Raw genomic sequence first — 288358 nt, 5'->3', positions numbered from 1 at the left:
TATATAAACTATAGTATATTGAAATGGGAAGGATGAATTACCCTTGTTCAAGATTCCCTGTTCATGGAAGAATGACTTCAATTTGGAACAGGTTCAAAGAACAAATGAAATAACTGGAGAGCAGAGGTTAAAATAATCTCTCTTGTTCAGTTTAGAGGTTTATATAATGGAAACCCAGTAATATGGGAAGAGATAGGACAATTTTTTTCACTGAACCCAAAGATTCATATGTGCACACATCACAACTTACCCTATATCTCAGTTTCAATGGAGGGAACTGATTCATAAGCACAAAGAGGAGAGTGCATGGCTTGTCTGTCAGCATTGAAAGTAGCAGGAAAACTGTATTGAGCAGGATGACAATCCATATGTGTTGGAATTCTCACTCCCAGAAAATATTAATGGAACAGGCATTTATTTAGAAGAGCTAATAATTATACACACACACTCTCTCTCATATTACAGTGGTACCTCGGTTTACAAACACAATTGGTTCCGGACGTCTGTACTTAACCTGAAGCGTACTTAACCTGAAGTGAACTTTCCCATTGAAAGTAATGGAAAGTGGATTAATCCGTTCCAGACAGTCCGTGGAGTACTTAACCTGAAGCGTACTTAACCTGAAGCGAACTTTCCCATTGAAAGTAATGGAAAGTGGATTAATCCGTTCCAGACAGGTCCGCAGAGTACTTAAACTGAAAATACTCAAACCGAGGCATACTTAAACCGAGGTATGACTGTACAGTGAAAGAGAAGCCATAGGTATAAAGCTCTGGAATTGGTTTTTTCCACCAATTTAAATGTTAGGAACATGGTATTTGCATACAATTAAGATCTGAAGAGCTACTTCCAATCAGTGTAGAGAGCTTGGTATAAGTCAGTTTCCTATATTTTTATTCCACACACAAACTATTGGTGATGTGACATACCATAAATGAATTATATCAGTCGAGTGAATTCCTATTAGAACCTCACAGATGTTTATTATGCTATTACCAGAGAGGAATTAATTAGCTCTGTTATCACTTTGGTGCTGTTTCCCACACTATTTTGTATATTCAGCATCATCTGTTACACAGTTCCTCACTTCCACATAGGAGTTGTGTTGTTATCAATGTTTTGATATCTCATGCTTTACTGTTATTTTTTTAAGTGGTGTTAATATTACTGCAGATGTTCAGTAAATTGGGTGTTGCCAGATTTCTTTACAAGTTCTCTAGCTTTACAATCCTCTGAAAGGCCTAAAATTTTACATTTCCTTTTTTACTACTATCTGTATACAGATGCTCATCCTTGTCATTAGGAAGAAGTCATTTTGTTTCGGTATCTTTTTTTAAAAAAAAAATGTTGGCATTCCTGTTCATCCAAGCTGCCAGAAACTCACATGATCATATTTGCTATGCATCAGTTCATAATACTTTATTTGGAAGAGTTTCCCTTTTATATAACTCTCTTTGCAACTACATAATAACATTATACAGAGCCTTGTAATTTCCTTGACAAGAAATCCTAGGAGGATTAAGATCCTAGATCTCATTACAAGATTTGAGCAATGGATGCAAATTCAGTTTAGTACTTAAACACTTGAGAGTGGGACAAAATAAAGTCTGAACCTATGCAGAGTACAGCATGCCTAAGCCCTTTGAATTCAGTGGGCTTAGACATGCCTAACTCTATAAAAGATTGCAGTCTTAGCTATTTTGTGCTTAAAGTGTTTATTTTGGAGCATGTTACTTTCATCTGGACAGAGGCGTACCAAGGGGCTGGTGAAATTGGCCCCTGCCAAAATGAGGGACTGTGTTACACACCCCTTCCCCTGAGTAATAAATAACTTTCCCATGTTTACAAGATTTTGTACTCTTATATATAATTTTAGGACTTCTTCTAGAGCAAAGCACTGTTTGTCCAGCCTGGAGGGGGATGAGAAAAAGAGAGATCATCTAAAGGTGGGGGGAGGTGCAATAACACAGCCTTTTGCTCCTTCCTTTGATTTGGGGGCTCCATCAGCACTTTATTTAGGGCGGTGCAAGTGATTCCCCCCAGAGGGCTCCAAGCCGAGGGCATGCAAAAAAAAGCAACTGTGTCAAAAGGAATTACAGTATTTTGAAAATAATAAATATGCGGGGAGGGCGGACCACATTTTGTCCTCGCTCAGGGCACCATATTATCAAAGTCCACCTCTGCAGCTGGAAAACCCTTCTTCACATTCATTACCTTTTACTTAAAAGAATTACTAACAGACAGGGCTAGGGTTCCCAACTACGTATTTTACTTCCTGCACTGGGGGTTTGTTCAATAAAACAGGGTCTGGGATTAATGTTTATTTTCTTCTGATCTCAGTGTTTCCAGGTTTTGCCCTTGATGAGCCAAAGCTTAGTGAGCTGCAGAGTTTGACATGAAAAAATACTACTTGGCACTAGGGTTGCCAGACTCAACAGAGGACAGGACTTCTGTGCCTTTAATTGCCCTGCTCCCTATTGGGTCTGGAAACCTTAAAGAGAAACCAGCAGACCCTTTGTTTAATTTCCAAGCAAAGGGTCTGCTGGTTTCTCTTTTAAGGTTTCCAGACTCAAAAAAGAGCAGGGCAATTAAAGGCACAGAAGTCCTGTCTTCTATTGAGTCTGGCAACTCTACTTGGCATCCCATGAACCACTCAAAATGTTGTGCTCCATTCTCTAAACCCGTAGTGGGGCAGAATTGTGGAGCTGCTCTCCCAACACTGGTGTTGCTACAGCTTACCTCTGCAGGGCTGGTGTGGGGGCAACGGATCAGCCAGACAGATTACGGCTTCATAGATGCTCTACCAGAACCAACCAAGTGCTCCTGCTGATGCATCTGCTCAACCCCAATACTGTATTGTCCCCATCCTGGCCCATCACAGCCACTTAATCTACAGCAACACTATTGTAAAGCTGCACAGCTCTAGCCCATCCCCACCAGATGCTACCTGCTCTGAACCTCTCAAAACTTAAAAGAATAACCCTGTTGGATCAGACCCAAGGTCTGCAGTATGCTATTTCCACAGAAGCTCACCAGATGCCTATTGGGAGCTCACAAGTAGACCGTGAATACAACTCTCTGCCACTGTTGTTCCCCAAGGGCAAATATTTAGAATCATGTTGCTTCTGATCCTGGAGACAGGAAATAGCCATCATGACTAGAAGCCATTGATTACCTTATCTTCCATGAATTGTCTAATCCCTAAGAGAGATTTAAGCTAATGCCTATTACAACATAGTGTGGTAGAGAATTTCAGTTTTGAGGAGCAATTCCTATTGTTTGACTGAATCTTCAACCATATGAGTTCTAGTAATATGGTAGAAGGAAAAAACCTCTGTCTATCCAGACTATACAAATTCTACACTTCTATCACATGCTCCTTTAATCCTTCTTTTTCTCATTGAAACATCTCAAACATTGTAAACTTTCCTCATAAGGGAGTTGCTCCAACTTTTTGATCCTTCTTGTTGACCTTTTCTATGCCTTTCCATGTATGCAGTATACCAGGTGTGGTCACATCATAGACTTGTAAAAAGCCATTACAAAATTGGCAGGTTTGTTTTTTCTTCTTTTCCTAGTTGTTACTACTGTATGTTAGTCTTTGACAACAGCCTGACACACTTAGTCTATGTCTTAATTGAGCTGTCCATGATGACTCCAATATTTCTTTCCTCATCAGTCACCACCAGTTCAGACTCCATTACTCTGTATGTGAATTTAGGAGTTTTGCACATGGAATAGGTAGAATTTATGAGAAATCTATACTGAAGGCCTGCGTATTCAGCCTTCTGCCTAGCAAACCTTGTTTCCAGAACCAAATCTGCTCTTCACCCATGACTTATTAAATCAAAATTGTTGACATCAAAATATGAATCATTGGTCCATGTAGCTCAGTAGTGTTTCTTGTTAATATATCACACAAAAGAAGAAAAGAAAAATATCACAACTTAATATCACAACATTGTTACAAGGTATCTCTACTTTATACTTTAAAATGAAGCAGTTAAGTTTCAAATAACAAATTACCTCCAGCAAACAATAGCTTGCATCTTTATTACATCATTACAACGAATAGTCTACATTCCATTACATAATAAAAAATACTCCATCAGTACTTTCTATTAACTCCCTTATTACCCAAGATCTTTTTAACAAGGTGTTAGAGATTGATTCTGGAACCTCACTGGTTAATTGCTGTGCTAGGACACCACACCAAATCAGTGGGGCTCATTTCATAGTAAACATATGTGATTGAGTTGTTAATGTTCTATCATCAAACTCTTTTTGAGACTTACTGTATATGAATGAATATGGTGTTTTGTGAGTGTACTTCAAATCACCATACTGAACATTATGTTTGGTACAATTTATGAATTAATGAGATAAAATAATGAATACTGAAGAATGGTAGAAACACAATGCCCTATGCAGCCATTTGAAGACTCAAATAATTAGAATTGTGAGAGAAGAGTTGGGCTGTGCTCACCTCTCACTGCATCTCCATTGATCAGACCACCCCACTCCACATATTGGGAGGAAAAGGTCTGAACTGAGCAGTCTGCTTTGCACATGTAAGCCGCCTGGCTCACTTCCTTCCTGTACAGCAAAGCTCTGCTCCCAAGACATAGGAAGCAAGTTGGCCTGGTTGGTTCCTGGGTCCTGGACATAGGAGCCCACTCCTAGGGGCCAAGATCCCTTTGGACCCCCCAATAAAATATTTGAGGGGGCTGTCCCCCTAAAGTTGATGGACACTGCCATTCAAATGGTGTGTGGTCAATTATGTGGGGCAGGGATTGCCTGGGGCCCGCAATATTTCATTCAAGTTGGCACCCCTGGTCCTAGAAAACGGGCTCTCCTTTGTATCACTTAACTTTGACTACAAGTCTTTTTTAACTTAGCTGACCTTAGGCAAGGCTCTAGCCCCTCTACCACCCCCCACCTTAAGGTGGATCTACACCTGAAAGCATTTACCCATATCTCATCCCTTGATGCCTTTCACCAGGGACGGACTTGGGTAATCTTGTGGAATACGGTGCCCTGACTGAGCCCAAAATCTGGCACCCCAAACGGATCTTCTCCATTTTGCACCCCACTCAGAGCATGGCACCCTGTGCAGGGGGTGGGAAACCATCCACAGTACCCTAAATCCTGAGCTGCTTTCAAGTCAAAGCAGTGTCCTGCCTCCTGGGGTGTGTGTGTGTGGGGGGGGGGGGAGAAGCACTGCGCTTGAGTTCTGGCTGCAGTGCAAAATCTTCAATTGCTTTCGTTCAGACGTGCAAGTCCTAGCTTGACGCCGCAGTAGATGATGGGCTGAGATAACCAGAGCAGAACCATTCTTGCCCTGGAGTCAAGTCTTTGCAGTATGGAACCGCATGGGCAGAGACGGGCAGAGATTATGAAGTATTTCCCGGGTTGGGGGTGGCAGAAAGGTCACCATTCCTGCGAGCCACTCGGATGGGACGAATGGTCCTTTCGCTGCACTTCTTATTTTTAAGTGACTTTTCCTGTTACAGCTGCATACATCCCCCACCACCACCACACTACCTCCTCGGCTCGGCCTTATTTCGTTCGTAATGAACCGTATCTCTCCCTTTTTTCCCTTGACTGAAAGAAAAGGGCGGGCAACAGCCACCGCCAAGCACCGTGAGAGACAGTCTGAGGGAAGGAAGGGAGGTGTGTGCTTCGCCGGCGTTGACTTCCAGCCCTCTCTCCCCGGCCCGGCCCGCGTCAGCTTGCCCGGCTGGTTCACCTCCATGCCCTGCCTGCGGCGTGGAGGGTGAAGCAGCCGGAAAAGGAGGGGCGGCGGCGGCAGGTTGAGATTGTCCCCTGAAGGGACTCTGCGGAGGTTGGCGGGAGAGAGGGTTGCCTGAGGGAAAAGAGTGGGCGGGCGGCTGGGGCTGGATCCAGGCAGGCATTAGGCGGGAGAGAGAGGGCTCCTTATGGGCGGGCGGGTGCGGGGATGTTCCGAGGGGAGGGAGCGGCCGTTGGCGAGGGAGGGAGGGAGCTCCTCAGAAGGGCTGCTCTCTCTCTCTCTCTCTCTCTCTCCCACACAATTCCCCTCAGGGAGACGGGGAGGGAGAGGGGCAGACACGCACCCGGAGCTCCGCCCGCCCAGGGAGGCCGGAGTTCCAGGAAGAGCCCAGCAGGCAGGCAGGCGGTTTCCCTCGCTTGCTTGCGAGAGACTCCTCGCTCCCCACCTCGGAGGCTTGGCTCCTTCCTCAAGGCGGGGCGGCTTCCCGCGTCAGACCCCTTTCGGGGCGGGGAGGCGGCGAAGAAGAGGAGGAGGAGGAGAAGCGTAGAAAAGAGCTGTGCCGCGTTGTGAGACTGAGGCGGAGAGAGAGAGACGGAGCGCGGCGGCTTCTCCTCACGGGAACAAAGAGGCGCGAAAGCGAAGGCTGAGGGGGAAGGGGGGCGCAGGAAGAAGGAAGGAGGTCGGGCGAGCTCCTTTGCTTTCTCTCCCTCCTCTCTCTCCAACGGCCACTGCGGAGATGGTGAGTTTAACGGGGGTGGGGGGTGGGTGGGAAGGGGCGAGTGAGGCGCTGCGGCGCCCCTTGTCCCCGTTGGTGCCGCGCTGCCTTCCCGGGGCCAGGAGGGGGGTTGAGACGTTCTCGGGAAACGGAGCCTTTCCTCCCTCCCTCCCTCCGCGCCTCCTCTCTCTTGTGAGGAGAGGGCTGTGTGCGAGTCCGCTGTTTGTCCACCTTTGGTAACGAGACACCGCCGCCAGTTGAATCTCCATAGAGACAGCACTCGCCCTCCAGCGGTCTCCCGGTTATGGGAAGCCGGTGCCTTGTGTGTGTTTTTAATGCGTGTTTTCCCAAGACCAACAAGCGCCTTTACTCGCTCCCCCCCACGTCTTTTTTCTTTTCTTTTTTTGTCGTTTGTATGTTTGTAGATGGGCTTCTCCGCCTGCCTTGTGTGTCGAGGTGTTGCGTCTCCTATAACGTATCCTATGCACGTACTGGAAGCCATAATGTTTAATTTACAGCTCTCCGGATCTCAAAAGGAAGGCGCTCTGTCTGTCAAGTTCGGCTTGGTTATTATTTCTTTCTGCCTTACAAAATCCTTTTCCTTGTGCGCCTTGGGAACAAGCTGTTTGGGCTTTCTCCTTGCGTCTTTTTAATCTGCCCCTGAAGTGAACTTTTAAGGAAGTCCCACGTTCATAATCAAACCTCCTAGTAGGCGTCTTCTTGATTTCTGTCTGTTTGCTATGCCTTACAATTATCCTATATTAGTAGCTTCCTGCTACTAGCTGTTTACTCAAATCGTCTTAAGCATGCTTATTCCCAAATCTCTACCTATGAAAATGCTTATGTAATAATAAGCCTGTGTAATGAATAGTAATTAATTGTTTGTTTCTTAAAAGGGTAGTCTCGCTTATGAGAATAATTTTCATCTTCATTTTTCACCAGACTGCTGCAAAAACTAAATTATTTAAATACAGTACTGAGTATGCTCTTCCTGGTGGATTTTTGATAGCTGCTGTAGTTGGATGCATGGCCAATGTATGGCTGACAAATACATGCAGCATTCCATTTGATGTAGTTATTCCCTCATTTTTTTCTAAGCAGTTTCAAAGTTTGATGACAATGGGTGTTTTCAAGAACTAGAGATCTTAAAAGATCTTGCTGGCTGTGATCCAAAGAGCTACTTTAGATGCACCCAAAAGGCTTGGATAGACCCAATGGGACTTTTGATTTTGAACACCAGACACAGATTCTCAACCATACTGCAATCTGTTTTTTAAAGTTCCCTAATTTTCAAGAGTGATTTTCTGGGGGTGGGGTTCAATTTGTGAAACACAAGCCTTAGAAACTTAAGGACATGTGAACTAGTTGCACCATTTTCTGGCCCTGTTCATTGTGTCTTTTTACTGTGACATTTGGATTTTAACATATAATTGTGATCTGATAGCAACATTTATTAAAAAAATAATTAGACCCTTTTTTCTTTTGTTCTAAACTTTGGTTATCAAGGTATTTACTTCAAAGACTTATATCTCCTAATTAAGTTAGATTACTCCCAGTGCTAAAGTTAAAGCTATGCAGTTTTTAATGTATCTATAGGTTTCTTGTATATATTTGATCTATCAAGCAAAGGAAAATGTCTAGAATGAATGAAGTAGCATGAAAATGTGCAGAGGGTTAAATAATAATTGCAAATAGTGTATACAGTGGACTACATGTGTTGTGTAAACAAAGGCACCAAGTTTAGCGATACTCAGATAGTGGTTATTATTACTGAATTTCACCACTGACAGGCAATAAACAGAGAGCAATTCATCCCGGTGATCAGTACACTTCAGTTAAGTAGTTAAGTAGTTCACTAATAAGATTGTCTCTTACTGTTAGACTCCAGCTACCCTTGCCATTGGTCCGAATGACAGGAGTTGTACCCCAGCAACACTCCTGCTTTAGACCCACGTGTGGAAAATAATGTATTTCACTGTTCTAGAAACTGCTTTGGTGACACCAGCTAATATTTAAAAACCAGCCTTCTATTCCTGACCCACGTGTTCCTTAACATATCAAGGTGGGGGGCTAGATTACACATTGAACACAAATACTTCTAAGTGATCCTTGTTTAGAGAAATGTTTCATGGTTTTTAATGTTACTGATTTGTAAGAACAGACACACGAAGCAAGATTTCTGGTATTGAAACATCCTTCCTCCATTTCCCATTATTATTAATATTTGTTCTTTTTCTTTCTTTGCAAACAATTTCAGAGAGAAGAGTGAAGAGGCATGGATATAACATGAGTTCCGTAACATGTTCAGAAAGGATATGAATTTTGCAAAAGCTTATTCCTTGGTGAACTAGATAAAAGATGGATGAGTCAGCCTTACTGGATTTGTTGGAGTGTCCTGTCTGCTTAGAACGCCTTGATGCTTCTGCAAAAGTATTGCCTTGTCAACATACATTTTGTAAGCGGTGTCTGTTGGGCATTGTGAGCTCCAGAAATGAGCTTCGATGTCCAGAATGCAGGACGTTAGTAGACTGCAGTGTTGATGAACTTCCCAGTAATATTTTGCTGGTTCGACTACTGGATGGCATCAAGCAGAGGCCCCGGAAACCTGGTGGTGTGGTGAGTTGCACAAATTCATTAAGGGTCCAGACTAGCACTGTTGCTAACTGCATTCCAAAAGACCTGCAGAGTTCTCAAAGTAACCAGCAGCAGAGAGTACAAGCACGGAGTCCTCCTGTTAGGGTAAGTGTCCAATATGTAATTCATGCAAGAGACACACATATTCATTTTGGTGATAGCTGTTGATTTGCTTTGACAATACAAGAAAATTATGGACCCCAAGGGTCATCCAGTCAAACCCCCTGCAATGTAGGAATCTCAACATAAGACTCATAGAAATGTGACGAGTCAACAGAAGATCATGCAAATGGCTTGGTTGGAAAACCCAGCCTATTAGTCCATTCCTCCCTGTGGCTGAAGAAGATGAAGAGATGGAATTTTTTATACTGCTGGAATCTTTCTCCTGCCTATTATCTCTCATGTCAGTCTTCTACCACCAAACAAATGAGAAAGTATTTTGTCCCTTGAGAGTGCTTTTATAGTCTTCTAGAATTAGTATTAAATGTGAATGATTATAATTAATGCTGTTATTAGTGACATATATGGACTAGAAGCCTCTCTGGAAACCTTCCAGCCTTATACTGTGTGTGTGTGTGTGTGTGTGTGTGTGTGTGTGTGTGTGTGTGTAAGTGAGGGAGGGAGGGAGGGAGTGAACAAACTTATTTTAGGCTATAGTCCTAAACTTGATTTCATCTGTTGAACAGGGTTAATAATAAGATTGAATTGAAAGTATAAAATTTGCATACCAATTACATCTGACATCAATTCCTAATACTGTCACTATACTTTGTTGATTAGTTATGATCAAGATTCTGCAGTTTTTGTGATCTTTATGACCCGTCCAGAAATAAAAGTTGATGTTCCTTTCACCTCCCCATTCCTTGTTTATTTGACCTGTGTAGCTGAGACACTTCAGCTGTGTCTGCTGAGCAGTGCTAAGGAAAGCCCTCACCATCCTGTAGAATGGAGAGGTGGGGTGTACAGTATGTCAGCTTGGGCATTGCTCAGAGATAGCACTGCAGTGTCTCTGCTGAGCAAGGCAAGTGAAATTTGCTGTCTGCTTAGTCTCTTCTGAAGGAGGAAAGGGTTGATGGTAGGCTTGCAATTTTGGCCCTACACAATTAAAGTTCTCCAGGTGTCTTGACCAAACAGTATCCAAACAACCCCAAGCCTTCATTCTGATACCGGAGCTGGGGAGGAGAAGAGATAATTGTGCAACCAACCTCTTCAGTTTCAAAACTGAGAGGAAAGGTAGCTGCTGACCCTCCTTACAAGAGGGTGGTGACACATTTGCTATGAGCAAAAACACTGGAACCTAAATAAAAAAAATTCCTTCAGTAGCACCTTAAGAAGTGTGCATGCACACGAAAGCTCATACCAAAATAAAAACTTAGTTGGTCTTTAAGGTGCTACTGAAGGAATTTTTTTTATTTTACTTCGATCCAGACCAACACGGCTACCTACCTGTAACCAACACTGGAACCTGATTGTGATCAATATGACATATTAGAAGGTCCTTTTATAAAGGGTTGTCTACATTTTTTCCATTTAAGGCTTTCAAGTTTTCAGTTATTTACAATCTGAGTTATGAGTATTTGCTGGTTCATGTTCTCTGGTAATAATTTTCTGGATTTAGAGGTTTTCAGAATCTTTCCTAGTGTTGCCAAATGAAGTATAGTAAGCATTATAAAGGTATCTGTCTCTTTTCACTTGTTTTATTGGTATTTATGTTGTTGAATGTGTTAGCTACCAACCTTAGGAGTTGGATTAATTACAATTTAACCTAGAACATGTAATTGGAAATACAATTTTATAAGATGATTCACCTAATTTTGCTGTAGCCCAGTGGCAGGTCAGATCAGATTTTCTAAAAGTCTTTATTTCTCATCCAGTGATGCTTGCACATAGATAGCCTCTGGGTATGGTTTGAATTTGTTGTGCAGTGATTAAGTGCTTCATCAGTTCTGAAGAATGCATTGTATTTAGACAGAGTAATAGTTCAAGCAGTACAGGGAGAGAACAGAGACCTTAAGGCATCTAAGCATTTGAGGTATTTTTCATTTTGTTACTTGACTTTATGATATTCAGTACAAACATGAGAATATCCTATAGCCAAATTACTAGTTGAGATGAACTCCCTATAGATATGCAACCAATTGCTGATAGAGGGATGTGGTCTTCTATGATGTATAAGCGCAGATACCTTTGATCTATTTCAGAATAATAGAATATGCCAGACCAAAGCTGGTAGTCATGTACTGTTCTGCAATCCCATTTTCATTGTACTTTTCACTATTGATATTTTGTGGGGGGTGGGAATCTGCCTTTTCTAAAAAATATGTGAACTTACCAGCCAAGTTCAAAAATTGTGGACAAATCAAGTGGAAGGTTCTTATCTGCTCTCTTTGTTTGAGTCTTTTAAACATATAGGCATGTGTGCGCACATTTTCAGGCTTGTCTCCACAAGTATGAAGGCTAACATAATTTATCTTTTTTTTTAAAAGTGAAAGTTGAGATTGAATTTTAACAGGCACATTGCTCCCAAGACATCTATGCACAGACAATGTGCTATTTCTTTGACCCTCATCCTGATCATACATGTGATATGCCAGCACATAATGTGCTTTCATAACATTTAGTATGTTTCCTGAAGTTTTAATCAGTTTTTCAAAAATGTTTTTCTGATTTCACTCATTGGCTAAAAACAATGACAGGCAGGAGCATCTAGGATGGTTCATTTAATGGAAATTGCTTAGAAGGGTATGTTTTAAGCAATTTTTTAAAATATAACTTTGTTTCTAGGAGGGCTAGAGACCTCCTCCTCCTCCTCCTCCTCCTCCTCCTCCAAAAAAGGAAACTCAAAGCCTGTGGTTCAAGTGAAGGTTTTTGTTAGTTTTTACTAAACCATGTTGGCGACTCCTGGATTGGGACTGCAAGAAGAAGTAGCAACAGTGGGTTAAGATATTAACAAACGAACAGATTGAGATTATTTCACATTTGTCTATCCTTGGTAGCCAACACATGGTTTCTTAGCCAGCTTGAAGCCGTCATCCCCCCCAAAAAAGGTTTCTCATGCAGAACAGAGTGGGGGGTTTGCCCCACACTTGACTGGACGGGGCACAGAAGACGCTCTGTCTCTGCAACTGGCATAGGGTGAAGCTGATCACTTATCACAGTGTCATGAATTCAACTTTAATAGGAGTAGGACACATTTTGAAATGGTGAGAGGTTTCTTGCAGCTTCTATGTGCTGTACCACCCAGCATGGCATGAGTGAATCAGCCTGTTCATCAAGAGGACTAGGGGAAGAAGGGAATAAATATCTTACCTTGTGCTAGGCTATAACATTTCTGGTTTTTTCTGAATGCTTCTAAAACTTGGCACATGTGAGAGAGTGATTCCTTTCTTTAGGATAGGGCAGACTTGTTCGCTTACCTCAGATTGGCTATTAAAAGCACTTGAAGCCATGCTAATTTTGTTTTGCTGAACATATCCTAGTCTCTTGTGAGATGGGCCAAGTCTTTCTTTGTTCCTCAGGTCTTTGTATGTCTAGAAGGGCTGTATCTCAGCAGAACTCATGGCTTGCATGCAGAAGGTTCCTGGTTCAATTCTTGACATCATCAGATAGAACTAGGTTTAAATTCTGTGGAGCCAGTCATTGTAGACAATACTCAGCTAGATGGACCATGGTCTATTGTGGCATAAAGGCAGCTTACTAAATTCATTTGACTATGGGAGGGTCATGATCTGTCTGCTGAAAGCAAGAGATCATTCCACCCTCAAAGTTCAAGGAAATGATATCTTTTTGTTGACAAATGGATACCACCGGGAAGCTATCTTTCTCTCCTGATGAAGAGCTGGAAAGCATGTACCGGTATCTCCCATCCCTACCTGGAGACTGAATCTGGAACCTTCTGCTTACAAAGCAGATGCTCTACCACTGATCTATTACACTTCCACCATAGCTCACTGTCAACCACTTTGACCCTCCAAACACTGGGTGTTAGAATTTCAGTAGTCTTTTTCACTGAGCATAAGATTTCTGAGACTTTGGAAATCAGCTACAGGGAAAACTAGTGACAGCTGCTGTTATGTTGAATTAAATGAATTTAGATGAGTGCTATTGAATCATACAATCTGCTTTATACTCTAAGGAAATACTAAACCATTAAGTGCCCTTTTTAGAAGATGTTGTGACTTCTTTTTATGATTTATTAACATCTTGTGATAGAATTTTGTGGCTTTTCAAATTGTGCTATTTGGCTTTGTGGTAATCTTTTAACTTTGTTGTAATGGCTTCTGTATTTGAATTTTTGTGTACATCCATAACCACAGAAAAGCCACATAATGCAGAGTACAGTCATATCTCGGTTTAAGTACACTTTGGTTTGAGTACTTTCAGTTTAAGTACTCTGCGGACCTGTCTGGAACGGATTAATCCACTTTCCATTACTTTCAATGGGAAAGTTCACTTCAGGTTAAGTACGGACTTCCAGAAGCAATTACACCCATACTTTGGGTTAAGTACGCTTCAGGTTGAGTACTCTGTGGACCCGTCTGGAACGGATTAATCCACTTTCCATTACTTTCAATGGGAAAGTTCGCTTCAGGTTAAGTACAGACTTCCGGAACCAATTGTGTACTTAAACCGTACACTGTAGCTTTGTTTGTTGCTACTCTCATTAACTGCAGTTACAGATTCAGTCTTGTTGAAAAGTTTGTCAGCAGTATATAAACCTTAATGATTTTGTTTTGTGGGATCAAAACCCTGTACTAATTGGATCAATGTATTCAATAATCTACCTAGATTTTTAAAATTGGAATTTTAGTTTTATGTACATATCTTAGCTAGATACAGTATATATCTCCCTGGGTCTTGAACCCTCTGTGTGCTCCAGTGCATCCTTGATGCTGCTACAAGATCAAGATGTTCCACACTGCCTTTACATAATGTATCATATATAACTGTTCTCAACATTCAATTCTGTGAAGAAGTTTGAGCAGGAGCTTTGTATGAATGTGGAAGGTCCTGCAGATGTAAAGAACACATGAGTGGACTGATAAGCTTTTTATGGAAGATATTTTACCATTTTTTTCTGCCTGAGTCCATTATTTATGTAGTACAAATACACAGATTTTAGTATGAGGTTTTGGTTTTGTTTTTTAAAAAAGCTGTAATTTAAGTTCTGATTAGCTTTTACTTAATATTATCCATCAGAAACCTACTTATGTGCAAGTAAACCTCTGAACTCAGTGGGGTTTACTTCAGTGTAAACATGTATAAGATTGTGCTAATAGAATACAATCCTAAAACTAAACCTCTTTTTAAACCTAAAAAAGATGGCAACTTGAAAAGAACTGATATTACCTTGCTGAAGTATTAGTAATGTTCATTAAAAAAATAGCTGTGATTTATTCCTTAACTGGAATGGTTGACTAGAAATACTATAGTGGGATTGATTTGAAATAGGTTTTCACTATGTTATCAATAGTTTCTAGACTACAGGCTAAAAAGCATTTTCTCAGTGCTGTGGATCACCCATGAGTGACATAATGATCATGAAACCTTTTATTGTGGTTTAGACTTAGACGTTCAGGGCTTAATTTGAGCTGAGACTGCCAAAAGACTACAGTACTTCTTTCTCTTTGTGTAGAGACTCATCTGTGTGCTTTTTGCTTTTCTAAGCCAATGAAGAGATAGGCCAGAGAAAACAGAATAATGGCTGTTTGGGGGAGATTAGTACATCAGTCCTTAACATGGTTGACCTGAAAACATATCATACCAATCTTTACAAAATTAAGGCTACAGTCCTAAGAATACTTACCAGAGTATAAACCCTATTGAACTCAGTGGAATTCTTGAGAACACCGGGTTTTGCTATAGGTGTATTTAGAGTTACATCTCTGTGTTTTATACAGCTTTCCAGGGAAGATTAATTCAGAGTAAAGTAGGATCTGACCCTGGAATCAGGATGAAACAAGAGTTAGCCCAAGGGAAACAATAGTTACTAACTTACCTGGTATACAGTATCCTAAGTTAGTAACTACCTGTACTGTATTGTTTTCCTTGGGTTTGCAAAAAGCTTGAGTAGTTTACTAGACCAGGGGTTCCCAACAAAATTTTCTCGAGGACCCCTCATCGAGCCGCTATTGTGACAAGGACCCCCATTAATTCCTAATCCTAAAATTAAAAAGTGAGAGCCAAATTAAGAGTCTTTTTATATTTTATATTTATACGTTTTTTACAGTTCTTCCTCTTCATCTGTAGGCCTTTGTCGTTTTAACGAACCACTTTTTAACCAACGGTCCATTTTTAACTACGCAAACTGTAGCTTCCGCGAAAAACAACACTTTGTTTACAAACACTACTGTTTTGCAAAGAGGCAGCGCGTGCCAGGGAGGAGGGAGGGGAATGGAGAAGACAGGGTACCTGCGCAGTAGCGCACAAATGAAGCTGACGCGCGCAAAGCATCTTGGGGAGGTGAGCGTTAGTAGAATGCGCGCGCTGCCTCTTTGCAAAACAGTAGTGTTTGTAAAGCGCCACCTAACGGCATACAGCAGAACTACTGCCTCTATCTAATTCTAGTTTTGCGCTAGACTCTGCTCATGCAGGAAGCGGCCAAAACAAAAAATCTGTTATCATACGAAATATATTTAATATATTTTTTATTCTAATAGCATCTTGCGGACCCCTCTGGCATAGCTCGCGGACCCCTGGGGGTCCCCGGACCACCTGTTGGGAACCACTGTACTAGACAGACAGAAGCAGAAAGGAGGCTATTGTAATCTACTAGGAAATATATATTTGGAAAACTCAGCAATGGCCAGAGGATTGGAGAAGATCAGTCTACATCCCAATTCCAAAGAAGGGCAGTGCCAAAGAATGCTCCAACTACCGCACAATTATGCTCATTTCACACGCTAGCAAGGTTATGCTTAAAATTCTACAAGGCAGGCTTAGGCAGTATGTGGACCGAGAACTCCCAGAAGTGCAAGCTGGATTTCGAAGGGGCAGAGGAACCAGAGACCAAATAGCAAACATGCGCTGGATTATGGAGAAAGCTAGAGAGTTCCAGAAAAACGTCTACTTCTGCTTCATTGACTATGCAAAAGCCTTCGACTGTGTCGACCACAGCAAACTATGGCAAGTTCTTAAAGAAATGGGAGTGCCTGATCACCTCATCTGTCTCCTGAGAAATCTCTATGTGGGACAAGAAGCTACAGTTAGAACTGGATATGGAACAACTGATTGGTTCAAAATTGGGAAAGGAGTACGTATATTGTCTCCCTGCTTATTTAACTTATATGCAGAATTCATCATGCGAAAGGCTGGACTAGATGAATCCCAAACAGGAATTAAGATTGCCGGAAGAAATATCAACAACCTCAGATATGCAGATGACACAACCTTGATGGCAGAAAGTGAGGAGGAATTAAAGAACCTTTTAATGAGGGTGAAAGAGGAGAGCGCAAAATATGGTCTGAAGCTCAACATCAAAAAAACCAATATCATGGCCACTGGTCCCATCACCTCCTGGCAAATAGAAGGGGAAGAAATGGAGGCAGTGAGAGATTTTACTTTCTTGGGCTCCTTGATCACTGCAGATGGTGACAGCAGTCACGAAATTAAAAGACGCCTGCTTCTTGGGAGAAAAGCAATGACAAACCTAGACAGCATCTTAAAAAGCAGAGACATCACCTTGCCTACAAAGGTCCGTATAGTTAAAGCTATGGTTTTCCCAGTAGTGATGTATGGAAGTGAGAGCTGGACCATAAAGAAGGCTGATCGCCGAAGAATTGATGCTTTTGAATTATGGTGCTGGAGGAGACTCTTGAGAGTCCCATGGACTGCTAGAAGATCAGACCTATCCATTCTTAAGGAAATCAGCCCTGAGTGCTCACTGGAAGGACAGATTGTGAAGCTGAGGCTCCAATACTTTGGCCACCTCATGAGAAGAGAAGAATCCTTGGAAAAGACCTTGATGTTGGGAAAGATGGAGGGCACTAGGAGAAGGGGACGACAGAGGACGAGATGGTTGGACAGTGTTCTCGAAGCTACGAACATGAGTTTGACCAAACTGCGGGAGGCAGTGGAAGACAGGAGTGCCTGGCGTGCTATGGTCCATGGGGTCACGAAGAGTCGGACACGACTAAACGACTAAACAACAACAAAGGAAATATATGTTGCCATATTCATTACTGGAAATGCAGGTATACTTTTACTGTATGAAGTAGAGAGAATCTTTTTGCGCACATTCTCTAATTCCAAACATGAAAAGTTTTAAGCTGATTGCATCTTGCTGAGGTACTTAGAGCACTGAAACAGTTTTCCGGAGCTTAATATATTCTTTTCAAGGAAATAAACTTTGTTCTGTTTTCTTGGTTTCTTCCAGGTGAGCTCATTCTTGTGAGGATATATATGAGAAACTCGCTGCACATTTTGTTTCACATAATTCCTTAAAGCAAGCTTTTAAATAATACTTGTATAGCAGCAGCTTTTTTAAGGATAGTAGCCAAATTTATAATTTGTGAATCATGAAAAAGGATTAGTCACTTACTTGAATAAAAGAAGACTGATAATCTTGCATGAAGTTTTATTGGTAGAGTATTTTACAGAAGTGTTTTTATTTACATTTGTCTAGTCCTCTCAACTTTTCAAGCAGTTTTAGAAAAACACATTAAAGAAAAGTTGGGTAAAGAGTAGATGGTTATATTTGGAAAAGCCAGAGCATGATGGAATAAAAATTAAGTAAACTGTAAAAATGCTTGTTTTTTAATTTTTGCTCAAGAAATACTATGTTTTGCCCATTTTAATATTGTTATCCACATCAAGTATTAGATGTTACCAGTAAGGCCAGTTTTTGAATGTGCAATATTTAATTATGTTACCAACAGGAACAGATACTGCAAGTTAAGTTGAAACCAGATTTTATGATACTGTATTTTAATTAGGACACACACTGTAGCAATGCCACAATAGCATTGGCTTCTCTTTGATTCCATGTCTGAACAGTATAGATTCTATTTATTCTGTATCTGAACTTGTCATTCCAAGGAAAATGTGATTTAAAATGCATGCAAGTGATATGGTCCTGCCAAAAAGCATAGCCTGCAAAAAAACATTTAGGGAAGATAATAATACATAAGCAGCATCTTCACCTTATAAGGTCCTGTGGGCAGGGGGCAAGGCAAGTGGAGAAGCTTGCCCCACCCAATGGTTCATTCTGATCGTCTATCACCTATAGCAATGCCTGTAAGAGCATGAGCCTGCTCTAATTTCTTTATAAATTGGCAACAAATCTATTCGCTCTCCATAGAATTAGAAGGAAGAGCATGTCTAATGCATATTTAAATTTAAACAAGTAAAATAATTGAAAGTAGGTTTCTAGATTTTTTTATATATTTGTGAGAATACTGTTATTGTACAAGCACTACACAAATAATTAATATTTGCTTAAACCTTTGGAAAATAATGTAACTCCTATAGTGGGAAGTTTAGATAAATGGCTAACTTTGTCTAGCTACACAAACCTGTTCAAAGATCTAGGCTCTATTTGGTCATTCAAGTACTGGGTGTCTTCAGTATTTCTTATCTGCTATGTTTCTAAACTTCAGTCCATGGTTTTCATTACAGTTTTGTTGTGGTTGTTTTTTCTCTATTAAAAAAGGACAATCACTGTATGTTAGCTGGGTTGAGGAAAGGGGTATTATGAAGAAACTTGTTGTAGTTCAGAAAAGCAATAACCTCACTTGCTGATAATTGAATAACCCACTCCATACTCTTCAGTGCTTTTCAGCTAACTCTGGGACCTGCCTGGTCAATAATATGCTACTAAAGACTCATGGCTAGTGCATACTGAGTCTATGATTTTCTGAGATGCTACCGTGTTTCCCCTTTTTTAAGCCGTAGTCATAAAGTAAGCCATGGCAGGATTTTTGAGATTTTTAAAATATAAGACATACCCCGAAAATAAGACATGCAGCAGCGAAGGTGGGAACGGGCGTTTTCCCTCCCCGCCGACACCTTTTTCCTCTTTCTCCCCCCCCCCCCGAAGCTTCCTTGATCCGGCGGCCTGCCGGGTCGGCGCTGATCAGTGCTGCGCGGAGCACAGGATCAAGGAGCCAGTCTGCAGAGTCAGCGCCCAGCAACGCCGTGCTGGATTGAGGAGGCGATGCTCTGTGTGGCGCTGCTGGGCACTGACTCTGCAGACTGGCTCCTTGATCGGGTGCTCCGCGCAGCACTGATCAGCGCCGACCCGGCAGGCCACTTCCTTGATCCGGCGGCCTGCCGAGTCGGCGCCCAGCTGCCGATCCGAGGAAGCCCCGCTGCCGCCGCCAGTCCCCGAGCTGCGCTCCAGCTGGGGGAATGGCGGGGAAGGCAGGCAAGCGGCAAGCAGCGCCCGCTGAGCTTCGGCTCCGGGACTGTTGTTGCCTGCCTGCCTGCCTTCCCCGAGGAAGCCCCGCTGCTGCCGCCAGTCCCCCGAGCTGCGCTTCGGCTCAGGGGACTGCCACGCGCCTGACATCACCGGGGCCGGAATCCGCTCCCCGCTGCCTCTGGTTTCAGCCCCCACGCGCCTTCTCCTGGGGAGCCTCGGTGTGGCGCTTCACAGGCAGCCCCCGCGGGAAGTCTGCAGCTACGGCGGGGACCTGACCTGGCAGCAGAGGTGGCGGAGGTGGCCCTCCCGGGCCATTTGCACGCGCATTGGGAGCGCATTGATTCCTGCAGGTTGCACGCACACGCCCTGCCTGCTCTCCCTGCAGCCCAGAACTGGCGGCTGCTGCAGCGCAGAGCGCACAGCAGCACCGGGCAGAGCACCCGAGCCAGTGGCCGGGCCTCTGCCTGGCCCGGCTGAGGAGGCCTGCCACCCCGCAGCCCAGAACTGATGGCTGCTGCAACGCAGAGCGCTCGGAGAGCCCAGCAGCGCTGCGGAAGCAGAGAGCCTGTGAAGAGGGAGGAGGAGGAGGAGTAAGAGGAGGAGGAGGACTCTGTGCTGCTTGGCGGAGGCACTTTAGCAGCATGGTCATAGACACCCCGGGGTAGGGGCCCTTCCTGGCAGGGTGGCTGCGGCCACTCAGCACAAGCCGAGACCCAGCGCCGACGGGGTGCCCCCTCCTCAGCCCAGCCTGCTCCATCTGAACGCGGGGAGGGAAGGAAGGCATGGGCGTGTGTGTGTGTGTGTGTGTGTGTGTGTGCGCGCGCGCGCACGGTCTAGCCTGCTACAAGTTCTGAGGGACAGTGAACCGGCCCCCCACATTAAAGGTTTGCTGACCCCTGTCCTGGACAGTGTTGCATGCTCTCCACCTGCTCTGGTTTCCCATATATTACCAAGCTAAGTTCGAGTTCAAAGCCCGGAACAACTGTAAGGTACTGTAATAAAAACAGTAAGGATGATAAAAAAGACATCCCCTGAAAATAAGACACCGTGTGTTTTTTTGAGGAAAAAAAGTTGTAAGACGGTGTCTTAAAAAAGGGGAAACACGGTAGGATGTTCTGGGCCTACCGGGTAGTTACAATATGTCTATTGGGCCCTCTCTACCATTCATAAAAGAGGTACTTCTGCCTTGGGTGATTTGCAAATTTATATATATATATTTAGAATGTACAAAAACAGAATGTTAGGAGGTGAAGCTTTTTCCATAATTGTACTGTATTTCAATATTAGGAAATGCTCAAACTTATTTCTCCCTGTCACAGAGCTGTTAAAAGTCAAGAACCCTGATCTTTCTCCAGTCCAACCCTAAACCATTCAAAGAACTCAAGTTTCATGAGTTGTAAGCCAGTTATATTACTTTAGCTCTTTCATAAATTAATCTTAGACTGGCAATACCGTGTTTCTCATATTATAAGACACGTCTTATATTTATTTCTTCCTCAAAAAAAACACACCATGGCTTATTTTCAAGGGATGTCTTTATTTTTATTATGGTACATGGGTAGTGCAGTAGCTCCCCCCGCTATCGCGTTTTGCGTGTCCTGTTGCGAGTGTGTGTCCTCTCGCTCCCACACCGGGCAGTGAGCTGGGGAGCGGAGGTCGTTTTGCTGAGTTGATTGAGTCAGGCAGGCAGGCAAGGGAGTCACCCTGCTATTTCAGATCGCCTGAGGAAACGTTTGCTGCTCTCTCCCCCCCCCATGCCTGCGCCTCAGCCGGGCGCGCATCCTCAGCCCGCTTTGCGCGGCGGGGGCAAGATGCGCGTCAGCATGCAACCCCTCAGATTCCTTCTGCCCCTCCCTCACCGCCAACCGACCTCCACCCCATTTCCCCGCCTGAGGTAAAAAGTCCATACCATAGTTAGAGCCGGTGACTGGCTGCCCAGCTACCGTATGTGAAGGCCGAGGGAGGAGGAGGGGTGGGTGGGAAACCTCTCCTGGCCATTTGCTCACCTCCCTCGTTCGTTCGCGCGCCTGCCTGTCTGCGAGCGGGGCTTCGCGCGGCGCATGCAAAGGCTGCAGCCGGGTGCTGGGGCTTCGCGCGGCACGCGCAAAGGCTGCAACCGGGTCCTGGGGCTTCGCGCGGCGTGCACAAAGACTTCAGCTGGGTCCCGGGGCTTCACGCGGCGCGCGCAAAAGCTACAGCCGGGTCCCAGGGGTTAACGCAGCAGCAGCAGCCGGTTCCGAGCAGCCCCCTTCCTTTTCCTCTTCTTTGCCACAGACTGCGGAATGGCTTATTTTCGAGGTATGCCTTATATTTTGCCACCTCAGAAAAATCCTGCCATGCCTTATTTTGTAGGGATGTTTTATAATGTGAGAAACACGGTACTTCATTCAGTGAAAGAGGCATTTTATTTCACATTGCTTCTACAATCAACAGCCCCCTTTAAAAATGTAAAAATAAAAAATCTACCAAGGAACTGGAATGCAACTGGACTACACAGGACTACATTGTGGAGGTGATGTGACCCAACTTTCTCAAACACAATACTTCCCCACTGCAAAATGGATATACTAGTGATGGCTTTTATTTGCACTTAGATTAACAGAGCATTTTTTTTAAAAAAAACTTTTTTTACATAAAACAACCATTTTGCATGCATTCAAAGCATGTGAGACTGTGCACATGTGCATCACTGTGAACCTGTTGTTCAGCATCTGCATCCTTGTTACTTTCTTTTGACTGCATATCTTCATGCACTGATGACAGAAAATTAATAGTGAGGGCAGAGATGAGAAGGTATATTCAGGACATCATTGATTCACACAGCCAGGCAGATTGTTACAGAACATATTTTTTTTAGATACTGTAAAGATTGCTCTGTTTTAAAGATGTCTCTTTAGACATTTATAGCATTTAACTTAATAAAGTTTTTTTTAATTCCATGTAGGAAATAGCTCTATAGCAGTTCTTTAGCTATATCTGCTGTCCATTCCTTAACTTGTAACTGTCTGAAAAATGAAATCAGACTTTAGTCGGAAAAAAGCATATATAAGTTAACCATAACTTCAAGCTGCACTGACAAAGAAATCCATGGTCTGTATACCCTTTTTTGTGTGCATTATAATGTAATTCAATTATTTACCAAGCCATTTGTGTGCCAAGAAAATTGTCATTAAGAGCTAACTTAAATTCTCTTTTATTGGATATGAAAAGATTTTTTTACAGAGCCTCTTGTATTTTCTCAGAAATATTACAGTCAGGAACGAGCAGGTTCTTAAATTAAATATTCCCTTTACATGATAGTTTTAATTGTTTAATTTGGCTTATAATGAAGCCTGATAGATTTTGCTAGCAGGTGTAACAGCAACATTTGGGCTAATCAAGAAACATTTTTTACCATATTGACTATGACACATATTTTCATTACCAAATTTTGCATTCTGGCATCTCCCAAGGCAGCAGGTTTTCTCCAAAGTCTAAAACCCTAAGGGAGCTGCCTTAACCAACAGCTTTAGTTGTTATAGACTACATACAGTATGCGTTAATATTTAAAACAGCTTAATCAAAAAGCTCTGTAATGCATAATAAAACTCAATAAAGCATATAACATTTGCAAAACTATTAAAACAAGTATACAGTACATTAAAATATTTAACATTAAAACACAGATAAAATTAGTAAAACTTTTAAAGCAAGTATAGGTAACTATATTATATTATATGGATACATATTTATTAGACTGAAGGTCTTAGAATTGGGTGCTTTGTAGATTATAAAGTATGTCAGTGTTTTGCAGATAGACTAGTCCCAGTAACAAATTTACTTTCATAGATGCTAGGGCTTTTCTCTTATTCTTTCTGACCCATATGTGACCACCCAAGAAAGGAGAGCAAAGTTCATTAAATATTGGATGGCTATTGAAATTTATTTCTACTACACTAGGTTATCAGGAAGGTCAGGGCTGCTCTTCCAGGTCATATATTCTGAGCAGATGGAGATCTGAATGAACTTCCGGATACTGAGCTTCTGATAACGTTGCAACTCATAGAATCATAGAGCCTTGGTTTTTGGGTTTGTTTGGAAAAAATGTTTATATCTCATACCTTCAATATAAGTTTATGATCCTTACTTACAGACTAGTAAGGGGAAAAATACAGTGGAACAATAATTCTAAAGCATAGTATGTAAACTAATACTTCAATTTAGAACAACAAACTAAAGCAGCAACATCTTATTCATATAGATCAGTAGTGGCAAACCTCAATTTCACAGGCCTAATTAGTCTCGGCAGGGCTCCTAATTTGGCACACAAGGCCATTTTCCTCAAAACGTGCTCACCTACCCCACACTTGATGTCATATATACAGTTGCAAAGAAAGAATTGAGACTTTAACATATACCATTGGTGGTTCTTTGGCAAGCAGGGCTCGCTGACAGTACCAAGCAGTTTGTAGGTTTGGTTTTGATTCACAGTGCATCTGCAAACAGATGCAGTGGGTTTTTGTGTCAGTACTAATCAGCCTTTTGAAGATGTCACCTAGCACTGGCTGGATGCAGTTTCCACCCACGGTATATATGACAGTCATGTTAAAAGCCTACTTGGTGCCTAAATGATAATATTGAGGAATCCAGGTGGGCCTTCTCAAGGAGCATTCCAAAGACATAGAACCATCTCTTTCCAGTTACTATCCATCACACAGTGAGCCCAAGTTTTATTCAGAATTTAAAGGATTTAGATTTTTTTTTCTTTTTAGAATATGCTAAATCATATATACTACTAAAAAGCTTTATTTTTTTAATAATTTGATCTCTGAACTCATACACGAGGAGATGCCCCTCTTCAACTGTAGGTAACTGAAGGCCTTATAACTAAAATATGCCTGGTGTATTTTAAAAATATATATAAACAGTCTTTATCTCCAGGATATCAAGGTTTTGGGCTACCATATGCTTGTATTTTATTGCTGTGGTGTATTTCAAAAACATAGCCACTCAATACAGCTAGATATTTCAGTAAACATTGATGGGATATTATATGCAGTCTGCATTTCAGTGTTGTGAAGTTACATAATATTGTTTGTTATTATTGTATACTGGTCAAAGACTTATTTCTAAAGTTTTTTATTCTTTTCATGTCCATGTTGCAGAATACATGATGTGTATTTAGTACCTTGACTTTACTTATTATTTTGCATCTATTAATTGGTCAGGGGTTATGTTCTCTAGGTTTGGTTTTTCTCCCTTCCATTAGTAGACAGAAATTGTTGGATACCATTTCTTATGTGTATACAGTGGTACCTCTACTTACGAATAATTCTACTTATGAATGTTTCTACTTACGAATGGAGCTCGGACCGCCATCTTGGATGCGGTTTAGATAGGATTTTTTCTACTTACGAATTTTTAGATAGGGTTGCTTCAACTTACGATTTTTTATCCCAATGCATTCCTATGGGATTCGACTTACAATTTTTTTGACTTACGAATTAAATTCGTATATAGATATCCACTGTATAGGATATTTAAGATTCTGTACATGTGGTACCTTAAGAAACATCTGTAAGTGCTGTTTTGAAGTTTTCGCAAAGTTTTGAAGTGCTGTTTTGAAGTTTTCGCAAGTGTATTAGCAAAATACACAGAGTAGTTTTCCTAGTTGGGCAAGTCAAATACTGACTAGTTGGTATTCTTGCCCCACCTCGCAGATACTGCAGGCAGCAATGTATGAAATCTAACACTAATACCGTACATATTTGTCCTTGGTTGTCCTGCCAGAAGAAGATGAAACCTCATTTGCTTTACAGTAATACCCACATCCTGAAAAGTAGAAATATGCAGCAGGGAAAAAGAAAGCAATAATTAGTTGAATTGTGTTTCAAAAGGATGAATGGCATTCCAAAAGGAAACAAAGTAGGTGGAGGTGCAAAGGTCATTTCAACTCTGCACAGTAGCAGTTATTGACTGTAGAATAGTAAAGGCCAGTGAGAGAAAATTTGCTTGTATTTTTTTTTAAAGTACTTTCTTGTCAATTAATAAATTTCCCTTAAAAGCATAGCTGCCAAGTTATCCCTTTTTTTAAGGGATTTTCCCTTATGCTGAATAGGCTTCCTCGCGAGAAAAGGGAAAACTTGGCAGCTATGCTTAAAAGACAACAAAAACTACCCCTCACTTTTAAATTTAAAAAGGGAATGCATACAATTTCTATCTTTAAAGCCATATAATGGGTAGTTTTGATATGTAAACCAAGCTTTTATATCGTGGTCAGAAGAAGCTATAATTTGTTGCATCATATTTCATCTTATAACTAATGGCAGCTAAGTTACATTTTCCAATGCAGACTTGATTTCCCATTCATTAATCTTTCAAATGTTAATATGCAGGCAGTATGTAATATTTGTTTTCAGTACCAGAACTCAGCTGAGCTCAGAATCCTTCCACAATCTGCCCTCCCAGCTTATTATATTATAATTGAGATGTGTGCATGTCATTTTGCAAGGTTAGAAGTTCTTGCTAATCACAAATGGGAGTCAGAAATCTTTGCTGAATCTACTTAGAGAGATCTTTCAGTAGATCCTGATCTACTTCTTCTCACCTCTGATTTAAAGCTTTTTCAAAGCAGCATATCTCACTGCATACCCTGAAGAATTTAGATCAGAGCTGGAGCACACAACCTGCAGGTCACATGTGGCCCACACAACCTCTTTTTGGTAGCCCTCAGCAACATTGAAGAAAAAATCATATTAAAGCCTCAAATATTTATTCTTTGTGGCATGTGTTGTTAGTGAAATCACATACATCTGCTTGTGTATTAAATTTGTTTAAAACTTAAATCTATTAGATCTATTTATTGTGTATTTAATTATATATATTTAATTAACTATGTTGTATATATTAAATAATAAAAATATTACAAGCACTTTAATTTACAGTACATACATTTAGTAATTCATTGGGTGGCCCATGGATTCTGTGTCGAAGTATTCATACCAAGCCGCCCACTTGGTATGAAAAGTATGAAAAGTTGGACCGTCCATCTCTGCATATAGCTGTTCCTCTAGATCACTTTTGAGAATCGGAAGAGCTTTAAAAGAAGTATGTAGACTCTGATGAAGGTGACAGACGTTTTTCAGGCATGCACGAACCATTGTGTGCACCACTTTTACTGTGGCTAATCCAGGCATAGGCAAACTCGGCCCCCCAGATGTTTTGGGGCTACAACTCCCATCATCCCTAGCTAACAGGACGAGTGGTAATGGATTGTGGGAATTGTAGTCTCAAAACATCTGGAGAGCCGAGTTTGCCTATGCCTGGGCTAAGATACTTAAAGTAGCACGACTTAAAGTATTGAGAGTGTTCTCTAAGATTGAGAGAAAGGCAGTAGAATCTCCCCAAATTCAGTCTGAGCCTCAGAGATGCTCAACATAACAAGGATGAACATCAACCAACTTCGGTGAATTTTTATTTGAGTGTTGTACTGCTGCTGTTTAGTTTTTCAGGGGATTATTATTTTAATATTGCTGTAACGTTGTAACTTTTTATTGGCTGTAGGTTTTAGTGTTATAAGGTGTCTTAGTTATTTTTTAAAAGCAAAGCATGCTGAAAATATTCTTTTTCTGCCAGCAATATATATTTCTTTCCTTGAACTTTAATGTTTTCTTCCTAAAGCTATGATGAATTGACAAGTTCATATTCTGTTTGTTTCAACATCTGGATGCCACATTGTATCCATTTTTTGCCAGCAACACTCACAAACATATGGAGGAAACTAGTAACTTCACAATGGTAAAAGAGGCTAAGGAACTTCTGGCTGCCTTTTCCTTTGCATCATTTACAGTGGAAATTTAATTAGCTCTTAAAGTTTTAGATATTTTTTGTTTACATTTTGACTGAGTAACACAACTCTTGGGAATAGCAAAGTTTATGAATTAACAAAAACATCAAGGAAAATGCAAAACAAGGTTTGCTTGAATACATGCATAAAATAATTTGGTAACAAATACGTATTTTAAAAGATGCCCTATGCATATTTCTGAGTAAAGTGATACTTACTCCTGGGTAAGTGTATATAGGATTGCAGTAAAATACTTATGAAGAGAATCTGGGTTATTTTTTACTTCAAAACAAAAAAGCAAAGGTAGTTGTTTGTGCCCGTAAAAAAAACAAAAAAACCCTCCATAATCCACAGTTGGGTGATTTGCTTATTTGAATGAACCAAAGTGTTACAAAATACTGCAATCTGGAACTCTTAATCAGGCAAAATATTAAAGCAGGAGTCAATGAGATGAGGGAAAACAAGAATATTAGGTTTAATGTTGTAGCTATGATGTCATCTTGCAGCCTTTAATTGAGTTGAGAGCTTAACCATAGACAATGTTTCCCAAATCTTAAAATTCTATTCTTGGATAGTAGGAGGACTTTTATTTCCCCCCCTCATTTTCCTGCAGTTTGGAATTGTGCCACTGTTAGAAGGGCAGTCTAGTCCATGGTATTTCTTCCTGGTCCATAATACCCAACAAGACTATCATAGGATCAAAGCTTGATTAACTACATAAGAAGGGTGTAATACTTTTATTTCACTACTTTTATCCTGCTAGTAGTTTCAGACTGAAGTGAACTTGACTGTGGGATTTTAAGACTAGCTGGTCTCTAAGGTGCTAGTGGACTATTTTTTAATTTTTTACTTATTATACCAGTTAGTTCTTTTGTCCAATAACCAAACAAACTTCATTCTGAATATATAATATCCAAGAACAAAGCTGGACGCAATGTTGTATGTAGTTTACATGCTCTTAGTTCTCCTTTTGCTTTGATCTTAGAATTGTTATTCCAATAGAGGAAGTTAATTACCCATTCTTTTCATTGCTTTCATCTGTTCAGCCTTTCTCTATTGTGGTTGTGAGGGCCTTACCTTTGACCTGCACAACAAATATTTTCCTACCTAAATATGCTGCATTCCTAGTGAATTTTTAGTGGGATTATTTCATATGTATGTTCCTACAGTATATGGCTTCCAGTATCTAGGAATGTTTCCTTTCAATTTTGATACTGAATCATTGTGTTAAAAAGTAATCATGGTCAAACATGCTAATCTATGAATTCCTGGGCATCAAATGAGAGTGATTTTAAATTTTAATACAATCTTGACAAGCTATTGCTACACATGTCCCACATTGGCCTTGACACTATAAACTCTTACCTTAGCAAGTATAAAGTATGACTCCCTATTAGGCATTTTACTCTTTTATGTGGTTCCAGCAGTGCTTCAAGGTCAATTGCTGAGGTATTATTTTCATTGGCTCCTGGAGAGCAAGGGATAAAAATGTAAGTTAACATTGCTGGCTGGTATTTATAGTCCTAAACAATATAGTCTCCAGTTTAAGACCATGGAGTAAAAATGATAAAATCAAATCGAAAGAGGGCTAAGAGCTTATAAATTGCAGCTTTGTATTCAGGATGAAGTCTCTTTTGGCTACTCAATAAATTGGGGTCTTGTACATCTTGCCCTGCTCTTCAGTGGAGTGTGGGGATGAGGTACCATATCTTGTTTATTTTTTTTTAAAAAAAAATATTAAAGATTTTCAGGGTTCACAAAAAATGTGCATTGTCTTTTTTCATGTCGTATAGTCCTTTTTTACATTTGATGTGAAACATTATACAGAATAAGGTGGGGGAGGAAGAAGAGTGGGAGAGAGAAGGGGGAGAGGGGATTGGGGTGGTAATATTTAGTGTTTGTGAGGAGTTATGCCAGTGTCACTTGAGTGGGTTCCCATTCATTTAAATGTATATGTATATATATACACACATACATATATGTATGTATGCATGCATACATACGTATACACATACACATAAATTTTAGTGAGAGGTTGGGGGGCCCAGGGTGTGGTTGGTTATCTTGTTGGTTGCAGTGAGGTTTGTTCGGGGGGGGGGGTTGTTGGGTCAGGTCAGCCATATTGATTCAAATGCTGTTGGTAGGTTCTTGTTGTCTTGTTGGGCTGTGATGTGATAAAGGGGAGCCATACTTGAGTGAAGGTGTCGTCTTCTATTTGTCCCTGTGTCAGTTTCAGTCTATTGGTTAATTTTTTGTAATAAGACTGTTTCCCATATAGTTTGATACCATTGGGCCGTGTTTGCTCCTGACAGGTCTCTCCAGTGTCTGTCTATGATGTTTCTGGCTGCTGAGAGTAGGTGGGTTTTGAGCTCTTTATAGTGTGTGGGCATTATTATCTTGGAAGATGTTTAGTAGGGCCATTGGATTTATTCTGCTACCATATTTACTCAAATCTAATGTGCCATCAAATTGAATGCACACCTCAATATTTATTACGATGGATGATTTTTCAAAACTTAGAAACAAAAAAAAGTATCTAATGCGCCATCAAATCTAATGTACACCCTAATTTTCATGACATAATTTGGCCAAAAAATGTGCATATTACATTCGAGTAAATACGATAGGTGGATACAATCCAGAGACATTGTTCGCTTTTAAAATATAAAAGATTCTAGGTTTCAGCAGATGAGCATTGTGTACTTTTTGTTGTTGGTTTTAAACCAGATATTTCCATCTGTTCTTTTTAGCAGGACACACTAAGGATGCTTTGTAAGTTTTTGCTGATAAAAACTGTAAAAGTTGGGCCAGCAGATATAGTATGAAACATAACATTTGTGTTAAAAGAAAGCACAAGGGATAAATTTTACCATTTTTCTTATATATTTATTTATTACTATTTATTACATTTTTATTAGAGATGGGTGCAACCCTCTGCTTCCATATAAAAAAAATGGTTTGAAGGATTAGGAATTCCCATGCTGGTCTCCAAACATTTTGAATCTATGTTTTGGATGTCTTCAACTCTGCTAGATAGAGAACTTACCATGCATTTACCACAGTGTTCCATTATGAGTTGGCTGTGGTGGACATAAGCCAAAACTCCTTGTGCCAGCATGACATGATAACACGTTGGCATAACAGATTTGTGTGTTTACCGTTGCATTGGTTAGCCACAGTTGTTAAAATATATTGTGTGTGATAGTTTTACATTTTGGTAAATCTACTCATAATGAAAACACCTCTAACCTATGCTCTGCATAAGGCACATGCATGCATTATTGCCATTTTCTGCCGTGATTATTCATCCTTTTGTGCTCTATTTAATAATAGACTAGTTAGTTTAAAATAGTTGCTTTAAGAGGCCAACCAGGTGTTTTCAAGAATAATTTCATAACCAAGCTTTAAAGAGAGCTTTATTTCGGGGACTGTGTTCCATGCAGCATGGAAATTCAAATAAAAGCAAATAATGAATGCAGCTTTCCAGCTGCAGTATGCATGTGGATTATTACATGTGCATATAAGGAAGGGGTAGTTCAAATTAGCACATTTTTTGGTTCTGTAAAAGTACAATAAAATGAAAGGACATTGTAATTGTATTTTATTGACTGTACAGTATTGGTGAAAACTAACTGGTAGCTGTTTTTCCTACACCTAATCCTACTGACCTTTTAAATATTTTTGAAGATCAGAGCTATAGGCCATAATCCTTAGCATGCATCAGAAGTAAGCCACATAGGTTGGGAAATGGAACTTTATTTTGGCCAAAAGAAAGTGGAGTGGGTGGGGTGTTCTGTCTATTGAGTCATATTTTGGAGAGTTATGGCTGAGGGATATGCCATGTTGGGTTTTGGGCTCATCCTGCATTTCTGTGGCCTTGTGCAAGTCTTCACCTAATATAGTCTAGTGTGAGGGCAACAGAGCCAGATTGTTTGCTACCAAGGAGTGTGTCTCCTTCTTTGGAGGTCTTTAAGCAGAGGCTTGACAGGCATATGTCAAGAATGCTTTGATGGTGTTTCCTGCTTGGCAGGGGGTTGGACTGGATGGCCCTTGTGGTCTCTTCCAATTCTATGATTCTATGATTTCAGCATCTGATATTCAGAAGTATACAGTCTCTGTCCATTTGGATCCTGGCTCATATGGAGGGGCTTGGTTAAGTGGAGCAGTTAGGGGGAGCTTTGCATGGGTGAAATTGAATAAATTTGTTATGAGAGGGGAGGACTTGCAGTACCCACACTTTGAAAGTACCAGCCCCCATTAAGTACCAGCACATGTCAAATAACTGAATTTCTAAATAATTTAAAATGCATTATAGATTGCACATCAAATATATAAGGCTGCCTTTATACTGGCTCAGACCATTGGTCCAAACACAATAAACAGGGGCATTTTAATGAGCTCTCTACTTTACCATGCAAAGAGAGGAGCCAAGATCTAAAAAGTGAAGAGAAAAGCATAGAAAAGGAGCATAAAAGATGTAGGGTGGGAAATTTACTAGAGTTTTGAGATGCTGACAAGCTGTAGAGTAATCACATTCTTACATATAATACATAAACAGAAATACTATCTGCAATTGCTTCTCCTTGAAGCAATAAAATGAGATATGGAATAACAACAGATAATTTCACTGAAAACCTGAAGTGTGGTGTTATGCACACATGGTACAGATATTAAAATTATTAGAGGCACTTTTGGTAGCAAGGGTGATGTGCACAGTAAGAGTTTAAAGAACATCAAAGGAAAGTGGAGAACATGCTGCTGCTATAAACACTGAAGTACTTGTTTCCTTTTCCCCCACCCCAGACCTCTTGGTCTTGGTGGAACTCTTAAGTGGTAGACTGATCTGGGGATAAATTGTTGGTGATAGTTTGTGGCTTTTTCAGCAAAAGAGCTGCATTGGAATTTACTTCAAAAATAAAACTCAGTCAAAGCAGTCCTGTTTACATAGATGTGTACGTATAGTTTGGATAATATCACGTATTAAATTGCTTTTCCTTAGAAAAAACTCATGGGGTAAAACTATAGCTACATATTGGTGCATCCCTCTCACTGCTCTACAATACCTTTAGCCATCCTTTCATGGCTAGTCAAATGAAACAGAGACAGAATGAAATGTAAACACTAACTCAGCAAATATTCAAGGACCTGTAAAGTAACTAAAAGCTGCTGAGTAATATGTGTGTGTGTGTGTGTGTGTGTGTGTGTGTGTGTGTGTGTCAAGGATTTACGAAGCTGGTTCAAAAGGCCAAAGATCCCCAGCTGTGATCTTGCTTTCACACAGAGAATCTGAGAACCATGTGAAGACAGTGTCCTGGTGGCCTCTGAATATATTGCACCCAAAAGAATAATCCAAACCAATTGCTCTGGTTTTAGCTTACATGTACTAGAATGAAGAAGTATTTCCTTTATTTCACTTCTGTATAATTTAGCCTTTTCTTCTTGTTATTTGTGGCTGGGGTGAAGCTTAGTTCTACTGAAAATTACACTGTAGAATCAATTGTATTTAATGTGTGTCACTTTTAAAGATTACTGCATTCATATTAGCTATACTTTAACTGGAAATGTAAAGGGGGGAAATACAGTAACCATCTGTTCAAATGTTTGATTATAATTGCTTTGTGTGATTGATTTGTTCTAATACTATTACCAGTCAGTCATTAATAAGGTAAATCAGTGTAGTGCAGTCACTGAAACAGGATTTCAGCACTATCAGAACTGTAATCAAATTTGTATTTATGTTCTCATATTAAACATGATTTGTGAGACTTGTAACTTACTAAGAGATTTTTCATCATTGACAGACAGGGTGTGTATGGAGCAAGGACTCTTCCTGCAGATATTTTGTCACTAAAGGGTTGAGATCAGTGTCAGAAGTGGGCCTCGAGACCTGGCATGAGCCTTGGTGCAATTGTTCCAATTGTACCTTTATCATCCAGACCTATAACAATGGGTGTTTTCATTTTCATTTTACCACCTGCAGTTGATGGAATTGCATTCTTCCATACAAAAACAGCCCTGCACAAGCAATGACTACCAGCCGTGATGGCTACTTTCTACCTCCACTATTGGAAGATGTATGCTTCTGCATGCTAGTTGCTGGGAATTGCAGGTGGGGAGGGTGCTGTTCAGCTCAGGTCCTGTTTTCTGACTTCCATTGGCATCTGGTTGGCCATTGTGAGAACAGGATGTTGCACTGCATGGGCCAGTGGCCTGATCCAGCATTTAAACATGCAATATGAAGTGATGCAGTTTGTATGAAAGTACTGCTTCAGTGAGAACTACCGTAGGCAGGAGTTATCACAGGAAGAGCTGGAAGAATGGGATGAAATATCAAAGTGTGAGTGAGTGAGTGAGTGAGTGGAGACTATATAATAGGTAATAATTCACAAAGTCCTTTCAGTCTTTTATTGCTGTTTTATCTCAACAAAACACTGGAATGTAGTACTGAAGAACAGTTTGCAAGTAATTTTTTTGGAGATGTATATTTGGAGAGAGAACCTAATTTTTTCCAGTCACAGAGCACAAAACAAGTCTGCAGTCCTCTTATTTTTCTAGAAAGAACTCTTTTATTGTAGACAAATTGTGGTTTGCAGAAAGCCATATGAATGAGAGATGGATAAAAGTCATGTCTGCAGAGAATGCAAAAAGAGTATTCCTAGAAATTTGAGATAGTGTTTAAATTTTGATTAGAGTAGTGTGATACAGGGGAAATTGTGGTTTGCAGAAAATTATCCCTATCTCCCAGTTCCCACATAACAAGTGCTCAGTTTCCCAGACTTTCTGTAGAAGGGGAATCTAATCATTGTGAAGAGACAGGAATCATACAAGGGCATAGAGGGAATTTTACTGGCAAATTAAAAAATGGCTTCATCCTTATTTGTATTATACTGACATGAATTTCACAGGACATCATGAATTCTAGATACCATTTTCAAAGTTCCTTGTAAAATGCATATATTTTTAATCAGCAAAAAGTAGGAATGTTCCATGGCTATGATCCTGAGTTTGTTCTCAATGGCAGGAGTGCCCACTGAACAGAAGTCTACTCTTGTGACACACTGCAGTGAAAAGGGGCTGGGAAAGGCAACTGTGGGTGATTTTCCATCGCAGCCACTTATGATGTCAAAAATACTGTTTAAAGGGCTAGGGGACTCTATGAAGCAGCATGAAAGGTGGCTCAAGAGGAAGGAAGAATTGACAAAACACAGACTTGCCACTTTTTCTGTGATCGTTGTCTGGATCATGGTCTCATTTATGAATGGCGGCAAGTCTTCTTTTTAAAGAAGGTAGTTAGCATCCCTGGCAATTTCATATATTATCCTTCCTTATGGTTAATACTATCATTTTTCAATATCATTTTTAAATTTCTAGTTCAACAACACATACACAGCCTTAGTTTAAAACTTGAAAACTTTTCAGATATCTGATATGCGAATGAAAGTCATATGAAAAGTCAGTGACAGTTTGGTTGGATGGCTTATTTTCTAATGCAATGGATTGTTTTGTGTTTACTCTTCTTTTACATTCTGTGACTATAAAATGTGTTCCCCCCCCCCTTCTGTAGGGTGTACCTCAGTTACCTTGTGCCAAAGCATTATATAACTATGAGGGGAAAGAGCCTGGAGATCTTAAATTCAGCAAAGGAGACATTATCATATTACGTCGGCAAGTTGATGAAAATTGGTATCATGGAGAAGTTAATGGTGTCCATGGATTTTTCCCGACCAATTTTGTCCAGATTATTAAACCTTTACCTCAACCTCCACCTCAGTGCAAAGCACTTTATGACTTTGAAGTTAAAGACAAGGAAGCAGACAAGGATTGTTTACCCTTCTCAAAGGTAAAACACAATTATTATATTACTGAGTGTTGTAAGAACATCGAAACATATACATGTAGAAAGTTAGGTGGAATCTACACACATTAAAAAACGCTGTGAAAATGCTTTTTAAAAAATGTTTTGAAAAATACATTGAATTTTGCATAGCTCACTGTCGCCATCTAGTGTCACATTTGTATATTGCACTTTACAACACATTTAAAACGTTTTATTTGCAGCTGTGTAACTGAGTCCTTAGTGACAGAGTTTGTACTTACTATTTTTCTAATTCTTTCCTTTCCTACCTACAGATATTTACTTGTTCCCTTATTATTGGAAGCTTTTTTTGGTTTGGGTTTTTAAATTTTGAGAATTAATACCTTAATTTCCTCTAAGGACAATGTTTTAACTTTTATTTTAACTATACTGTACAGTAATTCATAATGGAATGTAGTTAGATTTCCCCTGCCACTAGCTCTTTCTCTCAAAGAATTCAGGGTTGTATATATGGTTTCACTCCCTCCCTGCCACCATTTTTCTCTCAAAACAGCACTGTGAGGTAGCCTGCTAAGAGATAGTGATGAGCTCAATGTCACCTAGTAAGCCCCACGGTATACTAATGATTTGAACTTATCTACCCTGTTCAAATCTTAACACATTGTATGTAATACTAAATTGGCTCTCTTTAAGACTGTTTAGAACTGGATGAAGTTAATTTCAGTCTTTCTTTCCTCAGTCTGATCCCACCCCCCTCCAAGCTAAGTATATCAAATTATTAAATGCATTTTAATTTATATATAAATTGAAGAGCTTGGCTTTAACTTTTATAGAACTCCAATGGGTTGCCCTGGGAAGGAGCCATGAGAATAATGGTGTTGTTGGTTGCTTCTATTTTAATTAATTCTCAAAACTTGGGTCCCCAGCTGTAGCTGGACTACAACTCCCATCCTCCCTTGCTGGTAGGACCAGTGGTCACGGATGATGATGGTTGTATTCCAACAACAGCTGGGGACCCAAGTTTGAGAAACAGTACTATTCTTGATTAGGAAATGCATGTGTTCTTAAAAGAAATTAGTTGCTTAATTGCGTATTTCTTTTTAATGTAGGATGACATTCTGACTGTGATTCGCCGAGTAGATGAAAACTGGGCTGAAGGAATGTTAGCTGACAAAATAGGAATATTTCCTATTTCATATGTTGAGGTGAGAGAACCATAAAAATATTTTAATATACAATATAATAATGGTAGAAAATGTAATACATACTTGGAAAAAACTTGTGACTTCCTAGATAATCTTGGTGGCCAGCCTCACTATTTTCTGTGCTTTGAAATGTAGGGAGAAACTAGAGTTCTGATAAATTCAGCTATGTAACAGATACACCCTTTTATTGTGAGCTGAACTTGTCACAGAATCCATGGGTGCAATTGCAGGGCAAACAAATTTCGTTTTACGAACAATTCGTCTAGCGAATCGCGGTTTTCCATAGGAATGCATTGAAATTCAATTAATGTGTTCCTATGGGAACTTGTTTTTGAAATGACAGCCAAATGTATATTTTTTCTTCATCTCTGCCCCCCTTTCATATTGTCAGTTGCTGAGGTGCCCCAACAAACAGCTTTGTGTTTTTCCTTTCTTGAAAAAAATGTCTTTACAAAAGCCATTTTCCATTTGAAACATCAGCTTTCTTCATGTGCAAGCACAACTGATTATTCATTTTTAAATTCAGTGTGTCATTGTTTTGCAGTTTAACACAACAGCAAAGCAACTGATAGAACTGGACAAGCCCTCGGGTTCAGCAGGAGACTCTGGGGAAGGCACATCTGGTGCATCCCACAGCAATTCAGTTCAAAAGCACCCGGATACCAAGAAGAACACCAAAAAACGCCACTCCTTTACCTCTCTTACCATGTCCAACAAGGCTTCGCAGGCTTCTCAGAATCGTCATTCAATGGAAATCAGTCCTCCTGTCCTCATCAGCTCTAGCAACCCTACTGCTGCAGCCCGCATCAGTGAACTTACAGGCCTTTCCTGCAGTGCACCTTCTCAGGTAATTTTCTGGCAGCAGAATACAAAGCATATCATAGCTTTTTTAGATGAACAATTTAAAAGGTTGTCAAAATAAGTGGAAGATAATTGTGACTGACTTTTTGAGTCATTAATTATACATAAAGGGACAATTTTCATGCACTCTCAAAATATTATAAGCTGAAGAGAACTGTTATTGCTCTTTAAGTAACTGAAAGGTTTATTTCAATATGAATAGCTTTTTGTTTAAAAACATGCATGGAACAAATTATTTTTTAAATACTTTGCATGAACTACTAAAGTACAGTGGTACCTCAGGTTACAGATGCTTCAGGTTACAGACTCCGCTAACCCAGAAATAGTACCTCGGGTTAAGAACTTTGCTTCAGGATGAGAACAGAAATCGCACGGCAGCGGCACAGTGGCAGCGGGAGGCCCCATTAGCTAAAGTGGTACCTCAGGTTAAGAACAGTTTCAGGTTCAGAATGGACCTCCAGAACGAATTAAGTTCTTAACCCGAGGTACCACTGTATATGACATTTTGATTTCTTGAACAAAATGGAGTGTAAAAATATCTGTTACTAGGCTGGCTGAAGATGGTCATGTATTTTGGGATGGATATATATGAACTTATGGGAGGGTGTGGTTTTACCTTGACTGGAGAGGGGTTGTGGGGGAGTGGTGTCATTATCATGGGACATTCTGAATTACAGAGGGAATGTTGCTGGACTGCTGAAGGTAGCCATCATTTGAAGTGGGAAAAGTCCCATTCCAAATATTAATCCGGTCTTCGGGGGGGGGGGTTCACCTCACACCCTGAAAGTAATGAAAATTCTTGGGCTGAATACACTGGCCCACCACCTACACTATCACTATTACAAATACTTGTACAGTGGAACCTCGGTTTATGAACACCTCAGTTTATGAATTTTCGGTTTATGAACGCCGCGGACCCATCTGGAACGGATTAATTCACTTTCCATTACTTTTAATGGGAAAGTTCGCTTCAGTTTATGAACGCTTCAGTTTATGAACAGACTTCCGGAACAAATTACACCCATGTTTCAGTTTATGAACGCTTCAGTTTAAGTACTCCACGGACCCGTCTGGAACGGATTAATCCACTTTCCATTACTTTCAATGGGAAAGTTTGCTTCAGTTTATGAACGGTTACTCCGCGGACCGTCTGGAACGGATTAATCCACTTTCCATTACTTTCAATGGGAAAGTTCGCTTCAGTTTATGAACGCTTCAGTTTATGAACAGACTTCCGGAACCAATTGTGTTCATAAACCGAGGTACCACTGTAGTTCATTTTACAGTGGCACCTCTAATTACGAATTTAATGCGTTCTGAACGCACATTCGTAAGTCGAAAAAAATTGTAAGTCGAATCCCATAGGAATGCATTGGGAGAAAAAATTCGTAAGTTGAAGCAACCCTATCTAAAAATTTGTAAGTAGAAAAAATCCTATCTAAACCGCATCCAAGATGGCGGACGGAGCTCCGTTCGTAAGTAGAAACATTCGTAAGTAGAGTTATTCGTAAGTAGAGGTACCACTGTATTTTATTTTGTTTGAAGGTTTGTGGTCCAAAACCAGACTTAAACTGTTTAGGAAAACCTCACTGGTTCATATGCTCCATTCATAACAATAGTTATTTTATCTGCTGATAGGCCCATCATGAGTTTAACTTTTTAAAATGTTTTATAGGTTCATATTAGTACTACGGGGCTAATTGTGACCCCACCACCCAGTAGCCCAGTGACAACAGGGCCTTCATTTACCTTTCCACCTGAAGCAACCTACCAAGCTGCTCTTGGTGTAAGTATTGTTTGACATTATGTTGTAATTTTATCTGAATTGCCCTTTGTTTTTACTAGAAGCTACAGTTTTTGCAAGCTGCTTTGAGGTGTATTGTGGGGAAACATTTGATTCCTATATAATGAATTTTGCCCCTTTGGAAAATAATACATACTCAGATGGAAAGACTCCTGTGGCTTCCAAAATATTTCAAACCCAGAATCTACTAGGAAGTGCTATGTTGAATTATTCCCTTTAATTGCGAAGCGCAGTAACCAAGAAGCGCAATGAGGCCATCCAAAAATCAGATCATGGCTTCTGCATGCTTGAGAGGCACCCTAGGTATGTAGAAATATGCAAGTTCATGAATTAAAACAAAACTGCCTGGTAGGAACCTTTGACCGTACAGAATATTGAGGACAGTTGACTATATAGATACTGTACTATAGAGACAGGATGTGGTCTAAAGCAATGATTCTGAACCAGTGGGCCATGGATCCCTTAAAGGCTGTGGAGTAACCTCAAGGGGTCTTTGAAGCTATTGTCAGCAGCAGTGGCACAGTACAGCAAATCCCTTAGGTGGTGGGCTGGAGTTGGAGCTGGGACAGAAGGGCTGGGATGCCAATAAGGCAGAGCACTCAGATAACTAGTTGTTGTCCTTCATCTGATGTGCTCCGAGTGCTGCCACCCATCGGCACCTCCTTGTTCACTCTTTCTTCATTCAGGGAATGTATCTTCATTCAGGGAATGTATCTGAAGAAGTATGCATGCGCACGAAAGCTCATACCTATGACAAACTTAGTTGGTCTCTAAGGTGCTACTGGAAGGATTTTTTATTTTTATTTTGACTGCATCAGACCAACACGGCTACCTACCTGTAACTTCATTCAGGGAGCCCAACCATCCTTGCACAGGGTGCAGCCCACCTTCAGAGAGACTACCCATCCAGGACAAGAGGAACTTTATTCTTCCTTCCTGTTGGATTTTCCCAACTGCTTTCATGCCTCTTCTCTTTAGCACTGATACCTTGGACAAGTCAATGCATAGCATAGGTGGCTGGCAGAGAAAGAAAGAAAAAACCAGCTGTGTGCTGCTTGCTGCGGTGTGTCAGGAGAAGAGGCAGAAAAAGGAGCTGCTGTTGCTGCTTGCAGTCATTCGGAGGAGTCCTTTATCCCCCCCCCCCCGCCCCAGTGCTACATCCCATTTTATTTCTGCAGAGCACCTGGCCTTCCTTGCGTGGGCCCATTTTAATTTGACAGCCTGAAAAGGAAAGAGGGGGCACAATTTGCCTGTGAAAGAGTGCTTTTGAATGGATGGAATATTGGCTTCATCCCAATTTTTTCATTCATTCAAGAAGGAAAAAAGAAGGGGGCAGTGAGCCTGCTCATTATCTCCTTCTTAATTTCCCACCATCATTTCTACTTAGAAATGAGAAGACATGGAGAAACTGTATGGAGTCTTTTCCCATTCATAGATCTATATTGTGACTGGAATCCAGCCAGTAATTTCTTACAGTTGTGAGAAGTACATTCTTCCTCTGTCCGCCTGTCTCTTCCTCTTCGCCTCCTACCCTTTCTCTAGGAAGAGTTATTTGTTAAACAATACAAAATCAGGTAGAGTTGAATGGAGGTTGGTCAGCATTTTGGTGCATTGCCTGTAAGGTTTATGTTGTAAAATAATGAAAGTTCATTGATATACCATAATAGATTAACTCTGTTGTTATTATTGGCACTGTAATTAAATCCAGACAATATGAATGTTCAGTTCTCTGTGATAGCAGGGAATCTGCACATGGTAGGGATGAGTGCATAAGTGAAACTGGTATTTTTAATTTTTTTTAGAGACAATTTTATACAAACGGTTGGATATATAGTTGATCATAGAATTGTTAGGAGGTGGCTTGGGTTTTTGAAACATAGTTTGCCACACAGCTTTAGTTGCTGCTACTCAAAGTAGCATGTTTCCAAGAATGTGTTGCAATGCGTATTTTCTTAAATGTTAGGTTGCTTCTTGTAGGATGGATATTAGTCACATTTTGTATTCACTTTTTGAAAATGACTTGAATTGTCTTATGAAGAAAATCATTCTTGTGAAGAACATGTAGGAAAGTCGCGCAGAAAGTCCTTGGGCTGTTAAGTGGAGTAGAAACTGTAAGAAGTAATAAAACCTTTTATTATATATACTGTACACTGCCATGTATTTGCTGCTGAGTGATGTATGTGAGCTTCTATCTTCTGACACTTTCCAATAGGTAATATGCAAAATGTATGTTTGGCTGTAGTGAGTGGTTAATTGTTTCTGAGCTGTTTCAATTTGCATTGACAGAATAAATAATCCCGTTTAGTCAAGTTATTGAACTTTGTTAGCTTGATTTAATGCTTGCTAATCTGATAAGAGCTAGAAAGTGTTTACAGCTCTTAATCAAGGGCAAAGTACTTTCCTGGATATTTATATGCATGAACAAACCAGTCATGGCACCTGATTAGAAATACGTTACAGGGATCCAGGTGCCAGGGAGCTATATAATGGTTATTTTATATATTGAGTAGTATAGCTTTCAACTCTATAAATAAATAAGACTATTGATCCCAGTCCTCTATTTCTTACTTCCTGATTCTTAAGTGCTTTAGAAGGATAGCAACCGCTAGGTTTAACCATATTCTCTGAGACAGAAACAAGCACGTTCCCTTATGATAGTTATGAGGCACCTTGCAGTTTGCCCAAGGATGCCAAAATGCTAATGCTAACCCCTGGCTATGGGTGACTGTGTGTGACTTCATTTGCATGTTGCCACTCCTACTCTGAACAGCTTCTTTTCAATAAACAACCCTCTAAAAGAAAAGAGGAAGTAAATCAGGTAGAATTAGAACCACCTGTCTTCTGAGAACTTTTATTTCTGCTTTGCATATGTGGATCTCCCTTGTTTGTTGTGGTTGCCTCTTTACTCCATTTGGAGGGGGATTGGAACAAGCAACCTCATGAATGTATTTTTTCCTGCTTTAACAGACTTGCCCAATGGATCTTGATGGCTGCTGCCCATTGCGAGCATGGCAATGTGATGAAACTGTCTGTAGGTCAGCCTGTGTGGGTTGGCTGCCTTTTGTCAATGTAGTGTGTGGAAGTTGTTGCTGTATAGTTACTGATTGGTAGGCTGTAGCAGCGTTTTCAGGGATGCTGGGTGCATGCCCATCATTTTTAAACAGTAATTGAATTTTCTGGTTGTGTGTTTTTCTCCTGTCCTGGTTTGAACACTCATAATCTGTAGTGACTGTGTATCTCTGGTTCTGACATAATGTGAAGTATCAACAACAACTTAGAGAATGGTCTGAAGTTTTACAAATGAAAAGAGTAACTAAGGGATCCGTAGAATAGAGCCCCATTAGAAACTTCCAATTAAAAGAGCTCTGTTTTTCCATTGCTTATCTCATAATTTTCAATCCTAAATTTTGAATCATGGCACTTAAAATAAAACAGTAAGAGGTACCTTTTGTACCCTAGCTGTAAAAGGGAATTTTGTCCCCTAATTTATTTTATTACTTTATTTAACTACTGTATTTATCTATCTATCTATCTATCTATCTATCTATCTATCTATATCTATCTATCTATCTATCTATCTATCTATCTATCTATCTATCTATCTACCGTGTTTCCCCTTTTTTAATACGTAGTCAGAAAGTAAGCCATGGCAGGGTTTTTAACCATTTGAGAGCTATAAGACATACCCCGAAAATAAGCCATACTTCCGCACCAGCTAGCAGGACCCAGCATGCCGGCCGCGACAGGAGGAGGAAGCCTGCCGGGTCGGGTTAGTGCCCGGAAGCGGCGGTGGCTGCTGTAGTGCCAATAAAGCGTGCAGCAGTGCCGCACGGAGCACCAGCCAGAAGGACCCAGCTCCTGCAATGCCGGCCGCGGCAGGAGGAGGAAGCCTGCGGGGTTGGGTCGGTGCCCGGAAGCGGTGGCGGCTGCAGCGCTGACAAAGCGTGAAGCAGCGCAGCACGGAGCACCAAGGGCACGAGCGGCAGGAGGAAAGAGAGAGAGGCTCGTTGCTTGCGCACTTTAAGATAAGCAGCCAAAACCGATCTCCACATTCCGAGCCTCCCTTTTGCGCGTGCGGGCATGTTAAAGCCCCGATCAGTTCACTCCCCACTTCTTCCTCGCCATCCCTCCCTTTCACGCGTTGCCTTGACCCCGCAGCCCCCCTCCCTGGCCATCTTCCCCTAAGTGCAGCGCTGCTTCGTGCTTTGTCAGCGCTGCAGCCGCACGCTCTCTGTGTGTGCGCGCGTCTCTTTCTTTCTCTCCCTGTGCGTCCGTCTCTCTCTCTGTGTGTGTGCGCGCGTCTCTCTCTCTCTCCCCCGTGCGTCTCTCTCTGTGTGTGTGTGTTTGTGCGCGTCTCTTTCTTTCTCTCCCCGTGCGTCTCTCTCTGTGTGTGTGTGTGTGTGTGTGTGTGTGTGTGTGCGCGCGCGTGTCTCTCTCTCTCTCCCCAGTGCGTCTCTGTGTGTGTGTGTGCGTGCGCGTCTCTTTCTTTCTCTCCCTGTGCGTCCGTCTCTCTCTCTCTCTGTGTGTGCGCACCTCTTTCTTTCTCTCCCTGTGCGTCTGTCTCTGTGTGTGTGTGTGCGCGCGCGCGTCTCTCTCTCTCTCCCCCGTGCGTCTCTCTGTGTGTGTGTTTGTGCGCGTCTCTTTCTTTCTCTCCCCGTGCGTCTCTCTCTGTGTGTGTGTGTGTGTGTGTGTGTGTGTGTGTGTGTGCGCGCGTGTCTCTCTCTCTCTCCCCAGTGCGTCTCTGTGTGTGTGTGTGCGTGCGCGTCTCTTTCTTTCTCTCCCTGTGCGTCCGTCTCTCTCTCTCTCTCTGTGTGTGCGCACCTCTTTCTTTCTCTCCCCGTGCGTCCGTCTCTCTGTGTGTGTGTGTGCGCGCGCGTCTCTTTCTCTCTCTCCCCCGTGCGTCTCTGTGTGTGTGTGCGTCTCTTTCTTTCTCTCCCTGTGCGTGTCTCTCTCTCGGTGTGTGTGTGTGTGTGTTTGCGCGCGCGTCTCCCCCCCCCACAGAGAAAAGGTTCCGCTTCGGCTCGTCATTCAGCCGCGCGCGCGCCAGGGGCATGGGCCCAAGCCTCGTCCCCCTCGCGCTTCCCTCACAAGCGTCTCAGAGCGGGACGGGTCACGGCCTCCCTCCTCATTCCCCGGCCGACGTGAGAGGGCCCGGGGAGCAGCCTCTATACCTCCACGCGCACACACACCCGGCCACCTCCAAAGCCATGGAAGCAGGAGGAGAAGCACCAGAAGCTGCTGAGGGAGATGAGCAGCCTCCCGCCCAACCGCAAGTGCTTCGACTGTAACCAACGCGGTCCTACCTACACCGACATGACGGTGGGCAGCTTTGTGTGTACCTCCTGCTCCGGCATCCTACAAGGTTTAAATCCACCTCACAAAGTCCCCCCCCTGTGTGCACATCTGTCTCCGAGGCAGGTGGCCATCCAGCCTCTGCTTAAAAGCCTCCATAGAAGGAAAGCCCTTGACTCAGGATGGGTAGGAGGGGAAAGGGAAAAAATAGAAGAGGCAGAAAATGGAAAAGACCATAACAGAGTGGCAGAGCACCCTGTGCTCTGTATGCAGAAGGATCCCAGGTTTAACCCCCAGGTACCCCCAAGTTTGAAATCCTGGAGAGCTGCTGCCAGCCTGGTTGACAGTAAAACCTGGATAGCTCAGTAGGCTAGAGTGGTGTTTATAATGTGCGTGGAAGAGAGCGCCGAGTGTCCTGAGCCAGTGGGACCCAGTTGTACCAGCACTTAAAAAAAAAAAAGACACCCCCTGAAAATAAGCCACCGTGTGTTTTTTTGAGGGAAAAAAGTTATAAGACGGTGTCTTAAAAAAGGGGAAACACGGTATCTATCTATCTATCTATCTATCTATCTATCTATCTATCTATCTATCTATTTATACCATGCCTTTTCTCCCTGAGAGAGACTCATGGTAGCTCACATAAAAATAAGAACAGCTTAAAACATAGAGAAAAACAAAGTAATGTTTGGGTGGCTTCTTGTTGAATTTGTTGCTTACTGCGTTACAGCTGCTGGTTTCAAAGCAGCCATGGATTGCAGTACTTTTCAGACCACTGAATATTGGAACTATGTTTAAAAAACTTTGGGATTTATGCCATAAATTTGCATTGAAATGTGTGGATAAATGATATGATATCCATGACATAAATGTTATAAAGGGACTTTTAGGTTATTATTTCTCTATTATTTTTCCCTATACAATTATGTTTTGTATTTTCTTATAAATGAGTTTTAGTTTTAGAGTTTAATATGGTTTTTAAAATTCAATAAAATTGTCATTAAAAAAGAAATGTGTATTTAAATGCAATGCTTTGAGCTTGTTTCCTTGTTGCTTAAAACTTTGTTGTTGTTTTTAAAAGAAAGACAAGGGATTATCCTATTACATTGTATCAGAAAATGGAAAAATTGGTGTATTTCTGGATCCAGGTCAATTTGGGAGTGTGTATGTGTGTGTATGAATACCATTTTCAGCTGAATATTGGCACCAAAATGACATTAAATTTCAAAATATTTTATTTCTAGACACTGAATCCCCCTCTACCACCACCACCTCTCTTATCTGCTACAATAATTGCTCCAACCTCTGCTGGGCTGCCTTCAGGAGCGGCTCAAAAATCTGTAGCGGGATCAACTGATCAAATAGCGCATTTGCGCACACAGACAAGACCAAGTGTGTAAGTGAAATAAAAGCTTGTTGAAGATAAACTTGAAATGGTATGAAAGAGCAGAATTGCCAAAGGGGGAAAAATCAATTATTTCTGAATGATAAGGAATGTTTGACTTGTCATCTGAGATGAAAAATGCCTGGTGCGTGTGAAGGGGATGGCCAAGGTTCTCATTGCACCAATATCTAGACTGGCTACCATGACTAGTCAGGACTGGTCATGAACAGCAATAGCAGATTATATGAGGTACAGAAAATCCCTCGGATGGCTTTGCCTGACACAGCAGGCTGGTTCACACATAATGCTAAACCATAATCTATTAAACCATGGTGTAGCAATATGTGTGAGTCCAAAAGCTTTACTATGCTTGAAAAGGTTTGTAGATGGTGTATAAAACTTAGATAATGTTAACTATAACAGTGTTATGTGTGAACCCAGACCTCCTCTATAACTATTGTTAAAGATGTGTGTCACTGCCCAAAAGCCACAAAGCCATGAGTGATGAATGTCCCAAAAATAAAATAAATAAATAAATAAATAAATAAATATCAAACTGCTCTTGCTGGTACTATTAACTATGCTTAATATTAATTATGGTTAATGTTAACCATGGTTTAACACTGTGTGAACCAGTCCTCTGCACTGGCAAAAGTCCTGGGACATAGTTAATGATTCTTGACCAAATCAGGTCTCCTGGGTAGGAGCTTAGTTACAACTTGGACCAGCCAATGGACAAGTTGGCTTCTATATCGACCCTCAAGAGATATATGTAAATGACAGAAGACAGATGAAATCAAGAACGGTTCTTTCAACTATTGTCATGTTATTCTTCTTTAACTGTCACCAACATTTGGACATTTGATAAGGAGTTAGGGACAGAATTCTTTGGATAACTCTTTGTATGTGCAGCTATTTCTGTGATTGAAATTTCTGTGACTACCTAAGGAGCTACTTCCCATTCTTAATGAACCCTCAAGGTTCAATTTTCAAGCAGAATTCACTCTTTAAGGGAAGCCATGACTTGCTTAGGAACAGGTTTTTTGTCTAGTTTTCCCTGCAGACCATTATAAACAGTTTTGTTTTCTAGGTATATCGCTATTTATCCATATACTCCTAGAAAAGATGATGAACTGGAACTGAGGAAAGGAGAGATGTTCTTGGTGTTTGAACGTTGTCAGGATGGCTGGTTCAAAGGAACATCCATGCATACAAGCAAAATTGGTGTGTTCCCTGGCAATTACGTGGCACCAGTTACAAGGTGAGGCTTTCAGTTGAAGTATCTTTTACAAAGAAAGGGGAAGCAACTCCATTTGGATATCCAGGTTTTCTGTGGTGGTTTGTTGGGATTGGGAGAATAGGCCTTATTTGGTTTAATAAGGTGTGCATAAACTATTTGCATTACTTTTAACAGGGCAGTGACAAGTGCCTCCCAAGCAAAACTCCCTGTATCTACTGCTGGTCAGACAGGGAGGGTGGTGACTATGGTCAATACTTCCACTGCTGGAGGAACATTGCAAAAACTTCAGGGAAATGGTGTGACAATGAACGCCAGTGCAGTACCAACAGCTGTGGTCTCTGCTGCACATATACAAACTAGTCCACAGACCAAGGTTCTTATGCACATGACTGGCCAAATGACAGTCAACCAGGCTCGCAATGCAGTTAGAACAGGTAAAACATTGCTTTATTCCTTGGCTTAGGTAATAGTATGATCAGGATGAACTTCTCTGAGACCCCATGTATCTTGTCAAGGTTGGAATATAGTACATGATGGCTATGGACCAACTCCAGTGTCAGAGAGAATCTGCCTATGAATATTATTTGTTGAGAATCATAAGTATTTATAGTTACATGTAAATTTTATCACTGTACAATAGTATTCAATATAGCATCAAGTACTGGTCATATATTTTTAATACCATAAAAGATAGTTTAGAGATCCACCAACACATGCCATTTTTAATGCTTGAGACTGTGGAATTAATAGTGTGAGGGAAGTTTTTAAGTAACACAACAAGTGGATGCTGTATTGTTTTCAGTCTCATGATAATATGTTTTCCCCTCTCATTGCAGTTGCAATACACAGCCAAGAAAGACCCACAGCCACCGTGACGCCCATTCAGGCTCAAAGTTCAGCATGCCTTATTCCTGCTGCTGTAATTATTCCACACCATTCTGTTGCCTCCCAACAGCTTCAACCTCAGCTTTCTAATGCTGCTGCTTACATCACTGCTGTGAATATCAACCGGACAAATCTCCCATTAGCTTGTACAACAGCATCTCCTGGCACTTCTGCATCTCTGGATGGAGATGCAAATGGGAGAACTGTGACTGCTCACCCTGGAGCTCCAGCTTCCCCAGAGAATACATTAGTAGCTGGAGGAATTACTACTGTCAGTAAATCAGATAGAGATGGCAAGGTGAGCATGACATTTTGGTTGCCGCTCAGGATGTTTTTCTTTAATAGATAACCCAATAGATAGAGGGGACTTTTTATTAGGTGTGACTCCAAAGCTTGCCATTTAGTTTATTCTTATCACCTTTAGTGCCAGATAGTGGTTTGGTTTGTGTATCACATTAAACCATAATTTTAAATAATGTGAATGAGAATGGTAGACAATTTCAAAAGTTCCTAGAGTGTTCCTTCTGCTTTCCTGCTTCTGTTGCACCATAGCTGAAACAAGCTGGAGCAGGCACCCCCAAACTGCGGCCCTCCAGATGTTTTGGCCTACAACTCCCATGATCCCTAGCTACGAGGACCAGTGGTCAGGGATGATGGGAATTGTAGTCCAAAATATCTGGAGGGCCAAAGTTTGGGGATGCCTGAGCTGGAGTCTGCCTTGTGTCATCTGAATTTTTAAAGAAACCATGAGTATTAACGAAGGTTTGTTCCTCGCTTACCACTTGTGTTTTGTTTAAAAGAAACAAACTATGAGCATGGCTTTAGATGGCATGACAACCCAAACTCCAGCTTGCTTTGTCTTCAGCACAGCAAGAGCATGGGAGCACTGCCCAGGAACCTTTGAGCAACAAACACCAGAATGCTGTTCATTCGCATTAAACCATATGTTTTTATGATTTGATGTGACAGCAAATTAGGCTAGTGCCAGGCTTGGCTTCATTATGTAAGAAGTAAAGTATAGTCAGATTTTTGTTCCTTTGGGAGGGAAAACAACTGTAATGGAATGGAATTCCTGATGTAACTAAAATATTAGAAGTAGAATTTTATTGAATAAATGGATGAAATTTGTGTATATAACAGTTCCATTGCTTCTGTTATGTGCCGCACTTCACTTCCAGTATCCTGGGCCCTTCTGATATTTAGAGTAGAGATGAATATTTTCAATGTGCAAGCAACAAAAATATTGAACACTTTAATGTTGCTTCTCTCAGTGGATTTTGTATATAGCATTTCAGGTATACTTGAACATCCTAGGTACCACCACTTTTACTGTACAGTTGGATCACTGATTAGAACAGCAGTGGGAAACCTCCAGCTCTTAAGCCCACTAAAGTGTGGCAGAGGCCCTAATATAGCCTGCAAGCCTGCTTTCATCAGACCGTGCCCACCTACGCCACACCTAATGTCATATGTGACAGCAGGTATGGAACAGGTAAAGATGCAGTAGCAAAGGATCCATTGAAACATTAAAGTGCACTTCTGATTGTTCCTTGGCAAACAGGGCTTAGCCCTGTTAAAGTTCATCTGCCGGCATGGTTAGGATTCATATGTTGCCTGCAAATTGGCATCTTTCCTCTGCAGTGAATATTCATGCTTCAAACCAAATGTTTTTATTTATTTCCAGAAAGAAAAAAAGGGTTTGCTAAAGTTGCTTTCAGGAGCATCCACCAAGCGCAAACCTCGAGCATCACCACCATCATCACCAACTCTGGAAGTTGAGCAGGCAGCTGCAGAGCTGGCCCTACAAGGTGCTGTAGGACCAGAAGTTCCATTGGCTTCTAGTCATGGAAGAGCTGAGTCCTGCTCTTCAGACAATGAAACATCTACATCAATGCAAGATGTTACTCATCGGAAAGCAAGTTCTTTGGATTCCAGTATTCCTATAGCTCCCCCTCCACGGCAGCCCTGCTCTTCATTAGCTCCAATCCTAAATGAATGTAGGCCTGTTGTGTGTGAACGGTAAGTCATTTTCTAGTGAATAAAGTGTAATAATGGCTACAAACTGGGCCTAGAAATGCTAGAAATAGAAATCTGATATTGCTCCTATGATGACCAAAAAATCATTGTTGACCCAACCTGGGTTTGAAATGTACTGTTGCTTCTGAAATGAAATTATAATAGTAGTTTGACAGTGGCTACAACCTACAGTTGCATGCATGCATATGACTCCCATTGCTAGCTGTGGCAGTATGAGAGCCCCACATCTCTGGCTTATACCCAATATAGCTTTTCTGCGATAGATTCCTGCACAGTTGTGTTGTAGGAATGATGTGGAAAGTTGATCCAGCCAAAAAGTCTAGTTGGCTGGACACTCCGTTTCTGAATAACAGTTGCTGAGGGAACACATGCAGGAAAGAGCTATCATGGACTTCCTATAAGCACCTGTGGAAACAAGATGCTAAATTGGATAGCCTGTGCCATGATCTATCAGCACTCTTGTTATGTACTTATGGAAACAGTCCTGAACTTTATTTTGTGAAATAGTATCCTATTCTTCCCCCTTCATGGATCAATGCCTTTTCGTGGCGAAGGGGCTTGAATAACTCAGAGAAGCTATGAGCTATGCCATGCAGGGCCACCCAAGATGGACAGGTCATAGTGGAGAGTTTTGACTAAACGTGATCCACCTGGAGAAGGAACTGGCAAGCCACTCCAGTATCCCTGCCAAGAAAACTCCATGGACAAAGACAACAGGCATATAAAAGTTATGACGCTGGAAGATGAGCCCCTCAGGTCGGAAGGCGTCCAACATGCTACTGAGGAAGAGCGGAGGACAAGTACAAGTAGATTCAGAGCTGATGAAGCGGCTGGGCCAAAGCCGAAAGGACGCTCAGTTGCGGATATGCCTGGAAGCGAAAGGAAAGTCCGATGCTGTAAAGAAAAATATTGCATAGGAACCTGGAATGTAAGAACCATGAATAGAGGTAAGCTGGATGTGGTCAAAAATGAGATGACAAGAATAAATATCGACATCCTGGGCATCAGTGAACTAAAATGGAAGGGAATGGGTGAATTCAGTTCGGGTGACTATCATATCTACTACTGTGGGCAAGAATCCTGTAGAAGAAATGGAGTGGCCCTCATAGTCAACAAAAGAGTGGCAAAAGCTGTGATGGGATGCAATCTCAAAAATGACAGAATGATCTCGATACGAATCCAAGGCAGACCTTTTAACATCACAGTAATCCAAGTTTATGCACCAACTACCGGTGCTGAAGAAAGTGAAATTGACCAATTCTATGAAGACCTACAACACCTTCTAGAAATGGCACCAAAGAAGGATGTTCTTCTCATTACAGGGGATTGGAATGCTAAAGTAGGGAATCAAGAGATAAAAGGAACAACTGGCAAGTTTGGCCTTGGAGTTCAAAATGAAGCAGGGCAAAGGCTAATAGAGTTCTGTCAAGAGAACAAGCTGGTCATCACAAACACTCTCTTCCAACAACACAAGAGACGACTCTACACATGGATATCACCAAATGGGCAGCATCGAAATCAGATTGATTATATTCTCTGCAGCCAAAGATGGAGAAGCTCTATACAGTCAGCAAAAACAAGACCTGGAGCTGACTGTAACTCAGATCATCAGCTTCTTATAGCAAAATTCCAGCTTAAAATGAAGAAAGTAGGAAAAACCACTGGGCCAGTAAGATACAATCTGAATCAAATCCCTTATGAATACACAGTGGAAGTGAGGAACAGGTTTAAGGATTTAGATTTGGTGGACAGAGTGCCTGAAGAACTATGGATGGAGGCTCGTAACATTATACAGGAGGCAGCAACAAAAACCATCCCAAGGAAAAGGAAATGCAAGAAAGCAAAATGGCTGTCCAACGAGGCCTTACAAATAGCGGAGGAGAGGAGGCAAGCAAAATGCAAGGGAGATAGGGAAAGATACAGGAAACTGAATGCAGATTTCCAAAAAACAGCAAGGAGAGACAAGAGGGTCTTCTTAAATGAGCAATGCAAAGAAATAGAGGAAAACAATAGAATGGGGAAAACCAGAGATCTGTTCAAGAAAATTGGAGATATGAAAGGAACATTTCGTACAAAGATTACCATAATCAAGGACAAAAGTGGTAAGGACCTAACAGAAGCAGAAGACATCAAGAAGAGGTGGCAAGAATACACAGAGGAATTATACCAGAAAGATATGGAGGTCTCGTACACCCCAGGTAGTGTGGTTGCTGACCTTGAGCCAGACATCTTGGAGAGTGAAGTCAAATGGGCCTTAGAAAGCACTGCTAATAACAAGGCCAGTGGAAGTGATGATATTCCAGCTGAACTATTTAAAATTTTAAAAGATGATGCTGTTAAGGTGCTACACCCAATATGCCAGCAAGTTTGGAAAACTCAGCAATGGCCAGAGGATTGGAGAAGATCAGTCTACATCCCAATTCCAAAAAAGGGCAGTGCCAAAGAATGCTCCAACTACCGCACAATTGCCCTCATTTCACACGCTAGCAAGGTTATGCTTAAAATTCTACAAGGCAGGCTTAGGCAGTATGTGGACCGAGAACTCCCAGAAGTGCAAGCTGGATTTCGAAAGGGCAGAGGAACCAGAGACCAAATAGCAAACATGCGCTGGATTATGGAGAAAGCTAGAGAGTTCCAGAAAAACGTCTACTTCTGCTTCATTGACTATGCAAAAGCCTTTGACTGTGTCGACCACAGCAAACTATGGCAAGTTCTTAAAGAAATGGGAGTGCCTGATCACCTCATCTGTCTCCTGAGAAATCTCTATGTGGGACAAGAAGCTACAGTTAGAACTGGATATGGAACAACCGATTGGTTCAAAATTGGGAAAGGAGTACGACAAGGTTGTATATTGTCTCCCTGCTTATTTAACTTATATGCAGAATTCATCATGCGAAAGGCTGGACTAGATGAATCCCAAGCAGGAATTAAGATTGCCGGAAGAAATATCAACAACCTCAGATATGCAGATGACACAACCTTGATGGCAGAAAGTGAGGAGGAATTAAAGAACCTTTTAATGAGGGTGAAAGAGGAGAGCGCAAAATATGGTCTGAAGCTCAACATCAAAAAAACCAAGATCATGGCCACTGGTCCCATCACCTCCTGGCAAATAGAAGGGGAAGAAATGGAGGCAGTGAGAGATTTTACTTTCTTGGGCTCCTTGATCACTGCAGATGGTGACAGCAGTCACGAAATTAAAAGACGCCTGCTTCTTGGGAGAAAAGCAATGACAAACCTAGACAGCATCTTAAAAAGCAGAGACATCACCTTGCCGACAAAGGTCCGTATAGTTAAAGCTATGGTTTTCCCAGTAGTGATGTATGGAAGTGAGAGCTGGACCATAAAGAAGGCTGATCGCCGAAGAATTGATGCTTTTGAATTATGGTGCTGGAGGAGACTCTTGAGAGTCCCATGGACTGCTAGAAGATCAAACCTATCCATTCTTAAGGAAATCAGCCCTGAGTGCTCCCTGGAAGGACAGATCGTGAAGCTGAGGCTCCAATACTTTGGCCACCTCATGAGAAGAGAAGAATCCTTGGAAAAGACCCTGATGTTGGGAAAGATTGAGGGCACTAGGAGAAGGGGACGACAGAGGACGAGATGGTTGGACAGTGTTCTCGAGGCTACGGACATGAGTTTGACCGAACTGCGGGAGGCAGTGGAAGACAGGAGTGCCTGGCGTGCTATGGTCCATGGGGTCACGAAGAGTCGGACACGACTAAACGACTAAACAACAACAATCCTATTCTTCAGCAACTATTACCAGGTCAGTACCCTCTCACATGGGACGTGGGTGGCGCTGTGGGTTAAACCACAGAACTTAGGGCTTGCCGATCAGAAGGTCAGCGGTTCGAATCCCCGCGACGGGGTGAGCTCCTGTTGCTCGGCCCCAGCTCCTGCCAACCTAGCAGTTCAAAAACACATCAAAGTGCAAGTAGATAAATAGGTACCACTACAGTGGGAAGGTAAACGGCGTTTCCGTGTGCTGCTCCGGTTCTCCAGAAGCGGCTTAGTCATGCTGGCCACATGTACGCCGGCTCCCTCAGCCAATAGTGCGAGATGAGCGCTGCAACCCCAGAGTTGGTCACGACTGGACCTAAGGTCAGGGGTCCCTTTACCTTTACCCTCTCATACTCATACTAAAGCCCTTTCAGTCTGATTGAGTAGGTCTCTTTCATTTATTAAAACTAGATGTTCAGTCAACCTTAATATTTCTGGTTCATAATTCTGTGTATATGAACATTCTCTGTTGAAAAATCCAAATACTATTGAATCTGTTGAAATTTGATTTCTAGCACAGGTATTCCCTCATCAATATTTTTAATTATCGTAAGGAGGCCAGGCACCTGAGTTCTCAACCTTGCTTCTATTTCCTCATATAGTAGCATATTTCTCTTTATTTCAGCTCAGTATATTGTAGTTTCTCAGTTGGCAGAGTCTGTTTTCTTTTTCTGAGTTAGGGAATGGTGCTTGTGTAGATCAGTAGAGCTTGTTTTGTAGTTGAATGGCACTCAGAACCTTGCAATATTAATTTTCCTTTGACATCTAGTACTTGAAAAAGAGATGCTGGAAAAGATGCTTAATAATCATATTGAAACCCAGTCTCCTCTTTGTCAAGCTCCAGTATGTCAGAAGAAAGCAGGGAACACAGTGCTGTACATAAGAACAGGGAATTACGGTAGTCTAGATTAGAAAGAAAGAGCATCCGTACCCCCATTTGCAACAGCAACATTGCCTGAGGGCTGTGAGGACTCAGGGAGAGGAAATGATCATGACAGTAATCAGCAATTTGTTGACAAGAGACTTCTCCATTGTTACAAGGATGGTCTGGGTGGAAAGCATGGTTGTTTTGGATCCTCTCTAACATCCTGTGTTCTGGCCAAAAAAGAAGCATACATATTTATTTTTACAGGACCTGCTGAGCTATGTTCCATTTCCCTTCTTCCTCTCAAAAATGTATAGAGATCAGGAAGGAGAGGTGGTTTCTACATAGCTGAACTGTAAGCAGGTGGTATTATTATTATTATTATTATTATTATTATTATTATATATTAAATCTCAGAGTGGTTCACAGAATAAATGTACAAGATAAAAGCACTAAATACACAATAAAAACAAGAACAAAATACCCTCGCAAATCGATAATCCCCTCCTTCCCTCCCTCCCTCTCAGGAGCACATTTAAAAGGGTATATAGGCTATTAATCAGCCAAGAGCCTGGTTGAAGAGGGAAGTTTTCACCTGGTGCCCAAAGATGTATAATGAGGCACCATCCCATCCCTCAGGGTGTGTTGCAGCCATAGGGCTTTGCTGAACCATTAAGCAAGCAAACATGGCTCTCTGGACAGTACTACAGTCTTCAAACCTGCCCCCACACCTCTGCCAGTCAAAGAGTTCTCTTGAGAGCAGTTGTTGTTGTTTAGTCGTTTAGTCATGTCAGACTCTTTGTAACCCCATGGACCAGAGCACGCCTGTCTTGCACTGCCTCCCGCAGTTTGGTCAGACTCAATTGGTAGCTTTGAGAACACTGTCCAACTATCTCGTCCTCTGCCGTCCCCAATTGTGCAGGGAAAATAGCCTTTGACAATAGCTGTTAACTTGATCCTTTTTTTTAAGCAAAGACCTTTTGCACACAAAGCATGTGCTTGACTGCTAAGCTATGGCCTCTCCTCATACTTCTTTCTGAATTATATTTGACAGCTGTCAGTCGCTTCGTTCGTCTCTGCTTCGTATTGCATTATATTGCATTTTTAAAGTTTTTAAAAATCATGTGTTCAATACTAGATAAGGCCTTAATTGTGTTTTTGTTTTGTTTTTTACAATTTCCTTCAATCTGATGAAACTTTTTTTTAAAAAAATGCTTAGAATGTTGTTGCAGTACTATGGAAAGTTGGGGGGGAGGGAGGCTCCTTTAATTTCATTGTACACAGGTTGTACAATGACAATAAAGTTGTTGTTGTTATTATTATTATTATTATTATTATTATTATTATTATTGAGACATTGGATTTCACCGCTGTTTAGTAGATTAAAAATTCACTACCACGGTGAACCAGAATTTATAGACCCTGTCTCTATTGGAGCTAATAAACAGAAGTCAGGCAAAATAATAAGCCATTTATACAATCGAGGGGAGGGGGAAACTAATTGTAGATTATGTATTCAAACTCATAACATGTTCTCTTTCCCTAATACAAATGTATGTATCCTCTTAAAAACAAAAAACTGCAGTGGCACTTGCAATTATGTATTTGCCAGAATCAAAACAAATATTTTTTGGGAAATATATTTAATGCAAAAATGACAAAAAGGGTACAAGCTGCTGCACTTTTCATATTGTTACTACATTTTGGCTGCTTTTGTATTTGGGGTTTCAATGCATATGTGTAATTTCCTGGTTGAGCTTTCACCTAAGCAAGATTGTAGAACAATTATTTCCATGCATATGGCAACTAAGGCATATATTTGAACCATAGTTAATATTGCCATTATGTTTTCTCTAGAGCTCTATAATTGAACCTGATTCTGAATAACACAAAACCTTCCTTCTTGGATGTTCATGTGAAATAGCTTACCAGTTATGTTTTAATCCCAGTGAGAAGATTGCCTGTGAATAACCTTTCATCTGAGTATTGTTGGGCTTTTTAAAATCAGCATGCCCAGGTCAAAATAAGTGCACAAACCTGTGTACCCAATGATAATGCACTGTTTTAAGACCTCCTGCATATTTCAATGCATGTTTACTTGAATTTGAGACAGAATAGTTGGAGGGCTGAAAGTGATTTGAGAGAGGTTTTCCTTCCCATGCTGTATTTCTGTCTCTAACTATAATCAGTGTATTTATATGACCACATTTTTACCAGTTATGGTGAACTCCTTTAGCATTATTTCATCATGTATGCTACTCTTCTGTTATAAATATGCATTTCAGTCCACAGGCACTGAATTCGAAACTTTACTATAGTTTAAGTTGTTTAGCTGAACAGAATTGTGTAATAGGCACATGTCAACTTTTTAAAATTGTCTTTAAAACCTCCTAACATTTAACTTCTTCCAGAGAATTCAGTGGAACTGGCTTGTATGTATTTACTTGACATTGCCATGTTAACACACTTTCTGTTTAGAAAATGCACGTATTTTTGAGAGGATGTGAACAGTTCAAGGCAGCTTCCTGTTGCAAGTTGTATCTGGCAAGTGTTAAGTTCTTTTTTGTTTGCAGACAATGGATGTTTCTGTAATAAAAACCCGAACTTTTATCTTCTTACTCTGCAGATATAGAGTTGTGGTATCGTATCCTCCTCAGAGTGAAGCTGAGCTTGAACTTAAAGAAGGAGATGTTGTTTTTGTACACAAAAAACGTGAAGATGGTTGGTTCAAAGGCACATTGCAGCGAAATGGAAAAACTGGCCTTTTCCCTGGCAGCTTTGTGGAGAGTATTTGAGATTTGTTTCAAATATTTCAAATCGCACAGCACTATAAAATAGCACAAATATTTTACAAGAGATAGTGCAGCCATTGAAGACTTTTCAAATGTCTGTAATATAAACAAATTTATATTTATGTTTTCCAGTATCCCACAGCACAATTTTGCCATAAAAATATGATGAGAGACTTGTTGGGTGTTTTTTATTATTATTATTTTGATTTTTTAAGTGTAATGTGTGCCTTGTAATGTCTGATCTCACACTACACAGGAAGATTTCTTCCAAATATGTAATACAAAAGAGCAATTGTTTACAAGGCTGTAACTAATTTATTCTTGATTTTCTAAACTTGAATTCTGTTTAATAGCTTAATCTTTGTGATTATGATTAACAACTTATTAATTTATGAAATGAGAAAAGGAGAAGCTGGATTATCTCCTTAGATAGAAAGGCATAATTTCTGACAGATTGCTTTCTCCCACTGTGCGTGACAGTAAAGTGAGTTTGTTTTATGGGGTAATGTTGGCTGTAATGATGGTGATGTGGTGTCAAATTGAACCTGCAAACTGGGATAAAATGGTACTGTGAGCTTATTTTGGGTGAGAAACTATCTGTCAATGGACAAGTCTAAATTCTCCAGACAGTGTAATATTTCTGAAATGCAAAGCTGTAACTGTACAACGGAGTTAACATTCTCAGAGTGAGAATAAAAAATGATGAAAATGCCAGGAAATGGGAAATCAACTTCCTCTAGCTTCTGCTTATTCAAGAGTTTGGGACATCTGTCAAGATTCTGCTTTGTGGATCTGGCTAGTTCTTTGGCACTCACAGAATATAAATGAGATTAAAACATGTTAACTGCAGAACAATTTGAAAAATGAGAAATAGTAATTAGCTGCAAGAGCTGGTAGAATTCAAAATTTAAATTCAAGTTGCATTCACTGTCTAAATATGCCAAGAAATGTCATTTACATCTTTTACCTTTTCAAAGTGATTTGCATGGCTGAGAGACAATTTTACAATGTTTGAGCAATAGTGGTGGTAAGTGATACACTTGTGTTTTTAAAGTAAAGGCTGTAAGAACACTGTGAAAATTTTGCTAATTTTGTAACTATTGCTACTTTCATATGTCTTAACTACTCATTGTCTTGCATGTATTACCAAATTATCACAGGCATATAAAACATTGCATGATTTATAGATTGCATTCCAGTCTTCTGTTGTGGGTTTTTTTGAAGTGCCCACTTGGAGATGTTAAATCAACCAGCTGTCTGCATCACGGAAGCCACTGACCAAGACTAGTGAGTGAGTGAGTCCTAGTTATGTAAAGAGTACTCTAGAGTCCAAATATTCACATCATTCCAACCATTAATATTTAGAAGTGTAAGAGATTTGGGGAGTTCTGTGACACATTTCAGCAAGAACATACTCCCTCTCAGTTTCCCCCCTTGCTGCCTTTTCACTCTTATTCATCAAACTTTAGAAATTAACTTTTTTTATAACCATGGGGGTGGGATAGAAATGGGGTGCACATTCCCATCTCAATTTTTTTCTAGCCACCACAATGAAGCATGGGGACAGGAAAAAAAATACTTCAAAGTCGCAGGGGAGATAATTAGAAAATTGTGTTCTAGCTTTATTTGTGATTCTTGTTATATATTCGCTTTCAGATAAAATATAAAGTTATTGGGGCTGCTTCTTTTTTTAATGGCCACCTTTTCAAGGGAGTGAGAGTGGTCTAAATATACTCAGCCCAACAACTAGTTTTTCCATGTCCAACTACTAATCTTCCCTCTTCCTCTCCATTCTAACTAAAGTGACTGGGGAAGTGGGTGACAGATTAGAGATGACCTTTTTGTCACTTGCACTGTCTTCTAGTTCCCTTAAAACTGTTTCTTGGCTTCTGAAACAGCTTCCCAGCTGGGAAAACTGGAGAGATTTGTCACCCTCAGGTACTGTACATTAGTCTTTGCCTCTGATATCTCTCAACAGTAGCAAGAAATGTGGAATTAAAGAGAGGCAAGTTAGAACTGACAGACCAGAGCTTTGGTGCCTGGGAACTGTCAGTTGATAACCCTAAATGGATCCTGTATAAAAAAACTCTATTTCCATGGCTTTTAAAAGCCATTTGGCACTGGTGATCCATTCTATACATACAGGGTTGTCTTTTATACCATTGCTTGACTGCAGGAATCTCATTATGCCATGCTCAGCTGAACCTATTCCTACATGAGATTTAACTAACTCTTACCACCCTTTATTCTGGTAGGGCTCCTGCTTCTTTAGCAATAGGCAAAATTTTAGTTAGTGCTGGAGATACACTGTCTGCCCATGATGAAGCAGGCAGCTGGCACCTTTTCCCCTACTTTCAGAATTGGTGGACTTAGAAAGTTCTTATTCCTTTCCAGAACTGAACTTGCAGCACAATATAATTAAGGGAGATATATGCAATATAAAGGAGAAAAATATACTCTAGCTGGTGGTAGGCTAATGATTTTCTGATAAAAAAAACAACTGATTTTTTTACTTTACACATGGGGAGGAAATTATTAGCTGAAGGATTTTTTTGCAATATCAAGTAGTTTCATGATGATCTTCATATAAATTATATTGTTGGAACTGAAATCATTCCTAAATTAACACCCATACAAGACACTGTACAACTCAATTCTTGTGGAATTTAGAAAAGTTAGTTACTTGAATATTCATGTGATACACAAGCTAATGAAATGAACTTTAGTTCAGTTCAGCGTAACTTGACACTAATGTGTCAAACCTTATTTTCACAAATTAGTGTAGTGTTTTATATATTAAAAAGACTACTACAGATAATTTTTCTCTTCTCCATAAGGTAGAATATCTGTGTGACACAGGTACCTCTATTCATAGGGTTTTATTATGTAAAGTCTATCAAAATATAAATTAATATGATAGTGTTGTTAGATATAATACATTTTCTAATGACTTTTTAATAAAAGAAATCACTTTTTGTTTTTAAGGGCTTGTTACACAACAGTACAACAATGACAAAAAATGCAGTTTTCTATGCCTTGTGACCTTTATAAAGTTGTGGGAGTTGGGTTAGGGTTTTTCCGCTTGTGTGTAATCCAGTGTATGAACAAAAAACCTTTACACTCATTTTGTGTTTTTCCTTAAAAGAGATTCTGTGAAAAAATTTAGTGTCTATATTTAAAGTCCAGTGAATGTTATGTGTTTTTCTCTGTTAAATTTCCATTCCTAATAAATATTTTCTTAGCAAACATCTTAAACCCTGTGTGTGTGTTTGTGTGTGTATTTGTGTGTGTGTGAAAGACTTGTAATTACTTAAGGCTAATAGTCAAATAATATGTTTTGTTAATCTGTATTCATTAAACCAAATAATAAAAGCTCCCCCCAATCTAGTTAAGCTATGTAAGATGAATTACAAGCAGAAAGAAGTCATAATATGGCTATAAGGTAAATGGAGATGACCTAGCTGATGAGCTTCTCCATCTCTGTCTGATTCTATTAATATCTGTAGGAGGTAGTTCCTGTGCCAAGCTGCTCATGCTTTATTAAATCAGTCTAGGTCTGCTATATGCATACCATTAGGTACTTCAGAGCTGTTTGTGCACAGAATATTCCCTGTAGAGGTGGAGAATCTGATAACAGTTGGATGGTATTCTTCAATTTCCAATAGCCTAGATGCTTGGGTGATTTTTTAAAATGAAAATGACATTAAAGAAACCCAAAGGATGCTGTAATAACTCGTTTTTAGAGAAAATGTGAAGCGCAGGGAATATGTTGCCAGTAAGATCATTTTAATGTGGTAATATATGGGGGGGGGAGCATATATGCACTTAAAGACTTGAAGAGCCAGAGATGCAAGAAGGCAGGAGACTTTCAGTGGAGAAGAACAGGCTGCCAACAGGAGGCCGGGCACTTGTGCCCATCAGCTGTGATGCAGGAGTGGGTACTCATGATGCTTCCACCACAAAATGTGACTTCTGACTGCAGAGGTTTTGCTAATAGGTGGTATTCAAAACACACACTTTTAATAGTTGGCTGCCCCCCCCCCCAACGCCAAACCGTGTAAAATTGACATTTTTGTAAATAATGATTTCATCATATTGAAGAAAAAGTCTGCCTTGGATACAAAGATCAGTAAAATGAAATTTATACCAAATGAATGGTTCTTTTTCCAGAGAAATTGAAATAATCTCAAAATTTGCACAGACGGAGAGAAAAATTAAGCTCCAAAAAGCAACACAAAACAATTTCCTTACTGTTAAACAAGAAAACTGCCTTATTTTCTATAAGTATTATTGCTCCAATGTTTGGCATGCTTGTAGAAGCTGAATATCTTTGCAGGGACTGTGAAGGAACGAAACAAGGAAATGAGAAGGGGGAAAGCAAGACGACTGGGCGTATAAGACGACCCCCAACGTTTCCCGTTAAAATATAGAGTTTGGGATATACTCAACGTATAAGAAATACGACCCAGCATATAAGATGACACCTGGCTTTTGAGAAGATTTTCCTGGGTTAAAAAGTAGTCTCATACACAGGAATATACAGTAAGTGAAAGAGGGACAAGGCAAAGAACTTCCACTTACTGAACACTGCCAAGTAGATTGGTATAGATATTGCATGTTGTCAAAGATGCAGTTCCATTCTTGACTTGGCTGCCTGTCCGGTCATAGGACTCCATGAAAGTCAAGGCGTGTAACAAATTTTATTCTAACTCAAGAATTTCCTCAATAAGAAGGGAAAGTTAATAATGACAGAAGACAGAGGAGCATTAAGATACTGTAAAATAAATGGACAGAAGCAATTTCTATAAACGATTTGTGGCTGAGGTCACATAACACGTTTTCAACATGATAATTGCAATTATTGATTATCTTAATGCTTGAACTGCTGTCAATATTTACTGCATGACTGGACATCACAGATCATTGCCTCTTAATCATGCAAATAGGCAATTAGCCAACTAGGTGGAAGGTGAAATTATCACCAAGTGTTTCAGAATTTTATTATGCAGCAAGCATATACACTATATAGAAATGACACAATTTCTGCCCAAAGCAATTATAGTTTGAGAGAACAATAGAGGAGGAGAGGATAAAGGAATGATTATAATGTAGCTGTAGAAAATTTAACATCTGGTATCAGGCAATAGAGAAAACAAATGTATGCTAACCCAGGAATAACTTCATAGAATATGTGGGGCTTGGGAATAGATTTATGGCAACATAATGTAGTTGAATTTATGGATAACTTTGCATTTAATGTGCTGAGTTTGCTTGGAGAAAAGCAGGGTTGGGTAACATTTAGGAGGCAATTCTACAATGGTAAAGAATAATAATGCAAGGAGGAGATGCTGTTTTGTTGCATATGCCATGTCATGGCTATACCTGCAGCTCTGTTGACAATGGAAGTTTTTAATTTTTGATGTTTTACTGTGGTTTTATAATTTGTTGAATGCCATCCAGGGTGGCTGGGGCAACCCAATCAGATGGAAAGCATATGTTGTTGTAAATGAGATGTTTGTGTGGAAAGCACGTACCTGTGCAGGATGCTATGCAGCCTGACATCACTTTTAAAGGGTTCTCAATTTATGTTCCCAGACCTCCATGTGCAGTGTTCACTTACAATGCACACAAATGCCTAATGAACGTTGATGTCATGAACTGGTAAGACACCAGGGAAGGGGAAGAAGAGCCCAATGAGGAGTGTAGCCATGAATGGTATACTCTGGGACAAGCTGAAGAGGGAGAAGGGGAGGTTGGGGACTTAGGAGGTACTCAGTGGACATTAGAGGACGTCAAAGGGGCAGCCAGCAGTTCCTGGGAGCCGGGGGAGTGGTTGCATCACCAGAACCAGATGTGCCCCCTCCTGAACAGTGGGAAGTACACTTTAAGAGACTGAGGCAGGCGAGAGAACACAGCCCAGCTTACTAGTTGATCAGGTGAAGATCATGGGACTTGTTAGGTCCAGGAGGAGGTTTGTGGTCACTCAGCTGGATTAAGCTCAGATCAGGTGAGGATCACATGCTTCGTTAAGGGGAGAGGCACAGCAACTCAGCTGAAGCTAGCTCAGGTACATCAAACAAGACTGGGAGGAATAAAAAAAAGATCAAGGCAGTGACTGTGTGTCTGCTCAACCTCCACCATGGATGGACCATGGCTTGACTGTTTTGGGAGTGCCACCTGTTGTGACGTGGGGTTTGTGATTTCAGCTCTCTTGACAAAACATGCTGGAGACAGTTCTCTAGTAACAGCTCTTTATTAAAGTGAACAAGACTGAAGACTGAGGAGAGGAAAGCTACATTTATAGGGACAGGGGACTAGCTAGGAAGGGATACATTTTGGAGGGAACAATATCACGCAATCACAGTGCTGCCTTTTGGAGGAAACCAATAAGACAGAGGATCCAAATACAGCAGCTTAAATGAACCAATAGTAGCTGTACCCTCTGGGACCAAAAGGCAGTTACTTTATCCTAATGCAAATACAGACAATAATAATACAGATATAAAATCCTTTGACTCAATACATAACACCCCTCCCCCCCTAGTGAGCACAGCAGACGTAATCCCTCAGGTACTGTGGGGTCCTACCTGATCTCCTGACAACAGGTGTTGCAGGTTCTGGATTGGGTGTTACCTGTGGTGGAGGGGCTGCTATAGGGGTTTCATCAGGAACAGATGGAGTCCCAGACATCTCAGGGTCCCCGACCTGTACCTCGTCATCATGAGGACTAGCAGACCCTGGTTCATTTGCTGAAGCCCCTGGTGACTGCACCTCTGGACCATTTTCACTCTGGTCTCGCAGCTGTGCGTCATTAGCCAGGGATGAATTATCTGAATCCTCCCTGCTGAGCGCCCTGCGCCTCAGCTGATCTATATGTCTCTTCCAAACTTGCCCATTTTCCAAGGTCACATAATAGGACACAGGTCCACTAGCCCGGGTGATCACACCGGCCACCCACCGCGGACCTCGTGAATAGTTCCTCACCCAGACCAGATCTTCAGGGGCGAGATACCTTGTTGTGTCAGTCTCAGCCTGGGGGGTTGCTCTTGAATTACGGTTTGGCATTTTATCTGGGTGGACATAATCCAGCACCGTTACCAGTCTTCTACCTAAGAGCAGCTCGGCTGGCGACTTGCCCGTCGCAGTACACGGCGTCGCATGCTGCAAAAATAACATTCGCGCAATGCGAGCCGACCAGTTACCCTCCATTAAGCGCGCAATGGATTCTTTGGCTGTTCTTACCATGCGCTCAGCCTGCCCATTGGAGGATGGGTGAAAGGGCGCGGATGTGACCCCTCTTATGAAGTTATCAGCCAAGAATGCCCTGAATTCTTGGGATACAAAAGCTGCCCCATTATCTGATACAATGGTCTCAGGTAACCCGTGGGTAGCAAACAGCTGCCTCAACACCTTGATTACGGCAGCTGATGCCATGCTAGGGACCATCGCCACTTCTAACCATTTGGAATATGCATCAACAATAACCAAAAAGACCTTCCCTTGGAATGGCCCCGCAAAATCTATGTGCAGCCGGCTCCAGGGAGTCCTGGACTGCTCCCACCAGTGGACTGGTGCTCTGGCCACTTCTGGCCGCACCTCTTTGCATGCCTTGCATGTTCGTACCCATTGTTCTATGTTCTGGTCCATTCCAGGCCACCACACATAACATCGGGCTAGCGACTTCATCCTGACCATTCCCGGGTGTCCCATGTGAAGCGTCTCAAGAACCCTGTTTCTCAGTGGTGCTGGGATGATCACCCTATCTCCCCATAGGAGACAACCCTTATGCATGGACAATTCGTGCTGCCTTGTCGCATAAGGCCTGAATTTTTCTTCATGCGGACCACCTGGCCACCCCCTCCCCACCCAAGTGAGCACACGGGAGAGAACAGCATCTTTCCTCGTTTTCTCAGCTATATCCGTAGCTGTTACAGGAGCCCCCGGAAGTGTTTCTAGCATCATAATGTGCTCCGCCGGAGCAGGATCCTCATTGCTCCCGCCAGGAAGGGGCAAGCGACTCAGCGCATCAGCATGACACAATTGTTTCCCCGGCACATGGGTCAAGGTGTACTGGAACCCATTCAGGAATATTGACCAACGCAACATTCTGGGGGAGAGAATTTGTGGTGTTTGTTTGTTTGGGTTGAACAACCCTAACAGTGGTTTGTGGTCCGTTTCAATGGAGAATTGGCGACCGTACAAATAATCATAGAACCTTTTGATTCCGGACACAATAGCCAGTGCCTCTTTATCAATTTGAGCATAGTTGCGCTCCGTGGGCGACAACGTACGGGAATAGAAAGAGATGGGCTTTTCCGACCCATCCGGTTCCCTATGACTCAGCACAGCCCCCAGACCGTATTGAGAGGCATCACATGCCAGGACCAGCGGCTTTGACTCATCATAATGAGCAAGGACGCTCCTGCTACTTAGCATTCCTCGCAAGGAGTCAAAAGCCTTCTGCTGCTCCCGCCCCCATCGCCACACATTCTTTTTCTGCAATAGTCTATGTAATGGTTCAGCTACCGAAGCTTTCTGGGGTAAGAACGAATGATAAAAGTTAATAAGTCCCAGGAATGACTGCAACTCCGTCTTGTTCTGTGGTCGTGGTGCCTCGATGATGGCCTTAATCTTAGCATCTGTGGGGTGGATGCCTGATGCATCAATTTTAAACCCCAAGAAATCCACCGTTGGCACCCCAAAACTGCATTTTTCCTTTTTCAGTTGCAACCCCACCTCCTTGAACTTGAGCAACACTGCACGGACACGCGCAACCAGTTCCTGTGGGTCTTTTCCAGCAATCAAAACGTCATCAAAAAATGGCAAGACCCCCGGCAGACCTCTTAACAGGCGTTCCATGAGCCCTTGAAAAATCCCTGGGGCCACACAAACTCCGAACTGTAATCTGTTAACTCTGAACGCCCCTTTATGTGTGACAATAGTCTGTGCTTCCGCTGATTGTGGGGTTACTGGCAGCTGTTGGTAAGCTTGTGCCAGGTCAATTTTGGCGAACACCTTGCCCCCAGCCAGTTTAGCCAACAGATGTGATACAACTGGAATGGGGTATGAGTTTCCCCTGAGTGCCTTATTGATAGTACATTTGTAATCTGCACATATCCTGACTTCCCCATTTGCTTTAAGGGGCGTGACGATTGGAGTCTCCCACTTAGCAGAGTCCACGGGTGAGAGAACTCCCTGCTTGACCAATTTATCCAGCTCTGCCTCGATCTTGGGTTGCAGTGCAAATGGCACTCGCCTTGGTTTGAGTCGGATTGGGGCCAACTCGAAGTCAACTGGGGGCCCTTTATAACAACCCAGTTTTCCATTAAAGAGACCAGCAAATTCCTTGCATAATACCTCGCTCATCTCAGGGCAGGTTTGGATTGAATTAAGCCCTGAGATACTCAGTCCCAGGGCAGGGAACCAGTCAGTGCCCAGGAGACTGGGGCGACTGCCCTTCGCAATCACCAGTTTGAGTACAGCCTGTTTGTCCCGGAACTGTACTCTCACGGCACACATTCCCATAACATGGATGCGGCCTGCTGAGTACGACTGCAAGGTTGCCGGAAAGGGCTCCAGAGGGGGCAACTTACCCCTGGGGAAGAATGTCTTCGCGGTCTGGTCTGACACGATGGTGAATGCAGATCCGGAGTCCACCTCCATGTCGCACTGCTGACCCTCAATCTTCACCTTGACGTGTGCCTTGCCTTGCGCTGGAAACTGCACGGCCCTCCCATTGATCTCCGTTACGTAGTGGCAGTCCTTTAGAAAACAAGTTGCTGTGGGCGGTCTGCGATGCTCCAGTCTAGGTGCTCCTGTCGCTCCCGACGCCGCCGATCTACAGACCCTGGCGATGTGACCCCTTTCCGCACGTCCGGCAGATAGCATCCCTGAAACGACAACTCTTCCTTTCATGGTTTCCGCCACAACCTGGGCAACTGCCTCGGCGATCTCTGTGCACTGTGCAGGCCTGACGCACCGACTCAACCCCACGGACTGGGCTCTGGCTTGGAGTAGCCTCTAGCTCGTCCATGGCATGCGCAACTTCTATCTGTGGCTTAGTGGCCTTGCGACTGGCATCAAGCTCCTCTCTTTCATAATTCTCCGTGGCGGTGGCCTCCTTCAAGGCTGAAGCAAGGGTAACCTCTTCTTTAGCCACGATGCGTCTTCTGGCTTTCTTGCTGCTCAGACCCCCATTAAACCGATCCAGGAGAGTCTCTTCCAGATTTTGGAAGCCGCAGTGCTGAGCGAGCTTCCGGAGTTCAGCCAGAAATGTGGATACAGACTCCCCAGCACGCTGCTGCCTCTTATGGAACTCCATCCGCCGGGCCATCTTGGTCTCAGTAGGCGCCAAGTGGCTTGTTAGGCAGGCAAGAATATCTTGGAGAGATGTCTCACTCAGCTTAGCTGGAGCAAGTAATGCCTTGGCTAGCTTGAAGGTCTCGGGCCCACAGTAGCTCAGGAATGTGGCCCTTCTTTTGCTGGCATCGGTGATCCCTTGAGCCACTGCGAAGAACTCGAAGCGTTCGACGTAGTCTTCCCAGGTGTGGGGCTCTGATGGCTGGAAGGGCTCCAATACCCTTGGACTCTCCATTGTCCTAGCGGGCAGGGTCGTCTTCTCAGCTGGCCAGTGAGTCTTGTTCTCAGCTGCAATCCGGACTCTGAGGCAGGGTTGTGTTTAACCGCTCCTCAGCATTCCGGATCCCACCTTCGTCGCCAGTTGTTGTGACGTGGGGTTTGTGATTTCAGCTCTCTTGACAAAACATGCTGGAGACAGTTCTCTAGTAACAGCTCTTTATTAAAGTGAACAAGACTGAAGACTGAGGAGAGGAAAGCTACATTTATAGGGACAGGGGACTAGCTAGGAAGGGATACATTTTGGAGGGAACAATATCACGCAATCACAGTGCTGCCTTTTGGAGGAAACCAATAAGACAGAGGATCCAAATACAGCAGCTTAAATGAACCAATAGTAGCTGTACCCTCTGGGACCAAAAGGCAGTTACTTTATCCTAATGCAAATACAGACAATAATAATACAGATATAAAATCATTTGACTCAATACATAACACCACCAGACCGTGATTTCGGGACTGACCTTGGATTCCAACCCCTGTATCTTCTTCAGAGACTGGAACCTGGCCTTATGGTTTGACTTTGAACCTTTCTCATTGCATTGTACTGTCTGACTCCTCTCTAGCATTGCCCTTGGGACTGTTGCCACTCGCACATTTTTCTTAGGCTATGCTGCTTGCTCTCTGTGCTGTTGGGACTTAGCTCAGAGTACCGTATGTGGGGATTCAGGACAGCTAGGCAAATATACAGTGGCCAGCACACTGGTTGAAAATCAGAGCCACATGTAACCCCCCCCCTCTTTTCAGTCGCCCAGAATGCCTCTAACACTTCCTGCACAACTTCTCGCTGCAGAAATAACTCCCGTTTTATTCATACGAAGTATTCATACAAAGACTCACAAGTTTTCTTCCATTCAGGCTGTCTCAAGGTGACAGACAGTATTCCTGTCCAATGTTTGGCAGCTCGCTCTGATACTAGGGTGAATATGCTTCTTCTGATCTTTAGAGATGTGCATGCTAGTCCAAAATTTGTGGGGATGGCCTCGTGAACAACAAAAACCTAGCATGCTTGCATGACAGCTGTTAGAGGCACAGAAGTCAGATGTTTATTATACGGTTTTCTTTGCACTGGAACAAAACTAATTAAAGGGTTGTGCTTCCCCCCTTCTCTTTCCTAATTGCTCATTCTTAGAAATCCTTGTTTTGTTCATTATCCCCACCTCTTTTCCCCCCTCCCCGTCCCCTGAGTATTTGACAAATCGTTCTGGATCCGCATCATATTTACATAATTTGAGCATGAGTGACATGCTACACTACATTAGTTCAAACGATGAATAAGCCAAACTAATTGGGGCATGCAGTAGGCAGGCACAGAATAAGGTTCACTTGGCATATATGCTGTAATCAGCTGCCGATTTTGAGAGAGAGGGGAAAATAAATGGGGGGGTGGGGTGGTTCTTATCTTGTTCTACCAAATGAAACATGAAATTAAGCCTGCCTTCCTGGGGCTGCCGCCGCACCAAGGATTGATGCCTAGTTATTTATAGGACCTGGTATCTCCTTTTTATCGCAGAATATTTATGTTGGCCCGCCTAAATGCTTTTCCATCCTCTGTGTTGGCCGGAAGACTCAAAGGCATCCCTTACTGGAATAGATTATGCCCTTGTGGCCAGAAAGAGGTAGACTCTATGGCTCACATGATTCTGGACTGTCCCCTTTCCAATTTTTTCGACTTTGGTCCCCCTCTATCCTTTACAAGACCTGGAACCCTCCCCAACAAGGAAACAGTGGTCCAGCTCTTGTTGAGGGATGACTTCCCCGAAATTACCAGAATTATGGCCCACTACTTGTCCAGAATTTATGTAATTAAAATCAATACATCTAGCCTTCAACAATGATAGCTGAGGATCCCTTGTGTGCCTTTCTCTCCTCCTGCTCTCCATTATTTCTGTATGATGTAGAGTGACTATTTATACTAATGACCTATATGTGATGTATGTTTTGTCTTTGTTTTTATATTATATATATATGCCAATAAAGGTGTTGAAATTGAAATTGAAATTGAATCTTCTTGTTGTTCACAATTATGTTGGCTACTTCTGACATAACATTATGGAACTTCAAAATCGCAGGCTGACATGATAACAATAACAATATTAATTTTTTTGCATGGATGCATGTCTGAAAGCTGGCCCCTGCCTGTGGGTAGCCTTAAGCAGGAAGGACAGTACCTTACAGAATAGATACCTACCAACTAGTGCACTACCTTTATCTGAACATCAACAGTTCCCTTAGAAATGGCAAATATAGCTGTACTGATTCAGCTGTATTGCAGCTGATTAAATTGTTGGGATATCCATGCCCTTATCAACTAGAAGACCTCAACACCTTTTGTTAACAACTCAGAAGTCACTGTTGGTAGTCTCCCATGGCTCAGATGCCTGAATGCAGCTATGCATTCAGTAAAGGTAAAGGGACCCCTGACCATTAGGTCCAGTCGCGGATGACTCTGGGTTGTGGTGCTCATCTCGCTTTATTGGCCAAGGGAGCTGGCGTACAGCTTCTGGGTCATGTGGCTAGCATGACTAAGCCGCTTCTGATGAACCAGAGCAGCGCACGGAAATGCCGTTTACCTTCCCGCTGGAGCGGTACCTATATAACTACTTGCATTTTCAGATGCTTTTGAACTGCTAGGTTGGCAGGAGCAGGGACTCAGCAACAGGAGCTTACCCTGTCAGGGATTTGAACCGCCGACCTTCTTATCAGTGGTTTAGACCACAGCGCCACCCGCGTCCCATTCAGTACGTGCATTCAGTACTGTCAGCCAAACACTGTGGAACTCCTGGTGGAGGTTAGACAAACTGTTGAATTTCAGGTGCTTGATGAAGACCTGTTTATTTCAGCAGGCATTTGAAGTAAGTTTTTTTTTTGGGGGGGGTCCATTTTAACTGATCTTATCTTTTCTGTGTATTTTGTAACTTTACTGTACACCACTTACACACTACAATGTTAAGGGCTATATAAAGTCTTCATTTAAATAAGTATTCTGACATGCAGATATTCTCCTGTCTGAATGTGCAGATCATTCAACATTTCACAGGCAGAATTGGGGTATTTCCATAGCTGGAATATTGCTTTTTCCTTTTTTTTACATCAAGGATATATTTTTTAAACACCTATATGTTATTATTACACACTGCTGGACACTCTTGCCTGTTTGTTATTTGTGGTATTAACTTTCTCTGTAATAGCCTGGCCAGTAATGTTTTTAATATACAGTATATACAACAAAACCCAGTGCACCATTGATCATGCTAATAGCATTTCTAATGTAACCTGGAAAATCTCCAAAAGCAAAATAGGAGGGTATCAGAGACACATATTTATCTGGGGCAGATACTGGTAAATTGGGACTGTCCCTGATAAACAGACAGTTGGAGCAGTTGCTGGTAATGCAAAATAAAATGTTAATTTGGAGAAATGTATAAATGGGGGATGATGGGGGAGAGATGGATAATATTGTGTTGAAACCAGCTCGAGTTTTCATCATATACAGTTCAGTAAAAGGAGAGGGAAATGTATTCATGTGTGAAGATTTAGTTACCTTACATAATGCACTGTGAGAAGGAAGGTGGCATATCAATTTGTATAAAACATATTAAATCTTTTTCTTTTTTTTTAATTCCCTGCTGTGGGTAGTTTGACACCACCTTCTCCAGCAAATGTTTGCTTTTAGAGTATAATTTCCCCTGCATGGCACAACTAATTGGAAGGCTTTTAAGGAGAAGTGTATATGGGAGGTTTTCTCGGGCTGTGTGTGTGTGTGTGTGTGTGTGTGTGTGTGCGTGCACTGGTGTATCTTAGCCCCACTTCTACAACCCTATTGAGGTTAGCAGGTCCAGTGTTAGGGGCAGGGAGAGTATTGAGACTGGGGGGGGGGGAAGTATACTAATTAGGGTGAAGCATACATCCTTCAAAAGAAAAAGGGAATTGCATATATGAAAGAAAAATGTTCTGAAACGGTCTGCAGAAAACGGACCGGCTTTGTGGGAGACTGCCATTTTCTTCCACAAATAGCGTGCATACATGCACACACACAAAAAAACGCATACACACTTTTGAATGATAGCTTCTGTACAACCCACCTTGCATGCAGCAAATGGAGGCCCTTGCTGGAGGGAGCTTAGCAATTAACCAGCGACCTCCCACTGAGGTGTGGATTATAGGTTTCTAGCAATAACAGTGCAACCTGGAGGGAAGAGGTTTGTACTCCCTGTAACCAGCAGATTATGGGGGTGTGCTTAGTTCTCTAAATAAGAGCAGCCTGCGCACGACTCACTTAAGGAAATGAGCAGTTTTGAGAGGCTGAAACGGTTTGCTTTTTTCCAGCTTGCCGGCATTTGTTTCCTTCCATCCTTTCTTATTTCTGCTATGTCCTTTTGCCCCTCTGTAACTTGCCCTACGCCAGGGCATCAGGGGACCTTCCTCACCACTTCTGCCCTTGATGCAGCTGCATTGTCATGATACTAGCTCAGGCATCCCCAAACTGCGGCCCTCCAGATGTTTTGGCCTACAACTCCCATGATCCCTAGCTAAGAGGACCAGTGGTCAGGGATGATGGGAATTGTAGTCCAAAACATCTGGAGGGCCAAAGTTTGGGGATGCCTGCACTAGCTTGTCTCCACTCCAGGCTGAATGAGAGAAAGAGAGTCTTTTTTCTGACTAGGCATGGAGCAGAAGTAAGATGGTTTTTGAACTGCTGTATGAACTCCGACCGCATGCCACATGGCAGAACTGGTGGGTGGCAGCTGGTGGTCCATGATGTTCCTTCAGGTGAAAGCAGTAGCTTTAGGGATGAATTCCTAGGTTTGCCTTTGTCCCCATGGGGAAGCCAACTGGGACCGTGCTAGAGAAGTGGCACAGCTTCTGTGTGCCACGGTTCGAGTCGGGCTAGAGACATTTTGCTCCCTGAGGCAAAGGACAAAATGGCACCCCTGCTAGGGCTGGCACAGCCATTAGGTGGAGTGAGGCCATTGCCTCAGGTGGTGGAAGCACCCCAATGCCTTCCACAACTGGCAGAGAAGTGGCACCGGCATTGGCACCAATTTCAGGTGAGATCTTGCTGAAATCAGCACTGATGTTGACGCCACTTCACCATGGGTGGCAAGGTTAGTAGGGTGGGCCGCATTCTACATGCAAAAGCCAACCCAATGGCTGAACCTTTATTTAAACAATTTGTAAACTGCCTAATCACAGTCGTCTCTAAGTGGCATACAGGAGACCCAATACGATAAGACAAAAAACAAGTTAAAACTATAAAAAATCAGAGTTCATGCATTTAGTACTAGCAGTGGGATGGCCTGCTTCACCTGAGGGACAGAAGACTAGCTTAGTGCAGTGGTAAGTAATTGGGGACAATGGGAATTGTAATCAAACAATATCTGCAGGGCCACTGATTCCTCACCACTGAGGTAGAGAGAGCAAGGGGATAGGCCTTTTGGCACATGCAGATCTGTCATCAAACAGGGGGAGTGGCTGACAGAGGTGCTGCTGCTGCCCCACGTATAAAGGTAAAGTAAGGTAAAGGACCCCTATGTTGACTATGGGGTGCAGCACTCATCTCGCTTTTCAGGCCGATGGAGCCAGTGTTTGTCCACAGACAGCTTTCCAGGTCATGTGGCTGTGCTACTGGTGCGCAGAGGATCGCGAAAATTGCCAGAGCACACGGAAATGCCGTTTAACTTCCCACTGCCGCAGTACCTATTTATCTACTTGCACTGGTATTCTTTTGAACTGCTAGGTTGGCAGAAGCTGGGACAGAGCAACGGGAGCCCACCCTGTCGTGCGGATTCAAACCGCCAACCTTCTGATCAGCAAGCCCTAGAGGTTCAGTGGTTTAGACCACAGCGCCAACCGCTTCCTCTTGCCCCACATATACTCTGGTAGCAGATGCTGCCTGAGGCAGCCAGCTAATTAGGATGGCCACACATTGCCCAAAAAAAAGAGGACATAGGTTTGCATAAGTTGCGCATGTTCCAATTTATATGTATGGATGCACATTTAGAAATAATTACTATAATTAAAACAGAAATAAATCTCATCATAAACTTGTGAACTGCCTATATAATTGAAACACTAATCTTCCCCCCCAAATGATCCTGGAAACTGTAGTTTGTGCACTGCCCTTAACAAACTACAGTCCCCGTGATTTTGGGGTGAAAGGCACATGCTTTCAGTGTGTTCATCATAGCCAGTGTTACTCAAATGCCTTGAACTCTGGGCTCTTTTTTTAAAAGCTGCTCTGCTTTCTTCTTCCAGGATCAACCATCTGTTCTGCAGGTGATCCTTGCACATCTCTGCATAGGTACAGCCTGCTGCCGCAGGCAAGGGTGATAACTCTTCCACATAGAGCAATGCATTTCTCCCAAGCACATTAGTGGCAGCTGCTGTAATTCAAAGCTTCAGGGGCCAGAGGGGGTGGGTGGGGAGAGAGAGGGGGGGCAAAAGGGCTCTGCATGAGTGCATCCAGAGACTGTCACTATTTTGCAGGGGAAAGGGGAATACAAGCTTTAGGTTCGTAAATCAAAGTGTACTAAAGCACTCTGTCACTCTAGTGCAACAAATCCACGAAAAAGAAAAAGAAAAAAACAGTTTGTAAAAATGATGGGGAAATGCACTGAAAGGTGTGGCATGAGCAAATATTTAAAGAGAAGATGTGTAAACCCCTCACAAGCAAATCAGAATGAATGAATGAAGACCAGATGTAGCTTAACCACGGTGTCAGCTTTATGCAAGCAAATGTGGATGATTTCTAAAGAAACAGGCCATCTGGAGGAGCCGGTGCCATCACCGTTGGTTGTAATGCTCACAGATTTGATTTGTGGAAGGAGAGAGCGAGAGCATGAGAGTCAATTGTCTTGGGGCTCTTTCCCTGCACCCTGAGGGAATGCCTGCCCCAACCAATTTGGGGAACTCTACAGTAGCATAATTTGTTGTTGTTGTTTAGTCGTTTAGTCGTGTCCGACTCTTCGTGACCCCATGGACCATAGCACGCCAGGCACTCCTGTCTTGCACTGCCTCCCGCAGTTTGGTCAAACTCATGTTCGTAGCTTCGAGAACACTGTCCAACCATCTCGTCCTCTGTCATCCTCTTCTCCTAGTGCCCTCAATCTTTCCCAACATCAGGGTCTTTTCCAAGGATTCTTCTCTTCTCATGAGGTGGCCAAAGTATTGGAGCCTCAGCTTCACGATCTGTCCTTCCAGGGAGCACTCAGGGCTGATTTCCTTAAGAATGGATAGGTTTGATCTTCTTGCAGTCCATGGGACTCTCAAGAGTCTCCTCCAGCAGCATAATATTGAAATGTATTTTTGCTGTGGGTTTGCTGCCCCAGGGTTGGATATGGAATGTGGCTCGCTGGAAATGATGCCCAAGTCCCATTTGAAAGAATCCTCATGAAAACCAGTGAAGCCCAGGATGTTGGGAAATGGTGTTTCTTCCCTGTTTAGCTAAGCTTGGATCACATTAGCAAGATAATTGCCATTCAACTCCACTGCCCCATCTGTAAAATGCTCTCAGAACTACAAGTAGTGCAGATTATGAATGAAGACAAGCATTGCTTAGCTCCCAAGGAGGCACACTTGAGCGGATCATTCATCTTTACACTTGGATTACTTATATTTATATGGTTTGGGTTCCATTTTGCTTTCATCAGGAGCATACTGCTTCCGATTGAGGGGGATAATAAAAATATGTTGCCCTCAGGCTTTTTCTTAGCATTGACTTACTCAGCTCTGACATACCTGAGCTAAGACTCTGCCCCCAAACTGTTTGGTGAATGCGCCTTTAGGAGTAAACACATGTGCATATAGTACCTTAAAGGTAAAGGGACCCCTGACCATTAGGTCCAGTTGTGACCAACTCTGGGGTTGCGGCGCTCATCTCGCATTATTGGCCGAGGGAGCCAGCGTACAGCTTCCAGGTCATGTGGCCAGCATGACAAAGACGGTCCTGGCGAACCGGAGCAGCACACGGAAATGCTGTTTACCTTCCCATTGTAGCAGTACCTATTTATCTACTTGTACTTTGACATGCTTTTGAACTGCTAGGTTGGCGGGAGCTGGGACCGAGCAACGGGAGTTCACCCCGTCGCGGGGATTCGAACCGCCAACCTTCTGATCAGCAAGTCCTAGGCTCCGTGGTTTAACCCACAGCGCCACCCGCACCCCTGATGTTGTGTGTACAGCGCCCCCAAAAGGCTCCTACACCCAGCACTGAATGTACAGTATTGCACAGTGCGAAAATGCCTTATGATGGGCTCTTAATCTCCAGAGTTCACTTTGAGAGGGAGTGAATTGTATATTAATAGGCAGCCTTACTTGGCAGCAGATCCATTGATCTCAACAACATGTACGTCAAAGTCAGGCTGCTTTGGGTCGCATCATAACTGATCCTGTGTGAATGCGCACATTACTGCATTGGAACAAACAAACCAGGCCTCTAGAATTGGGGGTGGGTGGGTGAAATATTTAAATTTAGTTCTCTGAGGAAGATGTCTGTCCTAAAATAACAGTATTCAGCAATGCCCAAGAGCTCATGAGAGACCGGGTCACTTTTTGAATACCAACCATATATTTGATGGGTTCCAAATTGCAGAGTGCAACTTAGCTTTTTGAAGAGGCTCTCTTGTGGTTAACTGCTGCATGGTTTTCTCACGGCCTATCAGTGCACACATGGGACAGGAGATGAGTCAGCAGTTGAATCACTTTAAAGTGGTGATCAACCGTACCAAAAGGGATGTGCCTTGGGTCAGATTGTTTATTTCAGCTGGCTGGGATTGTTGATGCAACTGAAGGACCTTAGACCAAGAGGTTTACTTAAACAAAAGTGGGGAGGATGTTTAAAATGTAGTTTCCCTCTTGATACTAAGCCATCTCAGATCCGTTCTTAAAATTTTCATAGAAGAAAATTATTGGTTGGCGCTTTTTTTTCTTACCTGTTTTTCAAAAGCGCTATCCTGTGAATAGAATTGATTTGGAATATCTAGTGACTGCTTTTTAATGGACTACTAGATAATGCATATGGATTTATCCCAGTCTGTGCCAGTTCTAGAAGTTAACCAAAAGAGGCTCAAGCCTATTTAGAACTGATTTTCTTCTCCCAACTTCTGCCCCACGCAACACTCTGTAATTTACTGTGCAATCCTATATTTTGAAATAAGTAAATCCTATTAAGTTAAACAGGGTTCTCAAGTAAGAGTGTATCCTATACAGTGTATAGGATTGCAGTCTTAATCCTAAATTTATTGGGGTGCATGTAGGTTACTCAGAAAAAATGTAAAAATACTCTTTATGTAATCAGGGTGTTGTTTATTTTTACTGTGCTTCCTGTAGCATGTGTGTGTGTGTGTTGTACATGAATGATACACCCGGGACTGCACTCATGCATTGAATGTTTGCGCTCTGCCTTGAAATATGCAAATTCCATATTCCTTTGCCCTACACACCTCAGCTTTCTGGGCAATGGAAGAGATAAATAATTGTGGAGGGATTATCTGCTATTTAATCTGGTATTTGCTTAAAGCATATTTAATTTATGTTGAATGCACTTTACTATGCAATATCACCATGAACCATTGCTATCTGATTCAAACCCCGGCATAATTAATCCATGACTCATGTAGGCAATGGGCAGAGTCGTTTTCTGACAAACATGGTTGGAGTATGTGTGTGTGTTTTCTTGCAAACAATATAACTAAAGATTGCTTGGGGCTGCTTGGAGAACCAGTCTGTGCAGTCACCATTCTCCTAAAGCATATAGACATCAAATAATTTGGATATTTTAACAAAAGGCAGTATCATACTCACACCCTTGCTAACACCTGCCACCCAAGAAAAGGTTGGGGGTGTTTGTGTTTGGGGCACATTCCAAACTGCTGATTCTGAAAGTGCAACTTGGACTGTGGCTTCTCCTATGACTGGGCGAGGATTAAGGGGATTAAACAGGATTGTGATGTATACTGAACAATAGAACAGAATTTCAATTCTTTGACTAATCTCTGTGAACTGGGTGGTCAGTAGTTGACTAGGTGACATATTAATTATACTTTAGTCAGATAAGAGCATAAGAGCGGTCCTGTTAATCAGGTCAAAGGCCTATTTCAGTGATGGCCAAACTTGGCCCTCCAGCTCTTTTGGGACTACAACTCCCACCATCCCTAGCTAACAGGACTAGTGGTCAGGGATTATGGGAATTGTAGTCCCAAAATAGCTGGAGGGCCAAGTTTGGCCATCACTGACCTATTTAGTTCAGCATCCTGTTCTCACAATGGCCAGCCAGATGCCTAGAGGAAGTCTGCAAGCATGACCATCACACAACAGCACTTTCTCCTTCTGTGGTTTCCAGTATTCAGAAACACACCGCCTCCACTACATCTTATGGGAGTGAAGAAGTACTTTATTTTCTCTGTCCTGGATCTTCCAACATTCAGCTTCACTACTACTACTTCTTTGGCGATCACTCGTAGCCGAGTAAGATTGTCTTCCATCAATATGGTCTCAACAGTGTTGTCTGAAAGTGACTTTGAGAGGGATAAATACTTACCTCTATCTACTTTCTTCACTCTTTGCATTGCCTGTTTCACCTCTATCATGTCCTCCCTTACTTAACTTTATTTTCTAAGCTGAATAGCACCAAATTTTGTAACTTTTTTGCATAGGCAAGTAGACCCTTGAAGATTTTAGTTGCCCTTTTCTGAAACTTTCCCAGTTCTAAATAGAGGTTTCCAGTAGAGTTCTCATAATGTTGGCGAGACTTAACAAAGATGAATAGAAGGGCAATTTGGCTAATGTAATATCTGTATCTGACTGGTTTTGTCCCATACCTGTACCCCACAGTTGGTAAGTTTAGTGTTCAGAGGGAATAAGCGAGACTGAATGGTGGCAGCAGTGTGGGTTTAGGAGAAACACTGAAGAAGGAGTTGGGTTTTGGTATTACAGTAGCTCAGTAAAGACACAAAGGAATTTGTGAAATTTAAAATAGAATAAAGCAATGTCATTCAAAGTTTCATTGACAGCAGGCTACATCTTAGTAACCTGACTGCTGACCTAAAGGGTCAGTGCCTAGATGGGAGACTGGTGGGATATAGATAAAGATGGGCTGGAGAGTCAATTATTGGGCCAATGTAGGTACAACATCAGTAGAGCCTTTAGCAACAGCCAAGACAACAGAAGCAGACTTCAAATGCAGGCATTTCCACTCCTCTTGTCTCCCACTATACTTGAGGTTAAGCATTACACTGGCACTGATGCTAACTGTTCCTCAGGAACCTCTCTTAGGTTCCTGACAGATTCAAAATCTGATTTAAAATCCTAGTTGCAATGGCACCCTGGTTGGCCTGCTGTTTTCTGCTAATGTTGGTGCTGATGCTTACTCCTGCTTAACTCATCCTTACATTTTACCACCATCCATTGCCTTCCTGTCTTCACTAACCTCTCTCTTCTCATCTTCCAACGTATCCACAGAGTTGGTGCCAAGATAAAAAAGAACCAGCTCCGCTGAACGTCTGTTGGTGAGAGCACCTGAGCTAGGACCTCAGATATTGAGTGGACAGCATAGTACACTAGGTGGTCCTTCAAGTGTCCAGGTTGCAAGCCATTTAGGGCTTTATAGCTGGCGCTGTGGTCTAAACCACTGAGCGTCTTGGGCTTGCCGATCAGAAGGTCGGCAGTTCAAATCCCCGTGACGGGGTGAGCTCCCGTTGCTCAGTCCCAGCTCCTGCCAACCTAGCAGTTTGAAAGCACAACAAAAGTGCAAGTAGATAAATAGGTACTGCTCCGGCGGGAAGGTAAACGGCGTTTACGCGTGCTGCTCTGGTCGCGCCAGAAGCAGCTTAGTCATGCTGGCCGCATGACCTGGAAAAACTGTCTGTGGATAAACGCCGGCTCCCTAGGCCTGTAAAACGAGATGAGCGCCGCAACCCCAGAGTCGTCTGCCACTGGACTTAACTGTCAGGGGTCCTTTTCCTTTTCCTTTACCTAAGTGAGAAAGAGTGCCTTGATGTGAGCTCACAACCCAATAGGCAAATAGTATAGACTGGGTATCCAGCCCTAGTCAACAACCTGCTTAGAGAACTTTGCACCAATTGAAGTTTCCAGATACATTTCAAGTGTAGCTTGGTACAGTAATCAAGCCTAGAGGGTTACCAAGGCATGGGTAACTGTGGCCAGGTCTGACTTCTCAAGGAAGGAGGGCAGCTGGTGTACCAGCTGCTAAATCCCATTGTAAACAGAAAGATAAAGCAGAGAGAACCCACTTCCTTGGAAAACTGCTCAAGGATACCAGCCAACTGGTTTCTATATTATGCTTCAAGGTTGCTGAGCTGGCATTGTGAGCTGAATGCTAAAATAGTCTAAAGGAAATCTTGGCAACATTGGACAATGAATTTGATCAGCTTGTGCCTGCCTGATGTTAATGACGGGTAATACCCTGTGGTGAGGTTGGAAAGCTGTTAGAAGCTGGTTGGAAAAACTCAAAAGAGTAGCGGCAATTGGTACTGGCCCAGGGAAAAAAAGGTCATGGTTTGAAATGGAAGTCTGAAAATCAAATCAAATTTGACTACATAAATCTCTGGCACACAAACTAAGAAGTAGGGAAAATTCATCTAAGTTTGTATGCTGAGAAAGCAACAAAACATAGCAAGTGATCCAAAGTTCCAGCCCCCTCATCCTTATTTTTTTAAAATCATAATGTGTAAATTATTATTTTGCACTCTTCTTCAGTACACACAATTATTATTAGCAAACAAAAATAACATGCATGATTCTGATTCTGAACCAACCCATTCTTCAATACACAGAGTACTGATCCCGTATCAAGACACAGAATGATTAAAACACATCCATTTATAGTTCTTTTTGCCATTCATTCTTCCTCATAAATGCAAACATTAAATCCAAACATTGACAGCCATTTCCTTACTCGTTTATTTATCATTCATCCACAAGCTTTCTTTCTACAAGCCCCCCTTCCTTAAACTTGATATAGTGCACAAGTATAAAACTTCTCAACAGTGCCCAGCATTTGATCTCCCATTCTACTATAGCAAGTGCCTCAGTTTCCTTCTAGCTATTGAACCATCAATAACTTTGCTGCTGTGACTAAATGAAATATTACCTCTACTGCTGGTTTATTTCCCAATTCTTTATCCTAAATGGTTTCTGTACTAGTGTTAGTGTTTCTTATATGTACATTGCTTGAATTATCAGCAGTGTATGTAACTCGAGGTGCTGCTCCTTACATACTGATTTTGTCATTAAATAAATATTTCCTTTGCTGCCTTCTTTACTTGTGAAAAAAGATGTCTTTTTGTTCAAATAAATGGGGCAGAACAGACCAAGATAGATGGCTTTTTGCATAGGATTCTTCCCTCCTCAGAGCATGCCGTCTCAATCAAAAGCACAATTACTCCTTGATGGCATACCAGATTTGTTAACTCATAGAACCTTATTTCAGAACCCCCTGCTGGGAAATTCCAGATGTCCCTGGGCGGCAGGAAGGATGGAAGCAATTAACTTTGCAAATGTCCTTACAGACTGTTTTTTCTTAAAGTCATGACATATGCATGTGTTATATACTGAAGGGCTTAGAAATAATTTTCTTTGAATGATTGGATTATGTCAATGGCAGGACCTTTCATCATTGTTTTAGCGCTCATAAAAAGGTCAAATTAGCAGGAACTCGGGGGAAGACCAATATGTGTGTGTGTGTGTGTGTGTGTGTGTTCAGGCAACAAGACTTAAAACAATCAGAACAGTCATTTAACAATCCAGGGTAATTGGTTTTAGAATCATTATGCAAACAAAGTTTGAACTCTACAGACATTTCGGAGTACAACTCCCATCAGTTCCAGCCAACACAGCTATATGTGATTTGGACCCTCATTTGATCCTGTCTTGTTTGAACAAACCACATTTTAAAAATAACTAGTGCACCGACAGCTTGGACAGAACTCTGGCTGGTTTAAAAGCAGAGACTGATGCTTCCAATCTCATCCTTAGAGATGTGTCAGAGGAAGAGGGGGTGGGCATGCAAGCTCAAGGCTTGTGCACATACCAAACCATAGTTTAGATTACATCCACAAGACTGCAACTCTAAAACATAACTCTCTCTCTATATGTATATGTGTATATGTAGCCTTGTCCTGATGCCCGACGGATCGAAATAGTGAGTGTTTTATTTTTATTTTTCATGGTTTAATCATGGTTTTTCAGATGGTTTGATCACTCCCCAACTCCACCACTGCTACCAATTTAAAGCTCCTGACAGATCATTGTTTCATACTGACAGTTTTGACTTCATCCAACGGATGCAAGTCGGTTGCTTGTTTCTATTGGAGCAGATGAATTGTTTGGGAAAGGGTTCCAGTGGCTCTGTAAGGACTTGGTCAAGCAAACGCAAATCAGTTTTGTGAATATAAAAGCTTTGCATTCCAAAGACATTGCAGAGATGCTCTGCAAATTCATGCAGAAGCCTGATGCCAGCAATTAAAGTCTGGTGAGAGCATGACGTATGTGTCCTGGAACAATAGCAACTGAACGGGAAAAGAACTCCAGGTGTTCAAATAAAGGTGAAAAATTTCCACTAAAGCTGGAGGACTCATTAGGACACATGTTGCCACACTTTAGGCATGTCTGATTATTTTCTATATTTTTATCCCTCTTCAGACAATTATTTGTCTCCTAAAGTGGCACACATCAATATTGCCACCAGGCTTTCAAAAAACGCACAAGGCAAGGGAAAAGAAGAGGAAGGGAAAAGAAGAGGAAAGGTAGAGGAGGGAGATCTTTTACTTACATCCAGAGAAAGGAGTGAGCTATAGGCAGGCACTTATAGCCAGGCTAGGGATCCAGGTGGCGCTGTGGGTTAAACCACAGAGTCTAGGGCTTGCTGATCAGAAGGTCGGTGGTTCGAATCCCTGCAATGGGGTGAGCTCCCGTTGCTCGGTCCCAGCTCCTGCCCACCTAGCAGTTTGAAAGCACATCAAAGTGCAAGTAGATAAATAGGGACCACTCCGGCGGGAAGGTAAACGGCGTTTCTGTGTGCTGCTCTGGTTCACCAGAAGCAGTTTTGTCATGCTGGCCACATGACCCGGAAGCTGTCTGCGGACAAACGCTGGCTCCCTCGGCCTATAGAGCGAGATGAGTGCCACATCCCCAGAGTCGGACACGACTGGGCCTGATGGTCAGGGGCCCCTTTACCTTTATAGCCAGGCTAGGCTAGGCTGGTCTTTTCATGTTGGTGTTTGCTGCCCTGGGCTTGCTGGGGAGGAAAAATGGGATATAAATTCAATTAATCAGTTGCTAAGTCAAAGTATTAATGCTTGAATGGAGGGAGGGAAGAGGAGCAGGAATTCCCAAAGCTGAAACCAAGATTTCAGCAGAGACCTCATGTTATGCTTGTCCTGGATGTGATAAGATTAAATTGCTGGAAATATTTCCTTTGGTGAAAAAGATTTATTACCTAAAATATTACTGTGAAACTGTATTATTTGTTTATTGCACAATAAATATTCCCCTTAAGTCCTGAAATGTATACGTATTTCTTGGCTTTAATGAGGTGAAGCAGCTCTTTTCCCAGTCTGTAGAAGGAATTCTACACAGCCCAAAACTTTTGCACTCGTATTCCAACAGATGTTTGTGATACTATATATAAAATACCCATTTTATTTCTTCTGCATAGAAATTCTCATCAGAATTAACAGTGTTAAGATCCCAAGATCACTTTGTTCCTTACGGCAACCTTATTTGCAACTGAGAAATGTGTAACAGCTCCTATCACTGACTTTTAGCCGAGTTGACATTTAAGCATTAGTTGAACCAACAAGAGGTTAAGCCCTGAAGGATTGGCTAAGGGGATGGAAGGGACTGAACTCAATGGCACATCCTATTTCAAGATTAAGCAACAGGTAGGTAGCCGTGTTGGTCTGGCGTACTTGAAACAACCCTTCCAGTAGCACCTTGGAGACCAACTAAGTTTGTCATTGGTATGAGCTTTCGTGTGCATGTACACTTCTTCAGATGTACTGAAACAGAAGTCACCAGACCCTTATATATAGTGAGAGAGTGGGGAGGGGTATTACTCAGAAGGGTGATTGGTTGGTAGGTGTGGTAAACCTGTTGATGACTGTTAACAACTGCAATTGGTCTTTCAGGAAAAAGCAAGGGGTGAGATGGCTAAAAATAGCTTTATCATGGATAACAGGGATGGCCAACTCCCAAGAGACTGCGATCTACTCACAGAGTTAAAAACAGGCAGTGATCAAGATATTGACTGATGATAAACAAAGAGGAGGCTTCTCCCTGCCTGATCTTAAAATCTATTGCGAAGCAGCTGCCTTTTGCTGGTTGAAAGATTGGCTTACATTGGGAAATTCAGATATCTTGGATCTAGAAGGTTATGACAATGTTTATGGATGGCATGCATATGTGTGGTATGATAAAGTAAAGGCCCACAGAGGCTTTAAAAGTCATATAATTAGAAAATCATTGTATAAGGTTTGGTCCAGGTATAAAGATTTGCTAGAAAGGAAAACACCTAAATGGATTTCGCCTTTAGAGGCCAAGGCTCGAAAAAGGTTAAACATGGAGACCGGTTGGTTGAAATATAGAGATTTGTTGATTGAGGAAGGAGATCAATTTAAGTTAAAAACTTACGAGGAGCTGAAAGGTAAACTAGATGATTGGCTCCAATACCATCAGATAAATGAAGTGTTTAAAATGGACAGATTAGTTGGTTTTCAAACAGAGAAGTCAAAGGTGGAAACAGAATTGTTAGAACCTAAGACAAAAATACTTTCCAGAATGTACAAATTGTTGCTAGAGTGGCATATGAAAGATGAACAAACAAAAAATGCTATGATTTTGTGGGCAAAAGATGTTGGACATAATATAATGATGGAAGATTGGGAAAAATTATGGAAAGAGAATATTAAGTTTACTGCGTGTAACTTATTAAGAGAAAATTTAATGAAAATGATGTATAGATGGTACCTTACACCAGTAAAATTAGCAAAGATCTATCATAACCATGATAATAAATGTTGGAGATGTAATAAAGAAGTAGGCTCTTTCTATCACATGTGGTGGACGTGTCCACTAGTGAATGACTTCTGGAATAAGATTTATAATGAACTCAAGAAAGTGTTGAAAAACACATTTGTTAAGAAACCAGAAGCATTCCTAGTGGGCATTGTAGGAAAGGAGATTCCCAAGAAGAATGTATCTTTTTTTATGTATGCCACCACAGCAGCGAGACTTTTGATAGCTAAGCACTGGAAGCTACAAACATTACCAACGATTGATGAGTGGCAGATGAAGATGATGGAATTCATGGAACTGGCTGAGATGACCGGACGAATCTGCAACCAGGGAGAAGAAGCGATGGAAGAAGAATGGAAAGATTTTTAATTGTATTTAAAAAAGTATGCTAAAGTAATATTTTAGATTAGAAATTAAGTTGTAAATAAAACTGTGGAATATGTGAAGATGTTACTTAGAGGGAAAGAAGTTTTTACAAGGTGAATATTTTGATACAGAATTTGCTAATTAGAAATGTATATAAGAACCTCAGGGACAGGAACCCAAGGAGGTCCCAATATACATTGTGAGGGAGATAAGATACAATGCTTTATATGTTTGTGTTTTCTGCTTTCTTTTCGTATTTGTATTTTTCTTTTCTATTTTGTATTTTTCTTATTGTTTTTAGTGTTTTGTTAATCCTTTTTTCTGGAAAAATTAATAAAATATTATTTTTTTTAAAAAAAACAGGCAGTGATCTACCCCATTTTTGTTGAGATTTTTTAAGGGAGGAAAGCCCATTTTTAGGGGTTCAGGTCAAAGTTGTTGAGCTTCTTTGAGGGGAGCCAGTGATCTACCAGTGATCTACCACAGACGTCCAGTGATCTAGCGGTAGATCACGATCTACCTGTTTGACGTGCCTGGTGTATAATGAGATAAGAATCCAATGTCTCTATTCAGACCAGGTCTCTCCATGGTTTTAAGTTGGGTAATTCAGCAACTTCTCTTTCCAGTCTATTTCTGAAATTCTTTTGTAATAAGACAGCTACTTTGGGATCTTGTATAGAATGTCCTGGGAGATTGAAGTGTTCTCCTACTGGTTTCTCTGTCTTGTGATTCCTGATGTCAGATTTATGTCCATTTATCCTTTGGCGTAGGGTGTGGCCTGTTTGTTCAATATAGAGATCTGAAGGGCACTGTTGGCATTTGATGGCACAATGTTAGAAGATGTGCAATTAATAGTCCTGAGATGGAATGGTTGATGTTGTTGGGGCCAGTAATGGTGTTGTCCGGGTGTATGTGGCAGCAAAGTTGGCATCTGGGTTTATTGCAGGCTCTAGTACCAGTGTCCACGTTAAGTCTGGTGGTTGTATTATTGTGGGTGAGGAGTTAAGATTGAGTGGCTGTCTGTAGGCAATGAAAGGTCTTCCTCCCAGAACATCATCAGAGATCTACCTCTCCTAGACAATGACAGTTCTCTTTCTCAAGCTCTGGGAGGAAGACCTTTCATTGCCTACAGACAGCGACCCAATCTTTAACAACATCCTGATTTACACAAAGTTTGTGGGGAGGTGAGATGACATTAGCTATATTCTTTATTATTATTAAATTTTACACTATACATTTAAATCCAAACATTAATCGTAATCATCAACACTGAGGATTCCCTGAATCCTTAGACTTCCCTCCATGGTTTCCATTATAAAAAAATTTCTACTGCATCATATAATTTCTCCGTTTTTCTTAAAATAATCCATTTTTACCTTAGTTTTTAATACATTGTAAGTGTTACTCAAATCCTGCCAAAAAATTTAGTTGTTTACAGTGTTCTCTTAAGTAAATTGTAATTCCACCCCCATTCCTTACTAAAGTTTCTATCTTTCTGGTTTCTGATTTTCCCAGTCATTTTCACTATTTCGGTGTAGTCCATCATCTTCATCAACCATTCGTCTCTGGTCGGGACTTTATGTTCTTTCCATCTCTTTGGCTATATTCTTGAGCCATTCTTGATTCTGATTTGTTTGTGGGACATCTATATAACAATGCAGCACATGATCACTATCCCACACCATCCAGTGCATTTATTGCAAAAAAGAGTCTTTTTTGAGGAAGTCAAACTTTAATTGTGCAACGTGAATTTTCTGGTAGGTGATTGAATCTCCCATTAAAACAGTTAGTCTGGAAACACAATGAAGTCTGTAGTTACCTCTGTTTGGACTGTGTCTTATGCCATTTCCATTGTTCTTAGGTCCATTCCCCCTTTTGTTCTCCTTAATATCACCATCCTTTCCTACCGTATCTGCTAGACTTAGGTTTTCTTTTTCCTCTTTGTAAACAGTTGTCTTCCCAGTACTGGAAGTTGATTGGCTTATATCTTCTATAGGTCTTGTGACTGGGTGTTATTTTTCTTAAGGCATGTAAAAATAAGATTAACGGGAATTATTTTTATTGATTTTGACGTCTCAGTCCACCTTGGATTAGGGCAGGGGAACAAATCCAATTAAAGTGTTATTATGTTAAAGAATGAAAATGTTGCAAATAGGTTATGTGTTAAACAGCCACAAATTCTTTGATTGCAGGGGGATTAAATTTGTCCCACTGTTAGAAATGTTTATAAGTGGATCTAAAATGTGCCCAGGAGGACAATTTTTTAATAAAACGGCTTGGCATGTTTGAAATGTCCCCAAGGGGGTGAATGTTCACAGTAATATATAAATTAACAAATCATTCAAGCAATCATTTTAAAATGTCACTTTTCATCTTCAACAACTTTCTTCCTACCTTAGTAACCCAGCTGACAGGATTTTAAAAATTGAGAATAATCATCATTCTTTACTTCTCAACTACCACTTAACTATTAGTAGAGTGGAAAAACCAATGAAAGGCTCCTTTTGTCACATAGAGATGAAGCTCAATGGCAGCTTGAGAAAAAAAGGGGTTTAGCCACAAATTTGATGCAAAAATATTTTAAGAAGGATTTATTTGGGAGGAGATCTGGTATAGAAAATTGATTTTTGGGAACCAAGGTCTATCATTTTCCCCCCAAGGGTTATAGCATCCATTGTAAACTCAATAACAATTCTTAAACAAAATGGCATTTGCTGCTTCTTATAGTCTAAATACCAAAAAAAGAGGCGACACAACCAATTCCAACATGTGAAATATATATCTATTTTTATCTTTATACACTATAACGACATGTGATGACAGTGATCCAAGGTAATCATACTGTTTTGGTTTGGTCTTCTTCAGTTTTTTTAACTGTATACTGTATACAAACTGTATACAAACACTAAGTTAAAAAACGGAAGAAGACCAAACCAAAACAGTATGATTACCTTGGATCACTGTCATCACATGTCGTTATAGTGTATAAAGATAAAAATAGATATATATTTCACCCGTTGGAATTGGTCGACGTGTTGCCTCTTTTTTTGGTATTTTGACTCAAGTCTACAACACGGGTTGTTTCATTAGCTTCTTATAGTCTTGCTGCAGAAGGAGAGACATTTATGAGCTGTGGGTATTTTGTTTCGCTAGTACAGTGGTACCTCGGTTTACAAACACAATTGGTTCCAGAAGTCTGTACTTAACCTGAAGCGTACTTAACCTGAAGCGAACTTTCCCATTGAGAGTAATGGAAAGTGGATTAATCTGTTCCAGACGGGTCCGCAGAGTACTCAACCTGAAGCGTACTTAACCCGAGGTATGAGTGTAATTGGTTCCGGAAGTCCGTACTTAACCTGAAGCGTACTTAACCTGAAGCGAACTTTCCCATTGAAAGTAATGGAAAGTGGATTAATCCGTTCCAGACAGGTCCGCGGGGTACTTAAACTGAAAGTACTCAAACCGAGGTGTACTTAAACCGAGATATGACTGTACTGTATTGTGTCGTCTTTTTCTACTGATTTTCTTAGACTTAATTTTTAATGGTATTTATTATGGGCATTGCTTATGTACTGAAACAATTGACCAGTTTGCACATTTAATGTGTTATATGAACCAGGCCACAGTAAACCTACTTATTTTGGGAGTAAGCTGAATGTAATTCAGTGGGATTTACCTTTTTCAGTGTGTGTTAACTATACGGAATAAAACCTAGCAAAACAAAAACTCCAGATCCAGCTTTTTCCTTGGGGGGGGGGGGAGGATTGGATGTGGTGATGACTCTGCTCTGCTAGTGGGGGCCCTCTGTCAACATAAAGGTATCCATGGCACCCAATGTAAATGCAGGTGTGCAGAAGCTACTGCTGGTGGTATTCTTCCTAGCAATAGCCAGCACAGGGTGTTTCTGCAGCGCAGAGGGTCTGAGATCTAGATCCTAAATTGGTCTAGTAACTACCAGCAGGCCAGACTTAAACCCTTCTGCTGTGCCAACCTGTAATTGGATCAGCCACAAGTGAAGCAAAACCAGCCCCCTTTCTTCTACTCTGGCCAGGGTGAGTGGCAAAGCTTCAGATGTACTGTGTGGCTCTGCTGCTGAGTTTGACTGTGCCACTCTCTTCAGCCCTGCTGTCAATCCCAGATGGCAGTTAGGATTAATTTCCCCAAGAGTATAAGGCTGTACAAAATTGTTACTCAGACGGAGGTCCCACTGAGTTCCACGGAGCTCGCTCTCAAATAAACTTGTTTAGGATTACAGCTCAAAAAAGCAATAGTGACAAATTGGTGGCAATTTCTGGGTTGGGTCAAATGCTTTCTGCAGTTTGGGTACCCTTTGAATCATGGTTTGGAAGATATTGTGAATGGGAGCTCTTGTGTGTCGTTATCTTTGAAAGAGAAAATAGATGGCCAATATCCTAATATCTACATACCTGTTAAATAGTACACTCACAGAGGGGGTGGGGAGGGAGAGAGCAACTGCAAGAATAATAACATCTACTAATGATCAGGTTAGGATGGGTTTTTAAATGGATATGGACAAAAGAGAAAATGTGTGGGCAGCCTTACAACCTGAAGTGCCTAGTTTGAAACATAAGAGCTACATAACAGTGATATCAATGTTAACTACCATAGGGAAGGCTTACACTCTCGTTTAATGGATTTTATGATGCACCATATAAGCCTCGAATGCTTCACTACCTTTTTTGGACTTTAACCAAATTATAGGCAAAGTGAAGTCAGTGAAATAAAGCTCCTTTTTTATATTTCATAGTCCGCAATCCTATGCAGGCATACTTACGAGTAACTATCATTGGACTCGGTTGGGGCCTACTCCCAAGTAAACATGTATATACAATTGTACTGTGCAATATTATCCTCTCTCAATAATCTCTAGGGAAGGGAAAATGTGCTATACAATTAACTGTGCTATGGAGCCCAGTAGTGAGGGGGAAGGTTAAATCATGCCAATTCTGGTTTCAGTAATCAGCTTTGCTACTAGATTAGGGATATGTGTCTGTATTAGAAGGTGTAAATCTCCTGTAGGCTGGGACACAGGGCACATAAATAACACCACTGCTGTGAGTTCTATGGAATATGTGAAGATTTGATGCCCGCCTAAGCCTAAGATAAGTGACCTAATAAGGCAGAGGGTAAGGTGGAATTTAGTTTAGATTGGTAGATGGATTCCATTGCTTGGATTTTCTTTTCATATGGCTGTAACTCTGCAATCCTATGCATGCCTACTCAGAAGAAAACTGATCTGAGTTACCGTGAGTAGGATTTGCTCCTAGGTAGAATTTATGTAGGATTGCAGCCTAAAGGCAGCTTCATATCTTTAAGTACATCTCACATGCTGACTGTCCAAGTGTCTAAAGCAGGGATGTGGAACCTGACTGCTGAATGCAGTTCGCCAGTGCAAGTAGATAAATAGGTACCATTGTGGTGGGAAGGTAAACGGTGTTTCCATGCACTCTGGCTTCCATCATGGTGTTCCATTGCGCCAGAAGCGGTTTAGTCATGCTGGCCACATGACCCGGAAAAGCTGTCTGTGGATAAACGCCGGCTCCCTCGGCCTGAAAGCGAGATGGGCGCCACAACCCTATACGGTGGATGCTCGGGTTGTGAATGTGATCCATGCGGGAGGCACATTTGCGACCCACAGCGTTTGCAACCTGCAGTGCCACGTCTGCACATGCACGGGTCACGATTTGGTGTTTCTGTGCATGCGTGAGCGCTGAAACCCTGATGTAACCTGTTCGGGTACTTCCGTGTTCGCGAGGTGCACAACCCAAAAAGACGCAACCTGAAGCGTCTGTAACCCAAGGTATGACTGTAGTCACCAACTGGACTTAACCGTCCAGGGGTCCTTTACCTTTACTTTCACAACTGTCACATAGTGAATTGAGCAGAATGGAAGGTGAGAGACAGGGCAAATTTTGGCCTTGCATTGGGCGCTGCTGAATTTTTGAACGCCCAAGTCTGCCACTGCATGCGAATCCTGGCAACTGCCTGTGTGTGCCTTGTGCTGATGCCAAGCCTGCTCATCAGTGTCCCTTTGGATTTGGACAATGAAAGGTATATAGCACTGCACAGAGAATCATAAGATAGGGCTGCTTGTCTTTAATCAAACAGGAGGGTACCAGGCTTAGTTATATTCAGCAGAGAAGGAAATTTACTCTGCATATACGGTATATTAGAGGCACTTTGCTGTTTGCAGAGATCCAGGTCATGCTAATGCAAGCAAGGGATTTTGCTGAAGGGGCTGGAAGTCCAAACATACAGTATGCACAGGTCCAAGAAAGATGAGTGAGCTGAAGTGGCAAATAATGTAGGATGCACACATGCACCTCTACCAAAGCCACACCACCTCCAGGATTCAACAGCCTGCTCCCAGCTATTTCCTGTACTTGAACTTGGCACTTGCAAAAGGTCATGCTCTGCATACTCTTATTTATTATTGGGTGGTTGGGCAAGATTAAAATGTTCTTCTAGTGCATGAAAAAAAATCTGCATGGGGAGCTGAGTGAATAAACAGCGTTGGAGGTCTCAAACGTTTTGTAGTAATTCTAAAACTCCATATGAATTGTCCCACAGTGCGATAAGAGAGGCTACCCATGGCTCCCTCTGCTGTTCATAAATACTGTTCTTGCCTGTCCCAGGAGCAACATCAATAGCACAAGGCATTTTCTCCTATGAACTGTGTTCTTGATGTTCCCAGTCTCTGCTGGATCGAAGAACAAATGTGCATGTTGAACTGTGATACCCTGCGATGGCAGCTGTGTCAGACAGAGGGTTTGGCATGTTATTAAATCACTGAAAGTAGAAAAATGCTACGTGAAGGCTGAAAGTGTATCCTTAATCCCCCCTCCTTGTACACAGCAGGACAAAACCATATGTGATTGCTGCTTTTGTTCCATTACAATAACAGCTAGGCAGACTGTACCATTTCACCACTTCCAAGTATAAAAATTACCGGACCAAGCTGGATTTTGGGGTGGAATTTGAAATGTGCCAAATTCCATACTGAGGGCCATTCAGAACTTTTACATTACATGAAGTTAGGTTTGTGATTTGGCTGCATTTGTTGTGTCCCAAAATTGCAATTTGCATTGGAAAGTAATAGCTTTGGATCTTATCCCTCTGACCCCCCACCCCCAGTTTAAGGTAAGAATAAGTGAACAGATTTTAACATTAGACCAAAATTAAGCACATAGTACATCTTCAAAACATTTGTTTATTGCTGCTTTGAATGTCAATAATTGATGTGACCTTACTCTTTCTAAGTATTTCATTTCTTTATCTTTAGTTGGACATAATTCAATTTTGTTTTGTTTTTATAATTGATGCTTCTTTATTGTTTTCTAATGGAATTCTTACAGAGGTCAAACAAATCCATACAAAATTATACCGTGGAGAGGGAGTCTTGTGTATCTGTATTTGTTGTATTTGTAATAAAATTTCACCAGTAGGACTTATTTTAAAGTAAAAGGTTCAGGATTAGGTTGCTACATGCTGCAAACTTTCTCTGGATTGCACCTATTGTACAGCAACAGCATATTAATCAAAACTGACATGACTGGGTTGCTTTGTGGTATTAAACATTGGAACGATATTTTTTGTCTGGTAAATTGGCTTTGGATTGTGCAAAGTAATATTTAGTGTATTGTGAAAGGCTGCAAAATAACATATTATTAAAGCTGCATTCTAGCCTCCACTATCCCTTTTCTTTTTTCTCAATTAGCACTTCTTTAAGAAATAAGGCAACATCCTTATTTTTTACTGTGTAATCATTCAGTTCATACAGGAAACATTGTTTCATGAATATCTTAACAGGTTCCTCAGTTTTCTAGGCAAGGCTCCCAAGCACGTGACAAGAGCACAATTAAACTCCAATTAAGTAATTTTGCTTAACTTTTTGCCTGCTGTCTAGCAAATGTCCTAGGGTCTATTATTATTGCCCACAAGCATTAGCAAATTAGCCAGATCCTTTCCCAGCAGGGATTGAGTCTGTTCCTTGAAGTCATCTTGCTTCTGCCTCTTTCGCTTGAATGAAAGTTTCTTCTTACGGCCAAATTGTTTAAGTGCTCTGGTGGCAAAAAGCCGCACTGAAGTTGGCAGTTACTGGCGGGCTGCTTATCAGATCACAGGAATGCATGATTCTTGGAACAAAATCAATGTTTGACACATTATTCTGACACCTAGTGACAGTCCTTTAAACATCTGAATTGCTCCAATCGCTGTCAAATTTATAAAATTGGCAATATTTAGATTCAGCTTTGGTATGATTGTTGCTATGCCTTCATGTGGACGAACACAGGAAGCTGGCTTATACCAAGTCAGACAATTGCTCCATCTAGTTCAGTGTGGTTTTTGCTGCTGGACTACACTTTTAAGGTGTTTTAGACAGGGGTCTCTCACAGCCCTACCTGGAGACTGAACCAATACTTACCAGTGAATGGATCATCTAAGATCATATGGGTCACAAGTTCATCTACCCATGAACTCATTCTTTAAAGAGCTTTGTGTCAGGAAGAAATTTCATAGGTGTCCTTTCTTCCATGTCACTGCCATGCTACTAAAAGAAATAGCACCAGCTCTTTAAAGATAAATTTGTGTGGGGAACAAAGCAAGTTTGAAGTGTCTGCAGCTAGACTTGATTGTTTACAGTAGTTGGCTTGTTTGTGTGAAATCATTTGCGTGTTGACTTAAGTTTAAGCATGTTGTGAGCCATCTTTGCGGAAGACGGACACAGTTTTTTTGGAGAACTAATGATAATGGAAATGGAAATATCCCAAAGAGGATACTGGATTCTGTTGAGATCTTCTTCACCCTGTCCTTCAGGCAGGTTAAAGTACTTTTAATTTGATTTATAATAATAAAATTGTGACCAATGCAGCTTCCTGTCTAAGTGGGGATCTGATGAAAATAAGGACCGTCCGTTCCATGACGATATTTATATCCCGTCCATCTGAGTGCGTTGCCCCAGCCACTCTGGACGGCTTCCAACATAAACATAAACAGGATAAAACATTAAACATTAACAAATTTCCCTATACAGGGCTGCCTTCAGACGTCTTCTAAAGGTAGTAGAGTTACTTATCTCCTTGGTTTTTGTTTTTTTTGAGTGGTGGTGCTAGTTGCATAACGCCTCTGTCCAAAGAGTCAACGCAGATGTATTTACATATTGCACTTTGCAACACAGTATATGCGCCGCTTTCGGGCAGTGGAAGGAAAGCGGACGCCACGACAGTAGCCCAAGAGATGCGACAGTAGGAGCACATGGGAAATGATGCCTCCTGGGGCGAAGAAAGGAGGACAAGCCGCGGCTGCACCGTCTAGTGGTTAACGCGCCTGTTTCCAAAAACGCAGAGGCTGCCGAAAGCCTAACAAGAGTTTGCAGCCGTCGAATTCGGCCCTGAGCAACATCCCAGCACCCACTGCGAGAGAACGAACTACAACCCCCAGACTACCCCTCTACGACGTATTCGGCCCTAAGGCATATGAAGCGCGGTGTATGCTGGGAACGGTAGTTCACGTTTAAAAGTACAGACGCCTGACGGATAGGCCTCCGTCCGCCCGAGCTCTGCCACAAGGTAAGGAAAGGCGGGAAGGCTCGCATCCCCGGCATAGCCCAAGCTTAGACACCGAGTTAATGACTTCACACGGTCGGGCAGGCCAGGGTTTTTTCTCCGCTGCCGCTTTCGGCAACCCTCGCTTCCAGGATTCCGCTGGATTTTGTTCGGTGCTGCTGCCCCCTCGCGGCGCGTTTATGGCGTTAACCTTTCCCAAGCGGCCGTTGCTCCAGGCGACGCAGCCGCGGCTCCCTTCCTTTTAATTGCTATATGCGCATGCGCACCTGTTCGCTATAAGCGCGTGCAGAGAGCGTCGTCGTCGTGTGAAGGACCCGCGCTTTTGCTGCCAAGGAGCACGGCAGGGAATTCGTCGTCGCTGCTTTGCGTGGCCGTTGGGAGGACGATCCTTAACGCTTGGGGAGAAGGTTACCCCCCCCCCGGAGAAACCTAGGGGGAGCGTTTTTCTATAAATTTTTATTGTTATAATTTATTAAGTTTATATAATGTGGATATAAATGACTGTTAGCGGCTGCAGCTTGCAATTGCTCTCCAATGCACAGCTGCCAGAGGAAGGCAGGGAACTGTAGCAACTTTATTGTCCTGCTCTGTTTTTTGGTGACGGAGTGTGAGGAGAAGTGCTTGGGACAAAGCCATGTCTTTTGGGGCGTCCATTTCACATCTTGTGTGAAGCTGTTTTAGGAGTTGGGAAAATACTTTACCATCGACTTCAGTGGGCCTTGCATTTCCTCCTCAAAATTGAAATTATTTGCTGCAGGAGAAGGTCTTCTAACTGGAGACTGAGCCCCTATTGAAAATACAAGAACTTGAAACTCTGAGGAAAGGTGCAGTCTTTCACAGGTCTGCTCAGAAGTAAATCCCATTGTGTTTAATGGGCATTCATTCCACAAAAGTACATAGGATGGTAGGCTCAGCAACTCTCCCATACAACCTCTGCCTCTCCTCATTGGGAAGGAAATGCTGTTATTAACGCTTACCTGGGTTTATTAACACTTACCTGGGTTGAAGGGAAAGGGCACTTTCCACATTTTGCAATAAGCAACAAAACAGTGATTTTAAAGTAGGTTTTAACTGTGGCACCTAGTTCAGTGGAGACTTTCACTGTTTATTACTTTTTCTCCCTTTAAATACATTAAGTATGGTTCAATTTATTTTCATATCAACTAGGGCTTGTTACTTGGCAAAAATAAAGCCATTGATTTAAAATTTTCTTCATAACTTTTTAACAGTGGTTAGAACCTGAATATTTGCGAAAGCAATATGTTTAGATAGACACACCTCCCTCTGTTCTTTGTAGTGGCTCCAAAGAATGTTAATTTATTTATGTAGTCCATAAGACTTTACACTGCTTGATTGTAATAAAAAAAATCACAAAGATAAATCAATAAAATAAAAATACAATAGTATTTTAAAACACTGTATACAAAAGTTAAGATACTAAACAGATTATGTAGATAATGGTGATCTAGTAGACATGCCACTTTGATTTAGTACCCACCTTCCCAGCCTCAAACTGATTTTTCAAGCCACCTTGGGTTGGTCTGATATTTGTCCTGATCTTTATGCTAACCCTTTTTTATTTCTCCAGACAATTTTTCATGTGACTGATATGTTTGGTTTAGAAACTTTGAAAGATTAAGTGAACAAATAAGTTACTGCGCAGCTGAAAATCAGATTTTACCCTAGCACAAAACACAGGCATATTTGGGTGTTTAAATATTCCCATTGATTTTCCATTTCCACTTCCTATTTGTACAGCACTTCACAAAAGAAATGCAAAAGGCTAAGAGTAGGCAGACAATGCCATAGAAATAGACCGTATCATACACGTTTCAGGCAGCATTTATCACTTCAAAGCAATTCCACTTCATATCCATTTCAGGACTAGTGTATGGGTTGTGGTTACACTATGTTTACACTAAGGGAGGTTATGTCAATATGGTTATAAAGTAGTCTCCTTTAAGTGGCTTGCTGATTTGAACTTCAAGCACTTTAAGAGTATGAGAGGAGTGCAGGGCAATGTTAACCACACACCTGGCACTAGTTTTGTAATTATGTAAGCAAAAAGGTTTTTGAGTGACACAGGCAGGTGGGCATGAATGGAATGATTTGCTTCTGTGGCAAAGCTTGTCTGTCTTGTTAGCCTCTTATGCATCCTGTAATAAGTTGTTTGTACATTGGTACACACTCTCTCTGTATATGTGTGTGTGTGTGTGTGTGTGTGTGTGTGTGTGTGTAGATAGAATATCTATCTTCTATCTACATAAAGATCCTTAGGTCTGTCTGACAGATGTGTCAGAATCACTGAAGTATTTCCAGAACACCCAGAAATCTGAAATTGGGAAAAGATGCACACCAACATTTCTTAAATATTAATAAGGTCTGAAAACACGGTGCTTTAATTTATCAATATCAAAATAGAATATGAAGTGTGATGGCAACACATTGCAAGCCAGGGTGCAAATGAAGCAGTATGTTGGGCTAGACTTAGGTAAGGTAATAATGGGTCAAGTCACATTTCTGTGGGAGTTCACCAGTCCCTGTTGTAATACTTGGAGGAGAAGGGTAACTTCTCTGGCAGTAATAGCCAATTTGCCTTCCAGAAGATATAGACTCCAACAGGCTTTGGAATGTACAGCCCTCCAGATGCTAGACTGCAACTCAGTGGTCAGGGATGGTGGGAATTGTAGGCCACAACATCTGTAGGGTGTATAAATTTGGCCACCCCTGTGATAGCACTGGCTAAAAGATAATAAAAACAATAAAAAATAATTGCAAAACCCCCTGTAACATGTAAACATTCTGTACAATTTATGACTCTTCCATCTTTTCCTGCCAGTATAATAAATGTAATCCCAACACACATTTTGTCTGTTGGTACTACCGGTATCAATACATGTATTTTGTTAACTGTTCATTGAAGATGTCAAAGGTCTGTGCCATTTTTGGAGGATCTCGGGGAATTGGCCATGCTGTTGCACAACTGCTAGCACAGAAAGGATATTGCCTGGCCATTATTGCCAGAAATCTGGATAGAGCTCAAACTACTGCAAAGAACTTGGGAGGTATGTATACCTTAGTGTTTTTGCAAAATGTGTTGAACTATTAAAGTAATACATGTGTGTTAAATAAAGTAGCATGATTATTTTATACTGAATTTGAATCTTGCAGATGTGATAGTACAACCCCTACATAATATAGTATAAAATAAAATAAGGGTCTGGTTAACAGTTGGAGTGTCTTGGGGAATTGTTGGTTCTTTGTAATGTAAAAATGTGTACTCTGTCAGTATCAGACTTCTTTTCCAATCATATAATTAGTACCGTACATTATTTTCTAGAATCCACATGTTACGTAGCTAACAGCTCTGTGTCTGTATTTATGATACTTGCAGTCTCTGAATGTTTGAGAAAGTTTGTATCTTATTGCGGACTTTGTGTCAACACAGCAGATCATCTAGCATTTAGATGTGATGTTTCCAAAGAAGAAGACATCCAAAATGTGTTTAAAGAAATGGAGACGAGTTTAGGTCAAATAAACTATCTGGTTAATGCTGCAGGTATCAACAGGTTAGTTTCCAATTTAAGCTTCTGTCAAAGGTACACTTTTGAAAATACCTAACATAAATAAATATACAGGTATAAAATAGTGTGGTTTATTTTGTTTCAGAGAGAGTTTAAAATCAAAGATTTAATTTGTATCTAAAAACATTTGGAACAAATTTCATTAGATTGATTTGATATTCTTTGACTTACGATAGTTGAATTAACATTTCATTATCCTATAAGGACTGTTTCATTTGCAGCCTTTATACTGATCAAAAGCTGATTTTGGAGGGGCTCTTTATCTACCTTCATCTTAAATGACTTGTTTAAACAATAGCATAATCCATATTCTGGGTCAGCCTTTAGGGATTGTTATAATTCACTACAGTTACAGGGTGACTTCTAGTGGGCAAAGGTGCATAGATAAAACATTCTGGAGTATCCCTACTAATAAAGCAAATATTGCCAATTCAGATTATTAGTTTTTAATAAAACAACATAGGGTACTCAACTTCATAATGAACTCATTTAGTTTTGCACTTCAGTGTTTTTTCTAGTTTTAAACAATATATTATTATTAGCAAAGTGGCTGAAATTGTTATATTTTTCAGTGTATTGTAATTAATTATGCTTGACTATATTGGCCTGTTTCTTTCATGAGTCTAAATAGTATTTCTATTCACCACTGTCATTTTTTTAATATTAGAGATGGCTTGTTGTTGCGAACCAAGGCTGATGATATGCTAGCCCAGCTTCAGACCAATCTTTTGGGGACAATGTTGACATGCAAAGCTGCTGTGAAGGGTATGATTCAGCAGCAAGGTGGAGCTATTGTTAACATAGGTGTGTCTGCCTAAATAAATACGATTATTTTCAACTGATACTAATTTTTCAAGAATCAATGTGTGGTATGTTATGTATGGTATGTTACAAGTTCTCCTATATAAATGCTGTGATTGCCTTGTGCATTACCGCAGCAAACCGATGGCGACTTAACAAGAACCCATCCTCATGAACCAGGAAGGGACCACCCTATTGCAAGGGTTTGGGTTCTCACTTGTATTTTCATATAGCTGGGACTGTAACAGTATCTGTAATGCCTTAAGTATTAAGTGCATGCTTGCTTTTCAGCATAAGGCCTTCATATACATTAGGCAAAAAGATAAGGCATTAAAATATTTAGTTAAAAGTTAAAGATCGGTACAGCTACTATTAAAAAACCCCAGTTCTGATTATAGTTCCTAAACTTTGCCTTTGCCTGTCTTTCCCTTTCGTTTATTTTAGGAAGTATCGTTGGGCTGAAGGGCAATTCTGGTCAGAGTGTATACAGTGCCAGCAAGGCAGGATTAGTTGGATTTTCACGCTCTCTTGCTAAAGAAATAGCAAGAAAGAACATTCGAGTCAACATGGTTGCTCCAGGTTAGTTTTTAGTTCAACTGTCAGATGTGAATCAGTATGTAAGATCAGACGCTTTCAGGTCCTTATATACTGAATGTAATGCACAATATTGATATCAGTCCAATAATTGCATCAGTTACATACTTAACAGGTTAAGCAACGGTGGGGAACCTTTGACCCTCTCGGGTTGGCAAGATTTACTTTGCCTGGACTGGTTCACTCCAGCGGAGATCCCTCCATGCGCCGGGTTGCACGCACGTGTGAGTGTGCGCACCCACAATTTCTGGTGTCTGCGCAGACACGATTTCTGGCGCAACGGAAGTGAGTCCCCGCGCCGTGTTGTGCCAGTTTAGCGCAGCACACGGGGACTTGCCGAGCGGGAGGCTCAGTTCGGGGGCGCTTGTGGGCTGGTTAGACAACCCCCATGGGCCACTTGTGGCCCATGAGCCTTAGGTTGCCTACCCCTGCTCCAGATGTTGTTGGACTCCAACTCTAGTCAATCTCAGTCATCATGGCCAATAGTCAGGGGCAATGGGAGTTTTCCACCTGCCTTGCCGCACCCTCCAGCCCTTGGATCCCTAGGGGCCTTCAGAATGGTGTTGCTGCCACAGGCATTATGTGTGTGTGTGTTGTAATGAACTGGGTGGAAGACTGTGAGTCATGGGGATGGGGAGTGTGTGCGCGCGTGTGTGAATTCAGCAGTGCTTAGTTTGTTTTTGGTTGTTAATGTTGCTAGCATTGTTTTGTGGATTATGATTACTGCAATGCCTTGTGAGTTTTATAAAATGACTTCTCTTGTGGTTGTTCTGTTTAGCCGATTTTTAAAAGTTGTTCTGTTATTAGTGTTCTGTACAAGGTACAGTGGTACCTCGACTTACGAACGACTCAACAACCGAATTTTTCGACTTACGAATGTCTCGACATCCGGAAAAAAACCCGCGGCGGTTTTAGATAGGGATTTTTCGACTTATGAATTTTTAGATAGGGTTGCTTCTACTTATGAATTTTTCCGTTTTCAATGCATTCCTATGGGAAATCACGTTTCCAATGGCGTTTTTCGACTTAAGAATTTTTCGACTTACGAAGGTGCCTTCGGAACAGATTAAATTCACAAGTCGAGGTACCACTGTAGTTGTTTTACTGATGATTTGTTATTTACTTTATATGGTTTATGTTGTGGTTGTGATGTTCTACTATGTTGTTATTTATGATATGTAAGCTGCTTTGTGACTCATGTGAGTGAAAAGCTGCGAAGAAACAACAACATCATCATCATCTAGATAGGCTTGTCTAAATAAGAATGTTTTAAGCAAGTGCCAAAAAGAGTACAGTGAGGGTACAGGCAGGGAGTTCCAAAGTGTAGGTGCTGCTGCACTAAAAATTTGAGTTGAGTAACACTTGAGTGAGGATCTATGGCAGGCACCCCCAAACTTCGGCCCACCAGATGTTTTGGACTACAATTCCTATCCTGTTAGCTAGGGATCATGGGAGTTGTAGGCCAAAAGATCTGGAGGGCTGCAGTTTGGGGATGCCTGATCTATGGGGTAAGACAATCTCATATCATAATAGTAACACCTTGAACTTGGCCCAGTAGCAAATCAGCAGCCAGTGCAGTTCTCTGAGCATAGTTGTTATATTCTGCCTCCTGTCAGCAGTTATGCTGTAGCGTTCTGAACTAACTGAAGTTTCCAGATCAGGTGCAAGGGAAGCCCCTCATAGTGCATTGCAGCAATCTAGTCATGAAGTAGCCAATGCATGAGCTACTTTAGCCAGGCTTTTCTGGTCCAGGAGTGGCCGAAGCCAACAAACCAAGTAGAGTTGGTAAAAGGCATTTCGAGCCACTGAGGCTACCGGAGTCTCCAACTGCAGGGCTGGATCCAGAAGCACCCCTAAACTCTAAACCTGCTCTTTCGGGGGAGTGTAACCACATCCAGGGTAGGCAATTGACCAGTTTCTTGGACATGGAAACTACTGACTCATAGTGCCTCTGTCTTGTCATGTTAAAAGTTCAGCTTGTTTTCCCACCGCTTCGGATTCATGCAGATACAGTTTTCAAACTGTTTTGCCTTAGTAAAAACATTTCTAAAATTTTCTTTTTTCCTAAAGCATAACTGTGTGGTGACTGCATGACTGAACAGATGAATCATTATCTGCTTGGCAAAATACAAACAGCCTTAATACTTTTATGTATGTACACATGCAGCAGGTGGAGCTCTTGCATTAACTCCTGTAGTTTACCTTGAACAACTCAGTTTGAGTGTGTCCCTACTAACCACAGCAAGATTTCATTTTGAATATTAACACCTTTTGACATCTCAGCAAGCCTCTAGCAACACACTAAGTCAAGTCCTTGGATGTGAGAATTTAACCTCCAACCTCAACCCAAGGCATTCCAAATGCACTGTCTCTCTTCATTTTATTCAATTCTGATGTTCTGTGATTTTATCCTGCTAAGGATATCTGTGTAGGAATTGCTTTGTACTTATTTTATAGTGCAGTGCACCTTTCCATAACAATGTTTCTGTCAGCTTGCAGAGACTGTAGTGGAAAGCATGGGCTCTAGTGGCCTAAATATGGAACCTGATCTTCTCTTTCACTCCAAACCTTAACTTGATGCAAGTTGGAAACATATCTTGGACTTGTTTTCTGCCCATCATTAAATGTATAAGTTCATGTCTATAGTGGCTGAGCATGCAGTCATTTGAACACAGGACGTGCTTTTCACAGTAAGGTAAAACCCTGGTTTGATAAGAGAACTCCCAAAGATTCTGTGGACTCTGCAAGGCTGAGATTGCTACTCCAGCCATCCAAACTCCATGTGTGATAAGATAGGGAACAGAAGTGGCACCTGAACCAGGCCCTCTGTATTCTTTAGTTTAAATAAGTTTAAACTGGCTTGGCTTGCGCAGCATTTTAAATCACAGTTAAACTTAAATATAGTTTAAAGGTGCACAGTGCTAAAACTGCAGGTACTTTGCTTCTCTCTCACACTTGTTGCTGGTTTGTTGCCAAGAACTAAATCAGGGTTTGACTTACCATTACAGCTGAACCCAGGCTTGGTGTTTCTTTCCCTCCAAGCAAACCACAAGCTGTATGAAGGCTTGCTGTCAGGTTACCACCCATGGATGGTTTGGGGAAAACCAACCATAGGCCTGGGTTTCGATGTAATGCTAAGCCAAACCATGGCTTAGCTCCTAGCAATGCAGCAGGAGTATGGGAGGAGTTAAGTGGCATGCATCAACATGCTTTAAACAATAGCTAAGTTGGTTTGATATAGTTTTAGAGGTACACCTCATTGAAATCAGTAGTGGGACTTAATGTGAAACAAACATGGTTAGAATGGGGCTATATATGTAAGAATTTGGATGCGTAAAATTTGTCACAGTTTCTGGACTGACGTTTCCAGTTTCAAGAAGTTTCAGATAAGTTTGAATACACAAATATTTCTTTCCTTAAATGGTTTTTAGTTGTGCAACTATGCTTTGCATTTTGACAGACTTATGACTCTTGAGCTCAGGAAACTATATAGTTGTGATGATAGTTTTATCAGGATTTGACGGTCTTATTTCATAAACATATTTTCTCTCCCCCCCCCAAATGTTAGGCTTTATTCACACAGATATGACAACACACTTGAAAGAAGAGCAGTTGAAGAAAACTATTCCCCTTGGACGATTTGGGGAGCCTCATGAAGTTGCCGAAGCTGTTGCGTTTCTTCTGGAGTCTCCGTATGTAACAGGCCAAGTTCTAGTTATTGATGGAGGTTTGCAACTTTTGTTTTAAAAGCCATGATAGCATAGTTAATAAGTGTGGGGAAACTTATTCAGCAGTTGAAAGTCCCAAGAAGTGGATTGAGGTTATACTACTTTTGTTAGTATTTTAAATTAAAGTAGTATAAATTTGTAGTTAGTCTGACAAACTTCAAATCATATGCTTACTTGTCTGTTTGCCTCAGATAAATAAGCAAATTCTGATGTGTGACACCAGATATTTTTTTTGGGGGGGGGTAGATGATTCAGGGTCCCATTTTTGTTTTTTGTGTATATATTGAAATTAAATGATCTGTGGTTGTTGTTTTTAAAATAAGTGCTACATGTTACCAAATATACTAATTGTGGCATATACCTTGCTTCATCAGATTTGTTCTTTCAGTATAGAAAGCTTAATGCGGCTATCCTTCCAAAAGTTGGTCTATTTTTAGTTCATTCTGTAAGTAAAGTATGATCTTTTTCATAGTTTATGTTGGAAAACTTTGGTGTTCTACTTGGAGAGGCAAAGGAAACTGATGATAAACTGCTTAGGAATGTTGAATGCTTGTATAGGGCACACTCCATGCATATTTATTTTGTTTCTCCTATGAAGTGGTTGCTAACAAAGAATACAATGAACTTCATAACCTTAGGTTTCTTAAATAAAACACTAATTTTCAAAGGTTTTTTTATTCATTCAAAGTACTTGAAATAGTGATAAATTATTATTTAGATGTGACATTTTCTGGCCGTCTCCTACTTGAAGCATAAATATTTGTTTTTTTATCACTTTAGAAAGGGCTACACACACACACACACACACACACACACACACACACACATCACTTCATACATTAAAAGCTATCTATATATTCTTATTCTGGATGCTTTATGGCTCTTTGGCACCAATATAACTCTTTCTCACAATCAAATATTTTGTGTCTACTACAGTATCTGAATAACAGAAATGTTCAACCGTATGCTATATTGTTACGTGCCACCCTTAACTCCGAGCATTGTGATATTCTGGGGGGTTGTAGGTGCGCTTTAACGCTGGTGTTTCTTTTTCCTGTGGGACAATAAGGCACAGTGGAAACTAGTGTCTTTATGATATATGGTTTATTTGCACGTAAATACAACCTGCAGCCTAGATGGAGGGGCTGACAGTATTGGCACCCCAAAAGGTCATTGCTTCTTCCATAGCCTTGCACTCAAATGGACAGCAACTGTCATGCTTTTCCTCCTCTCTAGCTTATGTCCTTGCTAACTCCTAACTTCCCTTTTATACTCTAACCCAGGGGTGTCAAACTCAAATTCATCGGGGGCCGCATCAGCAGTTTGGTCACCCTCAAAGGGCCGGTTGTATCTGTAGGACTATGTGTCCACTCTTTATTATCATAAATTATTGTCACTGCATTCAATTATTACTGTTTTTTGTAATAATGTAAGTAATAACTAGCTCTGAAAGCAGAAACATAGTCAGAATAGTAGATATTCAAATGTACAATTATTGTACAATTTATTGAAAAATGATTTTTGGTAACTGCACTGGGTGGTGGAGGCTCACTAGGGTTTCATGCAGGAGCTTTGCAGAGCTACTGGTACCTGGAGATGCTGGGGTCCTTCTGCATGCAGGACAGATGTTCTGCCAGTGAGCCATCACCCTTCACCAAAGGGACTGGCTGAGGTTGACTCACTGGAGCTGCTCTCCTGGTTCCAGGGTTTAAGGGCCAGAAGTATAAAGCAGCATCCTATGTTTCTGAGGAGAGGGAGAGGGAGAGGGAGAGGAAGAGGAGGGGAGGGGAGGGAGGGAGGAAGGAAGGAAGGAAAGAGGGAGTGGGAGGGAGAGAGGAAGGAAGGAAAGAGGGGAGAGAAAGAAGAGTAGGAAATAAGGAAGGGAATAAAGAAGGAAAGAAAAAGAAAGAGGGAGAGAAGAGGGAAAGGGAGAAAGAAGGAAGGAAGTAGAGGGAAAGAAAGAATAAGAATGAGGGAGAGGAAGAAAGATGGGAAGGAAGGAAGGAAGGAAGGAAGGAAGGAAGGAAGAAAGAAAAGAGGGAGCAGGAGGGAGAGAGGAAGGAAAGAGGTGAGAGAAAGAAGAGTAGGAAAGAAGGAATAAAGAAGGAAAGAAAAAGAAAGAGGGAGAGAAGACAGAGATAAAGAAGGAAGGAAGGAGAGGGAAAGAAAGAATAAGAACGAGAGAGAGGAAGAAAGAAAGGGAAGGGGGGGTCGCCGCCTTGATTCAGGGCCAGAAAAGAGCGCGAAGGGACCCCCCCCGGCCCCAGCTGTTTGTCGGCGCTTTGTCGGCGCGGTGCTTCAGCAGCAAGGTCCCGCTGCTGGGTCCCGCTGGCTGGGGCGCTCGGCGGGCCACATGACGAGGTCTGGCGGGCCGGATTTGGCCCCCGGGCCTTGTGTTTGACACCCATGCTCTAACCTCTCCTAAAACACTGGCCTTGTCTTTTAAGCTACCTCTCAGTTGAGAGAGGGAGGGAACCCACACATTTGCAAATGTGATTAGTCTTTCCATCCTTTGTGTCGTTTAAATGGTTCATCCCTGGGCTAACACCTCAAAAGGAAATTACCGGTAATAATTAGTTTTTACACTTGGCTTTAATTAAAGGATTAAAGGTCTGGCATACACCTTAAATGCACACTTGAGTCTAGCTATCATGTCCTAGGAAATTAGCTTTGACACCCCAAACCTTAATTAAATTCTAGTACTCATTTGATCCAGAATTTAGGTGGTCCTGCGTCCCAGATTCATGAAGTACATGAATTTTTCTACTTTGTTTTATTTGCACAATTATGTAGCTTAAAAATGTGAAATCTTATTAGTGGTGGCTAAGGCTATGTTGCCAGTTTTTTTTAAATTAAAAAACTGCTTTTCAGCTTTATTTTACAAAAGTTACAATATGCAAAATCATAAGAAACTTTCTTTTTTAAAAATATATTTTTATTGAATTTATAACAAATACAGAAGAAAAAATTCAAAATATGAAAAAGCAAAAAACAAAAGGCAAAAAGAAAAAAGAAAAATATCCAATATATTTCTTAATCTGTTGACTTCCTCCTTCCCCCCCTTCCATGCTTCTATTTATAGCTAATATTGCACTCTCTACTTCTTAAATCATTTCTTCTTCTAAGATACTTGTTATAGATAATTTTCTGGTTTCTCTTCAGATCGTATAAATCTTTCGCCTTTTATCATAAGAAACTTTCTTACAACATTAAAATATTTGTAATATTAAAAATTAAGTATAATAAAAATAAAATGAATTCATCAGAACTGAGACACATGGAAAAACTCAATGAAGAGAACTTTTAATAGGAAAAATACTATTCTCTGTGTTAAATCTATTTAGTTATAATGCTTGCAGACCAGGAAGGGATAATATTAAGGGCTTTTTCTCCTTATGCTTGTTCACATCCATTAAAACCTTTCCCCCTTGCATAGGATCCAAGAAATCATGCTTAATATTGTAAAATCCCAAAATTTAATGTATCCGTGCCAACAAATGCTGTTGCGAGTTAGAGTTCAACAACATATGGAGAGCACCATATTGACTATTCTCTAAACTTCTCTATTCCAAAATCATTTAGATATTCCATAACATCTCCCTGTAATTATTTGCCATAGCCGTGTGCATTCCATATTCTAATCATTAGATCCAGGGGTGCCAAAATATTGGGGTAAGCCCTACCCTGCTAATTGATCACAAGATGTGGCATGCACACACTACTTGAATGGCAAGGCCCATAAACTTTGGGGGCCCTAGGCTCCTAGGCTCCTCAGATATTTTTTGGGGGGGACGGCGGCAAAAAGAACCTCAGTTGCTAGGTGTTGGCTCCTGTGATTAGATCTGTTTGTATTATAAATCCTAAATAATCTGACAGAGATTAAGAACCAGGTTGTCCACATCTTATTAAGGTTTGAAGGGTCATGCATTTGTTGATATTTAACCAGATAGATTTCTAAATGTCATCAGAAGTAGATTCTCTAGTCAATACTTCTCATTCCTGGAATAACTGATTTGGCTTGTTGTTGTTATCAGTTGCTTTATACAATAAAAGTCTCAATGATTTGACAGAATAAAATAGAGCACATTAAAACAGTATGGAATCAGAAAAATATGGGGGGTGACAATACAAAATGTATAAAATTCAGCAACATATTAAAAAGGACCAAATCCTAACTGCTCCACTAAAAGATGAGCACCACTATAGAAAGCAACATTAAGTAACTAGGGTAAACAGCAAGGTCTTAGCCTGAAAAGATTGTGCCAGATGCCAATCCCATGTGAGAGCATTGCACAATAAGGGTGAAACCACTGAAAAGGCCCATTCCTGTGTGGCCACCTTCCACATCTCCCTCAGGAACACACAGAAGGGTCTCTGAAGAAGACTGCTGGGTCTGGTCCAGTCCTTGAAAATACTATAAATTACTTTGGTTGGACAGTGTTCTCGAAGCTACGGACATGAGTTTGACCAAACTGCTGGAGGCAGTGGAAGACAGGAGTGCCTGGCGTGCTCTGGTCCATGGGGTCACGAAGAGTCGGACACGACTAAACAACAACAACACTTTGGTTTCTCCCAAATTAGTTTTTCAGTCATTTAAACTGCCTTTGTTCATTTCAGATTACTAACCAATAGTTTAAAATGTCCTATTTTAAAGTACTCAAATAATACTAATTTTGCATCTCCCAATCCTTTCCTCATCTGTGTTAAATATGCAGTCTGATTATTCCTTATCCAAGCTGCCAAATTTAAATAGTTTGTGGGCTACCAAAAAAAGAAAAAGAAAAAAGCTGTCAGTTTAGGCTGTAATTAAAATTGGCAGAAATATAAGCATAGAAGGGATGCAGGTGCTGTGGGTTAAACCACAGAGCCTAGGGCTTTGCCGATCAGAAGGTCGGCGGTTCGAATCCCTGCAATGGGGTGAGCTCCCGTTGCTCAGTCCCAGTTCCTAGCAGTTCGAAAGCAAATCAAAGTGCAAGTAGATAAATAGGTACTGCTCTGGCAGGAAGGTAAACGGCATTTCCGTGCGCTGCTCTGGTTCACCAGAAGCGGCTTTGTCATGCTGGCCACATGACCTGGAAGCTGTACCCTGGCTCCCTCGGCCAATAACGCGAGGTGAGCGCCGTAACCCCAGAGTCGGTCATGGCTGGACCTAATAGTCAGGGGTCCCTTTACCTTTCTGTATCTTAAAATGTAGTCTGGAAGTACTATATATAGTAATTGATTTTCTTGTAGGATCAGCCCAGTAATAAAAGGTGGAGGCAAGTTTACTTTCATGTTTAGAAAAATGACAGTGGTCCTGAAGGTAGGAGTCTATCAAATGCTGAAGATGATCATCCAAATGTCAAGGACCAAATGGAGCAAGCAGCATGCAGACCTAGTGGTGGGACGAAAATATCCTTAAATAAGAGACACGGGGGAATGATCAACGGTCTTCAATGTCTGTATACTAATGCACAGAGCATGGGAAATAAACAAGATGAACTTGAGCTCTTGGTACAGCAAACTAAATATGACATAATAGGCATCACTGAAACCTGGTGGGATGAGTCTCATGACTGGAATGTAGTAATAGAGGGATACAATCTATTTAAGAGAAATAGACCAAACAGGAAAGGAGGAGGAGTAGCTTTATATGTTAGGGATATGTATACCTGTGAAGAGATCCAGGATTTAAAACTTCAAAGCCAAATTGAGAGTATCTGGGTCAAAATTAAGGGAGAGAAAAACAACAGTGATCTCATTGTGGGAGTTTACTATAGATCCCCAAGCCAAACTGAGGACACAGATGATGCCTTCCTGGAACAGATGGCCAAGCATTCCAAAGGAAGTGAGATAGTAGTAATGGGGGATTTCAACTATCCTGATATTTGTTGGATGTCAAACTCAGCCAAGAGCATAAGGTCGAACAGATTCCTCACTGGCCTTGCAGACAACTTCATTGTCCAGAAAGTGGGAGAAGCAACAAGAGGATCAGCCATTTTAGATCTGGTCCTAACCAATAGTGATGACTTGGTTAGTGGGGTAGAAGTGGCAGGATCATTAGGTGGGAGTGACCATGCTCTTCTGGAGTTTATTATCCAGCGGAAAGGAGCAACCAAGCATACTAAGGTCCAAATTCTAGACTTTAAGAAAGCCGACTTCAGAAAACTTAGGGAAACGCTGGGTGAAATCCCATGGACAGTAATACTAAAAGGGAAGGGAGTTCATGATGGTTGGGAGTTTGTTAAAAGGGAGATATTAAAAGCACAACTTCAGGCAATACCAATGAGACGGAAACATGGAAGGTGCCTAAAGAAGCCAGGCTGGCTATCTAAAGAACTTTTGACTGAGTTAAGATTTAAAAGGGATATGTACAAAAAATGGAAAAGGGGGGAAATCTCCAGAGAGGAATTCAAACATATAGCCAGCACGTGTAGAGACAAAGTCAGAAAAGCTAAAGCACAGAATGAACTCAGGCTCGCCAGAGAGGTTAAAAGCAACAAAAAGGGCTTTTATGGGTATGTCCGTAGCAAAAGGAAAAACAAGGAAACAGTGGGGTCACTCAGAGGAGAAGATGGTGAAATGCAAACAGGGGACAGAGAAAGGGCAGAACTCCTCAATGCCTTCTTTGCCTCAGTCTTCTCCAAGAAAGAAAACAACGCCCGACCTGAAGAATATGGAGCAGATGATTCAGCAGGGGAAACACAGCCCAGAATAAGTAAGGAGGTAGTACAAGAATACTTGGTTAGTTTAGATGTATTCAAGTCTCCAGGGCCAGATGAACTACATCCAAGAGTATTAAAAGAACTGGCAGAGGTGATTTCAGAACCACTGGCAATAATCTTTGAAAATTCCTGGAGAACAGGCGAAGTTCCAGCAGACTGGAGGAGGGCAAATGTTGTCCCTATTTTCAAAAAGGGGAAAAGAGAGGACCCAAACAATTACCGCCCAGTCAGCCTGACATCAATACCAGGAAAGATTCTAGAGCAGATCATTAAGCAAACAGTCTGTGAGCACCTAGAAAGAAACTCTGTGATCACTAAAAGTCAGCATGGGTTCCTGAAAAATAAGTCATGTCAGACTAATCTGATCTCATTTTTTGACAGAATTACAAGCCTGGTAGATGAAGGGAACGCTGTGGATGTAGCCTATCTTGATTTCAGCAAGGCCTTTGACAAGGTGCCCCATGATATTCTTGTAAAGAAGCTGGTAAAATGTGGGCTAGACAATGCTACCATTCAGTGGATTTGTAACTGGCTTACTGACCGAACCCAAAGGGTGTTCATCAATGGCTCCTCCTCATCCTGGAGAGTAGTGACTAGTGGGGTGCCACAGGGTTCTGTCTTGGGCCCAGTCTTGTTCAACATCTTTATCAATGACTTGGATGATGGGCTTGAGGGCATCCTGAGCAAGTTTGCAGATGACACCAAATTGGGAGGGGTGGCTAACACCCCAGAGGACAGGATCACACTTCAGAATGACCTTAACAGATTAGACAACTGGGCCAAAGCAAACAAGATGAATTTTAACAAGGAGAAATGTAAAGTACTACACTTGGGCAAAAAAAAATGAAAGGCACAAATACAGGATGGGAGACACCTGGCTTGAGAGCAGTACATGTGAAAAGGATCTAGGAGTCTTGGTTGACCACAAACTTGACATGAGTCAGCAGTGTGATGCAGCAGCTAAAAAAGCCAATGCAATTCTGGGCTGCATCAATAGGAGTATAGCATCTAGATCTAGGGAAGTAATAGTACCACTGTATTCTGCTCTGGTCAGACCTCACCTGGAGTACTGTGTCCAGTTCTGGGCACCACAGTTCAAGAAGGATATTGACAAGCTGGAACGTGTCCAGAAGAGGGCAACCAAAATGGTCAAAGGCCTGGAAACGATGCCTTATGAGGAACGGCTTAGGGAGCTGGGTATGTTTAGCCTGGAGAAGAGAAGGTTAAGGGGTGATATGATAGCCATGTTCAAATATATAAAAGGATGTCATATAGAGGAGGGAGAAAGATTGTTTTCTGCTGCTCCAGAGAAGCGGACACGGAGCAACGGATTCAAACTACAAGAAAGAAAATTCCACCTAAACATTAGGAAGAACTTCCTGACAGTAAGAGCTGTTCGGCAGTGGAATTTGCTGCCAAGGAGTGTGGTGGAGTCTCCTTCTTTGGAGGTCTTTAAGCAGAGGCTTGACAGCCATCTGTCAGGAATGCTTTGATGGTGTTTCCTGCTTGGCAGGGGGTTGGACTAGATGGCCCTTGTGGTCTCTTCCAACTCTATGATTCTATGATTCTATGACTTATAAATGTTCACTGACATCAGGGGTGTGAGCATACAAACAGATCTCTTTTTCACCTCTTGAGGTCAGTATAATTTAAGGAATAATAGTTCATTAGGGTTAGTTAGGTAGTAGTACAAAGAACCACATACATATTTCTAGCCATTTAAGTTTGGCTTGAATGTGCAGGGCTAATTTAATGCTGTTTTTCATTTTGTTAGAATTGCTACATTCTTAAAATCCCAATTTTAAATAACAGGATTATATTATTTGTGTACATTAATTCCCGTTTATACATATTGTTCAGTTTCATAGTTGAAAATGAGTGTGCATGGCTTCTTATCTCTATAAACAGTTGCAGTATTTCATGAAATTTATGATTGGCTTATCTCTTTGTTTAATTATGGTCAGAGTGGGTAGAACATTGTAATACATGGCAGCAATAATCTTTTGTGTTTTACAAACAGTTCAATGCAAGGTAATTGTATCTAACAAAAAATGGCAATATTCACAAACAGAGAATTAGGATACACTTTCACTGATCTTAAGGAAGCCATAAGTAAACCAGAAATTTCAGAGGGGGGCTGCAGCAGAATTAGAATTAATCAAGAAGGTAAACTGTTCATTTGGGTCTGAATAGAGACCATGTTTTTCTTTCTCACTACAGAAGTTAACCCGGCATTGCCAAGCTGGTTGTTTTACCAGCTATTTCTGCTGTTACCAAGGAACATTGTGCTTATTTTTAAGACATTGGCTGCTATTATTGTTATTTTTAATTACCTGTCCTTCACCCAGGGCAGGTTGGAACATTAAAACACAATATTAAAAACAGTTTAAAAGCATTTATTGAATTGTTGGAAATCGAATAACAATTGAATATGTCCAAAAATACCTGAACTATTGCTATCTACACTTCCTGCATGGTATTTCCCACTGACCCCAAAACTTAGTTTTCTGTCCTCTTTACAGTCATGTCTATTTATCTGAAACTGAGGATTACACTTCATGTATGTTATGAAGTAGCAGACTCTAGTCCATGAACAATTGTGCCATAGTAAACTTCTTTAGTTTAGGAAATTCCACCAGAATCTCTTTTGCTTATATATAGTTGAATCCAAGAGTGACTTGGTTGTGGAGAAAAGGCTTCACCTATGTTGGCAGTATCTTCTAAAAACTCAGGATGAACATCATTGTGTTTAGACATGGGCCTCAAGCACTAAAGGTGCCTTTTCTTTTCCATCATGCCGTGCCATGCATGCCATTGCAACTTTTTGTAGTTGTGCAAAAATGAAAATGAAATCTGCTGAAGTAAATAAGTGAATTTAAATGTAGTTAATAAGCTGAAACTGAATGACATTAATTAATTACAAATTGATATAATTATTTAAAAAACGCTTAGAGATCCTACTAACTTTAACAATATTTGGAATTTATCATATTTAGAAAGCAGCTTTCCCAGATTGAGTGTCGTGCTTCACATGCTATTTAATTGTGCCAGACTGACTAGGCCTTTCGATTTCTGACAGCTGAAAATGTCTAATAAATACTTCTGTGAGCATTTGTTTAGCTGTCACAATAATTTTATTTCCAGGAAAATGAGTTATTTGTTCATGCTAAATCTTGCTTGAAATGTTTGCGCTCTGCCACTCCTACTGCTATAATAGTAAATACCTCCTTCTGAAAATTTACTAGATTGTCACTGCATCATCTGATGTATTGATGGACCCCGACACATTTTAAAGGTTGATAAATAATAATTTGGGATAGATATATTTATGGAGTACTTTCTCCATGACTCAGCAGGGCAGAGATGACTGTGAAATGCAATTACCTTTTCCATTTCTTTTTCCAGTTTTCTTCTACTTCGTCATCCCACGTTTTCCTCTATTTGTATCACACAGGCTTTTCTGCATTTGTTAAACCATCATGCTCTCAATCTAATAGTGTGCTGAATTATTTGTTTTTATAGCAACAACTTTTTATAAAGGCAAGGAAGGCTGTTATTTTATATTTGAGGCATGAGTTGCTTCTGCTGTGATCATGAATGTATTGAGCGAATACATTTGTTTTCTTCTAGTTTGACAAGAAAAATGTTCCGATAAATTATTGGTTAGCTCTTATGACACACCAGTAACAAAATTAACCACAAGGATAAATCATTGTAAGGAGAAAACATTCTGATCCCTCTGAAGTTACTCTGCTGTCAAAAGCTATCTCAATTTTGCTTACAAAACCATATTCAAGCCCGAAGGAAGCACGATTCCTCTCATTTCACCTACATGGACCAGGTAGGATGCATTTCATTTTTTTATTTACTCCCAGGGCTGTTGTGGGTGAATCAGTATAAAGTTTATCAGTTCTTTTAAGCAACTAATTTTAAACTTGAATTGCTGTTTTCTCCTAAACAACTTGCTTCTCTAGAGATGGAAACTGATGGTGGAAGAAATATGCGGTTTGCTCATTTAGAACTTGAGAACAAGTTCTAGCATTATTCTTAATATTCAGCTATTTTGTGTCATTTAGGCTGATGTGTCAAGATACCTAATCTTTGTATCGAGTCTAATCTATGCTGCTTCATCCTAGACTTGAGCTGTAGTAGTAGTACTTCAGCCTGTGAGTTGTATCCAGTAGTGTTTTGTGCTAGTGGAAGAATTTCCTTACAGCAGGGCCCCTAAATTTTGCTGACCCCTCCTATCCAATGCAGTGCAGCACCCCGTGCCCCCCTCCAAACGTCTCTGCAGGGCTGTGTATCCTCTGGAGCAAAATGGAACATGTCAGAGAGCTGTACGTGAGAGAGGTGAAATAGAGTGCCTCATCTTGTGTTAGTAGAAGTACTTTCTCTTGCAGGTCCAATAGAGCCATCCAAAGCCCTGCTTGTTTCATTTGTACTATATTAGTTTCAATTATTGCAGCCTAAGAATGTGGTCAAACCTGCTTGAAGTGTGGCTGGCTGACTGCCTCTCTTTGCTGGCTATACTTGCCCTGTGCCTCAGAGGGTTAAGCGGGACTGGCTTCCTTTTTGTTTGAATTTATAACTTTATTCTAATGAGACTCCCACTCTGGTCCTGAGACAGGCTCCGCATGGGCCTAGGCATGTGGGTGAAATTAAGACTGAAGGGCCTTGCACTGTATTGGTCAGTGGTGACATAGTGTCTGCCCTGTTGGATCTCATTCATTGTTTGCGGTTTTCTCTCCTTCCTTAGGCCCCAGAACCAAGCAAGTCCCTTTCCTCCCAGCATTCTACATGTTAGAGGCAGATGATCACAAAAGCATCTATCAGGTAAGAGCTCCCATTTGTCAATATGACTTACTTGCCATAATTCAGGCAATGGGGAAAGTGGCCCAGATGTCAGAAGAAGTTGATTTCAATGGGGTTGGCTTAAAAAATACACAATACTAGGCTGTAGCTATGAAGTAGGATCCTAAGGATGTAAATCAGAAGCCTACTGGAGTTCAATGGACTTTACTCTCCCATAAGCATGTAGGAGTGTACCCAGTTTTATTTTTGATGTCTTAAGTCTGTGACCCAGAAAAAACACACACTTAATAATTGTGTAATATTTATTGATGTTAAACCCACATGATATCAGCACAACAATCCAAAGTAGTATGATTGTACATTTTTTTTATAAATACACATAAAAAGAAGCAAAATGCTACTAGTGAAGCTAAACAAATATAGATTAGCAAGTCACATTTGAGAAAAGTTTGGTAAATGAATGATAGGACAGTTTTATATGACAGATTGTGTATGACAGTACAGATATGTAAGAAATGCTTATAACAGGCTGTAACCACTTGCAGCAGTTTGCATAGAAAAATAACTATTTTCTGTGCTAAAAGTTTATTAGCCACTAAAAAAAACCTGGTTTGTGTACTTAACATGGGTGCAAAGCAATACATGTATAGCAGTAATGCAAAATATATGGTGTGGTACATAATACAAAACTTCTCTTAAAAAGTACTGCACTTGAATAACTGAATTGAGACAAAAGAGTCAACATGTTTAATTATAAATAAAGTACTATAAACGTGCTTTGATAAGGAATACAGTGTTTTCCTTTTGTAGCAAAGTACTCTTGTACCATCAAAACCACATCTTTTTTTCTCCTGCCAGACTCAAATGGCTTAATGCTTAAGTGAAGTCCAGTTAGATGCAGAACTAGTCTACATTCTGGAAGTTTGACCATTGTTACTTTCTTCACAAAGTCCCAGTCTTAGGCAGGGCTATTATTCATTGCTGCAGTAAGCAATAACACAAAATTGTAGCATGCAGTGTTTAAAATATGACACCATTTTCTTTATCATCATTCTGCATTCCCTCCTATTTACTAATCTATCCTCTGTGGTGTGCTTATCATTCAAACCCTTGCAGACTCACTCCTTTCCCCACGTACTCTATACTCATCACTTTTGTCATGGTGTTCTGGTCAAGCAAATCTCCAGTATGATGATTTAAAGCATTTGGGTAACCATGGAATTTCAAAGAGATGAAGTGCAATGTTTTCTCAAGACGCTTTCATTCTGAGAAACGTCTGTCCTGTCCTACTTGCAAATTTTAATACTGTAAAATAATCCCATCATAATGTCCAGATTTTAAGTTATCTTATGATAACTGGCAGTACAGTTTTAAGTCAGCCACTTCTTAGTTGGCAGAAAACAAAGCTTTCAGGTGTGAAGTTTGCTTGCCTATCCTAAGCCTCTTTAAGCAAGCAGCCTCCTTTCCCTTGAGAATAGAAAATCATTTAGAGATACTAATTTCATTTAGATGTCTGTCTCTTTCTTTCCCCTTCCATCAGTATATTGCACATTTTTACTGCTGTTAATCAGAATGTGTTGCTGATACACTTGCTGCTGTGTTGTAGCTTAAAAAAATGACTAGCATTATTCATTGAGTTATAGCACCTACAACTTGCAAAAGGCACTTGGTGATAAGTTCTGCAGTGTGCTTGCTTCTGAAAAATCTCATTCACTTTAGCATTTGGCAATAGGATTATTTAAAAACAGTGCTACCCCCCACATAGTAATGAAACAGTTATGGTGAAGGTGATGTTCATGTGCAGGGGCTGTACATTTCCGTTGAATAATCACTACTTTAAATTGTAACAATGAGCAAGAAATACATGATTAGGGTGTTCTTTATCTTTTGCACACAATGGTGTTTGCCTTTCACAAAGTGGCATAAATTATCATTGGTCAAGACAATGGCTTTCAGTGTTTTCACTTTGAAAGGAAATGGTAGGCCTGATAGCCAAGATTTACAGATCATCACTTTCTACCAATCCAGATTGTAGTGTCAGGTGTCCTGGGTTTGCTTCTGGCTGAAACGCAGCTTTGATGTCTAGTCCTTGGTCAGAAAGTGCTGCATATCGACTAGCTGAGGGACGCACCTTCTTTGGCTTGGTAGTCTGGGGCTGTTGCTGCCACTGAGCTGCAGAAAGGGAAAGAGGAAACAGTTTTCTGTTGTAACATAAGCACTACAAATGGAAAATTTAAGAGCTTGTTAGTCCTGGTTAAGAGGGAGTTCCTCTAGCAACATAGTACAGTGGTGCCTCGCTAGACGAAATTAATTCGTTCCAGGACTCAATTTGTCCTACGAAAATTTCGTGTAGCGAGGCACCGTTTCCCATAGGAACGCATTAAAAGTCAATTAATGCGTTCCTATGGGCTCGGGGCCTGGCAGCGGTACTTGCTCTTTTGGCTCGGGGAAGGCAGCCAGGCGCTTGTTCTCTTGCCTGCCTGCCTTCCCCAAGCCAAGAGAGGTGTGTGCCACCGCCTTGCCCAACAGAGCCGGCATTTGACAGGGCTTCCGAGCCCCCGTCAGATGCGGGCTCTGTTGGGGGGGGGAGAGGAACGAAGGAAGAGAAAGCAGCCCTTTCTCTTCCTTCCTTCCTCTCCCCCCTGCCGCCAGCTTTCCCCCCGTCCGACACAGCGGGATCGGAGGAAAAGCCTCCTCCAATCTGCGCTGTGACAGGCGGGCTGAGGGTAAAGCGGGGCTTTCGGCAGCCGGCGAAAAGTCCCCACACCGGCGCGCTTCGGCTCCGGGTGACGGGGCCGAAGCGCGCCGGTGCGGGGGTGTTCCCCCCCGCAAAAGCAGGCTTGCTAGCCGCCGTTCCAACGGCGCCTAGCAAACCCGTGGCGGGCGGTGGGAAGCACAGGATCCTCCGCTTCCCCCCTCACTGCCTGGGGATCGGACGAGGCTGGAGAAGTCTCGTCCCATCCTCGCAGTGTCGGGCAGTGTGTGTGTGGGAAGCGGAGGATCCGAAAAGCCACCGCCGTGGATTGGCTTGGGGGGGGGGAGAATCCACTTCTCCCCCCCTTCTTCCCGCTCTACAGCCTTTGTGTTCCCCTGGTCTCTGCTGGTTGCCCCTCACCGGCAGAGACCAGCGGAACACAAAGGGGAATGAGCTGCAGTGCAGGAAGAAGGCAAAGGAAGATCAGCTGAGAGGCGGTGACATCTGTCAGCACCTTTCAGCTGATCTTCCTTTGCCTTGTGGTGGCCATAGAAAACCTCGTCTTGCGAGGCAACCTCCGATCGCAAAACCTATTCGTATAGCGGGAAATTCGTCTAGCGAGGTACCACTGTATAGAAAATCTCCTTGATTCAGTATTTCTTCTTTGAGAACATTTAAGCCTGGATGGATTTGCCTGCAAAAGGAACCAGGAGGGCTTGAACAGCTTGAAACCCCAGAGAGCTACTGCCACTCAGCGTAGACCAGCCTTTCTCAACCTGGTGCCTGATGGATAGTTTTAGACTACAACTCCCATCAAACCCAGCCACCATGACCAATGATGATGGGAGCTGTAGTCAAAAACACTGGAGGGCAGCTAGGTTGGAGAAGGCTACTGCAGACAATACTGAGCAAGATGGATCACTGGTTTCACTCAGTATAAGGCTGATGCCTATGTTTCTAACCCTCCTGTTTACAACCATGGCTAGTAGTTCCACCAGCTGAAGCTTATTAACTTAAGAGAAACAATATGTAGAGGAGCATGCTTTCATCCATTTTCTGATAACCACATGGCACACAAGGTACCCATCTTCCCCCCCCCTTCCATTCTGTACCACTGGACCTTCTCTCTGATGAGTTTCCTTCCTCTGCTTTCTTCTAATTGCACAGATCTTGGTGAACTTGGCAACAGGATATGGGGTTCAGACACTAGATGCTTTCCCATTTTTACATTGCAGCTAGCCTGGATTCACAACTGAGTGTAGCCAATCCTGAATGCATTGGTTTGATATGCCAGTCATTCACATTTACCTTTGTTCTTAGGTTCACAACAAGATTTTTTAACGTACAACTTAGCTATGAGATAGTCTTATGCACAGGTAGTCAATGAAGCATGTCTGGATGGTTGCCATCTTTAATTACAAATCCACAGACATGCCGCGGACTGTAAAAACATGCACACCTAGGGAAAGTGGAAGCAATGCAGAGCATTCTTGCAACCCCACCTGCAAATTTGAATATACGTGTGGAACAGGTTGTTAGGAACATTTGTTTGCTATTCCCCACATGGGCTGCAAAACTAGAGGGCCTCCTACATTATATAGGCCTAATCTTAAAGTACAATAATCATGGTTTATGGATTTCAATAGAGCAAGGATGAGGAACTTGTGGCACTCCAGATGTTGGACTCCCCAAGCTGGCTGGGACTGATGGAAGTCCAGCAACATCTGGAGGGCCACTGGTTCCCCATCTATGACAGTGTATTGCTGTTCTACAGGGAGTAGCTAAACTTACTATAGACATCCAGCCTTGCTGTGCAGGACACAATCCCAGCCTCATTCTTTGCTGACACAGTGTACCAACCAGCATCTTCTTTTGTAGCTCCCTGAACAAGCAGGCAGATATAGCCATGGTTATCCTGGTGCATGCTGAAAGAGAAATAAATAATCATTTATTGTTTTAAATGATAGTTTCTTCATTCAGATTTTGAATTTTAAGAAGCTAGTTTTCAATTCTTTGATCAGACCAATGCCAGGGATTAATTTCAGGATAAGTGTAAACCGAACACACCCACCACTTTTTCAGGGTGGACTTAGGCCCACCTATAACTTTTGGCAATATTGCTCCCTCCCATTGGGAAATGAAAAGATATAACCTAGGTGGGACATTTGGGCGGGGTACAAATAATAAATTTATTATTCTCATTATTGTAGGGATGAAGAAACTGCAACCCTACAGATGTTGGACTACAAGTCCCATCATCCCTCACCATTGGCCATGCTGGCTGGGGTTGGTGGGAATTGAGTCCAGCAACATCTGGAGGGCTCAGGTTCCTGGCACTTTATAAAACCAGCATAAATGCAAGAAACCATTTGTCATCTTTTCCTCCCAGTGTACCTTATTTAATCTTATGCTGTACCACCTCACTGCTTCTACACATCTTCAACTACTGCCCCACCATGTAAACCAAAACATTCTGCAAGTCTGTTACGTTGGAAGCAGGTTCCTGACATCAAGGTGAGGACTGGAGGTTTGCCACCCCACTGTGTTCAATATTGATTACAGGTAGCTTTTAAGAATTCAGAAATAGCAGTTCTTTACAAATATATTTTTTGGGGAATGGTTTACAATTTTATTTTGTCAAGCACAGCATTTCTATTTAGAACTGCTTTATTTCTTTGTAATTTTCAGGGCTTACAAAAATTATATACAGTAGCTGTAAGCCCCAATGTACATAACAATATACTGATTATTCATTAAGGAAGCATCTGGTAGGTACAGTCCTGACAACACATGTTATCAATAAGAACAAAAAGAAAGCTTTTAATTCAATTTCATCTTGTAAACTAGTCAGTCTTCCTTATGCTGTGAACTGCAAAATTAGAGCCAGCTACTATGTTTCCCACTGCCAGGAGATCACCAGCCCCTCCCTCCACCCCAACAAACCTACCGCCATTATGGACCATCCACAGATCCAAAGCCTACCCAAGAAATACAGTAAAAGCAAATGCAACCCCTGACCAACACAATACAGGAAATTTTCAACATTAAGCAGAGACTCAGAATAAACAAGACTAACCTCACTCTGTCAGTATTGTATGTGAGCGACTCGTTTTCTTTCTTCCAGAAGATCTGAGGGTGCGGCACTCCTGAAACCCGGCATTCCAGTCGCACAGGATACCCCTCAGCTACACCTGTGTTTTGTAGCTTCTCTACAAATACAGGTGGCTTGTGTGCTTCCTTAGCTATATATATAAAAAAGAAATAACTTTTTTCTCTCCCTCATCTGAACCAATAAAAGATCCCATACATATTTCTTTGCATTTCCTGTTGTTGTTTCTGAGCAGCACATGGCATATACAGTGGTGCCTCGCTAGACGAAATTAATTCATTCCAGGACTCAATTCGTCCTACGAAAATTTCGTATAGCGAGGCACCGTTTCCCATAGGAATGCATTAAAAGTCAATTTATGCGTTCCTATGGGCTCCGGGGGAACTGGTGGCAGCGGCGGCGCTTGCTCTCTTGGCTCGGGGAAGGCAGGCAGGCGCTTCCCCGAGCCAAGAGAGCAAGCGCCGCTGCTGCCAACGACAGAACTGGATCGGACGAAGCTTCAGAAGCTTCGTCGGATCCGGCTCTGTCGGGAGGGGTGGGGGAAAGGTGAAGGAACGATCCTGCGCCTTTCCCCCACCACCGCCAAACCAGTGCCAGAGCCGAAGTGTGGCGCTGCGGCCGGGGGCTTTTCGCAGTTTGCCTCCCCCTTGGCTCGGGGAAGGCAAATGGCAAAAAGCCCCCCGCAGTGCCTGCCTCCCCCGCCACTGAATGCAACTTCGGAGACCCAGGCGAGAGGCGGTGTGTGTGGGGGAACACCTCCCGCCACCGCCTCCCACCCCCGACACTCGGCTTTCTCAAGGAACACAAGCGGGGGACACCTAGCCCGCCCGCTTGTCTTTGCCGAGAAAGTCGCAGCGCAAAGCCGGCATGGGGTGCAGTTTCGGAGGCTTCGAAACTGCACCCCATGCCGGCTTTGCGCTGCGACTTTCTCAGGGAAAGCAAGCAGGCGGGCTAGGTGTCCCCCGCTTGCGTTCCCTGAGAAGGCACCCGGCTTTCTCAGCGAAGGTAAGCGGGGGAGACCTAGCCCGCCCGCTTGCGTTCCCTGAGAAAGCCGAGTGTCGGGGGAGGCGGCGGGGTTTTTTCGTCGTTTGCCTCCCCCTTGGGGGAACGTAAGCGGCAAAAACCCCCCGCTACTAACTGCCTTTGGCTGGGGTCTGGTGGCGATCGCGGCAAGGAGGTGTCCTCCCCTTCTTGCCGCTGTCGTCAGGCCAGACCCCAAGCAGTTCCTCCACTTCTCCCTCCCTTCTTCCCGCGCTACAGCCCTTTGTGTTCCGCTGGTGTCTGCCGGTTGCCCCTCACCGGCAGAGACCAGCGGAACACAAAGGGGAACGAACTGCAGCTGCCGGAAGAAGGCAAAGGAAGATCAGCTGAGAGGCGGTGACAGCTGTCAGCGCTTCTCAGCTGGTCTTCCTTTGCCTTCTTCCTGTGCTGCAGCTCGTTCCCCTTTGCTAGACGAATGCCCCTTTAGGTTTTGCAATGGAGGTTTTTATGGCCACACTTCACAAGACGAAGCGGTGGCCATAAAAAAAACTCATCGTCTTGCGAGGCAACCTCTGATCGCAAAACCTATTTGTATAGCGGAAAATTCGTCTTACAGGGCATTCGTCTAGCGAGGCACCACTGTAGTGGCATTGGGAAAGCTTTTTGCATTTGCTGATTGTCCTCCCACCAGTAACTGAATTGCATCTTAAATTGGGGGGTTGGAGGAGAGATACAATCTGGTCAGACTCAAAATGACTTCACTAGGAGAGTTGTGCAGATTCTTTTTTCCTCCTCCTAAAATCAAAAACTTGGAAGTGCTCAGGTCACTGGGGATTGTGCTCAGTTTATAACATTGCTTTTAAAACAGACAACACAACAACAACAACAACAACAACAACAACAACAACAGGCTAGTTAGATGTTCTTCATCTCTTTAGAAGACGGAACACAGCTGACTTACCCACTTTTATTTTCCACTTGCAAAGGAGCCTTCTAAGCACTATCCTAGCTGCATGGGAGCTATTTATGCATGAGTGAACCCACAGAGATTGGGTGTTTTGCTAAATAATCCAAACACATGAGCGTGGAAGGGGCTGATCTCGATGCTATTTCTAATAGAGGTATGACATGTACACCCTTGAAGGCAGGGTGCTGATCCCAGTTTACTTTAAACCCACACATTATTGCCCAATTGTGGTTGGATCTTTCACATCTTTTGCATGGAAACTGCTATCAGGGAAGGCCAGGATAACATTGAAAGATCCCCAAAGCCAAAGAATTGTTCCTTCATACAGTCACTCATTGCTCTGATCTCTGAGTTCAACTGTTGTATGGTGAATTCAAATTACCAATTCAAATTTAGGGCACAACCCACCAAGCACTGCTCCTAAACAGTCCATATGCATTTTGATAGCACTGTGACCGCAAAATGCAGTGGAAATTGTGGGATCAAGATACGACATGGTCTAATCTCCCCCAAGACAGATCAGAGTGAATGCTTTTTAAATAGCAGATGTCATTTAACCTCTCCACAAACAAATGCGGGTAAATGCTCATTAAACAGAGTCTAGGAGTGACTCAAGTGGCCTTAAGAAAGCCACTCTCTCATGGCAGCCATGTATCCCCCATGTCCCCAAATGTGAGCTTGTTACTCTATATGATTTTAGTAATGTACCAAGGAAATTGTTATATTCCAACTCCCCCACCCTACCTCAGAAGATCTCTTTAGGGAAAATATTGATTATGCCCAAATCCTTAAAACCCCCCAAAGGAAGATGATTTATTGCCAAAAAGGCGAAATGCATCTTCAAAAAGAGCACTGCAGAAAGCAAACTCTGAATTCCTAGGGAGCTCAGACATGCCAGAATAAATCACACCTTGTACAGCTAGGCAGGAGGCAAGGTGTGGAGATGTTACCTGCAACAATCAGTTCCAAGCTGAAAGTGTTCTGACCAGCTCGATTGGTGGCAACACATGTATAAATGCCAGCATCCCTTGCTGTGACAGGCTCTATGATCAGGGAGTGTACACCATTCTCCCGTACAAGCATTTTGTGGGAGCTGTCAGAACGTATAACTCTTCCATTGACTTGCCAGCTGATATCTGGTGTTGGTAAGCCACTGACCTTAAAATGGAACACAGAAGAAACCTCAGCGGGACAATAGTATGGAGAGACAATAGAAAAAAATACAAGCATTTGTTTCAAGAGTATCTACTGTGAAGGCCCAGAGCCACTCCCGGGGGGGGGGACCCCTCCTCTTTACATACATTTCCTCTTGTTTTCATTTCTCCATACTCTTCAAGGCCATTAGTGAATCAAAACCCATCACCACTTTTTTTTTGGGGGGGGGAGAGGATTTCCAAGCACCTCCTGCCTTCAGTGGCAAAGTGTATTTCTAATATACATTCCATAATAGCGTTAGGTATCATGACACACAGAATGAAACACTTTCACACGTGATCAGTCAACTCCTTACACTTTTGCCCTTGATTACCAAGAGGAGCAATCCTTTCAACATCCCTTTCTCTCCATAACAGCTGCATGGAGCCAAGTATTGAGAAAAGCAAAGGAAAGAAGGAATGTGTTGGAAATTTATCACTGAACTTCAAATTCCATTTCAGCTACACATTCATCACTTATTATACTACATATTCAGAATGCTTTGAACAAACCACAGCTTGTTGAAAGATGTGCATCATTAATAATACTTACTGCTTATAAAATGTTGTTTTAGCAACAATGTCATGAAAAGCTCAGGGAGGCTTCAAAAGCAGACAAGTAAAATGCCAGATTGCTTAGTTCTACTCTGCAAAGCACCTGAGCACCTTTCAATTGCGATCGTTTTCAAATTGTACCTCTCTACAAGAAAATTTAAGTGGGATAAAACAGGAGTGAGGACTATCTTTTAGCCCAAGGGCCACATTCCCTCATTGGAAATCTTCTGAAGGACTCATGCCAGTGAGAGGAGTGAGGCAGAAGTGGGCAGAGCGAAGGATGCAACTTTTACCTTCCTACGGAAAGCAACATTACAGCAACAAGACACAAATCAGACTACCTAGACACCCAGCTATCTACCCAGGCAAGCAAGAGGCATCATTTCATTTCAAGGACAAATTCCAGCCAGGGAAAAGCACTGGAGGAGGGGGTGGATGTGTCTTGGGGAAGAGGTGTAATGACTAGATAGAAAGCTTAGAGGGAAGCCACTCAGAGTGGCTGGGGCAACCCAGTCAGATGGACGGGGTAGAAATAATAAGTATTAGAGGGCCACATTTGGCTCCCATGGCTTGAGGCTGCTCATCTCTGGGTTCAAAGGAGGAATGAAAACTGAATGTTACAGACTAATATACATTATATTTTCCTCTCTGTGCAGATGTATCTCAATTCAGAACTTCAACATTGGTTCAGTATTGACCAGGAGAATTACAGCTTTCACCTGGGCATGTGGCTTCAGTGAGGCAATCTAATAGTTGCACTGATATAATGCAAAACACGGCAATATGACAGCTTTGCAAGCAGACATTTGTACATTTCACAAGGAGGCATCAGAATGGGACATCCAACTACATCCGGCCATTTATTTACTTAGGTTTTAAGCTTGCCCACTCTAAAGATGGTAGGAGAAATTCATAAATCATCATATTGCTCCCCAACCAGATGCAAAAGTCTCAATTCATTTCACAGGTCAAGGAATAATAAAGGGGGGAAATCTGGTGGCATCTGTTTGATAGTTTAGCTAGAAATAGGAGCACAAGTGTAGATTACCTTTGGTGTGCTCCTGGAATATTCTTGCTCACTTTGCTATAACAATGCATGTCTACTCTTCAACTAGTCTTACTTCCTGGTAAGTGCATAAAAGGTACAGTATTTCAGCCTTTGGCTCTATTTTGGAAGCCCAGGCATTCAAAGCCACTAGAGGGAGCACATATTTTATCTATAAATCCATTACCAGAGCGATGCTTACTGTTAACTTTTACAATGCCATTTTTCATGTGATAACATTTCATAAAACATTATGAATCTCTGCCTTAATCAATTTCAGTATCTGCTGGAGAAAGAAATAAAACTGCCTTTAAAAAGCTGAACTGGAATCCAGCCTATGCAGTTATGAAGTGATCTGATCAGGAATCCAACTACAACACAAGTTTGTGGTAGTCAACTCTCCACAAGTGGAATATGCCTATTAGGCTCACCACCTCCAACCAACCCCATGTATTTGACAAAAAAGAAGAAGTATATGATGATCATAAAATCCAGTTGAATATGACCTATAAAGGTTAAAATAAAATTAAAAATGTACCTTGCAGTCCATTCTGCAAAGTTTTCCTTCTTGAACTATCAGATCTCCTGGGGCCTGCAGGAAATGAGGTCGGAAGAAACGCTCCTGAATTGGTTCATTTTCATCTCCACTATCCCTTGATCGAGATCGAGGTCTGCAAATATATATATACAGTGGTACGTCAGGTTACAAACACTTTGGTTTACAGACTCCGCTAACCCAGAAGTAGTACCTTGGGTTAAGAACTTTACCTCAGGATGAGAACAAAAATCACACACCAGCGGGGTGGCGGCAGCGGGAGGCCCCAATAGCTAAAGTGGTACCTCAGGTTAAAAATGGTTTCAGGTTAAGAACGGACCTCCAGAACAAATTAAGTACGTAACCAGAGGTACCACTGTGGACAGAACCCATTCATTTTCGTTCCCAGGCTCTGTCCTAACCATAGCCTTAGGTTAAGAGGTTTTTCATTATTGACATCATTCCCAAACTCTCAACAATGCACATGCTTTTAAAATAAAAGTAAATGTGACCAAAATGATGGACTAGATTCCACACATATGTTCCCCTAACTGTGACCATCAACACCCCTCCCCTAAACTTTCATTAATTTCAAAGTAGACTTTGAATTGGACCAAGATGAGAGGATTTTTTCTTATGTACCCTAAGCAAATTCTTGGCTTTCAGAAGAACTTTGGGGCAGGGGGAAAGAGAAGGCTCTCTACCACAATACTGGTCAATAAAATGAGTAAGATGCAAGGGAGCAAAAGGCAACCTCTGCATGCCTACTAGAACATAAATTTAAATTGCTCCCTATTTATGAGTCACATAAGGTTTGCTCTGTTACACACACATCCAAAACTGAGTGCTGACAGAAGCTCGAAAATATATGAAGTGCCAGATGTTAGTAACACCATCATGTTTCAATTAATTTTGGATATATCACACACCCATACAAGAAATTCAATAAGATTCTGTGGAATTATGCATTTAAATCAATCACTGGACCAAATAGCTTGAAACACACACACACACACACACACACACACACGGTCTCTAAGGCGCTACTGGAAGGATTTTTTAATATTTTGTTTTGACACACCACACCACATACCTAAATTGGACATTATGCTGCTAAATTTATCAAGTGTGATTTATTTTAGTGGGAGAGATTCAAGGACACGCTTAATCATTTTCTGACAAAGGGTGTAGCTCAAACATTTTCTTAAATTTGGCTGGATCACTACTTTTAGTTTTTCTTGATTTTCCCTCTTGCCTTTCCCTTATCATACACTTCTACATTTCCCCCCAATCTTTGCAAGGTTTGAAAACATGGAAGTGTGCATGCACACTCTTAACTAGTTTCTGCAGAACACACACAGCAGTGGCAAAGATTTTAAAGGAAACCAGATCTCAGTTCCTTACAGCACACTTCCAGACAACTCCCCCCCCCAATTATTATTATTATTATTATTATTATTATTATTATTATTATTATTATTATTTTACTTTGCATTACCCCAGCAACAGAAAGCTTTTTCTTGTGAACATCAGGACACGGCTGCTCATTGCTGCTTAACGTTATGTAGCAACTGAGTTTCCACCAGGGTTTTCCTAGGTCCACATGCATATTGTATACGGATTGTGCATCTTTTGTATGTTTATCACAGCAAACACCAGTGAAACCCAGGGACTCCATAAAGCCTGGAGCAACCCCTAACATACATTGCTTTGGCTTAGTGTGATGTGTAGACTAGGCCAATGCCACGCTAAGTGATTATACAAACTGGCAAAGAGGAAATCACAGTCGCTCTGCTCCCCCCCCCCGATTGTTCTGTTCCTGTGCTGCACTGCACCAAGGCATTGTTTAGCTTAGCATGTCATCCCGACCCAGGCATGTGGTTTAGTGCTTCCGGGTAAGCAAAGAGCGCTAAACCATGAGACAAAAGTTTTGTTACAGCTAGTGGTCAGTCTTGAGAGAAAGCCAAACTAGGAACTCTGTTTTGGATGACATGCTGAGCCAAACTTGGACTTAGTGCAGTGCAGCAGCAAAATAAATGGGGAAGAGTCAAGCGGCTGGGGTCTCCTACTCAGAGGCCTGTGTTTTGGGGCTTGACGACATTATGTGGGAATCAGGTCTCTGCAAAATGGACCCAATAGTGGTTTGTTTTTTTATGTGTTGATAAGGAATTTATCCTTCAGCCATTAAATGGCCTTGGACCAGAGTATTTTAAGCAGTGCTTTCTCTTGCACACAAATCTGCCAGGAAACTGAGGTATACTTTTTGAGGTACAGGAGTTGACTAAAAGAGAAAAGGCCTTTTTAGTAGTGGCACCCAAACCATGGAACCCTAGCCCGAGAGATGCACCTAGGGTGTTCTGCAAATTTCACTTGCAGTGTCCATTTCATATATTTAACATTTCATATATTTAACTATTTTGCCACACAGTTCAGCGGCACCTAGAATCAGGATTAGGTTGAACCTTTTAGGCATCTAATACAGAATTTCCTATGGCGAACTGATAACTGTGTCAAGAATGTTGGGAATCAAAGCAAGCATTACCAGAAATAAACATGGAAGTATTTATTTCTGTATTGGAACCACAAAGGACTCATGTTAGAACTCTTGGGAAATATATGCATATGCCTGTGGTACCTTCTGGCATGCGGCTGACTAGGAGGCGTCCGTGGACTACGTCCTCTCTGGTTGACAGCTTGGACCATCAGCCTTCCTGTACAGCTTACCCTGCCCTATCAAGCAATGGAAGAAAAACACAGATGTTATACAGTTGAAAACAACAACAACAAATGCTGTCAATATTAATTAACACTGAAGACTACACCAAGTATTATGCAGTTTTACCAAATGCTTCCACCGGAGAGAATAGAAAATAGAAATAGAAATACTTTATTGTCACTGTACCACTTGTTTACAGTGAGATTAAATGAGCCCCTCATCCCCCCCACAATTTCTTAGTCCTTGTCACTCTGTGTGCTGTCGTACGACCACCAACCCCGAACGTCAGCTGCAATGCTGCTGTCTTACATTCAGCAGCCTCATGGCCCATGGGTAGAAACTATTCTTTAACCTGTTGGTGCGGCTTATCATGTTTCTATATCTCCTGCCCGAGAGCAGGAGATTAAAGAGGTGCTGGCCAGGGTGTGAGTCATCCCTGAGAATGTTCCTCTTCTGAACGGTCTCCTGTGATAACATCTAGCGGACTCAGGGAACAGCCCACGATATCGTGTGCTGTCTTCACAACCCTCCGTAGGGACTCTCTGTCCATGGCTGTCAAACTAGCTTACCACACTGTAATGCAGTATGAGAGAACACTTTCTGTCGTGGACCGATAGAAGGAAAACATCAGTTGCTATACAACCTTCTTCTTTCGCAAGACCCTAAGGAAATGAAGTCTCTGTTGGGCCTTCCTAACCACCTGGGCTGTATTGACCTTCCAAGTTGACCTTCACTAAGATGGACTCCCAGGTATTTAAAGGAAGAGACTCTCTCCACACAGCCCCCCCCCAATATACAACGGGGCTAGCTCCCCTCTCTTCCTCCCAAAGAGGAATCCTTTATTTCCCACAGCTGGTGTGTGTGTGAAAGAGAGCAGAGAGTTAGACCCCACCAAGGACACTACAGAAGAGCAGAGGATGCCACTGGGGCACCTATAGAAGGGCAAGAAGAACCAGGGACTCTGTAGAAAGGCACAGAGAATGTGCAGCAAGGTCTACTCAGGAATCAGCAATGGCAGTTCCAAGCTTTGTCTGGCTGTTGGGCAGGATTGCTCCAGGGGGATCCTTCCTCTTCACCATCACAGCTGCTATTCATGTACTTGTCTTTCCAATCTACCTTGTCACCCGGCTGTTATTATGATGTTAGTAAATTACTACTGCTATTGCACTCAAAAGTTTGTGTTTGCGTATGAGACCTCGTTACATTCTGGGGAAAACCAGGCATGGCGAGTTAATAGGTAACTTATAACAAAGGAACACATTAAGCCACACACCCCTGGGATTTCAAAGTCACACCAAAAGCATACAAGACCAGCTGTACAAACACAGAAAGAGCCTGTAGCCAGTCAGCTATTGTTTGCTTGTACAAATATCTCCCCTCCCCCCCCAACAAAATAAAAAAAATCTAAGAGGTAGAACCAGAAAGCTGAATGGAAAGAGCAATACATATTTCTGGCATGTATTCTTATGTGCTCGAACAACAAGGAATTTGTTTTCCAAAGTACTGTATGAGGAAGGCTGTGACAATTACACCACTTCTTCTTCTTCTTCTTCTTCTTCTTCTTCTTCTTCTTCTTCTTCTTCTTCTTCTTCTTCTTCTTCTTCTTCTTCTTCTTCTTCTTCTTCTTCTTCTTCTTCTTCTTCTTCTTCTGATACTTCACATTTTAAGAGCACCTTCAAGTGTTAAAAGGACTTCATATACATTAGTTTTATTTATTTTGTACATTTATGACCTGCTTCTTTCTTCCATCATGGAACTCGTGCTACAGCATCCAGGGTGTTCCCCTTTAGGCACTGACCATAATATCCACTCACCCTCTCCAGGGGTGATGTGACTCACTTATCACCACCTCCCATACCGCTGTGGATCTTGCTTCTGACAAATTCCCCTCTCCCGCTAGCTGCTGGAATTCAACATCCCTGCTTGAGTGGGAGCCCCTGCTCCCCCCTCCAGGGTGGTGTTCCTGTTAAAGGAATCCTGGGAAAGGTGCTTTGGAGCAATAGCACTCGCCCACGCAGCAAGACTGGGGGTGGGTGGGTAGGTTGCACCCACTTTATGTATGTCATGGGTCAATCCCAGATATGGCCTTGACCTCTGGTATCCCTCCAGCAGGTGGGCTGGAAGTGATGGTGGCTAGCCCAATGCCATGCGAAACTCACTGACATATGTAATCAAGTTGTGGCTTAATTTATTCCATAAAATGTCAGCGGTTTTGGTTTCACTGAGCTGTCCTGATGGGCAAGTTTATGGCACTTGGGCATGCAATCAGACTCACTAAGCTTTCGCAAAGCAGCTGCATCATCTTCCCTCCTTACCATGCCCTGGAATCAACACCCCTGTAAGGTATGCCGGTATTATTATTCCCCATATTGCTGGGTGAGGAGGCAACTCATTTACTGTAAGCCACCCAGAGAACGTTTAGGTTATGAGAAAGTACACTATACATATGCCGTAAGTTTTTTTAAAAATCCCATTAAAATACAAAGGAGGAAAAACGTTTAAAAGAAGGGTACTAAATAAATACAGCACCCCAAGTTCGTAGTAAGAGAAAGGATATCTGAATGAAGGGATTTCCAAATTTGTAGAACAGTCTCTTAGCCCTTATCAATGTGTTCACTTCCCTAAAAGGACATAAATTGTAAAGTTAAACCAGGGTGTGTGTGTGTTTTTTTTTTAAAGACCTCACTGTCTTCTTACAAGTATTTGAAAATGTGCAATTAGTCTTTGGTGTGGATGACGGAGAGTGCCAGCCACATGTAGTTAAAAAAATTAAGAGTGGGCCCAGTTTGCAAACTGGAGTTAAGAGGTGAATCCTAGGTCTGGAGAAGCTGAAAAACCTACAAGGCAAGGGTTGGGAACTTGTGGCTCTCAGTATGTTGCTGCACCATAAAGTTCATTCAAAGAAGAAAGTTGGGTCTTTGTAATCATGATATCATTGAGCTTGTGTTTTCCCTGGAGCTGCATCGGACTAACAATTCTACAACAACTTTTAAAAATCCATAATACATTTTGCAAATGCAGGCTTCAAGCCAGCACACAATTACGTGTACTTGAATCTGGCTAAAATCCAGTGGGACTTAAGCACACATAATTATCTTCTGGATTGTATTTAGGATGATCAGGTCCTTGCCTGCAGTTGATGTCTGTCTAAAAGCTCTGCAACAGAGAGAACATTATTGTCTGCTCCCACTCAAGTCCACCATTTTCTCCTGTAAGTTGTGAGGCAAAAGTAAAAGTCTATTCTGTGAAATGGGTGACCATAAGACTTTCTCTATGGTGCCTGCACATCTTTGAAATTCCTTCCCAGTAGACTTGCAGTGGGCAGTTGACACTTCAGGCTTTTTGAAAGGCTGTAAAGACTCATGTTTTAATGTCCTTCCTTAAGTAACACTACACCAGATGATGATGATGATGATAATTATTATTATTATTTTATACCCTACTCATCTGAGTGGGTTGCCCCAGCCACTCTGGGTGGCTTCCAACTTAATAAATACTACAGTGAACAGTATTTCTTAACAGTGCAACTTGTGTAGTTGACATTAAAATCACACAATCCACTAGTGCAGGGTTTCCCAAACTTGGGTCTCCAGCTGTTTTTGGACTACAACTCCCATCATCCCTAACCAGCAGGACCAGTGGTTAGGGATAATGAGACTTGTAGTCCAAAAACAGCTGTTACCCAGGGGAATTCACATGCACACTAGCCACTTAAAAAGCAACTTGTGCTTCCTCTTCCTTACCGGCAGCCTCACTTCCAGTTTCACCTCAGTGACTTTCTTCGCTGAATATAAGTTGCCTTTTAAACAAGGCCTACTCAAATAAGCTTTTTAAAATATATATACTAAATGCTCATTTCAACCCACAGAAAGCACTCTACACAACTTGTAAAACAACTTTTGGCACAATAGCATCTTCAGGCTCGAGGCTGCATTCATATGAGTAACAAAAGGCAACAAGCATGAACAGAATTGTAGGCAAGCTGAAATTATGTCCATTTGAATCTTGTTCATATCGGCGACTTAGCAAGCCCACAAACAGTTAAGTCAGTGGACTACTGGAACCCAAGCAATGATCAGTGAGAGCAAACTAAAAGTTGAAGTCCATGTTCCCATTATCCTGGACAATTTAAATAACCAAATTACTGCCCATGGCCTGGAAACGAGTTCTTAAGTGAAGTTTTTACAGTGCACAGAAACATCTTTATATCTCTCCTTCGGTCATCTCTATAAATTAGTCCTAACAGCAAGAGACGAGTACACTTGCTTCTTTTAAATTTACTGTGGTGCAATCCACACTCAAACCCCGTAAGATCGCAAAGCATCCCTTGTCCTGATAAAAGGCAACGGCTGCTCAGGGAGCACACTGTCACTTAATTCTTCATAGGGTGTTTCCATGCTACATGATGTCGTTACAGAAGGAGCTACAGGAAGAGAAATTAAAATGTGGACTGTTTTTAAGTCACGTGTAGTGGCGCTGTGGGTTAAACCACAGAGCCTAGGACTTGCTGATCAGATGGTAGGCGGTTCGAATCCCTGCGACGGGGTGAGCTCCCGTTGCTCGGTCCCAGCTCTTGCCAACCTAGCTGTTCGAAAGCACGTCAAAGTGAAAGTAGATAAATAGGTACTGCTCCAAGCGGGAAGGTAAACGGTGTTTCCGTGTGCTGCTCTGGTTCACCAGAAGCGGCTTTGTCATGCTGGCCACATGACCTGGAAGCTGTTCGCCGGCTCGCTCAGCCAATAACACGAGATGAGCGCTGCAACCCCAGAGTCGGTCACAATTGGACCTAATGGTCAGGGGTCCCTTTACCTTTACCTAATGTGGCCCCTTCTGATAGATGATGGACAACAACTGCCATCACAACTGGCCACTGGCTATGCTGCCTGGGGTCATGGGAGTGGAAATCCATCATCATCTGAAGGGGGCAAGATTGCGGAAGGCTAGGTTGCACTGTTCAAAGGTACCTTTTCACAACTACTTTTGAAAAGATTAAGCTGGTCAGCTCATTACCGAGCTACTTAAAACTTCACTCAAACACCCTCTTATATGGACGCATTAAGCGCATCTGTGCTAGCTTTGAGGCCTACAGGCATACTTCCATTATTACAAAGCATGGCGTATTTCCATTGGGTGATGATTCTACACAGTTGGAATCTACATCTTCTGCTGTGAAAAGCTCATGCTCTGATCCACTGCTGCCCTTAGTCTCTAATGCACTGTTAAAAGCAGACTGGAACTATGCTAACGCCAGGAGACGTAATTGTGTTTATTTGGAAATTATACCGTGACGAGAGAATATAAAATGACTAGATGAACCGAGCAAATGCTTGTCTTCGTTGCATAATAAATAAACTTCCAGATTCACATCCAGAGAGTTCGCTGATCATTTTCCAAAATAAATACATAAATCAAGCATCCCTTTGTCCTTCAGCCAAAGAGGAATATAAGCAGAACATTTTTAATTTAATTTTTTTTAAAAAGGAAAGCACTCCTTCAGTTATTGCTTATGGTAATGACTAGTACTTAAATAATCAAAAGATGCCTGGTGACCTTCATGAATAATGCTACCCCCAAGATTGAGCACCCCCAAGATTGTTCTGAACACTCAGATAATAACAGGTAAGAAGTTGGCACAGTTGACAGAGTGGCCATGACCCACAAAAGCAGAGAGGCCCATCCACAAGCACAAAATGATGCATCTCAAAACATGCATGTATACACTGTATCCCTAACCCATTTTATCAACAACAACTAGTTGTTGTGTAATTTCACATGACTGTCGTTTAGGAAAGGGGGGGGGAGAGAAGAAGAAAAGCATTCTTGGGCACACATAATAGAGCCATGCATGCCTAGAATGCTCACGCGACTGTAAGCCAAGATCTCTGCCTAGATTATTAGGGTAAATAAAGTTGTTGTTTTAAAATAATAAAAAAACTTGCTACACTAGGATACACTGTTTCCTTCTGTATATTCTGTGCTATGTTCCAGTTCACACATTATCCCTTGAGTGCATGCACACTCAAACATTCAGTAGTAATAAACAACCACCCTGCATTGACTTGAGGTTCATGTGTCTCTGTGGCAATTGGATTTGGAAATGGCTTGTTCCTCAATTGGACTCTTCCTCCAGCATCCCTTTCAGATGGGAGGTATTCCCTGTGTGTCCACATGAGACCCTGTCCTGGATATGCCCCCTGATTAGGTAAAGGTAAAGAGACCCCAGACTGTTAAGTCCAGTTGCAGACAACTCGGGGGTTGCACACTCATCTCGCTTTACAGGCCGAGGGAGCTGGCATTTGTACGCAGAGTTTTTTCTGGGTAATGTGGCCAGCATGACTAAGCCGCTTCTGGCGAAACCAGAGCAGTGCACGGAAATGCCGTTTACCTTCCCGCCAGAGCGGTACCTATTTATCTACATGCACTTTGACGTGCTTTCAAACTGCTAGGTTGGCAGGAGCTGAGACAGAGCAACGGGAGCTCACCCCGTTGCGGGGATACGAACCGCTGACCTTCTGATTGGCAAGCCCTAGACTCTGTGGTTTACACCACAGTGCCATCTGCGTTCCAATGCCTCCTGATTAGGTGGAGGCAAAGCTACAGTAGTGCAGAGGTGCAAAGAACTGCTATGTCTGAATGTTCCTATAAGTCCCTATGCAGAGATGTAGCAAAACTACCCACTCACAACAGAGGCAGATGGGAAGCAGGCAAGGTCACAGCACTGGATTGGAGAGAGATGCAGCAGTCTGCTTCGTTTGTGGACAGATATTTGGATCTTACACGGGCTTTTATTTTATCCATGGGCCTTTGGGGATATATCACTAAAATATGGTTTGGTGGTGTTACGTGAGAGAGCCTTCGGCTCACAAGCTATCCTGTCCTCTCAATTATTCACTTCTGCTTTTAAACTAAATGATGCTTCTTGTTATGTCATAACTTATATAAACTCTGGTTAGTTTAAACTTTGGCTAGTAAATGAGTCAGGATCATGAATCATGGTTTCATCCTGAACTGATTAAATGAACCAGAGCTTAACCTAATCAAAGTTCCTCCAAGTTAAGACGTAACCAAGAACACTTCTTAGCTTAAAAGTAGAAGCTTCCAATATCCTCCTCATGGCTGCACCAGAGAAGGAGAGGGGGATAAAGTCAAGTCTTGCGCATGCAATGCTACAACATAGCTTAGTCTTATGTCTGAACTGCCACAATTTCTGTCAGCAATGCAGTGTGCCCTAACAGAGCTCGGAAATTACTACTGTAGTGTCTACATGCATAACAGGAAATGTTATATATGTTCACAGCAGTGGTTTTATGTAGACTCAACATTTATGTTTCATGGTTTTCTATGATTTGTGATACCAAACCAAGTTCTATGTATTTTACACAAAGGGGGGGGGGACAGGACACTGGTGGCTCTCAGGCATTTCAGCAATGGAACCATTATGGTTAAGTAGCCTAGCAACGTTCATAACAGGCTACAATACTCTCAAAGAGGATAAGCTCTGCTTTAGTGATAGAGCTCATTATTTTTAAACGTAATCCTACTTGCAATTTGGGTTTGGAAAGATCTTTGGTGCTACACCAAATGTCTTTTATTCTTTTGACTCTTAAGATTGCAATCTAGAAGAGGGAGGGAACAAAGTAGGTGTCTGGAAAAGGATGTGCCAGTAAGCACACTTCATCTGCCATCCCTTGCCTGAGAACAACCCACACTCAGTCGGCTGGTCTTACAAATAATTATGCACAGGATCAGGCTGTTGTTGCTTTAAACCAGGGACCGAGCTGAGGAGGGCTGCGCTGAGGAAGAATGGTGGGAGCCACCACCTCCTCCTGATCCCAATTCTTCCCAGGAGCAGGAGGACAATGTAGATTTGGAACAGTGGTTTGCAGAGGGGCATAGCTCAGAAGGCAGAAGCTGGGAAATACTGGATGCGGAACAGCTAGCAGAAGAAACACTAGAAGAGTTAACAGATGCACCGTCTCTGGATAGTAGCCACCACCTCCCCCAAAGTCCCAGAGAGCTCAGAAAGTGGCAGAAAAGAAAACACAGTGGCCCCAAGCTCAGATTACAAAACAGAGGAGTAACATAACTTGATAGGGACGGAGAGGGGAGTGAATTTAATTGGGAGCGCCGCCATTTCTAGGAGAGGAGTCCTTTGTTCTCTCGCTGTGATTATTAAAGTTCCTAACTGGTAAGAAGGCTCCTTTTCCTTTGTTCTGCTCATCTACTGCCAAAGGGGGGAGGAAGCCGATTCCCTGAAGCCTGACAGATGAAGACCTTGTGATCCTGTAGGTCTTTCTGGAATCCCAACTCCCATCAACCCCAGCCAGCATGGCCAACCATCAGGGATGATGGTGAACTGTAGTTCAACAATACCCGAGAGAGCCCCAAGTTTCCCACCCCTGCTTTAAAACACTCAAGGGTGGTAATAAATGGCCCATAAAAACCCCCTCTATGTCAGGGATGGTCAATGTGGTGCCCCTCCAGACATTGCAGGACCACAATTCCCATGATGATGATGATGCTTAATTCATTAATCACCTTCTGAACCACTGTCTCTAGGCTATTTGCACATAAAATCATTAGAAGCAGCTAAAAACAAAAGAACAACAAATGCATTTAACACAAAGCAGCAACAGTAACAAGTGGGCATGCCTCACTATTGGCCATGCTGCCTGGGGCTGATGGGAGCAGAAGTACAACGACACATGGAGGACCCTTCGCTGGCTACCCCTGCTCTCTAGCCTACTGGAGATGCAAGTAACACCACTTCTTTGGTCTCAAATTGTCATGAAACAACCTCCCAGTGAGACTGCTTTGCCTACAGTTAAGGGCCTGCTTTCCTTCTGGAGGATTCCGCTCTAGCGGTCACATCATTTGACAAGCAGGCTTTCGACCTTACTTCCGAAATCTTTTACCTAAACGGAGTGGCATTTGTTGACCTGAGGTTCCCAAGGGGCAACACAGGTAAAGAAGCGTATTATTTCCCTTGGCAATCACACAAGGCACTTGTGTTCTAACTTTTACTAAAAGAGCACGGCTTATCCTGCTGCCCTCTGTTGAGCTGACTCCTTCTCTTTCTGCAACAGGCGGTAAAGCTTACCCAATGTCTTTGTTTGTTTGCCACTCCACACCTCTGGCTAGCCTGGTGGGGTATATGGAAACACCCAAGAGGACATCAGGACAAGGGGTAAGTTTTATTATGGGGGACAGAGTGGGGATTCAGCATGGTGTTGCCACTATTGGCAGGTGCCCCAGTTTTCTCGTAACATATAATTACATCCGTAGCTCCTTTGTTGCCCTGGACTGTTATATGGGAATGCCTATCTTTCTTGTCATTTGGGTACTCATGGGCTAACTGGTAAAGCTCCACACTGTCCCTGGGGCTCAACTGGGAAGAGGGGATTTCATTACAGAAATGGAGTTTGGCATATCTCTCGGCTGAGGGGCTCCACGACTTCCTATAGCTAGTTGTATGGAGCCTGTGACTGGCAAGGGGAGTCCATCTATGCAGGTAGCCAGGCTGGAGATATTTAGATCAAAGTGGATCTCATTGTGATAACAAAAAGCTTCACAAGCCAAGGAAATGAAGGTGACAAGAAAGACAAAGAAGAAAGGACTGCTACTCAAGAGTAAGCTTCATCAGTGAGTCTGGTGAGGTGAGGGACTGATGAACTTAAGGGAAGTGGAGGGCATTTTAATCTACTTTATTTTGCTCAAAAGGGAATATACTGGTTTTCGGTAACTTTTGCACTGTGTAGTTTTTCTTAGTAAACTCTTAGTAAATAATTTAGCTGTTTCATAAACCTGTATGGTCTCTGATTTTAACAACCACATGTTCAGAAGCCAATAAGCTGCACTACCATTAAGAGGTTTCAGGGGGATATTTTAAGTCAACTTTGTAGAACTAATCAAGGTGGGCTGAACTGGGGGATACACCTGTGTCAGCCAGAAACCCCCTTCCCTCAGGAGACATGGGGCCCTGGCAGGTGGTCATCACAAAGTATCAGGAGTAAAGTTTGCATGACTGTTCAGAGCTCAATCATCTTCAACATGGGGTGCATTAAGGTTGCACAAGAACACCGCCTAGATGGCAGTTGCTCAGAATCAGGTCACAACAGAAAAACCTCCTTCTTTTTAATAATCCCCTGGAGGAAACGTGTTTGCAACTTGGCAACTGGTCCCACCCTATTGGTGTGAGATGAACATGGATGCTTTAATTATCACCTAATCCCAAATGACATGACCCATCAATTAAGTTAACTGAGAGTCAGGTTGTGAATGCTTTGGAGATCTGTGCCCAGGAGTATGCTTACTCCTAAGTCAAGACTTGGTTTACCTGAGGGTTGGCAGCCATGATAGTGTAATTCCCATCATCATCCAGGGCGGAAGCTGCAGTGTGGAGAGAGCAGGTCCCGTCAGGTTCTCTTTGCATCCTGTAGTGCTCGCTCCTTTTAGATATTTGCTTCCCATCTTTGAACCAATAGATCTGTGTCAGAAAACAAAATGTAAGTGATGAAGGAGGCAGGGACAGAAATCAGAATGAAAATTGTGAGCAAGCTTCACTGGCTCAAAAGGCCAGAGAGCTACAATAAGAATATGGAGCAAATCCCTGCCTTTCCTCTTCTTTTTGTTTCTTGCTCTCCATATGTCTAACAGTGGCTGGTGCACCTATTTGCAGCATCAGGAGATCTGCACTGTTGAGTGTCAGGAGGCTAGTGGTCCCCTCTCGTTGTTGCAAGAAGTTGAGCTGGAAAGCTAAGGGCTGCCACCAGTGTTACATATAATGCCAAAACTGGGCAAAGAGGATGGGCAAGGGCAGGCACAACCTAACAGCCTGCTCGTATTCCCTTACCTTGGTTCCAGCTACAAGTCTGAACTTGGTCAGACACCCATGCTTGTCTTACCTTTCTCAGGTGACTAAAGTGAGCGACAAGAATCAGCAGTGCCAAAACTGGGCTTAAAAAGCACTGCACTGATGTCATCTCATGCAACTTTGTTCAAGCCACTTTAACCTCATCCTTGCTTTTTTAAAAAGGGGCGGGTTGTAAACAGTGACTTTCCTCCACACCGAAATTCCTGCCATATCCTGCTTATGTGGCGTATCACCCCATCTATAAAATGAAACGCCTGACGTTGGTTGGTTTACATTTTTATCGAGGCATCCCCCTCTATCAGACATTATGAGCGGTTTAAGCTTCTTGAACTCAACACATGGAAAAATGCAAAGCCTTGTACATTTGACCCATGTTTTTACACTGAATAAGGATGGCGGTGGGCGAGGGAGACAAATCTTGGTGACAGGCCCTCCTATATTGCATTCAACATACTGTTGGAACGAACAACACACATATAATCTCCCCTGTGCGATCAGATATCCTGATTATAGAAGGTTCCTGGCTGTGTGCACATTTTGTGTGTGTGCTGGGTCTGTTCTGAAAATCAACAAATGTATGTGGGTTGGAGCAGGACACACTGCCATGACCCTCTCCTCCAAAATGAGTTTAGAACACAAACACACACAAGTCACACAAACAGGACTCTTCTGATGCTGTGATAACCAGAAGGCAAATGAGAGCTACTTTCCTACAGATATTTTTTTGCAGCTCGCAAACTGTTCAGCTGGGCATGCCAAGCTTCTGTCCAGCAGAGCGAAACTAAAAGTTTGCCCAAAAAAGGGTGATACACATTTAGACTTGATCTTCATCAGGGAACATTCCTTCCTGCCCTTTCCTCTAATGGCTTCCTAAACCAGATATTGCCGCCCAGGATTTGTTTGCACTGAGACTAACATCCGTGCATTAGTTTATCAGTGCAGAATACATGTGGTGCTTATAATTACTTTGAAATGTTATCAGTCATTCTGAAATGAAGACAGAAAAGGTCAATATCATTTACAAAGGGTGGGAAAGGGCCCCCAAACTCCCCCCCCAACTCTTAGCTACTGTATACAGAATTACATTTGTTTGACTTTGGGACCAATCCCAAGCCTTGTATAAAATACTCATGGAGGGATAGAACCAATTTCTTCAATAACTCCACATTGAAGGACATGATGTTATGCTTAGGCTGCAGGCAGATACAGAAGCAGTACACATGTTACACATCGGTAGTGGGAAGTGAAGCAGGATTTCCCACAGCATCAAATACATGTGGCCCCTAGTTGTACAAGCAGACCTGACAAACTAAGCCAGGCACCCCCAAACTTCGGCCCTCCAGATGTTTTGGACTACAATCCCCATCTTCCCCGACCACTGGTCCTGTTAGTTAGGGATCATGGGAGTTGTAGGCCAAAACATCTGGAGGGCCGCAGTTTGGGGATGCCTGAACTAAACCATCCCTCTTAGCATTAGTTACCTCTCTGAATGAGTAAACTTACAAGGGCACCGGCACACTTGACTACCCATTTCCAATATTTATGAATGAAGAAGAGACTTGTGCAAGAAACTCATAGGAAGATCTTTAATCTCAGGGCAACTTGCCTGAAAGCTGCTGGTTATAAGGTTTTTTTGAGGAAGCATGGCAAGGAGGTGGATTAAGAGAGCACCCTCACTCTCAAGACACCTGGAGACCTCAATCACTTGGAAGGAACGTTTGCTTATTATTACATTCCCAAAAGCACAAAAAGGAGAGCTGACCCAAAGCTATTGCTGTATAGATTGCAACTGCTAATTTTGTCAAGATCCTAACCTTTCCTGATGCTTGATCCTTATGCAAATGTCTATCACTGTAAATCCAGCTCCTGGGAGTTCATACTTCCATGTAAGGTTCTCCGGCACTGAGAAGTACCGTGTGTCAATTTCACTCAGCAGTCAGCTGTATCTCTTCCTAATGCATGTGTGTTCAGGACTGTAAAATGCCTATGCTGCCAACAAGGGCTTGTTAATGTGTTCTCATACACTGACATCACTTTTCTGTTTCACATAAAAAGGCATGTTATCATTTATAAACCTATAGGTCTTAGCAAAAGCAAAGCTTCAAAAATAAGTTTGAACTTGCACACTTCAGATTTCGTAATGTTACCTGACATCTGTTGATCTTGTAAGAGCCAGTAATTGTTTTATAACATAACACACTTCTTTCATTACAGAATCAGAAGGCTTGCCAGGAAGTAGCAATACAGTAAATACCTGGTGTCCTAGATTAACACAACTATAAAGTAGCAAACTGCTTCCAAATATGGTTTTCATTTTTTTTTTATTCTGCTGTGCAGCAATTAATGCAGGATTTCAATTCTGCCCCAAACCCATAATATTTTTTTCTGAAATTTCCCATTATCACATATATGTTGCCTTTGTCTATTTTTGCAGTGAATTTTGGAGAAAAATTCTCAAGCTTTAAGTACAGAAACCTAAATTTCAGAACCACAAATCAAATTTTGAAATGCAAGATTTTCAAGATCTAAATTTTCAGTTTTGAGAATGTGAACAATAAAACTTGATAGAAAGTGGCCCAAAAAGGTTTTGTAGCTCACTTTAAAATTTTGAATGCTCAAAAATCCAAAAAAACAACAACCTGAAATCAAAATTTAAATTAAGGAAAATTGGGCATACTTTCAAAATTGTGCAGAATTATACTTTTTTATAACTAAAAATATAATAATGATTAAAAGTTTTTGCCTCCTGTAACAATCACCTCTAGTGGGTGGATAATAAATGTAATAAGTTATAATAGTAGTAGAAATGTATATTAGGTCAAAAAGAACTCCTAGAATTTCAGAAGAGTCCTCTTCTTCTCACAACTGGTTTTTAAGTTCCTGAAAAGGGAGTTGGCTATAAACCTTCAGTACCCAACATGTATTATTTGGAAAACATAAGATCACTTCCTGAAATGACTTCCCGAATGCATGCTTGTGGAAGAAATCTTACATCAGAACTGGTTATTCACATGTTATCCAGAACTGAATCTTAGAGCAAGACCTGACAAGAACTACGTACGGATCTTGTTCATTGATCAACTGTGCTAAAATATTATGTTGCAGAGTGACCTCAGACAAAGGGTGCAGGCTAAGCAGTTGCAGGGAATCAGGAAGATAAAATAAGCCTGGTGACATCATCGAGTCAGTTCAATTATACATGCTGATATCTTCATCAGATATATAATATTGCAAAGCCTCTGATCTGACAACAACCCCCAGTGGTGATCCAATTTGTGACTTCTTTCCCTTTTAGAGAGGCTTTTTATGGGTTTGGTTTTGCCAGCCAAGAGTACATCAAGACTTTGTGTAAAAGATTCCCAATCTCCATGGCAAACCATTCTCAACAAATATGCTAAGAGTAGAAATAAAGCATTCCTCTGATACAAACGATTCTTGGCTCTGTCATTTGGAATGACTCAGGGTGAATAATTGGCCCCAGTTTCAGAACATATATTGTCATGGGAAGAGAGATGAGACTTCCGAAAACCATGGTACTGTGTTTCTGCCAGGGTTTGTAATTCTAGGCATAGGTGACCACTGCTATTGACACCAAGCGGATGACAGCAAAAGCCTGCAGGAAGGAAAACTCCAAATTCACAGGCCTAATTAGGTACTCAGCAAACACATCTCACTCCACATGATCGAAGAATGCTATGATGCCTTGCATGGGCTTTTTGCTCAAAGTTCCACATGATAGGATCCCCAAACAGCTTTGTTTACCACAAGGATATACTTCTCCATGAGAAAGGCCTTGAAAGGTACTTATAACCGGAGCCCTGGTATTACATGGCCACTGCACTGGGAGCTGAAAGCTGCCACAGGGTGAAATTTGGTGACCATTGGCTCCATTTGCGTGAACTGCTGAGCACATTTAACATGTTTAACCAAAAAATAAATTGTATAGAGCATGGTGCTGGTAATGCCAAGGTTGCAAGTTCAATCTCTGTAAGGGACAGGTGCATATTCCTGTCAGTTTGCATTTCTTAGTACAGCAAGGATTGATTTGATGTGTAGAGATCTTTCCTATTCTACTTAATTCAAGAAGGTTGTGGAAGCTTCTCTATGTGAAAGAAGCAAGCGGAAGGTTCATGATGTTTGGGTTATTCCTTCAGGGAAACTGAGTAAAAGGTAAAGGGACCCCTGACCGTTAGGTCCAGTCGTGGACGACTCTGGGGTTGTGGCGCTCATCTCGCTTTACTGGCCGAGGGAGCCAGTGTATAGCTTCTGGGTTGTGTGACCAGCATGACTAAGCCGCTTCTGGCGAACCAGAGTTTAAGTTAAGTTTAAGTTAAGTCTGCTGCAACTGGATGTCTTATGGACAGTGCCAATCCTGAATGTATTGGATTTGTGACCATTATGCTCATTTGCCTTCAGTAGCACTAAAGCTCTGCTGGATGAAATATTCATAGAATCATAGAGTTGGAAGAGACCACAAGGGCCATCCAGTCCAACCCCCTGCCAAGCAGGAAACACCACCAAAGCATTCTAGACATATGGCTGTCAAACCTCTACTTAAAGACCTCCAAAGAAGGAGACTCCACCACACTCCTTGGCAGCAAATTGCACTACCGAACAGCTCTTACTGTCAGGAAGTTCTTCCTAATGTTTATGTGGAATCTTCTTTCTTGTAGTTTGAATCCATTGCTCCATGTCCGCTTCTCTGGAGCAGCAGAAAACAACCTTTCTCCCTCCTCTATTAATTGCCTCTGGTCTTTTTTGGGAATCCTGCAACGTGTTTTAAGTTTTTACTCTGCTAACTCTGCTCTGGATCAATATTAAGTAGAATTACATGACAATTCCTGCACTGCAGGGGGTTGGACTAGATGATCATCAGGGTCCCACCAAACTCTATGATTCTACGTTTCAACCGAAAGCCCACTGACGCTTTGTGTGCACCTCCAATTAAGTTTCTTTTCTCTTACCTTTGGGTTTGGGTTTCCAGCCACTCTGCAGGTGAAGGTAACTGGCATTCCTTCAAAAATTTTGTAATGTTTCAGCTTCATCTCAAAATATGGTGCCACACTGTCCTCCGGGTCTTCTTCTCCATGCTCGACCTCATCATCAGACTCTTCTACAGGAGATCTCTCCAGCCGAAACTCAATCTCACTGATCAGCCTCTGCTCAAAGCTGGAGACTTTGTATTCCTACCAAACAAGAAAAGCTCAGCTAAGTTTCCAACTTTATTTAAGAAAAAAGTTAGAGTGGATTATAGTTAACTTTATTCTCCATATATATATATGTTTTAATTACAAAATCCATTAGGATTGAACTTAAAGAAAACTGTATTTTTGAATGTAAAATACAAGAATCTCTGGGTGAAGAAGAAGAAGCCCAGCACAAGGACTTCCATTTGCACAATGGGGCATCTTCTCCCACCACATCTCCAAAAATTTCATGGGGCAAACTGGAATGCTTGTGCAGATAGAACAGCAGTATGGTAAATCCAGTATTACCATCTTCCTGCAATGGGAAAGGAATCGCATATGGTAACAGTGAATTTATGGCATAGCTGGAGATTGGGAAACTACCATCTCTCCACAAGGCAGAACCATTGTGCAGTGCACTTTCAAGGACCTACCACGTCCATGTCCTACCATTATTTATTGTTTTCTCAATAAAAGCTACCTGAAGTGCCAAATTCAGAAAGGGAGGGAGATGGTTGTATGTGATAGAAATGTTAGAATACTTTGAAATTCAGCTGGATACCTTCTTACATGTGCCAACAAGGAATTCATTTAGACGACAGGTAGAATTCAACACTACATTCTTCCAGTCAGATTAGCTACAGACAGCCATCCCTTTAGATGTCATGTTAATGCAGGATTTACCTGCTGTTGGTGAGTACCATCCAATAAATGTATCACATAAATAAAATAAGGTCTGGCTGTACAGCACAGCAAAGCTTTAAAATGTTAGCCACAGACATAAAAAAAATTGTGCATAACAAAGAAAGAGATAAATTTCCGGAAACAGAAATTTGTAAAGTCAGGAAAGGAAAAGACACCAGAAAACAGACAACTCAGCAGACAGCAAGTCAAGAAAAAGGAAGAGAAGCGAAACCTTTTGAGCATCCTCGGAAGTCACTACAGAAGCACCGAGAGAGCCAGTTCCCTGCAAAAGGCAGAAAAAGAAGATAGGGACCGAAAGTAAGGAGACTCAACTCCACCCCAAAAGAACTCATCAGAATGCGCCACACGTTCAGATCATCAAGTTCAACTAAAAATAATTTTTTCCAAAGCCATTCCAAATTTTCATCTCACTTCTGGACCTGGGTTGTATCCAAAAGTCAGGCACGATTCCCTTTACTGTAAAAAAGCAATGCTTTCAACCAGCCCTCAAACAAGCAGGCACAGAGAGAACCAAGAGAAATAAACTGGCTCTTTTTACTGTGAAAGTGCAAAGCTACGTAGCCGCACCTGTCCTGCCAGTTCTTCTTCCGGCTCTTGAATATTAAATACGGTTGCAGCGCTGTCAGCACCTAGCAGTCGACGAGCCATCTTCTCCTCGTAGGTTAACTTCTAAACAAAAGGAAAGAGAAAGAGAAATTAGTACCATTTATGGGTAAGCAGATGGGCAACACACCAAACAGCAACTTCATTTCACTAGTCAGTTCTGAGACGCACCCATGCCCTAGGCATAGGTGCCAAGTCCCAGATTGAAAAATCCGGGATTAGCAGCGCCGCGGCACCGGAAGTCTCTTCTACGCACTTCCGGACATGCGTAGAAGCGACTTCTGGCGCTGCGGACATTTTGGAAATGGGCACAGCGGCATTGGAAGTCACTTCTACGCATGTCCGGAAGTGTGTATGAGCGACTTCCAGTGCCGACGCGGCACCAGAAGAACATGGCCGCCGGCAGGATCCGGGGGAATACAGGATACTTTGCCATTTGGGACACTTGCAGGAAATGGTAAGAAAATAAGGGGGTTTCCCGGGGAAAACGGGGTACTTGGCAGCTATGGCCCTAGGGCACTCCCCCTCCAACAAAAACTGGAGGGAAATTTTACCCTTTCAGCCCCTATGCAAATGTTCTTTTTTAAAGTACATAAAGGAAGCCTATCTTCCGTAGTTTTACATGCCGTTAATCTGAGCAACAAGTTTTAGAGTAAGTTGGCTTCAAAAGCTACAGTGGTACCTCGGAAGTTGAACAGAATCCATTCCGGAAGTCCATTCGACTTCCAAAACGTTTGGAAACCAAGGCACAGCTATCGATTGGCTGCAGGAACTCACATTGGGACGTTTGGGTTCGAAAGAACGTTCGCAAACCGGAACAGTCACTTCCGGGTTTGCAGCGTTCGGGAGCCGAAATGTTTGACTCGCAAGGCATTCAGGATCCAAGGTACGACTGTAAGTTTATCCAAACCAAATATGTGGCTCTACTGATTTTTGTCAATAAAGATCTTGCCACTACGTACTGGTTGGCCATTGTTCAGTAAGTCTTCTTTGAAGCGAAGCTTTCTTTCCAGGTCCTGAATAACAGCGTCTTTTGTGCCCTGAATTTCTTCATCAGATGCAATCCTAGCAGTTCTGCCTGCTTTCTTTGGAAATCCACTGCAAAGAAAACATAGATAATTTACAGGCACTGTGGGTGCTAAGACACTGAGAGAGCAGTTGCCCCAAACTTGGATCTTGGCATCCACAAATTCTCCTTTTATTGTTTCCTGCACCATCTCCATCTTGCGCCTCTTCTCACTCCCTGTTCACTTGTTCTCCAATCAATAAAACCAACCAGAGTAATTGCAAGGCAAGCAATTACACCTATCACCTCACTCTGGCCAGATGAACAGGCAGTGACAGCAAGGAGAACCAGCAGCACCAGGAAGAGCCAGAGGTTGACAGTGGGGGCCCTTTAATCCTTGGCAGGTCCCCAACAATGCCAGCCCCAGTGTTGGCAACTAGCAGGTATTACTCATTTCTTTCTAGAATGAATAAGTGAAACCTTCTCCTTGAAGATTTACACACAAACATGGGGTGTGTTTGTTGATAAGAAGAAAGCCTTCAAATCAGAATAGCAGTATTTCAAACTCCATCTAGGCTCAGTGTCTGTAATTTGCTTGAACGTACCACAAACAATATTTAAAATCCTATTTACAAAGTTAAAAATAAATGGGCAGAGCACATGTAATGGTTATGTTCATGTAAAAACTCGGGGTGGGGTGGCAGAGCAGGGAGGTTCTTATTAATCTGTTTCTTAGCATGACCTACAGCACCAGGCAGAGGGCCTTCTCGGTAGTGGCGCCCTGTGGAATGCCCTCCCATCAGATGTCAAGGAAATAAAAAACTACTGTATCTGATTTTTAGAAGACATCTGAAGGCAACCCTGTTTAGGGAAGTTTTTAATGTTTGATGTTTTATCGTGTTTTTAATATTCTGTTGGGAGCTGCCTAGAGTAGCTGGGGAAGCCCAGACAGATGGGTGGAGTAGAAATAATAAATTATTATTATTATTGTAGCTTTGTGTATCAAAACATTTCTTTCCAAATCTGTACAAAATGTGGGAGATATAAAAATATTCACTGGAAACAATGAATTCAAAATTAGCACACAAATTGCCCGGTTTGCACATAACACTTAGCCATTTTGGGTAAGCCTGAATGAGCAAGTGTGCTAGGATACAGTTACAAAATCATGGCCACTTCACTCCTCTTTCTGCCGTGCTATTGAGAGCTAAGCGATGGTTTGGCTTTGCATTACTTATGAACTCCAAACAAACCAAGGTTTGTCCTTGGTTACTGCTTGTGGGGAGTCAAAACAAAAGCTCGGGTTCACACATAGTGCTAAGCCAAACCATGGCTCAGCTATTGGCAGTGTAGCAACAGCAGGAGACAAGAAGGAGCAAAGCAGCTATAACTTTCTTCTGACTGTGTACCAACAGACTTGCACTGTTTGGCTTAATGTGATGTGCAAACAAGACCAATGACATTATGCTGCATCTGCCAAATCCAAATTTGAAAAGAACAGGCTGCTGGTATGTGACTCCAAATAAGACCAGAACCATAAAGATACTGATCTTCACTGCTGGAAAGACAACTTTCCCTTAGCTGAAAGGGAAGTGAACTGAAAGGGAACATAACCACAAATGATTACTGCATGCCACTCTGCAACTATTTTGGATAATTATGAAATTAAGAGAATTATAAGCTACAATATACTCTTAAATATCTTTTGGAAATAAGAGTGTTACACTAATATCAGTGTGTTCACATTTGTTCACATTTTCCCCCCTTTTAATCCATACACATAACCCCATATTAAGCAAAATCTATTGTGATTTATTTGTTTAAAGCCTTTTCCTGAATTTCACATAAATGGAACTTGTGTTCTTTGGTATCTAAAAAAGAACCTCAATACCACCGCCTGAGCCCTTTTTATCTAAACCAAAAAGCAACATTATTTTTTTTAAAAAAGAATAAATATACAAGTTAAGGGAAAATAAAACCAACTATGTTTTTCAGCTATTGGATATAATCCAAAACTTACCAAAAATAAAACAAAATTCCCATTAAAAAGTAAACTTGCATTAATTTCAATCACCCACGAGGCCCCCTTCAAACATGGCAAGTGCATAGGCCTCTAGCCAGGTCAGTAAGCCAAAAGCAGCAAACGGCTGGCTTGTGCCCTACCAAAAGACCCTGAGGAAATAAGCCAGGGCACCCTTCCCTCTCTCTCAATAGAGTATGACATATGCTTTGTAGCTTTGCTTAGTTGAGACTGACAGCAGGTCACTTGTCATTAGAAAAATGTTTTTACTGCAGCAATCACTTAGAAATAGAAGTAGATAAAAAGCATATGGGAAATAAACCTTTCCAGATGCAGCCATTTTTCAAGGTAGAAGAGGTCAGTCCTTTTGGCTACTGTACCAACCTGGAGAGTACCTCCTTTCCCACCATAGGAACCAACTCCTAGGGGTCGAGGTCACTTCAGCTCCCCCCCCCAAAAAAAATATTTGAAGGGGCCGGGCTCCTCCAAGGTTGATGGGCATTGCCATTCAAATTATGTGTGCGTGCCACATCATGTGATCAGTTATGTGGGGTGGGTCTTACCTGCCCCCCTGCAATATTTTATTCAAGTTGGCACCCCCTGCTTCCCATTAAGTCAAATTTCTGGCCAATGCTTATTCAGGAGTAACCCGCAGCACTCCATTTGGATTATGAATGAGACTTGGTGCATCTGGACAAAGATCTGCTTCTGTCCTTCATAACTCTGGGCAAGTTTAGGTGAACACAGGATCAAAAATAAAATAAAATCAATTTATGTTATGCACATACTGATCATAACTGTGGATAACACATTGTTCTTCATGTCTACAAAATAACATGGCGGGGGCGGGCAGGATGAGCCATTATGAAGTTTCTCAGAGGTATTTGATAAAAGATGGGAAAAGTGCAACGATGGGGAATCACCCGTGTTTATTGCGAAGCAGCAACTTCAGAGTATTCTGGCTAAAACCTGTGTTCCAGCCAGGCTTTTGTCCTGTCTTCAGGATTCTCTTTCCGAACAGGATTTATTAAGGTGCCAACTGGGACTGAGGACAACAATGTTCTTAATGCCTCGCTTTCTTCAATTGTGTCAGTACTGCTGCTACACCCACAAATGTATTCTGCTTTGGTATAATAAAAAACAACAACCCCAAACCTTAAAAAGTGTCTGTGTTTTGGTTTTCTTTCCAATAGATAAGGAGGAGCACAAAGAAGAAAAAGTTGTTGGAGCCAAATTTGCTGTTACTGAAGGCTATGCGAGTCAGGATCCCCCCACAACCCTCTGCCAAAAAAATGCAGGGAAAGGAAGAGATCAAGAGCTCACAGTGTCACTTGTAATCAAGACGTTGGCTGCAATCCAATATATATGGGATATTGTAGCTTTGAGTTAGTGTGCTGGGCACTTCTACTACAGCTGGCAAAGAAGCCCAAAAGACTGCATTGGTCAACTGAAGCCATTATTTGTGACGTCATGTGCATGCACACATTTATGGCAGAAGTCTTTCGTACAGCAGACCAGCCAGCTTTACTTAGAAGGTGGGGTATCCTGCTTAATGAATTGCTCGGCAGCATGATGTATCATCTTCCTTTGATATTGCTTACGAGCATCCTTGATCAAGGAAAGGAAATTATAAAAACCAGTGGACACTGGGTGACTTGGTAGTTACCGAAGCAAAATCAAATTCAAAAAAGCACATTTGGATGAGACAACCAGCTGCTTCCACTCAAATAAATGCAACCTCTCCCCCACCCCTACGCCACATAACATTCCTTAATCCTCTCAATTCCCATAGTTCTTTCGTATTTGATTGACTGCTTTGAAGAACATGGAAACAGCAATTAAATTTAACATCAGCAAGAAAAGAAATCTAATGGTAATTTTGGAATGTGTAAACAATGCCCATTCCAAAGGCTTTTATTATATCTGGGGCTGGCTGTTCCTACTCGGAGCCATTACTGCTGGGAGTTATGCACACAGCAGAATTCTCCGTGAACATTCGGAGTTGCACCAAAGAATGTGAACAACCAATCTTGCACAAATCCTGCTTCTATCCCTCTTTCAAGCTGACATGCCCACAAGCTGAAAATGCATTCTCCTGCCCTCTGACGTTGCAAGGGATTCCAGTCTAGCCAAGGACTGATGACTAACTCTACATTCTCTTTCTAGTGGTTATGTACTGTATATTTGCAGAGACTCCTTATGAGCCAGCTGTGCTTTCAGGCTCAACCATGCGACTCCACAAATGTAAATAAAGAGAGAATTTGGATTTGCCTTTGGAGATACAATTAAACTGCACTTTCATATGAACAGAAAGGAACGAAACAGAACCCGTTTGGGATTCTGCTACATGGTTGTACTGATCTGAAGAGGTCTAGGAAATACATCTAGGTATGTATGTACCTGGTGGCTGTAATGAACACAGTCAATCAGAGAGAGGAAAAATAGGCATTAAGGCCTGCAATTTGTTTTTGATGCAACTGAAAAACACACTCGGCATCTTCTGATTCAAGGCAACCAGACCCACAGCATAGATAGGAAGCAGCAATCTCTGCTGTACGCGATAACCACTTGTGGACAGAAAGAAGGGACAGCAACAGCTAAGGTTGTGGACAAGGAGCATAGTAGCCTGAAATGGAAGGGAAAACCCAAATTCTAGCTCATTAAAAAGGGAGCAGCACCCCACAAATCAGCTGACCAGTGGGACACACCATTCTCTTTAAATTACTCTACTCAAAGCCCGGAGGGAGTTTCAGAGGAGGGTAGGAAAAACTATGTCTATGAATCAAATTCACAGATCTCTGTGGACAGGAAGAGGGCTGCATGGGCTCCAGGAATTTTGCCAGGGATTGCCACAGCCCGCTCATTGGCGGTGCATTTTATTTCCAGGCCTTCTTTCATACTCTTCAATTTTGCACGTATTTCTCAAGTTAAGCAATTGTTTAACTGGTTTTTATTATGTATCCAAGTTGCTATTTCTAAATGTTTTCTGCATGCAGTAAACAAACCTTTAGAAACATAGGTTTTGGTTGTTGTTGTTTTTTAAAAAACACAAGATTCTGGAATGCCTAAACCTATATGCTGGCAATCTAGCACTTTAAAGCTGTCCAACTGGAAGATGTTCACTTGAACAATGATGGTTCCGGTAATGCTGCCAAATCCACAATCTACAGAGGCCTCTAATTCACAAAAATGAAGCTCCTTCGGGTTGAAATGTTTATGTGATATTTATTGCTCATGTTCCCATGCCACATGTTCGGGAACAAATGTTACTGAGCCTTGATTGAGAGCTCTATAAAACTTTGGTTTCATGGGAAAACAAGATGTCTCCTTTGGCTTCAAGTTGATTCCATTCTTCTATTTAGCTATAGTGAGTTTTCATCCATTATTTCCTCAACTTTCACCCCAAATGTTGAGGACATGTTTGCTATTAACTCCTTAGACTTTGTGCCAGGTAGAAAGAGCCACCGGGAAGTAAGGAGGAGGGGAGCTGAAGCCAAATGAGCTTTTGACCTTTTAAACAACAGGCCACAGCTGAACAATGTTAGGTGCGAAAAGGCACTGTGTGGGAAAAGACCTGAAGATGATGGGCAAGACTGAAAGGGAAGGTCTGACCAAGGCCATAATGGAATTATTAAAGGAGGCCAACGAGGCTCTTTATCTCTGTAGTGGTTCAAAATAATCTACGTTATCTTTCCTGGTTAAGCTTCCTGTGAAGTGTCCAGTGCTGATTATTGTCAGGGTGGGGAAGGGGGAGATGCTGGGATCAAGGCTCTACTCAAGTATCAGAGTTCAAAAGCCCAATGGCCACAATTAGCAGAATCCTAAGTAATAAGAGCAGGGATGTGGGTGACACTGTGGTCTAAACTACTGAGCCTAGGGCTTGGCGATCAAAAGGTTGGTGGTTCAAATCCCTGCGATGGGGTGAGCTCCCGTTGTTCGGTCCCAGCTCCTGCCAACCTAGCAGTTTGAAAGTGCGTCAAAGTGCAAGTAGATAAATAAGTACCGCTCCGGTGGGAAGGTAAACGCTGTTTCCGTGCTCTGCTCTGGTTCTCCAGAAGCGGCTTAGTCATGCTGGCCACATGACCTGGAAAAACTGTCTGTGGACAAACGTCGGCTCCCTTGGCCAGTAAAGCCAGATGAGCCGCGTAACCCCAGAGTCGTTCACAATTGGGCTTAACTGTCAGGAGTCCTTTACCTTTTTAAGTAATAAGAGTAGAAATAAGAGATTCTACTGGCAATCACAGGCCTTTCAAATATGGATCTGGCCAGTTATTGCTCTGCTGGTTGGCTCAGAATGGTGCCCAGCACCATCTCTTCCCATCTGTTTCACATACTGCATGTTTGGGCATAGACCCACATGCCTACCTTCTTAGAAGGGAGTGGCAAAAATGAGAAGTTGTAACGTTGCCAAGGACAGGGACCCAGAGTATAACAATAACTTTAGTCATCTTGGGAGGGTGGAGCAAGGGAAAGGAAAGTCTAGGTGATATCTGGAAATCATTTTGAAGCCAGCAACTGGTTGCCAATGAGGACTCTGTGGATCGACTACTACTCTTGACTGCCCTTCAAATGCAACTTCCTATACTGGGCCGAGAAGGAAAGGTAGCTGGCTATAGATATACAGTAAGAGCAGCATCCAACAACCATGTGCATGTAAGAAAGGATAACAGTCTGAAGGTACCAGGGCTTTTAACTGCAATGGACTGGGGGGTGGGGAATGAATGCTGGTAGAAGACCATGCATGATGGCTGAGATACCTGCCATACAAGTGTGCTCTGAGAGATATCCTACTGGAACAATACATTAACTATGGAGACAGTCATGGAGGTGCCTACAAAAAGCAAAGCAAAGTAACACCAAGACTAATAAATCATTGTTTTGAGAAGTCCACCAAACATTGATACTTACGGTGGTGTGACGCCTTTTGGAAGTCCTAGTGCATTGACAGAGATGGGAGGTGGCTGGGATGGCAGCAAGGAGCTGAGGAAGGCGGCTGGGGACTGGCCGGAGTTTGAAAATCTTGATGTTGGAGAAAGGCTGCCAGAGGGTGAAGGGACAGAAGTCGGGAGAGGAGGTGGCGGGGGTGGCGGCAGTGGAAAGAAATCGGCGGCTGGAAAAGATGATGTTGGACTGAAAACTGGTGGAGGTGGAGGCGGCGGAGAAGGAGACCACGGGTACTCCCCCTCCGGAGCAAATGGCTGAGAGAAAGGGGGAGCAGATGTTCTGCCAAATTGTTTCTGGGAAGCCGTGGGAGACATGGGAGATGGAAGGCTTGATGTTGAAGATCCGGAGGAAGGAGTCACGTAGCTGGAAGCAGGGCTGATGTTCTGCGCAGCAATGAACTGCTTCGGGCGGGCATAGTTGAAGGAGCCGGATGACTGCATGGCGGGAGCAGAATGGGAGTTCAGAACGCTCATTTGCCCAGGAGAAGCGGCAGAGTGACTTGACTCAAGTTCTTGGAATGAAGGTGGAGGGGGAAAAGTTGGAGACAAGGGCAGAGTCTGATGGAAACCAGCTTGCTGCTGAGGGCACCACTGGGCAGATTCTTTTTCCAGTCGGATTTGGTTTTGCAGCTGCTGAAGCCTTAGAGGGTCCCTGTATTTAAAAACAGGAGAAAACAAATTTAATTCTGTGTTGTGTTGTGAACAACACCTACAACAAAAAGAGAACTGCCAGTTTGGTGCTACGCAGATAAACATTCTTGACCTACATTCCCTGTTAACAGATGAGAAGTGGGGCATGGGAATCCCAGTTTATCCCCTGCCATGTGTAAATTCTCTGCCTCCTTTCTCAATTACAGGCTGCACCTGCATCAACCTAGACAGAGTCACCACTGTTACCAGGATTTGAAGCTGTTTTTTTTCAAATCCTGATGGAAAGGTACCTTGCTTAGTGATAACCATGGTTAAGGTGAACATAGATGCTTTTACCATGGTGAAGACCTGGCAGCAATGGGAGAAGCAGAGAGAATCTGCAAATGGAAGTGGACATGGGGGAAGATACAATCTCCCCTCTCGTAACCATTACAGCTGTACCACACCCTTATCTGTGTGTGAACCAGACCTTTTAAATAACGCCTCCCCCGAAGTTAGCAGTACACACGATACGAACAAAAACTAAGGAATGCTTAAATATAAACGCACAATAAACAAACACACCTATGTACCAGATTAGCTGAGGCAATAATCTCATTCCAGGAAATATTGTTCTCAGCTTCCTTATGATGAAAAAAGGATTTACTACCATGCAAAAATTCATTGTGAATGCCAAAAATAATATTGCTATCACAAAACAATGAAACACATGACAGAATACAGCCACATCCTCAGCTCTTTATATACAACTGTGATCCTATGCGCACTGACTTGGGAGTTGGTCCCACTGAACAGAGATGGCTTTACAGTCCAATCCTACTCATGCTTACTAAGTTCACAGAAGCCTAACCTGCAAACCAACCAATCATTAGTCTGCTTGTAAGTCATAAAAGGGGCTGATGGACTCAGTCCCTCCTCCACCCGCCCTGCTATATTTCCATGTTGCATGTACAGGAAAGGGCCTTGACCAGCATAGAAACATGGGCTGATGAAGGGGGCAAGGAATGCTCCACCCCACCTCCCACAATGCACTCGTTCCCTGGATGCAGTTCCTTTCCATCTCTAGCAACCATGCAAGAGCTTAAACACAAGGCTGTGCAAAAAAAGCCCACCCCAAACTCTTCTCTAATTTGTATTGAATTATTTCCCACACATCTATACAGTACTGGACTCTCCAGGGCTTAAACAAGAGAAGATTCCCTATCTCCCTTGAAGTTGGCACATTTGGTGAATGCCTGCTTCCTGTGTAACCTGCCCCAGGCTCATAGCAAGGGTGGAACAAGTAGGACCGCACCACCAGCTGGGGTGCTTTACTTCACCTAAGCTTTAAAATAGGGTTCCCCCCCCAAAAAGGAGCCTTGAAGAATAAGAGCTTGGTTTACAGTAAGAACAGTTTCAGGCAGGATGGGGTAGGGGGTTATTGTTGGATTTGAGTGAAAGGAAGAAGCCATGGAAGCTATAGAGTCTGGTGTGTGTGTGTGTGTTTATTGTGGAACATCTAAATATTTGTGCATGGGACAGCGGCCAGCCACTGTGCCACATAACGCATGCAAACTATTTTAGCAAGTATTACATGCAAGTTCACACCCATGCACTCAAAGGGCTACAGCTGCTCTACTGTAGCAAGGCTACATTCTCAACAAAACCTCGGTCCAAGCAAATATCAGCTTTATCCTTGTGTGGTCTTTATTGGAAGATTCGTCCGTCTTGTTTACATGCTGTCTTTCACAGCTAGAAAGCTACGAATAGTCCTAAATGTTCCAGATGCTGCTGCTCTTTTAAAAAAAAAATATTATGTGTGCACACCATTTTTTTTCTTTTAGTATACCTGCCCTATAAATATTTATAGCATAGCTGACAACTTTAAAATCTTGGCCTGGATTTTGCCCTGCAAGTGAAGTCTCATATATTATGTGGCCTTGACGGTTGTAGACTAGCAGATGCGCAAAAGCAGTAGTCATCTAGTAGCTTACTCTGAAGAGAATATTCTTCCCACACTCATGGCAAATGTTACGTAAATACAAAGCCTTCCAACCTAAAACACGCAGTTAAGGCGAGGTTGGGTCTGTCACAATTAACGGCGAGGAGAAGGGCTGTAGCTCAGTGGTAGAGCTCTGGCATTTCCACTCAGGGCGAGGAAAGACTCCCTGACTATACTCTAGGGAGTCCCTGCCAGTTAGTGTAGAAGAGCGATGGAGGTCCTAGGCCTGCCAATTGGGCCTATGCAGCCATTTTGGCTAGCCATGCCCTCCTGTCACTCACTTGTCATTAGGTGCAGGTCACGCCGTGGCTGTTTAAATTTGGTGGTGAATACAGAAGCCCAGCTTGGATTGGTTCCACTCAGAGCTCCCGAGTGGCACTGACCCCTGTTGCAAGCTTAAGAGTGTGATCCCAAGTGCTCCTTGACAGCATGGCCTACGTTAAGCTCTGTTTAAATACAGCACTGAATGCAAGTCTTGCTGGCCTCTAGTGGGCACAGCTCCACCTGACATCCACCCACCTGTCAAAAACAGATCTGTGGAGGGGTAAAAAAGGTTTAAAAAAAGGTAAATTACCCCTGGACGGTTAAGTCCAGTCAAAGGCGACTATGGGGTTGTGGTGCTCATCTTGGCTTTCAGGCTGAAGGAGCCGGCATTTGTCCACAGATAGCTTTCCGGGTCATATGGCCAGCACAACTTCCAGCACAACGGGACACCGTGATGAGTGCAGGAGACCACGGAAACACCGTTTACCTTCCCACCTCAGTGGTACCTATTTATAAACTGCTAGGTTGGCAGGAGCTGGGACAGAGCAATGGGAACTCACCCCGTCGCAGGGATCCGAACCGCCGACCTTCTGATCGGGTAAGCCCAGGAGGCTCAGTGGCTTAGACCACAGCGCCACCACTTGGGTGGTGACCCAGGTGGTCTCCCACCCCTTGTGTAGACAATACTAAGCTAGATGGGCCAGTGGTTTGACATGCTATAAGGCAGCCCCCAACATCAGACAAGGATGGGGAACTTATGGCCCTGCAGCTGTAACTGGACGACAGTTCCCATCGCCCTGGGTGATGGGCCGCCCTGGCAATGTTGCTTGGGATTAATGGGAGTCAGGAGTGAAGCAACATCTGGTGAGCCATTCCTTAAGGGTAACATCCTCTCTTATAATAGATTTTTTTTTCAGGGAGGACCCACTGGAAGTAATTTACAATTTGCAAGTGTGGCACAAGCCACGGGACTGAAATGAAATGACAAGCTCCAGCACGGCTCCTGTTTATATCAGCTGGGATTTATATGTCATCAAATCTGTTTGGCTGGCTGACAGTGGTACTGTAATTAAGTAGAATTAAGAACTTTTTTTTTGGTCCTTTCCCTTCTAAAGCACTTTCATTGGATTACAAGGATGTCACACAGTTGATTTATGAAACTAGTTGTGCAAGACTTGTCTTTAATGGTAGGAAACTGAAAATGCTTGCTTCCTTTAGGCCCACTACACTGAGAAGTAGACAGAAGTTGTGAGCATTCCACCTCTAAGAAGTGTTGCAGATTATCAACCGACTGAGTACAACATTTATCTACCACTCACCAGAAGAATATGCATTCAACAGTGCCATCTGCACTGGAAGCTGGTTTGGCACAAAGCTGCTGAGCCAAAACATGAAAGTTTATCAGGCTTTGATTTGCAGTGTAGCAAATTCTGCAGGTTGAATGCTGCAAATATGGCCTGTGGTGTGGTGTGAGCCAACTGTGTCCTTAGGACAGAGGTGGATAACCTTTTTCGGGGGGCCAAGGGTCATAGTGACCTCAAGACAACCCTCTAGAGTAGGGTGGGAAACCTTTTTGGCTCCACAGGCCACATATGACAGGTGCAAACCTCTTTGCAGTGAAACAGTTGCTGAAATGAAGCAGGGGGGACTTGCCTTGCTGCCTGCTATGTTCATTGAAAATACAGTCACACTGAGCTGGTTTGAATGCACCAGAGAGTTTCCTCTCTGGGATCTGAGACGTTCTGCAGTTTTTCTCCTGTCTCCTTCTCCCTTGCCTCTGGCTGCCTGGTCTCTTCCTCCTGTCTCCCCTCTTCTACCACCGGCCGCTGACTCGCGAGGAGCACAGCACCCCATCAGTCACTGGTCCCTTCCCCTGGATCATCCTCTACCACACCTGCTTCCTCTGCCTACACATCCCTCCACTCCTCGGCTCCTGCCCATCCCTGACACCTGTGGTTTGCCAATGAACTCTGAACCTACATGTATCAGCAAAGTACAGGTGGCACAACCAGCTTCAAACCATTGCTTTAAATCCTAGTTTGTCCACCCCTCGCACACCACGCTGACATTGGTTCAAGCCTAAGAAGAAATTATTGTTTGGGCTTTGCAAGCCAATAATATGTGAATGTGATGCCTAAATGCGGCTGCAGTTAGCATAGCTGTGATGCTAAACCACAGTTAAACGAGACCAGGGAAGACAGCAAAGGAATTCAAACCACGGAGAGGGAGAGGGAGATATGCCTGCCCCCTAGCCTATATGTAAAGATCACTGAGATGATTCCTCACATCTGGAGTATGCGGAAGGGCTAAGGAATGGGAGTCACGCAATTCCTGCACGTGCTTAATGAAGAACAGCCCCGTTAACCTGACATTAACTGTCAAATGAGGCAGAGGGGATAACAGCCCAGGAAAGGCAGCAGAGTCAAGGCAACCAGCCATAAGCAACGCATTGCAGTCACAATTTGAGGGTGGTTCTATTTTGAGTTATCTGCGTTGACCATGTGGCCCGAGCTGTAGAAAAAACTGCTCGACAGAGGGCCTGAAAAACATAAGCACGTCAGAGTTACAAGAAACTGGGGAGGAAAAGAGCAGTGCACAATTCAAGCTGGAGGCTTTTGTTTTTGGGGGGAAAGTAGGCTGTAAATCAAACAGTGGAGAAAGGGCTCTTCACAAACCTCTTCCTTGGAAAGGAAAACAGCAACCTGCACCACAATCTGGTCCATACAATGTCTCTGTATTTACTGTGCATATTCCTTCAAATCGTGGAACACCAGTGCATTATGTTGATTCATTCATGTATACCAACTGTACACAAGGCAAGCTTTGAATATACAAAATCATTCTAGGCTGGAACTTTGCTGAGGCTTAGTTAAAGAGACCACTTACATGATTAATGCTGCAAGATAAGTGATGTTGCACAACTTCCAGAATTCACATTTGGCAAGGCTTACAAGAATGCAGTTTTGCTATCACTCTCCCAGAAGAGTGAGTGATGCAAAGAATGCAATATGCTATGTTCTGGAAAAGTCTGTCCTTGGTATCCTGTACATGTTTGTTCATCTTTATTCCAGTGAAACGTCCAGAATAGCTTGTACCACTATGCATTTTGCTGCAGAATAATGACTGTAGTTGACTCAACTTCCTTCTTTTAGAAAAGTTATGCTGCATGCCTTCTAGAGCAGGCATCCCCAAACCGCGGCCCTCCAGATGTTTTGGCCTACAACTCCCATGATCCCTAGCTAACAGGACCAGTGGTCAGGGATGATGGGAATTGTAGTCCAAAACATCTGGAGGGCCGAAGTTTGGGGATGCCTGTTCTAGAGATTTTTAAAAATAAAAATCAGGACTCATTCATATTGATGCAGCACTTCTGCCCAAAACTGAATTTGGTGGCAGATCTGAGATTACTTTATGGTGACTTTATCCACAGAACCTATAGAATGAATTATTATGACATGCTTCTAATGGCCCTGGAAACATTCTAATACTCAGCATGACATCACAGAAAGACTTCACTCATCCAGCCTTGTAAAACAAACAAGCCAACAAACCAGTGAGTTCCCAAAAGCCTGTTGGCATAAAACAATAATTCATCAACCAACAATTTGCTGCCCTCTCATGACACCCAAAATCAGCTGCGTTAGGCTGCCACCTCACTCTGCCTAATGCTAGGGTCAGGCCATTCCAAGTGACATAGGCTCTAACACAGAGCCAAGCTCCCCGATTTCAATGTTTCCAAGCTTGCCTTGTCCTGTGTTGGACTGTAGCCATACGGAAGAGTTCATCAAATATGTTCTGAAAAGGAAACATATTTTTAGGAAAGACAAAAAGACATTCCAACTGTATTAACGGAAGCCTGTTTCAGGATATACTCATCTATTTCTGCTTTTACCAACTTTCCTGCCTTATCAACATGAAACCCAGCATTTCCCAATTTTATTTTGTTATCTGCCAAATTGGCCTCAAGCTAAAGTTTGTCCTGAGGAAACCAGAAGCAGTGATAAGACTAGTACTGTACTTGGTGAGAACGTGTGATGTCTCTCAGCAATTCTTCCATTTACAGGAAGTATTATATTTTTTCAAAAACATGCACCCCTTAAGATAGCCAAGGATGGCTAAAGAAAAGAAAATGCTCAATAAGTCAAAGACACAAACTCAGCTATTATAAATGCCTAAATTCAAAACTTTTATCAAATTAAACAAATGCGAACACAGCTCATGGCTCCTTCAACAGTTGGGACAGGAGAGAAGAATTAAGTACGGTCATTTGTCTACTACTGAAGTACTGCAATGGAAGAAACTGCACCTAATAACATCTTCTCTATAACACAAAATGTCTAAAGGCAATGGATTCCATATCTTTAGGAAACATTCAAGATCACAAAAAGAAGACCTCAAACCCAGGTGATTATGGGGTGCTCATCTTGCTTAAGGCTGAAGGAGCTGGCTTTTGTCCACAGGCAGCTTTCTGGGTAATGTGGCCAGCACAATATCTGTCTTAGTTAAAGAGACCACACTGTGACGAGTGCCGGAGTGCACGGAAATGCCATTTACTTTCCCACCACAGCGGTACCTATTATCTACTTGCATTGGTATGCTTTCGAACTGCTAGGTTGGCAGAAGCTGGGACAGAGCAATGGGAGCTCACCCCGCCACACGGATTCAAACCGCCGACCTTCTGATAAGCAAGCGCAAGAGGCTCAGTGGTTTAGACCACAGCCTCACAACAACCCTGTGAAATAGGTTAGGGCTGGGTGTGTGTGAATGGCTCAGTAAGTTCCACTGGCTGAGCAGGGATTGGAACCCTGGTCTCCCAGGTCCTAGCCAAATATTCTAACTGCTACACCATACTGGCTCTAAACTCCTTCAATGGGCAGATGGGGAATAAAGTCTGCTTTGGTAACAAAAGCCTTCTTCAGGCATTCGGAACAGGGTTTAAGGAAACATGCAAGGAGGAGACAGCATACACAAACTTGCAAGCTCTGCTCCTCCATCCTTCATACTGTTGCACTGCACATGCTTAGTGACTGTCTATAATGGGGAAGGCTCCTGTACTTAAGGAGGCTCTCGGGTGTTTTGAAACTCTCATTTTCTAGTGTTTCAAAAGGCACCACAGCCCCCACAAGTACAGGGGACTTACTAGCTGTAGACAGTCACTGGGGAACATGTGGAGGGCAATGGTGACAGGAATGGCGGAAGGGAACTAGTGCATTTGTGAACACTTTCCTCCTTGCAGTCTGACTATTCAGAATGCCCCAAATGCTAAGAAGAGTACTAGTTAAGCCATCCTACTCAGCTTTCTCTCCTTATAAATATCTCAGCTCCTAGTTCAAGAAACATAGGTGGCAGTTATTCCAGATTCATTAATCCATAATTAAAAATGCATTCTTTCTTTTTTAAACTGACAAGCACCCCGACTACAAACCACCCTTTTTGGATTTTAACAGTTTTTCTGCCAGACAAACGTAGGGCAGGGGCTGACCTAGGCAATCTTCATGTATATTTCAGACTTATGATCCTCAAAGATAAAATGATCCTCTGGATCCAATGTGGGCTACATAAAATAATCCCTGAAAAGCAGCCTAATATTTGTGTGCCAGGAGAGATTCTGCCTTTTCTTTCGCATACTTTTATTAAACCACTGCCTAAGCACACCACTGGTTGCTTGGTGATACTGATGCTTTATGATGTCACTGTTGTCATAGAAACCAATTGTCCACACAAGTGAAAATCCCATCTGCCACTAGAAGAGCATGGGAAGCTAAGAGAGGAGGCAACACCTTGAGTCTGGCAGGATCAAAGCTGCTCAACTAAAACACCATCACCACCACTCTATGGCCCTGGGGACAGCTCCACCCTAAAACAACAGATATGGCACATGAAATCGACTGGTTGCGCAGTCAGGCGTCCGTATGTAAAGTAAACCACTACAGCCCTGAAGGACAGAAAGACCAGGATCGCAAAATGATCTGTTTTGTTGATGTAACCAGCTTAAATATGAAGGACAAATGTCAGAGAGGAGGATACAATCACCTTGACCTGGCGAGTTTGGAGGATAAAGAAGTTATTGTAATAAAAGACAACGAGCGAAACAATCCCAATAATACGGAAGGTGCGGTCTGCCTTTTCAAGCAAGGCTCCTCTGAGGAACTCAACGTTGTGAGCTGGCTGAGCAACGACCTTCAGAAATACGCAATTGGATTTCAGCACGCACTGAAACCTGCAAGTGGTTCTCGTAAATCTCAGCCCTACACCATCTCATCCGACAAACTGATCCCTACCAACTCTGTTTCTAGGGGATGCTCAGAAGAACCTTCATATGTCAATAAACTCTGCTCCCTGGTTGTTCAAAAAGCACGTCAGGAGATCAAGGATAAACTGGAATGTAGCGGCATGCGCCAGCCCTCTACTGCTGATCGTAAGGTTTCAACTCCGGCGTCCCCTGATAGTTGTTCAGAAAAGCCGTGGTCCATGGATTTACATGCAAAAGACATTTTCGGCATGGCATTAAAGATGATACAGCAACACTTAATGGACAAAAACAGGGAAGGTGCCCGTGAGTCACATTCCACTACGCCAAGCTACACTCACAGGGAGGCTGCTAATTATGACCGGGCTGGAGCATGTCAAAGACCCATATCTACCCCAGTGGCAGGTGGGTTACAAGAGCCTCACCATGAACCAAAGCCAGGTATATCAGGGATCCTTTTGTCACTCGTCCAAAAGGTCTTGCGCGATGCTGCTTCAAGTATCGAGGACAGTGTCTGCGATGGGCAACGGGCTTACAAGCCACCCGCCACTTCGTAAATCAGGCTCAGGAGGGAAAAGGCCTTATTAAAAACAGACTAATGGAAGACGGGATATGTATGGCAATATGGATCAGATAAGCAAACAATTTATTGACCAGTTGGTGTGATCTGTGATGAAGTTGAGTCCATTCCTAGCCAAGGCAACCAGTGGTTCCAATTTAGTGACTGGTGACATCTCAAGAGAAGTGAAACTGTCACAATTGCTCATCACGAACCTCAGAAGGGCAAAAAAGAAGACCTTTCTCCTGCGGGGGAAATCTGACAAGAGGCAACTGGGTCTAACTAATCCATTCTGGGCACAATGGTTAACACACATAACCAGAAGGTCAATGTTTTATAGAGTAGAGAGTTCAAGGTTATGCCTCCTCCCGCACAGTTAAAGGTTGCTTCTTAACTTGCTGCCCAAACTGAGGTCGACAAAATAGAAATGATGGAGAATTGTCTGGGAAGAGCTATAGCAAGGGGGATATGTGGAAAGAGTTGCTGAGATAAACCGGAAAACAACAGATGGATGCCACCATGGGAAAGACACTCAACTGGCTCCTTGCTACCATGGCAGGAGCTAACTTAATTTGTCCCTCTCTTATTGCTTCAGCCCAGCCTAGGCACCTAACCCACTCTTCTTTGGAACAACAACTGCTACCACCGCCACCTCATTATTTAAAAACAACAACGCAACACCACCAACCAACAACAGCAGACACAGTGAATTCAACTGGTAGATAAAATTGTAGCTGGGCAAGATCATCAATTAAAAACATTGTAAAAAGTGAAAGCTGAAGGAGACTCTTTTGTTAATCCACAGGACAGGTCCCCCCCCTTCCAGGTGCTACTACACAGCTTCTCAGTGAGCTTAGAATGCTGCTTTAAGAAAGCCAAAGTTCTCCAGCTGGAAGGTGCTGTTCAAAACCAGGCAGAACCTGGATGAGGTTTTGGGCTGTGATTAGGAAACAAGGCTTAACTTCCAGGGGGGTAACATATAGGGAAAAGGGGACATAGAGGGACAGACTAGGGGCAAAACTCACCTTCATATCACAGGATCTCTTACTGCCTTCCTGATTTAACTTTGCTCAACATATCCATTATTTATTGCTGAGAATGAAAATACATCGTTTCCCCAAGATTTGGCAGGGCGGGGGTAAGCCACATCATGGAGTGTGGTCATAGCCATGCATGCTAACTTCTAGACCAATTGATCTTAAAAACTTTTTAATGGCTCAAGAGCATGGGCTTGTTCACAGAACACCTTCAAAGTGATCCCACCAAATGATCACAAAACACATCACCTTTTAGCTTAGGTTACATTTTGGGGTATTTTCCAAGACAGTAGATAGGGAAGACACCTCTTATGTGGTATCAGGTGGCAAGGCTATGGGAAGTTTCATCACTGAAATGGGGCTGGGAAGGTGCACAGAATTTTTAGGTAGTAGAGGGAAGCAGAATTGTGACTTTATGTGGCTACAGTGCAAAATCCAATTAGCACATTTCAGGAGGAGGCTGCTATGCACCTCTTGGAGCCACCAGTGCCACACAACTGCTGGAATAATCCCCACTCACCACTGCAGCTCCAAGACTGGGAGGAAAGCTGGAAACACCCAAGGGCATTCTCTCTCTCTCTCTCTCTCTCACACACACACACACACTGGCAACAAGCACAATCGTGGTGACCAGGAGAGCATCTCCTTTAATGATGAAGTATGATAAGGTGGGTCATAAGAAACAGTTGTTTAAAGGTGTGAACCATTTATGAAAAGTCCTTTCAGGTTGTGCATTGCCATCACTCCCTTGTGCAGAAAAAAAGGGCTCAATGGCCAGCTTGTACTAGGTGAGCCACCTGCAACAGGAATGAGGACAAGCGGCAGTGGACTTCAGAAACTGATGAAGAGCTACATTTTGATATGCAGACCCTGTTTCAGTTGTATGAGTGAATGTGGATGATATTCTGAACAATTCTCTGTAGGTAGTAAAGGTCATAGGGAGGGTAACAAATGTGGAATGTAGCAGGCCCACAACTTACACAGGGACTATGTTCCAGGGGTTGCACCTAAAGCCAAAACTGTGTATAGTCAAAACCAGGCATAGGCAACCTTGACTCTCCAGATGTTTTGGAACTACAACTCCCATGACCCCTGACCACTGGCCCTGTTAGCTAGGGATCATGGGAGTTGTAGTTCCAAAACATCTGGAGAGCCAAGGTTGCCTATGCCTGGTCAAAACTCATTGGGTTCAATAGTGGGTGGGATTGCCAAAGTCATTTTTCCTAGAACCCTCCACCTTTCCCACCCCCTTTTGAATTTTTTTTTGGGGGGGTGTAAAGCTGAATGCACATAATTTAAAAGAGTGCAAGTTGCAGACTTACTGTACCCCCCTTTTTTGGCTGTACATTGTGAGGTATCTTTGACACCCATTTTATTCAATGACACACTGCATGAATGTCTAGTTACAGGTAGGTAGCCGTGTTGGTCTGACGTAGTCGAAACACACACACGCACACGCACATACACACACGCACGCACGCACACACACACACACACACACACAATCCTTCCAGTAGCACCTTAGAGACCAACTAAGTTTGTCATAGGTATGAGCTTTCGTGTCATAGGTATGAGCTTTCGGTAGCTGAAGAAGTGTGCATGCACACAAAAGCTCATACCTATGACAAACTTAGTTGGTCTCTAAGGTGCTACTGGAAGGAATTTTTATTTTTTGCATGAATGTCTGTTTTTTTAACCCAAACAAAAAGCAACATCTTTTATCACCCAGTCCACAGATCTTTTTCTACTACAGCTATATCCAGGCACTATAATAGTTAATGCCATTATCCAAAGAATCCTGCGGTCTTTAAGATTTAGCATTTATGGGTATTCCAAGTGCTGCTGTGCAGGTGGATGGAAGTCATAGTCCAAAGCATTTGCAGGGCACTGGGCTAGGGAAGGCTGCATCAGATAACTACAATACAGACTATAAAGAGACACATCAACAAAGGCACAACTCAGCAATTTGAATCCCCACTGCATGTCCCATGCTTTAGCTCTCCCCATAGTATTTTGGGGAGTGGTTCATCAGAAAAGCAGGTTAAAGTGATGTTTGGTTCTTTTTTTACTTCAGATAGGAATTTTCTGTTAAACAAGCAATGATTGCACATCATCTGTGTTTGCATGCCGTCCAGGAAATACTTCATCTGTTAGCTATGTCAGCTGCTATAATCCTATAGGAGATATTTAGTCCTTTGGAACCTGGGCTGGGATACTAAGGCTGGGATATTCTTAAATCTACTCTTTTGGTAACAATTTAATTTGGGATTTGAAATTAGCATGAACTGAACCAGAAGAGGGGGGAAATTAGCTTGTTTAGTATGCTTTATAATTAAAAGGAAATTGGTTGTTTCGACTCCTGGCTGACCTAAAGTATACTTGTCAGTATTTAGCAGCATGATCTGCTTCCCTCGTGAACTGCTTCAATTGAATGAGTGGGAAAAGTATCTACAGTACATCTTGACAGGGCTGCTGCATCTGGCTCTCTAGGAATACCTCATACAGAGGTACCTTGGGTTACAGACGCTTCAGGTTACAGACTCTGCTAACCCAGAAATAGTACCTCGGGTTAAGAACTTTGCTTCAGGATGAGAACAGAAATCGTGTGCCGGCGGCACGGCGGAAGCGGGAAGTGGCACTTCAGGTTAAGAACAGTTTCAGGTTAAGAACGGACCTCCAGAATGAATTAAGTTCTTAACCTGAGGTACCACTGTATATGCTTGCCAACAGATCCATAATTCTGCTATACGTCTCAGATGTGATAGAAAGGCAGAATGATTTCGAATGAACCCCTTGTCAGTTGCAAAAGATGTTTCTGCTTTTTGTGCAGGTCACACACACACAGCCATGTTGCCTAGACATCCCAAGGAGGATCATAGAATCATAGAACTGTAGAGTGGAAAGGGACCCTCAGAGCCATCTAGTCTAAAAGGTAAAGGTAAAGGTACTCCTGACCATTAGGTCCAGTTATGGATGACTCTGGGGTTGTGGCGCTCATCTCACTCTATAGGCCGAGGGAGCCGGCGTTTGTCCGCAGACAGCTTCTGGGTCATGTGGCCAGCATGACTAAGCCGCTTCTGGCGAACCAGAGCAGTGCACAGAAACGCTGTTTACCTTCCCGCCAGAGCGGTACCTACTTATCTACTTGCACTCTGACGTGCTTTTGAACTGCTAGGTGGGCAGGAGCTGGGACCGAACAACGGGAGCTCACGCTGTCGCGGGGATTCGAACCACCAATCTTCCTTTCGGCAAGCCCTAGGCTCTGTGGTTTGGACCACAGCGCCACCCGCTGTGAGCCATCTAGTCTAGTCCCTTGCAATTCTCTAGACCTGTGTATTACCAAATGGCCAGTGAAAGAAGGGTCTGAGACCTGTGCAACCCTTCCTTTCTCCCCAGCAAGAATGAGGAATCTGTGGCTCTCCAGATTATGCTGTGCTTCAACTCCCATCAATTCACTAGTCTGCATGGCCAGTTGTCAGGAATTAAAGGAGCTGGACTCTAATAAAGTATTGGAGAGCTACTAGTGTCCCATTTCTGTTCTAGACAACACAGATTCTAAAAATCTGTTCTAGCGTATTTCTTTGGGGCAGGCACTTCCCCTGCCCCTGAAAACGTAAAATTCTTGTTCAAAAAAAGAAAAGAAAGGATGCAACTGCGGAGAATGGGATCGGGACACTAAAAGACAAGGGATCAAATGTATTGAGCTTCATGTTCCCAGCAGAAGCCTCTTTAGGAGCACCTAAGCAGTCTCGTTATCCCTAAGCATCATTTAGCTATGATTCCCTCTGATGATTCCCAGTTCACTTATGGGTGAACTAGGGATTCGAACCTGCTTCAGCAACTGCAAGACTATGGATGGCTGGAGATCTTCTACATTAATTCAAAAAGGAGCAATTTTGTGTATACAGTAAAAAAAACACCCAAAAACCACAGAATGCAAGGTTGTAAAGCTGCTGCCATGAATCCCATGGAGATACAACATGGAAGGGATGGTTGGATTCTGAGGAAGAATGGGCAGAGCTCAGGCATTTGGAGATTGATGCCCCTGGGGTGGGTGGTAGGAGGATGGGGAAAGTGAAAAGGGCAACTCTAGAAGCCTCTGACTTTGGTGAGGGGGGAGGAGTCTAGGGAATGGAGAGTGGGATCAGGGGAGGGACTAAGCAGGCTGGCAGGGGGTATGTTCCACCATGGGTGACACCCCGAGTCAGGTACCTCCTGCTGTGAAGTGGGCCTGGCGCATCCCTCCTGTCAGTGAAGAGCTTCCACCTTTGCAGAAGGTGACAGAGTGAAATTGGATGCTTAACTGGCACAGAGACCATCTCCATTGACATGGAGACAGCAGCAGCAGCATGAACAAGCCCCATTGACCCAACTCATTCGAAGGAGCGCCTGTTTGCATGCCAAGTCCCCGGACACTGGCTGCTTATCATGCTATCAGCGGTGTCCACCTCGCTCTTCAAAAGGAAAGTGAGAGAGGCATATCACTTGTTGGATCACTACAGTTTGCACTTAGCCATCTATCTATAGCTCTGGTGTACCTGCTGCACCTTATAACCCGTGCCTTTCCTATGTAACCATAGACTCACAGCATTGTAGAGTGGGAAGGGACCCCGAGGGTCATCCAGTCCAACCCCATGCCAATCAGGTTTACGCAATAAAACCTTTGCATAGTACTTGTCCTAGCCCTCGCTGCAGGACAAAGAACTCTTGATTCTTAGCTTGGTTTCTGCCGAACATTCGGGGGGGGGGAATCACTCCCCCCACACCAGACAAACACGATCCATTTGCACAAATGGTGAAGCCCACAGGTACTGGAATACCAAAATAAGGTGGAACCTGACCTCTTGGAGAAAGACGGGGGGCTAGGGTTGGAACGGCTCACACTTTCTCTAACAATTGCTCATGGTTCTGCAGGAAATCTTGCTTCACCCCTGGAAGCTCCTAGCACAAAGGTTTGCGTGTATTGACTTGAGCAGGTCTGAGAAATTACATTCCAAGTGCTGAATCAGGACTGTCTTGCCTCACTGCTTGTCTTCTTCATTTCAGGTTATTATGTGGGTGACTCCTTCTTAGCATATCCTACCAACATCAGATAACTGACACAATATATCCCATGTATTGTGTAAATGTCTGAAATAGTGTCCCCATACCACACTGCAAACCATCTTGGGAGATCTTGAAGTAAAGCAACCCACGTAACTAAGTGAGCAACATATACTGTACATGTCCGTCTTGTGCAAAGAACAAATGAATTCCCTTTGTCCAGTGTTGGATTCTGAGAAGTGCCTGCAGCCCCGCACAAGATTGTTCCCTGGTAAAATAAAACCACTGCAAGGCAGAAATACTGTTGTCAGCAAGAAAAACAGTGTTTGTAAAAGTCATCAGGTAGAACAAAAGGCAATTAGGAAAAGCAAGAGGGGTGGAAACTCCATTTTTCCTCCACCATAGCCAGGCTGGTGGGGTTTGAGCAAACCACTTCCCTTTACTTGTAGCGCACAAGGGAATTGATTGGGTAATGATACATTTGCCCAGGAATGCTCACAGGTAAATGATGTGTTTTTATAGCTGCAAAGCATGGAGAGATTCAGCAGTTGTGGTTTTGGTTAAGCTTGCCACAGGGTTGAGGTGACAGAAAGCTATTGTCTAGAACGCATTAAGAAAGAGAACTGAAACACTCTTTCCAAGGCTGAACATCAGCAATCCCAAATCTCCCCAGTGAATTATACATCCATTTAAACTCTGGGAGGTGGAAATTATAATTCGCAAATCAGACCAAGGCCTGGTACAGATATAATGCTGAACTATGATTTAACATTACAGAAAAGGCTTGCCCAAATTCCATTTTGCCAGCACTAACTGGCAGCAGCTTTCCAGGGTTTGCAAACAGGCAAATTTCCCAAATCCAAGAAGGCAGAGAATGAACCACAGACCTTCTGCAAAGCAAAGTATTCTACTACTATGGTAAGCTATGGCGTCTCCCTCACATTTTTGCTTGCATGAAGAAAATACGTAAAGATTTCAGTTTAGAACTAACCAGAGTTCCCCGTGGTGTCTGAACTGCGATTTGTTCCAAGTAGGGTTAATTAACCAACCAGGATATCAAACTGTGGCTGGATTCTTGATTGTTTTATTTAAGGGACGACTCACAGCTCCTGAAGTTGGGCAGGCACAGGGATCTTTGTTAATTCTAAAGTGAAAGCGAAAACTTTCAGTCTCCTTGCAAGCACCGAGTAAGAGGAGGGTGGGGCATGCAAACTCCAGCCTGGTGCAAACATATTCCCATGCAAAGTGAAATTTAAATTCACAATCAATTTTATACGACACTGCAAGATGGATTGGTTCATTAGCCTCTATTAGAGGCAAGGTTAACTTCTAACTACAAATAATGCTAAGGAGTTGAAGCACAGAAAAAGAAAGATGTTGTATTAAGAGCTGATTACTCCAGGGGATTACTGCTTTAAATGCCTCAAGACATACAGCCCCAAATACCACCCCAATTTTATGATTTTTTTTTAAAAAAAGCCTTTCTGCTTAAACCCGTTTGATTGAACTAAGATGCTCAAAATACCTTTTTATAATTATTTCCATTGCATATAAACATAACCTCCTGGAATTACTAAACTAGCCTGACTAAATATAGTGAGCAGCACTCATGTTGTTGGGGTATCTTTCTGTGGTATGCAGCTAATATAAATAAAATGAGTGGAGAGAAGCTGGCTGTATTCCACTGGCATTACATCACTCTTCCTTAATAGGAAACCTCTCTCCAACCAACAATTTGCTTCAGTGTCTCCATTTAAGTTCTCCGAAAGGATCATTTCGGCTAGTGTCTCAATCAGAAACACAATTTAAAGGACAGAAGTAATTTTCTTTGCAATTAGAACATTTAGAACTTCTACAGCTCTTGTTGCAACACAAAACAAACAGAGAATCTGCTTAAGGCTTTTAGTATTTTACAACCGAATTGCAAAAAGCAGGGTTTACTTCTGTGTGAACATGCTTAGGATCATACAGATGTCCAATAATCATGGGTGCCAAGTTGACATGCCATGATTCTCCCACATCTCAAGTGTAAACTTTCTAAATAGCTATACATTTAGCATTTGCCATTCATTTTCAGCAATGGAAAGTCTGCTTTCAAGACCGTGTTAAGAATTGAACCATAGAATCATAGAGTTGGAAGAGACCACAAGGGCCATCCAGTCCAACCCCCTGCCAAGCAGGAAACACCATCAAAGCATTCTTGACAGATGGCTGTCAAGCCTCTGCTTAAAGACCTCCAAAGAAGGAGACTCCACCACACTCCTTGGCAGCAAATTCCACTGTTGAACAGCTCTTACTGTCAGGAAGTTCTTCCTAATGTTTAGGTGGAATCTTCTTTCTTGTAGTTTGAATCCATTGCTCCGTGTCCGCTTCTCTGGAGCAGCAGAAAACAACCTTTCTCCCTCCTCTATATGGCATCCTTTAATATATTTGAACATGGCTATCATATCACCCCTTAACCTTCTCTTCTCCAGGCTAAACATGCCCAGCTCCCTGCATTTGTGCCCTATTTTCTCCAGCACCGCTATTTTATCTAAGCATTACCACACAGAAAATGCCAAGCAAGTCTAGGATACTTAGTTCCTTATTTTGGGAAATGTAAAGAGCTACAGATTTCACTGGAGGCCTCTCACAGAATACAAGTCTCATTATAAACCAATAAATAACTGTCAACTGATCAGAGAAAAAAACAACCCAAAACATTTGGATACCAGGGTATGTTTTCCATTTTAGGTTTATATCAGCCTCTATCAGGCAAGACCTCTCTGAGGTTAGATTTGGAAGACCGCTGTCATAGGTTTCTAGGCTAACAGATGAGTTACATTTAAAGGAGGGGGAAAGGAGAAAGACTTGGCCTGCAGACTGACCCTTGACCTCCAGGATTGATGAAGCCTACCACTTTGGAACTGGTTTTTGCTGGACGGGGAGACAGGAAAAACAATTACTCTGGCAAGTCAAAAGCAGCATTGGCTATTCATCTTATGATACACAGAACCAAATTAGCTGTCTCCGTACATAAAATGCCCAAGGTCAGTGCAAAGACAGCTTTTGCTTCCTTACCTAGATATTGCTACTTAAGGAAATCAATGAATAAAGTTTGAATACTAATCTGGGTTTAAGTCTTGTAGCCAAATTGGACAAGACATGGGTGATGCCCAATCTATTTAAAATTCTTTTAAAGCAGCAGTGCCCTCCCCCCTTATTATTTATTTATTTATTTATTTATACATACCCCACCCATCTGGCTGCGTTTCCCCCACCACTCTGGGCGGCTTCCAGCAAATACCAAAATACATTAAAATATCACAGACCCTGATGTTGGGAAAGATTGAGGGCACTAGGAGAAGGGGACGTCAGAGGACAAGATGGTTGGACAGTGTTCTCGAAGCTACGAACATGAGTTTGACCAAACTGCGGGAGGCAGTGGAAGACAGGAGTGCCTGGCGTGCTATGGTCCATGGGGTCACGAAGAGTCAGACACGACTAAACAACAACAATCACAGATTAAAAACTTCCCTAAACAGGGCTGCCTTTAGGTGTTTTCTAAATGTCAGATAGTTGTTTATCTCCTTGACCTCCGATGGGAGGGCGTTCCACAGGGCGGGCGCCACTACCGAAAAGGCCCTCTGCCTGGTTCCCTGTAGCTTCTTACTAATTAATTGGTGCCACAATGTTGGTAGGATAACCCATCCCACGTGCCATTTCCCCAATTTAATCTCCGCTCCAACAGCTATTTGTTCCATTAGGGGTTGCAGCTTGGGGAGGGGAAGCAATTTATATGGGGGTGGGGAGAGAATGTCCCAGGAAAAAAAATTAAAACCCCTCTCTCAGTGCTTTGTATTAAACCACTCTGGGCAGATCCTGTTAAATATGAGGTAAATTTAGAGAGATGGAAGATCTGTTCACAATCTCTGACTCATTATAATTTGACCAGTGGAAGCATAGGCCAGATTCAGACAATCCTCCAATGTATGGCTAGAGACCATGGTTTGGATGTTCAGCAACCAGCAATGATAAGCCTTGGGGTCACACACTCTCTCATCTTCTTCCTCTGAGCTCACAAGGTGAGAAAATGGCAATCCTCACACAAAAACAGGGGTTCAACTATAGCCGTAAGAAATGCACAAAAGGAACAACAACCACAACAAAAAGCTGGACAGACTGGTGGTTCCAATATGTTTCAGGAAATGTTAAATCAATCAAGGGAAAGTTTTATTTCATGAGCTGAGGTACGAAAAGTCTTACCAAATCAGTTATTTTTACATTATACTCTTTGGTATGGAGCAGGAAGATTTTTCATAGCAAAAGTAAAGGTAAAAGGTAAAGGACCCCTGGATGCTTAAGTCCAGTCATAGGCGACAATGAGGTTGCAGCGCTCATCTCACTTTCAGGCTGAGGAAGCAGGCATTTGAACACAGACAGCTTTCCGGGTCATGTGGCCAGCATGACTAAACTGCTTCTGGCACAACGGAACACTCTGGTGGAAGCCAGAGCACACGGAAACACGGTTTACCTTCCTGCTGCAGTGGTACCTGTTTATCTACTTGCACTTTGATGTGCATTCGAACTGCTAGGTGGGCAGGAGCTAGGACAAAGCAACAAGAGCTCACCACGTCATGGGGATTCGAACCGCCAACCTTCTGATTGGCAAGCCCAAGAGGCTCAGTGGTTTAGACCACAGCGCCACCTGTGTCCCCATAACAAAAGTAACACATTGGGAGCTACCAATCTATCCAGCAATCTGCTTTCTTCACAATTAGAAGTTTGGACAACCATATATTTTACGCATCAGCACCAAATAGGGTTGCCAGACTCAATAGAGGACAGGACTTCTGTGCCTTTAATTGCCCTGCTCTCTTTTGAGTCTGGAAACCTTAAAGAGAAACCAGCAGACCCTTTGCTTGGAAATTAAACAAAGGGTCTGCTGGTTTCTCTTTAAGGTTTCCAGACTCAAAAGAGAGCAGGGCAATTAAAGGCACAGAAGTCCTGTCCTCTGTTGAGTCTGGCAACCCTAGCACCAAACCATGGTTTGAAATCCATGCATAAAGCAAACCATCGCACTCTTCAAGCAATATTGCTTCCATTGCCAAACATGGGAGTAGCGACACACTGAATGTCCCCCATGCTATATCACCTCAGCCTTGCACATGTAGCTGTAATGCATGAAGGCTTCCAAGCAAACTGGAACCCTCTTGGTTCCAGAGAAGCCCTTGCGCATGGAACTGAATGTGCAAAGACTCCATTGTTACTGATGTTTGTGCAGATGCTAAAAGTGGGGCTACTTGGTGCATCCCTATTCCCACGCTGAACAATCCACTCACAGGACTGAACAGCAAATTATCCTTTCCTGTTAGCTAGAAGCAGAAGCTTCCCATTGTTCCCTCTCATAGTTACAGCTTAACTGAGTTTTAATTGAAGTCAACTTTACCCTTGGTATAATGAAATATATAGGAGAACAGCTTGCTCCACTTTTCACTGAAAACTATACCCAAGCTTCTGTTGCTATCTTAGTTTCAAAAGATCTTGTTTGTGGTTCCAGGAATGTTCCCGAGCATGGAGAGCAATTTGGTGTTATTCTCAAAACACTGATATAAGTAATAGTAAAACTATGTTTATAACACATCAATCAAGACTTAAGTTGAAACAAAACTTGTTCCTAAATTGTGACGAGTGATAGATGATGCAACTATTGTTCTGTGCAGTGTTGCTACAGTTCCTTGCTGAGCTTGAAGACTTCTCCCTTGGTACGTTTGTCATGGTGGGGGGGGGGGGGGTTGGCGAGTGGGGAAGGAACAGAAAACATCTGTTAAAATGAACTGTAATGGAAAAAATGCAACTGGCTTCTCCCCTCTCTTCTATTTTAACAGTGGATTACACAAGTTCGCTTTCTATATATAGCAGCCAGAGAGAAGAAAAAATCACATTTTGAACTATCCCAAAGATGCTGTTCAGGAAGTCTTTATTTTGTGTGAATATTAAATTTGATATATCTTCCAAGGAGCTCGAGGTGGTGTACATCAGGCGTTCCCAAACTCCGGCCCTCCAGATGTTTTGGACTACAATTCCCATCATCCCTGACCGCTGGTCCTCTTAGCTAGGGATCATGGGAGTTGTAGGCCAAAACATCTGGAGGGCCGCAGTTTGGAGGTGCCTGGTGTACATGGTCGTTGCTTTCCCCATTTCATCCTCACAACAACCCTGTGAGGTAGGTTAGGTTAAGAGACAGTGATTTGCCCAAGGTCATCCAAAGAGCATCATGGCTGAGTGGGGATTTGAACCCTGGTCTCCCAGGTCACAGTCCAACACTAACCAATATGCCGCACTGGCTCTTGACTACATGTGAAGTGGACCAAAGGGCTGCTTAGACAGCGAGCACTGTCCTTAGAAGATTTATACAAATAATTAAAACTTTTCAAAAGGTTGACTTTTCCAGATTTCAGCATTACAGTGGTACCTCACAAGACGAAAATAATTCGTTTCGCAGGATGCTTCGTCTAGCGAGATTTTCGTCTTGCGGAAACAAATGGCAGACAGCAAAAAGCGGCAAAAAAATCGTCTTGCAAGACGCGGCCATAGAAAGCTTCGTCTTGCGAGGCAACAAAGAATCGCTAGACGCATTCGTCTAGTGAGTTTTTCGTTGCGCGAGGCATTCGTCTTGCGAGGTACCACTGTATTTGCAGCAAGCCACATGCAGTTCAAGTTACAGTTGTACCTTGGATCTTGAACACCTTGCCTCCCAAACAAATCGGTTCCCAAACGATCGAAACCCAGAAGTGAGTGTTCCATTTTTTAAAACGATTTTCAGAAGCCAAATGTCCGGCGCAGCTTCTGATTGGCTACAGGAGCTTCCTGCAGCCAATCAGAAGCCACGCTTCGGTTTCCGAACGTTTTGGAAGTCAAACGGACTTCTGGAACGGATTCTGTTCGACTTCCAAGGTAAGACTGTAGAAGAAGTCGGGTCATCAGTTCAAGCTAGGATGTAACAGGCAACACCCAAGCTACATTTCACGTGCAACAAAGGGCCCCTTCATACCTCCCCCCTCCCACTACAAAAGACCTAGAAAAACTGGAATATTGATCTGTGCCCTTAAGCCCCTTTGTTTAAGCTCCTTGCATTTCTGGATGCCCAATTTGTATTTCTAGACAGAAAGGGTGGTATGGTATTTATGAATATTTTTCATACATGCACTGGTGCTGCTAGGGCTGAACAAGAGGGCATAGGTCCAGGCCCTGAGCTACCCAGAGGCTCCTGCACAGGTGGGCCCTTATCAGACAGGAGACAGGGTGGGCCTGTTTCTTAACCTTTAAAAGAAGGGCTTGTGTTGTTCACAGCGGAATAAGTCTCTCTCTCCGCTCCAGAATCTCTATCACTCCAGAACCCCATCCAGGAAGGGTGACTAGCGGACTTGCCCTACTACCTTGAGCGTCTTCAAAGTGATGTGATGCCAAATTGTATCATGTCACTCTGAGCACCTAGGAAGTTTAGGAACTGACAGAGGGAGAAGGCATAGAGGGACTTGTGCTGCTGTGAGTGATTTAAATTAAAAACAACGCCAGCAGTAGAACCCTCAGTCACCTTGTCCATTTAAGTTAAGAGGTAAGTGGAAGGATGGGGAGGGAGAGCAGAGTGATCATAAAGATGAGGGCAGAACAGCAGGAATTTGGGGTGGGGGGTGGGGTAGAAGATTACTATCAGGCCTGATCTATGATTTAATATTAGGTTTTTTTCATAGTGATAGGTTTGCAAGGCCAACCTGGGCTTGGATAAAGTGTTCCTTCCTCCTCTGCTTGGTGACAGGCCAAAGAACCATGAATGAATGTATACTGTAATGAGAAAGTAATGTGAGAATTGTCTTTTCCAGTTTATTTCTTGCTCTTCAGAGACAGTTGAATATACTTACATACCGGTGAGAGAGCAGAAAGTCTACTTTCAAGATTTAGAGAAAATGCCAGTGGAGCCTGGTTTATTAGACTGAATGGGGACACTATCTCAACAACCTCAGTCTGCCTGCAGACTTCCCTCACCTGTCTACCTTCATACAATCAGTACCGGTGTGTGTGTGTGTGTGTGTGTGTGAGAGAGAGAGAGAGAGAGAGAGAGACCCTGGTTATCATCTTTCTTCTTCTTAATCTCAGTTTTGCCCTTACAGAATTCCGCAGGGAAGAGGATGGGGACAAGCCTAGAATTGGCTCCACCTGTCATTGGTTCTTGTTCGCATTGCCCTCCCAATGGGTAACAGCTGCCACTACAAAAATGCCACTACTATTTTCCATTCATGGCAATGCCCTTCTAAATTACTTCCAGATTGGACAAAGGAGCAGAGGTGATGCTCTTCAAGTTTGGAGACTAAACTAGAAGATTAAAACAGGATTCTAGATGATCTTGACAGAACAGAGAACGAAATAAAGAAAATGTGTTTTATGCCTTGCTATTTGCTGCTCTGGGCTCCTTTGGAAGGAAGGACAGGATGGGGGCGGGCGGGGGAAAAGGCAATGCAATGCAGCACCGGCAGGGCGGGGAGGCCAATGCAGTTGTAGGCTGCATCAACGAAACTAGAGTACCTACTTCATTAGAACTAATGGTACCACTCTGATTTGGCTATGGTGAGGCCTCACCTGGAGTGCTGTGTCCAGTTACACACTCAACGAGGCAAGTCACTCAATCTTAGTGTAACCTACCTCACAGGGCTGTTGTGAAGATGAAATGGGGAAGGGTAGAAGGACTGTGTATGGCACCTTGGATAAAAGGTGGGATGGAAATACAATAAGTATATGAATACCAAGGGTGTTGATCATAGTGAATTTCCTGCAACATCAGCAGAGTCGACTAGGTTACCTTAGTCAACTTCCAAATTCTATGAGAGTTCAGACACATGCACCCTTAGTGATGTTAAATTCTCTAGAATAATCTTTTGGAGAATAATTTTTTGGAGAATATTCTCTATTAATGAGAATATTAGAGAATTTTCATTTAAAATAGGAGAATATTCATTTTAATACATTGAAAATGAAAGAATGTTAATGCATTGAAAATGATATAATTAGTTAATAAACAGTAGTACCTCGGTTTAAGAACAGCCCTGTTTACGAACTATTCAGTTTACGAACTCCGCAAAACCGGAAATTGTGTCCCGGTTTGCAAACTTTACCTCAGTCTAAGAACGGAAGCGGAATGGTGCCAAGCAAACAGAAAATATACTTGGCTTAGAGGTAAAGAGGCAAATCTCTTGGAGGAAGCACACATGAATTACCAAAAGTTATATATCCACCTTATCTATAAATATGAAAGACAGTTCCCAGAATTGCATCACACCCAAAAACTGGGGAGGGGGGGAATTTTGAGAATATGAAGAGGGTGGGATTATACTGATGGGCAAGGGACTCTGTTGTCAGTGTTAGGACCCGAGCTAAACAAAAACAAAGAACCTGTACTCTGGGACATAGATGAGACTGAGAGCACAACTTGACCAGACACTGGATGTCATCATGGGCAGGTTTAGCGCTTATCCTCAGCTGGGGCCCAGAGCCTGTCTTTCCCGTGTGTTTCTGGAGGCCCAAAATCAAAACATGTGTACTAAACCTAGCAATTGATTTGTTCTAATTGAACCACTGAGCCTCTTGGGCTTGCCGATCAGCAGGTTGGTGGTTCGAATCCCCACGATGGGGTGAGCTCCTGTTGCTCGGTCCCAGCTCCTGCCAACCTAGCAGTTTGAAAGCACGCCAAAAAAAGTGCAAGTAGATAAATAGGTACTGCTACAGCAGGAAGGTAAACGGCGTTTCTGTGCGCTGCTCTGGTTTGTTGTGCCAGGAGCGGTTTAGTCACGCTGGCCACATGACCTGGAAAAACTGTCTGCAGACAAACGCTGGCTCCCTCGGCCTGTAGAGCGAGATGAGCACCGCAACCCCAGAGCCGTCCGCGACTGGACTTGACCGTCAGGGGTCCTTTACCTTTAGGCTCCAATACTTTGGCCACCTCATGAGAAGAGAAGACTCCCTGGAAAAGACCCAGATGTTGGGAAAGATTGAGGGCACTAGGAGAAGGGGATGACAGAGGACGAGATGGCTGGGCAGTGTTCTTGAAGCTACAAACATGAGTTTGACCAAACTGCGGGAGGCAGTGGAAGACAGGAGTGCCTGGCGTGCTATGGTCCATGGGGGTCACGAAGAATTGGACACGACTAAACGACTAAACAACAACAACAACAAAGGACAATCTTCGAAAGGTTTATATCAGTTTAACAACAAAACTTATCTCCCATGAGCTATTTTGTGACATGATGGGCATATGCGGTCCTGTAAATGACAGGCCTGGTACTCTGTACAGAATGTATGCATGCACATGATTCCTGCATGCCCTGCCTCACTGCAAGTGCATTTCCCAGCTTGAAGCCTGATGGAAGCCTGTGCATGGGCTTTTGTTTGCACTGGACAGGCACATTAAAATTTCGCAACCATCTGTGCAATTCAAACTTAAATGTAAAGCATTTTTCACATGCAGGGTTTTGTATGTCCAATACAACCGTCTTTCTCTTCAGAGAAGGCAAATACCTCAAAAAGGGAGTTAAGCTATGTAAAGTTCAAATGCATCTGACACTATATGAATAACACAACAGATGAGGATTGATTCAGTAATCTTAGCTGTAAAATGAAACTGCTTAGATGTTTCTTTGGTAGCAATCCAATGAAAGACTTAGCAAATCTTTGATGTCCATTTGTTTAATCGTAGGGCAAATAATGGATGAAGTTTGAAACTGTACAGCCCATTTCCCATGAATGTTGCCTGCTGAAAGGCTGAACTGAAAAGCAGGTACTTGTCTCTGGGTGCAGGTAAAACTGATATCAATTTAGCACAATTCACTTGTGATGTACCAGTCTGGCACTGCAAATGCAAGTACAGTAGAATCTCGGTTTTCAAATGTAATCCGTTCCGGAAGACCATTCGACTTCCGAAACATTCAAAAACAGAGGATCAAAGGCCTGTCGTCAAAGTCTATGGTGAAAATTGAGAAATGCGCCTTGGAAGCTGTTCAACTTCCAAGGCACATTTGAAAACGGAAGCATTCACTTCCTGGTTTTTGGCGTTCAGCTTCCTAAACTTTCGGCAGCCGAGACGTTCGAAAACCGAGGTTCCACTGTACATCTTTAAAGTACAGTCATTTAAAAACAAAAATGAGCAAATATTTGTTATTGTTCTGCTTATCCTATTCAGCTTTCTACAGTCTACAAGACACTTCCCAAAATGTGCATACCGTATTTTTCTGTGTATAAGACGACCCCTATTCTTTGAGCCGAAAATTGAGAAATAAAGATTTTAAACATTCTGTGTATAAGACAACCCCCAATTTTAAACTTAAAAAAATTAGGGGAGAAATATAGTCTTATATACCGAAAAATACAGTACATTTATTAATTCCAAAAATGATCTAGAATATTCAATACTTTTAAAGATCACCCAGCCCCATATGCTTGAGACTTTCCTCTGAGGCTCTGCTCTGCATGGCTCCACTATCTGGGTGGCAATGCAGGACAAGGTCTTCTCTACTGGGGCAATAATAATATTGTAGTCCTCTCCATAAAAGCAGTATATAAACATAAGAATCCAAACATCCAAACTTTCCGATCAGACATCTGAATGGCACACTCATCACTGGGTAGGGGATTACCCATGCTGCTTTCACTTTTCCAGTTGCTGCTGGTGCGACTCTCTCCACACATTAGATGTAATATGCATTTTTATGTGGTTGCACTTTTAGATTTTCCAACACCACAATGAACAAGCTATCCATCAAGCCATTCAGCATATTGGCTGCTGAAATGTATAATCTTGTGATAAATATGCCAATTCAATAATTGAGCATTGCATTTACTAAAAACTCTAAATCAAACTTCACTGGTAGATGCAAGTCTGCGTAGACCTTCAGTTTCCATATGTAATGATTTTAGAACTAGCCATTTATTTTGCATTAGAAAACCAAACTGAAAGTTTTATTTCTTGATTTAAATAAAAGCAACAGCCGCAAGATAATATTTCATGTTAGTTTCCACAACAGTGGCTACCAATATTTCCTGTTTCTCACAGTAACTTTCTGGCAACCAGGTCATATGGGACTGCAATGCATTTCTAGGTGGATTAGATCCAGACTAAATTAGTTATGCTTTAGTCATGGGCTAATTTAAGATCCCATTATTCCAATGGAACTAAAGTGTGGCTAGGCTGCAATCCTATACAAACATGGGGGAGTAAGTTCAACTGAACTCAAAAGGGCTTACTTCTGAGTAGACTTTTATAGGACTGTACCATTGCATCGGAATGCAACTCAATGTACATTTGTTTTAATGGTCTCTTCATCTAACAACCACTCTCATAATAATTGAGGTATTGATAAGTCACTGGACTAAATAAATCCTCTCTTATCTTTCACACTAAGCCAACTCCAGCCACTAAAAAAACACACCCCTGAGTTATTAAAACTTACATGCAATCACACACACACACACACACACACACACACACACACAAAGAGGACACTTTCTTAGTAATTCCGTGCTTAGGATCAATTGCCAATGACTCAGAAAAACTTTTAGACAAGTTTCTTGAGGTCAAGAGATTTGCCAAAAGATAAAGGTTTCCTTATGAAGTACATTACAGACACTATCAGTTACTTGTCCTACTCATTTCATGGTTAGCATCTGTCTAGTTAATCACAGGCTCTTTCATCTGCCCAGAGGCAATCAGCGAAGACCAAACGCCAGTTAAGACACACAGCACAATTCCCCTCCCCATCTCCCCATCCATAAATCATGTAGCAGTGTGTGTGTGTGTGTGTGTGTGTGTGTGTGTGTGTGTGTGCTCTTCAGCATTCTTTGTTAGATGATAGTACCGCAACCATTCCCAAAATGTCCATAAGAGAGACCCCCCCACTCAATACTACAGTTTAATTTGCTTCTTAGTTTAAACCACACCATGGTCTAGCTAGCACTACACACAAAATATATGTTGCTTCATCCATACGCCTTCTAAATTAAAACACACACACCCCCATTCCTATATTTAGAGTGGGGTTTTTCATATTCCTTCATCTAATACAGTTATGAACGTTCCCAAACCAGACACTGGCTTCTTTTTGAAAACCAATGTATCTCTTTGCTTTCCAAGTTTCTGTAAACACATCATTATATTTAAAAAAGGAGGGTGGGTGGGGGAGTCAAGTTTTACTTTCCCCAGCATTCTTCTTAATTAGGTGCCTTCTGCCAGGAAACTTTCACGTACTTTGTGTCCAGTTCGGCCTTTTAAACAAATGTCTACAGCAGTCAGCGAGATGGACAGATAGAAAGGAAGAAGGAACTCATAGGGGCAGCTGCTCTGCAATTCACAAAGCTATTGCAAGAGTACCACCAACACCAATTTCTCTCAACTCTCAGTTTGAGAGACCCGACAAAAACAAAGCAACAACGTACACATGTTGACATTGCCAAAAGGAGCCTGCATCACTTTCGTGAGTTTGCCAATGACTGTTGCACTTTGAGAAAAAGCATGAGAGAAAAAATCCTTCAGTTTATGGGCCACTTACTTGACAAAACACTTCTGTGCTATTTGTTAAATCACAGGATGGTTTGGAAGATTGGCCTCCATTCAAAACTGCACATATCCCTTTTTTGTGTTTTGGATTTTACTATCCTCACTGAAACTTTTAAACTTGTTTATGCTGGAAAGTATGCTTACGCTGACCTTTTCTCATTTCCCCAGCGGTACTTTTGCTTTAAAATGAAAAGAATAACCTTCCTTAAAAGTGCAGAAAGAAAAAGTTGCATTCCCTCCCCCAACAAAAAAACGAAACAAAACCCCTGCCTATGTGTGAGAAATCACACATGCACCTAGGCTGAAACAGCTGCTGCCGCCCTGGCATCCCCGAAAAAACTAAAGTGATGCCAAAGACTGCAAATAAAGCAGGGCTGCCAAAGCATGTCTCCAATTACAGAAAGATTAACTAATACAGGAAGATGCACAGAAAGAATCGGTCCAGAGAAGAGCCCAGTGCAACTAGCTAACATATACGATCACATTACACGATTCTGCGTATGTAACTGCATTAAATCAGCCATCCTACAGCTTCCCTGCTCAGCATACTTACTTACCTGAATCACAAAAGGCACACACAGAACTGCTACACAGAAACCCTCTCATCTTACCTTTCCTGCGTCTAGTTCACACCAGCGTGCAACGTCTCTCCATGAAGCGGCAAGGCAGACCAGCTGCAGCAGTAATACCAGCACTTTGGGAACTGAAGTGGAGTTGAGCAGGTACTCAATGATATATACAGATTAGTCAGAGGAGAGAACACCAACTTCATGACTCAGTGATTCTTCACTAAAGCTTTCTAGCTCTTGCAGCTTCACAATAAGAGTCCCTCCAAGTTCCCGGGGAATCCAAGCAGTCAGTTGCTAAAAAGCAATGTTTGAAAGTGGGGGTGGACAAGGGAGAATACTGCCATGGTCTTTCATTTCTTCTGTGCTCCTCTCCCTTAGCCACAGTCTGCTAAAGCTCTCTCAGGGTTGCCTTAGAGGAAGGCAGGATTTTGGAATGTTTTAAACGTCTCCATGAGGGGCTCCTGTCCAGATAGTAGCAGGCTGCTTTAGCAACAGCCTCTTTTCCACGGTGCCTTTGTGTCTGTTTCCATTACAAATTACAGAGAAATCTCCAATAAATCAAGCATGAGAAAGAAACAGCCTGGGCTTTGTGGTGTTATTAGTGCGTTTTAGAATGGCAGTGCCTGAAAGAGTTTTGCCACAGGTTCTCACAGTGGCACGGGATGAAGATTACATTTTCTTAGGTGTCACAATACTTTTTTTTTTCAAGAGGAGAGAGTGGCAGAAAGGAAATGTATGGCATTAGTTTAATGTATATGGGAATTGCTGCTTTGCTTTCCAGAGAAAGACTGTATTGCCTTTTTGACCTTGTACACCCACTTAGGTTCCCCCCCTCAATATTAAGCAGTTTATAAATGCTTTTAAATAAATATATAGTGCTGCAGTCAAGCCATTATTAAATAAGATCTATGCATACTTGCTAAGAAGCCAGTCACAGTGAGTACTATGGGACTCTCACAGAGAAGAGGCCAAAGGTAGATCTCAATCTACTGACAGATCTCAGGATGCTTTGGAATAGATTTATGATTTATTTATTTCCTTTTTAAAGCATCAGCAGTAACAAAAGGGTGCCCCAACTTTCCCTTTCAGCTTGGGAGAAAAGTGAATGCTTTGGCCCTGAAGTGTTGGGTGCACGGTCAAATGATGTCAGTTTACCCAAATCCAGTCCCCCAATATTACCAGCTGTCTGTTGGAACCCAGTGTCTGCAGAAACCGCACAGGAAACATTCTAGTGACATACAGCGATGAGCCATAACCACAGATATCTTTCTGTAAAGAGCACAGAAGAACACAGAAGATGTCCTGTCCAGGGCCTGAAGCCGTATCATAAAAGCATCGCGGTCAATAACACTAAATGACATGTTTTGTCATCAGTCTCTGGAAAAGAGATTGGCCAGGAAAAGAGACAGTCTAACTTGCTCCTGTGGCTTAACAGCTTGATATGCCAAACTCGGCAGATGAAGCTTTTCATAGCAAGGAGATAAACAATATCATCTGACAATATCCTCCACATCAAGCTGCTGCTAAAGGAACAGCCAAAGGTGTTCACTGAAAAACTGGTGATCTTATTCTAGAAGCAGCAATACTTTTTCATTCATTGGTCTCTGGCAGAGCACTGTCAGCCGAAATGAAAATTTCAGTCTCAGTAAAGAAAGTAGGCAACACCCAAGTTATACCTGAAGCATTAAAGCAGCTGCCTTTTCAACCTCCTTCCCTAAAAAGAGATCAGAAGCTACCTGTAACTGACTGCTCAGAGACTGAATGTACTGTATGTATATATTTTTTAAAAGCAGTTAAATGTTATCTTAAAAGGGGCAACAACAGCATGATACAGAACATTCTAATCCAAAATTGCTGTACAGTATACCCTGGAATCAAGATAAACGTAAAAAGTATCTTCATCATTTGCTGCGTAGTAAATAGGTACTGATTGTAAGTATTACAAAAGACAGAAATGAAAATTCCTTCGTAAAATCAGAAGGGCATTGCTGCTTGCCATCACATTACAAAATCCATTAAACCACACAGTTTCTGATGCAGTGTGCCTTCTTCAACAAAGGTCAAGTAGGATTACAGGGCACAATTTAGTTGGGCTCAGCTGGTTTCCTGGCACCATGGATACCAATGTGATGCCATAGTTACAACTGGGTTAAGTTCAATTCCAAGTGTCAACTATTTGCCATCATCAAATGGTTTAAACTATGTGATGTTATGTGAGATAACATCACTGATCCTAAGGGTGTAAATACACCTGGGTTTTTTTATTGCCTTTATTATTCTCAGACTAGTTTTATGATGCTCTCTGTTCTTTTATTTTCAAACTGATTATACATAATAAAACTGAAGCTCTCCAATAAAGTCACTGGCATTACCAGCTTCAGAGAAAGTCATGATATTAAACCAACTTCAAAATGTGGCTCGTTCTGAACCTGGCAACCAGTTTTGCATTGCAGACAAAACTGGAAATGATTTAATTAGAAATAGCAGGCATAAAGAACCTTCGATTGGCCAGATGTTGTTGTTGTACAACTCCCAACAACCCCAGCCAAAACAAGACCAAAACTCATGGGAACTGGAATCAAACAACATCTGGAGGACAACGGGTTCCCCATCCCTAAATTATAGGCTTCCTGGTTTGGTTGCTTATGCTGTGAAGGGAGAAGCAAAGGTTTGTGAGTGTGAATATTCATACCAGATATTTCGCATTCATATATCATATTTTAAGTCAATATCTGATAATCAGGACTGCAGGACCCTAAGTATTTTTAAGATTTCAATTGAGTTTTGTTATTTGCATCCCAGAGCAGAGTCACCTGATCCACATCTCCTTGGGCAGATGTTTATGGAATCAGACCCACTCTAGAATACGAATCTCACCCAATTTTCATTTTATTTAATTGGAAATAAATGCAAATTTTATTAAAAGACACAAAAAATCTTGTATCATACTAAAAACATTACAGCTAAAGAAGTTTACAAAAATAATACTACTAGAAACATTCTTTGGAGCTTTAACAAGAGTATTGGAAAGGCATTTATATATTACAGAAATAATCCCGGAAAGCTGCTCCATCATTGACCTTTCCAAAGTGATACAATTATCTATAGTAGAGGGATGCAAAGCTACTTTTGAAATTAAAAATGATTCAGGAATCTAGAGTTGTGAATAGTCCACATAACAGATGAAGCGATGCTCTAGCTAAAAATAATAATTGCATTCACTTTGGCATTATTCATAATGGCTAAAATAGTCATGTAGCTGTCCTTTCAAGTAGTCCTCACAATGCAACCCAGGAAGAAGTTATTTACAGAGGTAGAAAGTGTGTTTCAAGTGGTGGAAAGCCATTTTTTATGCTTTAAAATTGCCAGCTTGTAGATTATAGCCAGACACAGTGTTGCCAACCTACATTTTCTGACTGCATGTGGGGTGTGTGTGTGATGGGTGGCAAACTTGATCACAAATAGTACAAGAGTGATAAAACTAGGGCTGTTACTTTCATTATGTTGTGGCCATGAAAATGAGGAACACTGGCTATACTAACACAGCTTTTAAAAAGAATTTGTAATCCACACTGTGGAATGATTTCCCTGTGGAAATCAGGTGGGCTCTGACTGCGGGACTTTTCCACTGATGACTGAAAGCTTATCTGCTTACCTAGGAATTCCCCTGACTTGTTATCAGCATTCCTGGTTACTGAGATTGGCATTTTAACTTTGTTTTATTGAGGTAGTTTTATTGTGGTATTTGTTGTTGTTTTGTTGGTGAATCACCTCAGTATTTCTTTTCAAAATGAAAGGAGATGTAGAAGATTTTTAGCAAACTAAAAAATAAAAGAGAGCCACACATAGGTAAAATATTCTTGCAGGAACACCTCGAAGCTATGAGCCCAAGTGGACAGTTGATACCAGTGATGGACATTCCTATTCTGACTGGCCTCTTATTTCCTTGTTTTGATCTCACAGTTCTGCTTTTATAGAAAAAGAATGAAGGGGGTGAAGGTCAAAAATAATGTGGCAATGAAGATTCTTTAAAGAAGTTCATTCAAGGAGTTATTTTTTGTTGTTTGTTCCAAGAACCATACTGGAAATATTTGCCGTCATATATTAAGTACAAGGGCACAGAAAGTTTCTGAAAGCTGACATTCTGAACTACCTAAAAAACTAGGGCTTTCATGGTAGGTCCATCAGCTACCAGTTACTCACTCCAGATTCTTTGTATGCCTGGTTTTAATAACACTATTAATTAGTATTATTTATAATTTTATATCACCATCAGTGTGCCTGGCACTTTAAAGGTTCTTGTCCTGAGAGGGTTACAATCTATGGGCCTTTCCTCACCATTTAGTTGGTGTTTCATCCAACGTTTTAAAGAGTGAATTTAGCTCACACTCACTATTATTACAGAATGGCTGTGGGGTTTTTCCTTTCCACACAAATGGTAGATGGTTCCTGAATGGAGAAAAGTTCCAAGGCTGCAACCACACTCCTATTGCAACCTTGTGTTACTCCAGGTAGGCCATGTTTGAATTTTGAGTATCTGCATGAGGACAGCTCTTTCACAGCATTTTTTTTTGGGGGGGGAGGGGGTATTTAATTCCTAGTATTTCGTGGGAGAATAGGAGATCAGAAGAGGAATCGTGTGTTTGCCTGAGCTATGGCCAACTTGGTTACTGTGATGACATTTTGCCTGTAGATAACAATCGCTAGGATGGGCAGTACTTTGACACAGTACCATGACCTCTGTCTGCCACATCTCTGCTCTGAAATGTGCTTGCAAACTGACAGCCAGGATCACTCAGGGGGAAGTGGCATAAAACAGATGTCTCAAAAACCACACCCACCCTGCACACAGAAACCAGGATTATGCTTCTACACAAGCCACACAAATTAAAACACTGAGGATCCGTACTGTATCTTTCACAGGAATCGGAGATATATATAAGGGAAAGTACATTTTTGAGTATATTGTTCCGGAGTTCTAGCTGAACATGACGTCATGTGGCAACATGCCAACAACAACAACAGAAACAAACAGCAACTATTCCACTATAAATGGTAAGTATGGGAAAGCCCTAAAAGTCTCTGTACTAAGGAAGCAAAAGAACAAGAGGAGGGAAATGGAAGTAGGGGGAAACGGGGAAAGAAAATGAAACAGTTTCAGTCGTTTATCCAAAGCTGCAGTGAGGAAGGAGGAGGTTGAGCCAAACACTTCCCAGAAAATAATAGGCTTTGAGAAGCGATTTAGAAGTAATAAAAGATCTCCATGCAGGTGTTCTGAGTGACACACTTTTTCTACAACTGCCTCTAGACCGCACCCACTTCCCTTAAAAAAAACTTTGCTTAAATAATTGCACATTCTTTCAACAATGCAATTAAAAGTATACATAACAAATAATCATGGAGACGTCATGGCAGATCAGTAGAGACTAGAGCTGGGACCCACCTGCCAGTATATATAATAGGTAGTAGGTAAAAAAGGAATAACATATCCCAACCCTAAACCTGATCTTTCTTCCTTTCCTTTATTACTTCCATACATAACCAAGTACAGTATAGCCTTAACAAGGACCATAAGTCACAGTTGTTGAAAGCATGAGACACAAAAGAAACCAAAAGCTGCTGACTTTCTTCTGACTTATCCTTTAGCCTTGAATTTAGCAATATTTTCCAGCAACAGTGTGCATGCTAATGTGCATGCTAATCACTTTTCAACTGTAATATTTTCTGGGTTTATAGCTATTTACCACCTTTCAAAAACGGCAATGGAAGGGTTTTTTTTTAAAAAATTATTATTTCTGTGTATTTCTTGGTAATTTTTTTGTATTTCTTATAAAGCTTACAGGCCATAGTGTGCCAGGCTGCCGACCAACGAAAAGAAAGAACAGCTGAGCCAGATCACACTACCACCTTACAACTTTGGAGCAGAGTTGCTAAAAATGTAAGGGACCAAGTCCCTCCCCACTCCCTGGTCCTCCTTTGCCATTTCTATTAGCTGGGCACCTGGACAGCATTTGTGCAGAGCCTCAACACAGGAAACGTTGCTGAATTGCTTCCTGTCCTTCTCCCACTCCATCCTACATAGGGAAAGGGATAAGACGACTTTTTGAAAACGGTATAGTTCCCCCCCCCAATAGTCTTTAGAACTGCAATGTTGGGAATCTCCGATTATTATTATTTAAGTAATTACCCATTGCCAACTTTCATATTTGCTATAACATCTAACTAAGCCCAATGAAAATGGGCCCAGGCAGTTGTTGACATAGCCCTCATCCTATTCCAAAGAAGAGGGGGGGCACAGTTTTCAGAGTACTACAAGCATTTTTAGTATTAAAAATAGACTAAAAAATAAACAAGTCACAGAACTGCAAGCTGTCAACTGATTTGATTAAATGTTTTCAAGCTAACTGATATCTCTGAGGAGGGAGCACGTACCACCGCCCTTCAGTTTTCAAGAGAAGAGTTGCCCGTTATTGTTCTCTTTCAAAGAAAAGCTCCACTAAGAAGTGGTGCAAAAGTGCTGCCCTGTTCTGAGTTTGTCAGAGTTGCTGACCGTGGATTTAACAGGGATAAAGATGGATGGGTTTCCTGCTCTTAACCTACACTTTGCTACACAAGAACGTATTCCCTCTCTTCCCAGCTTTCCCAAAAACCTTAACATGCTTGTATTGTGAAATACCAGGGCTCCGACTTCCTTATTTGGTTGCTGGAACTGTTCTTTGTCTTGTTCAAACATTCTGGGGAAGCGAGCTGCCTGCCTCCCCTCCATCCATACGGCCTCCCGTCCTCCCCCCCCCTTCATACATACTGTCTGGCTTCAAGCAGGTCACTCTGACTCAGCCTCCTTTGTAGCTCACAAACCAATCCCACAGCAGTTATGCCCATTTATGGAGTCCCTTTCCTTTTGGAAATCAGCCGGGGCAACAGGGAGTTTTCAGCTGTTTGGAAAGTTTTGCTCCACTGCAGACACTGAAGCGAGCACAAAGCATGCGTTTTCTTGTTACAGAGTTTTGTTGCTCTGATCAAAAAATGTGTGTGAGAGACAGAGTTTGGGGGAAACAGCCTAAACACATTTCCACAAGCTTTTTGCTTCTAATATCTTGTTGCAGTTTATGCATGCTATTTTACAAGATATTAACAGTACAGACCAGAGGAGCAAGTTCCTCCAAGTTCAATTGGAGTTAAAGTGCATTTAGGACAGCAGCCTTCCTCTTTAATAGATACCTCTATCCTGTACCTTTCATGTGCCGCGGTTTCAATATGCTATAAAACTGAAATAAGAGAAAGAGGGATTGCGGTGGGGGTTGAGCTTCCAATGTAAACAGTGTAAGGCCTTTAAAAATATTTCTCAGTGGAACTAAAGTGAAGGAAGCATCTTAAAGTACAATTAGATACTTAAGGTTGGTCTACTTGTCTAGGCAAAGTATAAGACCTCCTACATATTTCTGGGGGTGGAGCTGGTATGGCACTAATCATTTAAGATGAGACAATTGCTAGAAAAATGTTTCCTAAGACATGCAACACTCAAATGACAGAGGAAGCTGAACTTTGTTTCATACTCCCTGCTTTTCACATTTGCTTATAGTCATATGGGCATTTTACTGAACCTTTAAGTCTTCGTGAATGTGACTACAGACAAGACAAGGCTTAGCAAGTCCTATGTTTTAAGGGACACAATAAAAATCTGACACATATTCCTCAAGATTTTTCTGCCTAGAGCAGGGGTTCCCAACAAAATTTTCTCGAGGACCCCTCATCGAGCCGCTATTGTGACAAGGACCCCCATTAATTCCTAATCCTAAATCTAATCCCTAATTCCTAATCTAATTTTTCCAGTAAGCTTAACACTGATCTTGGAAGGGTTAGGTTTAAGGGACGCCGACGATTTAGGTTCAATGGACACTGACAAGATCGGTTCGAGAGTCACTGACTTACTTGCTTGAACATCAAATGCATTATCTTCCTCTTCATCTGTAGGCCTTTGTCGTTTTAACGAACCACTTTAACCAACGGTCCATTTTTAACTACGCGAACTGTAGCTTCCGCGAAAAACAACGTTTTGTTTACAAACACTACTGTTTTGCAAAGAGGCAGCGCACGCCAGGGAGGAGGGAGGGGAATGGAAAAGACAGGGTACCTGCGCATTAGCGCACAAATGAAGCTGACGCGCGCAAAGCATCTTGGGGAGGTGAGCGTCAGTAGAATGCGCGCGCTGCCTCTTTGCAAAACAGTAGTGTTTGTAAAGCGCCACCTAACGGCATACAGCAGAACTACTGCCTCTATCTAATTCTAGTTTTGCGCTAGACTCTGCTCATGCAGGAAGCAGCCAAAACAAAAAATCTGTTATCATACGAAATATATTTAATATATTTTTTATTTTAATAGCATCTTGCGGACCCCTCTGGCATAGCTCGCGGACCCCTGGGGGTCCGCGGACCACCTGTTGGGAACCACTGGCCTAGAGATTCCCATAGGTATTGAAAATACAGTTGCACCTTAAGTTGAATAGAATCCGTTCCAGAAGTCTGTTCGACTTCCAAGATGTTCGAAACCCAAAGTGCGGCTTCTGATTGACTGCAGGAAGCTCCTACAGCCAATTGGAAGCCCCGGAAGCCCCGTTGGATGTTCGGCTTCCAAAAATAGTTCGCAAACTGGAAGTCACTTCTGGGTTTGCGGCGTTTGGGAGCCAAAACGTTCGGGAACTAAGCTGTTCCAAAACGAAGATACGACTGTACATTCCAGGAAATGTTCTAGGTAGGATGGATGCTTACAAAAAGAGGATACCCCCCCCAAAAGTATATAGGTTCGTAAAGGTTTGATTATTTACATAAATAAAAAATTAGGGAAAAATTCTATAATTTGTAATTTAAATAAGAGTAAATCTCACCATAGTGGGTAAGATTGCAACCAGGTGACCTGCATGCCTGCTTAGTCTGCTGCCCAGGTGCTCACTGTTGCTGGGCAACTTCCAAGGTTCCTGATTTCCCTTCTTATGGTTAGATTAAAACTAGACCTGGACCAGGCAATCCTTCAAAGAGAAGACTCCTTCAAACAGAGCACTGTTTTTTGTAACATAGGACACATGGCCACCTTAGTTGCAGGATACACACTGTCCTGGTTCTGATGGTCACTTGACACTTCATAACTGTGGTTGTGTCCAAGTACTGGGGCTGAATGCTCCTCCTTCGCCCACTCAAAAATGTTGTCTGCGACATTATGTCCTGCTAAGCTTCTGAAGCAAGCCGAAGAAAGCTGACCAAAAGAGTTTCCTTAAAAAACAAAAAGCGATGTTTAACAGAATGCTTATTCCCACAATAGATCTGGTTGTGCTTCTTATTGAACAGCTGCAATTCAAAACACATCCAGCAACTTTTACCATCTTGATATGGAAGGCGGAAGAGACATCAGTGTGCGATAGTGCATACGTGCATAAATCAACACACTTTTCAGAAAGACATTTCCAAATACCTCGCCAAGGGGTAAAATAAAGGCACAGGCTTATCAGGGAGAGATAATGTAAAATAGAGACAACTCCGGAACACATCTGCCTGCAGACACTGGAATATATATGAGTAAGCACTCCAGCCCATCTGCTACGCAGTGGCTCTGATCTAACACATAGTGAAGCATGAGGAAATCCATTGATTCAATAACTTACAATATGCATAATCCTATGTTGGATTGCGACCACTGTATACCCTATCCTTTATTGGTGTATTGCTCTTTGGGGGGGTGTACTGTGAATGTGCAAAAATCATCAGAGAAACGGAACGGGATAGTGAAAGAAAGGGAACCAATGTTATGCCACAAGATCCCCCGTTCCGGCATTTACCAGTGAGCCATCCTCCTTTATCCATAAATGATACGAATTAGTAAATTGTCAAGAACAAACAAACAAAATCCCACATGGTTCTACTAGCAAATGTCACAGTTTGTTTCACAAGGGGAAGCCTGTATGTATCTCCCTGGTGGTGTGGCGTTTCAGCCTTTGTTTTTCAGACATCCATGCCTAATGCCTAATTCCTGGATGTGGGCTGGGGAAGCTTCATGTCACTGGGTACAGGACCAGCCAAATACAGTCATACCTCGGTTTAAGTATGCGTTGGCTTGAGTACTTTCAGTTTAAGTACTCCGTGGACCTGGCTGGAATGGAATAATCCACTTTTCGTTACTTTCAATGGGAAAGTTCGCTTCAGGTTAAGTACGCTTCAGGTTAAGTACGGACTTCCAGAACCAATTACACTCATAATTTGGGTTAAGTACGCTTTAGGTTGAGTACTCCACGGACCCATCTGGAACGGATTAATCCACTTTCCATTACTTTCAATGGGAATGTTCGCTTCAGGTTAAGTATGCTTCAGGTTAAGTACAGACTTCCGGAACCAACTGTGTACTTAAACCAAGCTACCACTGTACACTTAGCTAGCCTTGAGAATTTGAAGGATCACTGAGAAAAGCCAGCATTCAAAGAATTTCTGACATTTATCATAACGTATAAATACATAGTGTGGGAGGACAGCTTAAATTAGCCTTTGTCCACCTGGTGTGCTCCAGATATTTTGGGCATCAACTCTCATCAGCCCCATCTGGCACACCAGGTTAGAAACGGCTGGCTTGGTCATATGGAATATGCCTGCCAGCAAATTGAATGCCAATACATTGCTACTGTGTTTCCACTTTTGCTTGCCTGCTCTGTCACTACATCGGCTCCTTCGCCTTCTATAGCAGGAAACCAAAACGTCCCAATTTACCTGCAATGGATGTACAGTCATACCTCGGTTTGCGACTTCCTCCGTTTGCGACCGCTTCGGTTTCCGACCATCGCGGACCTGGAAGTGTTTAAATCCGGGTTCCGCGGTGCTCAGATGCGCAGAAGCAATATGGAAGCGATCTGCACAGCGCGCGCAGAAGTGCTCTATCGGCGCTTCGCGCACGCACAGAAGCATGTGTCGGGGAGCGGCCGATTCGGGGAGCAACCAGCTCCGCGGAACCGATTGCGGTCACAAACTGAGGTATGACTGTAACACAACACCTTACCACCTCAGCCATTCATGTGTGGCACATTCCCCACCCCCCTCAGGTAGAGGAAGAGGTGACAGGAGTAATGACCAAGCAGGTTGGGGAACAGGGTAGGACGAGACTGGCATATCAGGATTTGATCTGCTGATGTGCTAGAGAGAGGTACTAATATAATAAGAGAATTGACAGCACTATGAACTTCATTTTAGTATTTTCTCCCATCATTAGCTTTCCTATAAATTCCGTATGCAAGAAGCATTATTGGTGGTCAAATCAAAGAGCATGTAATTGGGATTTCTTTTCCTAGAGAAATGTAAACGATGCTTATTGATCCCTTTCTATTCCTTAACACTTTTCATATAGTTGCAGTGTTTTCCTGCCCTTCTTCTAGTTCACACAGCCCTATTTAACCACAGCTTTAACACCAGAAAGGCAGCAACCATCTCTATTACAACAGAAAGCCAACAAACTGCAGGACGGAGATACAGTTCCTAGATGCAATTTGTAACGCCAGGTAGAGATGATTGAAAACAGAAGCAGTACACCCTGCATTCCAGACATTTCCCTAGAGGGGTTTCACCTTGTCGGGGGCTGCAGCTGTATCATGGAAGCAGATTTGGGGGGCGGGGCAGTCATGTGAAACATTTATCTCCTCTTGATGGAATCCCCTCACTTGCACAAGTTACACAGCTAATAAAAGATCTTCGTGAACAGGCAGCAGGAAGTATCAAAACACCTAGAAGGGCTATAACCATGTTTCAGATCAGTAAAAAAAAGCTTAGACTAATTTACTTATATTGAAAGCCTGCCAAATCATTAGAGTTCAGACTTGTTAACAACACATCCTCTTCTCACGTATCCTCACACTCATTATAAATAATAAATTATATCCTTCAATTATAATTTGCAATTTGTAATTTGGTTTTTACGGCTCAGGGCACTGGCTCAGGGCGCTGCAGCAGCCACCAATTCCGGGTGGCGGGGCGGCAGGCGTCCTTGGCCGGGCCAGGCGGAGGCCGCTGGCTCAGGTGCTCCACCCGCCGCTGCAGGGCGCTCCAAGCTCCTTGGCCGGGCCAGGCAAGGAAGAAGCAGTGAGCCCAGCGGTGGCGGCAAGCACGGAAGCGGCAGGGACGGAGGTGGATGAGAAGGCGGAGCGCAGGGATGCAACCAGCAAGGCAGGAGTGCAATCCTACGTTAAGCGGAGTTCTTGGAGCGCCGCTTCACAGCTGATCGCGCTCCTGCAGTGCCGGCCTCATGGAGTGACTCTGTGAGTGGAGGTGCCTGTGGGGGTTGGTTTCCGCGGTGCAGAAGTATGGCTTATTTGCAGGGTATGCCTTATATTTCTCAAATGCTCAAAAACCCTGCCATGGCTTACTTTATGTCTACGTATTAAAAAGGGGGAAACAGGGTAGGATATATTTGAAACAGACTTAATAGCTGAAATGGATCTGAGGATCCACTGAGGCTGTTCCTCAGTTTATTATGGTTTATTGCCGTTTTTATGTCCACTGAAGTATATTACATGTATGCTTATAGATTTGTGAATCTTATGGTTGGTTGGACATGTTATACAGGGACCCTTTCTGCATACTTTACTCATACATAACTCCATATGAGATGGTGACATTTCACATGCACAGCACTTTTACATGATTGTGGCCTAGTGGTATGTTCACAGGCTCCTAAAGAACTTCCAGCAGAATAAAGGTCAGTGGAGTTCTACTCTTTAGAATGACCCCACCCGTTCTGAGTCATTTCCCTCTATTGAATTTAATGTCCCTTATTGGTATTTTTGACACCCCACCCCAACTTTATTATCTTCTAGCATAAAATATTCTGGCAGAATCTCATAGAGGTATATTATTTTGAGGTTATTATTTCAGTTGAGCTTATCTCTCTCTAATTGTACAGATGTTTAGTAGCATTTATCCAACGAGTCAGAGACACTGTAACCACTTTATGTGCTATCAAAGCTATTATAAACAGCTGCACTGGATTCCAGTTTCAGGTAGCTGTTTATTACCCTTTAAAGCTCTTAATCAGGCACCCCCAAACTGCAGCCCTCCAGATGTTTTGGCCTACAACTCCCACGATCCCTATCTAAGAAGACCAGTGGTCAGGGATGATGGGAATTGTAGTCCAAAACATCTGGAGGGCCGAAGTTTGGGGATGACTGCTCTAAATGGCCTAGGTTTATGCAGAGGCATAGCTAGCTGCTCTGGCACCCAGGGGGTGGGGCAGTGATGTCACCCCCCCCTCAGGGATGATACCCGGGGCAGACTGCACCCACTGCACCCGCCTTCCTCCGCCAGTGGGTTTATGGCATACCTACAAAATCATCTGTCTACTCACCAAGAACTGCTGGACAGGCTCTCCAACAGGTAGATGAGATGGGGCTGGTTGGGAGCACAGGTGAGAGCCTTCTCTGATGCAAATCCCTAGCCTACATCACCGACGGTCCTCCCCTAACCTTAAGAATTTTATTCTTTAGCCAGCGTTTAAACATGCTAAACTGAAAGACTTTGTTTCATCAGCTGTGATCCTGTTTCTTAATCTCCAACTATTCAAATTTTGTTGAAATGCTGGTCTTGGGTTGTTATCCAATGCTGAAGCAGTGGTTAGGGACTTCCTCCCCTTACAACATGTGCTGGAGGGTATCCTTATTAATTTTGAGGGCATGTGTGTTGGGGACGGGGGGAAGCAGCAGCTGGATGGGACAGGAAAAGGAAAAGAATGCACTGCATACAGGAAAGTTGGTTGCACCAGTCAAGGCTGCAGCATCAATAAGACTTGAGCATCTCCAGTACGTTTCCGAGCACAGTTCAAAGTGTTGGTGCTGACCTTTAAAGCCCTAAATGGCCTCGGTCCAGTATACCTGAAGGAGGGTATCCACCCCCATCGTCTCTGCCTGGACACTGAGGTCCAGGGACGGCTCTAGGGGTAGTCTGGGTGGTGCAGGGCGCCGGCCCGGTAGGGGAGAGCCGCACGGAAACCATGCTGCGCGCTGCGCCCGCCCACCAGCCGCGGCAAGAAATGGAGCAGGGCGGGGGCGCCGGAGCGATCTCCGCACCACGGCGCCCGGGCGCCCGGCGTGCTTGAGTCGGCCCTGCTGAGGTCCAGCACCAAGGGCCTTCTGGCGGTTCCTTCATTGCGAGAAGCCAAGTTGCAGGGAACCAGGCAGAGGGCCTTCTCAGTGGTGGCGCCCGCCCTGTGGAACGCCCTCCCATCAGATGTCAAAGAAAAAAACAGCTACCAGATTTTTAGAAGACATCTGAAGCCAGCCATGTTTAGGGAGGCTTTTTAATGTTTAATAGATTTTATTTCATTTTTCTGTTGTAAGCCGCCCAGAGTGGCTGGGGAAACCCAGCCAGATGGGCAGGGTATAAATAAATAAATAATATCTCTTAAAAGCTAAAGGCAGGATATAAATATTTTAAACCTAGTTGGATCCTTGACAGTGTATTAATAAAACATTTCAGGGCTTTTTGCAGTACGATCCTATAATACATATTGAGAAGCAAGCCCCAGCTTCCTCCCAGGTAAGTGCATATAGAATTGCAGCCTAAAGATATATATGATACCTGAATAATAATAATAATTAAAAAAATGAACACACACGCACAATCGCAAATATCTTTGGCAAAGCCAAGCCTATAAACAGTAAACAAACTGGTGGTTTAGAAAAAAAAGCAAAAATAAGATAGTATTCCTTTGACCGCATTGATAGGGAAAGGATTTACTCCGGTAAGGAAGATTAGTAAGAGCAGGAGTTCAGTATTACTAAAATAGAAAGAGGAACTTGCAACATTTGAGTGAAGTGAAATTGAACCCATGAAGTGATGTCCTATATTGCACAAGGAAGGGGAGAGCTATGTACACTTCTGACTATTGGGGGAGTATGACACAGCAACATGCACACATCACGATGCCATCACTCACTGATAACTGAGCTAGACTTCAGGCAAGTGGCCTCCATGACATTACTTCTAGGGTACCACAAAGTTTCATCAATGGTGCTGAGTAATTGAACAATATATTTCACAATGTCTTCATCTAGAAACCTTTTAAACATTTAAAACATCACTTAAGTCCTTTTGCCTAGTTTAAAAAGAAGTGTCTGAGAAATGAAAACTACATTGTTCCCATAATTTCCTTATCAGTCCTATTGTACTCAAACTGTGTTTTCACATGGGAAACCACCCTATACCTAATGGGCCTTCGGTCCATCTAGCTCAGTACTGTCTACACTGACTGGCAGCAGCTCTTCAGGCATTCAGACTCTGTTCTCTTCTAGTCTTACGTGGAGATGCCTGGATTTGAACACAGGACCTTCTGAATGCAAAGCGGATGCTATACAACTGAGCTCCAGCCCTTTCCCTGGAAATTTCTTTCCAGGTATCCTATATACAGTATCCTAGCCATTGTAAGAATATATAATACCAGTACAGTCACACCTCGCAAGTCTAATGCCTTGCGAGACGAATGTTTTGGCTCCCAAACGCCGCAAAACTGGAAGTGATTGTTCCGGTTTGCGAACGTTCTTTGGAACCCGAATGTCCGTCGCGGCTTCTGATCGGCTGCAGGAGCTTCCTGCAGCCAATTGGAAGTCGTGCCTTGGTTCCTGGACGTTTTGGAAGTCGAACGGACTTCCGGAACAGATTCTGTCTGACTTCCGAGGTACGACTGTACTTGGTATATATTGGAATGCTATATTTAACAATGCAGCAAAGTCTATTAAAGCCTGTCTCTCTATCTACCTATTGATCACCGTATACCAGAAGCTCATGACCTCCACACCAAATATGTTTCTTAATCCCCTTTAACTTCTTCAGAGAACAAACAGCTGTTCATCTGGACCCTGCTAGGCCTACACATCCAGTACTTATGGTCTGTTCTACGCAAACAATAGAGCAGCCATGATGGATTAAAATGAATGACACTATGCCACATCTGTGTCCTTCCTGTGGAAGCTGCTCAAAGCCGAGTGCACATTTTTGCTGCCAATCTGTCATCTTTTCTTGAGCCAATTTTACTTTCTTCCCAAGTGATTCAATGTCATTGCACTGCCATCTCATAGTTAGCTGTTGTTGTTTTTTTAAAAAAATTGTTGGGCACTTTCCAAATAAGAAAGTCCAGACTTCATCTGACATATCCTCCTCAAAGCCTTTATGCCACTTTTCATGTATTCATATTTCACTGATACTTTGAAAATATTTTCTTCCCTCTTGTCTCCATTAGTATTTAAAACATACTTCTCACCCACCCCTTATTACATATTTGTTTTTCAAATACAGAAATGACTATTGTTAAATAGGCAGGCACATATTTGATATAATGGGCTAAAAGTTCTGCTTCAATGGTAAACACAAACCGTTACCTACAGCTTGTTTTCAGGGAAAGGGAGTTGAATATACACTCCATCCTTTATAAACATTAATGATTTCTATGTTTATTACGTTGCAGCTTCACAATTCAACATCCCTCATGCACAAACCCATTTTATATCAATTTTAAGTTCAGACAGAGAAATATATATATTCTGCTTGTTCCAGAATAGTCCAACAAAACTACTTATTTAATTGCCAAGATGAATTCTGGTAAAGGATCACTGACAACTGTATATTTTACTTAAAGTTTTCTATGCCAATAAAACTAAGCAGACTGTGTGCCCCAATGATTTTGCCATAACATGAAACACATGTTTCAAATTTAGAGGCAAGCTACAATCCTTGTTAAAATACAGCATGCAGCCCTTTACATTAATTCGTAGGCCTTAGTAATTGCATATTACATTGACAATTGTAACCTTTCAAAATAGAAATAACATGGCAAATGGAATCTATTAAAAAAGAAGAAAAAAGAAAAAAGACAAGCCCTCACATAAGAAAAATATTTGCAATTAACATTTTTGCCAAACTGAAATGAAACTTCTTCCGAGACTTGGCAAGACAGAGAGAGAGAGAGAGAGACAGACAGACAGACAGACAGCGAGAAAAGACAACACCACACAAACACACTAGTACCCTATGAGCAGATTTTATAATATACCATTGTTTACAGCTCTGCAGGGCCTATTCTGGCCTGGAAAATCTGTTCTGAAAGACTACTGTGTTCATTTTACAACCTTCACACTATGTCATACTGTAAAATCATGCTGTTATGAGTGTGAGGCAGAAGGCTCCCTCCGTTCTCTCACTTGGCCATGACTGAAAAGGGATATACTGTATAACACATAGGCAATAGGATTTTAAGCAGGGGGTGGAGGAAGTCGACTAAAGAGAAGACACACTGCAAAAATAGTTTTTTATAAACTTAGAGACTATTCTGTATCAAAATACTGAAACTAAAGGACATTCAGTGTGGATTTAATTGGCTATACAGTATTAGCTTCAGAACATACAAGACAAGGTATGTTTTCATGAAACTTGGGTTGCCAAACAAGGCAGGGGCAGGCAGAGGGCTGTTTTCTTCTTCTTCAGAGCCGGGCTACACTGCACACTATGCATTTTAAACACAGAAACCTGGCAACTATGGTTTGTTAAGGATTCTGGAAATTGTAGCTCTTGGGGGGGGGCATTAGAGTTCCCGATATTATTTGGGAGAAATCTTGTGCTTTAAATTATAGTGTATACACAGCCATATTTGCTAAATAAGCAACCAGAAAGCCGAAAATTAAGAACGACACTCACAACTTATGTTAACTCACAAGTTCTCAAACTTGGCAGTTCTGGGCTAGTTCCCTGGACCGCCAAAAGAGCTACTCTCTTGACTTCACTCTATGAACTGGTCTGAACTCTGCCACAACTCAAATGCCCGTTGTTCTTGTTGTTGTTGTTTCGAGAGTTTGCTATTTGTTTGCCTAAATTGTTTAGTGCCTAAGAAACACTAAGTGTTGCCTACAAAATGAAAACTATAGAACAACATGCAATAAAAACAATCACAAAACTTGTATAATCACACACATGCACAGCTAAAAGGTCTGGACCAGGCAACCCCAAACTGCAGCCCTCCAGATGTTTTGGCCTACAACTCCCATGATCCCTAGCTAACAGGACCAGGGGTCAGGGATGATGGCAATTGTAGTCCAAAACATCTGGAGGGCCGAAGTTTGGGGATGCCTGGTCTGGACTAATAAAATGTTTTCATTATGTGTGGAAAAGAAACCAGTGGTGGTAGCAGACAAAGCACTTTGGGAGGAGATTTCCACACCTGAAAAAGCCCCCATCTGTGGTTACCATCCTACGTCACTTCAGAAGGACTCGAATAATAAAAATTACTTTAACATACTGTGCTGAATATACTTTTGGGGATGGAGGGGAAATAATGACAAAGATATTTATGTGTCAAAACACTCAGGAAACTGCAGAAAAAGTTTGAGGGGGCTCATATTGCTTTAGAAAACAGGGATGGGGGATCTCAGGTCTGGGGGCAAAATGCAATATCTGGCCTGTAGGACACTCCCCATACCACCCCCCTCACTCCCTAGGCCACATATTCGCCTTGAGCACCATTTGTCTGGCAGGAATGGGTTCTTAAACGCTTCTTGCTTGGCTGGACAGAGGAAAGAGAAGGGTGTGAGAACAGAAACTAGCTTACTGTATAAAGGTAACATTCACATTCCTTGCCTTGTACTTTGGCCTACCCACTGGCATGTGCTCCCCAGAAGACAGCAAAGAAAGGAATGTGGTCCTTGAGTTGAAAAGGAGCTGCAAAAGACTCAAGGGTGCTTGTGCGGACCTATACTTCAGATACCTGGTGTCAAGGACTGGTTGGACACAGATGAATGGTGGGAGGGATCAGCTGGGGAACCACCAAGTGAAGAAGGCTCAGAGCCCAGGGAGTGGTGGTGGGACAACAATAAGTCGTCAGAGGGAGAAGACTGGGAAGAGGTGTCAGAAACCGAGGAGGTAGCAGGGGTTAGTGAGCTGGTAGAGTCCATGGCAGAGGGAAGTCCTGAATCAGAGGCAGAAGTCAAAGCAGGAGGGTGGGAGGAGGGAGGCCAAGAGGACTCAGGCTGGGGAAGAGTCATGGGTGTCTCCTCCTCCTGCTGCGACAAGCTCCCCACCCCCTTGTTAGAAACTAAGATATGAAAGCTAGGAGCTAAATGGAACCTTAATCCTAGCTTATGGGCACAACAATGGAATGTCTGTGCACTTTTTTGGTAAAAAGAATACAAAGCTGAAAATGAGGAAACGGCAGCTAAAATATTATGTTCATTTTTCACATGGTCTAGTTCTTCCCCTGCCCACCCCCTATATATTCTTAAGAGGGTCTTTTCCCCAGTCTTCAGAGAGTAGCTAGAAGCTGGGAGGCAGAAAAAGGTCCTCCTTCCACTCTGCAGTTGCAAAATGCGCCTAGAACACTGGGAGTTTCAAACACCTCTCCCCTCTAGTCTCCCAGAACTAGAAGAGGCATGAAAAGGGGTGCAGATGTAGTCTCTGATTGCTTGGAAAAAACGCGTGGAGTATAGGGGACTTAGGCAGCTGTGGGAAAGCAGGAACTCAGCAGTCTCAGTACCTGCTTCATTGAGGAAAGATGAGTTGCTGTGCTCATTAGGCCTGACACTCCTGCATAGATCGTGCTTTTGCTAATAAAGTGTTAATTCCAACTTCCACACTATGATTTTCTTGCTCCTGACACCTGTCTGTCTTGAATTGACAGTCAAAACAAAATTAAAAAATTCCTTCCAGTTGCACCTTAGAGACCAACTACGTAAGTTTGTTATTGGTATGAGCTTTCATGTGCATGCACACCGGCTACCTACCTGTGACTTGAATTGACAGGTGTGTGTGTGTGTGCACGTGCACTTGAGCTTGCATGGAGAGGAAAAAATGGGGCTAAAAGACCCCTTATTTATATTTTGGTGCCCATAGGGCACCTGATCCTGTCCAAATTGATTTTTTTAAAATCCATTGCCATTTACATCTTTCTCTACCTCACAGCAAAAGTAGAGGTATTTTATCTCTTGTCCTTAAGGGCCTTTTTGTTAGTTTTTCTGATATGTGAGATGTGTTCATGGCCACCCATGGAGCAATCTCTAAAGGCAGCGGGAAAGGATGGATTAGCAGGACATTACACAGCAAAGCCCTGCTTCCCTTTACGACTTCCCATCAGAGACTTAAAATCTGAGTCAGTCAATTATATCAGATCATCAGTAAACAGAAGTCTGGGATTTTATCGAAGAGATGAACTAATAGTTTATAGTTTACACAGAAGAGCGATAAAAAAAAAGTGGCTGTGAACTTCCTTTGGCTACTTCCCCTCCCCCTTTAAATAACAAAAATGTCCCTGCTGCTTAAATGGAAACGACGTACTATTTTGTTCCGTTTCTAAGCAGATATATGAGCAAACAAGCATGCATACCCTGGGGAGGAGAGTTTATTTTGTATGGTTTGTACAATTCAATTCAAAGCTGACATACTACAGCCATTCTAGTGCACTGTGATGCCTAGACCAGCAGTGCCAGGAATTTGAAGGGAGAACTGGGTTTCTTTAACTGCATATCAAGAAGTCGGACCAAAAAACCACATGGTCCCAGGTGACCCGAGCCCACTCCCTCTTCCAGTTTCAGCCAGTGAAGTGGAGAGATGGGCTGCATTTGAACGTAACTCTTAACCATAGCTTTAGATGAATGAGCTTAAATGAGCCACAGGTTTACATGCTCTTCCTTCACCTATCCAGTAAAGTTAAGAGGAGGTGATTGGAAGCTTCCGCTTCTATAGTTTAATGTGTAACCCTAAACTGTGGTCAATAGTGAAGACAACCCAGCTTCATCAACTAGTTTTTGAGTCTGGTTTGTTTGTTTCTGCCAACCATAGTTAAGATTACCCGCAGTTTGGTCTGGGTTTTAATGATACAGCAATCTGCCACTAATTTAAATGGAATCGAAAGCTTCTGAACTCCTCAAATCCATGCTGGAAGAGGAGGGCACAGACAAGCCTGAAGCTTAGTGTGACCAATTCTTGTACAGTGGTACCTCTGGTTAAGAACTTAATTCATTCCAGAGGTCCGTTCTTAACCTGAAACTGTTCTTAACCTGAGGTACCACTTTAGCTAATGGGGCCTCCTATTGCTGCCAGGCCGCCGGCGCGCGATTTCTGTTCTCATCCTGAAGTAAAAGTTCTTAATCCGAGGTACTACTTCCGGGTTAGTGGAGTCTGTAAGCTGAAGCGATTGTAACCCGAAGTGTTTGTAAACCAAGGTACCACTGTAAAACTAAATCACAGCTTAGCATTATGTCCAAACCAGTGTACAGTCATACCTCGGTTCAAGTATGCCTCGGTTTGAGTATTTTCAGTTTAAGTACTCCGTGGACCTGTCTGGAACGGATTAATCCACTTTCCATTACTTTCAATGGGAAGTTCGCTTCAGGTTAAGTACAGACTTCCAGAACCAATTGTGTTTGTAAACCGAAGTACCACTGTAGTGTGTTGCCTTACCCAGGAATAAATCTCTTACAGAAACTTTCCTAGGCAGCCAGGAATTCAGCTTTGAAAAGAAATAAGTACCACACTTTTGAAGTGCTATAGGAAACTTTGGAAACTAAGTCGCCTCTGCCTTTTCCCTGCAGCACTACAAGCTTTCTCTGGCCCATAATGAAGAATACAAATTATATGAAACATTTTTTACAGCGCAAGGAATGTTAAATAGTATATATCTTCTGGAATGGTGTATTTATCTTCTGGAAAGACAATATAGATTCTTCTCCTTGAATTTCATCACAGCTTGAGTATGGACCAACTATCCATCCAGTCTTTCATGCAAATTCCCACATATGCAATGATGTCCCAGATATGAGCCAAACAAAACAGTTCTGCAGACCTCCAACAGACAGTAAGATACATAGAATCGGCAGACTTTCACATTTACCTCCCCAAGTCACACAGGCTCCCCAAACATGCAGACACAAGCTATGCAATCAGCTACACAGGGAATCATCACATTGATTGGCAACCCCTCTGAATTTCTTACTGGCAGCTGCATTTACTATTTACCAAGTAAAGAGAATTCAATTTGATTTAAAAAATTGTAAGCCACTATCAGAGCACTGTACATGGACTATAAATCTGAGAAATGGAAGTTGGGGAATTAAACCACATAATAGCAATGGCTAACATTTTCTCATTGTCTGGGTTTCAGCTCCTGCTTCGCCAGGCTTTGAAACTGAACATCAAATATGAAATCTTCGACAGTACAGACATAGCCCAAAGAAGGATAAAACCACATTGAACCAGCAGCTGCAAAAACATCAGCACCTGACTGCTGTTGAAAACCTCATTATCAATGGTTTATACCACAGTAAGACCTATCCTCCTCACAGAGGGGAGGGGTTGTGAGCGGGAGCCGTTTACCGCTTCAGCGGGGGGGGGGGGGGCAATATTCGGCCCCCTGCCTCAGCCTGCCTCCGCTGCCGCGCCAAGCCCCTCAACCACCAATGGAGCTGGCTGGTGGGTGGGGTTTTAGCTGCATTTAAGCACCCGTGTCAGCTCTCTATCCCTCAGTTGGCTTCCTGCTTCCATCGGATCTCCCTCCCTCCCTCCTTTTAGGTCATCTTTCCTTGCTTTTGACTTTGCTATGGTCAACCAACCAAGGTTGGCTGCCTTGGTTGCCCAAGGGGACTGGTAGGAATTTTTATCCATTTGGCTAATTGACACCAGCCTCTTGGTTTTTTCCGCCTACCTCGAAGCAATTTGTCACAACTTCCGGGTATTGGCGGTTAGGCATTGGAATATGTGTACTGTGTTGGAGGATAGGGTGTGGCCATCACCTACCCCTCCACTTTTGGGTATTCTGTTAAAGAAATCCAGTAGTCATGGATCCTGTCTGATGCCCTGCTGGTGGCTAGGGCCATGGCATGACCCCCAGTGACGTCAGGGAAAGCTTCCAGTTGTATTTGCATCAACAAGCTCCTCCCACTGTTTGTTAACCCACAGAATGACTCCCCGCTGAGTGGGGTGGAGTCGTGCATTGCTTGTTCTATCCGATACCTAAGCCAATACATCTCACACGCTGTAACCAATAAAGTTGTGGCCTTATTTTGCCCATTAACCTAAAATAATGTGTCTGTGTGTTTTATTTAACCCTATGCGGGTGCTGGGTCCTCGACTCACAATTACAGTATGCTAATGAAAACCCTTAAGACTTTAGATGATTTTTAGTCTAGCTGGTAAACAACTGCAAGTTTCAGAACTCTGTTTACTCAATGGCACTTGATTCTGGTAGAGAGTAGAAATTCCACCCCAAGCTTTTTCAGTCATGGCGACTACTGAGGCATTATGGTAGCCTGACAAGAGTTTCCAGCCATGATGGCAAACCACAATATTAAGTGTAGTAAATAGCAGCACAGAAATGTACAGTATTCAATCTGTATTTCAGCAGATAGAGACAAGCTGGCACACCGCTGGCCAATTTTTGGAGGACTACCTATTGGCAACTGCTTGGTGGAACCTTTGCAAAATAATGCTAAGCAGGGCCTGAACTGATGATCCAAGAAGCCACTTGAGTTCTTAAGCAAGAGTCTCTTGGAATCTTATAGTTAAGTCACAAGGTCAGTGCTAGGTATAGGAGGGCAGTTGGTAAAATGCCCACTCAGCTCAACACAAGCCACACCACATACCCAGTGAAACTTAGCACCAAGAAACGTAGCACCAAGAAACCTCTTACCTGTCATTTTCAGAGTAACAGTTTTAATTACCCTTATGGTGAAGGATTTAAAAAATATGGATTTACTGGCATATTGGAAGCAATGAATGTGCGATGTATTTAGACAGCACACTGCAGTTATGCTCTGAAATGCTTGCATAAGAAAGCAATGGCTATGGAGCCATGAGAGAGAAACCCAAGTGGAAACTCAGCATCAACATAATTTAGTTCCATTTGGAAAACCACAATGTGGTCCTTCAAGTCTTAAGCTTCTTGCAGTACTACATGAACAATGTTTGCATGCAGTTCATGAAACTGTGCTTATCTGAAGTCAAGGGTATGTGAAGCACAGGAAAAGAAGCAGCATCTTTACAGATATGAAATATGGAGTTATTTTTGAACAAATGGCATTTAACTACTCTAGGAGGCACAAAATAAGCAACATAAATAGCTCATCCAGGGTGAAACTGAATTTATAGTGCCATTCTGTTTTCCCTAGAAATCACAGGTGTATGTCTGCATTGCATGAGGAAAGTCTCACCGTTATCTGACAGCAATAATTAGAAATTATTGTCAAGAGGCTGAATGGGGTGAAGAGATGGCGGAGATGAGAATGGCTCAGCCATCCCTTCACCCTGTTGAACCTCTTCTGATAAGAATTTCTAATTATACAAGTCAGATCTGAGGTACTGTGTAAAGCCACACTGAAATACACTAGGCTACTGTTTAGCTTGTTTTTATTGAAAATAATAAATGCATGCAGGAGGTAACAATCCCACACCTTTCTAAAACATGCAGCTAATGAAACAAGTAACGTTAATGGTGTAGCACACCTTGTTAACATCTGTTTCATTACATAAGCTAAAAGGACGACTTCCTAGTTTGTTGCTGCCTTACATAAAGAGAAGAGTGAAGAGGCTGTATGCATGGCCAAAAGGAGCCAGCGATATGAGATATTAAGCAGAAATATAATTGTCTGAATGCAGTCTCTCTTTATAAAGAGATTATCAATGCCTGGAGCTCAGAGTACAGCCCGTCACTACAACATCAATCCCCATTAGTGAGTTTTAGAATATCTGAAAAGGGGTAAAGATTACTTTACTGTCATTATTACTGTAATTATAAAAATCATGCACACCTGCAAGCATCAGACTGAGTACCCTATGCTCAGATGTAGTCTTTTTTGGACTAATACCTCTTCATAAGCAGTGATCATGCAAGATGATGTGTGTGACTGCTTTGTTAATGCTTCATGGTTTATTGGAGGTTGCAGTAAATCTTGTGTTGCAAGGATCATGTATATTAATAATTCAAATATTAAAGATATAAACCAGGACCTGGGAATTGTGAAAAAAATCTTACAAACCATAGGATTTAGAGAAAAACATACTGGAGAGCTGCTTTATAGTTGTGTACTGGCTCTTAATTTCGTGACAGCAGTCACGAAATTAAAAGACGCCTGCTTCTTGGGAGAAAAGCAATGACAAACCTAGACAGCATCATAAAAAGCAGAGACATCACCTTGCCGACAAAGGTCCGCATAGTTAAAGCTATGGTTTTCCCAGTAGTGATGTATGGAAGTGAGAGCTGGACCATAAAGAAGGCTGATCGCCGAAGAATTGATGCTTTTGAATTATGGTGCTGGAGGAGACTCTTGAGAGTCCCATGGACTGCAAGAAGATCAAACCTATCAATTCTTAAGGAAATCAGCCCTGAGTGCTCCCTGGAAGGACAGATCGTGAAGCTGAGGCTCCAATACTTTGGCCACCTCATGAGAAGAGAAGAATCCTTGGAAAAGACCCTGATGTTGGGAAAGATTGAGGGCACTAGGAGAAGGGGACGACAGAGGATGAGATGGTTGGACAGTGTTCTCGAAGCTACGAACATGAGTTTGACCAAACTGCGGGAGGCAGTGCAAGACAGGAGTGCCTGGCGTGCTATGGTCCATGGGGTCACGAAGAGTCGGACACGACTAAACGACTAAACAACAACAACAACTGGCTCTTAAGTGGTTAGGGCACACTGTAGTCACATGTTTGTGCTTTTATCTGCAAGTATAAAACATGTTAAAAATGAGCACCTAACATCCACAAGTCTCCCCGAGGGCCTGTATTGTGCCCACATCTAATCTAAAAGAATGTTCAAGCACAGATAAGAGAAATGATCAAAGAATTTATCTTTTTAATACTATTTCCCCCCACACACAACTGTTTTGTGTCATGTTGTCAAAGGTTGCAAAGGAATAAATATCTGGCTTCTACTTCTATTAGCATGCTAATAGAAGCTCTTTCCACTTCCATATCTCTTTCAAAGGAGCTTATAAAAATGCATCCCTTCCTTGCCAAGGAATTTGGGAGAATCAAAGCAAGAATGAAAGCACTTTTGCATTTTTAGTCAAAAGAAAATAAGGACCATTTTTATTGCAAACAATGCCATAGATATACCTAGTCCCCATTTGCACATCATGGTAAACAAACCATGGTTTACTATACACAAGTAAACTGTTCCTGCGTTGGTCTGTCATGGTCTTCCTGCTGGGGGGGAAACAAACCATGTCTAAACAAGGGATTGTGGTTTGTTTCACTACCAACAAACCATGATTTGTAGCCAAGGTTTGTTAGGAGCAAAACAAGCCGTGGTATTTGGTTCAGATGCAGTGTTAAGCCTGGGGTCATGGTTTGCTTCTCCTCAGCGTAGGTTTGCCATGCAGACAGGGCCACCACATCCTGTGAGCATAACTCTATTCATAGAGCTCTGGCTCCAACCCAGTGCCTTACAGGCACCCATTATATTGCAAATCATCGGAGAGGCCTGTGCCCTTTAAAAAATTCTGCACAGCCCCAAGTTATGAGTGCAATAAATAGCGCTTTAAATATTAATTGTTATTAGCATGTGTGTGTATGTATGTACGCCAGGAAGGAGGATTTAGAAGGGGGAAACTGCAGGCTTTATGTGCAAAAGAAAAGGCTTCAAATCTTTGAAAATGTAGCGACAGATGCCAAACAAATACTACTGTCTTGTACTCACTGGAGCAATGTACTTAGAATTAAAAAAGAAAATATTGCATGCCCAACACCCACAGCAAACTTGTGCACTTGGAATGTTCAGCAAGTCTTACATTTGTACTCAGTCACAATATTACACTGTTTATATAAAGTTGCTATGCCGCAAAATAAAAAAGGGGTTAACTTTGGCTCCCCCACCAGAAAAGGTTCTCTGGCAGGAATCAATGAAGCTTGTTTGGAAAAGGATTTGACATGCATACATTCTCCTGCTGAGAGCTGGCAAAGGAAACCTAATATGAAAAAAAGGTTCCTGCCACATCAAAGGAGGCAAGGCTGTATCCCTTCATTTCTTTCCATACTTGCCTTCATGTCCTCCCTATCCTTTAGCTGTGTGGTTGATGAAGTCACGCCATTCACAATGGATCCGAAACGTTTTAAATGAAAAGAACAAAAGCTATGACATTTTGACAATTCTCTACATTTTAAACAGAGAGTATTTGTGCAATGTCACAATACAATCCAGCACGAGGAATAAGAAATTAACATTCATTTCTCTGCATTCCTAGATCACAGGATTATGAGTCGATTTAACATAAAGCATCTGAACGTGGAAATAGAGCTTATTTAAGTTCCAGACATTCCTTTGTTTACTTACATACTAACTATACTTTTACCCAACTTTCCAGAAAACCGTCATCTCCCAAAGCAGTTTGCATCACTTAAGAAGAAAAGGCAACACTAAGTTCTACAAAGACGTAAAAAGCAGGAGGGGAAAGGTAGAGGAGGGAGATCAGTTCTTTAAGGCCAGAACAAAGTTGGTGAGCTATAATTGGACATTTATATCCAGCCTGGGCTAAAATGATCTTCCTTTTCTGCTGTAATTTCTGTTGAACCTCTGAAGATGTCATCTTGCTGCAAGTTCCACCAGCAAGGAACAACAGCAACCAAAACACCTTACCCTTAAGGTGATCAGGAGTTGGCAGCTATGCATCTATTTCTACTTCTTTTGAAGAATAAGGATTTCTAGGCTGCCTGCCAGTCACACTCCTCTGCTTGTTTATCAAGTGAGAACCTGTAGGCAGGGGTGGGAACCATTTCCATCTGGGCGACCAGATCAAAAAGTGCCACGCCTCCTATGGTCCACATTTGACAGGCAAGCAGGGCCACAGACCTGTTCATCACCTAGATCCGATTCCACTCCAAAAGCAATAGGGCTTGCATTTGGCATCAAATTTATGCAACACCTAATGCAAGCTGCAAAGTAACAATCAGGAGTGTATTCTAATATTCTCTATTGTTGGTTTACAGCAGAAGCTTCGCCTGTCCTATGTTCTGATGTCATATGGTATCAGATAAGTGACAGGTCGGTGTGGACAGCCAAAAATGGTCTTACTGACCAAACTGAATGGCCTGACAGGCCTAATTTGGCGCATGGGCTTGAGGTTCCCCACCACTGCCACAGAGAAAAGAAGAGAACAGGGACTAAACAGACCACAAGTAGATGAAAATAATTTTGCATCTCTGAGTTATTTGTGGGTCATAGGAATTTGTTCATCCCCCCAAAAAAAATAGTTCGGCCCACCACATAGTCTGAGGGACAATGGACCGGCCCACGGGTGAAAAAGGTTGCTGACCCCTGCTTTAGACGGCATGCAGACACTTCCCACTTTCTGGCCAGGTGTAAATTTCTGCAAAGGTGAATCTGCAACACTCAAGTTTGCAAGAACAGCAAGGGGAGCCTTAGCAAAATCCACCCACCCACCCTGCCTCCTTTAATTTAGTCACTCATGCACCCTGGTGGTCTTCTACAAAGAACTGATAAGGAGACCGCAGCAGGAGGTTAGAGGGTCAGGCCTCTCTGTCCCTTTCTCACTTGATGTCTGTTCTCCAAAATAGTCAAAACAAGCTGAAGCACTATGCTCCATGTACCTACGTTTTCTTACTAGCAAGGCTGTGCTCTTCATGCTTGAAGAATGCTGCCAAGAATGTTCAGGAAAGGAATGTTAATTATTTTCTATATTGTTCTCCTCTTTCTGCATAACAAGGAAAGCAAGGAGACAATGATGTTTTTATTGCGAAAACGATTGTGGATAGAAGCATAATAGAAGGCACAAGGGTTTAAAAAGTTAGTCCTCGAAATAGGCAGAAACCACCTCAGCAATTTCTGCCATTCATCTTTGCCAAGCACACCAAGCTGCTGGCCGGTATTCTTGTTTCACCTCTTTGCCAAATTTAAGCAGACATAATAAGCATAAACAAGAGCAGTAAAAGAAGTTTTGTTCAAAACATGGTTCTCCCTATAGCAGCAAGAGAAGAAATTAAAAGCCTTTGTCTGGTTGAAGGAACAGACTAATAATAATCCAAATTGACTTTTAGACCTTCGATTATACATTTATATCCAGGGTTCCTAAAGTGAAATCCAGGCTGCACTTCATTTGCAAAAAAAACCCCCACCCAACGATATTGTCAAAGGATACCTGGAAGCCACCGTCTTCAATCCAGGCAAGCTTTCTCCAAAACACACGCAGTCTGTGGCTGGCAGTCAATGATTACTCAGTGGTAAGGAAAGCAAACTGTTCGTGTTCATGAACTTGCCCACTAAAGCCTTCTTTAAATGCATTCTGTAAGCACTCTCACTTTGGAAACTTGGCTACGAAAGAGAGGATTTTTATATGGCTGAATCTAAACGATGCAACTTCCTCCCTAGGTTATATTTGCTTACTGCCACCCTTTTCTCTACTTTAGGCACCAGGCAAAGTCCATCGTTTTCTCTTGAGCCTTTTAATGGCTTTTCTTTTACAATAGCAGATCTTCTAGAATTGCCTTTAGTTGCAAGCCCCACTGTCTTGTCACCTGCCATTTTATTACAATTTTTTAATGTTTAAACAGATAAACCGGCATGCCAGCTGCAATGCTAAACTGGATAAAAATCCCCTAGGTAACTGTGTTACCACCTGGACAGCCTTGACTCCAGAAGCACCCACAAGCTGCACACTCGATCCTTCAGGAGGAATGCAATCCCACCAAGGATATATTGAATCCCACCATCCCAATCATGTGAAGATAAATGATCAAAGCCATTTTAAAAGTTCAAGGAGAGAAGCAGACTGAGATTTGTTTCTTAATCTCATTTATACCCAATGAATATAAATACGCTAGACCATACTAGTTGTTGTTTTTAATTAGTTATCAATTTGTTTTATTTATAGCATATTTTAAAAGCAAACCAACCAGCCAACTGTTATAAGTACAGTAGCTTACAACAGATGTCCCCCACAATAGATACCATAATAGTAATAAAAAAACCCACAATTCTATTATAGTTCTTATCTGGAAGTGTCCCCTACTCAGATATAAGCTAAATATGCTCTGTCCTAGCTCCTGCCAACCTAGCAGTTTGAAAGCATGCCAGTGCAAGTAGATAAGTAGGTACTGCTGTGGCAGGAAGGTAAATGGTGTTTTTGTGCGCTCTGGTTTCTGTCACGGTGTTCTGTTGCACCAGAAGCGGTTTAGTCGTCATGGTGGCCACATGACCCGGAAAGCTGTCTGTGGACAAACGTCGGCTCCGTCAGCCTGAAAGCGAGATGAGCGCTGTGACCCCATAATCGCCTTTGACTGGACTTAACCGTCCTAGGGTCCTTTACCTTTACCTAAATAAGCCTCCAAAAGCTAATGCAAGGTCTCTCTGGGATTGGGATTGAAACGTGTAAGATACCCTTCATAAATTGGTTGGTTTCTAGCTCAAACCTTGGTTCAATTTTGTGTGTGGTTTTCTCTCGCAACTATTCCAGGGAGCACAATCACCACAATTATGACCCACCTGAAGAAAAGCAGAATGACACTTCCTCCACATTTGGGCACTGAGACCCCCCTGAAGAGGATGCAGACACACCACTAGGTCTGCCCTGTGAAGGGGCACCATGCACATGAACTTACATCTCCATGCGGGAAGTAAGTCTATCAGTATCCGCAAGAGTGGCTCAACTCAGTGCTGCAAAACTGGCCACAAATTCATGCACTTCCAAGATACTGGGCCACTAGCATGTGAGAACTATCATTTTCATTCCAGTTGCTGTTTCTGCTTTGCAATGTGTGCTCAATGAGGTTTCTTTCTTTCAAGCCAGATGTCGTACACAAATTGATTTCGGCTCTGGAGAGTGTCTTTATTCCGTGATGACACAATGAAATAAAGCCATTCTCTAAACTGAAATGCAACACTAAATGACACTTGCATTACACACTGACGTGGAGGGTGAGAATGTGCTCTGTTCAGTAGGATTCATTCCTTCTGGGAATATCCATGTATTGTTTTGAGCATGGCAATCTTTTTTTAAAAAACAAAGAAGCGACCTCACACTGCAATTATTTTAAATATTTTGCAAACTAAGACCTCAAGACAGTTATCTTTTAACGCAGATCTTTTTTCTTTCTTTTCTTAAAGAGCAAAACCGAATGGCAGCATTGCAGGAACTAGGCTCTCTCACTTGTCTAGAAGCCAAAAGGGACAGTGAGCTAAACAAGAGGGCTTTTCTTTCCTAGATTGTTGTCACATCTTTGGTTAATCTTTCTTCCATTTTTGGTATTCAAGAAATATATCAACAGCCACAAAGCTCAGAAGAAAATGCCATTTGGAGCTTGATGACTTTGCTGAAATGAACCATCATGGGAGTGAGGCAATAAAAGAGACATGAAATCAAACAGTGTAACATAAATTAAATCAAGCCCACAGAACTCTCTTCCCACTGGGTTTTTTTAAAAAATATATAATTATTAACTAGAGGTCATTTCCTTCAAGATACTATTTTCTGCAAACGGAATAAAGTTTAGTAAGACTGATGCTAATTAAAGAGACCACAAGATGGAACACAGATGTCTCCGAAAATGCTAAACAGCTCTTAATAGCATTTTAGCCTGCATTCCCAAACACATTTTCAGAGCAGCACTGCTCTTCTGTCTGTTATGCCTGAAATGCATGCATTTTAAAAACAGGGCTACTTCCTTCAGCTGCCCTTAAACAGTACAGGGAAAACCATGTAAACGCCAAGCAGAAGCTCCTATTATGGACAGCTGCATGAATCCAAAAGAAACGAGTTTGCTGGGTCAAAGAAGGGGCTTTTATAGCTTGGTGTGACCATAAGACATCATGCACTGAATATGCTGTCCAAGCAAATCACAGTGAGGTTCTGTAGGTAGAAGACCTATGACACTTACCAGTTGTCAGCTCATTTATTAATTTGTAACCTGCCTTGACAACTCAAAGACTCAAACTGAATTACTATCAAGCAACAATAATGATAAATTAAAGAATTATGACACAGAGGAACAGTAACACAGAGATCAAAAATACCATTATGCCCAGCACCAATCCATCAACATCCCAAACCTGACAAACTAGAATTTATATCTCTATAGATGGACAGATAGGGACCCAGGTGGTGTTGTGGGTTAAACCACAGAGTCTAGGGCTTGCTGATCAGAAGGTCGGCGGTTCGAATCTCTGCAACGGGGTGAGCTCCCATTGCTCGGTCCCAGCTCCTGCCCACCTAGCAGTTCAAAAGCACATCAAAGTGCAAGTAGATAAATAGGGACCGCTCTGGCAGGAAGGTAAACGGCGTTTCCGTGTGCTGCTCTGATTCACCAGAAGCAGCTTTGTCATGCTGGCCACATGACCCAGAAGCTGTCTGCGGACAAACGCTGGCTCCCTTGGCCTATAGAGCGAGATGAGCGCCGCAACCCCCAGAGTCGGACACGACTGGACCTGATGGTCAGGGGCCCCTTTACTTTACCTAGATGGACAGATATCTAACCTCCTAAAATGCAGGAGCCTGGAAGAAACTTCCACCTTGCTATCTGAAGGGCTGGAATCTGCGGCAGGGCCATGTAGACAGAAGGGGAGAGAGCTGAAGTGTCAAGTTCCGGTGGCTCTGATGCATCACAAGGAATGAATCAAAAACAGGGGTCTCTCTGCACATACTAACTACGTCCACACAAAGAGAAGCAATCCCTCAGTTACAAAGGGGTGACAGATTTGCCTGAATGCAAACTCTGCAACATTTTGCTGTGCAGCCCACTTGCGCTGAATTATAATTCAATTATTTAGCAACACAGTAAAAATAATTATAGTGAGAGATCATACAGGTCATTTTCTAATAATTGCAGTTCAGGATTCTTTATGAAGCAGTCTCAAGACTGCATTAGACCGTCTAATCCAGTATTGCCTAGTCTGACAGAAGCACTCTGTCTCACAGACTTCAGCGTCAAACCTTTATTTCAGCTTAATAGTATCAATTCTTTCGTCTCTTGGAAATGGCAGTACTAAGACAAAAAGGAATAGTGTATGGCTGTAGTTAGAGTGAGGTAAGTGTGCTATATGATCTCATTTTGAAAAGTCTCTTTCAGTGGGTGTGGAACAAAAAGAAGAAGAAAAAGCAACTGGGAGATGAAAGCATCTTCAGATACATTTTAGAAACTACTAACTCACTCCCAAGTAGAAGAGCTTATGACAGTTAAAGAGCAATACATTTAAAAAAGAAGATATCATATTATAATTTGAAAAAATCAGCATTAAAAACCCTAGCATGGAAGATTCTGAATGTGTTTCCACTTTACTTCTCTTCCATGCCAATGAGAAAATTTATCCCAGCGGTTAATGTCCATGAGGTAAGCTAGTTTTGTCTGGGGAGTGAGGGAGGAGGAGCAGAATTGCAGCTGCAATTTTTCTTCCTGTTTTGCTCTATTACCCTACTTGAGGCCTTAAAGATATTCTAAAGAGGTCTATGTTTTTGTGTGTGTTCTGTGTTTTTGTTTTTGTTTTGGTCAAATCTCTATAGTGAGTAGACATTTCCTAAAGACTAGCATAAGGAGGCACACCCAGTTAAAGGAAAAGTAAAGTATTGAAATATTCATACTTCTCATACACACATAGAAATTTTAGCAATGCACGTAAATATAGATGAGAAAGGAACATCTCCTAGCTGAAAATGCAAGCCAATTCCTTTATTCACCTTTCAAGTACGCACGTTTGACCAGAGCCCCTTTAATAAATCTAGACTTGTTATAACACAGGATTACTGAAGGATAAATATTGGGATGTATCCAGTGCTTAGCCGAGATTCTGTCAGCAGAGCAGAGAGAGAAGCAATTTTCAACAATTCCTTCTCTTTCCTGCAGCCCCATTCCCTGTGTCTGCAACAAAGTGTTGGGTAACCCTCCTTACCAAATTTGGGTCCACACACGCGGGGGAAATCACTGAACAATGCTCCCCTCCCCATGCCTTACTGTCAGCTGAGTGACACTGCTAGACACAACCCATAATCTTGATTGAACTCAAGCAGGACTATGGGGGGGGGGATGGCGGCTCAGTTTTTTAGATGGTAAAGTCCCTGTGTAATTTACATTTAGTGTTTGCTCTTTTAAGCAACATAACGTGGTTATTATGTTTGGGAAAGCTCAACTTAGAGGCATAATTTTAAAAAGTGTCTGATTTATTTAATTTTTGTTGCATTACATCCCACCTTTTCTCCAAGGAACTCAAGGTAGTAAAACCCCTGGATGGTTAAGTCCAGTCAAAGGTGACTATGGGGTTGCGGCGCTCATCTCGCTTTTCAGGCCAAGGGAGCCAGCGTTTGTCCACAGACATCTTTCTGGGTCATGTGGCCAGCATGACTAAACCGCTTCTGGTGGAACGGAACACTGACAGAAACCAGAGCACACGGAAACGCTGTTTACCTTCCCGCCGGAGCGGTACCCATTTATCTACTTGCACTGGTATGCTTTTGAACTGCTAGGTTGGCAGGAGCTGGGACAGAGCAATGGGAGCTCACCCCATCGCAGGGATCTGAACTGCCAACCTTCTGATGGGCAAGCCCAAGAGACTCAGTGGTTTAGACCACAGCGCCACCCACATCCCTATTCAAGATAGTATAATCATTTAATCCCCACAAGTGAGGCAGGTTAGATTGATTGGAAGTATATTTGTGAATGCATTTTTAGAAATACTAATAACATTCTTGCACTCACCTTGAACTGATACCTTTTCAGAGCACCCCCCTTTCCCCTCCCTGCTTCTCTATGTATCTGATGCCTTAAAAAGAAAAAGAAAAACACTAAGTTCATTGTGCAACTGGAGGTGAACAGTCCAGATATAGGTAGATTAAGCCCATCTGGATTGTAGGGTTACGACACGTAAGGTTCATGAAATATTACATAGCACAGGAGCAGCAACCATCAATGTATTGGAAAAGATGACCTACAACTACATCATCACAAGGTCAAGGAGATCCTGTGTTTAAATAAATGCAGGATCCCCCCTTTCACTCACAACTTCCCCCTCTTGATCTCACCCTGAGAGCAGCATCACATCTGAACATACACTATGTGAGAAACCTAGGTTCATCACCCCATAATGTGTGTGGCAGCCATTGGTTCCATTGAACTAGAGATGATTGACATGGTGTCCCTCCAGATGTTGCTGGATGACAACTCCACCCACCCACCTCAAGATATTGGCCATAGTGGCTGTAGATTACGGCAGTTGTAGCTCAACACCTGGAGGGCATCACACTGACTATCCAAGCCTTTGATTGTGTGCTCAAAGTCCACTGGTTTCCAAGTCAGCTCTATAGGCATCTAATCTTCTCTGGAAAATAGAAAAATTCCTTCAGTAGCACCTTAAAGACCAACTAAGTTTTTATTTTGGTATGAGCTTTCATGTGCATGCACACTTCTTCAGATACACTGGAAACGGAAGTGTCAGACCCTTATATATATACAGAGGGTGGTGGGGGTGGGTGGGAATGGGTGATGGGCTGATGGGAGTGGTAAACCTGTGGATGGCTGTTAACGGCTGCTGATGGCTGCAATTAGTCCGGGGGGGGGGGGACAAGGGCTGAGGCGCTAAGAAAGCTTGATCATTGTGATCAAGCTTTCTTGATCTATGGAAGGCACCACATTGAGCCGCATGAAATGGAAGTCCATCAACCTCAAACCCACCCCCACCACCCTCTGTATATATATAAGGGTCTGACACTTCCATTTCCAGTGTATCTGAAGAAGTGTGCATGCACATGAAAGCTCATACCAAAATAAAAACTTAGTTGGTCTTTAAGGTGCTACTGAAGGAATTTTTCTATTTTGCTTCGACTCAGACCAACACGGCTACCTACCTGTAACTCATCTTCTCTGGGTCACACTGTTTTAAGTATTTTAATTGTGCCACCATCAGTGATCTTACTTTATAAAAGATTAGTCTTTTATAATCATCAAGTTCTTCCAGCTTCTTTCCTTGATTTCAGATGGAGCAATTTTTACCTTGCTGATTGATTTTCAAGAGCAGTGGTATGGTTGAGAAATCTCTACACCAAAACCCAGATAGGTTTCCAGGCAAGACATGGTTTGACTATGGGGAAATGGATACAAGTTACAAGAGAAAGAAAAGGAGATTGCAACTAAATATCAACTTTTGAGAAGAACAAGACTCCCTGAATTGTGTTTTCCAGATCAGATAAGCTGGACATAAATGGACAATATGAAGCTTGCTGCTGACATGAAGCTGGCTGAAAATTCATGAACGAACAACAAAGGAGAACCAGTTGGACGAGTCTAACAGTGAAAAGTGAGATTCTAAAGTAAAGGAGGAAGGTGTATGTCTAAGGAGTGGTAGGGAAAAAATCAAAGAGGTTGGCATCAGTAGTTTTTGTGCATGTAATAAGCAAATAAAAAAAAGTGCATAGACAGGGACCAGACAGAGACTGGGACCAAAAAAGAACAGCTCAGTAAACACACACACACACACACACACACACACACGGAAAGCATGTGATCCTTCAAAAGTGTATCTTCTTTGATCTAACACTTAAAGATGCTAGCAGGGAAACAAAGGTTGAATATTTGAGTTCAAAGCTGCTCCTTCCTAATAGTCTAGGGTTACCAAACGTCCCTGGTTCCCGGTGACAGTCCCCAGATTTGCAAATCTGCCCCTGGACAAATTCTGTCCCTGGAATGTCCCCAGATTTGCACATCTGTCCCTGGGAAACGTGGCAGCGGCAGCCTCAGCAGCCTGGAGCCAGCCTGGTAGCCCAGTTGGCTCTGGCTGGCTTCAGGAGCTGCTCGCTGCCATGGCGCCTGACATTTTTCCTTGCTGGAAGTCCCCATATGATGTGTCGCAACACTTCATATGGGGACTTCCGGTGAGGAAAAATGGCGGGCACCACGGCAGCGGGCAGCTCCTAAAGCCAGCCAGGCTGGCTCTGGGCTGCTGACTGCCGCTGTCACCGCCACTGCCAAAGGGGAACCGGGGACGTCCGGCGGTACAGATCTCCTGCCCCCTTCCCTCTTTGTTTTGACTGATCGGGGGAGGCTCGGGAGTCATAGGCGGGTGGGCGGGCAGCCATTGCCCAGTTTTTAAAAAACTCTGGGCATTTATGTTTCACAGGGTGAGAAAGAAGGGCTTTGCACCTTGCCTGGCAGAGAAACTGTGTGTCTTGCGCCCCTCCTGGGCAACGGCCACCCGCCCACCCGCGACTCCCGAGCCTCTCCCGATCTGTCAAAACAAAGGGGGGGGGAGATCGGGGAAGGCTCGGGAGACAGGGTGCGCAGCGCGCCGTTGCCCAGGTTTTAAAAACTCTGGGCATTTATGTTTCACAGGGTGCGAAAGAAGAGCTTTGCACTTTTATACAATATACATGTGTGCTTCGGCCCATGGTCATTTGCCTCACCATCCCCACTACTGACTTCCTGTTGCCACTCAGCTTAATAATAATAATAATAATAATAATAAGTGTCCCTGGATTCACTGGAAAAAATCTGGTAACCATATACTGGTAATAGTATTCCTGGAGTAAGGAAGACACAACATTTTTTAAAAAAATCTACATGTTGTTCATTCAAGTACTTAAGTCTTAGCTCATTAATCCCTCTACACCTGCATTTGTTAACCTGGTGCCTGCCAGATGTTTTGGACTACAAGTCCCATCAGCTGTGTTCCTTGTTTGGTGGATAAGCTTTATAGTTAAATTGCAATGGTCACAAATCTCATGTTACCCTCACACTGTTTCCCCCATTTGGCAAGTTTGACATTCCTTATCAATATACATTAACAGATTTGCTTTGTAGAACTTAGAAAAATGCTGTCATCTCAAAAGTGAAATGCTTTGCTCTGCATAGCAGGAATTAGCCAGAATCTCCCAATTTCCTGTTCATTTCCTTAAAAAAAACACCCAACAATCACAAATTTCCCTGCCCAACCAACCAACCGCACATTTTAGAACGAGATTAAGACTACAGTTGGCAACACCAAATAGGTCAATTTAGCCTCTTGGCACTAAAGGCAGCTTGGCTGCTTTCATATTTTCTTTTAAGCATATGTCCATTTGGTAACTTACATATATATATATTGTACAATGTTGCTTATCTATTAAATGTACTAGACCAAAATCCACACAGAGATGCAATGCCTCTGTGCAAAAGTGACACTAGCAGGTTTCATGCACAGTAGAGTGCTATAGTACAAGAAGACTTCGTATCGGCTGAATTTCCTGCAGTTTCATTTTTAAATACACTGGAGCACGCCTTCTTTTAGAAGTGAAAATACATTAATCAATACAGGGAAAAGCATCAAGCCATAAAAAAGACTTATATCTTTAATGGCATTTATCTTCTTATGGGCCAACAGTTTTCTACATGCCTGAATTCAAACTTACCTTCTCCTATTAGGAACGGGAGAGAGATTCAATTCAGGTCACACCTAAAAGGTGCAATTACTTAATTTGCACCTTTTAAAAACAACACGAAAACTGAAACACAGCTATCCTGCAACATTTGCACATCTCTGAATTTTGTGATGCAGTTCAACAATATAGGGTTTAAAAGAATGCATTTATTAAAATGAACATATGTTAGTGAAAATAACATACAAAAGTTCAAGGTAAGGAAATATATGTACGTTACCTTGCAAATATATGTATGTTAGTTAAAACTACATATAAAAACATGTTTCTTAGGAGAAATTCACACTAAAATACCAATGCATTTCATATGTGTGTACACACACACAGAGAGAGAGCGCTGTAGAAATGTGGAGAAATTTAAGATTGGGATAAAGGGAAACTGGGAGGAATGGAAACTGACAGATTCTCCCATCCCTGTGCAACAGCACAACTGCAAAATCATATATTGAAAATACAGCAAATTTGCCTTTTATTTATGGCCATGGTATGGGGACGTTTTATTTTTCCTGTCAGATTGCAGATTAGATAAGCAGGAAATTCAGTTAGTTCTCTCCACCTATTAAAAAGGTCAGTACAATGACAGCATTTTTGTTGCTGTCAAATCCAAAATTCACAACTATATGACAGCAGAATATCTCAATGCCATATTCTCTCTCACACCAAACACAGATTAAACCCAATGCATTTTTAAAATACTGGTCCCATGCAGGCTGCAAACAGTTAACAGCACCTTATCTGTAGCATCACACTGACCACTTCTCCTTGCCTTTAATTTAGATCATGAAAACTAAAGAATACTACATATGTATGTGTATTTGATGTACAGATTTAATTTTCCTCATTTGGCAGGATGCAATAGATGGGAAAGCTATTCTGGGGTTGCTTGATCAACTGTAAGAGCTCTGAAATTAAGCTTCTCCAGCTCGGATCTTTTAATTTGCTTTGTAAACCAAATTGGAATAAATATGAAGGACAATGTGTAACTGCTTTGAATTCTGCTCCTTCCCCTCCATCTCCAAATCAAATTCCCTCTCACCTGCTTATCTGGCTGCTGTTTCAGTGGCGGAAGGAAAGTCAAACCTTTCTGCCTATGGCACCTCCAACACTGGGAAATATACATATCAGCAATATATGTGGAGAGGGGGGGGCAGAATTAGTTGGGGAGCTCACGGACAGGTAAGGAATAGACTGCTTGCAGTCCCCCATTAAGTCATGATGCGATCAGATTTGTCTTGTAATTGAATTCAAGAAAATAAGTAGGGCTATTTCCTTTCTTTCTTTTACTATTGGAATCACAACATTTGCCAAGTCCAATTACAAATTAAACCAGGGGCAGGTGAGTGAGTCTGCCAGTCGCTACTGTTGGATCTCCCCAAAACTCGTCTTCCAAGCTAGATTCAGAACCTGGAAATATGCCCAAGTATGGAACTGGCGAGTGGAGAGAAATGGGTGGGAAAGGAAAGGCTACAGAGAACAATCAGGCGACAGGGGAAACATTACATAACCTCCCTCATACCCACCAATTCTCCCCTACAAAAGAGGAAATGTGCAATCATGCCCTTATTTAAACCTAGCGCAACATAAATTTAACTAGAGCAGATTTCTTCCATAGCATGTTTCACCTTGCCGTAACCTCATACTGGGCTGATGTGGCTGACACAGGGAGTCACCCCCATGTGTCCTCCTTTATGATGACTGTGGGACAACCTTGGGGGAACCTTTCCTCAGGACACCTCCTAATGCTTCTGGATGTGCACATCAGCACTAAGTCAGCAAGGTATGAAGTCACTGTCTGCAGATTAAGAGAGAGTCATCTCTCCTTGGGCTAATGGCTATTTAATCTCTCCATGTCACAAAATAGGTCATCCTAGTTTGTAGAATGCCATTCTCCCACAAGCCCATTGCAATTAGACACCACACGGACAGATTAGAGAGAGAGAGAGAGAATAAGAATTAATATTAATGCTCTAATTCCCCCTTTAAGAGCATACCTCTCCATTTTGCCAAGAAAATGAGAAAAGAAGCATTAACTTTTAGTATTTTACGTTCAGCCGAGACCTAATACACACTCAAACAAAGAACGAGGTGTACGGAATCAACTTCATCAGTTAAAAAAACAATAAAACCAAGTGGTTTATTTGTAATACCTTCAAACATAGGAACAGACTAAACATAAAGGGATTAAGAATCTAGTGATTCCAATTCATTAATTTCAGGCTGGTGTGCTCAGCATTTCTGAAGATCTAGACCTCCACTAGTTTTGACAGCTTTGTTCCTTTCCAAGCAGAAAGGTAGTTGCAGACTGCTAAGTAGACACAGTTTTTGAACACTGTCCATGATTAATTGGAACAGCATTCCAACACAAATAGGATAAAGAGGGAGTTACACTTTTTAAAAGTAGCTGTCAGCTCTTCTCCAGGAAGCTTTGGGTAGTCACAATGGTGTCGACATGTCAACTGTGCACACCTTGGGCTGGGAGTTTGGTTATACTAGAGCCAACCGACAATACAAAAAAAATCCCAGAGATAATTAACACTCTTATAAAATGTCTCTCTCCCTTCTTGTCAACTCCCAAAGAAGAAGGTAGCTGAAAAAACATTAACACTCAAGGTAAGTTGATTATGTTTATTCTCCAACTGGATTCACACACCCTCAATACTGCAGGCCTGTTTCTATGAGAAAAAGCAGCTTGAATGGCGGAAGCAGGCTTAAGTTTTTTAAAAAATTAAAGGCCTAAATCTCCTGGTATTTACATCCATTTTTGGATTAACTACATTTTATTTGTGCTCTTTTAACCAAACACACACAGGGAGCTTTCCAAGCTAATGAAAACATAACAATGTGACAAAGAGGTTCATATATTCCTCTCTGACCATTGGCCATACTGATGGGAGTCAAATACAACTGGAGGGGCACCAGGTTGAGAAAGGCTGATCTGTAACTCTGAGATTACCATGCACTTGGCAGGAAATGCACCAGTGCCAGGTGGCTTATAGGGATAAATTGTGTAAAAGCATTCTTGATCTCCATAGACAGTGTTTTTTTCCCCAGGGGGCAGCACTCAAGGGTACACAGTACCAGCACCTCTCCTTTTTTTTGTTAAAAATGTGGTACTTACTGCAACAACTTCATGTGAGAACCAGCACCTATTTTTCTAGGAAAAAAGCACTGTCCATAAATATACTAGCAATGCTTAAAGCAGATTCTCCATCAAAAAGTAATCATCTCAGCAACTAATGATTTGGTCTTTGGGCTAATTTATACTTGACAATGAAGCCCTTGACAGGAAGCCCTTATACTTGACAGGAAGCCCTTACCTATGTACTTTTCATGTGTGACCAGTCACATTTAACCACAGTTATCACATGCAATGGCTAATTTGAATGAAAACCTAGTAGTATATCAACAACTGATAGCCGGGGGTGAATCACTGACATGCTAACACTACAAACAAATGTTTTCATTGATTTTTTTAACAGCTTGTATATCCTAAGCATGTGGCCAATCAATCTGCTTGGAAGACTGAGACACTCTAGCCCAGGCATAGGCAACCCAACTCCCATGATCCCTAGCTAACAGGGCAAGTGGTCAGGGATCATGGGAGTTGTAGTTCCAAAACATCTGGAGAGTCAAGGTTGCCCATGCCTGCTCTAGGCCAGTGATGGCCAAACTTGGCCCTCCAGCTGTTTTGGGACTACAATTCCCTTCATCCATGACCACTGGTCCTGTTAGCTAGGGATGATGGGAGTTGTAGTCCCTAAACAGCTGGAGGGCCAAGTTTGGCCATCACTGCTCTAGGCCCTTGGGCCAGACATCTGTCTGAACAACCACAAGATGAAGGTGTTGTGGGAATGGAAATTTACTAGTCTGGATTTTTACCACTGGTCCTGGGTGAGGGTTGCACTCTCAAAGGCCAAGCCCACAGTCTGGGAGTGCTTCTGGAGTTGGGATTAACTGGGGAGGTTTCAGGCAGCTGCAATGGCCAGGAGTACTTTTTAACAGTTTAGACTAGTATGCCAGCTGGAAAGGTCTCAATTTATGGTGGTTATCCATGCACTAGTAGTGGCATCCAGGTTAAACTACTGCAGTGTGTTGCATTGTAGGGCTGATTTTGAAGTTAGTCTGGAAACTTCTGCCACCTGAGTTCTGATTGGAATCGGATGGCCTGCCCATGTAACACCCATACTGCAACAGATGCACTGGTTGCCAGTGTGCCTCCCAGTCCATTGCGTGGGGCCAAGTTACCTAAAAAACTACCTCCACCCGTATTAGTCTGCACATATGTCAGCTTGCATTCTCACACACCTGAGAGTAAGTCAGGCTGGTAATGACACGCGGAGAGGAGCTTTTTCTATCATGGCTCTGGAATGCATTATGGCTGGTGGGTGTCTCATCATTACAGGCATTTAGAAGAGCCTTAAAGACCTATTTGTTTGAGATGTTTCCTGTGGTTGTTTTATGGAATTGCTGTTTTGTTTTAGATTGCAAATTTGTAGTACATATCTGTAGTTACGAGCTGGAGGAATGCCTTTATTATTGCTGGCTTTTATTATGTATTTTGAAACAGGGCTTGCATTTTATTTTATGAGCCACCTTGAGAAGACTTTTGCCCTTCAGTTGACCTAGAGATATTTTAAATAAAATAAAAATCTATAAAATATTTAAAGTAAAATGATTTTTTTTAAAAAAAAGAACATTTGCAACCCATCTGGCAGCTCTGTTTTGTTCTATGTGAAGGCAAGCAGAGATTAAAAGGTGCCAGCTGAGTTATCAACACAGGAAGCAACGGAAGGTCAAACAATGTAGGAACTATTGTATCTAACTGCATAATCTAGAAGCCACTCTTATAAAGCAGTTCTTGGTTGCAGGCACAAACTCTGCATATGAAAGCTTTGGTTTTACAGCAGTGCCAAGAAACAATTACATGCAAAGGTTTCTGAATATAAAAGAGAGTGATGCTGATCATTTTATTTCCGCATGCTACATCTTCTGTTACATATTTATGTGTGAAGTCCTCTTTTTACCACAACAGGCTAACCCTTTTCTTCAAATGCATTAGCACACTCTAATCCACAGGCAGGATATTACAGGATGCGACCATTTTGTGTGAAGGTTCTGCTCCTGGCCCCCGTGTGCGTCAGCAGAGTGCACATAACCCCCTGCCCCCCCGCCCTGCCCTCTTCTGGGTCCAAAAGGGCCCATGCATCAGTGGTTTCACACCAATTGGATGCTTGCAAAATTACTGCCTATACAGAAAACTGAGTTCTGAAATCCAGAATGGGTGGACTAATTTGGGAGAGTACATTACATTTGACTTTACTACTTATCTGGTTTTTGGAATGCAAAGTGCATGTCATAGAATACTGCTCGTATATAAATCATAATAATATGACATGCCCTTTTACTAATTAGAAAGGGCCTTACAACATGAGCCTCAACAAAACCATTTGAACAATTCCCACCACTACCATTTGCCATGTACTTAAATGATCACAACCTCTCATGGTAACTTGCATGTGTCAATGGAGGAGCACAGACAAAATAACCTAATCTAAATACCGATGCTCAACCATGGGCACACACACAATCTTTTTCATTTAGTCTCGCTCTCATATGCTCACCTAAATGTGAATTACAGGTTGAATAGGACCATGTACTTACAAGCTTATCAGCAAAAAGACAACTGTTGACAGATACTAGACGTCATATAGCTTAGCCACATTACAATGCTAAAATCTTGGCCTAAAAACACATTTTAGACCAAAATCACATTTACTTGCAAGTACAATGCAAAAAAGGGTTTCAAGTTTTGAAATGAGGCAAATCTAGTTGTCTGTAGAATTTGCTTAAGATGCATAACCAGATTTGTTCCTCAAAAGTCTTCCAGCAAATATTAAGACATATCCTGAACTGTATCCTATTTCATTCTTTCCACAGTGCTTTCACAGCAAAGTATAAAACTTAGCTCATGGGTCAGCAGTTACATTTTTCAGGTTTCCCCATTTGGCGTCCCCATAATATGGCCTGCCAACAACCCCGTTTGCCAAAGAGGACTCCTCATTGACTCTACTATTCCTGCAACTGTTCACCTCTACTGCACTGAACCTAAACATCACCTCTTTTTTCAAGTCCCCCCCCCCCCGGGTTTTGCGTTAGTAATCCTATTACTTAAGTATCTCACTGGCATGTTTGAACTGGAACATGTCCTCTTCTGAACCTCAGTATAAAGACAAGAAACGTAGAATAATTTGTAACTAAGTCTGAGCACAGTAGTGCCTTCCAGTGTGTACCTGAGTCTGGTGTTCAAAATCCAGCTCATAGAGATGGTGATGTCATTCCACAAGAACTATGTCTTAACCTCACAAATAACCACAAAGAATATTGTGTCTGATTTTCAGAGACAAGAAGAAATTAAATTAGGATTTTTTTTTATAAAAAAGGACAAAAAGAATACTTTTGACCTTTAAGTGAAGACTGTACCTTAAGCTGTTAGCATGTCCAACGTTTAAGAATATCCCATTTGTATCCAGTTAAATTTTAGCTTAGGTGCTTTCTCTCTTTTCACACTAGGTAAAGGGACCCCTGACCATTTGGTCCAGTCGTGACCGACTCTGGGGTTGCGGCGCTCATCTCGCGTTATTGGCCGAGGGAGCCGGCATACAGCTTCCAGGTCATGTGGCCAGCATGACTAAGCCGCTTCTAGCGAACCAGAGCAGTGCATGGAAAAGCTGTTTACCGTCCCGCTGTAGCGGTACCTATTTATCTACTTGCACTTTGACGTGCTTTCGAACTGCTAGGTTGGCAGGAGCTGGGACCAAACAGCGGGAGCTCACCCTTTCCACACTAAGTGGGAACAAATATATATATTTCATATGTCTATCAGTAGTTTTCCCCAAGTTGCAACACCACACCAGCTTTCATCATTACTATTTCAGGTAAAATTTCCCAGAACCCTTCCATTTATTTATAACCAATCAAAATCACAAAAATAAAGCCAGCCTAGCACATTCACTGGAAAAGAAATAGGAGCTGTAGAAACAGCAGAACTTTAAGTAAATGACTGCTCAGGTTTTCTTAGTATAGGATATATACCCAAATGCACATGAGTATAGCAGGATAGACCATGATGTGGAGGAAACTGGACACTGCCTGGGGGCCATTATCCCACACATGTATGAAAGCAAGTACAAGACTCAAATGGCAGTCTGCCTGCATCAACATTTGGCATCGTAGATCAGCTACTGTGCTCAAAGGTTCTAAGGAGGGCCCACTAGCCCTGATACCTGCTCTGGAACCCTTCCACCCCAAGAGCTTAGGTTTGGGTCCCATAATGCCATGCAATGGACCCTACACTGAGCACTATTGGACAATGTGAAATTAAGAAGCAACCTTGGTGCATTGCTGCTGCCATCTTCACTGCCCGGGGCCACCTGACAGGGGCCACCAATGTTAGAAGGGATGCAACTGTTTTGCCCAGAGTCCCCGCAAACCTGGAACTGTCTTTGTTTGGTAGCACATGTAGTAAAATGACACTTGCTTGCCCCATTTCTACTGTAGCGTTCTTCCAAGGAGCTCATGAAAGTGTAAATGGTTTCTCCCATGCAAAACTTTGTGAGTTAAGAGATACTGAAAAACTCAAATGTATCAAACAAGCTCAGCTGAATGAAGAACTGGACCAAAGTTCCCCCTAATCCTAGTCCCATCACACTGGACCCTATCCTGCAGTAGCATGCATTGGTTTTTTTTTTTTTACACATGCATACATCGATGTCTGTTGCTCAATGGTTCTAGGATTCTATATATGCCATTTAGTTGGTTCACAAAAGGAAAAATAAATATTAACACAGCATTACTCACAGCTTTGGCTTAGCGAGGACTGGAGGTGGTGTTTTTGTAGGTGAAAGCAGGCCACCAGGATGAGAAGATATGTCGATTTGGGTGTCACCGTTAACTACCCCATTTACTCTACGGCTGGGATGGACACCGTTGGTTTTCTTCTCTGGAGAGTTGAGCTGTAATTGAAAAGCTGCTACACTGGATCTGGCATTGTTCACCTGGTGGCTGTCCAAGTGCTTTGGAGGAAGCTCAACAGAACTGATCTCAAGGTTTGTAGGTGGGGGTGGGAAGTGGTGGAAGTCATCGTCGTTCTGTTCTCTCACTGGCAAGTCATGGCTGGAGATTTCAGAACTGGCTAAAATAGGAGGCAGAAAAAGGTAACAATATGGATGGGAGATTGTAACTACAACAGATAGTTTCAATTACTCTCACAAATACAGTATTAGTTCACTGAAGGTGATGTCAGCATTTCAGTTATAGCAGCTATGCCAAAAGGCCTGCCTTTCTCAAGTTCTCATGCACATTTGAGCTGATGTAATCATCTTAATGAATATTTATTCACTGCTGTTTGTCCATGATGTAGGTCGAGCTAGTTGCCAGTTAAAAACAGTAATTGATTTATGAATGCTCAGCACTGGCTGAGTGAGCCAGCTTGATGGATCAGTTGTGTTAGCACTCAGCACAGATATTCAACATCACTGAGCATGAGAACCGCCAACTTTTTCCGAGGCTTTTGTATGCATTTCTGTTTCGCATTTTACACTGACAGGAGGGCTGCATTTTTGCCTGTTGTAGAGACTTAACTTTTTCCATTTTGCCTCTGCTGCCACCTAGCCTCAGAACCTTGGTGTTAAAATCTGCCAGATCTACTTAAACTTTTCCCCCAAGTGCAAGACAAAGGGTGTTTGTTATTCAACTAAGGTTTACTCAAAGTAGACCCATTTAAATTAATGCACATGGCTACATTAGGGCTATTAATTTCAATGGTCTGCTCTGATTAAAACTTAGTCGAATAATAAAATAAAATACGAATAATTATTTTGCAATTAACTGGATGCAGTCAATGGTTCACAATACATCCTTTTAATTGGCTATCAGTGGTAAAGTTCGTCATCTGACTGAATGGAAGGGTTTGGGGGCGGGTTGCTGTAAGATTTCCGAAAAGTGCCTTAAGGTTTTCTTCTGGGTGTTTCATATATCATTTAAAACAGGCACCCCCAAACTTCGGTCCTCCAGATGTTTTGGACAACAATTCCCATCTTCCCCGACCACTGGTCCTGTTAGCTAGGGATCATGGGAGTTGTAGGCCAAAACATCTGGAGGGCCGCAGTTTGGGTGTGTGTGTCTGATTTAAAAAGACATGAGATAAACTCTGACTCTGCCCTTTATCCTTAGATTTTTAAATCCCCTTTCTTTGTGTTTGCAAGTGCTAACACAAGGAGAGTCTGGTTCACACAATTAGTGAACTGATTGAAACTGATCAAATAGCTTCCCACAATCCTCTGGGGGAGGAGGGGCAAGACTGTTTCAGTTGCACATGTTTGATGGTACTTGACCTTCAAAATGAGCAGCTGCATTTCTGGAGGTTGAGAGAGATCCATATGGCCCCTTTCCCTATTTCCTAAATCCTTTTGATGATTATGTAGAAGCCTCTTCGCCATGTCAACATTACATACTCTTCCTACCCAGACACAGAGTAATCAAGTCGGCACTACAGGATGTGGGAAGGCCATCAGAGACTAAACATGAGATGCACCCAGAAGGGGGAAGGGACTGTCTCACTACACTGCTGCAGCTGTGTCCAAGAGAGGCCAGAAAAACATCACTGACTTTCACATACACATTAAACGCTACATCAGCACTGCTGAATACCTGACAGCACGGTCAGCTTTGCACTGCTTGTGGCCGATCCATAGTCATTTCTTGCTGTACAAGTGAAGGTTCCAGCATCCTCAGGAAAGGTCTCTGCGATTACAAGAGTACATATCTCCTCTAAAAAAAGGAATGGAGGGGAGAGAAAAAACCCCCAACAGATTAGTGAGTTAATTTGCACACAAGATATACTGGAACTGCTATGGGTCCGAATACAAGATTTGATTGTGAATCCTGTTGTGTGTTAAACAAGAAGCACAATACCCAAAAACAGTGCCTGAGGAGGAAGTGAGGAACCAGAAGAGGAATGCACACAAACACCCATGTTGTTGGATCCCTGTGGTTCCTTTCACATACAAATCACAATGAAATCAACAGGAAATTAAAATGAGGCTGTAATCCTAAAGAATGCTTACTGGAGAAAACCAAGAGCACTTTGGTTAGGAAGGGATATGGGCATTTATTGGAAAGTGGCACCTCAGCCGTATTGCACACTACATAGTAGCCTTGCTGCAGTGCAACATACTTCAGATAAAATATGTTTAAGATGGGAGTTTTAATAATAAATGAACTATTATTTCCCCCTCAGAAATCTAGCAAGTGGGACAAAGCTTGACTTTCCCCAAATGCAATTTGACCCTTCTGCACCCACCTCAAGATTTTATTATAGTATGCATTTCTTCTGGCCACCTTAAATACATCCTAAACCACTGATAACTCATTGACATCGGTTTCATCAATCCATCAATCCACCTTCCTAGATTAAACGTGTTACACACACACACACACACACACACACTCCTAGATTATTAAACATGTTTCAAAGCTGTTTTGTAAGAGTCAAGATATTTTTTTAAGGAAAAGAACTGATAAAGTTTAAACAGCAGCAATTTCAGTAAACTTCACCGTCTCATAATATAAAAAGACCTTATCCTGGTGCCATTATAGAAAGATTTTCCCCTGCCTAACCTCTGACAAAAAAAGGCTCAATCACAACAAGCGGGCAGCTTCAGGTGGAAGCAGGAAATTGATTAGCATGGCTACACTAAGCTTTTGTCCTCTGCTTTTTATTGTAGCTCTTTTTATGACACTATTGTCATTATTAAAATCTACTAAGTAGCAATAGATTGAGTAGATTCAGACACCACCACACTGACTCTTATATGAGCCTGACAAGAATGAGCCAAAGTCAGCCTCAGTTTCACTGGCTTGGCTCCAAGGAGAAGTTCAGAAATTTTCACTTTCAGTTTTTATTAGTTACACACAGCTTGCCATGTCATCCAAACCTGGCAAAGTGTGGATAATCTTAACTATGAATTGTTTTCAAAACAAGCCAACTTGGGCATTTCCCTTATTCTTTCAAAAAACAACAAAACCGGTGTGTGAGTTTTGTCTCAGTAACTGCACACTCTGAGCAATCCTGGTCGGTTCTTAGTCTAGCTACACCAGCAGAATACACAGGTAGCCCAAATGTCCTTAAGATTGGATTAATTCAAAAGGTTTTGTTGTTATGATTTTAACGGCTGCACTTGTGCACTTACGTGGGAGTAAGCTATATTCAGCTCAAAGGGACTTACTTCCCTTGCTTGGAAATTAAACAAAGGGTCTGCTGGTTTCTCTTTAAGGTTTCCAGACTCAAAAGAGAGCAGGGCAATTAAAGGCACAGAAGTCCTGTCCTCTATTGAGTCTGGCAACCCTAGTTTGTGCTGTGATACATTCATATTTGTCTCATTGAAAGAATACAGAAACTTGGGACGACCTTTTCTGTTTCGAGCCTCACTGTATCCATGTTTGTAGGAAAGTAATGCAGCCATCCAGAACGCACCATGATTGTCTTCCTCTTACAGTTAAATTATTATACCCAGGAAGCAATTCTTCAAGTTGCAGTGAGTGGCAGCTGATTGGTGTCTCAATTAAGTTGAACTGTTTTCCCTTAAAAAAATTTTATTATCATATATCCAAAGACTTCCTGTGCTGGAGACAGTCTGAAAATGAAGTACTGATTTAAAAAATGTCCAGTATAGGATTCCACCCCCTCGCCAGACAGAAGAACAGCTAGCTGGCAGCACAGAGCAGTCTGTAGAATATGACATAAAATTTTGTGGTCTAGAATTACTTACCAGAACACATCAGTTTTAATCTGATCTAGATTATGACTAATGAAAGATCACATCAGACAATTAATAGGCAAGACGGTTATTTTTGACCCGGCAGACTTTTTACACCAGCAGTTTCAGACAATGGATTCTTTTTATGTAATTCTATTCTGTTATGTTAAGTGCATGTGGAAGTTATACATTTTACAGGAATGTAAGTGCTAAAAAGTAGAATAATTCAGCAAAATATTGAGAAAATTGATGAAATCAGCAGGCTCTCCAAGAATAAGAATGCACAAAGGGTTCAAGGAATGCCACTTTTCTTCAACAATAACCGGTGCAAATGATGTTTGCTAGTTATTTGTGCAGTAATTACAGACAAAGTTGTCATTCATTTTAAATTCTAGATTTAAATTCCAAACAACTCGAGCCTGAAAGTTCACGGCAGGAAATAATATGGAAGATAACCTATAATATGAAGGATCCAATAAAATCAAAACAAAATAAAAGTATAGCTGGCACTGGAAGTTTCAATCTGCACCAGCTTGTTCTCAAATAGCAGCAGATCATGCAAATTTTTAAAAAAGTCCTATAATTATATTTGCTGGTGCTTTTCCAGCAAAAGGTGCTTCTTTTTGGGTTGGATGGCAGCCACCCAATCTCTCTTCTGCTTTCATAACCTCCCTAACCTGTCAAGGAAGAAGACAATCACATGCAAGCCCATGGGTCAGGTTGGAACAACATCCATCTTGATAACCACTTCACTTTTAAACTTCGATTCTTTCTTTTAGTTCTTAATTGTATTTAGACATTTTTTGGTATCTATTTCTCTGTAGCTACAAATGTTCCAGAAGTTTAAAAGTGATCGTTTTTCCACGAGTATTTTAATTGTTTCATTTTTATTATATTACACAATGGTTTAAATAGTATTATCCTATAAGCAGTTAATCACTATTATATTTGCGATGCCCCGAAGAAGCGCATTGTGCAAATACAACCTTTTCTGGCCTGCACATTTAATATTAATACTTGTGAGGTGGGGGGGGGGGAGCACTGCAGGGACAGATAGACTAGTTTGAAACAAAAACATGATCATTTTCTCATCACCCACCATGATGAGCTGAAGGGCAACTGTCTGAAGCAGAGAGGAATTCTTACTTGTGGAGAGGCTCCCTAAATAACTTTAGAGCCCTAATTTTTCAGGATTCTAAAATGTGTGTGAACTTCTGGTGGTTTCCCTCCGTCTTGTGAAGAGCAATGACTACAACAGCATACGGGGGCTAAGTTCACTCATATCCACAGACACCCCCTCACATTTTCACTGAACACGGCATTATAAGGTCTGAATAAGAGCATCATTCTGTTTATTGCAACAAACATTCTGCAACACGTAGGCCTCTCCTTGAAAGAAAGGGCCCAGCACAAAACACTGCATTTCCCAGGTTCCCCTTTAACCAAAATCCAAAGCCAAAACTGCTAAGCAAGAGCACCAAATACATCCATTACAATTCCGAAGCTCTTTTAAGACCTAATAGGTACTAGACTGCTTGCTTTCAAGGTTGCAGCCCTGCACACACTTAGCAGTAAATCCCACTAAACTCAGTTGGGACTTATATATAGAACTACAGGTGTATAGAACTGGGCTGCAGACAGGGCCGGCTCTACGGCCAGGCTGGGTGGCGCAGGGCGCCAGAGCGCCCGGCCGCTGCAGAGCTGTGCCCCCGGCAGCCGCGCTGCGCCCGTCATGCAGCTCCACCCGCCCGCCACGTTGGGAAATGGGGCGGGGGCGCCGGAGGGATCAAATATACTTAAGACGGCCCTGGCTGCAGATGTAGCCCTATGTTAATTCCAGTACAAATAAATCACATGTGGGTGGGGGGCACGAAGAGTGGGTATGAGCACCGTAGCTTTGTTCCCCCCCCCCAAAAAAACCCACCCTCAGTCACCTTCTATGAGTTGGCTGTGGGGAGCATTTTGTATCTGTGGAGGGTTCACACACATTTTAGAAACTTGCCACTGCCCCACCTCATGTGATTACTTGTACTGTGGTACCGTGTTTCTCATATTATAAGACATGTCTTATATTTATTTTTTCCTCAAAAAAACACACTATGGCTTATTTTCAAGGGATGTCTTATTTTTTTCCTCCTCCTCCTGCCGCGGCCGGCATTGCTGCTGCGCCTATCACTATGTCTTATTTTCGGGGTATGGCTTATATTCCTTGAATGCTTAAAAATCCTGCTATGGCTTATTTTATGGGTATGTCTTAAAATATGAGAAACAGGGTACCTCTACTTACGAATTTAATGCGTTCCGAACACACATTCGTAAGTCGAAAAAAATTGTAAGTTGAATCCCATAGGAATGCATTGGGAGAAAAATTCGTAAGTCGAAACAACCCTATCTAAAAATTCGTAAGTAGAAAAAAATCCTATCTAAACCGCATCCAAGATGGCGGACGGAGCTCCATTTGTAAGTAGAAACATTCGTAAGTAGAGTTATTCGTAAGTAGAGGTACCACTGTACTGGAATTGTTAGTATCTGCATAGGTTTGGGTTATACCAAAAATGCGACACTGCAGCTTTGATTTTTAACTGTGATCTTTGTCTCCCACTTTTTCTTTGTCAAGTTCTAGGAAGCAGACATTTTCATTAAGCTATTTTAACACAATTAAGTTGTCACTACCAGAGATTCAAAGCAACAATAAAGACATTCAAGCAAGACAGTGTAACATGCCCACAGCAATGATACTATACACTGATATAGAAAAGTTATTTAACTGAAAGAAATCAGACTTGTGTTCCACATTCAACCATGGTCCTGTCTGTAGTAAAACAAGTTCCAGGTTTTAAATGACCATGAATTCAATAGTGACACAGTAGATCTGAAAAGTATGTTGGTAAAGAAAAATGTTTTGAGGCAGCATTTTTTTGTCTTTTTCAAGACTCCTATGAGAAACCCGAGACAACCCAGTTTCCACAGCGAAGTCCCAACTAAAACAATAGATGCTATCAGATCACAGTTGTGAAAACTCTGTATATATATATATACACACACACGCTCATACACTTTAAAGTCTAATAGAAGTAATGGGGACGTGTGGAAAAAAACTTGCTGACATTTAAAAATTAAGCAACCTGAGAAATTATGGCTGCATTTTACCAGTTCCTCAGCTGCCCTGACAACTTGATAATTGGAGGAGACATTCCCACAGAAACCAAGAGCAGAGCTTCACATTACTGGAGACGTCGCTTGCCGTTGCTGGCAGTAGTGAAGGAAATGGATATGACGCCACCATGTCATGGGGAAAGTGCTAGAACGTGTTATAGTGGTTTGGGGGGCAATATGATGTGGGGGTGCCATATTTGGTGGTAAGCCCTGCCATCTGCATGTGCTTCTGCAGAAAGAGCCACTTGAGGCATCATGCAGAAACAGTGATAGCAAATACAAGTCATACTGGGGTCTCTCATACATAACAGCCACTGCTGTGTCTACGTGGTCCTTGATGCTCTGGCATAGCTGTAGACTCAAGTTAATGGTGCAACCACGTGGGCAGGGGAGGCTGCATACATCTTTTCTGACACGATACCGTTTAGGTTGGAAAGAGGACACACACACAATCTGTTCTACTGATGAGGGAACAACTTCACATGTGGCCATCAGCCACATCAAATTGCATCATAGAAATGGGACTTTGAGGAAGCTGCAACAGCGTGTGAAGGGCACAACACACACACACACACATTTTGGTACTTCCAGAAAAGGGTGAGGGGGGAGAGTGGCATGAGCACAATATAGGAGGAAGATTTCGCACAACTTTCCGAAATGGAGATTTGCCAGTTTTCCCTTCGTATGCTACTTTGGAAACTCAAAAGGGCAAACCCTCTACATAGTCACTTGCTCATCCAACCTTCTTACTATTTCCGCCCTAGAAAATGGCTTCCCCCTGCAGGAGGATTGGCTTGAAGACTTCTGTTAATGCATTTGTTTCTTAATAGGGATTTATTTTATATTATAAAATGCTTCGTCAGGCTCTAAGGTCTTCCTGTTCAAACTCTTATTTCAGTCACAATTTTTTTTAAGTCGGCACATCCAGACCTCCAGTTGTGTCCAGGGCCCACTTAAGCTATTTTGCTGCCATGATAAAACTTAAATTTGTTCTCCATTCTCGTACTGCACAAGAGAGGAGCCATCATTACACCAGTGGGAGAGAAGAAGGGTATTTACAAGCTTACCAAGATAAAATAGGACTCATTTGTTGGCAATACGTTTTTTTTAAAAAAGAAAAGAAAAAAAGTTGAGGTGGTAGTGGTGGGATTTGATCAAGGAGCTGTATATACTGGAATTTCATGAAATCACTACTCTGAAAATAAAACCTGTCATTTCTGTAGGAGCACAGCAAGCAATTATATAGACAAGCTGGCTCCCACAGCTGACAACCAAAAGGCAAGTAAACTGTAAAATATATTCTCTTTTATCAGGGAAGGAAAAGTCTGCTGTTTAAATAATTTATCTACAGAAGTCTCCAGCCTTATTCTTTAGCCTCTTATTTCCTACCCTTCCCCCCCCCCTCCTTGATTATCTTAAAATGCTGAATCAGCTCTCCAAGCTATTTTGCCTGTTCGGATTTCTTTATCAGGCAGCAACCTTGTTGTTTTTCAGCCTAATCTATTAGCTGAACCGTTCCCCTTCCTAGAGGAAAAGGCCTAGGGCTTCAGTTCCGCTGTGCATAAAAAGGTTCCCCAAAGAAATCCAAAGAGCTCAACCGAAGACAGCATAGGTAACAGGGGAAAAATGGTAGGAAGAAACTGTCTCATGAAATTCAATGTACTGCTAGCATCTCTCTCTCTCCTGCCTCACACTCCACATTGTCACCAGAGCAGGATGCTGTTTTGCCACTGCCCCCGCCTCAAATTCGGGGCAGTATGGAGAACAGAAGGATGCTGCAAGCCCCATTCAGGCTTTCTGAACTCAAGTGCTCTCCGCTGCACAAGGGGTTCCCTGCACTGGTTAGCTCTGCCCTCTCTGCCTCATCACTGTTGCTGCTCCCAGACCCCACCGCATGTTGGGAGCTGAACATCTCTGAGCCTGCTCTCCTCATGTAAAATTCCTTCAGAGTTCTGAACTGTGAAGGAAGGCGAATCAAGTTGAGCTAGCTCGTCGCTGAAATTTAGCTTCCGACACGCAGCGGGACGCGGGAGTGGCAATGCTGATGCAATGGCACTGTGTGGAGAGGATTACGGAAGGAGTGGAATCAACACCATTAGACTGTTTCAGTTGACCTCAGAGTTTTCTTTAAAATGACAAAAAATAATAATAATTAGCAGCCTAACCAATTTGCTGCAAGCCTCTGGATTCTGTTAGTGTTATTTCTGAACTACAAGGAGAGTTGGTGTATTTTCTTCCCAGGTGTCCTATAATGAGGCTTCCATGCTGTTACATTAGATTCTGCTTTTCTGGAGCTAGGCCCTCTCCCCCCCCCCCCATCCATAGTCATGCAAAGGTTGCACTTTACATCTGTTGCCTCCTTCTCATGTTACCTTTGCATCTTGGGAACCATTCAAGCGTGGCTCCTTCCTACAGCGTGGAGCCCAGAGCCATGGGAGAGGAGCCCACACAGTGCCTTGACTTCATGGTTTCTCCCTGCAGAAACTAGCACAGCTGCAACATTTGTGAACTGTTCCAGCACAGCTCCTTTCCTGCTGTTAAGGGTGCAGGATGCTTAGACCCTGCTGACATAAAAACCCTCTTCACATTCAAGGTATTGAGAGTTTTGTTTAGGGATCATAACTAGAGCTGGAAGACTGGAATACAGCTCAAAGAGGGACATTAGCAGCTTTCCAAATATATGCCCCCAAAGCAGAAAACAACTTTTAAAAAAGCGTGTTTCTTTTTGCATGTGTGTGTCCAATGCCTTCAACCCCGTTCTGAAAGATTTTTCTGTTCAGCAATTCCCTAATCGCAGCCCCAAAGAAAAGATACTGAGTACAGCATTTTTGAATACCAACAAGACAATTGTTTTAAAGAAATTCAATATACTTTGTGGCTGCTTCCAGACAGCTGAGTAATGGCCAGAGCATCAACAGCTGGCAAATGATTCTGCAGGTTTTCTTGCCTCCTTCCTAAAACAGACTGCTCTTTGAAGGAGTCAATCAGCATAAAGTCAAAATGTCAAAATAACGTAGCACTGAGCAGGTAACTTGACAAACTGTGATGTTGGCCTTAAGTAATTTGACTGGCTATTAATTCTCAAAACAGTCTGAAGAGATTTGTGATGCAGGCTGATTTCCGTCTAGACAGAGAAAAGAGTGTAAAACACATTAGCCAGATACAACTTTGCAATGACAAGAAAAACCTGTTTCATAAGCGCTCAGCTGCCTGAATTCACAAAGCACAGCTCTCTCTCTCCCCCCACTCTTGACCTCACCGTGCCTGACCTATAAGTATGCAGCAACTGGCCATCCCGGGATTTTTGCTGTTGTTGTTCTGACTGTTGGGGATTAGCAGATGCACAGATAAAAGCTGTCCTCTTTGATTTCCTGTTCTATTTATGGCACCAGTAATTTTAACGTAGGAAGAAAATACTTTAGGAACGGAGACAGACAATGGAGCGTTTCATGTGAAGTGTAACACTCCTGCAAGCATCTGTATTTTAATTGGCTGCAATTCTTCTGAGCCCTTGCCTGAAGGACAGGCTCCTGAAGCTGAGCCAGTTTGCACTCTCATCCCCTCGTGTCCCCATAGTTACACTTACAGTTGGCAGCAGTGACTGAGGAACCTGCTACGAGGTGCCCTATGTTTCCTCCTGCTCCTCTGAGCCACTCAGTCTTATTTCAAACATTTATTTCATTTGCTCTGGCCACCGTGTTTGCTGGGCATCTCCAGTAAAGAACTCCACCTCTGTATACTGTCTTATTCTACCAGTGGCTCAGTGGCTAATTCATATGAAAAGTCCCAGGTTCAACCCCAGGTAGGGCTGGGGAAAACCCCATTTGAAACCCTGGAAAGCTGCTTTCAATCGCTGTAGACCATATTGAGCTCGTTGGATTCTCCCTTCCTAAAGTTCATTTGCTTCACGACCTCTGACAACTCTACTTTGTCACCCTCCATTATCAACCCAGAACAGCAATGGGGGAGCCTGTGGCTCTCCAAGGCCCATCGTCCTAGCCTGCATCGCTGATGGTCAGGGACAATGGGAGCTGCAATGTAGCAACATCTGGAAGGTCATAAGCTCCCCTCCCTGGTTTAGAATCTCCTACCATCAGTTTCACACCTTTATCATGGAAGATAAAGAAAACTGTGGCTCCTAGTTACAATGGCTATGTGCTACCTCCAGTTGCCAGGAATAATAGGGAAGGAGGGAGCTGTTTGCTCTTGTGTCCTGTTGTGGGCTTCCCAGAAGCATGTGACTAGCCACTGTGGGATACAGGACGCTGCACCAGACAGACCTTTGTTCTGATCTAGCAAGGCTCTTCTCGTGTCCTACCTCACATCCCACCTTACAACCGAAAACACTGCTACAAAACTGAAATGTGACATGACTGGGTGGGGATCCACCTCTTTGCAACTCTTTGATCTAGAGGGGACGGAAGGAACAGATTAAATGCTGCCAGTCTCGTAGCTCTGATCTTGGAGCACCTGACTGGAGCTTCCCTTGTGAAATTGCTTGGGGATTTGTCCAGAGATGGCTGGTGGGGGAGTTGAACTATTAATAACGCTTAACATCTGTACAGAACTTTCAAGCGAACAGAGCGCTTTCTATGCAACAGAACTTTCAAGCGAACAGAGTGCTTTCTATGCAACAACTGCAGAAAGCATTACAAACAAAGGGAGATAAAAGTGGGGAAACAAGTTCCTTCCATTTGCATTTTAAGACTGGCTGAATTCTGCCCTAATATACTAAAAGGAATGCTGAACTAGGCTTTTTTTAAAGGATGAATGGGCTTACATTTTATTTAGCACATATTTGAGAAGAGGAAATCTAACATTTAGTAGTCTGATACGAATGAAAACATGCCAGTAGTTTCGGTGGTTGAATTGTGACGATTAAGCAACTTGCAAGGTAATGCAATTTTCTGAGAGCAGGTTCTTTAAAAAGTTTCACTCCACTGGGCCTCCCCACATTGGTCTGGATGGGATTTGCTGTTTCACTAATAAAGAAACTGATGTGAAGTACAGAGTAGCAGGGTCTGAAGTCTGCGATAAAGAATAGGCTGTCTTGGAGGGGGTTTCATGTTACCAGTCCCTTGCAGAAACATTACACTATTTAGCTTCACTTGACACACACAAAGAGCAAGCAAACAAAGATGGTTCTTTCACAAGATGCTTACCAGGTTCAGCGGCAGATCGTGGCTCTGCACATCACATCATCCAAAGAATGAACAGGGAATAGGAGGGGAAAGAACAAAATGCATTAGAAAACCATTACATATACAACAGTCAAGGCTTTATGGCAAGGATGGGGACCTGTAGCCCTCTAATGTCATTGGGTTCCAACTTCACTTAGAATACAGTGTTAAGTGGTACATAAATTGTTTGGGGGGGGAGAGGAAGGAAATCCCATCAGCCTGTTTGGCCAATGAGGAGGGATGAAAGGAGCTGGAGTCCAAACAACATCCGGAGAAGCCACAGGTCTCCCACTCCTGTTTTATAGAAGGGTAATATTTGATAACAAATTTAACTCATCGAGTAATCTGATAGATACAGGTAAAGGGTAAGGGAATACTATAATGAAATGTCAAGCCTAAAAAGTAGTTGTGCAAACTAAAACAAACCTGAGGCATATACTCTCCCATTTGTTTTTATACTGCAGGGATATCTGAACCAACAATTAATCTGCCACTTACTTTTTTGAAGAATTCGGAAATCTGGAGAATCCTGTATTTCGGTTCCTTGCCGAGACCAAATGACATGCAAAGGAAGTGCTCCCCTCACTCTGCACTCAAGCACAATGACTTGTCCTTCACTTGCTGTTGAATCTTGTAGCTCCTGTTAAATTTGATAAACAGATTATTTGAACCTTCAACTCCAAATCTCTCTATATATAAATGTAGGCATTGTGCACACGGAGGTCACAGCCTTTCTCCGTAACTGCTGAACCGTAATGTAACAAATTTGGCCACAACGTTCCATGCCCATCAGGGAGGGATCTGGCATATTTCCCCCCAAAAAAACCCACACCTTTCACACCTAAAATAATGATTAAACACACAAAAAAGTGGTGCCCAAATTAGACGTCACCACCAGAAGCTCTGAAGACTCCAGCAGCATCCAATAGAAAGGCAGATAGCACGCTTCTGCCTCCAAAGCTGCGCCATGATGACATCACAAAATTCCACACCAACCAACTAAAAACAGTCTGAGTAGAACTAAAAACTGAGTAGGCCGCACCATTCAGTAGGCCACAGGCAAAAACAAACAGACTAGGGTGTTTCACAACGGGGGGGGGGGGTCACAGGGAGGGGAAAAATACATAGCCATGGGGTGGGGGAGAAGGAAGAACCCTGAGTCAGCCAAAGCAGTGGGGGGTGGGTTGGGACAGGAAAAACTGAGTAGGCTGCAACATTGCCCAGTAGGCCACAGGCAAAATCAGAATATGGGCCTTTCACAGGGTGGGGGAATCACGGGGATGAGGCACAACAATGAAGGAGGGGGCTCACAGGGATGTGGCACAACAAAGGGAGGGGGGAAACACGTAGCCATGGGGGGGAAGTAGGACCCTGAGTCAGCCAAAGCAGTGGGGGGTGGGGACATTTTCAGGAACACGCGTGGGGGGGGTCTTCTTTTTGAAACTCACAGTAGGGGAGTCAGGGTTGGGACAGGGCAGGTGAGGGGACTCTAAAGTGAGACTTTGAAGGTCCATTTAACAGAAAAAGGTCCATTTAACACAAAAACCCACAGCAACGCGTGGCCGGGCCAGCTAGTGTATGTGTATGTGTGTGTGTGTGTATTAAAAAGCCTCAACCCTGTCAGCAGACAAACTACCTGCAGATAATTACAGCAATGCATATGCTATTTTCCATTCTTACTGCATTTAATGGTGGCATAGCAATTAATTTGAGCAAATTCTTATTTTGGAAATCTGAATTACAACCAGCATGGGAACAAAAACCATGCTGGCAGCAGAAAGAACCCTCTCTGATCCACAAGACATTTTAAAAAGTATTTTGGAGTTTGTGTGGGGTGTGTGTGTGTGTGTGTGTGTGTGTGTGTATGTAGAGTTTTTGATATGCTAAGATAGGGATGAACTCATCCTCATGGAACATGTGCAATCAAAAATGATCAAATGTTGGGCACAATCCATCTGGGAGAAGGTGGAAGCTGTACAAGCACACAGTACAGTGGTACCTCGGGTTACAAACACCTCGGGTTACAAACACTTCAGGTTACAGGCTCCGCTAACCCAGAAGTAGTACCTCAGGTTAAGAACTTTACCTCAGTATGAGAACAAAAATCGCACACCGGTGGTGCAGCGGCAGCGGGAGGCCCCATTAGCTAAAGTGGTACCTCAGGTTAAGAACGGATTCAGGTTAAGAACAGACCTCTGGAACGAATTGAGTTCGTAACCAGAGGTACCACTGTATTCATTTCAGTAGTACTTGCACAAGAGAATTTTCATGTGAATTTATTCTCAGTTACACTGAAGGTGTGAGCCAAATGATGATTTTTTAAATGCCTATATTGATACTTTCAGAAATGATTAAAAGAGAAGTGAATGCAAAAAAATACATAACTGCCTCTTTTGCATGGCAAAGAATAGAAAGTAATCATTATAGGAAAAGTGTCATCACTAGAAGTCCATTACTATCTTACAATAAAGGAACCCATCTTTATTCAGCAGGTTTAATAGGATTGAAATTATCCTTGCACTAAAAAAAAAAAAACATTTTGCTATTTCATCCCAAAACCATAGAATTAGCATTTCAGTGGAAAAAACAGACCTTTGTAAAAATAGGTGCAGCATTACTAGGTTTTGATCCATCTAATCTGCAGAGGTATGAAGTAGGACTTTGGACCTGGAAAACAGTTAAACCCAGAAATTTGCAAACCATCAGCACTATTAGTAATAAAATTCCTGCACTGATATATCCTTATCCATAGCTGCCAAGTTTTCCCTTTTCTCACGAGGAAGCCTATTCAGCATAAGGGAATTTCCCTTAAAAAAAGGATAACTTGGCAGCTATGCTTATCTCACTTACACATTTACTAATAAAGTATACATATTCCTGCTACGTTATGTATAAAGTATACATATTCCTGTAAACAGTCCCAGTCTCCTGCCCCACCATATTGACCACTTATAAAGAAAGCAAGTATATTGAGAACCAAATTTTGCAATTACTGCCATTTAACTCTGTCACCAGGCAACTTTGATAAAAAAGGCAGTCAATGACATTTCATGTACAGAAACTGCATCTAAGAGAAGTCCAAGGTAGAAAGGATGAGAGTCACTTCATCCGCCAAGTCCTGGGCAAACATGTCACAGCGTGCTACCAAGAACTTGAGTCAACTTTTGATGTCTTAGAAATGAGACATCTACATACCTGCAGATTAGGCACAGAAATAGGCTGGATGACTGCTGTAGTGATTCCAGCCTTTGGAGCAGAAGATCCTATTGTTAAAGAAACAGAAGTACTTTTCTTCTGGGCCCTAGATAAGTCAAACAAGTAGTAATCAGTCAATCTTGGCATAAAATGCTTCCCTTTCACATGTTTGTGTTGGGTGAAGCACAATGTATTTCTGAGGAACAGTTGAGTTTCTGGTAGGCTGTGACTTTCTGAAGGCCACCCAAAGTCTGCCATGATCAGGGATTTTAACCAGTCAACAGAAGCTCATCCACTTTTCCAGTACTGTATAGCAGAAAAGAGTTATAAAATGAATATTTAACCCTAATGTTTTATTGCAAAATTGCAAAACGTTCTCTTCACAGAATCTTTGGGGTCTTTTCCCATAGGAGAAAAAAAGTGCAGGTAGCCCTCAATATTTGATACATTTCATCTTGGTGTATATACATTCAGTTACAAAACCTAAGAAAAGTAAGGGCATGTGTTCACTAAATGTTTACAAATGATTCATTGCCATGTCTCAATTTCAGATATAACAGAATGGCAGGCATAGCTTTAAAAGGTGATAACTATCTGTGAAAGTAAATGGTTAAAAAAAAAAATACATACAGCAGTATGAACATGTACTTCAGCAAAACAATGTACAGCCAGCAAAGGCTTTCTAAATGGAGACTCTGAACCAGAATCTCTATCTGTGCTGCCCCATGTTTAATGTGCACTGCAATATTTTAACAGGATCTGATCATTAATTAACACTGGTTAGTCTCCCCCCCCCCACGGAATGACTGCAAGAGGTGAAGCAGAACAACTTTGCAATAATCCTCCCAAAGCGTCCTAGAAACAAAGTGTATAATTAAATCTTGCTATGTAAACTTACTGTGGCATGGCTCCAGATTTTGATCTGAAAATCTCACTGTCAGAATCAGAAGAGCTGGCACCTACAGGGGATGGAAAAGGGTATGTTCAAGGATGATGGATGCTGTCATGGAGTCTAGAGCACTTCAAAACAAAACAAACAAGTTTTTTTTAAAAACAAAACAAAAACAGAACCGAACTCCCATCACTGTAGTATTATGCTTAAAAGTACTGAATGGTAATGAGCCCCATTCAAGGTGGGGCTAGACCAGGCATAGGCAAACTCGGCCCTCCAGATGTTTTGGGACTACAGTTCCCATCATCCCTAGCTAACAGGACCAGTGGTCAGGGATTATGGGAGTTGTAGTCCCAAAACATCTGGAGGGCCGAGTTGAACCAATGGCATCTAAAGCATAATGTTTTCACTTCTTTCCCTGTTTGTGACCTTCAGTTGATGCTCTCTCTTACCTTCAACAAACAGTTCTGCTGATGTAGAATCAGAACCAACAGAATTTGAGGCCAGGCAACAGTAGCGCCCTGTGTCGTCTTCAAAGGCTTCTGCTATAATTAGTGTATGGAGCCCTCCACTTTCACAACAGATCTGAATATCAGGAGAATTTTGCAGTTCTTTGCCCTCGCAGAACCACCTGTGATTAATACACCATAGTAAGGGGAAACACAAAGCAAGGTCAGGAGCGCTTTTCAATATTTATATTATAGAACTGCTACAATCGTAGATGAATAAAATGAGAAAAGATTAGTTCACAGATGATATCGGTGGCAGAAATACTGCTGTTTTTAAGAAGCATCTCACAGAAAACTCTTTATAGTGAAATATGAAAAGAAACCAGAATGTCAGTCGACAACTTGCTAAAGACACATTGGGAAGGCATTTCCGAAAGTGTGCCTTGTTATAGCAAACATTATAGCTCTTTTCCATATGTTGCTATTACCCATGTTTAATAACTGTGGGGGTGGGAGGGTGGGGAAGCCTGTAATCTACATGCATTCATTGTAAAGTCTGAAAGAAACCCAGCACGTACATGCAGAGGGCTCTACCCGGGCAACTGGAAACCCTGAAAAAGCAGGCTGCAATTACCAGTACTCTGCAGAGATCAGATGGTGATGGAGCCTATACTGTCTCCCTCCATCCCTCCCCAAACATTTAATGAACAGGGGGGGGGACTTCCTTTAAAAAGGGAATCTATTGCTAGGAGTCATTCTGATAAGAGATTATTTCTCTTGACAACAGGCAGATTGAGATGGTACAAAGCATCACTCTCCTTCATTGCAGGTTTTAAAGCAGAGACTGGATGGCCATCTGTCAGGGATTCTTTAGTTGCGAATCCTGAATTGAAGGGGGTTGGACTAGATGCCTTTAGGCAGAGGTGGAGCTAGCCTCTTTGGCACCCGGAGCGGCGCTCATACTGTGCATCCGGGGGTGGGGCAAGCCGCCCATGGGAGTGGCGTGGCGCCACCTGCAGCGAGTGTCCCATGAGGGAGGCACCCGCAGCAAGCGTCCCAGGCAATGTCACCCCCCAGGGATGACACCCGGGGCGTACTGCAGCCCCCGCCCTCCACCAGCGCCCCTAGGGCATCCTTCCAATTCTATGATTCTGGCATCTAAACCCCCAGAGTAAAAAAATAAAACAAAACACCCCACCATATACTCTGTTTTGGAAATGCTACAGGAGGCCCATGGAGCCTGATACAAAAATATGCTTGCATTGTATACCAGTGGGTCGATCATTCTGACTGCACAATAATCTGACATGTGAAGGTATCCCTGCCAATCAATCTTGGATTAAGTTAACTGATACACGGCTGCTTCTTTGATCAAACAATGCCTGCCCTCACAAGCAACAGTGGACTAGCTGTGCCGGTCTGGTTTTGTTCAACTGATATTGCTTCAGGCACAATTTTTATCTTGTCCCATATCCCACAATACACCGTTCAGGGGCTGGTTGTACTTGCAAGCTAAATGCATAGTATTAATTTATGAGAAGCAGATTAACAAGTCCTACCTAGGGATTAGTCAAGCACTGGAATACAAGCAATAAACCATTTTTTTTTCCTCAAACAACCCCACTCCTCCCTGAAGGCTAGAAAACTAGGGGCACATTAACTATACTTTTTTTTTTTAAAAAAAAAAGCCATAGCCATAACCATTCCGAAAGATTTATCATGCCGCAGGAATCTACAGTTTCAGAGTGTTTCACAGTTATATACCACCCCAACCCAATTCTCTCAGATCCATAGAAAAAGAATGTACTTGGATCCAGTTATTTTTATGGATGCTCAACGATGCACACCAAGTTTGGGCATTAATAATGACCACAATCTCTTCATTTCAAGTGAATACTGATCGCTTTCACACATTACCATTTTTCTGTGCCATGAATACTAATGCATGGGTAGGGGTGGAGAAATACTGGGTGAAGCAATTCTAAGAATTTGGATAGAAACACAGGGACATTCTGTTTTGTTTAAAAGGAACAACATCCTTCCAACGTAGCAGCTTTCATGCCCCCAGCCAGCAAGGTATGCAGTCATGTTGACCATTAACATTGTCCAGAACTTCAGCTAGTAGTATTAATCCCTCCCCTTTAAAGAGTAACTTTGAATCAGGTAGAAAAAAGGTTACAAAGTCCTAAATCAGTTGCAAGCTATAGTAGGCAAGCAGTCTTCTGAGTGTTTATACTATTCCACAATACAGTACACTTGAATCTCTCTTGCAGATACATAATTGACACAAACGTGTTGTATATTATACCCTCCATGCCCTGAATGTTTTAGAGGTTAACGCTTGCAGGATAGATCACATCACCCTGTAGATACCACTTCTCACACAAGACTTATAACTCATTTTTAGCGGACAGACCCTTCCTTTTCCAAACAAGAAGTAGTCTGGCAGATCGAATTTCAACCAGAGGCAGCTATGTACTAACCGCTATGCTTTCTTTTGAAACAAAATGCAAGGTTACCCTCTCCGGCCCAAGTTAAAGCCCCAGAATTCTTTGTATTTTTACAACCATGCTTGGAATATCATTCACAGATTTGGTTACCATACCTAAAAAAACGGATACTGTGAGAGCCAGAAATGATCGACAGAAATGATCAAGAGACTGGCTCTATGAGGAAAGGTTGCAACTGTTAGGTTTTAGGTTTGGGCAGGAGAAAAGCAAGTGAAGGGAGATATGACAGAGGTGTGTAAAATTACGCACGTTGTGAAGAAAATGGATTGAGAAAAGGTTTCCTCTCTCTCTCAGTACCTGAACCCAGGGTCTTTCAGTGGAGCAGAATGGCAGGGCACTGATGACAGACAAAAGGAAACATTTTCACAGAACGCATAGATACGTTGGATTTCACTACCAGATGTAGCAATTGCCACCAACTTGGTTAACTTTAAAAGGGGAGTAGGAAGCAGATCTACAGCACACATTTAAAGCACGATATTTTCTCGAGAGAACCCTGGGGACTGTCACTTGTTAATGGTGCTGGGAACAGTAACTCTGCGAGGGTGAAACTACAATTCCTGAGAGTTTTGACTGCACAGAATTGGAAAAGTGAGACCATACCATCAAAAAAAAAAAGATTGGCTGATTAAATTGATGGAATATGCTGAGGTGGATAAACTGACAGGGCAGATCAAGCAGAACAAAATTTTAGAAAAGTCTGGAATATATTTAAACAATACCTGAAAGACCACTGTGGAGAACTAAAGATTTTGACTGGTTTAGATTAACTCTTGTAATGAGAAACATTAAATAGTAGTGAAAAAGTTGGTTACCAACAACCTAGATTTATTATGATATGCATTCAACCAAGAACTTTAAAAGACCCAAGTAAGAAGGAGAGGGAAGTCAGAGGTAATTAGAATATCAATGAATCAAATGATTAAGAATATATCTTTTATTTTTCTTTATTATGATTTAGAATTACATGTTCATCAACAAGAAACCAAAATTGTGATTTCATGTTAAGAAAGCATTTCTGTTGTAAAAAAAAACTAATAAAGATGAATTGCAAAAACAACTACAATTCCCAGGAGTCATTGGGGGAAAGTTGTGTGCTTCAAGTGTGCATTGTATGCACTTTAAATGTATGGTGGGAATCTGCCCTCAAATGGCTACTAGTCACAATCACTATATAACACCTGCAGTATCAGAGGAATTAATGGGAATTCCTGAACAGAAAACCACTGTTGAACCCATGACCTGCTTGCAAGACATCCCACAGACATCTTGCTGGTCGCCATGAGAACAGAATGATGGACCAGACAGGCTTTGGGTCTGATCAAGCTGCGCTTTTAAGTTCTTATCTTGTTATTAAGTAGGGGTGTTCATTTCACTATGCATTCAGAAGTGAACCTCTCCATTCCTTACCTGCTGGATCAAGCGTAGATCAGAATGTAGACATGTGGGTAAGTTTGAAATGTTTACAAACCTTTCCAGTACATGGTTAGTCCCAACCTATATTTGTACAAGATGGTCCAATGGCTTCCTGTTTCTTTTACAGAACTGTCAGCTGCTTTAAGGCAAGCAGGGGCACAGTACAGGGGAAGAGATGGCTGCTTCCCCCAGTATATAAGGGCAGCCATCTTTTTCTTCATATAATTATCCAAGAAGGGCAGCACAACTTAATATTCAAAAGTGCTGTGCTTTTAGAAACAGCTTTGTTTCATAGACTGAACGACCCCTTGGACCATTTCATAGGTTCTTGAAAACAAATGAAATCTCTTTACAAAAGTGTGCAGTATTTAAAGCATTTCCCCTTTAAAATCTGCATGGAATTGGGCTTGAACAGGCAATCAACTCATTTGTAAGGGACATGGACCTAACCAATACTGTTTCATCCAACCCGAGTTGTTACCAACACTCATTTGTATATGGGTCGAGGGCCTGTGTGTAGAGAGGGTCTCCATGGTTATGTAATTTTGCAATGGCTGGACCTGCTTTTCAGAGTGGACTAAGAATTTACTCTGCCACTACAAAGAATCTGTTCAGGGTGAAATAGTAAAAATAAGAATATTTACCAGGGGAGGGGGAATAAAACTCCAAGCAATCACAAAAAAAGCTCCAATACTGCCCCACCACCAGCCCGTACTCAAATCCAGCTTTTAGAAGACTGGTGTCTTGTAATGGCTGGTGCAATACATGCACCAGTTTTATTTGCTACACGATGCTCCTTTCAGATGTTCTACCATGTTGAACAGACATGCACTGGTGGGATGTGGTGCTGCAGCACCAGGCTCCACCCCAAACCTGGACGTGTATGCACAAGTGTACGCATACAGCCTCAATTTTGGATACTGAAAGGAAGACATGTTGGTTGGGGGTTACAGTCTACTGCCCCCACCTTTGGGTGCTCATTCCATGATTAGAATGATTGAAAGTGGCAAATGCATTGCATTACCATGGTATCCATTGTTGTTTATTAAAAGTACCTCATTAGTTACGCATTTCAAGTTACATCAGCCAAGGGGTGCTTTTATATATGGTAAAGCTGTCCTTCGCCCAGCTCTGGTCCACAAACATCAAAGAAAATTGCCCACCAACACATTGTCATATGTTTTTCGTGAATACCTATGGCATGAAATCATCCCACCATCAGGCCAATTCGGATCAGGTTGGCCATGTGCAAGTTCCTAAACAGGAACTCCTACAAATAGAATGCCATATGACATGTTTGCTTTCTTCGTATGAGGTTAACCAAACATAACATGTGCCTCAGCAAAAAATAACACTGTGAAATAATGTTTATTTTTATTCAAGATGGGTTCCACAATAGGGACGTTGCCTTCTCTAATCAATGCACAATAGGCTTATGCATGCAAAGTGACTCCCACTTATGCTAATGAAAAACTATGTACACAATTCCCCCTTGCAGGGGAAAGAATAAACCCTACATCCCTTAAGGCTAGGAAATGTTGATGATGGAACTAAAACACTGTACCATTCCTTTCTTGTAATTAAAATCCAACCAGCTCCTATTGTGCCCAGAGAGAACATATCACTTCTGCATGGAACTAATAAACTTCCTTTGTTTACTCAGTAGCCTCAATTGGCCTAGTTTTACAAATAGGTTCTGGAAACAAATGTATCCTGTGAGTTCAGTTGCCAATATTTTTTTGTGATCTGTCCGCTTCCCTGCGCTGCAGCGGAGACTCAAACCACAATTTGTAAACTGTCAAGAGCTTGGATTTTTATGAGATCTTCCCCACCGAGCTTTTATTTTGATTATACAGAGAGCATAGAGATGCGCTGCACTACGCTTTAGGAGTCTTATATGGGTTCATTTAGATAAATACACATGGCTAAAACGGGCTGTGGATCAGGTGAGAGACCCTGTTATCGAAGTGACTACTTGCAGGCTACAATGGTTGGAATTTTAAGTAAACCACTCTGGTCTGGGCAACCTCTTGTCCAGAATGAGCAAAGACAAAGGAGAAACTTATTAGACACACGCTAATCGCTTGCTGTGACACAGTTTCCAAGGAGAGCTTCATCACATTGCAGCAGCTAAGCAATCACTGTTAGCCTTTGATAACCCGAGGAGTTACAAATTCAGAAGTTGTAATGCAAAGAGTCCTTTATAGTTCTTTCCCAACCATTGCAGCATTAAAGTTCACACAGAGGATACAATATATATATATGTATGTGTGTGTACACACACACACACACACACACACACACACACACACACACACACACACACGTCACAGCCTTATTTTTGTTGTTTTAACATCATGACAGTAGTTTTCACTGCATCAACTCTGTTTAGTGCATTTTCCTCCTACAGCAATCCCCAATGCAGAGGCTAGTTCTTTATTCCACATTAGATCTTGTTGGGAAGAGAAAAACAATGAACAATTGGTTATGACAAAAGGCAATCATTATGCTGCTAGCTGCAGATCTGGCTCTTCGAGATGATTAATGAAGGTGAGGGGTTCACACCCTTCAATGCTGCTCCTTTCAGTTTGAAGGAAGGATGCTGGCTGCCATCCAGTCCACAATTACACGCATTTCTATCGCACTGACATGCACACATAATTCTGGGCTGGGCTGCAACTTTCATTTGTGGCATTGCAAGATCCCTCCAGAACCAGAATGGTGTACAGTAGCCTTCATCCTGCAAGAGAAAGCTTATGCTCTGTGCCAGCACTGCAGGATCATCTGCAATGTGTCAGGTTACCACTGCAGCAAGCTGAAGCCCTTTCATTTCTTGCCTTGTCAAATACAATCATCCCGCACTAAATCAGTGTGTTTCTGGACACACCTCATCTGTCATCCGTCAAGCCAGAAGTTGATGCAGACAGAATGTAAGGAACAAGAGGCAGAGAATATGCAGGTTGCACTAAGCCAAATCATGGAATGAATGTACAAACTCAGATTGTGAGAGCAGATTGTGGGTGCTTGGCTCCTCCCTGGTCCTTCTCCTGCTGCACTGAGCCAAGCCTGCTTTCGAGTGTTATGAACTTGGGTTCGTGGTTTAATTCTACTGTACAAACCATGAGCTGAAAACCACAGAACAAACCTTGGTTACACAGCATGCAATTATTCTGGAGAGGTGTAAAAGCACTAGCTCAGGTTTGAATGACACACAAAGTCAAACCAGGACAAACCTGCACAGAGCAGAATGACTGGGGAAGAAGAAAGCAGCTGCATTCTCTTCTCCAGGAGCCCATAAATTTGAGTTAAGCCATTGCTGGGCTTAGTATGGTATGCAAACCAGGCCATGGAGTCTGATCTTCTGCACCAAATAATAGATGGGAAATTTCCTTGTGTACCTAGAAGCAATTGGTGGAAGAATTATATCAACCCCCCCCCAAACACAGAGCCAAGTCACCCCAAGGTGAGTTCTCTCCCTTAGTAGTCTAGGGTAGCCCAATTTTCTGTATTATCCTGCCAAATGGCAAAGCCAATTTCTTCATCCATCAGGTGGAGACATGTGATTGAGACCAATCACATTCATCAAATGATATGTGAATGATCAAGTGACAGCAGTTTCACAGAACCAAGAAAAATGCATGTGTTCAGGGTGGGTTTGATTGTTGGAAACGTGGCCTCTCTCTCACTCCTTCTTCCCCAAACTACACAAGGAAGCAAATGTTGGTGGTTCAGTATGCAGGACTCAAGCAGGATGATGCAATTTCCATCCCCATTGTCCCCTCCCTACTCATTACCTTCTCGCTGTTAACCAGATGACTGAATAATCTCGTGAGTGGAGGAGGGTGTGGCACTCCCACACTCTCAGCTGATGTGCACACATCAGCTAAGGAGGAGGTTGTGTGTCCTCCATGTGCATGAGACAGGATGGCAATACCCACTCCTGACCCATGGGCCCTCAGAAGGTTGGCCATGCATGGATGTGTCCCTTGGGGCAAGAAGAAGAAGAAGAAGTTAGTTACCCCCGGTTGAAAGCACGTTCTAGTAATGCACCATAATCACAGTGTACAAGCTAACGAAAGTCTACGTATCTCTCTTCCTATCATTCTCTCTCCCACCCCACTCCATCCCTCCCAGGACCTTCATTGCCTGCAGAAGGTCAAACATTGACACTTGAAAACACCCCTTGGTAGAGCTAAAATACATACAGCAAGCCATTTGCGTGAATTTATTCGAACATGCAGCCACTTTCATTGTGCCAAGGTAACGTTTTTTGGTGGGGTCATGAAACTTGTCAAAGTTATGTGAGAAACAACTGTAACCACATAGAGCAGTCCCTGCCATCCCACTGATTTCAAGCAACCATCATGCAATCATTTGTTTATCTTAATTGGTTAAGTTGAACCACCACAGAGACCTGGGATATCTAGGTAGAATGGACCTTCCCCCACCCCGGTTAAGATTCCATATACTAAAATTATTTCAATGGCCTAATCCTATGCAGCATAATGCATAATCTCAACCCCCTGAAATCCAGAAGCCTAGACATACTGAAATCAACATAGGATTGCAGCCTCGGCATCTTAGTTTTAGTTTGGATTGTCAGAATGAGAGTAACAATACCCATTTAGCAACTGGAGCTGATTGCAGCCCAATTATACAAATTTGCCTTTTTCTTCCCCACTTCTGTGCTTTGCACCAACCTCCAACTGCAATCCAGCCATGGGAAGGAATATATGAAAAATGCAACCATGATGACACATCTGGGATTCAAAAAGTAAAGGAAACAGCAATAAAGCTGAGCAGCCACTGGCTGGCTAAAAAACGAGGGCCTTAAGAAAAACAGTTCACGGTTTCCTCTAATGCATAATCCTGCTGCAACCTGTGTTTGGTAAAGGTCACCGAGGAATAATGAAGGCTTTCTTTCCACACCCTTTTAAAAGATAATTTAAAGCGACAGTTGTACTGAAACCAAAAGACATAGACGAAGGAGAGAATTATACTTCTGACCGTAACAAGATGTGAACAGAGGTAAGTGGTAAATTAAAAGGCAATTTTATCCTTAATGCTTACTATCATTAAGGTGTTTTTTTTTAGTTACTGCTGCTTTCCTCTACAATTTCAGTTTTTCTAGCACTCTGTTCAAGCAATTCCCTTTATGCTTCTCCTTTAATTGGGAAGGTATTTGCATAATTATACCTCTTATGTTGGCTTCACAAGTATCCCACGCAAGTTCTCCAGCCTCTCTCTCACACTCCTGTACTATTTATTATGAAAAACATTTAACTTTTATTTTTAAAAAAAGAGTATGAAATCTCCACTGAGATTTGTTCTTCCTTTCGCTTTTCATATGCAATGAATAGGTGTGTGACCTGTAAGATGTATTCCATTTCTACTTCAATTTTTTTAGCAGGGTTATTCAGAGTCAAAGAACATGTTGCTTCTGGAAAAGTGGAATGAGAAAGGTTAAACTTTGGGGCAATGGAAACACCACATACTGTATCTGACCACTGAAATCTCTCCAAACCACACAAAAAAAATGAATGCAAAGTTTAATTTGTCACCAACTTGTTGTTGGGTGTTTCAGTCATTTGCAGTGTTTAAAATTCCATTAAAAACAGCAGTTATGTCTATTTCTCCTTCAGCAAAAACCTCTAGCGCTTCCTTTATTTTTGTCTAGTTGAATGATACATACACACATCCCCCAAAAAGTGTGGACTTTGACTGTGGCTTATCTACTACAATCTAACATTTATACTGTAAAAAATTATTTTTCACTTGGGATTTGGGTGTGTGTGTGTGTCAAGGTTTTTACCACACATAAGCAGTAAGTGTCAATGTAAACAAAGATGAACTTTGCGCCTAGATGCATTTTTAAGCATAACCCAACCTTGTTGAATTTCTGTTTTTTAAAAAAGATTAAATCATATGTCTATGGCTCATATTTATTTTCAACTCTGTGAAACTAAAAGGGGGGGGAGTCTTATGCATGGTCAGCAACAGAAACTCCAATAAAACGTATCCCCTTTCCTACTTGATGCTTCTAAAAAACCCCAGAGATAATGACATATACATTCTTTTGGCATCTGTACTTGGAAATCTTTCAGACATGTACCAAGATTTGAAAAGCAAGGGCTACACATGTAGAGGCACCAGCTACTTCCAAAACGCACGGCCACAACAGTATTTTTCAGAGCCGTGGTGGTTAAGAGGGCGGCTTGTAGCTCAGTGATGGGGCCCATCAGGGGCATTGCTAGTCCGTAGGACACCCAGGGCGGCGACGCGGAGGCACCCCCAGCGAGCAGGGCGGGGCAACAGACTGGATATATAGAAGGCGGGCCAGCGAGCCGGGGTGTCACGGCGCCTCTCTTGCCCGCCCCTCGCCTCTCTGTCCTGGGCTCAACGCTGCTGAAAACTACAAGAAAGGACGAGCCGGGAAACCGAGAATTCGCTCGGTGCGCATGGGAGCGGCTTGGCTGACCTGCTTGCTTGCTCCCTCACTCAGCCTGCCGGCGACTGCTTGCTTGCTTTTTTTTTTTTAAAGCATTTTTCTCAGCGCTGGGCAGGGGCAGAGAAAGGGAGGGGTGGGCCAGCGAGGAGGGAAGTCACGCCAAAAGTGTGACGCCTCACTGGCCCACCCCTGCCACCCAGGGCCCAGCGCTGCCACCAAGAAAAACGCTTTAAAAAAAAGGCAAGCAAGCAGGCGCTGGCAGGCCGAGGGTGCGAGCAAGCAAGTCATCCGCCACCACCGCACGGCGAGCTAGTTCTCGGCCTGCCGGCTTTGGGGCCTGGCGTGTCACCCCCCTCCAGGGCGGTACCCAGGGCAACCCGCCCCCCTCTTGCTCTGCCCCTGGGGCCCATACTGTGCATGCAAATGCTCTCAGGTTTAATTTCTGACCTCTCCAGGTAGTGCTGGAAAGGTTTTCTGTCTGAAGGCCTGGAGAGTTGCTACAAGTCAGTGTAGGACACATAAAACTTGAAGTGAGTAACGATCTCATTCCACACAAGGCAGCTTCCTATGTGGAACAACATTTTATTGCGGTCATAGGCCAGCAGTTTCAAAATGGCTATGAATGCAATATTTATAACAAGATACAGCAGAACCTTGGTTATCGAATGACTTAGTTGATGAAAAAACCGGCTCCCAAACGCCGAAAACCCGGAAGTGTTCCAGTTTCCGAACGTTTTTCGGAAGCCGAATACCCAATGTGGCTTCTGTGGCTTCCGCTTGAGTGCAGGAAGCTCCTGCAGCCAATCGGAAGCTGTGCCTTGGGTTTCAAACAGTTTTGGGAGTCGAACGGACTTCTGGAACGGATGAAGCTCAAGAACCAAGGTTTTACTGTGCAATAGTTTTAAGAACTAGCTCCTTTTTTCAGGAGGGTAAAAAATATTTTGTCATGAGCTAAAAAGCTAAGAATCATCTCTGTAGAAGCTCTTGGTTTTATGCTGAGCAGAGTAAATGAGAGCATGGTCAAGCAACCACTGTGTCAGTACGGTATTAAGCCTTCGGTCAAATAAGTGAAGAGTGGGAATGGGCTTGCCCACACATACCTAGAAACAGTATTCAAGTAGCAACGCTGACGACGAGAACTTGGAAAGAAATACAACACTTTTAATTTATGGGCCTTGTCTGACTGCCTGTAAAATGGGAATCCTTTGTCTTATCCCTTGGAAATTTGGAACTTCTCATGCCTCAGGGGATTAAAGTGCCTCAAAAGCCCATGCAATTTGGATGAAAAATACCAAGGGTTACAGGTGCCAACTGCAGGGTGGGTCTCCCACAGAAATCAACAGGGTCTAGGACCAGGGGATTCTGACCAAACACAACAAATGCAATTTAAACTAATGAAAAAACTAAACTGACTGGAAAAACAAAACAGATTTTTTGTTCTTGCAAAACCTCCCAAAAGGAAGGAGTGCACATTGTAACTCCTCACCCTGACTGTACTGCCTCATAGGCACTTTCTAGAGAGAAAATCCTACAAATGAAACAGGGAAATTGCTTGTGTGGACGCTAATCACCGCCAGAAGGTTTAGATAATGTGCTCTTAAGACTGCGATCCTTGGGAGCAAGTCCCATTTAAGTAAATAAGTCTAACCTCTGAGTAGAAGCATATAGGATTGCACTGTAAATACAGTAATGCAGTTTTAACAGCCAGTTTGTAGAACAGGAGGAAGCTTCTTTCAGTAATAAAAGAAGTCTGATCTTCTTTGCTGGCTCAGAAAGCGCCTAGTTGCATGATGCTGAAGAAATCCAATTCTCTGCTTAGGGACTTGGACATCACAGACTGACTAGGGAAAAAATGTGTTTTCAGTCATCAGCAGACGCCCTGTTTATTAATTCTCCACTACAGATTGTATCATACTTTCAAAGGTGCTCAAAAGTATAGGCTTTGAAATTTATTACAATTAATTCTCATCATTGTTATACAGTATATAGGCTAGGAGCCCTGTTGACGCTGCCATGTGATATTTTTACTGCTATTTACAAGTACTGCAGTTTGGACGCATGAGATAGAGACTTCCCTGCTCGATACATACTAGTCCATCAGGGCTGGGAAGATAAGAAGTCTCCTCCCAGCCCTATGGTTTAATTAACAACTGAAGAGGTAGCTACACAAGCCACAGGAGGTGCGCAAGTATTGGGGCCCTGATGATGATCCCGTGTTAAACGTGAGAAACTATTCATATTTACTCACAGCTACAAGAAACTGTTGGATGTAAATGTCACTGCTGAGTAGAGCAGTATTTATGTATATAATCTCTGGACATCTTGTTCCTTTTTGACAGGTGATTAAACTAAATGTTTTTGTACAACATGCTCCTTGTGGATGGAATGCCTTCTGCTGAAGACCAAGTGTTGTGGACTTACCTACATTCTTCAAGTGGTTTCAATCATTTCACTTGTGGAGATGTCAGGCATCTCCCTCCTATCTGCTCCTGTTCCCCTCTCCCTTCCCTGCAAAAGGGGGGCAGGGAATTCACTTGCTGTTTGATTTTGGAAAAAGGGAAGACGGGAGTGTAAGACTTCAGAAGTGGATCTGCTACTTGATTTCCCCCATCTGTATTAACATCCCCAATCTGCTTTAGACACACACTTGGCTATATAATTCAGCTGTCGTTCAGCTTATCAGATGCAGTGTTTCTAGTGCCAAGGGTGTGGAAACCAAAGTCAACCTTATTCGAGGTTAAGAAACTGAAGTTACCAGTACATCTAATTAGAACTTCTCCAATCTTCTTATAAAGTGGCCATCTTGTGGGAGCAAATCCCACAGCGTAACTATACACTGTGTGGAGAAATACTTTATTTTGCCTGCCCTGCATACTCTGCTTCCTTGAATGGGCCCAGATTCAAGTACGAGAAAGGAAGAAAAGCCTCTCGATTTCCATTGTCTTCGTACACCTCTAGCACATCCACCTTTTACAGTACACTCATCTTTCTGAACTGAAAAAGCTCCAAACCTTAACCATGTCAGCCTGCTAGTGCCATTAGGCTCAGAAAAGACCGAGGTTTTATATCACATTCCTTCTGGGTATTGTGCTGCCCTTTACAAAAAAAAAAAAAGCCTTGCAATGTAAGCTTTCCTATTATATTTCTCTCTCGAGAAAGCAAGACTAGGCAGCTTGTTTTCACGCTGACAGTTTGTGGAGAGCTTAAACAGAACCCAAAATCTGTATCGGAGTTCTGTACTTTTGACTGCAGGCCACCCTCCTTTCCACTATTAGGCTCGGCAGAATTAGATTTGATCCTTAATGTATAGAATTACTAATGTTGTTAGCCATAAAGATATTTAGCTCTTTCCTTTTTTTTTTTTTGCTCCCCAGCACAGCGAAGCGAACAAAGGTCTGGATGTATGGCAAACAACTTCTCATATTGCTTGATCAGGCAGTAAATTACTGCTAGCTATATATTGGGCTTGAGGTCTACTAATGTAGTGCAATACAGGCTACTCTTGTTAATGTCAAAAGGAAATCATGCACATAAGTCTCCCATATATATCTGGGAGAAAGAAAAACACCATAGTAGCCATATTTCCCACTGGAGTGCAGGGAAAAGATGTCTGTTGATTAGTACAGGTGGCCAGTTACTGCCAATATACCTCCCCCCCCAAAAAAACCCCACACCCCTCTCCTGAGAAGGCATATTGAAAATTGGAATTAAAGTAGGGGGTGAAAAAAATAGTGGAATGATCTGCAAAAGCCACGAATGTTGGAATACACAATGAATATGGCCTGCATAAGCTTTTCCTGTTCCAAATGATATTTAAAGCTGCTGGATGAGCATTTTTGCTTTAGATTAGGCCTTGGAGAGCGCACATGCATTGTTAGTGTTATGCACCACTGTTTTATTCTTCAATCACAAAAGAATTCTTTTTCCTCTCCTACATCTACTTGATCTTAAAATCTCCCAAGTTGATTTTAAAATAAATAAATGAAGAGGCATATATAAATATGTGTGTGTGTGGTGAACGGCATAAGATGGGGACATAGCTGCCAAGTCTCCTGTATTCCCCGGGAAACCCCCGTTTTTCCGGCTGTTCCCAGCTGAAAAAATGGGTTTGTTCCCCCCCGGTTTATTCTGGTGCGGTGGCCATTTTGGAACTGGGCGGAGCATGCTCAGAAGCGACTTTTGATGCTGCTCTGTCCAGTTCCAAAATGGCGGCAGCGCTACTTCCGGTCTGCTACTTCCGGACCGATCCCTTATTTTTCAGGCAGGAGCTTGGCAGGTAATGGACGGGGATGATAGTGTAATCACAGAGCAATGAAATCCATGCCCACCCATTATGCATTGGATTGTTTTTATACCGTTGTGGAGGGAGTATCGGCAGAAATATGAAGGAGGAAATCAAATGCAAACTGTACAGACTTCGATTTCTAGGGTTGCTCCTCGGGATCAGATGTACTCTACAGCACCTCAGCACTGACACCCTCTAGCACAGGCATCCCCAAACTTCAGCCCTCCAGATGTTTTGGACTACAATTCCCATCTTCCCTGACCACTGGTCCTGTTAGCTAGGGATCATGGGATTTGTAGGCCAAAACATCTGGAGGGCCGCAGTTTGGGGATGCCTACTCTAGCAGCATAGACAAGCCCGTTGAGACATATGAATCTGGCATTTAGAAACTAGCATTCTTAAACATTTCCAAGTACTTTGTTTCATGTGTTTGCCATCATTTATGCCTGCACGTCCCTAGAGGCAAAAAATTGAATGGAGAGCTCCAATTTACTCACACATATTAGGAAAAAAAATCATTTGGCTTTCCAAGCAGTGTTTAATTTGGATTCTGCTTATTGTGGCTTCTTTCCAGCTTGCTTACTTAATATATCCCAAATAAAAGGCAACATCTTTTTGTTATTGCTTCAATTGAGTCAAACAGGGTTTTTGTTTTTGTTTTGTTTTTTAAAGAGATGTGACTAAAAGTTATTTTGGGTATACTTGACTCCCCTCATTGACCTGGAAGAAATAAAGTTCTCTTATTTCCTTTCTATTCCCTTCTTTTTCAGTATTCTCTATGGTTACTTTGGGTGCAATCCAGAGCTATTAAAAAAAGGGGGGTAACCAACAACTGGAAGTTTTAGCCATGGACTGCAACAGGATATGGACTGCCTTCACTATTTGTTAGCATAAAGCATGCTTTAAAGTAAGAAGAGCTTAAGCGACTAATTTGGTTTTGGGGGCATTCTTTGAAAAATGTCTAGAGAGAGACTAAATAAGGAAAGACTAGGCAAATAAATTATGAAAGCCAATGGTGATATCACTTTTCTAGAAGCCAATGTTTTGTATTATTTCATGCACGGTCCATTACCTAATTCATTCTTCTTCGCTTTTATTAGTTTTTAAAACCTAGAAACCTCTGTAAGCCACATACAACATTCCAGCAACCTATTTACTATTCTTGTTTTATTCATTTCTGTTCCACAAACCCATATGAAAGCACATTTCTGTTCTGAACAAGATCTCAATTAAAACCAAAACATAATAAAACCAGAGCAAAATTAATTAAAGAAACAGAAGTACAGAAAAGGGCACCTAACAAGGTTATAAAAACAGGAAACTCTTTTCGTCAGAGGGCTTGCTGGAACAACCAAGACTTAAGTTGGCACCTAAAACTCATTACAGATGGTGAAAGCTTGATATCATTACGCAGAGAGTTCTATGACCCCAGTGCCATCACACCAGATGCACAATTTCATGTTGAGGACAGTCAGACATTGCCAAGTACCATCAGATGTGCCTGAGTGGCAGATTGTAAAGACTGCGCAGGAATATCAGGAAAATGGTGTCTTTGTTTTAAAAACAAGTTGTTGACCCCAAGTTGTTTACAGCTTCGTGATGAGCTGCAAATGATAATAATAATAACCACGAGTGCTTCAAGACAGCATCTTGAGAGAGAGCATCCAATTATTTGGATGTTATGGTATGCTTTAAAGGAGCAAAATATCAAAAATATTTTATATTGTAGAAGTGCCTTGAACAGTGATAGGGAACCTTTAGCCTTCTGGAGGTTGTTGAACTACAAATTCCATCAGCCCCTGCCAGCATGGTCAATGTTCTGAGATAAGGGTGCCAGGTGCTCTGGGTTACCATAGAAACACCAGCAAAGTCTAATGTATGACTTGCTGAGTCCTTCACCCTCCCACTTGTTCAGGAAATATGCCTACATGTAAAGAAGGATAGTCTCTAGGGTAATGTTATCATTATGCCTACAATCTTGTCCATGTCTTGGTTGTGTCCTGACCCATTTGCTGTCAGGGTCTGAATCTGAGTGTCAGGGGAAGAGGCTGTGGGTTTTACACAGTAGTGTTAGCTAGCATGGTGATAGTGCTAGAACAGGCATCCCCAAACTGCGGCCCTCCAGATGTTTTGGCCTACAACTCCCATGATCCCTAGGTAACAGGACCAGTGGTCAGGGGTGATGGGAATTGTAGTCCAAAACATCTGGAGGGCCGCAGTTTGGGGATGCCTGTGCTAAAAGATCTGTGCATATATATCTTTACAGAAGAACTGTATATAGTAGATAGCAGTGTTTAGCTTTGTCCTGTGTCTGAAGACAATGAACACTTTGAACTATGTGAGAGAGGAGCTTTTGGAAACTCTGGAAGAAACTGTTCTGCTGGGTGCAGGAAATCTCTGAAGATTCTGCTGAAGTTCCACATACTCTGCTGATAATCACACTCGTTGAGGTATGGTGAACTACCAACTGACTTCCACAAGTCACCAACATGCAGCAGGAGTATTGCCTCCATATTGGACAATAAGTACAAATCTTAATAGATACCCTTCATAAGTTTAGTAGTATTATTACATAGTGGGGAAAAGAAATTTACAAAGTATAGCTGTAGATTTTTTATCATCATTTAAAATAGAATGTTTGTAGCAGGTCTATATTAGTGGTAACTAATACATGGTATGGGGGCCTCATACAGCCCATTAAGACCTCACTTTTGGCCCACTAGCTGCAAAATTCATGTACTCAAATTGCCACAGCAATCCATTTGGCAGGAGTCCAAGTCTCCTAACCTGCCCCAAAGGAGCCGAGGATCTTTTTCGAGACTGATCTGTGGCTTCCAATGCAGCTATTTTCAGTGCCCCCCAAATAGGCTTTGCCAAATTGCATGCTTCTCTTAGGAGTGTTGCAGTTAAACAAGGCGTAGAAATTAGACTTTAATACTATTAGGTAAATCTCTCTCACACAGAGAGAGATGCTCACCCTGGTTTGAAAAACAAGCACAAAGAAATTAATCAAAATTGGGGCAAAAAGTTCAAGTGAACCATGATTAATGTAAATATTTCAAAAGTCACACAGGGTTGTAAGGAATGGAAAATGTGACACGACTGAATACCGAGTTAGGTTTAAATTTTCCATCTGGATGCTCAATAGCATTTTGTAAGTAATGACTCCCACAGTTTTGTGGTGGCCATTATAATGGCAGGCTAGGATGGTGGATTACCAATGGTTATCATCTAGAAGATAAGATGGATGTCTTGCATCCTCTATTCCACAATCGACATATTATAGAAGAGTTCTCGAGTAATATGTGGCGACAGGATTATAATGATCCTGCCAAATTTAATTTTGTTTTGACTAGGCAGTTACTTCACTCTTCCACAGTACAGCTAAAAAGAATGACAAACTAAACACACACACACACACACACAGAGAGAGAGAGAGAGAGAGAGAGAGAGAGAGAGAGAGAGAGAAAGAAAGAAAGAAAGAAAGAAAGAAAGAAAGAAAGAAAGAAAGAAAGAAAGAAAGAAATGATAGATATTTGTATTGAAATCTGCCTTCTGTCTCTTAGGGCTACCAGGCTTGCCAAGACCAGTTCCTGGACAGATGAAGGTAGACTGTCAGCATAATTTCCAAGGCAATTTGGAGGTTCACCAACAAAAAAGACCCAAGTCTACATGTGAAGGCAAACGTATGTTTGGGGCTCAGAGAATGTTCACAGCACCAGAAGCCCTTGTTAATAACAAACTATTAGGTGAGTGAACCAGACTAGCATACTTTCTCTCTTACTACTACCCCCTGCCTGCCTGCCTGCCTGCCCGCTCAAATTTCCTCTTCCACACCTGACTAGGGAAAGTCAAGAAAAGCACCCATGTTTCTGACTGAGATGTTAGCTGCAGTGGGAAGCTTTTGAGGCCTGCTTGTCCCCCATGTTGTTAAGTTATTATACTTTCAGAAAGTGAAGGGCCACCATGGACGCTAGACAAGTTGGTTCTTGTATGTACCAGTCAATCCTGAAGGCTATTTGTGAACAATTCTTCCCTGTAAAACACAGGTTGCCCCTTGGCATTGGTCTGTCTCTTGTAGTGAGATACTCCATTACTGCATAATGCAGAGATAGGGAACCTTGCCCCTCCAGTTGTTGATAAGACTCCCAATTTCCATCAGCCTCAGCTGGCATGGCCAGTGGCCAGGGATGGAGTTCAGAAACATATTGAAGGTCACAGCTTCTCCATCCCAGATGTAATGAAAGGGGAAATGGTCTATGCACTGACTAACATTGTCATCTGGTAAAATGTACACCCCAGAACCAGAGGGGGATGGCGCTTCAAGCTTAAAATAACTTTGCAAAAGGGTCAGCTAAAGGGTTCTGGCAGGGAATGGATGGCCACATTACACTACAGAGATCTCGAAAAAAGGATAGCAAAGTTGTTTCCAAAAGCCCAGCAAAAATAAAACAAAAGTTAAATGTGAAACAATTGAAATAAAACAATAAACCACCTGATAACATCAAAGCACCTACAGAATCAGACAACTTTAATGTTTTAAATTCATAGATCGGAGAAGCTAATCAGATATACCATAAGCATGAATGATAAAATAATAATAATGAGATGGCAAGAGAAGCTCATCAAAGACATAGCTGTCCCATGCCACTAGTGAAAGAGTTCCATAACCAGGGCACTACCACCAAGAAGGCCTTCTCTTCCATTATCACACCCTGAGCAACATTGACCAGGGTGGGGGTAACAAGCAGGGCCTCTTACTCTTATCTCAAGGCCCAGGGATGTTGGTCTCCAAGTATGTGCTCTCAGATATCTACATCCCAAGTCATTCAGGGCTTTATCAATCAATATAAATTGGGCCCAGTAACAGATACAGTCAGATCCACAAACAAAACAGGCATTATGAGACTATGTATTGACAACAGTGCTGTTCCAGCTCCTGGGGGAGTCAGCACAGCATGGAAATAGATCAAAGGAGCTAAATCATACGGGCTAAGGTCACGTCTCCACCCCCCAAAATAAAATATTTGAGGGGGCAATGTTGATGGGCATTGCCATTCAAATGGTGTGTGTGACATGCCATGTGATTCATTATGTGGTCTTACCATGCCCCCCCCTCAAATATTTTATTCAATTTGGCAACCCTGGCTATTGTCAACTTCTCCCAAGTATCTTTAAGTTTCCTACAGGGACTGGCAGTTTATGGAAAGTAACCACACTTCGAGCACTGCCCCCATTTTGAAGCGAATGTTTCAGTGCTTAATAGATGTGGCAAGAGAGATCTTTGAGTGCTCCTCGTGTAAGAAGTGCCTTGCCGAGTGCCAGTCACAAAACAGCTGCCATTTTGTGGCGTAACACTAAATTGGCCACACCACACTGATTACACAAATAAACTGCATCTCTCACCCATGCACACACTTCTACATATACATCTCCCACTTCGCTCTGCCCAAATATTTATAATCACACACATAGCACATTTCTGAGCACCCCAACATATCCAGAAAAGCTTCACCATAAAGCAAAGGAACTGTTGCCATTTCCAGAACCAGAACCACCACCACCACTCCCAGAAGCATGTTGGCAATCCCTGACACATACAATGCATGTAATGAACCTCTGGAAGTGTAACATGTAATTTGCTCCAAGGCTTATTTTATTACCTTTTTTCCTACACCCTTATTACATTTTATCGCCTACACCTCTTTCCTAACCCATTCTGCTGAATGTGCAGATCTGGTCAAAGTTGTATGGTGGTTTATGCAGCAAGATTTGGACTGCACCGTTTATGCCAATTGCCGAACGTGTCAGCCTTCCAAACATGCATAGAATTCATTTATCATGTGGGGCATGGAATGTGTGGGTCTACCATGAAGAACTGGCAGTACAGCATGCCCATCGTACAAAATATCCTCCAATTGGAAAATCTTTTATATGTTGTTGATGTTGTTGCTAAATTATATACTTCCCTTTGTCAGAAGACCACAGGGAATCTTACAACACGAAACACAAATGTAAACACTTATCAAAAATGTCTTGACAATACTATGATTGAAACAGTTATATAAATACAATTATAACAAAATAAAAAACAGGTACTCATAACAGCAAAAGCATAGAAAATAATAGAATCAGCAGCATGGTATTAAAAATTATAAAACAGTGCACAATTACAGAATCTTCTCTCTATCTCAAAGTAACTCTTAATCCTGGCCCTTACAGACAATGACAGACCCCCCCAGCCCTCACCTGTCAATATTCCTTTCCTCTCCCAGTTTCTCACCCTGGGAGATCTTCATCTCAGGGTTCTGCCACTTTCATGTGGGTGCAGTCCTTGCCCCCCAATGGCATCTCAAAAGGATGAACAGCAAAGCGGTAATTTCCCCTTCAGGATATTGGCCTATCACTGGGCAGCCCATTGCCTGCAGCATGCCTGGCATCTCTCCCCACCCTGAGGGTGGGTTGAGTCCAGTTTGCCTGTTTCTATGCAGCAGCAGCCAAGTAACAATTCCACATAACCAAATTGCTCCCTTTCCTTTGTCAGCTGTCGTCTCCATCAAAGTCCATAGAGACTTCTATAACAGAGCCTTGAGGGCGGGGTTTGCTGATGAAAGTACAGGTGTTCCTTGTAGAAGGGGAATCATTTTAGGGCCCACAAGGATTGCTTGGCAGATTGCCACAACCAAGAACCCTTCAGCTTGTGCCCTAGGGCCTAGGCTGTTGTTGCCAGCTAAGTATACCTGAGAGGTGGGAGGAGCAAACACAAGGTTAAGATACAGGCTGAGGTCTTCCAGGTGTTTCCTTCCCATTCTAGTCCTGCCCTCAACCAAGCAGCCTCTGATGGTGGCTCCCAGCTAAATAGCTGAGGGTGAGAAGACTTCACCCAAGCCTTCTGACATGATTCAACTCTCTCTCGAAGCAGAAAGAAAGAAAGAAAGAAAGAAAGAAAGAAAGAACAGTTCAAACAACCTAGCCAAACATTTGTGTTTAAAAAAAAATATGGATTGCAGACATGTGGTCTCAATAAGGCAGAAAATTAACACAAAAAAATAGCATTTTGTTAAAATGCATGTTGCACATTCCCTTTACAAAATCCTATTTAACCAGCTCTGAATTGCTCTGACCACAACAGCCACTGGTGGCTAACTTTTTCAAGCACTAGAATATGCTGGAGCAGGCAGATCTGCGCTGGAATTGACTTTTGGGACATTTCCCACTTCCCCAGGGTAAAAAGTCAGAGCGGAATCCAAAGCCTTGAAGGCAGAAAGTGACCTCATGGTTCGGTCGGCCAGGGAGGAAACCATCTGAACTGTTGCAGCGTCGCCGAAAGGTACCACAAACCACAGCTGCTGGATAATACCAGACAGAACAGTGTGGGATTAAAAAAAACCAAATCAAACTGTAAAGCATATAGATATACCACCACAATCTGGTGGTGGAAGATACATTGGTTAATTACATCATTCAAAGATGGCCTTGTATTCCTAAACCCAACTATATTTGGAGCAGCCAATCAGTACAGACTAGAGCGTTGACCTTGCTATATTTACTGCTAACATATTGTTGTGTGCTTCCATTAAAAGGTAACCAACATGTCAATAAGTAAAACTCTAAGTAATTTTACCCTACTGATCCTGCCAATAGGTTTTCCTTCTTTTATGGTACCAAGCTACCTACGTCCCCTTAAAACAGAAGGAGCTTGTCATCTCTAAGCCAATTAACCCGCAGCACTATCCCACAGTCCTTGTTGGAACTTTCAGTACAGTGGTACCTCGGGTTACAAACACCTCGGGTTACAGACTCCGCTAATCCGGAAATAGTACCTCGGGTAAAGAACTTTGCCCCAGGATGAGAACAGAAGTTGTGCGGTGGCCGTGCAGCGGCAGCGGGAAGCCCCATTAGCTCAGATTAAGAACAGTTTCAGGTTAAGAACGGACCTCCGGAACAAATTAAGTTTGTAACCAGAGGTACCACTGTATTCAACAGGGCACAGGTATCATTTAGACATGTGGAGGTCAAAAAAGAGAGAGATAAGTTCAGAAAAAGGGTCATCCCTCCCGCCCAATTTGTATGCTTTCCCTCCTGGACTCTCATAGCATTGCCTCAATAAGTTTGCAAACTCTCTTCGCATTTGTCAGCCAGCATTGTGCAGTGATGTCATTTTCAAGTGGGCCAAGTATGCTGAATAGGTCAGCAGGCGTAGCATTTAGTCCATGGTATGGTCGGTCACGACTGGACCTAATGGTCAGGGGTCCCTTTACCTTTACCTTTTTATGGTATGGTCAAAGAAATTGGCTGAACCTTGCAAACAAGGTGCAGACAAGCGCATTACTCTCTGAATTACGTGACTACACTTGCCAATTCGTAGGTAGATTGCCAGCATTTTTTAAGAGGAGCCCCAATATTAACCACACCTAAAAGTTTAATATAGAGGGATTCAATTCTCTAATCATTAATTTAAGCAAAGCATTCAGGCAATTAATAATTAAGTACTGCAATTGTAAACCCCTGAACAAGCGCATAGCATCTGCTCCCAGAGCAAGAGCAAAATTTGTATTATTAGCCATGTGAGAGTTCCCATTTAGTGTCAAGTGACATGTTTAGAACAGGGCACCATGCAAGCAAAAACAAAGTTAAGGTGAAAGGCAACAGCTATCCCCTTAACAGCAGGTTATTTCTACCCTTTAGAACCTAGTTTCTATACCTTAATTGTTTTACTTGCGCCATCTAATGATAAGATTGAACTATTCTACAGCAATTAAGATGTAGAAGTTTTAGGACGGACTTTGTGTTCATAAACTGCATGCACTCAGCACAGAGAAGATGCGTTGAGTGGGGTGGTCTTGTTCCCTGCTAGCATTTCATCTGAGGCTCTGTAGATTTATTAGGTGGTGGTGGTGGGGAATCCCAGGTCAGAATCAGTGACCCAGGCTTCACTCTTTCCCCCCACATACTTTTCCTGTGGCTTGCATTTCTGGAGCTGTCTGCTGCTCTATATTTACCTTGGTGCTTTTTGTGCATTCCTGATTTCCATTTGTCATGCACTGTGGTGGTCAGCAATCCGCAGGGGGTGGATTTATAGGGACCCTACACAGGGCCATTTGTTGCGACTTTCCAGTCCTTTCCAGCTCTATGAAAACCCAGTTCTTGAAACGTGAACTGATTTACAACACAAACCTATGTTTATTTACAAGTATTCAGTCCATTAAAACAGAACTAACTCCTTAGTGAGTGGTTTTCAGGATCGCAGCCTTGCCCCCCCCCCAAAGTAAGCAGCATATTTCTCATGCCAGAATTGATATTGCACCTCTGGAAATGGAGGAATTTAAAATATTGCCAGACATAATACCATCTGAAAAGCACAAACTCAGAAAGGACCAATCCAATTTTAGCTCTGAAGAGGAATCTTTGGTAGTTCCAGTCTCCAGTTCCAACAGAGTGAATTCTATCTTATAAATAGACTAAACAACCGCATGCAAGGGGGATGCTTTCCCCCAATGCAGTGACGACATTTGCTGGGTTAAGAGGGAGGGAAAACCACTGAAAAGAGAATGAAACTTTAAGCTCCATCCACATTAAATGGGAACTCAAAATCCCCATTAGTAAGCAGCTGATTAGATTAACAGAACACTTGTTCACTGTGTGCCCCTGCAGAGATCAACAGAAGATGCCAGAATTGTTATTTAGATTTAGATTGGACTACTGAGGAGGGAAGAAGCGAAACAAGACTATTTCCATTCACACTCAATCCTGACCTTAACAACACTTGCAGAATAGTTATCAGTTCACAACAGTTCTAAACTCTTCTATGCTTCTCTGTTTGCCTAAGCAGACTAGATTACCATTTTTGTCAGGGGAATTTGGCTGGATTTTATGGCCAACACAAACAGCAAGTAGCATTATGAACATCAGTAATATTAAGACACAGCACTTCCTAAGGGAGATTCTTATTTCATAGATCCAGCCTAGCTGTCAAAGCAGGACAGCAGTTAGTATTGTGAAATATTGTTTAAGACAACATCCAATTTTCATTTAGAGTCATGAGACGTTTCTATGAATGTTGCTAAACTTCAGCTTAACACAGTAGTCTCTCTGTGTGTTTCTGCACAAAGAAATGCCAACCAAAAGCAATCATTTTATTAACTTGCAGGCCACTGTGGGAACAACAGTTCTTATCTATCAGAGATATATTCCCATTCTACATCCCACCCCCATACACACACCTATTTAAAGTTAACTGTAAGCAACCACAGGAGTCATGATCTGGGCAGAGAAATGCATCTCTTTAATTTCAAAGGAAATTAAAGCGGGCATTGAACTTTCTCCCCATGAAATTCAACGGACCTTTGAAGTATTTCAATCTGGTCTGATTGTACCCAGATCTCTTAGCTGCTGGTGAAAACATAGGATTTTTTTAAAAAAAGAAAACTGATGAGGGCAGCGAGCAGCACAAAAGCCTGAATAAGCATTTTTCACTGAACCCTGTGGTTCACTCAAAACAACACATGCTCAGATACTTTGGTACCCATATTGTTGTTTTTTTTTTTAGCTTTGTGTAAATCATACTGAGAAGCTGAGAGAGGGGGGGGATGCTGGAGAGAAGACAGTGCGGAATGAATGAACAGGCTGCTCTAAAGAATGGCTTATTTGTGACTTTCATTGAGCAGAGTACTGCAAGGGGAAGTGGGTGGGATGGTGTACATGAACTACTATTGATTTCTGTTACTTGTATCAGACAGAATAATACCCGCAGCTCAGGTACTCATCGCTTGTCAGAGGTGGTTAACTCAAGGACATTCAGGTGCTAACCAGACTAAAACTCCCACTGTCCCCAACCATTAAGCAATGCTGCCTGGGTGCAGATAGGTGCTTTACAACCTCTATAGAGCCAGAGGCAAGCACACACACGCGCACACACACACACACACAGGCTTACAGAATTAAACAGTACAACTTCGACAGAGATATTATTGCTAGCCAGGAAAGACCCTCTCCTCCCCCTTAACAAAAAAAAGTGAACTCACTACTCAGAGCCCAATAACAAAGCCCCCCACCCTTTAGCAACAAGGCAAACGCTTCGGCATTTTTTATTTTTTATTTAGCAAAACCCCTGCATTCTTTTCAGGGGAGAAAAGCCAGAAATAAAAACTTTCAGGTAAAGAAACAGTTCTGAGCACGGCTAGGATCATTCACAAAAAATAAATCACGTTTTGAGCAGTTCCCCCGCCTCAATGCATCACGCTTGCTAATTCCCTATAACCAGTAGGACTTACCACAGTGTTAGGAAAAAGAGAGAGACCCACCCATGCACCCTCCCCGGTCTATCTATTTATCTACCTACCTACCTACCTAATCTACGTACCGCTCTTCATGCCTCCTTGTTCCTCGGGTTACCAGCAGCTCGCCGGCTTCCGACCCAGCTGCTCTAAATTCAGCCCACTTTGCAGAATGGGCGAGAGAGGGGGAGGGAATTAATAGGCAGCGGACGGATTCGCCGCCACTTACCGGGAGGTGCCGCAGGAGCCGGCGAAGGAAGAAGCGGCTCGCCGCCTGCGAGGAGTCCGGAGCGATTCCCAAGCAAGAACAAAGGCTGCTGGCAGCGAGCAAGGCGAGCTGAAGTCCTCTGGCGGGCGGCCAACTTGTTGCTCTTGTTCTTGCTCCCCCGGAGGAGCGCGTCTTGGTGCGCGCGCTCTCTCGCCGAGCCTGCAGCAGGAGCGCGCGGGGAGCTGGGCCGGGGAGGAGGAGGAATGCCGGGGATGTCCAAAAATAACACGGTGCACAAACCGCCCGGGCTCTCCGTCTCCGCGCTGCCCTGGCTGCTCTGACGCACCTGTGGCGGGCCACGCTTTATCTGGGCCGCCCCGGGGCTTTCTTCGTCATCCCGCAGGGGGCGGGATACCCACGGGGGCTTGCGCGCGCGCGAGTGGGTCGGTGGGAGGAAAGCGCGCAAAGTTTTCCCCTCTCCACCCAGTTTGTACTTAAAGGGGGAACAAAATAAATCTGGAACTCCCTCGGTCTGCCGAGGCTGCGAATCTTCCCAGACGACTCGGGCAGAAGGGAGTGTTTAGCGCCAATTAACAGTTAATTATTCAACACAATGTGGCTTTTATCCGACCAGCCGGTCTGCCTGCCACGCCCCTCCTCCGCCCCAGCGCAACAGCTATTGAGCGTTTCCCTTTGTCACCTGACAGCAATAAGTCCCCAATTGCTTCCTTTCCCATCACTTGGGATTCCGGGCTGCTGTTGGCGACGACGTCACAGGATGCTTACCAATCAACGATAATACTATCACCAACCCTTTGCAATTCCAGTGAACTGGATGAGGTCTATGTTTCGTAAAAGGCAGACGATGCAATTTCTTGCATTCGACTGGTTGAGGGGAACGTGTATTCTGTACCCGCGATCAACACCTCGTTCAGTTGTCCATGATGGCCTCTACCAATCCAAGCTCACTTTCTGAAATTAGGCCATTTTCTTACCTTTTTATATATAAATCAGAGTGTGCACAGTGTTTTAACGTTAGACAAGTAACATTTAAAAGGTGGCTAACAAGGCAAGTTAGTGCGATAATATCATCATCCCCTTGTTAAGCCAACTTCAAAACCCAGTACAGTACATATTGCATAGCAAAGTTTGCAAGCTAAACTTTAAAGAAGTACTGCTATAATTGTCAAAAAGCATACACTGAAGGAAAAAAGGGGAAACAAAAATATTACTAATACAAGTGGCATTTGAACAATAATGCAAATAAATATACCCTGCACATAAATTAATATCATCAAAAATGTCTTAAACCAATACATAATACCCAAAGGCCTGTACTGCTTTCATTCTCATGACACAGTATCTCCTTCCTGCCCAGTGAACTTTTCATATTCCAGAAAGCTATTGATAGTTGCTACTGTGAGAGCGGATTTATACTCCCAATACGAAGCACAAGTACGATAGCTCTGGATATGTACTTACCACATCAAAAGTTTTGGAATGTGTAGCTCTTCCCACCACACGTATAAGCACATGTTCCAACCATCTGTTTTCAATAGCTTACATTCAGCACAATCTGATGCATATTTACTCAGAAGTAAGCCCCACTGAGTTCAATGGGGCTTACTCCCAGGTGAGCAACAATATGACTGCAGCCAGCCTTTAAGTAACATCCCGGTGTCCTAAAAAATACCTATATATTTTGGCCCATGGTAGACAAAGATCAAAACAACAGCTACATTTCATATTTTCAAAGGAAGAATGGCCATTGCTCTTGGTCTGTGCCCAATCCTGTTTTTACTTAGAACTAAGTCCAAATATGTTCAGTCAGGCATACTTCAAAAAACTAAATACACCTAGAAGGGAGCAAGTCCCAAAGTTGCAGAGCGACCTAGTTCTGAGTTTAAAAAACCACAGGTTTGCATTGTTAGTCTATTCCAGTTAAAGACTATTAAACTCTGGAATGGGGCCCAGCAACATTTTCTCTCCCCGCTACTCTTTAGACCAGGCATCCCCAAACTGCAGCCCTCCAGATGTTTTGGCCTACAACTCCCATGATCCCTAGCTAACAAGACCAGTGGTCAGGGATGATGGGAATTGTAGTCCAAAACATCTGGAGGGCCGAAGTTTGGGGCTGCCTGCTTTAGACAACCAACCAACAATAGAGCTCTGGTGAACCCAGAAGCTTGCTCACTACTTAGTAACTTTTAATTCAGGCCTAACAAAGGTATTAGGTAGCAGGCAAGAGTCTTACACCTGCACTTTGAACATGTGGGAAGAGTACCACACATATAAGGACTGGTGTCAGCAGCAGGCATTGTTGGGAACCTGACCACAACTTCTCAGAGGGTCCCACTGCTGAGCTGCTTATCCTCCTTGCTACTGTTTAATGTTCACTTTCCTACCATTCTGAGCACGAAAGCTATGGCAGAAGTGAGAGGAAGGAGCACCCTGCTCCACTCGCCTTGCACTCACACCCTCTGGGGTGATGCCGTAGTGTTGCAGAGCAGCAACAAAGATGCCATATCCTAGGGCACACTTTGCCCAAATCCCGGGGTGCGCTTTGCCATTTTCTCAGAGAGAACATACTCGCCCAAAATAAGCCAAGCAGGAAAAAGAGGTACATGTTAGAAGATGTGGCTGCTGGTTAAATTGTCGCATCTATTTCGGAAAAATAAATAAATCCAGAAGTTGTTTATTATGACCAACGAAAACATCACAAAATAGTGCACAACCTTTCAATTCAGATAGAGCTCTTCATCAAACTTGATGATAAGAAAAGGGGTTCGGGATACGAAAAATATTAGCAAGGGCAAGGGCAGAGAGCGGGTGGGACCCGATCTACAGAGGCGCTTTGAGGGGGTGTTTTGCCTACAGTGGCAAAATGCCTCAGGTCAGCACCACTGGGTGGTTGTAAGGACTGAGCTCAGAAGAAGTAAATGGGTAGCAGTGACAGTGTTGCAGAGGGGTTCCTCTCAGAGAAAGTGGCCCACAGCTGCTATCTTCCCTAAGCACCCTTCAAAAGGTGGAGCAAGCACACAGGCATATACCAAAGCCTGCAGACTTAAACACATATCAAACATGCTACATAAATAATACAAGGTCCTGCTTGAGTACATTCACAGCTGCAGAGTATATGACTCTGGTTTCAAGGCAATCTGCACAAATAAAAAGGCATAATTTTGTCATTCATGAGAAAAGAGCTTATTGAGAAGCTCATGGTCAAGCAAGTAAGAATAAAAGTAGTAATAAAAGATTGCGTTGTTTGTCTACTATTATTTCTTAGATGAGCTCCCTTAGGCAGGACTAGCTTCAAGTTTGAAGATACTCTTGATAAAGTGCCCATTACTAGGCCCTTTCTAACACCAGTAGGCACCCCCCGATAGGCTTACTACACAAAGCATGGTATCAAATCTGGAGTATTGTGTAGAAATTAAAATGGGGCTCCCAGACCTCCAGCTGATAAAAGAGTTGGAACAGATAATGCTTGCTGGAGACACAACAGGAACGAGTAAGTAGTAGACACCTGTTGTCAAGGGCACTTCCCAGCCAAAGGAATGCACACTGGCAGATAGTTAACTCTTTATTGCCAAAGATAACACTTATCGTCCCTTATATAGCTCTGGGTACTTAGCATAGCTGCCAAGTTATCCCTTTTTAAAGGGATTTCCCCTTATGCTGAATAGGCTTCCTCGCGAGAAAAGGGAAAACTTGGCAGCTATGGTATTTAGGCATACCAATCTAGAGTCTAGGCAGCTATTCCCAGGTCCACACTCTATGGAGCAGTTGCAGCAACAGAGGACCACTCCCCCTCCACCAGTTTATGTGCCTTCCCCTGACAGGCTGCACACACACAGCTGGAGGCTATTGCTGCATGGAAGCTTCTTCTGCTCATCCCTTTTCAGTCCCCTCCTGGTTCTGGGAGACAGTGGTGCAGGAGAGGGTGGAGAAGCACTTGACCCTTCACCTGCCTGATCTGCCTCTTCCTCCCCTTGTGTTCTGCCGTCCAGCTCTGAATCTTCAGCTCTTGCCTCTTGGCTGGTCCAGTTCCCCACAAATCACTGTCCCCACCCTCCGGCCGCTCCCAAGTCAGACTCCAGCCCCACTTCCACCAGCGCACACTGGTCAGCATCCTGCTAGTCCCTGACATCCGTTAAGGATGAGACTAGGAATGGGGAACCTGTGGTCCTTCAAATGTTGGCTCCCATCATCTCTGGCCAAAACATCTGTTGGGCACCTGGTTGAGGAAGGCTGTTGGGAGTTTGAGTCCAACAACATTTGGAGTGCCACAGCTTCTCTGTCCCTGGGTCAAGTGATTAAGTGACACTGGGTGCATTGGAGGCGAGTGGGAATGAACGATACAATGGGTCATTGTGTTACTCACAGGAGGTAGATAGGTAGCAGGGTGTTGCTACAACCAAATTAAAGGGACATTAACAACAACAACAACAGAAGGACATGCATTTAGAAGGACCTGTCCATATCTTTAGAAAGGGGTTCATGGAATATCTAGACAAACCCCATGCAACAGCAAGCAAGGTCCCCCTGGATTCTAGGTCCTAGATCAAAGCCACACCGTCTTATGGCATCCAGCTGTTTCACAATGTTTGATCTGTAGTGTTTTCCCTAACTCTGATTCCTACCAACTGGTTAGTGTGGGGTTAGCAGCTGTTGGGAGGACTGGAAAAGCTTATGTGCCAGCTAGGTTGGATCTCACAGATGAAGTTTGAATTCCTTAAGTTTTTTTAAATATTAAAAACAGCAGGTAATTTTATAACTTTCTGTTGTACCCTGTACCCAATGGCAATTTTTTTATAAGAAAATTCTTTCAGGCATAGCTAAACCAGTAACAGATATATCTACTTGGCAACACTATGGGAAATGTCAGAAACAATTTGGGGGGGAATAAAATTTAATATCATGTGAAATGACTTGAATGAAACAATTTGCCATGCTTGAGAATACTGACTGCTCTGTGCTACACTAAAAGTGGAGGGAGGGGAGGGCATTGAGTCGGAACTGATTTTCACAACCTTGGTCTTCCATGGTGGCTAAAAAAAATATGTAACCGAAGGTTGTATATAAATGAAAATGATGCTGTGAATCCCCTCTTATAAAATAAACGAAACAAAAAAAAACTCCCATATGAATGCAGCCACAATGATGCAAAATGATACAGATAAGATACAACAAGCCTTGCAGAAAGCATGCAATTTTTATATAAATTCAAATGATGACCTAGCCAGCCTTCTCCAGGTGCCTGCTAGAACTCCCATAAGGCCTAGCCAGCGTGGCTTGGAATTATGGGAGTTATGATCTAGCAACATATGTGGGTGAGGCTGAGCTACTCCTAATCAGTTTATGACAGGGGTTCCAAAACTCCCCACCTCCCATATACGACTTAAAAAGTGCCATATACCACTTAAAAATGCTGAGGTTCTTGGGGGACCACTTAATACTTTTTCTCCTAGCTGTAGCAATTGTAATGCACTGTGCTATGCTAGATGCTGTTTTATTTTTCATTGCGTTTTCATTGCTTCTTTGTTCCCTTATATTGTACAACAAAACACATACAATATAAGAAAGAAAAGAAGCACATTTAACATGGTCATACCATAGTGGACCACCTGAATGAAGCTTGCAGCCCACTAGTGGTCCACATACCATAGTTTCGGAACTACCTTAGAAAGCCTTTGGTTATTAAATTGATAAACTGAAGCATGAATTTATCATTGCTGATTCCAGGGACTACCACACATCTATATATGACATTTCAGCCACCAGGAAACAGTAATCCAAGCATTATCCCAAGCCCTGGGTGTTTGTTTGAGGGATCAACTGCTATACAGGGAAGAATTTGAAGATTTGTTGATAAGAATTACGGTTGGTTCTCAAAACATTGCAGAGGTGGAAGACAGTGACCCAAATAATCAGGGAGCTGGAGAAACTGCCCTATGAGGAAAGCTTACAACCTTTGGGTTGTTGTTGTTTTAAGGGAAGTATGGGGGAACATGACAGAGGTGTATAAAATTATGCCTCTTGTAGAGAAAGTAGATAGATATTTTTCTCCCTCTCCCATAGTACTAGATTGCACCTCTCCTCTGGCAGTAAAATACAATAATGATAAATTAAGCAATTTGTGGCCCTTTCATATCACCCAAAGTTGATTATCAGAGGTGGCCTGCCCACTCTCTCTAATGGTAGGGCCAGTCCTTGGCAACAACAATATACCATTGAACAGGTTGAGAGCTGCACCCAATGTTTGCCAGGCTACCTGCTGCTGCTCTCAGAGTGTTCTTGTCTTTCTGCTTCCGCCAGAGTAGCCCTTCTCTGTCTGCCCCAGCTTGCTGCCAGCTTAATATCTGGAACAATCCTGCCTTTCGTCCATTGTGCAGCTGCACAACATACTTCTCTTTTAGATGGGTTCACGCTTTCAAATAATTGGAACAAAATTTCCATAAAACTGGGATCAATTGGAAATGTGTGATGAGCAAAGCAGGAAAGTATCCTTTGTTATTGGTCTTCTGATGTTCATACATCCAGCTGATGCAGGTATCTGATCCATTAGATCAAGGAAGAAAAAGAATGTGGTCAGTTATATCGCTCACCACATCCTCCCTTGTGTATTATAGATTAGGAAAGCTGGCATGCAATAACCAAGGAAGCCTAAGCTAAGCCATATGGTTTGGGGTAAACTTTTAAAGAAGAACCAACAATATGAAGAAGCCAGCTAAAGGATTGAGGACACTTCCAGAAATAAACCATACTGAAAGTGGAGTATTGAGGAAGAAAGCCAAGCAAGGGAAACATAGTTAAAGAATGTATTTCAAGTAGTTGCAATAGTCTGCAGGGATGAGCTTAGTCACTCAGCAAATGTGGGGGTTGTTTTTGTTAAACTATTAGGAAAAATCCTAACAAAATTAACACTGTGGCTGTAATCCTAAATATAACACTAGTGCGTTCATCCCTTGGAACTTAAGAGGAACTTATGGAGCAATTCTAAGTGAGTTGGGAGTTTTACCATTTCCAAATCTGAGATGGTTCACTCTGGTCAGAAGTATTTTTTTAAAAGACATTAACTCCTATGGCATGGTTCCATTTCCAATTTCCTATCCTTTCCATGAGAGAGAAAATAACTATGCAAGCTCAAGGCTGGTATAGGTACAGGTTACAATCCAAGGCCATTCCAGTGGGGCGAAGGAGCTTTGATTTGGCAGATCCAAGACCATCCCTGGCCCAGCTCACAGGATGCCTCCTGGATGCCCCAAAGTGGTCCTTACTGCAGGTGGGAACACGTGTCAGTGGTAGATCTATGCCCATGGAGCTTTCAGCAGGAATACTAGTGGCATCTGGGGCAGGGATAATGCCCTGCTAGCCGAGCTCCTCTGTGCTAAAAGAGGGGGTCCCCTGCCTCCCTCCAGTCTTCTGCAGGGGTTAGAATAGAAATATATTAATTCTGAGTAGACATGCGCTGCATGTGCTTCTTTTGCAGGCTCTCAGATACAGCCATATGATTCAGAATTATTCCACAATTATCCCATCCAGTCAAATATGAGTTTCCAAGCATCTTTGGTTACATATAATCTTGCACTGATTGGGGGTGGGAAGGGAAGCACAATAACTGTGGTCAGAGCAAAGAAAATCCCCCTTGTTATTTGTGCTTGAGTTTACTCACGTCCTACTTATGGTATTTCAGATCATTAACATAATGAAAGCTGTTGCTCAATATTTGTCTTTTTATTATTCTAACTGGATCTCCCTGAAGGCTGTAGTGCCAGAGAACAAATGGAAGAATTTTGTTGGTTTCTATGTTAGTCGTTCCATATGTTTTCAATGAAAAGTTCTCTCTCTCTTTCTCTCTCTCTCTCTTGGCTCATGAACAGACCCAAGAGTGCCCATATATGTCAAACAATTGAAACATGCATTTATGGATCTGAAGAATTTCATAGTCTTCCTTGTGAAGAACTGGTGAGTGATTCCACAATATACTGAAATTATGTTTCTAGCCACACTTGTATAAATTTGGAAGAAAAAACGACAACCCTGAGACTGTATTTATTTTGTAGTGTTGTTAATTCCTTGCTGAGAATATCTGCGGAATGTATGCGGTTTCCATTCTAAATAGTTATCTTAAAGTTCTGAAGTCCCGTTGTGTGGGATATGTAAACATTCAAAGAATGGCTACTCTTATTCTGTCTTTAACTGCTAAATTAACAGTAATCCCCCAATCAAAACTGAAATCTTCTCAAGTTAAAGAAATTGTGTCTGAAACCAAATAGAAAAATATCATTTTGCTTTTGCAGAAGAATAAGACAAAATTGATTAGGCACAGTGAAGTGTGGGTATAATGCAATAAGTTTAGATTTAGAGTCTAAACATTATACTGGTAAATGTTTCCATAGAGGAGATTGTTTTAAGTTAGGATAATCTCCTTTATGGGAAAACTTTCAAATTCTAAACAAGCATTTCTGCATTCTATTCCTTACTTTTGTGATGGGATGTGAAAAATTGTGGATTTTAGAAATAATCTAGGACTTGTATCCAGATATGATCTATTATCCAAATTACAGCATAAGGAAGCCACCTGCATCACATCACAGATATTTAGTAATAGTCTTACGGTCTTTCCAGATGAACATTTTATGGCACAATGTTCGTATGCACTGTGTTTCTTTCCTTCCTTCCTTCCTTCCTTCCTTCCTTCCTTCCTTCCTTCCTTCCTTCCTTCCTTCCTTCCTTCCTTCCTTGAGACTGTCTCAAGGCAAATCTTAAAAAATGTAGTATAAACATTGACAACTGGGAAACACTGGCCTGCGAGCGCTCCAGTCGGAGAACAGCCTTTACCGAAGGTGTCATGGGTTTTGAAGAAACTCGATCTCAGGACGCAAGGGAGAAATGTGCTAAGAGGAAAGCACGCTTGGCAAATCCACACCGTGATCAACTCCCGCATGGAAACCAATGTCCCCACTGTGAAAGGACGTGTGGATCCAGAATTGGCCTCCAGAGTCACTTACGGACCTATTGTTAAAACTGTGTTTATGGAAGACAATCTTACTCAGCTACGAGTGATTGCCAAAGAAGAAGAAGGCATTGGGTGCACTTTTGAGATGTGGATGTAGCCTTAGACACCAGATACACACTTTTATCACCTTACCAATAAAGGTTCAGCAATGTGAGAACATTTAAGTCTGGCAGCAGGGAGCTAAACAAAATGACATCCAAGAGAAGTCAGTTATTACTACACAGCTACTACACTAGTAAAACAGAAACATATAGGAAATTGTTTGTGGAAGTCTAATGTAACGCTTGGGAATATATATATATATATATATAGAACTAAAACTCATGTTTATGTGTACCTATAACATTCCACATTTGAGAAAGCAATTTTGAACACATAACACATGCAGTGCCTTTGAGAACGATTTCCAGATAAGAGATGTTTTGGCAGAGATCCCATAGACTAGGTCAGCCAGGGGAAAATCCTCCCTAGAGATCACCTGGTAGAGATTGCTGACTATAGCACAGAGGTCTCAATACACGGTTCAGTTGCAATTGGCCTCCTGTATCCATGAATCAGTTTTTATACAGAACAAGTTCACTTTGGGTGTTTAGATAGCTGTGAAGTGAAGGATGAGTTTCACCAGGCTGCCTGTTCCACCCTCTTGTGGGATAAATCGGCTTTCATTATTGGAAACAGCAACAACAAAAATCTTAAAAATGCCATTCAAGAGGATTACCATGTAACAGTAACTCTTCACAAGCAGTTGAAACAAACCATCTATTTCTGGTGCTAATGTGGTGGGAGAGATTATTTCAGAAGTGCATCTAGTAACAATTTGCAAACGCAATTAATTGCTTAGAAAATTTGACTTAATTTGCTTTCTATGTCTAATTTGTATGTGTCATTAAATATATAAAAACCAGAGGGTTCTAAAATACAACCAAATATACCAAAGCACCAAAATGTGAACTAAATAAGCTTTTTGGTCTCAAAATGTGTTGTTATGGAATAGGCAATTATTTTCCAGGACAAAATTATGTAAGTTGGAAGGCTGTAGTTAGAATATGTTGTATTCACCTCTTCCAGCATAAAGATGGTTATGGCTAATATATACAGTTGTCTCTCAACTTATGGGGGCATATGTTTTGGAGATAACGCATAAAGCCAAAATCATGTATAGACAAAACACCCCACCCCTGAACCTCTGAATGCACTCCTAAGCATAGCTGCCAAGTCTCCCACTGAAAAATGCAGGATCAGCAGTGGCACGGCACCGGAAGTCGCTTCTACGCATGTCCAGACATGCGTAGAAGCGACTTCTGGTGCCGCTCTGCCCGATTTCCGGTGCCCAGACATGGGCAGAGCGGCACCTGAAATGGAGTCTCTCTGGCAGTTAGGAAATCTGGGGGATTTCCGGGATTTTTTTTTCTATTCGGGATAACAGCGGGAAACGGATTAAAATCCGGGGGTTTCCCGCGGAAAACGGGAGACTTGGCAGCTATGCTCCTAAGTAAGTGCAATACAGTAGTGGGTGGAATTGCCAACATTTACCCCCTCTGGACCATACCGCCCCTCAGCAAGGCATTGCAGGCCACCTCTACTTCTGCCACTGTCTCCTACCACCCCCATGACAAAGCCTCACAGACTGCTGCTTCTGCCACTGCTGCCCACTGCCATGGTGAGGCTTCGCATGCTGCTGATTATTGTGCCACTGCTGCCAGGCTGCCACTGCTTCAGCCTCCCCCTGCCATTGTTGATTCTGCCACCACCAGGCTGCTGCCACTTCTCCCGCCTAGCAGGCTTGCTGGCAGTCCCAGATTATTTGTATTCACTACGACTCATCATCGTACTTTGGATTGTCCTGAATACCACCATTTGGTAGAATCATAGAATCATAGAGTTTCCTGCCAAGCAGGAAACACCATCAAAGCATTCTTGACATATGCCTGTCAAGCCTCTGCTTAAAGACCTCCAAAGAAGGTGACTCCACCACACTCCTTGGTAGCAAATTCCACTGCCGAACAGCTCTTACTGTCAGGAAGTTATTCCTAATGTTTAGGTGGAATCTTCTTTCTTGAAGTTTGAATCCATTGCTCCGTGTCCGCTTCTCTGGAGCAGCAGAAAACAATCTTTCTCCCTCCTCTGTATGACATCCTTTCATATATTTGAACATGGCTATCATATCATCCCTTAACCTTCTCTTCTCCAGGCTAAACATACCCAGCTCCCTAAGCCGTTCCTCATAAGGCATCATTTTTTTTAAATAATAATTTTTATTGGTTTTAATACAAACAAAACAGACAAAACAAACAATATAAAAACTCTGTCCCTCCATTCTCCCCCCCACCCACAAGTCCACTTCTGCCATCAGTGGTACCCGCGGGTGCAGAGAGTCAAAGGGGTCCACTTTAAAGCTGGGTTTGACCTCCCCCCCTCCTCCCTCCTCCTCCCTCCTCTGCCACTGAAAGGACAGGGACGGAGGAGCACTGAGGTTTGGTTTTCTCCCAGCTGCTCCTTTAGCACAACCTACAAACAAACAATAAAACAAAAAGGAAAAAAAAAGAACAAAAAGAAAAAAGAAAAATCCAATTCTTATTTTCTGTACATTGTATTTGTGACTTCCTCGATTCTCTTCTTCCTGGTTTTCTTAATTTTTCTATAGATTAATGGCGGTTTTTCTATTCTAATTCAAAATCTTATTCTTATATTTTTCACTTAATCCTCCTCCTTCTTCCTGCTGCCCTCCACAAGTCCTCCCCTGCCACCGGATGAACCCGCAAGGTGCAGCATTCCGAAGGATCTCCCTTTTTGCGTCTGGGTTTCCTTCCACCCCTTCCTCCCCCCTCAGAACACCCCCTGCCACCAGGTGTTACTGAGCACAGAGAGGAATAAAGGTGGCTCTCTGCCCAGACACCTATCTAAACACAAAATACTTAATACAAATCTAAAATTTCCTTCCTCAATCATTATTTTTCTCCCTCCAGAAAATTCAATTTTTAAATATACTCCTTTCCCTAATCAAAATCATAACTTAATACTTTAAAACACTTTCCTTCCCCTCCCCCAATGCCATTCCCCCGATTGGATCAACATTTCCTTTATCAGGCCAAGATTTCTTGCAGGGAATCCGCGCGCCCCGCGGAATCCCCCCTCCGCGATGCCAGGGACCGCACAGCTCGCGGCCCCTGTGTCTCCTTGCCGGCGCGACGGACCGGAAGTCTCATAAGGCATCGTTTCCAGGCCTTTGACCATTTTGGTTGCCCTCTTCTGGACATGTTCCAGCTTGTCAGTATCCTTCTTGAACTGTGGTGCCCAGAACTGGACACAGTACTCCAGGTGAGGTCTGACTAGAGCAGAATACAGTGGTACTATTACTTCCCTAGATCTAGATGCTATACTCCTATTGATGCAGCCCAGAATTGCATTGGCTTTTTTAGCTGCTGCACCACACTGCCGACTCATGTCAAGTTTGTGGTCTACCAAAACTCCTAGATCCTTTTCACGTGTACTGCTCTTAAGCCAGGTGTCTCCCATCCTGTATTTGTGCCTTTCGATTTTTTTGCCCAAGTGTAGTAACTTACATTTCTCCTTGTTAAAATTCATCTTGTTTGCTTTGGCCCAGTTGTCTAATCTGTTAAGGTCATTTTGAAGTGTGATCCTGTCCTCTGGAGTATTAGCCACCGCTCCCAATTTGGTGTCATCTGCAAACTTGCTCAGGATGCCCTCAAGCCCATCATCCAAGTCATTGATAAAGATGTTGAATAAGACTGGGCCCAAGACAGAACCCTGTGGCACCCCACTAGTCAATACTCTCCAGGATGAGGAGGAGCCATTGATGAGCACCCTTTGGGTTCGGTCAGTAAGCCAGTTACAAATCCACTGAATGGTAGCATTGTCTAGCCCGCATTTTACCAGCCAAGCCCAAAACTAAAAGTCTCATTTGAATGTATTTTGGCTTCCTGCTGATGAAACTGAGTGTGTGATGATTAATATTGCCATTTATCCATTTTAAACCCCTTAGTACTGTAGTAGATAGAGCGAGATGAGCGCCACAACCCCAGAGTCGGACACGACTGGACCTGATGGTCAGGGGCCCCTTTACCTTTACCTAGTACTGTAGTAGCAGTTGCCAGGACATTGTCCTGTTCGCCTCTGCATAGTTCCTGCCTTATTTCAGATCTTGAGATATATCGATATATCATGATGTTTAGCTGGTGATATATTGTGATACTGAAAACCAGTTATCGTCCAGCCCTAAAACAAACTATGTTTTAATGTGAATGAACGGTGTAGTAGTTCCCGTTACCCAAAGTCCCATCTTGGCTCATCTCCCACTCCTTCTGTTGCCTCCCTGGGGAGGAAATTAACCGCCAAATTGGGCAGTGCTTTTGACACCTGCTAATAACTTGTTTTCTTTAGGCACGCCTACCTAGACATGTAATTTTATTATGCATATCTGTTCTTAAACTGTGTTGATTGTATCTATATTTTGGTATTTTTATTATGTCTCCTTGTTTTTACAGTCTCTTGATTTTATCAGCATGTTCTTATTAATATTTTATACTTTTTATGGAGGGGGCAGATTTAATTAAGCAGTCTATAAATCTAGTTAAATAAGATATGAATAAATCAGACAAAACAGGGCTGGAAAGAAAAAAAACTCCATGTACCTTGGTTTTCAAACACCTTGGGAGTCAAACGTTTTGACTCCCGAACTGGAAGTGATTGTTCTGGTTTCTGAACATTCTTTGGAACTCAAACATTCAACACGACTTCCGTGGCTTCCAATTGGCTGCAGAAGATTCCTGCAGCCAATTGGAAGTCGAACAGACTTCCAGAATGGATTCCAAGGTACCACTGTATTACAAAATATTCCTTTTGAGCCAGTACATTTTGGTTGGGGGGGGGGCATATGAAGGTCATGTTTTTAATCAACAGTTCTGACACATCACAATCTATGGAATGTGTTATGTACTAAGCTTGGATCCTAGAACAATAGGCAAGTAGGATCCTAGAATGCAACAACTGATTGGCTTGCAGGAGAAGACCAATCAGGCTCCAGGAAGAAGTTAATCTGGTAGGATTGTAGAATGCAACAACTGATTGGCCTGCAGGGAAAGATCAATCAGGCACCAGGAGGGCAGCAGAATCAGCCAATCAGACAGGACTCATTGTGTAAATAATGTATATAAAAGTCTGAGGTTTGGGGGGGCATTTCATTCACTGTTTTACAAGCTGCAATAAAGAGCATGAAGTCACTACTGTACAGGGCTCTGAGTATATTTCAGAATGTCACCTGGGGTTTGGGCTCACCAACAAGGAAAGCAAGTCGGAAACCTGAGCCAGCTCTCAAGATTTGTTTTCCCCAAATAAGCCATGAGCAGCAAGCCAATAATAAACCTTGGATTCTCCTCCTGGTTTGTTTGGAGAGAAACAAACCACAAATACAGGTTCAGACAGGTTAGCCTCTGGTTTGTTTATTTCCTGGTACAGCAATAGCAAAGTGGGGAAATACAGAAGTGGGGGCTTCTAAGCAGCATGCACTATTAAATCATATTAATTAATTAATAATTGTATATTGTCCTTTCTCCACAGATCTCAGGGTGGTTCGCAACATAAAAATACAATATAAAAACACTAATTACATGATAAAAACAAGAACAAAAAAACCATTAGCCTCCCCCCCATCCCTCCCACAAACACATTTAAAAGGGGTATAAGATGTTAATCAGCCAAAGGTCTGGTTAAAGAGGAACGTTTTTTTGCCTGGCGCCTAAAGGTGTAAAATGAGGGGAGCCACTGCAGAAAAGCCTTGTTCTCATGTTACTACCCTCCAGACTTCTTGTGAAGGAGGCACATGAAGAAGGGCCTCAGAGGATGCTCTCATGGTCTGGATAGGCTCATATGAAGAGACACATTGTACCTAAGGGTCTTAGAATTAAGAACCCTCTTAAATCAACTTATCCCACAGAATATGCTA

General features: G+C 42.4%; 3 protein-coding genes across 10 annotated transcripts; 2 read left to right on the top strand and 1 right to left on the bottom strand.

Moving 5' to 3' along the window:
* The first annotated feature begins 6056 nt into the window (after positions 1 to 6056).
* On the top strand, positions 6057 to 62917 carry SH3RF1 (SH3 domain containing ring finger 1). 2 transcript variants are annotated; one of them, XM_035112205.2, is made up of 12 exons: positions 6057 to 6491; positions 8725 to 9083; positions 34848 to 35123; positions 36209 to 36304; positions 36849 to 37151; positions 38841 to 38951; positions 45503 to 45654; positions 46733 to 46903; positions 47057 to 47316; positions 47719 to 48065; positions 49452 to 49786; positions 57079 to 62917. In XM_035112205.2, exons 2-12 carry the CDS (start codon positions 8826 to 8828, stop codon positions 57245 to 57247), a joined length of 2478 nt encoding a protein of 825 aa, XP_034968096.2. In that variant the 5' UTR covers positions 6057 to 6491; positions 8725 to 8825; the 3' UTR covers positions 57248 to 62917. The 2 variants fall into 2 exon arrangements, with proteins under 2 accessions (XP_034968096.2, XP_034968095.2); XM_035112204.2 differs by having other exon boundaries at positions 8725 to 9206; positions 57079 to 62915.
* Positions 62918 to 94350: 31433 nt separating this feature from the next.
* Positions 94351 to 105328, top strand: CBR4 (carbonyl reductase 4). 5 transcript variants are annotated; one of them, XM_035113936.2, is made up of 6 exons: positions 94351 to 94869; positions 97790 to 97931; positions 98315 to 98435; positions 99118 to 99254; positions 99696 to 99830; positions 103414 to 105328. In XM_035113936.2, exons 2-6 carry the CDS (start codon positions 97790 to 97792, stop codon positions 103590 to 103592), a joined length of 714 nt encoding a protein of 237 aa, XP_034969827.2. In that variant the 5' UTR covers positions 94351 to 94869; the 3' UTR covers positions 103593 to 105328. The 5 variants fall into 5 exon arrangements, with proteins under 5 accessions (XP_034969827.2, XP_034969826.2, XP_034969825.2 ...); XM_035113935.2 differs by lacking the exon at positions 94351 to 94869 and having other exon boundaries at positions 94877 to 97931; positions 98318 to 98435; XM_035113934.2 differs by lacking the exon at positions 94351 to 94869 and having other exon boundaries at positions 94877 to 97931.
* Positions 105329 to 115899: 10571 nt separating this feature from the next.
* Positions 115900 to 273911, bottom strand: PALLD (palladin, cytoskeletal associated protein). Of its 3 annotated transcripts, XM_060278692.1 has the most exons (21): positions 273396 to 273900; positions 247235 to 247413; positions 246789 to 246849; positions 245891 to 245996; positions 245288 to 245362; positions 243194 to 243335; positions 242678 to 242701; positions 232252 to 232371; positions 230401 to 230734; positions 154187 to 154873; positions 147215 to 147350; positions 146217 to 146318; positions 145861 to 145911; positions 144723 to 144944; positions 139222 to 139371; positions 128805 to 128899; positions 126173 to 126305; positions 123792 to 123999; positions 120861 to 121026; positions 119576 to 119709; positions 115900 to 117261 (listed from the first exon to the last, which is right to left on the bottom strand). In XM_060278692.1, the coding sequence occupies exons 3-21, from the start codon at positions 246794 to 246796 to the stop codon at positions 117089 to 117091; spliced, it is 3066 nt and encodes a 1021-aa protein (XP_060134675.1). In that variant the 5' UTR covers positions 246797 to 246849; positions 247235 to 247413; positions 273396 to 273900; the 3' UTR covers positions 115900 to 117088. The 3 variants fall into 3 exon arrangements, with proteins under 3 accessions (XP_060134675.1, XP_060134673.1, XP_060134674.1); XM_060278690.1 differs by lacking the exon at positions 145861 to 145911 and having other exon boundaries at positions 273396 to 273911; XM_060278691.1 differs by lacking the exons at positions 145861 to 145911; positions 230401 to 230734; positions 232252 to 232371; ... (5 more) ...; positions 247235 to 247413; positions 273396 to 273900 and adding an exon at positions 184197 to 187062.
* Between the last annotated feature and the right edge of the window lie 14447 nt (positions 273912 to 288358).

The sequence above is a fragment of the Zootoca vivipara genome, chromosome 9 (assembly GCF_963506605.1).
Source record: "Zootoca vivipara chromosome 9, rZooViv1.1, whole genome shotgun sequence".
Classification (NCBI taxonomy): Eukaryota; Metazoa; Chordata; class Lepidosauria; order Squamata; family Lacertidae; genus Zootoca; species Zootoca vivipara.
This window is presented reverse-complemented; position numbering and strand designations above follow the sequence as displayed.

Excerpts from the sequence above, each read along its gene's own strand:
- SH3RF1 (XM_035112204.2), top strand. The coding sequence starts at position 8,826 with ATGGATGAGTCAGCCTTACTGGATTTGTTGGAGTGTCCTGTCTGCTTA. Across the intron at positions 45,655-46,732 it reads ACACAGACAAGACCAAGTGT|GTATATCGCTATTTATCCAT; the intron begins GTAAGTGAAATA and ends TTTGTTTTCTAG. Across the intron at positions 46,904-47,056 it reads TACGTGGCACCAGTTACAAG|GGCAGTGACAAGTGCCTCCC; the intron begins GTGAGGCTTTCA and ends TACTTTTAACAG.
- CBR4 (XM_060278694.1), top strand. The coding sequence starts at position 98,140 with ATGTGTACTCTGTCAGTATCAGACTTCTTTTCCAATCATATAATTAGT. Across the intron at positions 98,436-99,117 it reads AATGCTGCAGGTATCAACAG|AGATGGCTTGTTGTTGCGAA; the intron begins GTTAGTTTCCAA and ends TTTTAATATTAG. Across the intron at positions 99,255-99,695 it reads TGGAGCTATTGTTAACATAG|GAAGTATCGTTGGGCTGAAG; the intron begins GTGTGTCTGCCT and ends CGTTTATTTTAG.
- PALLD (XM_060278692.1), bottom strand. Across the intron at positions 144,945-145,860 it reads CTTCCGAGGATGCTCAAAAG|GAATACAAAGTCTCCAGCTT; the intron begins GTTTCGCTTCTC and ends CTTGTTTGGTAG. Across the intron at positions 117,262-119,575 it reads AGCAAGGCTGGATGTCTATA|CTCAGTGGCAGCAACAGCCC; the intron begins GTAAGTTTAGCT and ends CCCTTTCTGCAG.